Raw genomic sequence first — 260,885 nt, 5'->3', positions numbered from 1 at the left:
TGTTTGAGGGCAGGAATTGGGTCTTATGATACTGTGTCCCTGGTCTCTAGCATAGGACTGTGGTTATGTTTTAATAACTACTTGGTGATTGAATATGTTAATTAACCATTGAATAAAAATGGGTATGGTCTGATAGGGACCATTGCTGGGATTTCACAGAAAGACATCTGTTTTGTTTGCTTTTTGAAACAGAGTCTCACTCTGTTGCAGAAGCTGGAGTGCAGTGGTGCAAACACAGCTCATTACAACCTCGACTTCCCTGGCTCAAGCAGTCCTCCCACCTCAGCCTCCCGAGCAGCTGGGACTACAGGTGCGCACCACCATACCCAGCTAATTATTTTTTGTAGACACAGGGTCCAACTGTGTTGCCCAGGCTGGTCTTTGAACCCCAGAGCTCAAATGATCCTCCCACCTCAGCCTCCCAGAGTGCCGGGATTGCAGACGTGAGCCACCGCACCTGGCCCGAAAGACTTACTGAGGGAGGTGATCCTCTAGTGGTCATGAAGGTCAAAGGAGCCAGGTTACTGGGGTGGGAGGAGGTTAGTGAAAGGAACTAGAAGTAGGTGAGTTGTGGAGCACAGTTGATTGTTTCAACAGTGGCCTCCCATGAATAACCTTTGCCTCCCTGTGCCTGTATCCTTTTGCAATGTGACTTTGTCATTGCTCCCATCAAGATGCGGGGAGCCTGCCAAATGCAATGGCTCACACCTGTAATCCCAGCACTTTGGGAGACTGAGGCAGGTGGATCACGAGGTCAGGAGTTCAAGACCAGCCTGGCCAAGACAGTGAAACCCCACCTCTACTAAAAATACAAAAATTAGCTGGGCATGGTGGCGGGCACCTGTAATCCCAGATACTCAGGAGACTGAGGCAGGGAATTGCTTGAACCCAGGAGGCAGAGGTTGCGGTGAGCCGAGATCGCGCCATTGCACTCCAGCCTGGGTAACAAGAGCGAAACTCCATCTCAAAAAAAAAAAAAAAAAAAAAAAAGACCTCATCTCTTTAAAAAAAAAAAAAAAGGTGCATGAGCCAGTACATTCACTATTTTGTGTAAGAGATTTTAAGTATCTGTTTCTTGCAACTGAATGAAAATGTTCCCTGAGAGTCAGAAAAATTGATAGGGGCTGAGCAGCTCCAGGGCAGAAGGCAGTTAGGGTCAGACAGAGGAGGGGTCCCTAGAAAGTGTGGGAAAGAGAATTGATTTTTCCTCAGCCCCAACTGTATGCCAGGACCCTGGAATGAGACCTAGAGGGCTCCAGAGTAAAATGACCTGTGGCAGTTGTAATAAATTGCTGCAAAGGAAAATACCAGCGCAGCCAGGGTGTATAGCAGGAGGCCGAAGCCCAGGCTGGGGGCGGCCAAGGAAGGTCTCCCTGAGGATGTGACATTTAAACTGAGCAATCTGCCTGCGTGTGGGTATGGTGCACACCTGTAGTCCCAGCTACTTGGGAGGCTGAGGCAGGAGAACTGCTTGAGCCGAGGTTGCAGTGAGCCGAGATCACACCACTGCACTGCAGCCTGAGCAACGCAGGGAGACTCCGCCTCAAAAAAAAAAAAACTTGGCCGGGCATAGTGGCTGACGCCTGTATTCCAAGCACTTTGGAGGCCAAGGCGGGCAGATCACCTGAGGGCAGGAGTTCAAGACCTGCCTGACCAATGTGGTGAAACCCCGTCTTTATAAAAATAAAAAATAAATTTAAAAAAATAAACTTATCTATGGAGGTGGGGCCCAGTGGCTCATGCCTATAATCCTAGCACTTTGGGAGGCTGAAGTGGGAGGATCACCTGAGGTCAGGGATTCGAGACCAGCCTGGTCAACATGGCGAAACCCCGTCTCTACTAAAAATACAAAAATTAGCCAGGCATGGTGGCACATGTCTGTAATCCCAGCTACTCAGGAGGCTGAGGCAGGAGAATTGCTTGAACCCAGGAGGCGGAGGTTGCAGTGAGCCGAGATCGCGCCATTGCACTCCAGCCCGGGCAACAGAGCAAGAGTCCATCTCAAAAAAAAAAAAAAAAAAAATTTATAGAGGGAGAAAAAATTTTAAAGATTTTAAGAAGCAAAAAATGTATATATAGCCAGGCGCAGTGGCTCACGCCTGTAATCCTAGCACTTTGGGAGGCTGAGGTGGGTGGATCACCTGAGGTCGGGAGTTCAAGACCAGCCTGGCCATCATGGTGAAACCCCATCTTTAAAATTATATATATATATATATAAAAGTGAGCTCAGACAACAAGATCAAGATCCTGCTCGCATCACACCACAAAGTCAAGTGTAAGAAGGATACCATTGTCTCCACCAACACTAAGCTGGACACTGCTGCCTGTGCCCTTAGCCCCGTCAGCCCAGACATGGCATAAAGGTACCCAGTACCACTGCCCTGTGCCCCAGGAGCTCATTCTTTCTTTTTTTTTGAGATAGAGTCTCACTCTGTCACCCCAGCTGGAGTGCAGTGGCATGATCTCGGCTCACTACAACCTCCACTTCCCAGGTTCGAGCGATCCTCCTGCCTCAGCTCCCCTAGTAGCTAGGATTACAGGCACACAACACCATGCCCAGCTAATTTGTGTATTTTTATTTTTAATTTTTTTTCTTTTTTTTTATTTTTATTTTTATTTTTTCTTTTGAGATGGAGTCTTGCTCTGTTGCCCAGGCTGGAGTGCAGTGTTGCAATCTCAGCTCACTGCAACCTCTGCCTCCCGGGTCCAAGTGACTCTCCAGCTTCAGCTTCCCGAGTAGCTAGAACTACAGGTGCCCACTACCATGCCGGCTAATTTTTGTATTTTTTAGTAGAGGTGGGGTTTCACCATGTTGGCCACACTGGTCTTGAACTCCTCACCTTGTGATCCGCCCACATCGGCCTCCCAAAGTGCTGGGATTACAGGCATGAGCCACCACATCCGACCATAAATTTTTATATTTTTAGTAGAGATGGGGTTTCGCCATGTTGGCCAGGCTGGTCTCGAACTCCTGACCTCAGGCGATCCCCCCGCCTCAGCCTCCCAAAGTGCTGAGATTACAGGCATGAGCCACTGTGCCCGGCCCCAGGAGCTCATTCTTGTTACTGCAGCCCCCACCAGGGAACATTTCTCCCAGGCCTCACAAGCCCCACTCCTGGGCATCACTGGCTCTCTGGAGTGGATGCTGTTAATTAGCAGAACCTAGGCTTTAGCTGCAAGAAAACTGCCGGAGTAGTCAGCATTTTCAGCTTCTACCATGAGAAATTAGCTCTGCCACATGAGAGGAGTACTCAAAACTAGAAACTAAAGGTTCAGATGATAAACATCCTCTCTACAGGATGTTATAAGTCTTATGGCAGTTCTAAAAGATGTCAACAAAAACTGGGCACAGTGGCGTGCACCCTACTCATGAGGCTGAAGCAGGGAGATCACTTAGACCCAGGAGTTCAAGTCTAACCTGGGCACATAGTGAGACCCTGTCTTTTAAAAGATAAAAATAAGGCCAGGTACAATGGCTTATACCTGTAATCCCAGCACTTTGGGGTGACCAAGATGGGAGAATTGCTTGAGGCCACAAGTTTAAGATCCGCCCAAGCAATATTGCGAAACTCCATTTCTACTAAAAATTTTTTAAAAAATTAGTCGGGCAAGGGCCGGGCACAGTGGCTTACTCTTGTAATCCCAGCACTTGTGGGAGGCCAAGGCGGGCAGATCACTTGAGGTTGGGAGTTCGAGACTAGCCTGACCAACATGGAGAAACCCAGTCTCTACTTAAAACACAAGATTAGCTGGATGTGGTGTTGCATGCCTGTAATCTCAGCTACTCGGGAGGCTGAGGCAGGATAATCACTTGAACCCAGGAGGTGGAGGTTGCTGTGAGCCTGAGATCGTGCCATTGCACTCCAGCGTGGACAACAAGAATGAAATTCTATCTCAAAAAAAAAAAAGAAAAAATCAACTGGGCATGGTGACGCATGCTTAGGTGGTCCTAGCTGCCTGGGAGGCAAGAAGATTGCTTAAGCCCAGGAGTCAAGGCTACAGGGAGCTACAGCTGTGCCACTGCCCTCCAGCTTGGGCGACAGAGTAACACCCTGTTTCAAAAAATTTTTTAAATAAAAATAAAATATATCTACATTTTAAAATATCTCTCCCTTCAAAAGGTCAAGTTTAATTTCTACCCTACATCCCTTAGTATTTTTTTTTTTTTTTTTTTTTTTTTTTGAGATGGAGTCTCGCTCTGTCGCCAGGCTGGAGTGCAGTGGCGCAATCTCAGCTCACTGCAACCTCCGCCTCCTGGGTTCAAGCGATTCTTCTGCCTCAGCCTCCCGAGTAGCTGGGACCACAGGCGCGTGCCATCACACCTGGCTTTTTTGTATTTTTTTTTTTTTCAGTAGAGACGGGGTTTCACCATGTTGGCCAGGATGGTCTTGATCTCTTGACCTTGTGATCCACCCACCTTGGCCTCCCAAAGTGCTGGGATTACAGGCATGAGCCACCGCGCCAGGCTCATCCCTTAGTATTAAGTAGCAACTCACTTTATTTTCTTACTGATTGATTGATTCAAGGTCTTGCTCTGTCGCCCAGGCTGGAGTGCATGTCAATCCTAGGTCACTGCAGCCTCGATCTCCTGGGCTCAAGCGCCTGTGAATAGCCACTGCACTCCAGCCTGGGCAGCATAGCGAGACCTAGTCTATATATATTTAAAAAAAAAATTTAAAAGAAAAAGACAAAAATGACATTGCAGCTTCAGTATTTCTCTTGCGGATCACCAGCTCTGAGGGAAACCAGCTAACGTGTTGTGGGAACACTCAGGCAGCCCTATCAAGAGGCTCTTGTTGAGAGAAGTGTAGGTCTTCTACCAATGGCAAAGATTCTTTGGTTGGCCAAATTTTAGTCAGGCTTCTGAGCCTTCTCCTAAGTCCATCTGTGCACTTCCTTGTAAAATCCAGTTTTAGCAAAGAAACTACTAAGTCCAGTTTAGCAAGAATTACTGCCATTCTCGGTATCTGATTGGGTTCCTCCTCCACCATCCCCCAGGTGATGGCTGATGGACCTGTCAGCAAGAATCCTGTCTGGGTCAGTTGAGCCAGAATCGCCTTACCCCTGATGCTTCATCTTAGTCATTTTCCATCCACTGCTCCCCATCATGCTCCTTGGCTCAGAATTCCCACTCGCCCATGCTGTATTCAGAATGGAGCCCAATCTCCCTCTGTCTCTGCAAGATCCCATTGCAGTGGTCCCTGTGACTATCTCAGTGTCCTAAATAAAGGTTTCACTGTGCTTTAACAAGTGTCGAGCTGAGCACGGTGGCTCACTCCTGTAATCCTAGCACTTTGGGAGGCTGAGGCAGGTGGATCATTTGAGGTCAGGAGTTCGAGGTCAGCGCAGCCAACATGGTGAAACCCCATCTCTACTAAAAATACAAAACTTAGCTGGGCATGGTGGCAGGCACTTGTAATCCCAGCTACTTGGGAGGCTGAGGCTGGAGAATTGCTTGAACCCAGGAGGTAGAGGTTGCGGTGAGCTGAGATCGCACCACTGCACTCCAGGTTCGGCGACAGAGCGAGACTCCATCTCAAGAAAAATACATAAATAAAAATAAAAACAAGTATCTTTGAATTTTTTTTTCTTTAACACCAATAGTCAGCCAAATATTTGTTACATAAAGCCATTAAGTTTCAAAGTAATGTGTTATGCAGCAATGGATAACTAATACACATCTTTTTCCTAAAAGCTATGGGAATTTATTAAAAGGTTTTAAACAATTAGCAGTGAAAACAGGATGAATTTGCCACCATGTAAGCAGATAAGTACTATGGCCAAAGATCCAACAGAGGATAGTGGAGACAAAGGAAGGATTTTCTACTGAAAAGGAGCCTTTTATTTATAAATGGTTTAATAAAAAAAGATAACCAAAGAAAAAATTATTTGGTTCACATAGGTGAAATGTTCAAAGAAGGAATGGCTTCAGGAATGGCTGGATCCAGGTGCACTCCAGCTCTTGGCCCTCTTGTTTCCTTTATTGCTGTCATTCACAGAGAGGCTCTCCCAGGCAACTCTAGGCATTCCTATTCACAGCTCAACTTCTCAAGAGTTGGTTTCTTGTTTGTTCCAATAAAAGACGTAGACTGGCTCCCATTGGTCCTCCCGTGGTCACATGCTCATCTCTGACTTAACCACAATGGCATGGGAGATGGAATATTCTCATTAGCCAGGTCTGGGTCACATGCCCACCAGAAAAGCCAAGGAGGAGTGTTGGTTTCACCCAAACCCCATGGACTGGTAGTAGGGGAGGACCAGGACATCAAAGAAAAATTGAGGGGCTGTTACCAGAGAGAGGGAAAGGGTTTTGATGTCCAGTTCAGGGTGGCCAGGCGGGATTTTAAAGAAAAGGGAGGCCAGGCATGGCGGCTCACACCTGTAATCCCAACACTTTAGGAGGCCAAGGTGGGCAGATCATAAGGTCAGGAGATCAAGACCATCCTGGCTAACACAGTAAAACCCCGTCTCTACTAAAAAATACAAAAAATTAGCCAGGTGTGGTGGCATGTGCCTGCAGTCCCAGCTACTCAGGAGGCTGAGTTAGAAGAATCACTTGAACCCAGGAGACAGAGGTTGCAGTGAGCCAAGATTGCAACACTGCATTCCAGACTGGGTGAAAGAATGAGACTCCACCTCAAAAAAAAAAAAGGAAAAGGGAATGACTGGCCAGGCGCTGTGACTCACGCCTGTAATCCCAGCACTTTGGGAGGCTGAGGCAGGTTGATCACCTGAGGTCAGGAGATTGAGACCAGCCTGGCCAACATGGTGAAACCCTGTCTCTACTAAAAATACAAAAATTAGGCTTGGTGGTGGGCGCCTATAATCCCAGCTACTCAGGTGGCTGAGGCAGGAGAATTGCTTGAACCCAGGAGGTGGAGGTTGCAGTGAGCCGAGATTGCACCACTGCACTCCAGCCTGAGTGACAAAATGAGACTCTATCTCAAAAATATAAAAATAAAAATAAAGAAAAGAAAAGTGAATGCCTGAGAAGAGTCCAGAAAGCTGAATGGCAGGCATCTGGTGGAATGGCTAGAAAGCAGGGAGGAGAGACAGGCAGGAGTGAGGAAGAACACTCAGCTACAAGGGCAGCGTGAGCAAAGACACCGCGGTGTGAGACAGGCACATTCAGAGGCTGGAGCTCGCTGCAGCTGCGAAACAGAGCAGGTGTCTTGGGGGAGTTGGAGATGGGACAGAAGAGAGCGGCAGAGGCCAGTTCTAGAGGGCCCTGAATGTCGGGCTGAGGGGCTGGGGGTGCCAGTGGATGGTGGGGGAAGAGTAGTTAAAGCTGAGGAGTGGCGGCACAATGGCACATGCCTGGAGTCCCAGCTAATGGGGAGGCTGAGGCAGGAGCATCCTGTAAGCCTAGCAATTCAAATCCCATCTGGCAATGTAGCAGGACCCCATCTCTAATAAAAATAAAAAGCTGGCCGGGCACAGTGGCTCACACCTGTAATCCTAGCACTTTGAGAGGCCGAGGTGGGTGGATCATTTGAGGCCAGGAGTTCGAGACCAGCCTGGCCAACATGGCGAAACCCTGTCTCTACTAAATATACAAAAATTGGGCCGGGCGCGGTGGCTCATGCCTGTAATCCCAGGACTTTGGGAGGCCGAGGCGGGTGGATCACGAGGTCAAGAGATCGAGACCATCCTGGTCAACATGGTGAAATCCCATCTCTACTAAAAATACAAAAAATTAGCTGGGCGTGGTGGCGCGTGCCTGTAATCCCAGCTACTCAGGAAGCTGAGGCAGGAGAATTGCCTGAACCCAGGAGGCGGAGGTTGCGGTGAGCCAAGATTGCGCCATTGCACTCCAGCCTGGGTAACAAGAGCGAAACTCTGTCTCAAAATAAAAATAAAAATAAAAATACAAAAATTAGCCAGGCATGGTGGCTCACGCCTGTAGTCCCAGCTACTTGTGAGTCTGAGGCAGGAGAATCACTTGAACCTAGGAGACGGAGGTTGCAGTGAGCCAAGATTGTGCCACTGTGCTCCAGCCTGGGCAACAGAGTAAGACTCTCTTCAAATAAATAATTGAAAAAATATAACAGCTGAGGAGTGACTTGGTTAGATCTATAGTTTAAAGAAGTCATTTTGGGTCCAGGCATGGTGGCTTATGCCTATAATCCCAGCAATTTGGGAGGCAGAGGCGGGTGGATCACCTGAGGTCAAGAGTTCGAGACCAGTCTGGCCAGCATAGTGAAACCCTGCCTCTACTAAAAATACAAAAAATTAGCCAGGCATGGTGGCACACACCTGTAATCCCAGCTACTCGGGAGGCTGAGGCAGGAAAATTTCCACAACTTGGGAGGCAGAGGCTGCAGTGGGCTGAGATCATGCCACTGTACTCCAGCCCGGGCAGCAGCGTGAGACTCAAAAAAAAAAAAGTTGTTTTGGGACCCAGTCACCGCTTCTTTTTGATAGCCCCTGCTTTTGTTAGGGGAGGCAAGGTGTTCAGCAGAATGAATATACTTCCTGGCTTCCTTTGCAGCTAGGGGCGGCGGCGGGTCACAGTCTGGCCAAGGAGATGATGTCGAGAGTTGCTGGGTGGAAACTCAACTCTGGAACGTCTCCCTTCCACCTGCCGCAAGCACAAAATGATGGCAGCAGCTGAAGCCACCGTCTTGCAACCATAAGAGAAAACCCTGGAGAACAGACGAGTCCTCGACCCTGACTTCAGACCCACCTACACCCGCTCTAGACGCGGGGCTAGGTGAGAGATGGTCCGCTGTCTCATTTAAGCCCTGGTCACTTAGGTTTTCTGTTATTCACACCCCAACAGAACCCTACGTGGTCCAGGAGGGCACTGGGCAAAGTGGAGAAGGGCACGAGTTTGTTTCCTGCTTCGCTGGATACCACAGACTCTCTCACCCTCCAGCCCAGCCTCTGCCACTTCCAGCTGCCGGCCCTCCTCCAAACAAATGTGCATGCCAGCACCCCGTGGGTGGGAGGCGCGTAGGCCCAAGTCTAGAGAGAGCTGAGTCCAGCAAAGCCCAAAAGCCCCTGTCCTAGCAAGCCAGGCCACGGGTCTATAGTATCTGGGATCAGTGGATAAGGGGACTGGGGGTGCTACTGAGGCTCTGGGAAGCCCCAGGACTAGCCCAGGTTAGTTAGATCCGAGGGAGGTTAGCCAGGACTGTAGCCAGGACTAACCTCACTCAGATCCCTCCTCCCTGGTTCCTCTCCATCCACCTTGGTCTGGAGGCCTCCCCAGAGCTCTCCCAGGCTGTCATCAGCTCTAAACTCTCTGCCTCCACAAAAATGCCCTGGGCAACCTGCAGCTCACAGCCTTGCTGTCTTCAGAGTATAAATTGGATGGCTTCTCGGACTTTTGGCTAAGATCAAGTGCAGAGTATAAATTGGACACAGATGTGTCCAGAATTGAGGACGGGTGGGAAATGAGGACTGAGGGCTGAAGACGGGTTATTCTCACAGTCCCTCCCTCTCGGTCACAAGAGTGTGTCGTCCGTGCTTTCAGGTGGGTCCAAGGCCCATAGCTGCAAACGTTCATATTGGCTATTGTTCACTGAGCATGGGTTATGGCCAGGCATTGCCATTGTTCTTGACATGCATCATCACACTGAGTCCTCATGGAAGAAGGAGTGTTCCCATTTCACAGAAAATGAAACTGAGGCTTGAGGTTAAATGATTTGTCCATGACCACAAAGACAGTTTTTGGGACTCAAATCCAGATCTGTCAAGGTGGCTCACGACTGTAATCCCAGAACTTTGGGAGACTGAGGTCGGCGGATCTCTTGTGGCCAGGAGTTCAAGACCACTCTGGCCAACACGGCAAAGCCCTGTCTCTACTAAAAATACAAAAATTAGCTGGGCATGGAGGTGCATGCCTGTAGTCCCAGCTACTCGGGTGGCTGAGCCAGGAGAATCGCTTGAATCCAGGAAGTGGAGGTTGCAGTGAGCCTAGATCGTGCCACTGCATTCCAACCTGAGCAACAGAGCGAGACTCTGTCTCTAAAAAAACCCAGATCTGTCTGACTCTGACACCCAACCTTTAATCACTCTTTTGCTATCAATGTCACCTCCGTTTTGACCAGCCAAGCTAGACCTCCCTGGAGCCTGCGGAGAAGCCAAGGTGGAAAAGGGTTGAAAAGAATGGTAATGTGGGCCAGGCACAGTGGCTCACGCCTGTAATCCCAGCACTTTGGGAGGCCGAGGCAGGTAGATCACCTGAGGTCAGGAGACCAGCCTGGCTAACATGGTAAAACCCCGTCTCTACTAAAAACACAAAAAGTATCAGGGTGTGGTGGTGCGCACCTATAATCCCAGCTACTCAGGAGGCTGAGGCAGGAGAATTGCTTGAACCTGGGAGGTGGAGGAGAATTGCTTGAACCTGGGAGGTGGAGGTTGCAGTGAGCCAAGATCGTGCCACTGCACTCCAGCCTGGACAACAAGAGTGAAACTCCATCACAAAAAATTAAATATACAATAAGCCAGGTGTGGTGGTGCATGGCTGTAATCCCAGCTACTCGGGAGGCTGAGGCAAGAGAATTGCTTGAACCCCGGAGGTAGAGGTTGCAGTGAGCCAAGATTGTGCCACAGCACTCCAGCCTGGGTGACAGGGTGAGACTCCATCTCAACAACAAACAAAATTAAATTAAATTAAAGAAAGAAGGAACAGCCGGGCGCGGTGGCTCACGCCTGTAATCCCAGCACATTGGGAGGCCGAGGCGGGCAGATCACGAGGTCAAGAGATCGAGACCATCCTGGTCAACATGGTGAAACCCCGTCTCTACTAAAAATACAAAAAATTAACTGGGCATAGTGGCAAATGCCTGTAATCCCAGCTACTCAGGAGGCTGAGGCAGGAGAATTGCCTGAACCCAGAAGGCGGAGGTTGCGGTGAGCCGAGATCGCGCCATTGCACTCCAGCCTGGGTAACAAGAGCGAAACTCCGTCTCAAAAAAAAAAAAAAAAGAAGGGACAAGACTGGGCTGGGTGTGATGGCTCTCCCCTGTAATCCCAGCACTTTGGGAGGCCGAGATGGGTGGATTACCTGAGGTCAGGAGTTCGAGACCAGCCTGGCCAAGATGGTGAAACCCCGTCTCTACTGAAAAATACAAAGATCATCTGGGCATTGTGGCGCATGCCTGTCTTCCCAGCTACTTGAGAGGCTGAGGCAGGAGAATAGCTTGAACCCGGGAGGTGGAGGTTGCAGTGAACCAACATCGCGCTACTGCACTCCAGCCTGGGCGACAGAGCAAGACTCCATCTTGGGGAAAAAAAAAAAAGAACAAGACTAGGTCCAGAGTTAGGGCCAGGCCCAGGCTGGAGTGGGGCCTGAGCAGGGGCTGGGCTGGCTTTAGCAGCAGCCCTTCTGCACAAGAGCCCCAGTGTTCCCTGGGCCCGGCTGCCATCCAAGAGCAACATCATTGGCACCAGGCAACGTCTGCCCTCTCCACCCCCCAACGACTCTGCCCCCAGGCAGGTGGGGGGTGGGGCCTGGCCTCGGGAGACCCTCTTGGCCCAGCCTGGCATTCTAGAGGCACAAAATCTGCAAACCTGGGGCCTGGTACTTCATGGGTGTCCCCTCAAGGCTGCTGGCTGAAAGAGCAAGGAGCGCAGAGCCCAGTCCCAACCCCTGTACCTCCCTCCCCGACACACTCACCTTCGGGTGAATCTCCACCTTCCTAGGCCACAGTTAAGGATGGAGACAGAAACCATCTGAGGCGGTAGCGTCAATGATCCCACTCTGTAGAGAGTTAGCCCGAGCTCTCCATCTTTGCCCCAGAAGATAAGGGTTTGAGTTCTGCAATTCACTTGCTTGATGACCTCAAAGAAGTAATCCCATCTCCCTGAGCTTGTTTCTTCACCTGCAAATCAGAGCTACGGATTCCTACGCCATCTGGCTTGGTGGAGGAATGAAAGGATATCATCCACGTACAGCACCCAGCATGGTACCTGGCACATAACAAGAGCTCAAGAGTCAGGAGCTCAGGAACGGGAACACGTTCCTTTCCCTCAACACTCCTAGGAAGAAAGAAGCTGGAGCATGAGCGTTTTCTGGGTGGAGAAACTGAGGCAGAGGCAAGCTGACAGTAGGATCTTAGGATGACAGGCTCTTGCCTCTGCTAAGCAAGAGCGTGTGTGTGTGTGTGTGTGTGTGAGTGTGTGTGTGTGTCTGAATGTCTTTTTATTTTTATTTTTTTGGGACCGGGTCTTGCTGTGTTGCTCAGGCTGGAGTGCAGTACGTGATCTTAGCTCAATGCAACCTCCGCCTCCCAGGTTTAATCGATTCTCCTGCCTCAAAGCCTCCCCAGTAGCTAGGATTACAGGCGCATGCCACCACACCAGCTAATTTTTGTATTTTTAGTAGACATGGGGTTTCACCATGTTGGCCAGGCTGGTCTCAAACTCCTGACCTCAAGTGATGTGCCCGCCTCAGCCTTCCAAAGTGCTGGGATTACAGGCATGAGCCACTGCGCCTGGCCATATCTGAATATCTTTGAGAAAGAGACTGCAAATGTGACTGGTGAAAGATTGATGTCAGCAAGAGAATGAGACAGTGTGAAAGGCTTAGGTGCTCTCCCTGGCTCACTCGGTGTGTCTCCTGGGCTGTGACTGATTACTTATCTCTCTGTCCCCACTACAATGTCAGCAGCTCCTTGAAGGGTAGAAGTAGGGTCCAAGCCAGGCAAGGTGGCTCATATCTGTAATCCCCAGCATTTCGGGAGGCTGACATGGACAGATCACTAGAGGTCAGGAGTTTGAGACTAGCCTGGCCAACATGGTGAAACGCCATCTCTACTAAAAATACAAAAATTAGCCAGGCGTGGTAGTACACGTTTGTAATCCCAGCTACTCAGGAGGCTGAGGCAGGAGAATCACTTGAACCCAGAAGGCAGAGGTTGCACTGAGCCAAGATTGCACCACTGCACTCCAGCCTGGGTGACAGACCAAGACTCTGTCTCAAAAAAAAAAAAAAAAGGAAATAGGGTCCAAGTCAGGGCTTTATCCCCAGTTTTTAAAACAGTGGATGCTGCCTAATGAACCTTCAATAAACAATCATTCAGGTGAATGAGGGAATGACTTTGTGAGAGAGCACCAGCCTCTGCTGAGGGTCAGCGTGAAGGGTTATGAGTGCAGGGATATGGGGAACATATCCTAGGGACATCAGAGGGTTGCTGGTCTGAGGGATTTGGGCATCTCAGGAGACAAGGAGGTTGCAAGACCTGAGCTATGAAATTGCCTTTGGCTCCAGTAAACTCAGGAAATGCCCTGGAAGGTGAATGAAAGTCATGTGGGGTCCAGCTCCAGCTGGCGGCTCACCCTATTCCCTGCCCCAACAACCACATTCACAAGGGGAGCCAGCAGAGGGCCAGAGGTGGGGAGCTGAACCCCTCCAGGAGGCCGGGAGATCTGGCGAGGTCCCCTCTGAACAGGCAGCTCTCAGGGCCAAGAGCCTCATCTATCCTGGGAGCTCCAGCAAGGCAGCGCCCTAGAGAAGTAAATCAGGACAAACAGGTTTTAAAAGATAACCAATTTTTTAAAAGAAAATTTTATAGGACCGGGTGTGGTGACTCATGACTGTAATCTCAGCACTTTGGGAGGCTGAGACGGGTGGATCACGAAGTCAGGAGATCGAGATCATCCTGGCCAACATGGTGAAACCCCGTCTCTACTAAAAACATCAAAATTAGCTGGGCATGGTTGCGCGTGCCTGTAATCCCAGCTACTTAGGAGTCTGAGGCAGGAGAATCGCTTGAACCAGGGAGTCGGAGGTTGCATTGAGCCGAGATCACTCCATTGCACTCCAGCCTGGCCAGAGTAAGACTCTGTCTCAAAAAATAAAAAAAAAAATAAAAAAAATTTTCATAATATACATATGTGTGTGTGTGTGTGTGTGTGTGTGTGTGTGTTGTTTTTTCCAAGATGGAGTTTTGCTGTTGTTGCCCAGGCTGTAGTACAATGGTGTGATCTCAACTCACCACAACCTCTTCCTCCTGGGTTCAAGCAATTCTCCTGCCTCAGCCTCCTGAGTAGCTGGAATTAGAGGCATGTGCCACCATGCCTGGCTAATTTTTTTTTTTTTTGAGACAAAGTCTCACTTCGTTGCCACAGTGCTGCGATCTTTGGCTCACTGCAACCTCCACCTCCCGGGTTCAAGTGACTCTCCTGCCTCAGCCTCCGGAGTAACTGGGACTAGAGGCACGTGCCACCATGCCCGGCTAATTTTTTTGTATTTTGTAGTAGAGACAGGGTTTCACTATATTGGTCAGGTTGGTCTTGAACTCCTGACCTCATGATCCGCCCGCCTTGGCCTCCCAAAGTGCTAGGATTACAGGCCTGAGCCACCACACCCGGCCAAGTTTTTGTATTTTTAGTAGAGACAGAGTTTCTCCATGTTGGTCAGGCTGGTCTCAAACTCCCGACCTCAGGTGATCTGCCGGCCTTGGCCTCCCAAAGTGTTGGGATTACAGGCGTGAGCCACCGCGCCGGGCCAATATACATATGTTTTTAATAGAGATGAGAGCTCTCTATGTGGCCCAGGCTGGCCTTGAACTCCAGAGTTCAAACAATCCTCCTACCTCAGCCTTCCACAATGCTGGGATTATAGGCATGAGCCACCACACCTGGTCCCAATTACTTTCTGATTTATTTTGGGGAGGAGACCATTCTTTTGCTTAAAAAAATTTTTTTTAAGTTGCCTTAATGGGCCTTATAGTTATGCAAAGATATGCCACTATCTCTTTGGGAGTGAGGGCGGAAAGAACTAGACTTCTCTGCATAACAATGACAAAGGAAGTAGCTTCTTAAGGCAGGGTCTCCACTAGCTAGAGCCTCAAATAGGATCTTGCTCTGTATCCTGTCGCCCAGGCTGAAGTGCAGTGGTGCAATCACGGCTCACTGCTGCCTCAACCTCCGGGACTCAAGCAATCCTCCAGCCTCAGCCTCCCGAGTAGCTGGGACCACAGGTGCCCCCATCCCATTTCCTTCCTTCTCAAGATGCCTTAAGAGAAGCATAGGGCTTGAGATTCAGGTGAGAAATGGGCAGAGATCAGAGGCTGCCTGGCTCCAAGTTTAGCCCCAGTCTAGATGCTCAGGAGAGAAGGGCTTACTTACCTGTAGTAAGTCAGCCGGGTGGGCATGGAGCTATCTGGGAGCACCTACTGTGTGCCAGACACTGGAACTCTACTGGTGAGGTCTGCAGGCACAGTTCCTCTATTGAAAAATAGAGACGGGGCAACTATGTCGCCAGGGCTGGTCTCGAACTCCTGAATTCAAGCGATCCTCCTACCTGAGCCTCCTAGTAGCTAGCACTACAGGCACCCGTCATTGTGCCCAACCATTCCACAGCTATTTACATAATTCGCTGTTCGGTTACAATTCTCGCAAGTGTGATGAAGAAATAACAGGTCCTAAATAATTACAGCTAATATTACAAAGCAAGCGGAGCATGCCAGGCTTACACACACTGCTGACATGTCACTTTTTGCAACAGCCTCTCGAAGGTGATCCTATCATTTGCCTGTTTGACTGAAAAGACAGTGAAGACCAAGGCCTTGTGTGATGGTGCTGAGATTTGAGCCTATGATATCCAGCCCTGCAGTCTGCGCTGTGAACCACTTCACTCTGTTTTCTTTCTCCATCCTCACAGTGGAGAAGTCATCTAAGGGGAATCTGCAAGTTCAGAGGGCTTCCTGGAGGAAGTGAGTTGAGAATAATATGAAATTAACCATACCAAGGGGCATTCCAGGAAGAGGGAATGGTACGTGAAACTGCACAGGGGTAGTAAAGTAGGAGCCAGGAGACTTGGGTCATGGCAATAATCTATGTATAAAGAGCTATGGGAAGCTATAGGAAAATTTAAGGGAATGGTTGACACAACCAGATCTGTGTTGTAAGTATCACACAGAAGGTTGCGCAGGAGACAGTGGAGCCAGGCATTCCCTGAGGGATGAAGAGCAAGGAGTAGAGCTGGGTAGTTGACTAGAATTTGGAAGCCTGGCCTGGGGCCTGGGTAGGGCAAAAGAGGCGGAGCCTGAATGGAGCGTTTGTAGGGGGTGTGTATAGGCTGGGGCGGGGTCCCGGGAGTGGGATGACCGGGTCGGGGGCGGAGCTCCAGGTGGGCGGGGCTCTGGGCCACCCCTGGCTGCGCCTCTCCGGCTCGAGCTGGTCCAGGCGGGACGGGCCCGATGGGGGCGGGGCAGGAGGTGGGCGAGGAGGCAGGGGCGGGCTCGGGGGGGCGTGGCAGGAGGTGGGCGGGGAAGCAGGGGCGGGCCCGAGGGGCGTGGCAGGAGGTGGGCGGGGAAGCAGGGGCGGGCCCGGGGGCGTGGCAGGAGGTGGGCGGGGAAGCAGGGGCGGGCCCGAGGGGCGGGGCAGGAGGTGGGCTGCCCGCGGCCACGGCGCCGTCGCGGGTACATTCCTGGCTCCTGGCGGAGGAGCGCTCAGGCTGTCTGCGAACCCTGCCGGGTGCAGGGGTCGCGGCGGGCTGAAGCTAGGAGTGAGGTGGCAGAGGAGCCAGGTGAGCAGGACCCTTTGCCGGGCGCGGAGTCACGCTTCCTCGAGGTGAGCCGGGACCCTTGCGAGGCCGGGCTGCGCTCCCAGCCGCCAGGGGGCGAGCGGCGGCAGGGCTGCGGGGACTGCCGCTCCCGGCGCTGGGGACCTGGGCGTCCGCCGGGCGGCAGGAGGTGGAGGGGGCGGTAAATCAGTAACCCGCAGCGCACACAGGGCCTTTTGTCCCGTTCCGTCCAAAGAGCACCCCGGCCGCGGAGCTGGTTACTCATTGCCCACCGAGGCGGGGGCGGGCAGGCTCTGTGCAGCTACCCTCGGGACCCGCTGATTCGCACCTCCCCCAAGGCTGACCCGGCAGGGGTAGGGGAAGACGAGCGCGCTTGTCCCTCGGCCGCTAGGCTGTCTTCGAGCCCGCGGCAGGGATGAGGGAGCCGAGGCCCCGAAAAGTTCAGTCACTTACTGCCCCGGGGCCTCCAGCGCATGTGCAGGAGGCTGGATGAGAACCCAGAACTGTCTGATGCCTAAGGCTGGCCCTCCATTCCCACGTGCCAAGTGTTGGGTCAGCGGTCAGCAGCCACGGGTGACTCGACTAAGGACTCTGACGTCAGGGCAGCCTGGGTGGGAATAAAACCCCCGGGCCTCCCCACCCACTCCAAGCCCAAGCTGTGTACCCAAAGAGCTGCCCTCCCTGCCAAGCCGAGCTTTGTAGGGAGTTTTACAAAGGAGGAGCTGATTGGATGGATTTGGGAGTTGAGGTGGGCTCACAGACAGAAGTATCTTGAGGCAGGTAGAGAAGAGGAATAGGGGCACAGAGAGATGGGCAAGAGAGCACATGTGCCCAGTTTTGAAAGCCAGTGGTTTCAGGGCTCCTGAAGGGGCAGACCGTGTGACTAAAGAGATAGGCAGTGGTAGAGAGGGAAGCCTAGGATGCTGATCTGGATCCTGCTGGGCACAGGTAGCCATTAAGGGCTTGCAATCTGGGGGCACGACATGGCAGACTTGAAGTTTTTTAAAACCCTGCTGGAAGATGAAGGTTGAAGAGCCCTGGGAGAGGATGTTTCCAAAGGCCCATGCAAGAGATGACCACGACCTGCCCTGAGTAGGGGTAGGGGAAGCCAGATGGACTGGATGTGGGGTGGCAGTGACCAAGGAGAAGGAGGTGTAATGGGCTTCCCACACAGGGTAAATCCAGAGATGCCAGTGCCACCTGTAGGCCCCTAGGACCACAGTAGTCACCATATTCCTTTGTCCCAGCTGAGACTCAGTTCTGAGCATTCCATTTTGGGGAACAGAAGTGTCCTTCGTAGCATCTGGAAAAGGATAGCCGGCTGGGGCATGTGTACATCACAGCCTGACGGGAACAGCACCCGAACCAGAGGCGACTGGCTGAGGGCAGAGCCAGAGCAATAGGTGAACAGTTCTAGGGCCAGGCATAGGGAGGAGAACGTTCCAACACTCTGTGTGCCCAATTCCAACACACATTATCTTATCTCTTTTATCCTCAAAGCATTCCTATGAGGATAGAAGCCCAGAGAGGGACAGAGGCAAGGAGTTACAAGTTGGTAAGAGTCAGGATTTGAACTCGGCTCTGGTGGATGGATAATTAGGGTCTATATTCTTTACAAAACCATGCATGCCTCAGATGGCTTTGGGGCATAACAAGCAGGGGTATCCACAGATGTGGTCCTGCTTGCCACAGAAGGGACTGCCTTGTGAGCACCCAGCCCTGGAAATGTCAGTAATGCTGTAAGGAGCAGGGATCAGGTCAGATAACATCCAGATGCTGAAGTTTGGCATTGTATTATTTTTCACTTTCTTTTTTGGCTCTTTGGCCATCAATTCATTTATTCAGCAAGTAATAAAGTATGTGAGCCGTGAGCATGCAGAAGGTAAGGCTCTGTTGTCTACTTCCCTTTGGGAAAAGAGTCCCGAAACTGCTTTCTGTGAACGTGTGCCAGGGTCCCAGCAGGACTCAAGGAGAGCAGGAAGCCCAGCCCAGCCCCCTTGCACAACCTACTGTGGGGAGGCCTTGGGCTCTGGCCACAGCAGGGCTGGTTCCAGCCTGCACTGCCACAGCCTGGCCGGGGACTTGGACACGTCTGCTGACCACTTCCTGTCTTGGTTTCCTCATCTGCAAAATAAAGGAAAAGCAGCCGCAAAGGTGCGCGTGTAGCAGCAGCTCTTTTCCCTCCCTCCCTGTTTTAGGAAGGCAGTTGTTGGGAAGTCCAGCCTGGGTCCCTGAGAGCCGTGGGAAGGAGATGCGGCTGCTGTTGGCCCTGTTGGGGTTCCTGCTGAGTGTGCCTGTGCCTCCAGCCTTGTCCCTGGAGGCCTCTGAGGAAGTGGAGTTGGGTATGGCTTCTGAGGTGGGAGAGGGTGGCAGGGGTGGGAAGAGTGGGCACCAGGAGGGGGCTGCTGGGCTGAGTACAGCTGGAAAGGATCCTTGCCCAGGCCCTGAGAAGGTGGCAGCAGGGCAGGGCCCAATCACTGAGACTCAGTCAGTGCCTGGCTTCCAGCAAGCATCCATCTATCTCTGTGTGAGCGAGAGAGGACTGGCCTTGCAGGGCGCAGGGCTCTGAGCTGGGCTGCAGAGCAGCTGGTGAGCTCCTTGCCTGGGTGTGTGTGTGTGTGTGTGTGTGTGTGTGTGTGTGTGTGTGTGTTCTGTGCACTGGATGTGTGACCTAGAAGGTCCAGGCAGCATGTGTGGTATATGCATTATGAGTGTGATATGCCCAGAGGTGTAGCATGAGCCCTGAATGTGACACCAATGGCATGTGCCATGTGTGCGTGCGTGTGTGTGTGTGTGCGTGTGTGTGTGTGTGTGTCTTGGGCAGTGGCATGTGCACTAAATGCTGTGTGTGTGACATGCCCCAAGAGTGTGGCATTTGCCCTGGGTGTGGCATCCGCAGCATGTGGTCATGTGAGTTTCAAGGATGCTGGCCCCTCCAGCATGCATTGCGAGGTGCTTGTGCCCTGCACGTGCGGTGTGTTCTCTGTATGCAGAAGGCTGCCTCGGATGGGGCTGCAGGGTCTGCTGACCTCTGCCCTCTGCCCACAGAGCCCTGCCTGGCTCCCAGCCTGGAGCAGCAAGAGCAGGAGCTGACAGTAGCCCTCGGGCAGCCTGTGCAGCTGTGCTGTGGGCAAGCTGAGCATGGTGTCCACTGGTACAAGGAGGGCAGTCGCCTGGCACCTGCTGGCCGTGTACGGGGCTGGAGAGGCCGCCTAGAGATTGCCAGCTTCCTACCTGAGGATGCTGGCCGCTACCTCTGCCTGGCACGAGGCTCCATGATCGTTCTGCAGAATCTCACCTTGGTTATAGATGGTAAGAGACTCTAGCAGTGAGTTAAGGGATGCCTAGGAAGAGAGACCTCACTTCTTAGACCTCAGACACCTCCATCTGTCCCTGATATAGACCCCTTGACCTCCAGCAATGATGATGAGGACCCCAAATCCCTTAGGGACTCCTCGAATGGGCACATTTACCCCCAGCAAGGTCAGTATAAGTCTTCAAGGACTTGCATCGGCACTACTCATCTGGTCACTGAGAAGAGGTCTGTGTAGGAACACAGTCATTCTAAGGGTCTTCCCCCCGACCCCAGCACCCTACTGGACACACCCCCAGCGCATGGAGAAGAAGCTGCATGCGGTACCTGCTGGGAACACCGTCAAGTTCCGCTGTCCAGCTGCAGGCAACCCCACGCCCACCATCCGCTGGCTTAAGGATGGACAGGCCTTTCATGGGGAGAATCGCATTGGAGGCATTCGGGTTAGTCTCTAGGTTCCAAGACCTGCTCCCCCATTTTCATTCCTTCTTCAGTCCCCCCATACCTACAAGCATATCTATAAATAAGGGGAATGAGGAAAGCCATTGTGGGACCCCAGAAGGAGCCCTAGACTGTGGACTTGGCCAGCTCTGGTTCAAGTTCCTCTTCTGCCACTCTCTGACAAGTGACTTAACCTCTCAGCCTCAGCAACTCCATTTGTAAAGTAAGAAGAATCACTGACTGGTACGGTGTCAATAAGCTTTAGCATCTCATCATCTTGATGAGACCCTACAGGGTCAGCTCCATGCTATCAGGAGGCAACTGAGTCTCAGAGAAGGCAAGGGCTGGCTTAGAGTGGCACAGCTAGGGAGAGGGAGAGCTAAAACTCCAAAGACCCAAGGCTCGGGCACTTTGGGGAGCCTTCTCCTTTGTCCCATAGTCCTTGGCCTGGGCCTGATGTCCTCGGGGCCTAGAGAGCTTGAGAAGAGCCCTGTGGGCAGGATGAGGATCTAGGCTCCCGGTCCCCTGGCCCCCCTTGGTGGATGTGGTCTGGTGGTCCCACGGGCACACTCCCTCTGCCTGCAGCTGCGCCACCAGCACTGGAGCCTCGTGATGGAGAGCGTGGTGCCCTCGGACCGCGGCACGTACACCTGCCTGGTGGAGAACTCTGTGGGCAGCATCCGCTACAGCTACCTGCTAGATGTGCTGGGTGAGCACGGGGCAGGGAGCTGGGGAGGCCTGACCTGTCTTGGGCTCAGTTGTGCCCTCTGGTGGGGCCTAGCCTGGCAGGCGGGATGGACTCAGATGAGTCAAGCAGCTCAGTGACCAGGTGGGTCAGGGGAAAGCACAGGGGTTAGTGTGGCACTGGGAGAGCAGGGGTCTGCCAAGAGGAAAAGCGAGAAGGACATCCAGGCAGAGGGCACAGCCTGAGCTGAGGGCCTACGTATAACAAACGCCCTGCACTTGCAGGCCAGTGTATACCTGGGGTGTGGCATTTATGTGGAAAGCCAGGTGGTAGAGGGTTTTGAATGCGAGGCTAAGATGTCATCCTTGACCTGAAGCAATGGGGAGCCAGGGAAGGTTTAAGCAGGGAAAGCAGGACAAGAAGCTGCAGAAAGGTCCCTCCCTTGAACTTGAGGAAGGCTGGAGGGAGGCAAACAGGGTGCTTCTATGGGTGCCGGTAATCAGGGCTGACCACCTCGCCTGGTCCCCAGAGCGGTCCCCGCACCGGCCCATCCTGCAGGCTGGGCTCCCGGCCAACACCACAGCCGTGGTAGGCAGTGACGTGGAGCTGCTGTGCAAGGTGTACAGCGATGCCCAGCCCCACATCCAGTGGCTGAAGCACATTGTCATCAACGGCAGCAGCTCCGGGGCCGACGGCTTCCCCTACGTGCAAGTCCTAAAGGTACAGCCCCTGCTACAGCCTGGGCCCCGCTCTTCTCCCACCCGGGGTTGGGGGGTCCCCAGCTTCCCTCTTGGCCACAGTGTGGCCCCAGGCCCTGCTGTGACCCCAGAATATGTCCCCATCCCCAGACTGCAGACATCAATAGCTCAGAGGTGGAGGTCCTGTACCTGCGGAACGTGTCGGCCGAGGACGCAGGCGAGTACACCTGCCTTGCAGGCAATTCCATCGGCCTCTCCTACCAGTCGGCCTGGCTCACGGTGCTGCCAGGTGAGCACCTGAGGGGCCGGGAGATGCTGCAAGATGCCCCTCTGGTCCAGCAGTGGGGGCCGTGGCCTGTCGGGTGGTCAGTCTCTGTTGGTCTGTGGGGTCTGGCTTGTGAGGCAGTGTATGGATTTCTGTTTTTGAGCTCTATGACACCCCCTCTGTGCCTCTCCACATGTGGCTGTCCGTGTGACCCTCTGCTGAGGTACGGGAACCTGGGACTGGGCATAACTACAGCTTCCTCCGTTTGGGTCCCCATGCATGTTGGGAGCTGGGAGGGCCTGAGTGGGGCGCATGGGGCGGCCGGTCTCGCCACTGACCAGTTTGTCTATCTGTGTGTATTCATGTGCGAGGGCAGAGGAGGACCTCACGTGGACTGCAGCAGTGCCTGAGGCCAGGTATACGGACATCATCCTGTACGTGTCGGGCTCCCTGGCCTTGGCTGTACTCCTGCTGCTAGCTGGGCTGTATCGAGGGCAGGCACTCTACGGCCGGCACCCCCGCCAGCCTGCCACTGTGCAGAAGTTGTCCCGCTTCCCTCTGGCCCGACAGGTACTGGGCACATCCCCCACCTTGTGTGTTGCAGCCTGACTCCAGCAGGCAGAACCAAGTCTCCCACTTTGCAGTTCTCCCTGGAGTCAGGCTCCTCCGGCAAGTCAAGCTTATCCCTGGTACGAGGTGTACGTCTCTCCTCCAGCGGCCCTGCCTTGCTCGCCGGCCCCGTGAGTCTAGACCTACCTCTCGACCCACTATGGGAGTTCCCCCGGGACAGGTGCGCTGAGCTGTGTGGGGGCGGGGACACGGGCGCCGGGTTGCAACCCACCCTTAGCAGGAGTGATTCAGAGGTCTGAGGCATGCACTTTCTCCATCTCCAGGCTGGTGCTTGGGAAGCCCCTGGGCGAGGGCTGCTTTGGGCAGGTAATACGTGCAGAGGCCTTTGGCATGGACCCCGCCCAGCCTGACCAAGCCAGCACTGTGGCCGTCAAGATGCTCAAAGGTGAGTTTGGCTGGGTGCAGTGACTCACACCTGTAATGTCAGCACTTTGGGAGGCCAAAGTAGGAGGATTGCTTGAATCCAGGAGTTTGAGGCAGCCTGGGCAATATGGAGAGACTCCATCTCTACAAAAAAAGTGAGAAAATTAGCTGGGTGTAGTGGTGTGTGCCTTTAGTCCCAGCTGCTAGGAAGGCTGAGGCAGGAGGATCCCTTGAACCCAGGAGTTGGAGGTTGCAATGAGCCATGATCAAGTTATTGTATTCCACCCTGGGCAACAGAGTGAGACCCTATCTAAAAATAAATAAAAATAGGCCAGACGCAATGGCTCATGCCTTTGTAATTCCAACATTTTTGGAGGCTGAGGCGGGTGGATCATGAAGTCAGGAATTTGAGACCAGCACATCTCTACTAGAAATAGAAAAATTAGGCCGGGCGCGGTGGCTCACGCCTGGAATCCCAGCACTTTGGGAGGCCGAGGCGGGTGGATCATGAAGTCAAGAGATCGAGACCATCCTGGTCAACATGGTCAAACCCCGTCTCTACTAAAAATACAAAAATTAGCTGGGCATGGTGGCGCGTGCCTGTAATCCCAGCTACTCAGGAGGCTGAGGCAGGAGAATTGCCTGAACCCAGGAGGCGGAGGTTGCGGTGAGCCGAGATCGCGCCATTGCACTCCAGCCTGGGTAACGAGAGCAAAACTCCGTCTCAAAAAAAAGAAATAGAAAAATTAGGCCAGGTGTAGTGGCTCACGCCTATAATCCCAGCACTTTGGGAGGCTGAGGCAGATGGATCATGAGGTCAAGAGATCAAGACCATCCTGGCCAACATGATGAAATCTTGTCTCTACTAAAAATACAAAAATTAGCTGGGCATGGTGACGCGCACCTGTAGTCCCAGCTACTCGGGAGGCTGAGGCAGTGGAATCATTTGAGCCCAGGAGGCAGAGGTTGTAAAGACCCAAGATCACGCCACTGCACTCCAACCTGGTGACAGAGTGAGACTGTGTCTCAAAAAAAACAAAAAAGCCAGATGTGGTGGTGGGCACCCGTAATCCCAGCTACTCGGGAGGCTGAGGCAGGAGAATCACTTAAACCCAGGAGGCAGAGGTTGCAGTGAGCTGAGACCACGCCATTGCACTCCAGCCTGGGCGACAGAGGGAGACTCCGTCTCAAGAAAAAAAAAAGGGAGAAAAGAAAAATAAAAGGTGAATGTGGCAGCCTGGAGGAGGTGCTATGGCACTGGGGCTCACGGTGCTATCAGGTGAACCTTGGAGCTGGGAGAGGCTGCAGGATCCCACCCTTAAGCCTGCAATTCAACTCTGCTCCTGACCCTGGCAAGTGACTTCTGAGCCTCAGTTTCCCCTCGTGTCATGTAGAGTAAATAACAGTCCCTACCTCCCAGCTCAAGGATTGGGGAAAATGCCTGGCTTACAGTCAGGGCCCAATAAATCACCATTGGGGTGATGATGATGATAAGAATTTGGTGTGACAGGCTTGATATCCCCTGTCAGCATTGTTCTTTGTCAGCCTTCACTTCACATCTCCTTGTCAGCCTCACAGGCCCTCTACCTCCTTCTCCATGGTTCCCCCCAGACACGCGCTCAGCCTCCCTTAGACCCTCCCTAGGTGTATCCCCTGCGCCCACTGCTGTAGGAGGACAGCCCTTCTGCTTGCACCCAGTCCAGCCCCAGGGTGCTCTTGAAGGACAGTCTTGCACCCTGCCCATCAGGGCCTCTTGTTCTAGTTCCCCAGCCCCCTCTGCAAGAACGCCCTCAACTCCTCTTCTGCTCCTCCCCTCCTCTCTACACAGCTGGGGCCACCTGGCGCTCCCTGGGAGGCAGGGATTGAGAAATGTGCATGGTGAGATTGGTGTGTTTGGGTGGGGGGTGTTATGTCATTGGCCCAGGGCCACAGGTCAGACCCAAGGGTCCAGCCAGAGAAGCCAGAGCAGCCTTCTTCCCAAGCTCCCCTGGCTACACCCTGCCTGCCAGCAGCTCCCTGAATTCCAGGCCAGTTGGATGCCAGGCCCTGGTCAAACAGACCCCAGGGCGCCAGCCTGCTTTCCACACACAGGAGCTTTGACTCCATGCAGAGACTACTGCCAGCCCCTCCAGAGGCAGCTTCCTTCCTGCTCCGAGTTCTCCTCTCTCCTGTTTCCTGGACCTGCCCACTGAAAGACCTGCCTTTTTTTTTTTGAGATGGAATCTCCCTCTGTCCCCCAGGCTGGAGAGCAGCGATGTGATCTCAGCTCACTGCAACCTCTGCCTCCCGGGTTCAAGCAATTCTCCTGCCTCAGCCTCCTGAGTAGCTACAGGCATGCGCCACCATGCCCAGCTAATTTTTGTATTTTTAGTAGGGTCAGGCTTTCACCGTGTTGGTCAGGCTGGTCTCGAACTCCTGACCTCGTCATCCACCTGCCTCAGCCTCCCAAAGTGCTGGGATTACAGGTGTGAGCCACTGCACCCGGCCCTAGGCCTGCCTCTTAGATCCTTGATGTAATTGCATCCTTGAAACTGCTGTGACAGGTAGGCTGTGACCCACTGCTCCATTTCCCACAAGACGACCCTGACATTCAGAGATGCTCGGAGACTTTTTCAAGGCCACACAGCCTAGCAAGGATTGTGGCCTAGGTGACCCCTAGGTCCAGTGCTCCTTGTCCCAGCCTTGCCTCTGCAGTCTCCCTCATGTAGTTGGAGGGCAGCTTCTTCACCCCGTCTGCTGCCTTTGCAGGCAACGCTTCTGACAAGGACTTGGCAGACCTGGTCTCGGAGATGGAGGTGATGAAGCTGATCGGCCGACACAAGAACATCATTAACCTGCTGGGTGTCTGCACCCAGGAAGGTGGGGCAGAGGCGGGGCTGGTGGCATGGGCCATTAGGGCTCAGAGCCGCAGCTTTGGCAGCCTCTCCGTGCGCTCCCTCCGTAGGGCCTCTGTATGTGATCGTGGAGTGCGCCGCCAAGGGAAACCTGCGGGAGTTCCTGCGGGCCCGGCGCCCCCCAGGCCCCGACCTCAGCCCTGACGGTCCTCGAAGCAGCGAGGGGCCGCTGTCCTTCCCAGTCCTGGTCTCCTGCGCCTACCAGGTGGCCCGAGGCATGCAGTATCTGGAGTCTCGGAAGGTATAGGCGGTGGGGCTCTGGGCCCCTGTCAATCTCTGCATCTCCGCTCTCTCAGGCCTGTGGCATTAAATGTCCCCAACTTCTCCCTCTCTGCTCTTTTTCATTACCCCACCTCAATGTCCCCAGGCTTTCACACCTTCCCGAATTCCCCACTTGTTCCACTCACTTGCCTCGCCCATAGGCTCGGAGAGGGGAGAGGGATGCAGGAGAGGGGAGAGGGATGCAGGAGAGGGTGCTCCCCCTTTCTAAACCTCAACCTCTATCTGTAAAGTGGGTGGAGGGCCCCTGCCCCCAGGCCTGCTGGTGGGTGGTGTGTGCTCAGCTCCCAGCCAGGCGTCCTGATGCACGCAAGCTCCTCCTCCCCCGCAGTGTATCCACCGGGACCTGGCTGCCCGCAATGTGCTGGTGACCGAGGACAATGTGATGAAGATTGCTGACTTTGGGCTGGCCCGGGGTGTCCACCACATTGACTACTACAAGAAAACCAGCAATGTGAGGGAGATGGGCAGAAGTGGATGGGGGTAGAGGGAGCTGGGCCTGGGGCTGGCAGGCTTGGGGTCCTATGGGACTCTGTACCAAGGCCCCCCCCCTCCCCTCCAGGGCCGCCTGCCTGTCAAGTGGATGGCGCCTGAGGCCTTGTTTGACCGAGTATACACACACCAGAGTGACGTGTGAGTCCTGCCAGCAGTCACTGTCCTACCCCACAAAAAGGGCAAGGCACTGCCCAGTCACATGGCCCCAGGGGTCAGGTGCTCGAGAGTCCTTCAGATTTGACCTGGGACCCAAGTGGGACCAGACTCGGGGGAGTCCATTCCTCGCCAGCTGTGGTGGGTTGTACCTGTGGGTTCCCCCGTCCTAACCTTGGTTGTAGGGAGGACGCCGAGCCCCACTGAGCTCTGGCCCTGTCTCTAGGTGGTCTTTTGGGATCCTGCTGTGGGAGATCTTCACCCTCGGGGGCTCCCCATACCCTGGCATCCCGGTAGAGGAGCTATTCTCGCTGCTGCGGGAGGGACATCGGATGGACCGGCCTCCACACTGCCCCCCAGAACTGTAAGGCCTCATCCTGCCCCTGCCCCCGACTTTCCAATCCTCCTCCTTCACCCTGACCATGGCCTCAGGGTTTGCCCCAGCCAGGAGACAGCACTACTCCTCCTCCTCTTCCTCCTCCTCCTCCTCCCCCCACACCCCTTCCTTCTGCCTCTCCTCCCCCTCCTCTTCCTCCCCCTCCTCCCCCTCCTCCTTCCACCCCCTCCTCCTCCTCCCCCTCCTCCTCCTCCTCCTCCTCCCCCTCCTCCTCCTCCTCCTTCTCCTTCTCCTCCCCCCCACCCCTTCCTTCTGCCTCTCCTCCCCGCTCCTCTTCCTCCTCCTCCTCCCCCTCCTCCTCCTCCTCCCCCTCCTCCTCCTCCTCTTTCTCCTTCTCCTCCCCCCCACCCCTTCCTTCTGCCTCTTCTCCCCCCTCCTCTTCCTCCTCCTCCTCCTTCCCCTCCTCCTCCTCCTCCTCCTCCCCCCACCCCTTCCTTCTGCCTCTCCTCCCCGCTCCTCTTCCTCCTCCTTCCACCCACCCCCCCTCCTCCTAGTGGAGCGTCTTGGCCTGGCTTCCACTGATGACCCTGCCTATCCCTCATCAAACTCCTCACTCAGACAACTCCCCAGTCCTCCCCTTTCCCCACAAGGCCTGAGGCTCCCTGTGACCCTCCACCCCACCTCTCCTAGGTACGGGCTGATGCGTGAGTGCTGGCACGCCGCACCCTCCCAGAGGCCCACCTTCAAGCAGCTGGTGGAGGCACTGGACAAGGTCCTGCTGGCCGTCTCTGAGGAGGTACATTCCCCTCCCACCCCCCACCTCCCTCTGCCTGCTCCCCTCCAGGCCTCAAGGCCTGGCCTGACTGCGTGGACATGCGCCCTGCCCATCCTGGGTGCTGCAGAGGCTGACCAGCTATGTTCCCCACAGTACCTTGACCTCCGCCTGACCTTTGGACCCTACTCCCCCTCGGGTGGGGATGCCAGCAGCACCTGCTCCTCCAGCGATTCTGTCTTCAGCCACGACCCCCTGCCGTTGGGATCCAGCTCCTTCCCCTTCCCTGGAGTGCAGACATGAGCTCGAGGCTGTGCGGGCACATCGGCTGGTGGCCTTGGGCCTTGGGGCTCAGCCACAGCCTGGTGCAGTGCTTGACTTTAGCAGCACGGGGCTCCTGACCCCAGGGTGCTGTCCCAGGTCTCTGGTTCTGCTTTGGGTAGATCCCTCCTTGGTCCTGGGGTTCCTGCTCTGGCCTTGGGTTTCCAACCTACAGCTCAACTCAAGTCTCACGGCCTTGCCCTTAGAGCGGCAGCGCCTGTGTCCTGATGGCCCGAATGTCAGGGTTCTGCTCAGCCTCTCGGACCTTGGCGCTCGGTCCCCGCCTTGGGTTTGGCTGAGCCTGGCTGGAAGCTGCTATGCTAAACCTCCTGCCTCCCAACACCAGCAGGAGGTTCTGGGCCTCTGACCCCCTTTCCCCACACCTCCCCTTGCTGCTGCTTGCCCCAGCATCTTGACGGAACATTGGCCCCTGAACCCAGAGAAGCTGGAAGCCTGCCGAAAACAGGAGCAAATGGCCTTTTATAAATTATTTTTTTGAAATAAGCTCTGTGTGCCTGGGTCTTCCCTGAGCAACATGGAGGGGAGAGATCCCCCCAGCAGAAAGTTCTGCCTGTGGGATGAGGACTGAGGGCCCTGGGCCAGGCTGTCGGCTCTGCCATCTCCAGCTGCCCCAGGAGCCAGTGCGGGCCTGCCTGAGTCCGTCTGTCCCACCAGCACCATCTTGTGTCTGCGACTCAAGAGTGAATGAGTGTTAATGAGCTGAGTCTGCATTGCACCATCCACAGTGCGACTCCTGTACCCTCTGCACATGCGTGTGCATGCATGTGTGCCCTGCAGCTGTCCCCAAGGGAGCTGGCAGCCCCCCTCCCCCACCTGCTCAGCATTAACCAAGCTGACCGTTAACACAGCATGAAAACCTGAAACCCAGCCTCAGGCCATGGCCTGCTCCCACGCTCTGCGGGCTCAGGCTGGGGGCTCGTGGGGGCCGTGCCTGCCCCACTCTGGCGAGTCTCCCAGGCAGCAGCTGGTTGCCGCCCGCCTGGGCTGCAGCTGTCCCTGCCTGCCTGGTCCTCCACTGGGGAGCCGTCACAGCCCTGTTCTCAGAGCTTCTCAGAGCTCCTCAAAGGGAGCAGCTTCTCAGGGCTCTGAGCCTGGAACCTTCCCTGGCCCCATCCTGGCATGTACTGCTACTCCCCAGCCCCTGAGCCTTGAGTGGGCCATGGGGGCGCCTAGGCATGGTGTCTGACCCAGCGCTTGGCACTCTCCTGACCTTTTTCTACAGGCCTCAGACTGGGACAGGACTACCCAACCAGGACAGCCTTTATGGAGGCCACCTGGATTGCCCCCATGGGCTCACAGGGAGTGGTGGCTGAAAATAGATGTGTGGTCAGAGGAGTCACATATAGGAATTTGAGGCTGGGTCCTCAACCTAGGGCCTCCTTGGAAGACTGAGCAGCAGCTCATGATTGCGTATCCCCACTCGGGGCTCCTCATGCCTTGCACCGTAGGCTGACAGTGTCCCAAACAGAACTACTCATCTTACCCCCAAAACCACACCTCCTACAGGGCAGGAATAAGGGAGTCACCTGACCACTTCCTTTTCCTCAAGAACCCTGTTCCAGGCCAGGCGTGGTAGCTCAAGCCTGTACTCCCAGCACTTTTGGAGGCTGAGGCGAACGGAACACCTGAGGTCAGGAGTTCCAGACCAGCCTGGCCAACTTGGTGAAACTCCGTCTCTACTAGAAATATAAAAATTAGCGGGGCATGGTGGCGCGCACCTGTAGTCCCAGCTACTCAGGAGGCTGAGGCAGGAGATTCATTTGAACCCAGGAGTCAGAGGTTGCAGTGAGCCGAGATTGTGTCACTGCACCCCAGTCTGGGTGACAGAGCAAGGCTCAGTTTCAAAAAAAAAAAAGAATCCTATTCCCTAATGCACTTCCAGGGTCCAGCCGTGACTCCTGAGGCCAGCACTGCCACCTCTCTGATGATCACTGTCTTTGCCATGAGCAGGGCGCGCCTGTCCCGCCTGCGTCCTGGGGCAGAGTGTTTAGGAGGAAGCACAGTGCAGGTGCACACAGGCTTGGGGGAGGGTGCGATGCAGATGCCCATGGGTTGGGCTGCAGTGCTTCCCTGGGAGCTGGTGCTGGGGTCTTTGTGTCCCTGAGTGCCCACTCCCAGCCCTAGATCTCCAGCCTCCCTTTTGCTCCCTCCCCTGCCAGTGACTCCAGAGGCAGCTTCCAAAAGCAGCCTGGGCTTATGCTCCCTCCTGCACTCAAAGACCCCCACTAACTCTCGAAAGCCCCCAGACTCCCTCCCTCCCTTTCTTCCTCCCTTCCTTCCTTTCCTTTCCTCCTTCCCTCCCTACCCTCTCTCTTCCTGTCTCGCTTTTTCTCTCTTTCTTTTTTTCTTTTCCAAATGAAGGAACAGGAGTCTTTCTTCTCTCTTTTTTTTTTTTTTTGAGACGGAGTTTCGCTCTTGTTACCCAGGCTGGAGTGCAATGGCGCGATCTCGGCTCACCGCAACCTCCGCCTCCTGGGTTCAGGCAATTCTCCTGCCTCAGCCTCCTGAGTAGCTGGGATTACAGGCACGCGCCACCACGCCCAGCTAATTTTTTGTATTTTTAGTAGAGACGGGGTTTCACCATGTTGACCAGGATGGTCTCGATCTCTTGACCTCGTGATCCACCCGCCTCGGCCTCCCAAAGTGCTGGGATTACAGGCGTGAGCCACCGCGCCCGGCCCAAGTCTTTCTTCTCTCTCTCTTTCTTTCTCTCCCTGTCCTTCCTTCTTTCTTTCTTTCCTTTCTTTCTCTCTCACTCAATCTCTCTTTTTCTCTCTTTCTTTCGATTGCCCAGGCTGGAGTGCAATGACGCCATGATCACGGCTCACTGCTGCCTCAAACTTCTGGACTCAAGCAATCCTCCCACCTCGGCCTGCCAAGTGCCTAGGACTACAGTTGCATGCCACCACACATGGATAATTGTTTTTTATTTTTTGTAGAGATAGGGTTTTGCTATGTTGTCCAAGCTGATCTCAAACTCCTGGCCTCCAGCAATCCTCCTTGGCCTCCCAAAGTTCCCAAGCCCCAAACATTCTGACTGAGCCCCACTCTTCAATGTAGAGTCTCCCATTAGGAGACTATATATATATATATAGTCTATACATTTAGGGTCACTGTTCATTGACTGTGTCTACCGGTCCAGCCAATCACAGGAGAAGCAGATCCCTTGGACCTGACCTTGGGAAGGGGAGGATTGGGAGATTAGAATCGTGTGTGAGGACACTATTCTAAAGGGATGTGGAACAACAGCCCCATTTTCCATGTTTCCACCGTGCCCCTGCTGCAGTGCCAGGCCCAACCAGCACACTCTCCCCTGCCACAGCCTCGCCGGATAAAGAGTATGCTTTCCTTTAAATGGTGGAAAAACCGAGGTCCAGGGTCACAAGAATGGGGCTCCAGGAAGGAGCTAGGCTGAACCCCAGGTTTCCAGAAGGCCATGTGCACGTTGGAGACCAGACCCAGGTCACTCAGAGTGACAGGGCCAGCTGCTGCCTGGTTGGTCCTGAGGGCCTGGAGGGGCCCAGCTGCCCACCCTGCACCCCCTCCCACCCGCCAGCATCCTTGGCAGGCACATACTTACTGGGGGACATTCCACATTCCTGATGTCCCATGTCAGAATGTCACAGATACTGTTAATTCCCCAATGCAAGCTCTAACGCTCCAGCTCACCTCTTGCATGGCAGCAGCTGGGGCCTGGCCTCCCTGGTCTGCCTGAATTCTAGCCAGTGACAGGGGCCCATAGAAAAAGCACTGAGGCCGGGCGCAGTGGCTCACCCCTGCAATCCCAGCACTTTGGGAGGCTGAGGCAGGAGGATCACCTGAGGTTAGGAGTTCAAGACAGCCTGGCCAAACATGGTGAAACCCCAACTCTACTGAATATATAAAAATTAGCTGGGCATGGTGGTGGGCACCTGTAGTCCTAGTTACTCGGGTGGCTGAGGCAGGAGAATCACTTGAACCTGGGAGGCAGAGGTTGCAGTGGGCCGGATCGTGCCATTACACGCCAGCCTGGGCAACAGAGTGAGACTCTGTCTCAAAAAAAAAAAAAAAAGCACTGAGCCCACCTCCAGACTCTGCCTCTCGCTGGCTGTGAGCATAAGGCAGGGCTCTGGTGGCAGCAGGATGGTGACTCTGACTTGGGAAGCCCTAGCCAAGGGACGGGAGGCTGCTGGCTGGGGAATGAGCACGTGGGAAGGATGGGGAGGCACACGGCATGGGAGGGGAGGTGCTGCAAGGCTGAGTATCCTCCGTTTGAAATGCTTGTGACCAGAAGTGTTTCAGATTTCAGATTTTTTCAGAGTTTGTCATATTTGCATGTACATAACGAGATGTCTTAGAGATGGGACCTAAGTCTAAACGCAAAATTTGTGTTTCACATACAAAATGTTTCTAATTCAAAATTTCACATTTCAAATTCAAAATTTATGTTTTGCACACTTTGTATGCATAGCCTAAAAGGTAATTTTATACAATATTTTAAATAATTTTGAGCATGAAAAAAACTCTGTGTACCTTGAACCATGAGAAAGCAAAGTAGGGGGCCTGACATGGTGGCTCACACCTGTAATCCCAGCACTTTGGGAGGCCAAGGCGGGTGGATCACCTGGGCTCAGGAGTTCGAGACCAGCCTGGGCAAATTGGTGAAACCCCATCTCTACAAAAAATACAAAAATTAGCCAGGGGTAGTGGCTTACGCCTGTAATCCCAGCACTTTGGGAGGCCAAGGTGGGTGGATCACCTGAGTCAGGAGTTTGAGACAAGCCTGGCCAACATGGTGAAACCCTGTCTCTTCTAGAAGTACAAAAATTAGCCAGGTGTGGTGGCGCGCCCCTGTAATCCCAGCTACTCAGGAGGCTGAGGTGAGAGAATTGCTTGAACCCGGGAAGCAGAGGCTGCAGTGAGCAGAGATCACGGTTGCACTCAAGCCTGGGTGACAGAGAGAGACTTGGTTTAAAAAAAAAAAGTATAAAAATTAGCCGGGCACAGTGGTGTGCACCTGTAATCCCAGCTACTCAGAAGGCTGAGGAAGGAAAGTTGCTTAAACCCAAGGGGTTGCAGTGAGCCCAGATCGCTCCACTACCCTCAGCCTGGGCAACAGAGTGAGATCTTGCCTGAAACAAAAAAAAAAACAAAGTAGATCAGGTGAAGTGGCTCATGCCTATGATCCTAGCACTTTGGGAGGCTGAGACAGGAGGATCGCTTGAGCCCAGGAGTTCAAGACCAGCCTGGGCAACATGGTAAAACTCCATCTCCACAAAAAGAAAAAAAAAAAAAAGTAGCTGGGTGTGGTGGTGCACATTTGTAGTCTCAGCTACTTGGGTGACTGAGGCAAGAGGAACACTTGAGCCCAGAGTTCGAGGCTGCAGTGAGCTGCGGTTGTTCCACTGTACTCCAGCCCGGGTGACAGAGCAAGACTCAAAAAAGAAGAGAAAAAGAAGAAAAAGAAAGAAACAAAAAGCAAGTATGTCAGATGTGGAATTTTCCACTGGGGCATCATATCAGTGCTCAAAAGTTTCAGATTTTGGACCATTTCAAGTTTCAGATTTTTGAATTAGGGATGGTCAACCTGTATGACCAAAGTTACCCTCTCTGAGCCTCCTTTTCCCAACGAGTCACACGGGGATGACGACATCCACCTCAGGGCATGGTTTCTAAGTGCTCCACAAACAACAGCTGTTGCTGCACGGAGATTAGGAAGGAATGGTTTCTAGGGGTGGGTTACTGTGCAGATGGCATGATCTCACTTCCTTCTCCTGGCAGCCCTTCCACAAAGGCATTCTTGTCCCCATTTTCCAGATATGGACACTGAGGCTCTGAAGGTGGAAGTGACTGGCCCAAGGTCACAAGGGGGAAAGTGAGTTGGTGCTCAGGGGCAGGCGCCCTGACTGTCCTACCGCAGAGCCCATTCCCACACCTTCATCAGCCTGGCAGTTCCGAGGATCAGGAGAGGCTCTGGGTATCCACGAAGCGGGGGACGTCTGTGACTGAGATGTCCACACACAGGGGTGAATGGACAGTCACCACACCCAAGCACAGATGTGCCTGTCAAATCCTCACCCAAGGTCAACGCCCAGAAATGGGGTGAGGCCTCCAGTCCCATGACACTCGGTCCCTGCCCCTTCAGGGCCCTCCCATGGACCACTTCTTCCTGGGGACACTCTTCCTACCACCTCCCATGTGGCCGAGACCCCCTTGCCCTTCAGATATTACTCAAGCCTCAATTCCTGGGCAGCCTCCTCAGGTCCTCCATTCCAGGTCAGCTTCCAGGAAGAGCCTCACGCAGAGGCGCTCACTGCTGTCGGTGTGGCAGAGGGATGGTCTGAACGGTCTCCTTCCCCGAGGCCGTGCGCACCGGGACGCAAGCTCTGCTTTGGTCATATTGTTTAAATCAGTAGCTGTGAAGCTGTAGCATACATCAGAGTTACCTAGTGGGCTTGCAGGCTGGGCACGCTGCCCCCCAGAATTTTGTATTTAGTGGATCTGGGGTGGAATCTGGGAATTTACATTGCTACCCAGATGTTACTGGTCTGGGGAAGGAGCGAGGGTCACACTTTAAGAACCATAGTTTAGATTAGTTTTGGTTCGTTTTTTGAGATAGAGTCTCAGATTCTCCTGCCTCAGCCTCCCGAGTAGTTGGGATTGCAGGCGTGCACCACCACGCCCAGCTAATTTTTGTATTTTTGGTACAGACAGGGTTTCACCATGTTGGCCGGGCTGGCCTCGAACTCCTGACCTCAAGTGATCCACCTGCTTTGGCTTAGTTTTGTTTTGTTTTGAGACAGAGTCTCACTCCATCACCCAGGCTGGAGTGCAGTGGGACAATCTTGGCTCACTGCAACATCCCCCTCCTGGGTTCACGCAATTCTCCTGCCTCAGCCTCCCCAGTAGCTGGGATTACAGGCGTGTGCTACTATACCTGGCTAAATTTTGGAGTTTTAGTAGAGACAGGGTTTCACCCTATTGGCCAGGCTGGTCTTGAACTCCTGACCTCAGGTGATCCACCTCCCTTGGCCTCCCAAAGTGCTGGGATTATAGGCATGGGCCACCTCACCCAGCCAAGAACTGTAGGTTTGTTTTTTTGTTTGTTTATTTTGAGACGGAGTCTCACTCTGTCTCCAGGCTGGAGTCAGTGGTATGATCTCAGCTCACTGCAACCTCTGCCTATCGGGTTCAAGCTATTCTGCCAGCCTCCCGAGTAGCTGGGACTACAGGCGCATGCCACCATGCCCAGCTAGTTTTTGTGTTTTTAGTAGAGACGGGGTTTCACTATGTTGGCCAGGATGGTCTCAATCTATTGACCTCATTATCCGCCCACCTCCGCCTCCCAAAGTGCTGGGATTACAGGCGTGAGCCACCGCGATGGCAAGAACCATAGTTTTAAAGAGTCAATAGCCGGGCGCGGTGGTTTACGCCTGTAATCCCAGCACTTTGGGAGGCTGAGGGAGGTGGATCACCTGAGGTCAGGAGTTTGAGACCAGCCTGATCAATATGGTGAAACCAGGCCGGGCGCGGTGGCTCACGCTTATAATCCCAGCACTTTAGGAGGCCGAGGCGGGTGGATCACGAGGTCAAGAGGTCGAGACCATCCTGGTCAACAAGGTGAAACCCCGTCTCTACTAAAAATACAAAAATTAGCTGGGTATGGTGGCGCGTGCCTGTAATCCCAGCTACTCGGGAGGCTGAGGCAGGAGAATTGCCTGAACCCAGGAGACGGAGGTTGCGGTGAGCCGAGATTGCGCCATTGCACTCCAGCCTGGGTAACAAGAGCGAAACTCCATCTAAAAAAAAAAAAAAAAAAAAAAAATATGGTGAAACTTCGTTTTTTTTTTTTTAAAAAAAGTGTCAATATATGTACGTGGTTTCAACAATTAAAAAACCATCCCAATGGTACAAAAGGGTTTTCAGTGAAAAGCAACACTCCCGAAGCCCTGCTCCCACTATCTCCCTCCCCAGCAGACGCTGCCATCATTTCCTGGGGCTCCTTGCACGGCCCCCATCACATGCCGTGTAGCCCTCGATCCAGTTCAGCTGTTACCAGTCTCGGTCCTCCCTGCCAAATCCCCACCCAGGTCAACGCCTGGCAGAAATGGGGTGCAGCAAAGTGTTTGTTGAATGAAGGGAAGAAGGAGACCCATTCCCAGGTACGGGCACCGTCAGGTGTTCACGCTCGGCCCCACACTGCCCACCCGTTCCCCAACTCCCCGCACCCTAACTGGGCCCCCCCACCCCTCCACCCGCTGTAGGATTTGCCTTAATCCTGGAGTATGTGGGGCAGCTGCAGCTCCCTCTGTGCGGAGAGGGCTCCCCTCTGGAGGAAATCTCCTTTTTACTCTCTTGCTATCGAAATTTGACCTTCGTCAGCACCTGGGCCCCACGGCTGGGGCCTGTCCCTGAGAAGTGGCTGAGGAGGGGCGTGAAATCGCCAACAGCTGAACTCACCCAGCTTTCTCCACATCCTCTCCAGCCGGCCCTACTCACATTCCACAGCGCCAGCCCTTTCCGGGGCCCCCATTGCCACCCTCATGTTCTCCTGCTCGTACTCCGGGGTGCAGCCTGACATGGCCCTACTGACCTCACCATCTGGCCCAAGGCCTATGGCTGTGGGCTCTTCCAGGCCCCCCTTAAACCTTTCAGGACTCTTCAGTGGACTCATAGGGAACTGTCTCCACCTTACACTACTGAGTGGAAAATTCGAGGCAGGGACAATGTGTGGTGTGTGTCTGCATCGGTGTGAACTGTGAGCCTGAGTTTGCAGGAATGCAATGGCTTGGGGATGGCAGGCAGGCAGGCAGGCACAATAGCTGGTTCCCTTCCCAGGAGGGGAGCAGGTGGCTGGGGTGAGGGCAGGAGAGGACCTTGCACTGGGTACGCCTTTGTTTCCTGTGATGTTTGTACCCAGTACATGTATTACCTATCATAAAGATGAAAAATGTTTCCAAAAAGAGAAATGAAAAGAAAAAACATTAAGGAAGAAAAGCATTCCCTCTGGGTACACAGCAGCTGCCAGAGCTGCCTGGCCCAAAGCTTCGGCCACCCCAGAGCCCGTTCAGTAACTCCAGGGCCCAGTACCCTCCTCGGCAGTCACATTCAGTCCAAACCACCCTCTTGCCCACATCACACAGGAGCCCAGGCCAGAATCAAGAACCACACGACGCAGCCTGAATGGGCCCCTGACCACTCCCAAGCTGCTCACTCGCCCCTCCCCCGTCTAGCCTCCAGCCCCACAATATTTCAGTGTCTCCCTCATCCCAAGCCCACTAGCACCCCAGGGCCTTTGCACATGCCACTCTCTTCACCTGGCTCTTCTGGCTCTCAGAACAAACGTCAGCTCCTAAGAGTGGCCTCTCCTAATCACCCTGGCTAAAGTCCTCTCTCTATTATTCCACGGTTTAGCCCCTTGTTTCTTTGCGATGATCTTATTTGTTCACTGTTTACTAAGCTCTGAGAAAGCTGAGGGCTGTGCTGCCAATGTCCACAATGGCGTCTGCCTAATAGTCCGTGCTCCATAGACGTTCATGGAAAAAATACATGTTCAATAAATTTCCCTAGTTCAGAATCCAAATCCCAGGCTGGTGAGCTGATCTCAGAGAGGCTCCAAAAACCTTTCAGGACCCAGGACAATGCTCCTGAAATATCCATGTTGCCTCCTGAGAGGACTGCAGCCATGAGCCCCAGAGTATCTGCTGGGGGACCGGCAACCCCTTCTCATCCTCTGACCTGGGGGCCCAGTCCTGATGTTGGGGTAGGGACCCAGGGACAGCTCAGGACTGTCACTGCCCTTGAGGGACCTCCAGGCTGGTGGTGTCTGCTTATAAACCAGGATTCCCCAACACCGTGTAGAAGACAGCATGGGAGACAGGGACCAAGATCTAAGGAATCCCTGAAAATCCAAAAGAACGCAGGTAACTTGAAACACAGATAAGGACAGCGTGCGTCTGGGTAATTGACTGAGGAGGAGACCCAGACGCTAACAAGCACAGGAGGAGATCCGAGACTCAAGAATAATCTTAAGTATGTTCTCACTTTCTACCTACCAGACTGGCAAGTGAGAAAGCCGGAGAATGAGCTGGGCGGGGTGACTCACACCTGTAATCCCAGCACTATGGGAGGCGGAGGCGGGCTGATCACCTGAGGTCAAGAGTTCGATATCAGCCTGGGCAACATGGTGAAACCCTGTCTCCACTGAAAATACAAAAATTAGCTGGGTGTGGTGGTGCGTGCCTGTAATCCCAGCTACTCAGGAGGCTGAGGCAGGAGAATCACTTGAGCCTGGAAGGGGGACGTTGCAGGGAGCCGAGGTTGTGTCACTGCACTCCAGCCTGAGTAACAGAGTAAGATTCAGTCTCAAAAAAAAAAAAAAAAAGGCCGGAGAATGGCAGGTGCTGGGAAGGAGATGAGAGGCTCTCCTCCTGGACGGGGGGCTGAAGCCATCCCAGCTCAGTCTAGGAGCATTCAGCATAACCTGGAAATGTTGCCGTGAGCATATAACTGTCCCTCCCCACCACACACACACAGATCCTCCCACGTGACCACGTGGGGAAGGCAGGAGGAGCAGTTGGATGCAACCTGGGGTTCCTCATTGGAAAGTGGATCAACAAAATGTGCGGCGGACCCGATGGACATGGAGCCCCGGGGGGAGCTGAGGAAGCTCGTGCTGAGTGGCGAGGGTGAGAAATGGAATGAGACCTAGAGCACAAAGCCATTTGCACAGAACGATGACACAGAAAGCACACGTTTTCCAAGAATGGACACACAGAACTATTAGCATGACTGTCCGGGGGCAGGATGATAAGAATAGAGAAGGAGGCCGGGCATGGTGGCTCAGGCTTGTAATCCCAGCACTTCAGGAGGCCCAGGCGGGCAGATCACGAGATGAGGAGACAGAGACCATCCTGGCTAACACGGTGAAACGCTGTCTCTACTAAAAATACAAAAAGTTAGCTGGGTGTGGTGCCAGGCAGGAGAATCGCTTGAGCCCGGGAGGCGGAGGTTGCAGTGAGCTGAGATCACACCACTACAGTCCAGCCTGTGCAACAGAGTGAGCTTCCATCTCAAAAAAAAAAAGAATGGAAAACTGAGCTCTGACCAGACGGAGGAAGGTGTGCAGGGCTGTGGAGTTGTGGAGTGCTGGGAACTGGAAGGCTCTCAGTAAATCAAGAAATGTTTACTGAGCGCCTACTATAGGCCAGGTACTCTTCTAGTCACTGGAGGACGGACCTGGCCCCTGCCCTGAGGAGTTTCATATCTATAAGTGGAGACAGTTATTCAACAAACACCCAGGAAAATGCTGACTGTAATGAAACACAGAGCTCTGAAGGTCAACAGCCTGCAGCTGTGAGTGCTGACAGTGAGGACTGATCCTGGCCGGCTCTGGGAAGGGCTCCCTGAGGGAGCAACGTTTGAATTGAAGGAGGACAGCCATGGCCTTATGAGGAGTGGGAGGAAAAGCTTTCCAAGCAGAGAGAACGCTCTCTGCAAAGATCTGGAGGCACACAGGTGCAGGGAGAAGATGAGGGCATCAATCCAGCTGCATGGACGGAGCGCACAGAGGGAGGGGGAACACGGTGCCAGGTGAGGCCAAACCCAGAGGCCTCGCAGGCTATAGATTTCATCCTAAGGCAAGTGACAAGGCTGGAAAGCAAGGGACTGGTGCAGGCGGGCAGGCAGTGGAGGGGACTGTTGCTGTGCCCAGCTAGACACGGAGCTGGGAACTGGAACGGCACCCCCAAAGTACATGTGTGGCCTCCCAAGAAGACAGAAGTAAGAGCCCCAGAGCATCCACAGAGTGACCATCCATGCCATCTCCCACCCTGTGGCCTGGGGCCAGCAGCCCCCTGCACAGACACATTCTGAGGCTCCCAGCTTGGCCAAGGGGATAGAGAAAAGTGGAAGGTCAGATGCAGAGTAAGACGATTTGCTTAGGCTGGGCATGCCCTTTCACGCCTGAAATCCCAGCATTTTGGGAGGCTGAGGCGGAAGAATGACTTGAGGTCAGGAGTTCAGGACCAGCCTGGGCAACACAGTGAGACTCTGTCTCTACCAAAAAAAACAGTTAGCAGCTGGATACGGCAACATGGGCCTGTAGTCCCAGCTACTTGGGAGGCTGAGGTGGGAGGATCACCTCTGCAGAGAGAACAGTCTCTGCTTAGAATAGTTCAAGCTCCTTAACACACACAGGACTTCAGGATCTGGCCCAGTAGGCTGCGGTGAGCTATGATATTACCACTGCACTCCAGCCTGGGACACAGAGCAAGCCACTGTCTGAAATAAGTAAATAAATAAATAAATAAAAGGGAGGCTGTGCCCGGTGGTTCACACCTGTAATCCCAGCACCTTGGGAGGCCGAGGCGGGCAGATCACCTGAGGTCAGGAGTTTGAGACCAGCCTGGCCAACACAGTGAAACCCTGTCTCTACTAAAACTATAAAAATTAGCTGGGCGTGGTGGTGGGAGCCTGTAATTTCAGCTACTAGGGAGGCCGAGTAGGAAAATCGCTTGAGCCCAGGAGGTGGAGGTTGCAGTGAACCGAGATCACGTCACTGCATTTCAGCCTGGGTGACAGAGTGAGACTCCATCTCAAAAACAAATACGATTTTTCAAAAAAGGGTGGACTAGCTGATGGGAGCGGGAGGGTGAAGGAGGTGATTGAGAACCTGGAGATGGGAAAGGGCAGAGAGTTGAGTGAACAGGTGGTCAGTGTGTTTCGGGGGCCTGAGGCGGGACCACAGTTGGGTGGTCAGGGCAGATGATGAAAATGTGGTCAGACCAACACGCTGTGCCTCACCCTGGAAAAAACAACAGGAAGCCAGCTGCATCCCAATTTCACTGTCCTTGTGCCTTCCACCTCCACTCTTGCCAGCTCCTTCCCCGTCCATCCCTTGGCCTCCTCCTCGCCTTTCCTCCTCCGACTCTTTCTTTCTCTCTAGTCTCTCTGCCCTGTGAGGGGTCTCCAGGCACAGGAGTTGGAGGGGACACGGTGGGGTGTTGGTGTCACCTCCTGGCAGCCATAGGAAGTGCATGCTCCGCTTCAGCCCAGGTATGCGGCGCAGGTCTGAGCTTGGGGATCCTGTGCTAGTGGTGATCAGGTGATTCCTGAAAGACCCTGTGGCTCTGGGCACTGTGCTTTTCAGAACGATGCTGATAAGCCACTCTCCACCTTACTCAGGGGAATCGTTGATGGACAAAACTATAATGGCCCCTGCTCAAACCCTTCCCCACGCGCAGGAGTCAGTCCACGCTCCTTAACGTGTCCAGGAGGTCTTCAGGATCTGGCCTGGGCCTCAGACACAGCACGTCATTCTCATTAGTTTTAGTGTCTTTTTCCTTAGTGCACGGGCCCTTTGCACCTGCCCTGTCTTCCTATAACAATCCCCCTCTTTCCGGTTTTCCAAAGTCCTCCTCCTCTTCTAGGCCTCCAATTCCTCACCTCCCTGGAAGAGAGCTTCCAGCACCTCCACATGAAGCAGGGAGGAGGAGCACCTCGAGCCGTGGGAACGGCACGTGCGGAGGCCCACGATGCTTCAACGGGATGGAACAGAGCCAAAGGCCTGAGAGGGTGACGGAGTCGGCAGGGCTGTGACAACAGGTACCATGGTGATGGGTTGAGTCCTGGTGAACAGTGGAAGGTCGAGCTTTTCCGCAGCAGCAGACGTGATCAGATACGTATTTGGAAAGGCCCACGTGAGGCTGCCAAGTGTGAAAGGCGCTGACAAAGCAAAAGCGGGTTTGGGGAGAACAGATGGGAGCCGCAGAGCAGAGAGATGATGGGGGCCGCAGAGCAGAGAGATGATGGGGGCCGCAGAGCAGAGAGATGATGGGAGCCGCAGAGCAGAGAGATGATGGGGGCTGCAGAGCAGAGAGATGATGGGGGCCGCAGAGCAGAGAGATGATGGGGGCCGCAGAGCAGAGAGATGATGGGGGCTTGGATCCTTGAGCCCCCACTTGCTGCTGGTTGGGTCCTGAGCAGGGGTTCCTAGTCCTGTCTCCAGCCTTTCTGGACTAGACAGGGGCAGGCCTGCAAGGTACCAGCCTAATTCTTCTGCCTGACCTCCCCGAGGGGGCCCTAGTTTACCCTGGCATGGGCCACACCGGCTCTGGCTGCCTCCTCTGATACCCCCACCACACATGCATACTTCTTAGACCTTTGTGTTAAGCACCCACATGCTGCCTGCCTCTCTGAGCCAGCCCCTATGGCCTGTGGGGGCTGCCCTCCCATTCTACGGAGGAAGAAGTTTAGCCTCACAGTTGGGAAGTGAGCTGGGAGTGGTAGGGAGGGGATTTGAACCCAGTTCTGTCTGCCATCCCCACCCTACCAGGTGGCCTAACAGTTACAGACAAGACTCTGTCACATCCCGTGACTGACTTTGGGTAGACAGCTTTACCTTCCTCTGCCTCAGTGACTCTTCCACAAAATGGGGCGATCGTAGTCATTGGCCCAGTGAGGTTTGTGAAAAGTAGGTAATATGAATGCCCACAGGCCACAGCCCAGCACCGGGCACACAGTAGGCACTCAATAAATGGTTGCTTTTTACGTGAATACTATCTCAGGAACTTAACACACTCACTGGGGAAGTGTGCTTCACGCTCCCGAGTCCCGGGGAAAACTAAAGGAGCTCCAGGAGGACGGAGAAGGGAGGATGAAATAGAGAGAGTGGCTCGGGGCAGGTCTGGGCTAAGTCACTCTGAGCTCCAAGCACAGAGCAGGTGTCCAGGGCACCAGCTGTGAGGAGCCTTGAATGCCACACTGAGAGGTCACCATACGTTCTAGAGCCAGAGAAGGCACCACCAGTATCCTAAGTCCAGCAGTAGGCTGCTTGCTCCCCAAAAGATGACAGCCTGGTCTTGGAGGCCCAAGGCAGCCTAGGCAGTGGAAGAGGATGCTGGCAGCAGGGGGCTCATCTCAGTCTTTGGAGAACTCCATACCCAGGTGCCTGTGGTCCCAGCTACTCAGGAGGCTGAGGAATGAGAATCATTTGAACCCGGGAGGCAGAGGTTGCAGTGGAACCGAGATCATGCTACGCCACCGCACTCCAGCCTGGGCAACAGGGCAGGACCTTGTCTCAAAAAAACAAAAAAGTGGCTCATGCTAGTAATCCCAGCACTTTGGGAGGCCGAGGTGGGTGGATCACCTGAGGTCAGGAGTTCCAAACCATCCTGGCCAACATGGTGAAACCCTGTCTCTACTAAAAATACAAAAAATTAGCTGGATGTGGTGGCGCATGCCCGTAAACCCAGCTACTCAGGAGGGTGAGGCAGGACAATTGATTGAACCTGGTAGGCAGAGGTTGCAGTGAGCTGAGATCGGGCATCTGCACTCCAGCCTGGGCAACAAGAGTGAAACTCCATCTCAGAAAAAAACAAACTCAACAGTCCAGATAGGCTTTCCTGGGCCTGAGAACCCTTCCTATGCAATACCGCAGGTCGTCACACGGTGGCGACAGTGCACCATGAGAGCTCTGCTTCTCCCTCCCTTTCAGCCAAAGCAAAAGCCAAATATCAATGTTTTCTAGGTGCCTCTAAGAGATGGAGGGAGATCTAGGGAGAGATCTAGGGAGTCTCCTTTACAACCTCCCTAAGAGGTAGAGTCCATTCGTATCCCCTGCCTACAGAAGGAAATGATGGTTCACAAAAGTCAATTCATACCCCCAAGATCACCTAACCAGGTTTTTGTTTTTGTGTGTGAGTTAACAGTCTCGTTTTGTTGCCCAGGCTGGAGTATGGTGGTGCAATCTTGGCTCACTGCAGCCTCTGCCTCCGGGGTTCAACTGATTCTCCTGCCTCAGTCTACTGAGTAGTAGCTGGGATTACAGGTGCGCACCACCATGCCCAGTAATTTTTAGTAGAGACGGGGTTTCACCATTTTGGCCAGGCTGGTCTTGAACTCCCGGCCTCAGAAGATTCGCCAGCCTCGGCCTCCTGAAGTGCTGGGATTATAGGTGTGAGCCACGGCACCCAGCCTCCAACCAAGTTTTGAACCCTGGTCTGTGCATCTCCCAGTATGGCTGCAGCAGCTTCCTGTCCTAGGCTATCAGTCCTGATTCAGCCTCCCACCCCCATCACTGGGCAGTGCTGCCTTTGCTGAGCTGACAGATTAGAGATGGACAAGGGCAAAGACTCACTTTTCCTTTCTATCTCTGAAGTTTAGGTCACTTACGTAGCTTTTGCACTGGGGGTGAGGTGTGGGGATACTTCCTATCACTGGGGAAGAGCTGATCTGAGGGATGAGGCTTTGGTGTTCCCAGTTTCCCTCCCCCATTCCAGGCAGGGCTGCCAAGACTGAATTCCCAGGCCCTCCTAGCTTCTAAAGAGGAAGAGAGCTAACTTTGATGGAGCACTTCCTCTGTGCCACATACTATGCGGGACATCCTTTCCATATGGATTCAGTACATAGTAATGAAGCACATACTGTGTGCCTGTCACAATAGACAGTACTACAAGATCTTGCATGCAGCAATAAATAAATATTTATTAATGGTAACTTGTACGCTGGGCACAGTTGCTCACGCCTGTAATCCCAGCACTTTGAGAGACCAAGGTGGGTGGATCACATGAGGTCAGGAGTTCCAGACCAGCCTGGCCAACATGGCGAAACCCCATCTCTACTAAAAATATAAAAGAATTAGCTGGGTGTGGTGGCACACACCTGTAATCCCAGCTACCAGGGAGGCTGAGGCAGGAGAATCGCTTGAACCCAGGAGGCAGAGGTTGCAGTGAGCCAAGATGGCGCCACTCCATTGCAGGCTGGGTGACTGAGTGAGACTGTCTCAAAAAAAAAAGTAACATTTAAAAAAAAAAGGCCGGGTGTGGTGGCTCACACTTGTAATCCCAGCACTTTGGGAGGCCAAGGCGGGTGGATCACAAGGTCAGGAGTTCAAGACCAGCCTGGCCAACACAGTGAAACCCTGTCTTTACTAAAAAAGAAATATATATATATATATATATATATGTACAAAAATTAGCTGGGTGTGGTGGCAGGTGCATATAATCCCAGCTACTTGGGAGACTGAGGCAGGAGAATCATTTGAACCTGGTAGGTGGAGATTGCAGTAAGCCGAGATCCCGCCACTGCACTCCAGCCTGTGTGACAGAGCCAGACTTCGTCTCAAAAACAAACAAACAAATAATAATAAAATAAATAAATAAAATAAATAAAAGATGGCTAGGCACGGTGGTTCAGGCCTGTAATCCCAGCGCTTTGGGAAGCCAACGCAGACGGATCACCTGAGGTTGGGAGTTCAGGACCAGCCTGGACAACATGGAGAAACCTCGTCTCTACTAAAAATACAAAAAATTAGGCGGGCGTGGTGGTGCATGCCTGTAATCCAAGCTACTCGGAAGGCTGAGGCAGGAGAATCGCTTGAACCCGGGAGGCGGAAGTTGCCGTGAGCCGAGATCGCGCCATTGCACTCCAGCCTGCGCAACAAGAGCGAAACGCCATCTAAAAGAAAAAAAAAAAATACAAAAATTAGCTGGGCGCGGTGGTGGGCGCCTGTAATCCCAGGTACTGGGGAGGCTGAGGCAGGAGAATCGCTTGAACCCGGTAGGCAGAGGTTGCAGTGAGCTGAGATCGCACCACTGTACTCCAGCCTGGGCGACAGCGAGACTCCACCTCAAAAAATATATATACATATATATATATAATATATTTACTATAAATAAGCAAGCACACAGCTTAATATATGTTTATTGAATGAATTTATGTGGAACCTGAGTTATCTGTGAGGTTCCCTGAGACATCTGTGACTTTAGGGCGGTGGTACAAATCTAGGTTAGATTAAGGCTCCAGCGTTGCTGGCGTCTAGGGAATGCACGCGCTGAGTGGATGAGATCCCTCGCGGAAGCTGGGTGAATGATAAGCAAAGTGGGCCTGGGATGGGGCACTGGGACACCTCTGTTTACCAGGCAGGGAAAAGGGAAGGCATGCCCATGACAGGGAGGCACTGAGAAGGGCTTATGAGAATTAGGAGGGATCAGGCAGGAGTGGCACGGCCTGGAAACCTGGCTGATTCAAGTGGGGTAAAAAGTGAAATGCTGCTCAAAGTAAAGCAGCGAAGATCACGAAACGTCACCAGATTTGGTTACAGTGGCACGGCTGGTGATCTGAAGCCAGACTGCAGTGAGATGAGGAGGAAGATGAGGAAGAGGGGACAGGACAGTGGAGGGGAGGAGAGGCAGAGCCTAGTCGCAGGGGAGTTGAGACTTTTCTCTGCCGTTTGTGGGGGGCCAGGAAGGAGCAAGAAGACGGGAAAGAGTTGGCGCTCCAGAGGCGCGAGAGGAAAAGGAGACAAGAAACCCCAGTAAGCAAATAAGGCAGGATTGGAAGCCAAGGAGCAGGGCCGGCCCAGTCGTCCTGTCTCGTTCTCTAAGCGCTGCGGCAGGGCTGGTGGTGAATTCAGATAAACAGGCACAAAGGACCAGTGGGGTCGCTAGCAAGATCTGGGACACGCTGAACGTTAACAAGAATTGGCTGCCCTTCCCCGGCGCAACCCGGCACACAAAGATGATCTTTTCCGAAACTCCACCGCCGCAGAGTCTTTCGCGCGGCCCCCGGCACCAGCCGCCGCTGATTGGTCCGTGGCAGCCACCTGACCGAACGAACCAATCGGGGGCGTTCTCCCAGGAATGCGGCCGCGTGTGGCCGGGAGCGGAAGCCGGACCTGAGCGCTGCAGGGCTCAGCGGCTGTGCGGGCCACGTGCACCCGGCGGGATTCCGCGGGCGCCGAACTGTGAGGCTGGGGTCGGGTTTCCCACTACCCTGTTCTGCCGGCCCAGGGGGTTGGGCAGTCCGCCTGCCCGAGACGCCAGGACCCTGTGTCCTTCTGCTAAATTCCCCCTTTTTCGCTCGCTGGCTTCTGGGGCTATGTCCTTTTTACTCTCTCTCGTCCAAAGTAATGTTTTAGGAGATTTGGAGGCAAGCAGACCAAGTTGAAATTACTTCCTCCGCCGGGCGCGGTGGCTCACGCCTGCAATCTCAGCACTTTGGAAGGCCTAGGCGGGCGGATCGCTTTAGTTCAGGAGTTTGAGACCAGCCTGGGCAACATGGTGACCCCGCGTCTCTACTTAAAAATACAAAAATTAGCCGGGCATGGTGGCGCGTACGTCTAGTCCCAGCTACCCTGGAGGCCCAGTGGGAGAATCACTTGAGCCCGGGCGTTTGAGGGTGCACTGAGCCATGATGGCGCCACTGCACTCCAGCCTGAGCGACAGATTCCGTCTCAAAAAAAAAAAAATTAGCCGGGCATGGCGGTGCGCGCCTGTGGTCCCAGCTTCTCCGGAGGCTAAGGTGGGAGGATCATTCTTGAGCAAGAGGGGGCGGGCTGCAGTGAGCCGAGATCACGCCACGGCGCTCCAGCCTGGGCGAAAGAGTGAGACCTTGCCTCAAAAATAAATAAATAGATAAATTAATAAATGCCGAGCCCGCTGGCTCACGCCTGTAATCCCAGCACTGTGGGAGGCCAAGGTGGGCAGATTGCTTGAGCTCAGGAGTTCGAGGCCAGCCTGGGTAACATGGCAAAACCCGTCTCTACCAAAAAATACAAAAATTAGCAGAGTGTGGCGGCGTGTGCCTGTGGTCCCAGCTACTCGTGAGGCTGAGGTGGGAGGATCGCTTGAGCCCAGAAGGCGGAGACTGCAGTGAGCCGAGATTACACCACTACACTCCAGCCTGGGTGACAGAGCAAGACCCTGTTTAAAAAAAGAAAATAAATAAAAGAAAAATTACTTGCTTATCATATGACCTAGGACAAGTGTTTCATTTCATTGAATCTCTGATACCTCTTCTAGAAAATGGGACTACTAATACCTACTTCAGTATCTTTGTCAAGATTGTAAAGTCTCGTGCCTGGCACACTGTGAGCTCCCAAAACACTGTGGTAACAATTTTTATGATTGTGGATAATCCTACCTCGAGGAACTCACAATCCCATCACACACGGCCTTGTACTAAGGCTTTTTTTTCCCCTTTTCTCCCTTACTAGAATCTATACTGCTTGTTAACAAGGTCATAACCATATGCCTTTTTAGTCTTCCAATCCCACAATCCTTCACTTGGTCTAACAAGGATAAATTTAAGCTATACAGAAACAGTAGTAGGACAGTATATGAAACCATGGGATTTATATCAGGAAAAACACCAGCAATAAGGTGGCAATATTTGTAACACAACAGGTATGTAGTGAAACACATCTTGCTAGAAGGCTGCCATGCACCAACTGTGTGAACCTTGCTAGAATAATGATCATGACTACAACCATTGGAGGACTTGCCAGGTGATAGACACTGTCATAAGCTTACATGTGACCTCTCAACAATCCCACTTCAGGCCAGGTGTGGTGGCTCACACCTGTAATCCCAGCACTTTGGGAAGCTGAGGTGGGTGGATCACCGGAGGTCAGGAGTTTGAGACCAGCCTAGCCAACATGGCTAAACCCCCTCTCTACTAAAAATACAAAAATTAGCTAGGTATTGTGCGTATCTGTAGTCCCAGCTACTTGGGAGGCTGAAACAGGAGAATCCTTTGAACCTGGGAGGTGGGGGTTGCAGTGAGATCGTGCCACTGCACTCCAGCCTGGCTGACAGAATCAGACTCCATCTCAAAAAAAAAAAAGAATCCCACTTTACAGAGCAATCACAGAGGCACAGAGAAGTTCTATAACTTGCCCAAGGTCACTATCAAGTGGCAGAGCTGGGGGCTGAAATCATGCCTTCTGGGCCAGTGTCTGTGTTCATCACCTCACAGAGTGCTGCCTCTCCAACACCAGCTCAGGCAATGGGCACTCTAAAGACCATGCCAGGCTTGGTGGCTCAGGCCTGTAATCCCAACACTTTGGGAGGCCGAGGTGGGCTGATCACCCGAGGTCAGGAGTTGGAGACCAGCCTGGCCAATATGGCGAAACCCCATCTCTACTAAAAATACAAAAATCAGGCCAGGCACTATGGCTCATGCCTGTAATCCCAACACTTTGGGAGGCCGAGGTGGGCTGATCACCTGAGGTCAGGAGTTGGAGACCAGCCTGGCCAATATGGCGAAACCCCATCTCTACTAAAAATACAAAAATCAGGCCAGGCGCTATGGCTCATGCCTGTAATCCCAATACTTTGGGAGGCTGAGGCAGGTGGATCACAAGGTCAGGAGATCGAGACCATCCTGGCCAACATGGTGAAACCCCATCTCTACAAATAAAAAATAATAATAATAAAATAAAAATAAAAGAACAAAAAGTAATAAAAATACAAAAATTAGCTGGGCATGGTGGCGTGTGCCTGTAGTCCCAGCTACTCGGGAGGCTGAGGCAGAGAATTGCTTGAACGCGGGAGGCAGAGGTTGCAATGAGCCAAGATTGTGCCACTGCACTCTGGCCTGGGTGAAAGACAGAGACTCCATCTCAAAAAAAAAAAAAAAAAAAGCCCACCACACAAAATTATAGAGAGTGCCAGGCTAACAGGGCAAGGGCTTCTGCATCCAGGAACCGCAGGAAGCCAGTGTGGCCCAGGGGTGGAGAGTGAGGGGAACCCAGTAGGGGATGAGCCTGGATTTGCAGGTAGGAACAGAGTTTACAGGTCTCCTAGGTGGGGTCAGCACATGGGAAGCATGTCGCTGGGTGTTCAAGGGGTGTTTCTGACCTTTCATTGCCATAGGCTGGGGATGCAGGAAGCAGAAGGGCCCTCTCTCTTACTACAACTTAGTTTCAGTTCTGATTGTGCTCAGCCCAGAGGCCCAGGGTCCATCTTAGACCTAAATTCCCCAGCTGCCCCCCGAGCTTTCTCTCTGGGAATGCCACCACCCAGACTGGAGATGCCACCACCATGAGGACCATCCCTCAACTCCTCATTAATACATGGCTTATTAATACAGCTAATTAGACAGGCCTTTTGCCACCAGCTGCATCTGTCCTTGAAGTATCCAATCCCTGTACTTCCGGTTTTGATTTTGGAGCTGCCGTATCACTTAAGGCCTCTGCAATTTTCCTCCAGAGTACTTGGTATCAACTCTAGATCTACCACCTCCGCAACCCAGGTTCAAGTGATTCTCCTGCCTCAGCCTCCCAGGTAGCTGGAACTACAGGTGCACACTAATTTTTGTATTTTTAGTAGAGATGGAGTTTCAACATGGGGGCCAGGATGATCTCCATCTCTTGACCTCATGACCCCCCGTGTCGGCCTCCCAAAGTACTGGGATTACAGGCGTGAGCCGACATGCCCTGCCCTCTGTATGTTTTAAAAATATTGCTAGGTGTGGTGGCTCACGCCTGTACTCCCAGCACTTTAGGAGGCCCAGGAGGGGAAATCACCTGAGATCAGGAGTTGGAGACCAGCCTGGCTAACATGGTGAAACCCGATCCCTACTAAAAATACAAAAAATTAGCCAGGCGTGGTGGCAGGTGCCTGTAATCCCAACTACTCAGAATGCTGAGGCAGGAGAATTGCTTGAACCCAGGAGGCGGAGGTTGCAGTGAGCCAAGACTGATCTGTTGCACTCCAGCATGAGCAACAAGAGCGAAACTCCATCTCAAAAATAATAATAATAATAACAATAAAAAGTATATCAGTGGCCGGACACAGTGGCTCACGCCTGTAAGCCCAGCACTTTGGGAGGCTAAGGAGGGCAGATCACTTGAGATCAGGAGTTCAAGACCAGACTCACCAACATGGTGAAGCCTTGCCTCTACTAAAAATACAAAAATTAGCTGGGTGTGGTGGCATGAACCTGTAATCCCAGCTACCTGGGAGGCTGAGGCACAAGAATCGCTTGAACCTGGGAGGTGGAGGTTGCAGTGAGCCAAGATTGCGCCACTGCATTCCAGCCTGGGCGACAGATTGAGACTCTGTCTCAAAAAAAAAAGGTATCTGTAAAGACACCTGAACAATTATCTGGGTGTGTGGCATGTGCCTGTAATCCCAGCTACTTTGGAGGCTGAGGCAGGAGAATCACTTGAACCCAAGAGGCAAAGATCTCAGTGAGCTGAGATCGAGCCATTGCACTCCAGCCTAGGCAATAGAGAGAGACTCTGGATCAAAAAAGAATAAAAAAACAAAAAACTGAACATATTTTGTACCCTTGCCACAGCTCTATTCTTCATCTGGTACCCCTCCTCCCAGAACCCCCCTTGACTCCTCCTCTGGTACTACCCCCAACTTCAGCCCATGGTTGGGCCTAACCAGTGGATACCTTCCACCTGTGACTGGAGGGATCTGGGCTGGAGCCCTAAGGTCATTCCATTGTCCTCAGCTTCCCTGAGCCTACAGCCCCTCCCTCCTACCTCAGCTAATGATCTCTCTTCTCACTTCTCCAAGAAAACAGAGGCACTGGCTGGGACCTCCTACAATTTCCTTCCTTTCCCATATAAAACTGAGCTGAGGCTCCAGTTTGCCTTTCCCTCCAGTGTCAGAGGTTGAGGTGTTCCTCCTCTGGTCCATGGGCCATGCTTTCACCTGTGACCCCATCCACACATCCTGCACCTTCTTGGCCTCAGTGATCTCTTGGTCTTGTAGCTTCGACCTTCCCCTCTCAATTGTCCTCTTCCCAACAGCACTGTACTCACTCAAGGATTCATTCATTCAATTCAAAAATATTTATCGGCACATTTTCTGCACCAGGTCTTGTTCTAAGCATTGGGAGCAGAGCAGTGAAGACGTTCTCACCTCAGCCAGGCTCACGCCTGTAATTCCAGCACTTTGGGAGGCCGAGGCAGATGGATCATAAGGTCATGAGTTTGAGACCAGCCTGGCCAATATGGTGAAACCTTATCTCTACTAAAAATACAAAAATTAGCCAGACATGGTGGCGGGTGCCTGTAGTCCCAGCTACTCAGGAGGCTGAGGCATGAGAACAGCTTGAACCTGGGAGGCAGAGGTTGTAGTGAGCTGAGATCTCGCCCCTGCACTCCAGCCTTGGCGACAGAGCAAGACTACACAAGACTACATCTCAAAAAAAAAAAAAAAAAGAAGTCCTCACCTCTTAGTGTTTCCATTATAGACAGCAAGAAAGACATAGATATGAATAATAATAACAACAAAAATCAAGCCATCAAGGCTGTGTGTTATTGGCATAAAAATGGGTACATAAGGCCGGGCGTGGTGGCTCACGCCTATAATCCCAGTACTTTGGGAGGCCGAGGCGGGTGGATCATGAAGTCAAGAGATCGAGACCATCCTGGTCAACAAGGTGAAACCCCGTCTCTACTAAAAATACAAAAATTAGCTGGGCATGGTGGTGCGCACCTGTACTCCCAGCTACTCGGGAGGCTGAGGGAGGAGAATTGCTTGCACCTAGGAGGCGGAGGTTGCAGTGAGCCGAGATCACGCCATTGCACTCCAGCCTGGTTAACAAGAGCGAAACTCCCTCTCAAAAAAAAAAAAAAAAAAATCGGTATATAAATCAATGGAATAAGATTGAGAATCAAAAAATAAACCTGTGCTTTGGTGGTCACGGGTGCCAAGACCGTTTAAATGGAGAAAGAATAGTCCTTTCAACAAATGGTGTCAGGACATGCAAAAGAATGAAGTTGAACCCCTCCCTCACATAAGTTAATTCAAAATGGAGCAAAGTCTTAAATGTAAGAATTAAAACTATAAAACTCTTGGCAAAAAACATAAGGGTAAATCCTCATGATTGGGTATTGGTCAGTAGTTTCTTAGATATGATACCAAAAGCACAAGTAAAAAGAAAAAACAGGTGGCTCACGCCTACAGTCCTAGCATTTTGGGAGGCTAAGGCAGCGGGATTGCTTGAGCCCAGGAGTTTGAGACTAGCCTGAGCAACATGGTGAAACTGTCTCTACAAAAAAATAAAAAGGCCAGGCATGGTGTTTTCATGCCTGTAATCCCAGCGCTTTGGGAGGCCGAGGTGGGTGGATCACGAGGGCAGGAGTTCGAGACCAGCCTGGCCAACATAGTGAAACCCCATCTGTTTTTTGTTTGTTTGTTTTGTTTCAACTTTTTCTTTTAATTTTTTTTTTTTTTTAAGACAGGGTTTCACTATGTTGGTCAGACTGGTCTTGAACTCCCGACCTCAGGTTATCCGCCCGCCTTGGCCTCCAAAGTGCTTGGATTACAGGCGTGAGCCACCGTGCCCGGCCTGAAACCTCATCTCTACTAAAAATACAAAAAAATTAGCCAGGTGTGGTGGCGGCACCTGTAATTCCCGCTACTCAGGAGGCTGAGGCAGGGAGAATCGCTTGAACCTGGGAAGCAGAGGTTGCAGTGAACCGAGATCCTGCCACTGTACTCCAGCCTAGGTGATAGTATGAGACTCCGTCTCAAAAAAAAATTTATATATATATATATATATGTATAAAACAGCCAGTCATGGTGGTGCGCCTCTGTAATTCAACTACTAGGGAGGCTAAGGTGGGAGGATCACTTGAGCCTTGGAGATTGGGCAAACAGTGAGCTGAGATCACATCACTGCACTCCAGCCTGGGTGACAGAACAAAGTGAGAACCTATCTCAAAAAAAAGGAAAAAAAATAGTAAAGAAAAACTAGACCTGATCAGAATTTAAAATTTTTGTATTTCAGGAGCCATGGTGGCTCAGGCCAGTTGTCCTGGAGCATGAGGGGGCAAGGGTATGTGTTTGAGGCCAGCCTGGGCAACATAAAAACCTCACATCCATTAACAAAAAAATTTTAAGTTAAAAATTTTATTTTATTTTATTTTTGAGATGGAGTCTCGCTCTCACCCAGGCTGGAGTGCGGTGGTACAATCTTGGTTCACTGTAACCTCTGCCTCCTGGGTTCAAGTGATTCTCCTGCCTCAGCCTCCTGAGTAGCTGGGATTACAGGCGCCAGCCACCATGCTCGGCTAATTTTTGTATTTTTAGTAGAGACAGGGTTTCACCATATTGGCCAGGCTGGTCTTGAACTCCTGACCTCAAGTAATCCACCCGCCTTAGCCTCCCAAAGTGCTGGGATTATAGGTATGAGCCACTGCACCTGGCCCATACTTCTTATTTCTTTACCTTTTATTCACTCTTCAACCCACTACACACCTGAAACATTTCCTACCAGTTCACCAAAACTTTACCCAGAGTCTTTTCTTTTTAATTAAAAAAAATTAAATAAAAATAGAAACAGGGGCCTTGCTAAATTGTCCAGGCTGGTCTCAAGCTCCTAGGTTCAAGTAATCCACCCACCTCATCCTCCCAAAGTGCTGGGATTAGAGGCATGCACCACCACGTCCTGCCTACCCAGAGTTTTATCAGGCTTTTATTCACCTGCTCGCCTTTTAGAATTTATTTATTTATTTATTTATTTATTTATTTATTTATTTGAGGTGGAGTCTCGCTCTGTTGCCAGGGTGGAGTGCAGTGGCGTGATCTCGGCTGACTGCAATATCTGCCTCCTGGATTCAAGCAATTCCCCTGCCTCAGCCTCCTGAGTAACTGGGACTACAGGTGCATGCCACCATGCCTGGCTAATCTTTTGTATTTTAGTAGAGACGGCGGTTTCACTATGTTAGCCAGGATGGTCTCGATCTCCTGTCCTCGTGATCTGCCTGCCTCGGCCTCCCAAAGTGCTGGGATTATAGGCATGAGCCACTGTGCTTGGCTTATTTATGTATTTTTTGAGCTAGGGTGTCCTCTGTTGCCCAGGCTGTAATTCAGTGATGTGAATGACAGCCTGGGCAACAGAGGACACCCTAGCTCAAAAAATTACATAAATTAGCTCACTGCAACCTCCACCACCTGGGCTCAAGTGACTCTCCCATGTCAGCCTCTGGAGTAGCTGGACTACAGGCACACACCACCACACCCACCTAATTTTTTGTAGAGAGGAGGTTTTGTTGCCCAGTCTGGTCTTGAACTCCTGGCCTCAAGTGATCCATCTGCTTCAGCCTCCAAAAGTCCAGGGATTACAGGCTTGAGCCACCACACCCAGCCCTTTTAGTACTTACTGAGTTACTTTGAGTACAAACTTTTTGTTGGAAGGCACGGTGGCTCACGCCTGTAATCCCAGCACTTTGGTGGATCATGACGTCAGGAGTTCAAGATCAGCCTGACCAATATGGTGAAACCTCGTCTCTACTAAAAATATAAAAATTTAAAAATTAAAAATTAAAAAAAAAAAACAAAAAAAATTACAGAAATTAGCTGGGTGTGGTAGCGTGCACCTGTAATCCCAGTTAGGAGGGTGAGGCAGGAGAATTGCTGGAACCCTGGAAGTGGAGGTAGCAATGAGCCAAGATTGTGCCACTGCACTCCAGCCTGGGTGACAGAGGGAGACTCTATCTTCAAACAACAACAACAACAAACCTCTTTGTCATTCCTCCACTAGCAAGAGCAGGGCTTTCACAGACTGCTTTTCAGCCTTTGTTTTCATCTGTAAAATAAGATAATATCTTCTATTTGCGAGGAGACAAGGAGGTAGGTGTGGGTTAGGTGAGCTATAAACTCTAATCCTCACCCAGGAGGAGGTGCAGCCACCTTTTTGGTCATGGGCTGCAGACCTCCCTCTCTCCCCACACTCCTCCTCCCATCCCCTACTCCAAGCACTGCCAGAACCCAGCATTCTCTCGCTTTCTCTTCCTCTCTTTTGAATCAGTATGTTCAGAAGTGCTTGGCTTGATGTTGGGGGTGCATCCAACAAAATCAGGTGCCTAGAGAAGTAGCAAAATTGGGGTGAGAGAGAGAAGACATAATTGGGTGGAGGAACCTAGGGGCATCCTGAAGAAGGTGCCCAGTGGGCAGTTGCTTTGTGCTGGGCCCAAGGCCAGGTCATGCCTACTTTGAATATTTAAACTTCGTAACTATCCCATTTGTGAGGCTCAAAGAGCAGAAAGGACATGTCTGGCAAGTGACCCAGCTGCAGTGTGAATCTGTATCCATCTGACTCCAGGTCACATAAGCTCTCTTTTTTTTTTTTTGCGACGGAGTCTCGCCCTGTCACCCAGGCTGGAGTGCAATGGCACGATCTTGGCTCACTGCAACCTCCGCCTCCCGGGTTCAAGCGATTCTCCTGCCTCAGCCTCCTGAGTAGCTGAGATCACAGGTGTGTGCCACCACTCCCGGCTAATTTTTTGTATTTTTAGTAGAGACAGGGTTTTACCATGGCTGGTCTTGAACTCCTGACCTCATGTGATCCACCTGCCTTGGCTGCCCAAAGTGCTGGGTTTACAGATGTGAGCCACATGCCCGGCCTAATTTTTGTATTTTTTGTGGAGCTAGGGTTTAGCCATATTGCCCAGGCTGGTCTTGAACTCCTGGACTCGAGTGATCTGCCTGCTTCGGCCTCCCAAAATGCTGGGACTAAAGGCGTGCACCACCGTACCTCTTATGCTTTTTTTTTTTTTTGAGACGGAGTTTCCCTCCAGGCTGGAGAGCAATGCTATGATCTTGGCTGACCGAAACCTCTGCCTCCCAGGTTCAAGCAATTCTCCTGCCTCAGCCTCCCACCTCTCATGGTATTTATTTATTTAGAGATGGAGTCTCGCTCTGTTGCCAGGCTGGAGTGCAGTGGTGCAATCTCAGCTCACTGCAACCTCTGCCTCCCGGGTTCAAGTAATTCTCTTGCCTCAGCCTCCCAAGTAGCTGGGACTATAGGCATGTGCTACCACACCCAGTTAATTTTCGTATTTTTTGTAGAGACGGGTTTTCTCCATGTTGGCCGGGATGGTCTCGATCTCTTGACCTCATGATCCACTTTCTTGGCCTCCCAAAGTGCTGGGATTACAGGTGTGAGCCACCACCGCGCCAGGCCCTCTCATGCTTTTTAAAGCATTGTTTGGCACCAAAGGCTGTTTGTTCCTCAAACATCTTGAGTCCTTTTTGGGAGGATTTAAGTTTTGTACAACTCATTTGGTTGGTAATTTAAACCACAATTCTGTCTGATGGAGACACAGGCTTGGAAAGGAGAGAAAGGGATAGATCAGGCATCAGGAAATGTTTTTGGAGCACTCACTGAGCCTCACAGTCCTGGGCTTAGTTAGTGGAGGTCAGAGAGTATATGCTCTTAGCCTTGTTGGAAGTGGCTCTCCAACCGGCTGAGACCAGATTTAGAAGCCATTAGTTACTACTGGGACTCATTCAGGGAAAAATGGCTGCCTGTAGGTGTGGGAAGACTTCTGGGAGGAGGAGTCTTCTAAACTGGATGAATCGAGTTTGCCTGACAGTAGAAAAGGCAGAATGACTGGCATGAGCATAGGCTGGACAGGATGTGGTCTGTCCTGGCACTGGGCGGTTGGGGGAAATGAGAGCAGGAGGGCAGGGATTAGTGGTCACCGTACCAAGCTTCAGAAGGAAGTTTAAGAAAAGAAAACTTGAAGGTGGATGCTTGAGTCCTTCGGGCTGGGGCTGAGGGTACAGACTCAGGTTAGTGACAGAACCTGGCATTTGGGGCAGGAAGACTGCTGGAGGGCTGCCTGGCCTCAGATGTGGCCAGACCTTCCTTGATCTTAAGTTGAAGACTGATTCAATTCTGGGGAAATCCCTGGGTGGGGAGAGGAAGCAAACAGCTCCTAGACCCATCAGAAGGCATGGGCATGGTATTCATCAGCTACATTCAGGATTAATTGCCAAAGGCCTCCATGCCTTCCCCAAGACCTAGCTGTTTAGTCAGAAGGCAGATGCTGCTCCTATTCAGTGGGAACAAGGAGCTGGAACTAAGATGGGAGTTGTCTCTGGGCAAGTCATGCTGCCTTTCTAGAAGATGGGGATAACAATAATGCCCATCTTAGAGGAGTAGATGAGTGTCTTGCAGCATAGCTGGAACAGAGGAGGATAAGCTACATCTGTTACTGAAACAACAGGCAGGGCCCTTGCTGAAGCTGTGTTTCCAGGGGAGGAACCAGTGTCTTCTGGACACTGCTAGAAGAGTGAGCTTTCTACTGCTCAGATGCAGTCATGTCATTATCCTGCTCCCTCACCTTCCATGGCTGCTTATTGCCTTCCAGATAAAGCTTAAATTCTTTAACTTGACCAACCAAGCCCTGCATGGTGAGGCCCCTGTGTCTGCCCCATCCTTGATCGAGCCTTTTTCTGCACTCACCGTCCTCCGCACCCCCCGCAGATGTACTGGCCATGCTTGGCCATGGTCAGTTCCTCCTAAGACTGGTGGTGTTTCTCTGGGCTCTGCTGGAATCTCTGCTTCTTCTCCGTTTTTCCTGGCTATTCTTGCATGTCCTCCAGGACTCCCTCTGGATGTTGATTCCTCAAGGACACCGCTGAGTTGGCTTCAAGGGCCTTCTCAGCTCCTCCAGCACCCTTGGCTTCTCTCTCAATACTCAGTTCTCTGCCTTATTACCTGTCTGCTTTTTCCGCAAGGTGACAGGGAGCCCCCAAAACATCTATGGAATTAATGAAAACGGGTGGTTCTAAGAGAAAACAGGTCACTGTGCATTGGCCAGATGTCCCAACAGGTATCTATGTCACCAGGGTAGGAATTGTCAATAACCATGATTTACAGATGAGGAAACTCAGCCTAAGAATCCCTCTGCCTGTCATTCAAATTCCTGGGCACCAGTGGGCAAGCATCATGCTGGGCTTTTCACAGTATTTGTAGGCACATTCCTTTCCCTTCTGCCCCCGCTTCAGGAGTCAGTGTCCTTGTGAGAATTTATAGCGCTGTGGATCTTCTCAACATAGGGCAGGCACACGTGAGATGCTTGGCCAGGGCCTGCTGGATGAGGAGGCTGGAAATGGGTCTGCTGTGGTTGACACCTCCATGGCCAAGTTTTACTCTAAGAGTCAGGGAGGGCCCTCAGGGATTACCCCAGAGAAGTCTGAGAGGTTTTCTCTGGGTCCTGGTTTTCTCCCCAGACCTGTCAGCAAGCAGTTCATCCCCAGCTGTCAATCTCCTTTTGGCCCTCACTCTTCCAGAGGAGCTGGAAGGTGAGATAGAGGGATTCTGTAGGGCAGTGATGTTCAGAGGTGAGCTTTGGAAGAAACAGTTGCCTCAACCCTACTCACACCTTAGCACCTTTATTTTGTTGTCGTTTCCCCGAGGCCAGGATCTCATCTTTTGTTTCCCCAGCACTCAGCACACTGCTTGGAATGCAGGAAATAGTTACTGAATGAAGTGATGAATTACATTTCAGTACTCATCAAGTATTCAGCCTATAACTAAGGCTAAGTTAGGCTGCTAACACTTAGACCTTTACCTTAAAGGATCTTCACAGCCAGTGCTGTGCATTGGAAGTTGCAGATGGGGAAACTGAGGCTCGGGGCGGTTAAGTGACTTGTTCAAGGCCATATAGTGGCAGCTCTCAGGCCCTCAGGATGGTTAGTGGCAAAGTAAAGGACTGGGAGGAGCATTGATGAATTGGGGCAATTGGCAGAGGAGTAATTGTCAGTCAAAATGATTGGCTCAAATTATTAGGTGTGAAGAAGGAATCTGTCAGAGATTCCCTGTTGAGTCGAATTGCCCAGATGGGATTAGCAGGGTAAGTGACCCTAGCAGAACAAAGGACTGGCCCTTGTAGGGAAGGCCCCTGGGGTGTAGACCCGACTTTTTTCTGGTTGTCTCTGGTTGGTCCCAGCACATAGACAACTGCCAACCTGACTTTGCATCTGGAAATCTTCAGGGTACTTCAGACTCTTCAACAGAAGGAGCCTCCCTGAGGTGACAGCCCTCTCATCATTCCCGTTCCAGTGGGCGCTTTCCCTCTAACAAAGCCCACTTGCTGTCTTGGCAGGGTCTGCATCTGGCACTTGCAGACATATGCTAATGGCCTGTTGACTTGGGAGCCTCCATCACTGGACTGTGGGCCTTGGAAAGCAAAAGGATAAGAGCATCTTGAGCTCCATGCCTGCTGGGTCAGTCGCTGCGTGAAGGCAGGGGAAGGAAGGAATTTAGCTAGCCAACACTGATGTCACACAGGGCAACGCCAAAAATGGCCTTTCTCCTAGGTGGGCTCAAAGTTAACAGAAGGCAGTGAGTAAACAGTCCATTGGGGCAATAACTACGCACATTTACTAAGCCATGGGAAGAATGGTAGTCACGTGGCCCTCGAGGGCGGCGCCCTCAGCTTGAGATGGAGTTAACTCCAAATCTAATCACAGAAGGCTTTCTGGAGGAGGCGGAATTTTTGCGGCGGTGAATCTGGCTTTCTCTGAACAGCGAAAATGTGCTTAGCGCCCTAGGGAACCAGGTAACTCCTGAGGTGAGCTTCTTGGTGGGGATCAAGCCCAGGGGCGACGGGGTCCGGGCTGGGGGAAGGACCTGGGGGGCTGGAGTCGCAGGTTCAGGCCCAGCTTGGGTTCCCCGACCTGCCCTTCCGCTGTCTTGGGGGATTGGACGCCACGCGGCAGTGTGAGGTCGGTGCTGCGGGACATGTGCAGGATACAGGCCGTGAGGTCCCAGGCGCCCGCGAGCAGAGCGCCCCAGGCCGAGGGCTGCGCCAGCGGGCTTGTCCCGGCCAGCCGGGCGGTCCCGCGTCCCGGCGCAGTTCCGCTGGGGTCCAGATGCCCGGCCCTCAAGGGCGAGGCGCGCGCTCCCCGGGGAACCGGGCTGCGGAGCAGGCGGCCCGCGTTGGGCGGTGGTGGCACGAGAGGGCCATCTGCCTGGGTGCCGAGAACTGCAGCGTACGCGGTGCGAGGCGCGGCCCGTCCCGGCCCCTAGCCGGGCGGGCACGCACCTACCCACGCCCGCCGGCGCCCGCTGCCCGAGCCCCAGTGCCAGGCCCCGACCCTGACTAGGCGCGGGAGGAGGTGCAGGGACTAGAGGACCCCTCCCCCGGCGTTCCCCTCGCCCCGCCCGAGGCTGCGAGGACCCTTGGGCCCGGGGGTGGTGAGGGAGCTTCGTCCCGGCTGGGCCCGGGCTGGGGACTCGGCCTCCCTGGGCGGGGGCCGCACGGCTGCAGGCCGAGGTGCGGGCGCGCTGTCAGGCTGCAGCCCGGCTCGGTGCTGGGGGTGGGCTCAGCGCTGGGGTCGCCTGGCCTCGTTCTCCCGCGGAGGCCACGCCGGGCGAGCAGTGCCCGGGCGGGTAACCCGACCCGGCTCCCCGGAGCCGCTCACCCCGCACGGCCGGGCAGGGGGAGGGAGAGGGATGGGGGGAGGGGGAAGGGAAGGGGTGGTGGGTGAGGGGCTGTGGGCACCGCAGGGCCGAGTCCCCGGCCCGTCTGCGCTGCTGTAGGGCGGCTGCCTGCGGCGCCTGGGACGATCCAGACTCTGCCTTGCGGGCGTCGAGCCTGAGGCAGGAGGGAGCCCTGGGGCTGCACAGGCTTGGCTCGAGGAGGCAGACCCGAGCTGCTGCCTCCATTTTGTTTCCTGCTCAGCTTGGTCTGTGGTGGTGGTGGTGGTGGTGTGGGTTTGGGGTGCGGCCGGGTAGGGGGGTTCACCTGCGGCCGCGTCTTCTCGGGGCCTGAGGCCTCGAAGACCCCAGCCCAAGCCCCCAGGTGAGCCCTGCGGCAGGAGGGGGGTTGCCTTGGCCTCGGGCCGAACCCAGCTGGCTGAGGGCAGGTGCCCAGTGGATGGGGAGCCTGGGCTGTAACCTAAGATGGAGGCCGGGACTGACGCGGGCCCGAGCGGGGCTGGCGGGGAGATCGGACAGGCCTCAGCCGGGCCAGGTGCCGCCAGGGTTGGGGTTCGAGACGCGTAGGGTGCAGTAGCCCCGTGCGGCCCGAGGCCGGCGCCGTGCCCCGAGGTAGGTGAGGGGATCGGAATGCCACCCACGACGCCCGCAGGCCCCGACACTCCAAGGAGGCGCGCGAGGCCCCTGGGGAGCCCGCCTCAGGCCCCGCCCGGGCAGCCGGGCCGGCCCGTAGGCCCGGGCCGCGAGCGGCCGCGCAGGGGGAGGGGAGGGGGCGGCAGCGGCAGCTCCGCTGATTGGGCGGCGCGCTCGCAAGCCCGACTTCACCCGCCCTGAACCCCGAAGAGTGAGGCGAGGGAGCGCGCGCGCTCGGTGGGGGAAGGGGTGCGCGCGCACTCGGGGTCCAGCCGCACGCGGGCCGGCGCGAGGCGCTCGGTCGCACGCGCCGCCGCGGGGGCGCGCGCGGTGGGGGTGTGAGGAGGAGGAGGAGGCGGCGGCGGAATAGGCCGGGGCAGGTCGCGCTCGCTGCCTTCTCCCCTGAAGAGAGACGCGGGGGGAGGGGGGTGCGGCGAGCGGCCCCGCTGTCTCCCCACCGCTCCGCTCGCACCCCAGTGTAATGAGGGTCACCCCCTCCCCCCAGCTGGCCCGGGAGGGGGCGCGGGGCACGGTAACTAGTGCGCTGGGGTGGGTGGCGGGCAGGCGCGAGGAACAGGGAGGGAGGAGGCTGCCGGGCGGGGAAGATGGTGGTGGCCGTGAGGTGAGGGGCTTCGGGGAGGGCCGGGCGCGGCGCGGGGTTGGTGGCCGGCGGCGCTGCAGCCGCGGGCCCCCTCCCCCTCCTCCATCACTACCAGCCCGGCTTAGGCCTAGCTGGCCGGGCTGCCGCGAACTTCCTCCCGGCACGGCCCTTGCCCCGCCGGCCGCCCGCGAGCACCTCGGCCTCTGCCTCCCCTCAGGTAGCAGGCTGCCCTCCCGCAGCAAACTTTGCTTCCTGCTGAATATTGATGAGTGCGATCGGCTCGGCCGGGAGGTGCTGCCGCGGCTGCAGGAAGGAGCGCGGCCCGGGCAGGCGGCGGCGGCGTCGGCAGCAGCCATGTTTGTCAAGCTGTAGCAGCTGCTGCTGCCCTAACTCTGCTTCGCCAGCCGCCTCGGTTTCTCCCCCTGCTGCGTCCGGGCCTCTGGGCCCTGCAGCTGCGGACCCAGCAGGCCTGCATTCAGGAAGGCGAGCTCTGGGTTGCACCCGCCTCGGCCGGCTCGCCTGCGGCCTGCGCACCGCCGCTGCAAAGGCTCCGGCGCTGGCTGGGCGCAGGGTGCAGCGCTATTGTGACCGCTGCGCCCGAGCGAGCCAGGAAGGGGGGGTACCTTTTTGTGCAGGGTCCAGGAGCCCCCCTCGGATCCCGCAGCCTTTTGCCTTTGAGAGATCCAGCTGATCAACCCCTGGCGGGAGTCGAGGGGAAGAGGATTCCTGTTTGAGATTTGGGAATTTTGACTGCCAGAGGGATTTTAATTTTAGTTCAGCCCCAAGTGTCCACCAGTCTTTAGAGGAGGAAAAAGCGACGGGCTGTTTCTGTGTGGCAGGATCGGCCCAGCTTCAGGAAAATAGAGTTTTCAGAGGCTTATTGAGGCCAGTTTTTCATCTCCAGTCGGGGGAACTTTTTCTGCCCATGGAAGTGCAGCAGAAAGGAATAGAGGCCACTAGGCCTTGAAGTGGCTGCCATTTTGAAGAGTCGAGTCAGATGGCCTATTAACTCAGATTAATTGCTGTGCTTTTGGATTCCAGGTTGATGCCGGCCCAGGATGGATCAGACCTGTGAACTACCCAGAAGAAATTGTCTGCTGCCCTTTTCCAATCCAGTGATTTTAGATGCCCCTGAAGACAAGGACAGCCCTTTCGGTAATGGTCAATCCAATTTTTCTGAGCCACTTAATGGGTGTACTATGCAGTTATCGACTGTCAGTGGAACATCCCAAAATGCTTATGGACAAGATTCTCCATCTTGTTACATTCCACTGCGGAGACTACAGGATTTGGCCTCCATGATCAATGTAGAGTATTTAAATGGGTCTGCTGATGGATCAGAATCCTTTCAAGACCCTGAAAAAAGTGATTCAAGAGCTCAGACGCCAATTGTTTGCACTTCCTTGAGTCCTGGTGGTCCTACAGCACTTGCTATGAAACAGGAACCCTCTTGTAATAACTCCCCTGAACTCCAGGTAAAAGTAACAAAGACTATCAAGAATGGCTTTCTGCACTTTGAGAATTTTACTTGTCTGGACGATGCAGATGTAGATTCTGAAATGGACCCAGAACAGCCAGTCACAGAGGAGGAGAGTATAGAGGAGATCTTTGAGACCAATGCCACCTGCAATTATGAGACTAAATCAGAGAATGGTGTAAAAGTGGCCATGGGAAGTGAACAAGACAGCACACCAGAGAGTAGACACGGTGCAGTCAAATCGCCATTCTTGCCATTAGCTCCTCAGACTGAAACACAGAAAAATAAGCAAAGAAATGAAGTGGACGGCAGCAATGAAAAAGCAGCCCTTCTCCCAGCCCCCTTTTCACTAGGAGATACAAACGTTACGATAGAAGAGCAATTAAACTCAATAAATTTATCTTTTCAGGATGATCCAGACTCCTGTACCAGTACATTAGGAAACATGCTAGAATTACCTGGAACTTCATCATCATCTACTTCACAGGAATTGCCATTTGTAAGCAGTTTTTGGTACAACTTAAATATATATGTATATGTATATGTATATGTACAGGCCACTTAAAGGGAAACTTGTAACAAATTTGTTTTTGGTTGCTTATCAGTTCACAGCTGAAATCCTATTGCTAATCATAAGCTTTTGGGCAAAATTTTGCTTTGATTTTTGAATTTATCTCTATTGTATGAGTTTGGTTATTTTAAGCTTTTTCCAAATAACTCTCCATTGAGAGCAGGCTAATGCTTTTAAGGGCATTCGATTGAGTTCAGATTTAATTTCTCAGGATGGTGGTATACATATGATTAAGAAAAAAAACGATGGGTTTTGGCCTGCCGGTATCATGAATGCAGGTGAACCAATTTAGTACTTGGAATTCCATTGCTGTACATGGCAGATTAGTTTTTTACTTGATGACTTGACTCTTGCTTCAGGTTGAAGTGCATTTTGAGCACAGATTAAAGTAGCTAGGATGAGGTTTTCTTAGACATTTGTCAAAATCTAAATTAGACTAGTTTTTCTGAACTACCTGTTGTAAAGGTATAGCATCCTTTGCTTTTGATAACTGCCACCATTAGGCCTTTTTTGTTGTTGTTGAGATGGAGTCTTGCTCTGTCGTCCAGGCTGGAGTACAGTGGTTGTTCACTGCAACCTCTGCCTTTTGGGTTCAAGCGATTCTCCTGCCTCACCCTCTTGAGTAGCTGGTATTCACCATTCCCGGCTAATTTTTGTATCACCATTAGCTCTTGAGGTATTTCTAGTTTTATTTTATTTTATTTTTAACAGAACCCTAAGACAAAGTTTTAAATTTATTTATTGTTTAGAGACTGGCTTCGCAATGTTGTCCAGGCTGGCGTCGAACTCCTGGGATCATTCAGTCCTCTTGCATCAGCTAGGACCACAGTAGTTTCAGATTTTGAAGTGTGTATGTGTGTGTGATACGTATATATTTTGTGTGTATAGAAATGGAGAGTATCTTATTTGAGTTGCTGTTTTCAGTAATGCTGTCAAGTATTGCTAGAGGGTGATAAATGATAACGTTTGTTTTTATTTGAGCTTTGCAGAATTTCTTGACTTCTAGCTAAATGATCAGTTCACATCTCTTAGCCTCATTTTATTGCCTCTAAATTCTGAAAGTACTTGATTGCTATAAGATTCCTTGAGCTTTAAATATTAATATTTGATACTGATTTTGTTTCTGCCCAAACACATTGTTGTGGTCACCACTGGTAATATTACCAAAAAGAAATTTTTTTGGCCAAAAAATGTCTCAGAGATACCATGTAAGTTTTTACAGGAAAAACTTCTATGGTATGTGATTATTTTGAGTTCCTTAAACATTCACTTTACCATATATCCCTGCTGTTCTTTAAAGTTACAGAGGGAGAATGTGGGTGTGTCAGTTTTGTTTCTGTTGATTCCTATCTTAATTGTGCCTTAGTACTCCTTGATTTCTTACTTGGCAATTGCAGATTTAAAAAATTTGTTATAGTGGTTATCTTGAGTTTGTATTGTGCTACATATTAGGGTGGATAGGCTGTTATGAAAACCTATTCGCAGCTCAGAGAAATCCTTTTTCTTGGGTTCACATTGAAATTTATTTTACATACATTGTTTTGTCTCTGTTTTCTCACATAAATTTAAATATGAGAATAGAGATAGATGTTTCTCTAGAAGCATACAAATAGAACTATAAATCTGTTTCTCATCAAAGAGACGTTAGTGGAGTATTGGTTCTATTAAAAACAACTGAAGGCCAGGCCTGGTGGCTCACGCCTGTAATCTCAGCTCTTCAGGAGGGTGAGTTGGGTGGATCACCTGAGGTTAGGAGTTTGAACCCAGCCTGGCCATCATGGTGAAAACCCGTCTCTACAAAAATACAAAAATTAGCCAGGTGTGATGGCGGGCACCTGTAATCCCAGCTACTTGGGAGGCTGAGGCAGGAGAATCACTTGAATCTAGGTGACCCAGGTTGCAGTGAGCTGAGATCGTGTTATTGCACTCCAGCCTGGAAGACAAGAGTGAAATTCTGTCTCAAACAACAACAACAACAAAGAAACCTGGAAATATTGGAGCCTTAAGATAGTAGTTTACATGTCTAAAATGGGAGTTAGTAAATGTATAAAGGTAGAAATTTTCTTTTTTTCAGGGAGAAATTGAAATTGTTCAAATACTTTATGAGCTTGAAGAAGCAAGTATGTAGTTTATTTATTTTTATTTATTTATTTTATTTATTTGCTTTTTTGAGACAGTCTTGCTCTGTTGCCCAGGCTGGAGTATAGTGGCACGATCTTGGCTCACTTCAATCTCCTCCTCCTGAGTTTAATCAATTCTCCTGCCTCAGCCTCCCAAGTAGGTGGGACTACAGGTGTGCACCACCACGCCCAACTAATTTTTGTATTTTTATTGGAGATGAGGATGAGGTTTCACCATGTTGGCCAGGCTGGTCTCGAACTGCTGACCTTAGGTGATCCACCTACCTTGGCCTCCCAGTGCTGGGATTACAGGCATGAGCCACTGTACCGATCCCCTAATTTATTATTTTAGGACTTTGGTTCAAAGTTGTGGTTGAAATCTATTGCTTTTATTTTGTCTTTGATATTTTTAAACTGAGGACCTCTTTTTTTGAGACAGAGTTTTGCTCCTGTTGTCCAGGCTGGAGTGCAGTGGCGCAATCTTAGCTCACTGCAACCTCTACCTCCTGGGTTCCATCGATTCTCCTGCCTCAGCCTCCCGAGTAGCTGGAATTACAGGTGCGCACCACCATCCCCGGCTAATTTTTGTATTTTTAGTAGAGATGGGGTTTCACCATGTTGGCCAGGCTGGTCTCTTTCCTGACCTGAGGTGATCTACCTGCCTTGGCCTCTCAAAGTGCTAGGATTACAGGTGTGAGCCACTGCACCTGACCTTAAACTGAGGACTTAAAAAGTGAGGTGAGGCTAGGCGTGGTGGCTCATGTGTATAATCCCAGCACTTTGGGAGGCCAAGGTGGGTGAATCACTTGAGGTCAGATATTTTGAGACCATCCTGGCCAACATGGTGAAACCCCGTTGCTACTAAAAATGCAAAAATTAGCTGGGTGTGGTGGCAGGCACCTGTAATCCCAGCTACTTGGGAGGCTGAGGCAGGAGAATCGCTTGAACCCAGGAGGTGGATTTTGCAATGAGCTGAGATCACGCCACTGCACTGTAGCCTGGGCAATAGAGCAAGAGAGTGTCAAAAAAAAAAGTGAGGTCAATCTTAGAATGCAAAGTTAGGTAAACAAGTGTAATTAAAAATAACTTGAGAAAAGTGTAATTAAAAATAACTCTTCTCTGTAGTCATAAAATACTGATGTATTCAACCTGTTCACAGTTGATTTAACTTATTGATGCAGTAGGTGTAGATACTCTGCTGGTAATTTTAGAAAATCCTTAGCAAATTGCTATTTGTCCCTTTTTGTCTGTAATCTTGGCTGGGCTTGGTGGCTAACACCTGTAATCCTAACAAGTTAGGAGGCCAAGGAGAGGATTGCTTGAGACTCAGAGTCGGAGACTAGCCTGGGCAACATAGTGATATCCATCCTGTCTCTATACTCAGCTGGATATGGTGGTATAGCTGTAGTCCCAGCTACTCAGGAGGCTGAGGCAGCAGTCGGATCCCTTGAGCCCAGAAGTTTGAAGCTGCAGTGAGCCGTGATCAAACCACTGCATTCCAGCCTGGGCAACAGAGCAAGACTCTGTCAAAAAAAAAGAGAAAATTCTCTTGGCAGTGGGTGAGAGTAGTTACTAGGGACTTCCTGTCTAGAATTAGAGAAGGATCAGGGACATATTTTCTGTTACTTTATGTATCTACTTCTATTTTTTTTTTCTCACCCGTCTCCTCTGTATCTACTTCTAAGTGGACTGTTTGTGTGTTGTCACAAATGCATAGCCTCTTCAGTTTACCCTCATGTACTCTTATTTTCTCTGCATACAGTGAAGTGAAGTGATTGTCAATACAATTTATAATCCTGACCTGGTACTTTTATATTTAATTGGGTTGATATCTTCTAATTCCTCCCAGTGTACAAAGCCTTTGTGCTTTGAGTTGTTGTTGTTGAGACAGACTGGGGGCTTTGGATGTGGAGAATTAAATGAGCATGGCATTTTCCAAGGATACTTGTTGGAGATTGCTTGGATAGGATGGACATAGTTGGGTAATAAGGCCTAGAAATCCAGACTGAAGCATTTGATATTGATGTGATAGGAACTGGCAGCCAGTGAGAGATTTTAGCTGAGAAGTGATGCGAAATCTGTTTGGAAGACTTGGACTAGGGGAGATTAGAGGCAAGGTTAGGATGTAGCGTCTGTTGAGAATAGTAATTAGGACTTAAGAATTGGCCCAGTGGCATGTGCCTGTAGTCCTAGCTACTCGGGAGGCTGAGGCAGGAGGATTGCTTGAGGCTGCAGTGAGCTATGATTGCTCCTGTGAGTAGCCACTGCACTCCAGCCCGGGCAACATAACGAGATTCTGTCTCTCAAAAAAAATAAAATAAATAAAATAAAAACTTGAGCACAGTCAGTACTCAAAAGAAAGAGGGTAAATCTGCAAGATTATTTCAAAGGGAGAAAATTGGCAGCTCTTTTGGTGCTACCTGACCTGGAGGCAAAGATTGGAGTCTGGATTTGACGAATGGAGAGAGGTGAGGGCAAATGATGTCTAAGGCTTATAGTTTTGCTGCCTGAGACAAAAATGATTCCTCAGAGATTCCTTCCTCTTCTCTATCCATCATCCTACAATTTTCTACTCCCTTTATCCGTCTTGGAGGAAAATTGATCTCTCTACACCTGAGGTTCTACTCTCTCTCCGACTCGCTCCTTCTTGCTGGGTGACCTTGGTTTTTTAGTTTGGTGGTGGTTTTTTTTTTTTTTTTTTAAAGATGGGGTTTCACCATGATGGCCAGGCTGGACTTGAACTCCTGACCTCGGGTGATCCACCCACCTTGGCTTCCCAAAGTGCTAGGATTACAGGTGTGTGCCACCGCGTCCGGCGTTGTTTTGTTTTTTAAGACAGATTCTTGCCAGGTGCGGTGGCACACACCTTTAATCCCAGCACTTTGGGAGGCTGAGGTGGGCAGATCATGAGGTCAAGAGATCATCCTCGCCAACGTGGTGAAACCCCGTCTCTACTAAAAATACAAAAATTAGCCAGGTGTGGTGGCATGCACCTGTGGTCCTAGCTACTCGGGAGGCTGAGGCGGAAGAATCGCTTGAACCCAGGAGGCGGAGGTTGTAGTGAGCCGAGATTGTACCACTGCACTCCAGCCTGGCGACAGAGCAAGACTCTGTCTAAAGAAAAAAAAAAGGACTGCCGGGCACGGTGGTGCGTGCATGTAGTCCCAGCTACTCCGGAGGCTGAGGTGGGAGGATCGCTTGAGCCCAGGAGTTCTGGGCTGCGGTGCGCTATGCCGATTGGGTGTCCACACTAAGTTCAGCATCAATATGGTTACCTCCTGGGAGCGGGGGACCACCAGGTTGCCTAAGGAGGGGTGAACAGACCCAGGTCGGAAATGGAGCATTTCAAAACTCCCGTGATGATCAGTAGTGGGATCGCGTCTGAATAGCCACTGCACTCCAGCCTGGCCAAAATAGCGAGATCCCGTCTCTTAAAAAAAAAAAAAAAAAGACGGATTCTTGCTCTGTTGCCCAGGCTGGAGTGCAGTGGCCTGATCTTAGCTCACTGCAACCTCTGCCTCCTGGGTTCAAGCAATTCTTGTGCCTCAACCTTTCCAAGTAGCTGGCATTGCAGGTGCCTGCCACCACATCTGGCTAATGTTTGTATTTTTAGTAGCAACGAGGTTTCACCATGTTGGCCAGGCTGGTCTCGAACTCCTGACCTCAAGTGATCCACCCACCTTGGCCTCCCAAAGTGTTAGGATTATAGGCATGAGTTACCATACCTGGCCTTGGGTGACCTTGTTTTATTAATTGCTCTTTCCCTTTTTCCTCTGGAATCTTCATTCTCTACTTCTCTATGACATCACTTTTTCTGCCTAAAACCATGGTTGCATCTTATTCTATCCTTTAACCCCTCAAGTTATCATTCCCCTTTCTGGTGAATTTCTCGAAAGAATCATCTACTTTGTTTATTTACCTCTACCTCATGGTTTGACTTCTGTATCTTGTACTCAGCTGAAACAACTTCGTAAGTCACAAATGATACCTTCCTTATACTTAGCCCTGCTAGATTTGCAGTATTTAAAGAATTTATTTAAAAAAAAAGAAAGGCTGGTCTTAGTGCAGTGGTGTTTACAACTAATTGATCACAATCAGTTAAAGCTTTCTTTGTACCTTCTCCACTCCTGCTTCATATGACACACCTTAAGAAAAATAAAAATTAACTAATTTTAAGAGATGGAGTCTCACTGGCTTTGAACTCCTGGGTTCAAGCCAATCTTCCTGCCTTAGCCTCCCATGAATTTGTAGTATTTTTACCACCACTTTTTTTTTTTTTTTTTTTGAGACATAGTCTTGCCCTGTCACCCAGGTTGGAGTGCAATGTCATGGTCTTGGCCCACTGCAACCTTCGCCTCCTGGGTTCAAGCAATTCTCCTGCCTCAGCCTCCCAAGTAGCTGGAATTACAGGCACATACCACCACACCCACCTAATTTTTTGTATCTTTAGTAGAGACGGGGTTTCACCATGTTGGCCAGGCTGGTCTCGAACTCCTGACCTTGTGATCCGTCTGCCTTGGCTTCCCCAAGTGCTGGGATTACAGGCGAGAGCCACCGCACCTGGCTCACCACCACTTTTTTTTGAGACAGGATCTTGCTGTGTCGCCTAGGCTGGAGTACAGTGGTGCGATCTTGGCTCACTGCAACCTTTGCCTTCCAGGTTTAAGTGATTCTCCTGCCTCAGCCTCCTGAGTAGCAGGGACTACAGGCGCCTGCCACCATGCCTGGCTAGTTTTTGTACTTTTAGTAGAGACAAGGTTTCACCATGTTGGCCAAGCTGGTCTCAAACTCCTGACCTCAAGTGATCCATCTACCTCTGCCTCCCAAAGTGCTGGGATTACAGGCATAAGCCACTGTGCCCAGCCTATTATTTCCATTTTGAACCCATCTCTTTTATTGCCAAACATGTATTTACCTCTGTGTTCATTATGACATCATTATCCTATTCTTTTTTTTTTTGTTGTTACCATATTCTTAAAGCTGAAAACCTTGCAATCACTTATTTATTTAAATGATTAAAATACATTTGAGTACCTCCTGAGCCAGGCACTGCCAGTATAATAAAAAATAAAAAAAATGAAAAGAAGGAAAGAGATAGTCTGCTTTTAAGGAACTTCACTGTGTGGTAAAAACTAGCGTAAACAATGACAATACAGAATACTAAATGGTCTGGTAGGTGTTATGTATGCAGTACTTTGGGAGTGTGGAGGAAGGCATGCCTAGAGTAATCAGGGAGGACTTCACAGAGTAGTTATTTATAGTTTGAGCAGAGATATACCAGTAAGAGGTAATAGCACATGCAAGTGGCCAGAAATTCTTGCCTAGCTATGTGGGAGGAGTGGGGTTGTCAGGAGATAAAGGTGTAAAGATAGGCTTATATACCGTGCTGTATACTTGCACGTTTTTACTATTACAAAGTTTTACAGATGCCCTCAGTTTCTTCCTTTATTCATTTTTCTATGAAGTCTTTATTGTTGGTTTTAATTTAGTCTTTCCCTCTAGTCTGTTCTATGTAAAATTACTTCCTCCTTCTAAAATGAGAAATACTAGGTTTCTGCTTAAATTTGTAACTTAAATGCTTCACACCTCATTTTCTTAACACGTAAAGCCCAAATTCAGTGTCCCTTTTTGATAGGACCCTGTCCTGACCTTTCCAAATCTTATGCTAGAGTCTTGTGTACCCTGGGTTCAGCCAAACTGAACTCTTAATGGTCCCTTGCTCATGCCTTTAGTCTCCTGGTCTGATTCATCTTTGCATCTTTTTTTTTTTTGAAAGAAAAAGAAAGGAAGAGAGAAAGAAAGAAAAGAAAAGAATGAAAGAAAGAAAGAGGAAGAGAAAGAGGGAGAGAGAACGGGAATCTTATTCTATTGCCCAGGCTAAAATGCAGTCTAAAAATGGGTATTAAAAACCTCTTTTATGGCAATGATTGTGCTTAACAATGGAGACAGAAGGGAAGAAAAGAACAAATAAGCAGCCAACCAATATTTCATTTAAACCTGTGAAATGCTATGCAATTGCTGAGGAGTGATTTACTTCCAATTATGTGATTGCTTTTAGAATAGGTGTGATGTGATACTGAGAAAAATGTATGTTTTGTGGATTTGGGGTGGAGAGTTCTGTAAGTATTTGTTAAGTTTACTTGTTCTAGGTCTGAGTTCAAGTCCTGGATATCCTTGTTAATTTTCTATCTCATTGATCTGTCTAATATTGACAATGTAATATTAAAGTCTCCCACTATTATTGTGTGGGAGTCTAAGTTGCTTTGCAAGTCATTAAGAGCTTGCCTTATGTATCTGGGTGTTCATGTATTGGGTGCGTATATATTTAGGATTGTTAGCTCTTCTTGTTGCATTAATTGTTTTACCATTATGTAATGTCCTTCTTTGTTTCTTTTGGTCTTTGTTGCTTTAAAGTCTATTTTATCAGAGACGAGAATTGCAACTCCTGTTTTTGTTTTTTTTTTTTTTTTTGCTCTCCATTTGGTTGATAAATCTTCATCCCTTTAAGTCTTTGTGTATCCTTGCATGTGAGATGGGTCTGGAGACAGCATACTGATGGATTTTGGCTTTTTATCCAATTTGCTTGTCTAAGTCTTTTGATTGGGTCATTTAGTCCATTTAAATTTAGGATTAATATTGATTTATGTGAGTTTAATACTGCCATTTAATGCTGGCTGGCTGTTTTGTCCATTAATTGATGTAGGTTCTTCATTATGGTGATGCTCTTTACCTTTTGGTATGTTTTTGGAATGGCTGATACTGGTTGTTCCTTTCTATGTGTAGTGCTTCTTTCAGAAGCTCTTGTAAAGCAGGCCTGGTGGTGATGAAATCTCTGAGTACTTGCTTGTTCGCAAAAAATACTATTTTTCCTTCACTTATGAAGCTTAGTTTGGCTGGATATGAAATTCTGGGTTGAAAGTTCTTTTCTTTAAGGATGTTGAATATTGGCCCCCACTCTCTTCTGGCTTGTAGGGTTTCTGCTGAGAGATCTGCTGTGAGTCTGATAGGCTTCCCTTTGTGGGTAACCTGACCTTTCTCTCTGGCTGCCCTTAGTATTTTCTCCTTGATTTCAACCCTGGTGAATCTTAACAATTATGTGCCTTGGGGTTGCTCTTCTTGAGAAATATCTTTGTGGTGTTCTCTGTATTACCTGGAGTTGAGTATTGTCCTGCCTTGCTAGGTTGGGAAAGTTTTCTTGGATAATGTCCTGAAAAATATTTTCCAGCTTGGATTCCTTCTCTTCGTCACATTCAGGTACACCTATCAAACGTAGATTAGGTCTTTTCACATAGTCCCATATTTCTTGGAGACTTTGCTCATTCCTTTTTATCCTTTTTTCTCTGATCTTGTCTTCACGTTTTATTTCATTAAATTGGTCTTCGACCTCTGATATCCTTTCTTCTGCTTGATCAGTTAGACTGTTAAAACTTGTGCATACTTCGCGAAGTTCTCATATTGTGTTTTTCAGCTCCGTTAATTCACTTATATTCCTCTCTAAATTGTCTGTTCTCGTTAGCATTTCGTCAAACCTTTTTTCAAGGTTCTTAGTTTCTTTGCATTGGGTTAGAATATGTTCTTTTAGCTCACAGAAGTTTCTTTCTTTTTTTTTTTTTGAGACGGAGTTTCGCTCTTGTTACCCAGGCCGGAGTGCAATGGCGCGATATCGGCTCACCGCAACCTCCGCCTCCTGGGTTCAGGCAATTCTCCTGCCTCAGCCTCCTGAGTAGTTGGGATTACAGGCACGCGCCACCATGCCCAGCTAATTTTTTGTATCTTTAGTAGAGACGGGGTTTCACCATGTTGACCGGGATGGTCTTGATCTCTTGACCTCGTGATCCACCCGCCTCGGCCTCCCAAAGTGCTGGGATTACAGGCATGAGCCACTGCGCCCGGCCCAGAAGTTTCTTATTATTCACCTTCTGAAGCCTGATTCTGTCAATTCATCACACTCTTTCTCCATCAGGCCTTGTTCCTTTGCTGATGAGGAGCTGTGATCCCCTGTAGGAGGAGAGGCATTCTGATTTCGGATGTTCTCAGCCTTTTTGCGCTGGTTTCTTCCCATCTTTGTGGATTTATCCACCTGTTTTCTTTGTAATTGCTGACTTTCAGATTGGGTCTCTGAGTGGACGTTCGGCTTGTTAGTAATGAAGTTTTTTCTGTTTCTTGTTTTCCTTCGGTGGACGCCCCTCCCCCACAGAGCTGGACCTTCCCGGGTTCAGCTGTGCTTGCTGTGAAACTCTCAATCCTCAGCGCTTCCAATTGCTTGTTTTATTTTTTTGTGGGGGTGGGACCAGCCGATCCCGATCGCCTGGCTCCCTGTCTTAGAGCCTCTTCTTCTTTTTTTTTCTTTTTTTTTTAAGTTGAACGGTCGACTCTTTCCCAGGTGTTCTAGTCGCCCCCTGATAAGGCGCCGAAAACTGTGTAGTTTCCCTTGCAGCGACCCACTGCAACGGCTAAAACAGCGGCGTTGAGATTCCTGGCGCTTTTCTGCCCGGGAATCTCCCGGTCTGGCTTCCGGGTTCAGTCTCCCCTTCGATAGCTGAATGGGCGACTCTGGCTTCCTGGAGCTCCAAACGCCAACTAAAAGGGCGCCCAGTCCTGAATCACCACGCCGGGGCGCCGACAAAACAGCCGCACCGGCCAAAAGAGTCCAAAAGAGTCGCACTGGCGACCCGTGGGGCTCTTCTGCTGGGAATCTCCTGGTCCGTGGGCAACAATACTTCGTCTGGAAGTGTGGCATCCACTTGCTCTCTGTGCTTTCACTGGGAGCTACAATCCTGAGCTGTTGCTAATCGGCCATCTTGGATCTCTCTCCCTTTTTTTTTTTTTTTCTGAGGCAGAGTCTTGCTCCGTCGCCCAGGCTGGAGTGCAGTGGCACAATCTCAGCTCCCTGCAACCTCCGCCTCCCGGGTTCAAGCAATTCTCCTACCTCAGCCTTCCAAGAATCTGGGATTACAAGCATATGCCACCAAGCCTGGCTAATTTTTTTTTGTATTTTATTTTATTTTTTTGAGACAGAGTTTTACTCTTGTTGCCCAGGCTGGAGTGCACTGGTGCGATCTCGGCTCACTGCAATCTCCGCCTCCTGGGTTCAAGCAATTCTCCTGCCTCAGCCTCCGGAGTAGCTGGGACTACAGGCGTGCGCCACCATGCCCAGCTCATTTTTGTATTTTTAGTAGAAACGGGGTTTCACCATGTTGACCAGAATGGTCTCGATCTATTGATCTCATGATCCACCTGCCTTGGCCTCCCAAAGTGCTGGGATTTTAGGTGTGAGCCACCGCGCCTGACCCTTTTTTGTATTTTAAGTAGAGACAGGGTTTCACCATGTTGGCCAGGCTGGTATTGAACTCCTGACCTCGTGATCCACCCGCCTTCGCATCTCAAAGTGCTGGGACTACAGGTGTGAGCCACTGTGCCCGGCTCATCTTTACATCTTAACAGTGTATAGCATGGTGCCTTCTTTTTAGTGGGTACATACTGAGTTAATGAATAAATGATACTGTTACAGAGATACAGTTTGGGAAGGGGAGTACATTTTAGGTAGAAAGGTGATGATTGTCTGCCTTCATAATTTTCAGTGCACCAGATTTCTATAACTTCGGGTTAATTGGTTTTTTCCTTCATTTCCTCATGTACTCAATTTCATGTACTCAATTTCTAAGGCTTTTTGAATTTGAGCTTCCTAATATCTCATGCATTAATTGTTTTCTCCATTTTCAACTTTCACTCTCCTAATTAAGGATAATAATTTTTTTTTTTTGAGGCGGAGTTTTGCCCTGTCGTCCAGGTTAGAGTGCAGTGTTGCAATCTTGGCTCACTACAGCCTCCATCTCCTGGGTTCAAGCGATTCTCCTGCCTCAGCCTCCTGAGTAGCTAGGATTACAGGGGCGTGCCACCATGCCTGAATAATTTTTGTATTTTTAGTAGAGATGGGGTTTCACCATATTGGTCAGGCTGATCTCGAACTCTTGACTCTGTGATCTGCCCGCCTTGGCCTCCCAAAGTGCTAGGATTACAGGTGTGAGCCACTGCACCCAGCCAAGGATAATAAATTATAATAATTTTAGATTGAACATCTCTGAATGCGTACTGCACTACCTGTTTAGTAGAAGAAGTCCCTTAATGTCTCTGAGGCCCAGTTCTTCACCTCTAAATTAGGGCTAGTACCCTTAGAGGGTTGTTGAATCTATGACACAAGATCATTTTTTTTTTTGAGACGGAGTCTCACTCTGTTGCCCAGGCTGGAGTGCAGTGGCATGATCTTGGCTCACTGGAACCTCCACCTCCTAGGTTCAAGTGATTCTCTTGCCTCAGCCTCCCAAGTAGCTAGGATTACAGGTATGCACCACCATGTCCAGCTAATTTTGCATTTTTGGTAGAGATGGGGTTTCATTATGTTGACCAGGCTGGTCTTGAACTCCTGATCTCAGGTGATCTACGTGCCTCAGCCTCCCAAAGTGCTAGGATTACAGGCGTGAGCCATCTTGCCTGGCCATGACACAAGATAATTTATATGAAGTAATACAGTGCTAATCTTGAAGTAGGTATGCAGTAAGTGATGCCTATTACTGCCTGCCAAGAACCAAATGTACATTTGAAAGAGTTGTGAATTTCAAGAAAGTTATTTTTGAGTTTTTTTTCTTTTTGAGACAGGGTTGCATGCTGTCACCCAGGCTAGAATACAGTGGTATAATCTTGGCTCCTGGGTGGGACCAAGTGATCCTTCTGTCTTGGCCTCCCAAGGTGCTGGGATCACAGGCATGAGCCACTGCATTTGGCTGAGTTTTTGTTTTTTTCTCTATTTTTCCAAGCTAATTAGTAAGATAAAGACATTAACTGTTGTTGACAGTTTCCATTTTTAATTAATAATTAGGGCATTTGTCCTATTTTTGTTTGGTAATCAAAAGAATTTAATTTGTTCAATAGGATCAACAGTTTTCTGTATTCCAACTATTAGGTGGTGTAAATTTATTACATTGTTGCTTTTTGCAGGTTGTCCTTTATCCTAGATAGAAATATTGTAGTAATTCTCCCTGGTTTTCAGGAGAGCCCACTGAAAGGAGATCAATCTCTGAAATTTAGTGATAGGATAATAATAATTGAACAGTTATTTATGAATCTAATTTAAGTAATCTCAAATTCCTATGAATCATTTTTAATTTAGAAAAGTCAGACTTAAAAAATGGAATATAAAAATCTCTGGCTAGAGTCTAGTAGTGTGATCACAACTCACTACAGCGTAGACCTCCTGTGTTAAAGTGACTCTCCTACCTCAGCTTTCCGAGTAATTGGGGCTACAGACCCATGCCATCATGCCTGGCTAATTAAAAAAAAATTACTTGATACAGACGAAGTCTTGCTATGTTGCCCATGCTGGTCTTGAATTTCTGGCTTCAAGCAATTCTCCTACTCTGCATAAGCCACCACTTCAGCCTTGATTATTTTCTTATTATGAAATTTTAATTTAGATAAATACAGATTTGCATATAGCTGTAAGAAATTCCATGGGCAGGCCAGGTGCAATGGCTCACCTGTGTAATCCCAGCACTTTGGGAGGCTGAGGTGGGCGAATCACTTGAGGTCAGGAGTTCCAGACCAGCCCGGCCAACATGGTGAAACCCCGTCTCTACTAAAAATACAAAAAATTAGCTGGACATGGTGGCACGCACCTATAGTCCCAGCTACTCAGGAGGCTGAGGCAGGAGAATCGCTTGAATTCTCCTACTCTGCATGAGCCACCACTTTAGCCTCGATTATTTTCTTATGAAATTTTTGTGGCCGGGCGCGGTAGCTCACACCTGTAATCCTAGCACTTTGGGAGGCCGAGGCGGGTAGGTTACCTGAGGTCAGGAGTTCGAGACCAGCCTGGCCAACATGGTGAAACCCCATCTCTACTAAAAATACAATTAGCCCAGTGCCGTGGAGCATGCCTGTAATCCCAGCTACTCTGGAGGTTGAGGCAGGAAAATTGCTTGAACCCGGGGGTGGAGGTTACAGTGAACCAAAATCATGCCACTGCATTCCAGCCTGGGCTACAGAGAGAGACTTCATCTCCAAAAAAAAAAAAAAGTAAAAGAAAAGTAAATTTTTATTTAGATAAATACAGATTTGAATGTGGAACTTGTGACCTCAGGTGATCCGCCCACATTGGCCTCCCAAAGTGCTGGGATTACAGGCATGAGCCACCGCCCCCAGCCTGCCCATGGAATTTCTATTTTTTTTTGAGATGGAGGAGTCTCATTCTGTCAACTAGGCTGGAGTGCAGTGGTGTAATCTTGGCTCACTGCAACCTTTGCCTCTTGGGTTCAAGTGATTCTCCTGCTTCAGCCTCCTGAGTAGCTGGGAGTACAGGTGTGTGCCACCATGCCCAGCTAATTTCTTATATTTTTAGTAGAGATGGGGTTTCACCATGTTGGCCAGGCTGATCTGGAACTCCCGATCTCAAGTGATTTGCCCGACTTAGCCTCCCAAAGTGTTGGGTTTATAGGCATGAGCTACCGCTCCCTACCATAATTCACCAATCTTTTTTTTTTTGAGATGGAGTTTCACTCTTTTTTCCCAGGCTGGAGTGCAATGGTGCGATCTCAGCTCACCACAACCTCTGCCGCTCAGGTTCAAATCAGTCTCTTGCCTCTGCCTCCCGAGTAGCTGGTATAACAGGCATGCACCACCATGCCTGACTGACTATTTTGTATTTTTAGTAGATACAGGGTTTCTTCATGTTGGTCAGGCTGGTCTTGAACTCCCGACCTCTGGTGATCCGCTCGCCTTGGCCTCCCAAAGTGCTGGGATTACAGGCATGAGCCACCTCGTCCGGCCTTTTCACCAATCTTATTCAGGTATTGACATGCATATAATTTATCCATCTTTCTCAGATGTCCTTAAGTTGTATTTTTCTCCTTAAATTTGTATTTCTATCAGGATATATTTTAGATATACCCAGTTTTACTGGTAGTCTTTCACTGTGTGTGTAGAGGCTGGAGTGCAATGGTGCAATCTTGGCTCACTGCAACCTCCGCCTCCTAGGTTCAGGCAATTCTCCTGCCTCAGCCTCCTGAGTAGCTGGGATTACAGGCACGCGCCACCATGCCCAGCTAATTTTTTGTAATTTTAGTAGAGATGGGGTTTTACCATGTTGACCAGGATGGTCTTGATCCCTTGACCTCATGATCCACCCGCCTCGGCCTCCCAAAGTGCTGGGATTACAGGTGTGAGCCACTGCGCCCGGCCGCCTGTATAGGTTACTATATCCACGACTGCTGTCAAGTTTCTAAATATTCGCGGGGTGCAGTGGCTCATGCCTGTAATCCTGGCACTTTGGGAGGCTGAGGCCGCTGGATCACCTGAGGTCAGGAGTTTGAGACTAGCCTGGTCAACATGGTGAAACCCTGTATCTACTAAAAATACAAAAAAAATTAGCTGGGTGTGGTGGTTCATGACTGTAATCCCAGCTACTTGGGTGGCTGAGGCAGGAGAATCACTTGAACCTGGGAGGTGGAGGTTGCAGTGAGCTGAGATTGCGCCACTGCACTCTAGCCTGGGTGTATGTCTCTGTCTCAAAAGAAAAAAAAGTTGCTAAACATTTCTAATACCATAAGGATCCCTCCTGTTGCCAGCCCTTTTGTAACTATATCCATCTTCTTGGCAGTCCTTCCATCTCTTTTTTTTTTGTGTGTGACAGGGTCTTGCTCTGTCAGCCAGGCTGGAGTACAGTAGTTGAATCTCAGCTCACTGCAACTTCTGCATCCAAAGCTTAAGTGATCCTCCCACCTCAGCCTCCTCAACCTCCTGAGTAGCTGGCACTGCAGGTACCCGCCACCATGTTCAGCTAATTTTTGTATGTTTTTGTAGAGATGGAGTTTTACAGTGTTGCTTAGGCTGGTCTTGAACTTGTGAGCTTAAGCAATCCACCTGCCTTGGCCTTCCAAAGTGCTGGGATTATAGACGGGAGCCACCGTACCTGGCCTAACCACTCCATCTCTAGCCTTTGCCAGCTACTAATCTTTTTCTCTAAAATTTTGTCATTTCATAAATGTTAGGTAAATATGAGTCATATAGTATGTAGCCTTTTGGGATTGTCTTTTTTCATTTGGCATTATTTCCTGGTGATTCATCTAAGCTGTTATGTCAATAGTTTTTTTTTTTTTTTTGAGATGGAGTTTTGCTCTTGTTGCCCAGGCTGGAGTGCAATGATGCCATCTTGGCTCACTGCAACCTCCGCCTCCCAGGTTCAAGCGATCCTCCTGCCTCAGCCTCCTGAGCAGCTTGATTACAGGCCCTTGCCACCATACCCAGCTAATTTTTGTATTTTTAGTAGAGATGGGCTTTCACCATGTTGGCCAGGCTGGTCTCAAACTCCTGACCTCAGGTGATCCACATGACTTGGCCTCCCAAAGTGCTGGGATTACAGGTTTTTATGGTGGATTCCATGCAGAGAGAGTTCTTTCTATATTCTAGATTAGCATTCCCCAGGCTTTTTTGGCATCACGGACTCATATTGTGGGAAACAATTTTTCCATAGGCGTGAGTGGGATGGTTTGGGGATGAAACTGTTTTACCTTAGACATCAGGCATTAGTTAGAATCTCATAAGGAGCCCGCAACCTAGATCTCTTGCATGCACAGTTCACTATAGGGTTCACGATCCTTTGAGAATCTTATGCCGCCCCTGATCTGACAGGAGTGGGAGCTCAGGCGATAATGCTTCCTTGCCTGCTGTTTACTTCCTGGTTTGCAGCCCAGTTTCTAACAGGCTGAGGACCAGTACTGGTCCACGGCGCAGGCATTAGGGACCCCTATTATAGATGATCTACATTCTTTAAATTGCTGTATACAAACCATACTTTATTGTGTGTGTGTGACAGAGTCTCTCTCTGTCACCCAGGCTGGAGTGCAGTGGTGCCATCTCGGCGCATTGCAACATCCACCGTGCCCACTACGCCTGGCTAATTTTTTGTATTTTTAGTAGAGACGGGATTTCGCCGTGTTGCCCATGCTGGTCTCCACAACTCCTGAGTTCAGGCAGTCCACCAACTCAGCCTCCCAAAGTGCTAGGATTAAAGGCGTGAGCCACGGTGCCCGGCCACAAACCAGACTTTGAAAATGTTGCTTCCATTTTTAGATAATTTGTTAGGGAACCAATAAAATCTTACATACTTGTGATTTTACCTTAGTAAATTGGAATAAATTTTAATGTTGGTTGCTGTTATTAGGTAAAATTACTTTATTAAGACCTCTAAAGTTCCTTTCACATCTCCAGTGACCTTACATAACATACCATAATACTCTTTAGTGATTGCTGGAAAGATAAAATCTACTTTGTAGGATGAACAATTATATTTACACATTAGACTAAATTAAAAGTAATTACTGGTTATATGATATTCCCTCACATACCAGAATGAGTCTGAAGGTAATCTTTCTTTGTAAATTATGGGACTATATTTCTTGTGTCATCTCTGATTTCTCTTGATGCTGTAATTGGAGCTCTTGGGGCTCCCTGGTGAAAGTAGGTGATGTGCAAGTTGTGTCTATACCCAGTGAAAATAACAGACATTAATGCCACACTAATTTGTCACTGGAATTTTACATTCAAAAGCATTTCTTTTTAAAAATCCGATTGTAAATTGATAATTTATGGTTGTATATGTCAAAGGCATTTCTTTAACATTGTAGTTGGTTCAACTGGAAATATGTTAAATCTGTTTTTATAATTAGTATATTGGGGAACAGCACTTCCGTCATGCCACAACACAATATATAAAGAATTGCCCGCAGGGTGCAGTGGCTTATGCCTGTAATCCCAGCACTTTGGGAGGCCTAGGCAGGTGGATCACTTGAGGTCAGGAGTTCGAGACCAGCCTGTGCAACATGGTGAAACCCTGTCTCTACCAAAAATACGAAAGTTAGCCAGACGTAGTGGTGCATGCCTATAGTCCCAGCTTCATGGGAGGCTGAAGCAGGACAATTGCTTGAACCTGGGAGGCAGAGGTTGCAGTGAGCCGAAATTGTGCTATTGCACTCCAGCCTGGACAACAGAGTGAGACTCCATCTTTTTTTTTAAAGATGGGATTTCACCATGATGGCCAGGCTGGTCTTGAACTCCTTACCTCAGGTGATCCACCCACCTTGGCCTCCCAAAGTGCTAGGATTACAGGCGTGAGCCACTGCGCCCGGCGAGACTCCATCTTAAAAAAAAAAAATGTGGTTGCAGTATGTTTGTTGAGTGGTAGTTACGTTCTTTTATTTTTATTTTCTTTGAGACAGTGTCTCCCTCTAAAAATGCAGTTGCAGTACGTTTGTTAAGTGGTAGTTAAGTTCTTTTATTATTAAAAAAAATTTTTCATTTCTTTTGAGACATAGTCTCCCTCTATTGCCCAGGCTGGAGTATAGTGGCACAGTCTTCGCTCACTGCAACCTCCGCCTCCTGGGTTCAAGCATTTCTCCTGCCTCAGCCTCCTGAGTAGCTGTGACTACAGGCACATGCCACGACACCTGGCTAGTTTTGTTGTATTTTTAGTAGAGATGGGGTTTTTACCATATTGGCCAGGCTGGTCTCAAACTCCTGACCTCAAGTGATCTGCCTGCTTCTACCTCCCAAAGTGTTGGGATTACAGGTGTGTGCCACGATGCCCAGCTAATTGTTATAGTTTTTGTAGGGATGGGATTGTGCTATGTTGTCTAGGGTAGTCTTTAACTCTTGGGCTCAAGTGGTCCTCCTGCCTTGGCCTCCCAAAGTGTTGGGATTACAGGCGTGAACCACTGTGCCCCGCCAGGTTCTGTTATGTACGTACGTATGTATGTATGTATGTATGTATTTATATTTATGTTTTTGGAACAGAGCCTTACTCCGTTCCAAGCCTTATTCCAGGCTGCAATGCAGTGGCATGATGTCGGCACACTGCATCTTCTGCCTCCTGGGTTCAAGTGATTCTTGTTCCTCAGCCTCCCAAGTAGCTGGGATTATAGCCATGTGCCCTCATGCCAAATTTTTGTATTTTAGGTAGAGACGGGGTTTCACCATGTTGGCCAGGCTGGTCTTGAACTCCAGGCCTCAAGTGATCTGCTCTCCTTGGCCTCCCAAAGTGCTGGGATAACAGGAGTGAGCCACCATGCCTGGCCCAGGTTTTATATTTATTCTTTTTTTTTTAAGATGGAGTCTTGCTCTGTCACCCAGGCTGGAGTGCAGTGGTGAGATCTTGGCTCACTGCAACCTCCACCTCCTGGGTTCAAGTCATTCTCGTGCTTCAGCCTTTTGAGTAGTTGGGATTACAGGTGCCTACCAGCATACCCGGCTAATTTTTGTATTTTTAGTAGAGACAGAGTTTCGCCATGTTGGTCAGGTTGGTCTTGAACTCCTGACCTCAGGTGATCTGCTTGCCTTGGCCTCCCAAAGTGCTGGGATTATAGGCGTGAGTCACCATGCCTGGCCTTTTTATATTATTTCTGAAGGATAAACTGCTGTTAATGGAATATAATTATATATTGGTGGTTCTTGATGTACTTATTTCTGGATGGCTTTTTAAAAGGATTTTACCCATAGTTATAAATAGTGTATGAATTCAGCAATTGCCCCACACTTTGATAGCACTTATTATTTTTTTTTTATTAAATGAGTGAAAAATTCTACTACATAATTGCTTTAATTAGTATAGTTTTATTGTAGAAAATGATTTCTACTTGTTTACTGTTTTTATTTTCTCCTAGGAGTTTTGTGTCAATATTCTTTGCTGATGTATCTTTTTGGATTTAATGTTTTATACATATTAAACTTTTATCTCATTGGACATAAATATTTTCCTAATCTGGTTTTCATTTTAGTTAATGATTTTCTGTAGTTGTATAGTCAAAAGTTTCATTATTATATAGCTAGATGTGTGTTTTCAAGTGATTTATTGATTCAAAGCTTATTTTGCTTCTAGATATTTGATAACCTGACTTTAGACTCATGTAAAAATTTGAAGAAATTGTATCTACTACAGTCTTTTTTTTTTTTTTTTTTTTTTTTTTGAGACGGAGTTTCGCTCTTGTTACCCAGGCTGGAATGCAATGGCACGATCTCGGCTCACCGCAACCTCCGCCTCCTGGGTTCAGGCAATTCTCCTGCCTCAGCCTCCTGAGTAGCTGGGATTACAGGCACGCACCACCATGCCCAGCTAATTTTTTTGTATTTTTAGTAGAGACGGGGTTTCACCATGTTGACCAGGATGGTCTCGATCTCTTGACCTCGTGATCCACTCGCCTAGGCCTCCCAAAGTGCTGGGATTACAGGCGTGAGCCACCACGCCCGGCATCTACTACAGTCTTATTGATTTAATAGGGATTTTAATATCCAGCACTATGCTAATAATTTGTATAGTGTTTCTAATACAGTTTTTTTGAGAACATAAGTTCTTAGCGCTGTGGATGGAATGTTTTTGCTATATTGGTTATATCTTCTGTCTAACAGACCCCTAAGTGTAACAGCTTAAAGGAATAAACATTATCTCACATTTTTTTTAAAGATGGGGTTTCATCATGTTGTTCAGGCTGGTCTTGAACTCCCGACCTCAGGTGATCTGAGCGCCTTGGCCTCCAAAGTGCTTAGATTACAGGCGTGAGCCACCATGCCTGGCCTATTATGTCGTATTTTTTAAGAAACCATGAAATGGCTTAGCTGGATGGTGCTGGCTCAGTCTCTCTAATGAAATTACAGTCAAGATGTCTACCAGGGCTGCAATCTGTGAAGGCTGTAGGATCCCTGTCCAAGATGGCTCACTCCTATGGCTGCTAGCTCTTTGTATTAGGCATGTTCTTTCCCTCTTAGACTTCTGCATAGGCCTGCTCATAGTATGGTAGCTGGCTTCTCCCAGAGTGAGTGATCCTAGAGAGAGAGACGGACCAAGCAAGAAGATACAGTAACTTATGTAGTATTGGCCACACAGACCAAGCAGATGGGGAAGGGAATAAATACACAAGGGCATGAATACCATGAGGCTGGGATAATTGGGGGCCATATAGGAATCTGGTTACCACATCCAACCAAATAAGAAATTAATAGTTTTAATTAAAGGAAAAGGACTATCTGAAATAGACATTCGTTAATCAATTTTTGCTTTTAGGCTGAGCCAATAGTTTTTCAAATTGAATTTTTGAATAGATATGTGATTTAAAAATACATAAAAAGTTAACCAGGCAAGTGACCTCTGTGCCATGTTTGCTCAGGTAACACCTCTAATTCTTGTGCGCCCCCTCAGACCACCTTTCTTAAGGCAAAGGTAGTAAACTGTGCACACTTGATCTTCCTTTTTCACATAATAGTGTATGTTGAAATCTTTCCATTTTAGAGCATAGCTTTCCATTTTTTTGAGACGGACCTGTCGCCCAGGCTGGAGTCCAGTGGCATGATCTCACTGCAACTTCTGCCTCCCAGGTTCTAGCGATTCTCCTGCCTCAGCCTCCTGAGTAGCTGGGAATATAGGCGCCTGCTACCATGCCCAACTAATTTTTGTATTTTTGGTAGAGACAGGGTTTCACCATGTTGGCCAGGCTGGTCTCAAACTCCTGACCTCAGGTGATCCACCCGCCTTAGCCTCCCAAAGTACTGGGATTACAGCTCGGCAATTTTTTATTTTTCTTTTGAGTGGGAGTCTTGCACTGTCGTCCAAAGTGGAGTGCATTGGTGCGATCTCGGCTCACCGCAACCTCTGCCCCCGGTTCAAGTGATTCTCCTGTCTTACCCTCCCTAGTAGCTGGGACTGCGGGCATGTGCAAACATGCCTGGCTAAATTTGTGTTTTTAGTAGAGATGGGGTTTCATCATGTTGGCCAGGCTGGTCTCAAATGCCTGACCTCAGGTGATCTGCCTGCCTCAGACTCCCAAAGTGCTGGAATTACAGGTGTGAGCCACTGTGCCCAGCCAGTATGCTTTAATTTTTTTTTTTTTTTTTGGTGATGGAGTCTTACTCTGTTGCCAGGCTGACGTACCATGGTGCAATCTCGGCCTACTGCAACCTCCACCTCCTGGGTTCAAGTGATTCCCCTGCCTTAGCCTCCCAAGTAGCTGGGACTACAGGAATGCACCACCACACCCGGCTAGTTTTTTGTATTTTGGTAGAGATGGGGTTTCGCCATGTTGGCCGGGATTGTTTAGATCTCCCAACCTTGTGATCTGCCCTCCTCACCCTCCTGAAATGCTGGGATTACAGGCATGAGCCACTGTGCCTGGCCGCTTTTAAATTGGTAACTGTATAACAAATATACATTCAAACTTGGCATACTATAAAAATTCTTATGTAAAATAATACTAAGTAAGATATTAGCTTGATTGTTGTTAAATAAAGAGGCAGTCTTGTTATTATTGCCCAGGTAGGTCTCAAAACTCCTGGGCTCAGGCAGTCCACTTGCCTTGGCCACCCAAAGTCCTGGGAGCCTCTGCTCCCAGCTCAGTTTGATTTTTTAAAATTCATGCTTTAACAAAAAATTTCTTAAGAATCTAAAAAAGGCTGGTCATGGTGGCTCACACCTGTAATCCTAGTACTTAGGGAGGCAGAGGCAGGTGGATCATGAGGTCAAGAGATTGAGACCATCCTGGCCAACACGGTGAAACCCTATATCTACAAAAAATATAAAAATTAGCTGAGTGTGGTGGTGCTCCTGTAGTCCTAGCTACTCCAGAGGCTGAGGCAGGAGAATCGCTTGAACTTGGGAGTTGGACAGTGCAGTGAGCTGAGATTGCACCACTGCACTCCAGCATGGGTGACAGAGCAAGACTCCATCTCAAAAAAAAAAAAAAATCTAAAAAATGGCAGGGAGGAGCACAGAGGAATAAATATTGGTCCCTAAATGCCCTAGATTACCCAGGGTATTGTATATTCTAAGATATTTTGAGATTAATAAATATTTATTATTCCTTTTCTCCTTCAACTGCAATAATTATCTTCATTAAGAATCCCCATGCAGGCCGTGCACCGTGGCTCACGCCTGTAATCCCAGCACTTTGGGAGGTAGAAGCAGGCAGATCACTTGAGGTCAGGAGTTTGAGACCAGCCTGGCCAACATGGCAAAAACCCGTCTCTACTAAAAATAGAAAAATTAGTCTGTGCTGGGTGGCTCACACCTGTAATTCCAGCATTTTGGGAGGCCGTGCAGGGTGGATCACGAGGTCAGGAATTCGAGACCAGCCTGCCCAACGTGGTGAAACCTCATCTCTACTAAAAATACCAAAATTAGCTGGGTGTGGTGGTGCACACCTGTAATTCTAGCTACTTGAGGTAGGAGAATTGCTTGAACAGAGTGAGACTCCATGTTAAAAAAAAAAAAAATTAGCCAGGCGTGGTGGCACACACCTTTAATCCCACCTACTCAGGAGGCTGAGTCTGGACTCCAGCCCTGGGCTATGGGGTGAAACTGCATCTCAAAAAGAAAAAGTAAATAAAATTCACCCTGTTAAAGGGTACAGATTTGAACAACTGTTACAACTGTTTAATTCCAGAGCATTTCATCACCCCAGAAGTAAATCCATTTCCAGCAGTCATTTCCCATTCAGTCTCCTCTAGCCCATCACAATCACTAATCTAGTTTATGTCTCTATGGACTTCCCTATTCTAGGCATTTCGTATAAATACAGTTGTATAATTTGTGGCCTTTCATGTCTGACTTCTTTAACTTAGCATAATGTTTTCAGGCTCATTCATGTTGTAGTATGTATGCATACTTGAATCCATTGTACTGCTGAATATTGCATTATATTGATAACTATTTTTTGTTTATCTCTTCCACTTGATGGACATTTTGTTTGTTCCACTTTGTGGCTATTACAGGCAATGCTATTGTGAACATTTGTATTAAAGTTTTAGTGTAAATATATGTTTTCAGTTCTCTTGGGAAAATACTTAGAAGTGGTATTGTTGGGTCACATGGTCATTCTGTATTTAGCATTTTGAGGAACTGCCAGACTGTTTTACATAGTGGCTGTACTGTTTTACAGTCCTATTGCAGCCTATGTGGGTTCTAATTTCTTTCTTTTCTTTTTTTTTTTTTTTGAGAACGGAGAGTTTCTCTCCATAGCCCAGGCTGGAGTGCAGTGGCACGATCTTGGCTCACTCTAACCTCTGCCTCTCAGGTTCAAGCAATTCTCCTGCCTTAGCCTCTCGAGTAGCCTGGACTACAGATGCCCGCCACCACGCTCAGCTAATTTTTGTATTTTTAGTACTGGCAGGGTTTCACCGTGTTAGCCAGGCTGGTCTTGAACTCCTGACCTCAAGTGATCCACCCGCCTCAGCCTCCCAAAGTGCTGGGATTACAGGCATAAGCCACCACACCCGGCTGTGGGTTCTAATTTCTTAATATTCTCATCAACATTTGTTATTGTCATTTTAATTTTAGCCTGTAATCCTAGCTACTAGGGAGACTAAGGTTGTAGGATCACTTGAGCCCAGGAAGCGGAGGCTGCAGTGAGTCAAGATTACACCACTGTACTGCAGGCTAGATGATGGAGTGAGGCTTCATCTAAATAAATAAGAAAGTAATGGCAAAACCCAGAATTATTTGTACCCAACCTTTGGGTCTTTAATATCTTTGTAAAGTTTTTTTTTTTTTTTTTTTTTGAGACGGAGTTTCGCTCGTTACCCAGGCTGGAGTGCAATGGCGCGATCTCGGCTCACCGCAACCTCCGCCTCCTGGGTTCAGGCAATTCTCCTGCCTCAGCCTCCTGAGTAGCTGGGATTACAGGCACGCGCCACCATGCCCAGCTAATTTTTTGTATTAGTAGAGACGGGGTTTCACCATGTTGACCAGGATGGTCTCGATCTCTTGACCTTGTGATCCACCCGCCTCGGCCTCCCAAAGTGCTGGGATTACAGGCTTGAGCCACCGCGCCCGGCCCTTTGTAAAGTTTTTTATAGTTTTTAGTGCATAATGTACATATATTTTTTGAGATGGAGTCTCACTCTGTCACCCAGGCAGGAGTGCAGTGGTCCTATCTTGGCTTACTGCAACCTTTGGCTCCCGGGTTCAAGCAATTCTCCTGCCTCAGCCTCCCAAGTAGCTGGGATTATAGGTGCTCGCCACCATGCCTGGCTAATTTTTTAATTTTTTTGTCGAGGCGGGGTTTCGCTATGTTGGTCATGCTGGTCTCGAACTCCCGATCTCTGGTGATCCATCTGCCTCGGCCTCCCAAAGTGCCAGGATTACAGGTATGAGCCACCTCGTTCAGCTTTGGCTTGCCATTATTTTCTTGAGGATTTTTTGTCTTAATTCATGAAGGATTAATTAAGTCTGCAGTTTTCTTTTTTTCCCTTTTTCTTTACTGTTTTTGTTTTTTGTTTTGTTTTGTTTTTGAGACAGAGTTTCCCTCGGTTACCCAGGCTGGAGAGTGTGGTAGCAGGATCTTGGCTCACTGCAACCTCTGTCTCCCCAGTTCAAGCGATTTTGGTGCCTCAGCCTCTCAAGTAGCTAGGATTACAGGTGTGTGCCACCACACCTGGCTAATTTTTGTATTTTTAGTAGTGACGGAATTTTGCTGTGTTGGCCAGGCTGGTCTCGAACTCCTGATCTCAGGTGATCTGTCCACCTCAGCCTTCCAAAGTGCTGAGATTACATGTGTGAGCCACCGTCTGGTCTAAGTCTGAAGGTTTTTTGTTTGTTTGTTTGTTTGTTTGTTTGTTTTTGAGATAGCGTCTTGCTCTATGGCCCAGGCTGGAATGCAGTGGTGTAATCTTAGCTTATTGCAACCTCTGCCTCCCTGGCTCACGCAGTTCTCCTGCCTCAGCCTCCTGAATACCTGGGAGCATAGGCGTGTACCACCATGCCTGAATATTTTTTTTGTTTTTGTAGAGTTGTAGAGACAGAGTTTCACCATGTTGGCTAGGCTTATCTCGAACTCCTAACCTCAGGTGATGTGCCCGCCTCTGTCTTCCCAAGTGCTGGGATTACAGGCGTGAGCCACCATGCCCGGGAAAGTCTGCAGTTTTTTTGTGATGCCTTTGTCTGTTATTGATATCCGGGTAATACTATCTTCAGGATTACCCTTGAATAAGCTTTACTTCATTTTTTTTTGTGATTTTTTTTTTTAAAATTTCTTTTCTTTTGATTTTGATTTTTGTTTTTGAGAGAGAGTCACACTTTGTTGCTTAAGCTGGAATCCACGCTCTAGGCTCGCTGAAACCTCCACTTTCAATTCAAGTGACTCTTCTGCCTCAGCCTCCCGAATAGCTGGGATTACAGGCACGTGCAACCACTCCTAGCTGATTTTTTGCATTTTTAGTAGAGTTGGGATTTCACCGTGTTGGCCAAGCTGGTCTTGAACTCCTGACCTCAGGTGACCTGCCTTCCTCAGCCTCCCAAAATGCTGGGATTACAGGGATGAGCCACCATGCCTGGCCTGCAGTTACTTCTTAAGTTCTCAATTAAAAGAGATTTTATCAGGGACTTTTTTTGTAATTTAGCATTTTGAAAATTGCTACCGTTAACTGGGACAGTCCATTCATTTATCTGTTTGTCATTCAGTTGTTTTTTTTTTTAAAAGACGGGATTTCACCTTGTTGGTCAGGCTGGTCTTGAACTCCCGACCTCAGGTGATCCACCTGCCTTGGCCTCCAAAGTGCTTGGATTACAGGCATGAGCCACCATGCCCGGCCTCAGTTATTTTTTTGAGTTACCCACTATGTCCCAGGCACTGGTAAGATAGGAATATCATTGTACCTGAGGCGGGGCAACATATGCTTGGTTGAGAGGAGCATGATACAGGATTGTAAGGACTGAAATAGCTGCTGCTTTGGGAGAATAAAAAGTTGAGTATGGGCCAGACATAGTGGCTGATGCCTGTAATTCCAGCACTTTAGGAGACTGAGATGGGAAGATTGCTTGTGCCCAGTAGTTTGAGACAAGCATAGGGAACATAGGGAGGTCCGGCCTCTACCAAAAAAAAAAAAAATTAGCTGGGTGGAGTTGCATGTGCCTGTGGTCCCAGCTACTTGGGAGGTTGATTGAGGTGGGAAGATCACTTGAGCTCAGGAGTTCAACGCTTCAGTGAGCTATGATTATGCCACTGCACTCCAACCGGGGTGACAGAGTGAGACACTGTCTCAAAAAAAAAAAAAAACATTCAGAACCGGCCAGGAGCAGTGGCTCACACCTCCAAATCCCAGCACTTTGGGAGGCCGAGGTGGGCAGATCACAAGGTCGGGAGTTTGAGACCAGCCTGGCCAATATGGTGAAACCCCATCTCTACTAAAAATACAAAAAAATTAGCCAGGCATGATGGTGCATGTCTGTAATTTCAGCTACTTAGGAGGCTGTGGCAAGAGAATTGCCTGAACCCAGGAGGCGGAGGTTGCAGTCAGCCAAGATTGCCCTCCAGCCTGGGCGACAGAACAAGACTCTGTTCCCCCTAAAAAAATTCAGTGTGGCACGATGAGGCTGGCAGGGTGGGGCAGGAAGGGATGACATTGGAGGGGTAGGCAAAGTATAAACCTTTCCCCATATTCTCTTATTTTTTTTAATTAATATTTTGTTTCTTTTTTTTGTTTGTTTTTTTTTGAGACGGAGTTTCACTCTTGTTACATGGGCTGGAGTGCAATGGCGCGATCTTGGCTCACTGCAACCTCCGCCTCCTGGGTTCAGGCAATTCTCCTGCCTCAGCCTCCCGAGTAACTGGGACTACAGGCACGCGCCACCATGCCCAGCTAATTTTTGTATTTTTAGTAGAGACGGGGTTTCACCTTGTTGACCAGGATGGTCTCGATCTCTTGACCTCATGATCCACCCGCCTCGGCCTCCCAAAGTGCTGGGATTATAGGTGTGAGCCACCATGCCCGGCCTTTCTTTTTTTAAATTAAAAAAAAATTTTAATTTTTAGAGACAGAGTTTCACCATGTTTGCCAGACTAGTCACGAACTCCTGACCTCAGGTGATCCACCCGCCTCGGCCTCCCAAAGTGCTGGGATTACCGGTGTAAGCCACCGCGCCCAGCCTAATATTTTGTTTCTAAATAGTGACAGGGTGTAACTATTTTGCTCAGGCTGGGTCTCAAACTCCTGGGCTCAAGCAGTCCTTCCATCTAGGCCTCTACTTTTGTGTAACGATTGAAATTGTATTTTTTTCTACCTGAATTTTTCCTGTGAACATTAGGTTTTGTATTTACAAAGCTGTTTTCTGTTTCTTTTCTTTTCCTTTTCCTTTTCTTTTTTCTTTTCTGTTTTCCTTTCTTTTCTTTTTGAGATAGAGTACAGCCTGGAGTGCCATGGTACGATCTTGGTGCACTTGCAACCTCTGCCTCCTGGGTTCAAGTGATTCTCCTTCCTTAGCCTCCTGAGTAGCTGGGACTGCAGGTGCGCACCACCGCTCCTGGCTAATATTTGCATTTTTAGTAGAGATGGGGTTTTACTATGTTGGTCAGGCTAGTCTCGAATTCCTGGCCTCAACAGATCTACCTGTCTCAGCCTCCCAAAGTGCTGAGATAACAGGTGTGAGCCAGTGTTCCAGGTCCTTGTTTCTGTTTCTTAATTTTGGCTGCTACTTAGTGGGAAAAATCACAGATTAAATCTAATTGAGGCCAGGCGCGGTATATCACGCCTGTAATTTGAGCACCTTGGGAGACTCAGGTGGGCAGATCATCTGAGGTCCAGAGTTTGAGACTAGCCTGGCAAACATGGGGAAACCTTATCTCTACTAAAAATACAAAAAATTAGCTGGGTATGGTGGCTCACACCTTTAGTCCCAGCTACTTGAGAGGCTGAGGCAGAGAATTGCTTGAACCCGGGAGGCAGAGGTTGCAGTGAGCTGAGATCACGCCACTGCATGCTAGCCTGGGCGAGAGACACTCCATCTCAAAAAAAACCAAAAAAAATCTAATTGAAAAATCTCATCGGGTCTTTCCCATTTTTTACTGGGAATTTGTTAACATTGACCAGGCTGGAAGTCATTATGGGTTATTTTTGAGATTGGGGTCTCATTCTGTCACCCAGGCTGCAGTTCAGTGGCAGGATCTTGGTTCACTGCAACCACTGTGTCCCAGGCTCAAGCGATCCTCTCATCTCTGCCTCCTGAGGAGCCAGAACCACAGGTGTGTGCCACCACGCCTGGCTAATTTTTGTATTTTTAGTGGAGATAGAGTTTTGTCCTGTTTGCCAGGCTGGTCTCAAACTTCTGAGCTGAAGCAATTTGCCTGCCTTGGCCTTCCAAAGTGCTAAGATTACAGGTGTGAGTTACCTTGTCTTGCCCATTATAGTTTTATAGTGTGCGCGCGCGTGTGTGTGTGTGTATGTGTGTGTGTGTGTGTGTTTGAGACTGGATTTCACTCTGTCATGCAGGCTGGAGTGCAGTGGTGCAATCTCAGTTCGCTACCTCCTGGACTCAAGCAGTCCTCCACCTCAGCCTCTAGGCACAGGCATCACCTCACCTGTCTAAGTTTTGATTTTTTGTAGAGATGGAGTTTTTCCATGTTGCCCAGGCTGGTCTAGAATTCCTGAGCTCAAGTGATCCACCTGCCTTGGCCTCCCAGTGTGCTGGGATTACAGGCATGAGCCACTATGCTCGGTCGTACCCGGCTAACTTTTAAAAATTTTTTTGTAGAGACAGGGTCTCCCTATGTTACCCAGATTGGTCTCGAGCTGCTAGGATTACTGCTGGCCTTCAAAAGTAAATGTGAAATAATTAGTTAACTTCCCCCTCCATTGACAAATAATGCCAAAAGTGATAAACATGAATGAAATGTCTTATATAGAAAGGCAGCTTGGGATAGTAGAAAGAATGTAGGCTTTGGAGTTGAAGTTGGACAGGCTTCCATTTGAGACCATACTTGAGTCCTGTGCTTGCCTTAGACAAGGAACCTTTCAACCTTAGTTTTTAATATATAAGGTGTTTTGAAAATTAATTCCTAGTATAGTACTTGGCACATGGTAGATATTTGCTGCTATCCTTATTTCTCATAGTTAACATATTCAGTGCCACATGCCAGGCAGCCAGGGTCTGTACTAACTAAGCACTTAATAAGTATTATTTCATTTAATCCTCAGAAGAACCATACCTAAGTTGCTAGACACAGCCATTATTTCAGGTTTACACATTAAGAAATTGAAGCTTAGAGAGATTTAATTGTTTGCCCAAGTGATGGTGCTGGTATTCCAACTAAGACCATCAGCTTTCAGAGCATTTACTTTCTGTTAGGCTGCCTCTCCTGTTACAAAGTACTAAGAAAACTTAACTACATAATATATTTTTGGTGGATTCTTGTCTTTTTGTAAATGGAAGGTTAAAATGAGAGGTAGGAATTTTATTTGTTTGTGAGATAATGGTCTCGCTCTGATGAGAGATAGGAATTTGATTACTTGTATTTGTGGTCTGCATATAAATTTGGCCCAAAAATATGAATAGAAAGGCAGATGTCATCTGCAAATCTATCCCATCCTGTACCTCACAGGAAAATATAACTCTTTTTTTGAGACAGAGTCTTGTTCTGTCACCCAGGCTGGAGTGCAATGACTTGGTCTCGGCTCACTGCAATCTCAGACTCCTGAGTAGCTGGGATTACAGGCACCCATCACCAAGCCCGGCTAATTTTTGTATTTTTAGTAGAGACAAGGTTTCACCACTTTGGCCAGGCTGGTCTTGAACTCCTGACCTCATGATCTGCCTGCCTCAGCTTCCCAAAGTGCTGGGATTACAGGCTTGAGCCATCACACCCAGCCAGAAAATGTAACTTTTTTCTAGTATGAGGATTTATTTCTTTGTCTGACTTCTGAGTTGTAGCCATTTATTAACAATCAAATTGTAAGTATAACTATGAAGTAATAAAATGTTCTTTCCTTTTATTATACTGGAGATGAATGCTTCATTCAAAAAATAGTTTTATCTTGGGAAGGTAGCCACTTTTAAAATTTTGAGATAAAACAGCCTGGCCCAGGCAGGTGGATCACCTGAGGTCAGGAGTTCAAGACTTGCCTGGGCAACATGGTGAAACCCTGTCTCTACTGAAAATACAATCAGCTGAGCATGGTGGTGGGTGCCTATAATCCCAGCTACTTGGGAAGATGAGGCAGGAGAATCTCTTGAATCCAGGAGATGGAGGTTGCAGTGAGCTGAGATTGTGCTGTTGCATTCAAGCCTGGGTGATGGGCAAAACTCCCATCTCATTAAAAAAAAAGGAGGTAAAATTTAAATAACTTAAGGCTGATTGTAGTGGCTCACACCTATAATTCCAGCACTTTGGGAGACCAAGACAGGAGGATCACTTGAACTCAGAAGTTTGAGACCAGCCTGCTCAACATAGGGAGACCTTGTCTCTACAAAAAATAAAATATACAAATTTTAAAATTAACTAAGTTAAAATTCACCATTGTAACAATTTTATTTTATCTTACTTATTTATTTTGAGACAGGGTCTTGTTCTGTTACCCAGACTGGAGTGCAGTGGGAGGATCACAGCTCACTACAACCTCTGCCTCCCAGGTTCAGGTGATTCTTCTGCCTCACCTTCTGTAGCTGGGATTACAGAGGCCTGCCACCACACCCTGCTAATTTTTGTGTTTTTAGTAGAGAAGGGGTTTCACCATGTTGGCCAGACTGGTCTCGAACTCCTGATTGAGCTCAAGTGTTCTGCTTGTCTTGGCCTCCCAAAGTGAGCCACTCTGCCCATTCCTTAGCCTACTTTAAAATTGGATTTGCCTTTTTCAAAAATTGTGAGTTCTTTATATATTGTGGATATTAAATCCTTAAATAGAGATATGATTTGCAAATTTTTTTTCCCCATTCTGTTTATGTAGGCTCTTTCACATTCTTTTTCTTTCTGAGACAAAGTCCTATTCTGTTGCCCAGGCTGGATTATAGTGGTGTGATCATAACTCACTGCAGCCTCGACTTCCCTGGGGTGAAGCAATCCTTCCCTCCCACCTCAGCCTCCCAAGTAGCTAGGACTACAGGTATGCACCAACATGCCTGGCAAATCGTTGTTGTTGTTGTTATAGTGATAGGCTCCCACTGTATAGCCCAGGCTGGAACTCGTATTCAAGCAATCTTCTAGCCTTGGCCTCCTGAAGTGGTGGGATTATGGGCATGATCCACTGCTCCCAGCCCACATTCTTGATAATTTTCTTTCATTTAAAAAGTTTTAGTTTTAGGGCTGGGCATGGTGGCTCATTCCTATAATCCCAGCACTTTGAAAGGCCAAGGTGGGTGGATCTCTTAAGCTCAGGGGTTCAAGACCACCCTAGGCAACATGGCAAAACCATGTCTCTACAAAAAATACATGGCATGCACCTGTAGTCTGAACTACTAGAGAGGAGGCTATGACAGGAGGATCGCTTGAATCTGGGACCAGAAGCTGCAGTGAGTGAAAATTATGCCACTGAACTCTAGCCTGGGTAACAGACTGAGATGCTGTCTCAAAAAAAAAAGTTTTAGTTTTTTTTGCGGAGGGGATTCTAACTTCATCTATTTTTTTGTTGTTGTTGCTCATAGTTTTGTTGTTCAGTCTCTGAATCTTTTGCCAGATCTGAAGTTATGAACACTTATCCCTAAGTTTTCTTATAAAAGTTTTGTAGTTTTAACTTTTATGTTTAGGCCATTGAAACATTTTGAGTTACTTTTTTTTTTGAGATGGGGTCTCGTTCTGTTTCCCAGGCTGGAGGGCAGTGGTGTGATCTTGGCTTGCTGACACTGCCGCCTCCTGGGTTCAAGCAATTCTCTTGCCTCAGCCTTCTGAGTAGCTGGGATTGCAGTCACATGCCACCACATCCAGCTAATTGTTTTGTTTATTTTTAGTAAACAAATGGGGTTTTACCATTTTGGCCAGGCTGGTCTCAAACACCTGACCTCAAGTAATCTGCCCACCTCGATCTTCCAAAGTGCTGGGATTACAGGTGTGAGCCACTGCACCCAGCTTTGAGTTAGTTTTTATGTATATTGAATGAGGTATAAGCCAAAGTTTATTAGGTAATCTAGTTTTCTCAGTACCGTATGTTGAAGAGACTATTACTCTTTTTCCATTGAATTCAAAATAGACTAATTTTTAAACATTCCTTTCAAAAGACTGTTCTTTTTCCATTGACTATTGTTTTTTCCTTGTCAAAAATTTATTGAATATGGCTGGGCACCTGACCAACATGGAGAAACCTCATCTGTACTAAAAATACAAAATTAGCCGGGCGTGGTGGTGCATGCCTCTAATTCCAGCTACTTGGGAGGCCAAGGCAGAAGAATTGCTTGAACCCGGAAGGTGGAAGTTGTGGTGAACCGAGATTGCACCATTGCACTCCAGCCTGGGGAACAAGAGCAAAACTCTGTCTCAAAAAAAAAAAATTATTGAATGTATTTGTGAGGCTTTATTTCTGAATTTTTCAATTTCATTCCATTGGTCTGTATTTCTACTCTTAGGCTACTAGTAGCACTGTTTTCGTTACTGTAGCTGAATTCTGCTTCTGTGAGTTCTTCAATCTTATGTTGTTTTCCAATACAGATGGTCCCTGATTTACAATGGTTCTACTTAGAATTTTTTAACTTCATGATAGGCTTATCTGGGTGTAACCGCAAAGTAAGTTGAGCATCTGCAGTTAACAATGGTTTGACTTACTATATTTTTGACTCATGATGGGGTAATCGGGATGTAACCCCATTGTGAGTTGAAGAGCATCTCTATTGTTTTGGCTATTCAGGCTTTCTGTCGTTTAATGTGATTTTTACTTTTTGGTGGAGGTGTCCAGTATTGGATGAACCTAGGACCTCATGCATACAGTTCCATATAAATTCGAGATTAGCTTTTAATTTCTTTAAATAGGCCATTAGAATTTTCATAAGGATTCCACTGAATCTGCAAACCATTTTAGGGAGTATTGCCATTTTAACAACACAGTATTAAAAATTTTAAGTAAAATGAGCTTGGGATGTCTTCCCATTTCTTTCTTTTCTTTCTTTCTTTTTTTTTTTTTTTTTTTTTTTTTTTTTTTTTTTTTTTGAGACAGAGTTTCACACTGTTCCCTGGGCTGGAGTGCAATGGCCCAGTCTCGGCTCACTGCAGCCTCTGTCTCCTGGGTTCAAGTGATTCTCCTGCCTCAGCTTCCCAAGTAACTGGGATTTAGCCACTACACCCGGTTAATTTTTTGTATTTTTGGTAGAGATGGGGTTACACTATTTTGGCCAGCCTGTTCTCGAACTCCTGACCTCGCGATCCGCCCACCTCGGCCTCCCAAAGTGCTGGGATTACAGGTGTGAGCCAGTGCACCTGGCCTCTTCCCATTTCTTTAGGTCTTTAATTTCCTTTCAACAATGTTTTGTAATTTTCACTGTATAAGACTTTTCACCACCTAGGTTAAATTTATTCATAGGTACAAACAATTGTTCATTCCCATGGTTTTACTTAATGATTTTTTAACTTTATTATAGAATTTACTGGAGTATTAAATGCGTTTTCAACTTACGGTATTTTTGACTTAATGATGAGTTTGTTGGGACTTAGCCCTATTGTAATTTGAGGAGCATCTATCTGTGTGTCTGTCTTTTGGATGCTGTTGTAAGTGGAATTTTTTTGCTCAGTTTCCTTTTTGGATTGTGCATTGCTTTTTTTTTTTTTTTGAGATGGAGTCTCACGCTGTTGCCCAGACTGGGTTACAATGGCGAGATCTTGGCTCACTGCAACTTCTGCCTCCCAGGTTCAAGTGACTCTCCTGCCTCAGCCTCCTGGGTAGCTGAGATTATAGGTGCCTACCATCACACCCAGCTAATTTTGTATTTTTAGTAGAGATGGGGTTTCACCATGTTGGTCTGGCTGGTTTTGAACTCCTGACCTCAGGTGATCCACCTGCCTTGGCCTCCCAAAAGTGCTGGGATTGTAATCGTGAGCCACCGTGCCTGGCCAGTTTATTTATACCTACAGCATAAAAATCCATGCTTCAGGATTCGATGACTCTAGGAAAACATTTTCTGCATCTTGCTAGGTCGTAGAAGCGTTTTTCCTGCAAAAAGTAGTTGAGATTCTTGAAGAAGCGGTAGTTAGTTGGGGAGAGGTCAGGTGAATACGGCAGATGAGGCAAAACTTCTTAGCTCAATTTGCTCAACTTTTGAAGCATTGGTTGTGTAATGTGTAGTCGGGCATTGTCATGAATAATTGGGCCCTTTTAGTTGACGAATGCCAGCTGTAGGCATTGCAGTTTTCCTTGCATCTCATGATTTGCTGAGCACACTTTTCAGATGTAATGATATTGCCAGGATTTAGAAAGCTGTAGTGGATCAGACCAGCAGCAGACCACCAAGCAGTGGCCATGATCTTTTTTTGGTGCAAGTTTGGTTTGGGAAGTGCTTTGGAGCTGCTTCTTAGTCCAACCACTGAGCTATTGGTTGCTGGTTGTTGGATAAAATCCACTTTTCCTTGCATACCACAGTCGATTAAGAAATGGTTGATTGTTAATGTGTAGAATAAGAGGAGAAGACAGTTAAGAACGACGATTTTTAAAAAAAAATTTTGCTGAGCTCATGAGGTGCACCCACTTATTGAGCTTTTTCACTTTTCCAATTTGCTTCAAATGCTGAACGACCGTAGAATGGTCGACGTTGAGCTCTTCGACAACTTGGGTAAGTTGTAAGAGGATCAGCTTCGATGATTGCTCTCAGTTGGTTGTTGTCAACTTCCCATGGCCGCCCACTACTCTCCTCATCTTCAAGGCTCTCACCCGCTTCGCAGAAGTTCTTGAACCCCCACTGCACTATACATTTGAAGTTCCTAGGCCAAACGTGTCGTTGATGTTGTGAATTGTCTCCACTGCTTTATGACCCATATTGAACCTGAATAAGAAATTGCTCAAATTTGCTTTTTGTCTAACATCATTTCCATAGTGTGAAATAAACATAAAATAAAAAGCAAGGAATAAGTCTTTAGCGAAAATAACATAAAGCAAGAAGTGCCCATTAAAATGACATATAACCACATTTATTTAAGAATGTATTCAAATATCAAATGGCAAATTCCAACAATGCAAAAACTGCAGTTACTTTTATACCAGCCTAATAGTTTGCTTAGTGTTTTTATCATGAAAGGGTGTTGGATTTTTAAAATGTCTTTTCTGTCTGTTGAGGTGATCATGTGTTATTTTGCTTTTTATATTATTGCGGGGTATAATTGATTTTTTCTTTTTTTGATTGGGGTCAGTACCCTTTTTGTTTTTGTAAAGTGTGCATGACTTTATTTACTTTGTTAGAGGTGGAGTCTCGCTCTGTCTCCCAGGCTGGAGTGCAGTGGCATGATCTTGGCTCATTGCAACCTCCCAGGTTTCAAGTAATTCTCCTGCATCAACCTCTGGAGTAGCTGGGACTACAGGCGTGTGCCGTCCCTCTTGGCTAATTTTTCTTTTTGTGTTTTAGTAGAGATGGCGTTTCACCATGCTGCCCAGGCTGGTCTCGAACTCCTGAGCTCAGGCAATCTGCCTGCCTTGTCCTTCCAAAGTGCTAGGATTACAGCCATGAGCCACTGTGCCCAGCTGACTTCATTTTCTTTTTATTTTTTGGAAAGTGTATTATCCATTTGTAAGTATACAGTTCAGTGCATTACATATATTCACAGTGTTATATAATCATCATTATCTATACCAAAGTGTTTCAACATCTCCAACATAAACTATTAATTAAACAGTAATTCCAAATAGCTCCCTATTTCTACTCCTTGGTAACCTGGATTCTTTCTCTCCCTTTGAATTTGCCTATTTTATTTTAGGTAATTAATATAAATGGTACCATATAATATTTATCTCTTTATATCTGGCTTATTTTACTTAACATAAAGTGGGGCCAATTTTAATACATTTTTATCACTTCAAAATGAAACCTTCTTGCTTGATAATTTACTGTGTTTTAAAAAAAAAGGAAACCTTGTACCCTTTAGTTACCATCCTCCTACACCTCAACTTCCCCATCCCTAAGTAACCATTAAACCATTTCCTGTCTCTAGATCTATTTGAGACTCATGCGAATGGAATTACATAATGTGTAGACTTTTGTGACTGGTTTTTTCTATTAGCATGATGTTTTTCTAGGTTTATCCCCATTTTAGCATGTATCAGTACTTCATCCCTTTTTTTGGCCACATAATACTTCATTGTATGGATATTTCACATTTTGTTACCATTCATCAGTTGACGGTCATCATCCCAAACAACTTTTTACATATTGAATGACCCTCCGTTCCTCTCTTCGTCTATTTTGGCCATTTCATAGTAACTATTTGAGGTTTCTGTGAATTTGCCTTTCCTAGGTAGTTCATATAAGTGGAGTCATACAATATTTGTCCATTTGTGTCTGGTGTATTTCACTTAGCATAATGCTTTCAGGTTTTTGCATGTTGGAGTATGTATCAGGACTTCATGTCATGGTTGAATAATCTTCCATCATGTAAATAATAACACTTCATATTATCTATCCCTCTGTGATGGACATTTGGGTTGAATTCACCTTTTCGATAATGTGAATAATGTTGCTATGAATATGGGTGTGCACATATCTGTTTGAGTCCCTGCTTTCAGTTCTTTTTGGTATATGCCTAGCAGCTGGGTCACATGGTAATTTCGTACTTACCTCTTCAAGGAAGTCTACCCCTTCTTTCTTAAGTCTTTTCTATAAACCTTTGAGGGGTTTCCTTAGTTCAAATAATTGCTCGTGATAGTTTTTCCCACTTATTGACTGTTTTGGGGAGATACTGGCCCTTGAAGTTCATGACAACTCCATTTCCTCTGATGTCACTGTAGATACTTTTGACTGTGGCAACCTTTGCTAAAAATATTTTTGGATCCTGGATATAGTGATTCATACCTGTAAACCTAGCACTTTGGGAGGCCAAGGTGTGAGAATTTCTTGAGGTGGGAGTTAGAGACACTTTTGGAGTTTATTTTTAAGAATTGTCTTTTTTTTTTTTAATCTCAGTCTTAAAATTATTTCTTCAAAGACAGTTGTGCTTAGGCCTTCATGCTTCTATCAGGTAAAATGAAATAAAGACTGAATCTGGTGAATAAATAACACTAGTAGATAATAGCTTCTAAGTGAGATTTTGAAGTAACATGAATGGTTTTCATCATGTAATATGTAGAAATGACTTCTTAGTGATAATGTATGATAGGATTTGGCAAACAATAGCCTGCAGTCCAAATCAGGCTAACAGCTGTTTTTGTACAACTAATGAACCAACAATAGTTTTTCATTGAGGCAAAATCATTGAGGCTAGGCGTGGTGGCTCATGTCTGTAATCCCAGCACTTTGAGAGGTTGAGATGGGAGGATGGCTTGAGCCCAGGACTTGGAGACCAGTCTAGGCAACATAGCAAGACCCTGTGCCTACAAAAAAAAATTTTTTAATTAGCTGGGTGTGGTGGCACACATTGTGTAGTCCCAGCTACTTGGAAAACAGGTGGGAGGATCACTTGAGCCTGGTGTGTTGAGGCTGCAGTGAGCTGAGATTGTGCCTTTGCACTCTAGCCTGGGCAACAGAGCAAGAGACCTTGCCTCAAAAAAAAATTTTTTTTTGTATCATGTTAGAATTATATGAAATTAAAACATCAGTAACTATATATGAAGTTCTGTTGGAACATGGCCACTCATATGTTGTCTGTGGCTGCTTTTGTGCTGTGATGGGAGGATTGAGTAATTTTGAGTGTATGTCTTGCAGAATCTAAAATATTTATTATCTGGCTTTTATGCAGAAAAAAGTTAACTGATGTGTGTGATTATCACAGGTTATTGATTGGTATTCTGAGAAAAATAATTGTTCATGCATGTTCTAGTGTGACTGCCAAAATATTGTTTCATAAGTGTATCTAATATTTTTAGTTTTAATGGATGAAACTGTAATTTCATGGTTAAATTAACAGTAGTACAACTTATTCTGATTAGTGGGAAGGATGTTTTAGTGGTATTTTCATATTCACATTATCCTGTTAGTCAGCATTCCTTTTTATTCTCTTCCGTGGTCATCAGAAAAGAGGGTGAAAGATCTTCAGTGCTCTCATAATACTGTTAACTGTGTTTACCATTTTTTTTTTTGAGACAGAGTCTTGCTCTATGGCCCCAGGCTGGAGTGCAGTGGCTTGATCTCTGCTCACTGCAACCTCCGCCTCCCAGGTTCAAGTGATTCTCCTGCCTCAGCCTCCCAAGTAGCTGGGACTACATGCACCTGCCACCACGCCCAGCTAATTTTTGTATTTTTAGTAGAGACTGGTTTTGCCATCTTGACTAGGCTGGTCTTAAACTCCTTACCTCAAGTGATCTGCCCCCGCTTGGCCTCCCAGAGTGCTGGGATTACAGGCATGAGCCACTGCGAGGGCCTCGTAACACTGTTTATGTTATGATTATTTTTGTGTCCTGTATTCCTCACTTCCTCACTAAATTGGGATTGTGTTGTATTATATATTATTGGGGTCTATACAGTTTATGGTTAAGTAGGTATGCAATAAATATTTTAGGAGAAATGAATGGTCTGTGAGATAAACAAATATCTAAGTCATTTATCATCTCTTGGTTGTCCTGAAGAGAAGAAATCTAAAGTTATATTTTAGAGTTTTGTTTTTTTTTTAAAGTAAGGATTTCTTGCTGGAGACAGAATTAGTGCAAAAAATTACTATAATCAATGCACCATTGTCCAAAATACTTTCTTTTTTTTGACACAGAGTCTTGCTCTTGTCACCCAGGCTGCAGTGCAATGGTGTGATCTCGGCTCACTGCAACCTCCGCCTCCCAGGTTCAAGCGATTCTCCTGCCTCAGCCTCCCAAGTAGCTGGGATTACAGGTGCCTACTACAACCCCCAGCTAATTTTTTTTTTGTATTTTTGGCAGAGATGGGGTTTCACCATGTTGACCAGGCTGTTATCAAACTCCTGACCTCAGGTGATCCGCCTACCTTGGCCTACCAAAGTGCTGGTATGAGCCACCGTGCCTGGCCTTATGTGATTTTTAAGCCATTATATTTATTATATCGTTGATTTAGTTTTGGGCAAATGTGTTCACAGAAGATTTGGACAAATGTGGTCACAAAAGGTTATGCTTAATTTGCTGTAATTTCAACAGTGAATAGGAGGAAAATTTGAATGTATGTATGTTACAGACAGTCTTTTTGAGTGGGCACATGGGTCACACCTATAATCTCAGCACTTGGGGAGGCCAGTGTGGGATGACTGCTTTAACCCAGGAGTTTGAAATGAGCTTGGGCAATATGGCAAACCTCATTTCTTAAAAAAAAATTAAAAAAATTAGCCAGGCTGGTGGCAGGTCACTAGTCCCAGCTGCTTTTTGGGGTTGGGGCTAAGGTGGGAGGATCACTTGAGCTCAATAGATGTAGGCTGCAGTGAGGCCGGGCGCGGTGGCTCAAGCCTGTAATCCCAGCACTTTGGGAGGCCGAGGCGGGTGGATCACAAGGTCAAGAGATCGAGACCATCCTGGTCAACATGGTGAAACCCCGTCTCTACTAATACAAAAAATTAACTGGGCATGGTGGCGCGTGCCTGTAATCCCAGCTACTCAGGAGGCTGAGGCAGGAGAATTGCCTGAACCCAGGAGGTGGAGGTTGCGGTGAGCCGAGATCGCGCCATTGCACTCCAGCCTGGGTAACGAGCGAAACTCCGTCTCAAAAAAAAAAAAAAAAAAAAGATGTAGACTGCAGTGAGCTGTGATTGGGCCACAGCACGTTAGCCTGAGAAACCCTGTCTCAAAAAAAAAAAGTATTTGAAAGTCTTCTTCAGAGGTTATTTTTGGAAAAGCAAATTTTTATATACATATATATATATATATATTTTTTTTTTTTAGACATAGTCGCACTCTCTTACCCAGGCTGGAGTGCAGTGGTGCGATCTTGGCTCACTGCAACCTCTGTCATCTGGGTTCAAATGATTCTCCTGCCTCAGCTTCCCAAGTAGCTAGGATTATAGGTGCCTGCCACCGTGATTTTTGTATTTTTAGTAGAGATGGAGTTTCACCATGTTGGCCAGGCTGGTCTTGAACTCCTGATCCTCATGGTCCACCCACCTCAGCCTCCCAAAGTGTTGGGATTACAGGCATGAGCCACCAGCAAATAATATTATAGCTTTGACTATAATAGTGTAATATCATTTAAGCCATATAGAAAATGATACTTTGTATGAAAATAGTAACATCAAGAGTAAAGTTTTCTTAATAAAATACTCTTCAGATGTCAAGTGATAGATACATCCTATTTCCATTTTATGACAAAGCATGTTTATGATATAAACATTCGATTGCAAAAATTCTTTTTTTTTTTTTTTTTTTTTGAGATGGAGTCTTGCCTTGTCACGCATGCTGGAATCTATGTAGTGGTGCCATCTCGGCTCACTGCAACCTCTGCCTCCTGGGTTCAAGTGATTCTCCTGCCTCAGCCTCCTGAGTAGCTGGGATTACAGGCACACGCCACCACGCCCAGCTAATTTTTGTATTTTTAGTAGGGACAGGGTTTCAGCATGTTGATCAGGCTGGTCTTGAACTCCTGACCTCAAGTAATCCACCTACCTTGACTTCCCAAAGGGATTGCAGGCATGAGCCCTGGGACCTGGACTGATTGCAAAAATTCTAAACATTTCAGTGACTTCAGTGTTTTGAAATTGAGGTATTAAAATCTAAGGTGTAAGTATTTGATTCTTCTTTTTTTTTTTTTGAGATGAAGTTTCATACTTTTTGCCCAGTCTGGAGTGCAGTGGCGTGATCTTGGCTCACTGCAGCCTCCAGCTTCCAGGTTCAAGCAATTCTTGAATCCCAAAGTGCTGGAATTACAGGTGTGAGCCACCGAGCCTGGCCGTTTTTCTTTTTTTTAAGAGACAGTGTCTTGCTCTGTGGTCCAGGCTAGAGTGCCGTGGCACAGTCATAGCTTACTGCAGCCCTGAACTCCTGGGCTTAAGCAGTCCTCCCAACATCAGCTTCCTGAGTAGGTAGGACTACAGGCACACTTCATCACACCCAACCCCATGATTGTTCTATTAATGTTTACAACTGTATAATTAGTATATGATCTACATTTACTGGAAATGTTTAAAATCTGGTTATGTCATTATTTTTTCTGATTATTAGTACAGTTAAAATCTAGAAAGGCTCATTCCTATAAGGGATACATTGTGTTGGAAGAGCTTATAGCAACTTTGTTTTATATTTTGCCAAAACGCCTTAGGATTCTTTCACTTGAGGGTGTAGTCCAGAGTCCAGGTCCAATTTCTAGAGTCCAGGTCCAACTTTCTGAAAAAGTAGCATGGCAGATATCCATTTCTTCGGGATCAGTCAGAATTGAGCTCAGTAATTAATCGGAAACTTTTTATTTTGAATGTTTCAGTGGTAAATGGAAACAGTACTGGCTACTAGAATTCTTATGAGGATTTTGTTATGTGTGGAAGAACTATGATTACGGGTGTCACAAATTACTTTTTCTACTTATTAATTTATTAATTGGTTATGTGTTATGCACTGTTCTGTTTTGTTTTTGAGACAGGGTCTCTGTTGTCCAGGTTGGAGTGTAGTTGTGCAGTGTTTTAAGAGCTGGGAATACTGTGATGAGCAGAATAGATGTTTTGTCTGCCCTCATGGATCCTTAAGTAAAGTGGGAAAGGCAAACTTTAAACAAGGTTTGGGCCGGGTGCAGTGACTTACGCCTGTAATCCTGGCACTTTGGGAGGCTGAGGCAGGTGGATCACTTGAGGTCAGGAGTTCGAGACCAGTCTGGCCAACATGGCAAAACCCCTACTAAAAATTAGTCAGGTGTGGTGGTGCATGCCTGTAATCCCAGCTACTTGGGAGTCTGTGGCAGGAGAATCGCTTGAACCTAGGAGGCAGAGGTTTCAGTGAGCCAAGATTGCACCACTCCCCTCCAGTCTGGGTGACAGAGCGAGACACATTTTCCAAAAAAAAACCCAACAACAACAAGGATCACTTGAGCTTGGGTGACAGATTTACACCCTGTCTTTGAAAGAAAAAAAATCAGTATTAGATTGTATGTTCACATCTATATGTGTGAGAACCTATATGTGTGGGAACTCTTCATACCAACCAGTGCCCAGATCCTTCTCCCAACCCTCTCTAATTGCCTTTTAAAGAAACCTTTATTTCTTTTTTCTTTTCATTTTTTTTTTTTCTGAGATGGAGTCTTGCTCTGCTGCCCAGGCTGGAGTGCACTGGTGCGATCTCAGCTCACTGCAGCCTCCACCTCCTGGGTCCAAGTGATTCTCCTGCCTCAGCCTCCTAAGTAGCTGGGATTACAGGCGCCCGCCACCATTTTTTTTTTTTTTTTTAAGTGGAGATGGGGTTTCACCGTGTTGAGGATGGTCTTGATTTCCTGACCTCATGATCCAACTGCCTCAGCCTCCCAAAGTACTGGGATTATAGGCCTCAGCCACTGTGCCCGGCCAATAAACCTTTATTTCGGTTAAGATTTTAGAGCTGTTTTCATTTTCTCCTTAATTTTTTGCATATTTGTTAATGCAAAAAATTACATTAAATTTTTACTATTATTTTTGAGACAGCATCTTGCTCTGTTGCCCCAGCTGGAGTGCAGTGGAGCAGTCTCAGCTCACTGCAACCTCTGGTTCAAGCATTTCTCATGCTACAACCTCCTGAGTAGCTGAGACTGCAGGTGTGCGCTACCACAACTGTCTAATTTTTAGTAGAGACAGAGTTTCATCATGTTGGCCAGGCTGGCCTCAAACTCTTGGCCTCAAATGATCTGCCCACCTTGGTCTTCCAAAGTGCTTGGATTATAGATGTGAGCCACCACACCTGGCTGCAATAAAATTTTTTAATAGACATGTTTTAAATATATGAGGATTTTAAAAAATCCCTAGAAATAAAAAAACAAATTTATAAAGATTTGTAGTTAAAAAGTTTTGTTGTTGTTGAGATAGGGTCTTGCCTTGTCACCAAGGCTAGAATGCAGTGGAGTGATCACAGCTCACTGCAGCCTCAACCTCCTGGGCTTAAATGATCTTTGTTTAATGTTTGTTTTTAAGAACATTAAAAAGTGCTTTGTTGAGAGTGTTAGATTTAACACATTTTTATTGAGTACTGAGTAGGTGCTGGAGTTTAAAACATGAACAGGACAAAAAAATGAATAGAAAATAAGATTATTGCCTCTGCTGTTGAGACTGTTAGAGTGTGGCATTAATATCAGTGTAATGTGTCAAGTGCAGTAATAAGAGGTATGCACAGGGGGATCCAGAGCCTTAACTAGGTGTAAAGTAGACCCCAGGAGATACTTCTTTGAGCTGAATGGTGAAGTATAAGTAGCTATTAGTGAAATAGGAAAATGAAGCGTGCCTTAGATTGAAAAGTATGATCGAGTGCATGGAGGTGTGATAGTGTAAGATTTATGTGAACTACAAAGTGTAAATCATGTGGTGTAACTTGATCATAGTTTTCCCTAGGGTAGTGGTCAGATCAGGAAAGGCCTTATTTGTCATCCTAGGACCTTGGACTTAGTTTTGTTTTAAAATTTTTTTTTGCTTCAAATGAAATAATACACAGAACACCAGTATGAAACAATAGAATAAACTTGTTTTATTGCAGTTTTAAGTGCATATTTATTTATATGCACTTGACACATAGAATAAAAGATGGAGCGTTTGATTTGGAGTGTGGAGCAGCCAGCTTTCTTCTCATCCTCTTGGGTAGCCTATGAGGCGCTTTCGTGAGCAGTTTCAGAGGAACACAATTTGAAAACTACCTCTGTGATGGAATTTCAACAGAAGGATTTTGAAAAGCCCAGAAGAATTTATTAAATAAATGAATAATTATAAAATACATTATTAGAGATAGAAATAAGTTGGTGCGATATGTGGGAGATGGGGAAGGAGGACAATCAGGTATGTTTGGGCTATTAAGAAATTGTTATTTCTAAGGGTGGGCGCAGTAGCTTACGCCTGTAATCCCAGCACTTTGGGAGGCCAAGGCGGGTGGATCACAAGGTCAAGAGATCGAGACCATCCTGGCCAACATGGTGAAAACCCCTCTCTACTAAAAATACAAAAATTAGCTGGGTGTGGTGGCACGTGCCTGTGGTCCCAGCTACTCGGGAGGCGAGGCGGAAGAATCGCTTGAATCCAGGAGGCAGAGGTTGCAGTGAGCCGAGATTGTGCCACTATACTCCAGCCTGGCGACAGAGCAAGACTCCGTCTCAAAAAAAAAAAAAAAGAAATTGTTATTTCTATTCTTTAGTCTATTAAGGTATAATTAATATCATTTTTATTTTTTAGTTTTTTGAGGCTCGCTCTGTCACCCAGGCTGGGGTGCAGTGGTGCGATCTGGGCTCACTGTACTCTCCACCTCCAGGAATTAAGTGATTCTCCTGCCTCAGCCTCCTAAGTAACTGGGATTACAGACACCTGCCAACATGCCCAGCTAATTTTTTTTTTTTTTGAGACGGAGTCTCGCACTGTCACCTGGGCTAGAGTGAGGTGGTGCGATCTCAGCTCACGGCAACCTCTGCCTCCCGCGTTCAAGTGATTCTCCTGCCTCAGCCTCCCAAGTAGCTGAGATTACAGGTGCCCACCATCATGCCCAACTAATTTTTTTTTTTTTTGTATTTTTAGTAGAAACGGGGTTTCTCTATGTTGGTGGAGCTGGTCTCAAACTCCTGACCTCGTGATCTGCCTGCCGCTGCATTCCAAAGTGCTGGAATTACAGGCATGAGTGACTGTGCCTGGCCCTTTGTTTTTATTTTTATTTTTATTTATTTTTTATTTTTTTTGAGATAGAGTCTTGCTCTGTCACCAGGCTGGAGTGCAGTGGCGCAATCTCAGCTCATTGCAACCTCTGCCTCCTGGATTCAAGTGATTCTCCTGCCTCAGCCTCCAGAGTAGCTGGAATTACAGGCATGTGCCACCACACCCAGAACATTTTTTTGTATTTTTAGTAGAGACAGGGTTTCACCATGTTCACCATGTTGGCCAGGCTGATCTGAAACTCCTCACCTTCAGTGATCCACCCAGCTTGGTCTCCCAAAGTGCTGGGTTTACAGGCGTGAGCCACTGTGCCCAGACTACTCAACATTTCGATGAATGTTGTACCTTGGTATCCTGAGTGAGCCCCCAATATCAAGAGGCTACATTGTCTAGGGTAAATACCCAGGGTTTGTCATCTCACACCAGGAAAATTTAGGACACAGACGCACATGAGGAGTTTAGGAGCGGAGGCTTAATAGGCAGAAGAAAGAAAGGAAAACATCTGTCTCTCTAGTGAGAGATAGGGGACTTCCAGGAAGAAAAGACACACAAGAGGCATTTCTTAAATGCCCATTGACAATTATCTTTTACTCAGTTACATTTAGTTGTTTGCCTTTGATTGCTATAGGCCGAAATCATACTACTACTAGAGATCATCTGTGTAACCATTCCTTGCTAGATTTGCCTAGCTGGGTTCTAGATCTCCTTTTCTTCTCAGCCAATATTAACAGACTAACTTCTAACTCAGTTTACCAGATAGAGAAGATTGATGGGATTTAGTTCACTTCTTTGTTCTGTGGTTGGTTCAATACAATATGAGTACATGAGTGAAAAGATGGTGGCTTCTAATCTCTGCTTTTTTGCTGAAGGCCCTAGACCTTTGGCAAGGTCACTGTGAGCCTGTTTCCTTATGTGTAAATTCAGGATAATAAAATTTGTGCTGCCCACCTCACCTGGCTGTTTTTGAGATTTAGGTGATAAAATGAATGTTAAAAGAGCTTTGACAGAAATACACATAATGTGGCTGGGTGCCGGGGGCTCACACCTGTAATCCCAGCCCTTTGGGAGGCCGAGGCAGGCGGATCAGAAGATCAGGAGATTGAGACCATCCTGGCCAACATGGGAAAACCCTGTCTCTACTAAAAATACAAAAATTAGCTGAGTGTGGTGGCACATGCCTGTAATCCCAGCTACTCGGGAGGCTGAGGCAGGAGAATCGCTTGAACCAGGTAGTCGAAGATTGCAGTGAGCCAAGATTGTGCCACTGCACTCTAGCCTGGCAACAGAGCAAAACTCTATCTCCCAAAAAAAAAAAAAAAAAGAAAAAGAAAGAAAGAAAGAAAGAAATACACATATGTGTTAGATTGTAGAAATAAATTTATTTGATTATGTGGTGTTGAGTGAGGTTGCAGTAATATGTAAAATATGCTTATTGTAGTATTTTACTTTATCTTATTCTGGACTTGAAAATTTCCTTTGTAATTTTGAATTGAGATTGGGAAGGGAAATTACAGTTCTTATAGAAGAATTATAATAATAATTGTAAGGTAATTACCATTATTAATGCCCTGTATTAGGTTATAGTCCTTTTTTTTTTCTTTTTTGAGACGGAGCCTTGCTCTGTTGCCCAGGCCTAGAGTACAGTGGTGCGATCTTGGCTCATTGCAACCTCCTCCTCCTGGGTTCAAGAGATTCTGCTGCCTCAGCCTCCTGAGTAGCTAGGATTATAGGCACCTGGCTAATTTTTGTATTTTTAGTAGAGGCGGGTTTCAGGGTCAGGCTTGTCTCCAACTCCTGACCTCGTGATCCACCCTCCTCAGCTTCTCAAAGTGCTGTAATCACAGGTGTGAGTCATCACGCCTGACCTTATTTATTTATTTATTTGTATTTTTAGTAGAGAGAGGGTTTTGCTATGTTGGCCAGGCTGGTCTCAGACTCCTGGCCTCAAGTGATCTGCCTGGCTCGGCCTCTTAAAGGCTGGTCTCAAACTCCTGACCTCATGTGATCCACTTGGTAAAGTTCTTTCATATTATTAAAGCACTGTGTCCTAATGTGACTAGAGAAGCATCAGGAAAAATAAAAAAACTTGTTTGGCAAGTTTAAAATGTTAAACTGTATTTACATTTATTTATTTATTTTTATTTTTTTGAGATGGCATCTCACTTTGTCACCGAGGCTGGAATGTAGTGATGCAGTCTTGGCTCACTGCAGCCTCCACTTCCTGGGTTCAAGCGATTCTCCTGCCTCAACCTCCTGAGTAGCTGGGATTACAGGCATTGCACCACCATGTCTGGCTAATTTTTATATTTTTAGTAGAGGCGGGGTTTCACCATGTTGGCCAGGCCGGTCTCGAACTCCTGACCTCAGGTGATCCACCCACCTTGGCCTCCCAAAGTGTTGGGATTACAGGAGTGAGTCACCGCACCTGGCCTGTTTACATATAGTTATATATAGTCTAAATGTTTAAATAAAAAGGAAAAAGAACTCTAGAGTGTTAAAATCTGTACAATTTGTACATTCCTTTTTTGTTTTCTTTTTTCGGTCACCTTTATCTTCCTTCTTGGTCACATCTTTTTGATTTTTTGAGACAGAGTCTGGCTCTCTTGCCCAGGCTGGAGTGCAGTGGCACAGTCTTGGCTCACTGCAACCTCTGCCTCTCGGTTTCAAGTGATTCTCCAGCCTCAATCTCCCATGTAGCTAGGAGTACAGGCATGCACCACCACGCCCCTTGTAGATCATTTGTATTTTTAGTAGAGATGGGATTTCTCCATGTTAGTCAGACTGATCTTGAACTCCTGACCTCAGTTGATCTGCCCACCTTGGCCTCCCAAAGTGCTGGGATTATAGGCTTGAGCAACTGTGCCCAGCCATAATAGCATTTTTAATTTTTTAAGAATCTTATATTTTTAAGAGACAGAATCTTGGTCTTTTACCCAGGCTGGAGTGCAGTGTCAAGATCATAACTCACTGTAGCCTTGAACTCCTGGACCTAAGTGATCCTCCTGCCCCAGTCTCCCAGGTAGCTAGGACTACAGCTGTGTATCACCACACCTGACTTTTATTTATTTTTTATTTTTTAATTTTTTTTTGAGAGGGGAGTTTCACTGTGTTGCCCAGGCAGGTCTTGAACACCTGGCATCAAGCCTGGCCAGCATATATAAAGGTTTTGTGTCTTTTTCTTAGGAATGCATTTTTCTGGCTTCCCATAGTAAGTTTTAAATTACTACTTAAGAGATCAGCAAATTGTTTTAAGTTTGCTTAAATATCTTCTGTAGTTTCAATTACTCCACTTTTGTTATTACAGTTAAAGATGCAGTGAAGGCCGGGCGCAGTGGCTCAAGCCTGTAATCCCAGCACTTTGGGAGGCGGAGGCGGGTGGATCACGAGGTCAAGAGATCGAGACCATCCTGGTCAACATGGTGAAACCCTGTCTCTACTAATACAAAAAATTAGCTGGGCATGGTGGCACGTGCCTGTAATCCCAGCTACTCAGGAGGCTGAGGCAGGAGAATTGCCTGAACCCAGGAGGCGGAGGTTGCGGTGAGCCGAGATCGCGCCATTGCACTCCAGCCTGGGTAACGAGCGAAACTCCGTCTCAAAAAAAAAGAAAAAAAAAAAAGCAGTGAATATGTGTTTATAGCCTTTAGTCTTTTTCCTTCTTTTGGATTATTTACATAGGATAGATTCTCAAGAGTGGGAGTATTGCATTAAAGAGTATTGCCATGTTGCTGCACGATTAGATTAGACCATAGATTAATTAGACCATAGTGCTAAGATAGTTCTAAGAACTTTGCACTTTTACCTCCTCTGTAGAGAATATGAAGAGAATAGGCCGGGAGCGGTGGCTCACGCCTATAATCCCCACACTTTGGGAGGCCAGGGCGGGTGGATCAACTGAGATCAGGGTTTGAGACCAGCCTGGCCAACTTAGTGAAACCCCATCTCTACTAAAAATACAAAAATTAGCTGGATGTGGTGGTGCATGCCTGTAATCCCAGCTATTCGGGAGGCTTAGGCAGGAGGAACCCTTGAACCTGGGAGGGGGAGGTTGCAGTGAGCCAAGATCACGCCACTGCACTCCAGCCTCGGTGACAGTGTGCAGCTCTGTCTCAAAAAACAAAACAAAAGAATATGAAGAGAATTGAGGAGTTTATTGGTCAAGTGATTCAGTGGAGCTTAAAAAGGATCCTTATGTATTTTTATTCCCCAGGTCTTAGTCCTCAGATGTCTTTCTCTGTCCATACTCACTATCTTGATTTTATATATATATATATATATATATATATATATATATATATATATATATATATACACACACACACACACACACATATACATATGTGTATATATATACACACACATATGTGTGTATATATATATATATTTTTTTTTTTTGAGAGAGTCCCGCTCTGTCACCCAAGCTGGAGTGCAGTGGGACGTCCCAGCTCACTGCAACCTCCGCCTCCTGAGTTCAAGCGATTCTCCTGCCTCAGCTTCCTGAGTAGCTGGGATTACAGGCACCCACCAACATGCCTGGCTAAGTTTTGTATTTTTAGTAGAGACGAGGTTTCACCATGTTGGCGAGGTTGATCTTGACCTCCTGACCTCACATGATCTGCTCGCCTCAGCCTCCCAAAGTGCTGGGATTACAGTCCTGAGCCAGCCTATCTTGGTAATTTTTTTTTTTTTTTGAGACAGAGTTTTTTTTTTTTGAGACGGAGTTTCGCTCTTGTTACCCAGGCTGAAGTGCAATGGCACGATCACGGCTCACCACAACCTCCGCCTCCTGGGTTCAGGCAATTCTCCTGCCTCAGCCTCCTGAGTAGCTGGGATTACAGGCACGTGCCACCATGCCCAGCTAATTTTTTGTATTTTTAGTAGAGACGGGGTTTCACCATGTTGACCAGGATGGTCTCGATCTCTTGACCTTGTGATCCACCTGCCTTGGCCTCCCAAAGTGCTGGGATTACAGGCGTGAGCCACCGCGCCCAGCATTGAGACAGAGTCTTGCTCTGTCACCAGGCGCCAGGCTGGAGGGCAGTGGCGCAACCTCAGCTCACTGCAACCTCTGCTTCCCGGGTTCAAGCAATTCTCCTGCCTCAGCCTCCCGAGTAGCTGGGACTACAGGTGCGTGCCACTACGCCCAGCTAATTTTTGTATTTTTAGTAGAGACGGGGTTTCACTATGTTGGCTAGGATGGTCTCGATCTCTTGACCTCGTGATCCACCCGCCTCGGCCTCCCAAAGTTCTGGGATTACAGGCATGAGCCACAGTGCCTGGTCTATCTTGGTAATTTTTTATCTAGATCCTGAGGACTCCCAAATTTGTATCTCCAGCTGGGATATCTTCGCAGAATTCCAGAGTCATATATAGAATGGCCTCATCAGTTTTTCTAGGTTTTGAAATTGGAATTTCCTACTTGTTTAAATCCAAATTTCAGATATTTCTTCCTGAAACCTGGTTTCCCCATAGTTTCTGCTTTTTTAGTGAATGGCACCTCCATCTTTCCAGTATTTAAGGCATAATTTCTTAGCGTGGTAATTTGAGTTCTCTCTTTTTGTAGTACACATATGCAATCTGTCAGCAAATTTCATTGACTGCCTAATTCTCACCCTGCCCACCCATCCCACATTGGTTTTCTTCACTATTACATCTCAGCTGGGTTATTGCAGTAACCTTCTGAGCAAATCTCCCTACCACCTCCTCTCCTGCCTAAGGCTGTTTTACAAAAGCACTCAGAATGGATCTTTTAAAACCTAAACCTTTTAGAGGTGTTCTATCTTGTGCAAAAGTGAGAGGGCATACTGTTAAAGACTCCGGGGTTCAAGCGATTCTCCTGCCTGAGCCTCCCGAGTAGCTGGGAATACAGTTGCACACCACCACGCGTGGCTAAGTTTTGTATTTTTTTGAGATGGCATTTTGCTCTTGTTGACCAGGCTGGAGTACAGTGGTGTAGTCTCGGCTCACTGCAACCTCCACCTCCCAGGTTCAAGAGATTCTCCTGCCTCAGCCTCCTTAGTAGCTGAGATTACAGGCATGCGCCACCAGGCCTGGCTAATTTTGTATTTTTTAGTAGAGACGGGGTTTCTCCATGTTGGCCAGGTTGGTCTCGAACTCCCCACTTCAGGTGATTCACCCACCTCGGCCTCCCAAAGTGCTGGGATTACAGGCATGAGCTACCACACCCGGCCTAATATTTGTATTTTTAGTAGAGACTGGGTTTTGCCATGTTGGGCAGGCTGGTCTTGAACTCCTAACCTCCTTATCCACCGCCTCAGCCTTCCAAAGTGCTGGGATTACAGGCTTGAGCCATCTCTCCTGGCTGATGATAATATTTTAACAGATGAAGAAATGCATTTTTTAGATGAGCAAAAAATGTGGTTTCTTGAGGTATAGTCTCCTTGTAAAAATGACATGAACATTGTTGAAATGACAAGAAATGCATTGGAATATCATGAACCTAGTTGATAAAGTAGTATCTATGTTTGAGGGGAGTGACTCCACTTTTGAAAGAAGCTCTAGGCCAACCTGTAATCACAGCACTTTGGTAGGCCGAGGTGGGTGGATTGCCTAGGGTCAGGAGTTTGAGACCAGCCTGGCCAATATGGTGAAGCACTGTCTGTACTAAAAGTAGAAAAATTAGCTGGGTGTGATGGTGCATGCCTGTAGTCCTAGCTACACAGGAGACTGAAGTTCAGTAATCACTTGAATTTGGGAAGCAAGTTTGCAGTGAGCCAAGGTTGTGCCAGTGTACTTCTGGGTGACAGTGAGACAGCAAGACCTCTGTCTCCAAAAAACAACCAAAAAAGAGAGAAAGAAGCTCTGCTGTGGGTAAAATGCTGTCAAATGGCATGAATGCTACAGAGAAATATTTCATGAAAGAAAGAGTCAATCTATGTGGGAAACTTCATTGTGGTCTTTTTTTTGTATGTATACGGCAGGTTCTCACCTTGTTGCCCAGACTGGAGTGCATTGGTGCAATCTTTGCTCACTGCAACCCCCGCTTCTCACATTCAAGTAATTCTCCTGCCTCACCCTCCTGAGTAGCTGAGATTACAGGTGCCCGCCACCACACCTGGCTAATTTTTGTATTATTTGTAGAGATGGGGTTTTGCCATGTTGTCTTAGCTGTTTTGAACTCCTGACCTCAAGCGATCTGTCCTCCTTGGCCTCCCAAAGTGCTGGAATTACAGGTGTGAGCCAATGTGCTTGGCCACATTGTGGTCTTATTTTAAGAAATTGTTGTAGTGGATTCCGTGCTCTTTCCTGTAATTCCAGTACCTTGGATGGCAAAGGTGGGTGGATCACTTGAACCCAGGAGTTTGAAGCCATTCTGGAAAACAAAAATTTAAAAAATTAGCTCGTTGTAGTGGTATGCACTTTTAGTTCCAGCTACTCAGGAGGCCAATGCTAGAGGACTGCTGGAACCTAGGAGGCAGAGACTGTAATGAGTTGTTTCTGTCCCACTGCATTCTAGCTTGGGCAACAGAGTGAGATTCTGTCTCAGAAAAAAAAAAAAAAAAAGGGAAATTGCCACAGCCATTCTGATCTTCAGCAAGCAGCCATGAACATTGAGTCAAGACCCTTCATAAGCATAAAGCTTGCAACTCAGATGTTCGTTTTTTAGAGACAAGGTTTTACTCTCTTCCCAGGCTTAACTACAGTGGTGCAACCATAGCTTGCTATAACCTGGAAATCCTGGACTCAAGTTATTGTTCTACCTAGAAATACAAGCTTTTATGCCAGCATCTTCTACTAGCTTGCTTGCTTGCTTTTCTTTATTTTCTTTCCTTTTCATTCTTTCCTTCCCCTTTTCCTTCCCTGTTCCCTTCCTTCTTCCCCATTCCCTTCCCTCTTCCCCCTTCTCTTCCCTCTTCCCTTCCCTCTAACCTTCCCTTCCCTCTCACCTTCCTTTCCCTCTTCCCTTTCCTTCTCTTCCCTCCTTCCTTTCCTGCCTTCCCTTCCCCCCTCCCTCCCTCCCTCCCTCCCTTATTTCCCTCCCTCCCTCTTTTCCCTCCCTCCCTCCCTCTCTCTCTTTCTTTTTTCTTTTTTTGAGACATTCTCGCTCCGTCACCCAGGCTGGAGTGCAATGGTGCGATCTCAGCTCACTGCAACCTCTGCCTCTCAGGTTCAGGCAGTTCTCCTGCCTCAGCCTCGGAGTAGCTGGGATTACAGGCGCTCACCATTATGCCCAGCTAATTTTTGTATTTTTAGTAGACATCAAGTATCATCACGTTAGTCTGGTCTCGAACTCCTGACCTCAGGTGATCCATCCACCTTGGCCTCCCAAAGTGCTGGGATTACAGGCGTGAGTCACCACGGCCAGTCTCTCTCTTTTTTTTTTTTTTTAAATAAAAGCTGAAGTCTCACTTATATTGCCCAGTATGGTCCTGAAGTCCTAGGCCTAAGCAGTCTTCCTGTTTTGGCCTCTGAAAGTGCTGGGATTACTGGTGTGAGCCACCATAACCAGCCCCGATAAGGGTTAAAATTTTTTTGTTTGTTTCTAGTTTGTCTTGGATTCTTGTTATATTGCCCAGGCTGGATATTCTTTTCTTTTAGCACTGTATTTTTTTTTCCCCTAAATTCTTACATTGAATACAACAAAGCATTTTTAGTTGGTGTTGTTTTTAATATATAATGCTATTGCACACAAATAGACTACTGTATAGTATTATAAATATAACTTTTATATATGTATTGTGAAATCAGAGCATCTTGTGATTCACTTTATTGTAATATTTGCATTGTTGTGGTGGTCTTGAAATCAAACTTAGTATTGCCAAGGTATGCTTTTACAAGTTTTTGTGTGAACATGTGTTTTCATTATTCTTGGTTATTGTATACCTAGGAGTAGAATTACTGCATCATATGTCATTCTGTGTTTAAATAAAAAAATTATTTTTAATATTTGTGTGTACATAGGTGTATATATATATGATACAGATAAGTTATTTTGGTACAGGTGTATAGTATATAATCACTTTAGGGTAAATGGGGTATCCCTCAAGGATTTATCCTTTGTGTTACAAACAATCCAATTATACCATTTTTTTTTATTTTACCATGTTGGTCAGGCTGGTCTCGAACCCCTGACCTCGTGATCCACTTGCCTCATCCTCCCAAAGTGCTGGGATTACAGGCGTGATCCACCACACCCGGCTCATTTTAGGTATTTTAAAATATACAGTTAAATTATTATCAACTTTTTGTGCTATCTAATTCTAGTTCTTACTCATTCTTTCTAACTTTTTTTTGGCCTTACTGAATCATCTATTCTTTTGTTTTCATTAACAATCCTCACTTACCTCCTTCCTTCTACTTCCCTTTCCAGCCTCTAGTAACCATTTTTTTGTTTTCTATCAGGAAGAGTTCTATTGTTTTAATTTTTAGTTCCCACAAATAAGTAAGAACACGTGAAGTTTGTCTTTCTGTGCTTAGCTTATTTCATCTAACATAATGATGTCCTGTTCCATCTATGTTGTTGCAAATGATAGGATCTCATTCGTTTTCACGGCTAAATAGCACTCCATTATGTATACGTACCACATTTTCTTTCTTTATTCATCTATTAAAGGCTTAGGTTATTTCCAAATCTTGGCTATTGTGAACAGTGCTGCAGTAAACATGGGAGTACAAATGTCTGTTTGAAATACTGATTTCCTTTCTTTTCTGTATATAGCTAGTTGTGGGATTGCTAGATCATATGGTAGCTCTATTTTTAGATTTTTGAGGAACCTCCAAGCTGTTCTCTAGAGTTGTACTAATTTACATTTCTACCAACAGTGTATGAGGGTTCCCTTTCTCCCCATCCCTGCTACCATTTGTTATTTTCTGTCTTTTGGATAAAAGCCATTTTATCTGTGTGAGATGGTGTCTCATTGTAGTTTTGATTTGCATTTCTCTGATGATGAGTGATATTGAGTATCTTTTCATATGCTTGTTTACTATTTGTATGTCTTTTTGAGTGATTTCTTTTTTCTTTCTTTCTTTTTTTTTTTTTTGAGACAGAGTCTCACACTCTGTCGCCAGGTTGGAGTGCAGTGGCGTGATCTCTGCACACTGCAGTCTCCGCCTCCTGGGTTCAAGTGATTCTCCTGCCTCATCCTCTTAAGTACTACAGTTACTCGCCACCATGTTCAGCTAATTTTTGTATTTTTAGTAGAGACAGGGTTTCATCATATTGACCAGGATGGTCTTGATCTCTTGACCTCTTGATCTGCCCTCTTCAGCCTCCCAAAGTGCTGAGATTACAGTTGTGAGCCACTGTGCCTGGCTGAGTAATTTCTATTCAGGTCTTTTGTCCATTTTTAGGAGAACTTTCATCTGATTGTTATGTATATTTTTAGAGTTGTTGATATCCTCATATATTCTAGTTATTTGTTTTGGGTTTTTGTTTTTTCTTTTGGTGACAGGGTTTCACTCTGTCACTTAGGCTGGAGTGCAGCGGTGCAGTCATGGCTCAGTGCAACCTCTACCTCCCAAACTCACAAAATCCTCGTGGCTTACCCTCCCAAGTTGCTGAAACTACAGGCGTGTTCTACCATGCCTGCTTGGCGTGTGTCACTATGCCTGCCTGGCGTGTGTGTGTGTGTGTGTGTGTGTGCACGCACACGCAGAGATGGGGTCCTGCAAGGCTGATCTTGAATGTCTGGTCTCAAGTGATTCACCCACGTTGGCCTCCCAAAGTGCTAGGATTGCAGGCCTGAGCCACCATGCCTGGCCTTTTTTTGTTTATAAACAAGATTATGTATATATACTTGGCTTGATTTGATGACCTTATTCTTAAATATGGGTAGTTTAAGCTGTGTAAAAGTTTTAGTAGGCTTTGGATATCATATAAATCAAGTATCTAGGCCGGGTGTGGTGGCTGACACCTGTAATCCCAGCACTTTGGGAGGCCCAGGTGGGCAGATCATGGACTCAGGAGATCAAGACCATCCTAGCCAACATGGTGAAACCCAGTCTCTATTAAAATACAAAAATTAGCCGGGCATGGTGGCGCGTACCTGTGGTCCAAGCTACTTGGGAGACTGAGGCAGGAGAATTGCTTGAACCAGGGAGGTGGAGGCTGAAGTGAGCCGAGATGTGCCACTGCACTCCAGCCTGGTGACAGAGTGACACTGTCTCCAAAAAAAAAAAATCTAAACAGATGTGTTTTTGTCTTGTATATTGATGTTGTCTCTTTATAACAACTTAATTTTATGGGAGTTTTTGGTAACTAAAATGAGAACTGAGTCCCTAGAGTTGTGATAATTCCTATAATTGTTATGTAAAGCATTAGTTCTTCCCCCACTTCCCTTGGTCTTTACCTCAATTTGTGTATCACTATACAATCTTAGGCAGTTTTTTAAAAAATCCTGTGGCTGAGTACAGTGGCCCATGCCTGTAATCCCAGTACTTTAGGAGGCCAAGGCAGGTGGATCACTTGAGCTCAGGAGTTTGGGACCAGCCTTTGCAACATGGCAAAACCCCGTCTGTACAAAAAAAAAACATGAATGCCAGGTGAGGTGGCTCATGTCTGTAATCCCTGCCCTTTGGAGGCTGAGGCCAGCGGATCACCTGAGATCAGGAGTTTGATACCAGCCTGGCCAACATAGTGAAACCCTGTCTCTACTAAAAATACAAAAATTAGCTGGGCGTGGTGGTACATGCCTGTAATCCCAGCTACTCAGGAGGCTGAGACAGGAGAATCGCTTGAAATCAGGAGGCAGATGTTGCAGTGAGCGGAGATCTCACTGCTGCACTCCAGCCTGGGCGACAAGAGCCAAGACCCCATCTCAAAAAATATATATATTTATATGTATGTGTGTGTGTGTGTGTGTGTGTGTGTGTGTGTGTGTGTAAATAAATTAGCCTGGCATCTTGGTGCACCCAACTACCTGGGAGCCTGAGGGGGAAGGATTGCTTGAGCTCGGGAGATGGAAGCTGCAGTGAGCTATGATTGTGCCACTGCACTTCAGCCTACATTACATAGGGAGACTCTGCCTCAGAAAAGAAAAAGAAAAAATTGTTGCACTATGGCTGATTTTTAATATTTAGCTCAACTGTTATTTTTGGGTATGTCTGGGAGGAGATGATAACCAAGGACTATATCAATTTACATTAAAATAGAAAGCAACTTAGTTTTATCCCATATGACCAGGAACGTAGGTGAACCAGTTTCGCTTTTTTTGTTTTGTTTCGTTTAATCCTCAGAAGTGCAACATAGATTTGATTCTTACCGATACTAGAAAAATTCATTAGTGAAAGTAAAGGTCCCATCTAAAATTTCTTTCAACATACCTTTTGGCTCAAGAGCCACTTCTTACAGTTGTAGAGATGTGTTAGGCCTTTAATGATTTTAGAGGATTGTAGTGACAAGCTTTTCTGGGTTAGTTTAATGTGAAATGATATGTTACTATCAGTGAAATAAAGAATATGGGCTGGGCTTGGTGGCTCAGGCCTGTAATCCCAGCACTTTGGAAGGAAAGGTGGGAGGATTGCTTGAGACCAGGAGTTTGAGACCAGCCTGGGCAATACAGGGAGACCTTGTCTCTATTAAAAATAGAATAAATCATCTGGGTGTGGTGGCATGTGCCTTTAGTCCCAGCTATTCGAGATGCTGAAATAAACGTGCCATTGCACCCCAGCCTGGGTGACAGACCGAGGCCTTCTCTCAAGAAACAAACCAACAAACAAAAAGAAGTAAAGGATGTGGAAGTTTTGAATCTAGTTAACTTTTAGGTTGTATTTAAACACTTTGCAAACAAATTCTAGTCATATTTATTTCTAATGCAAAAAATATGGTCTTTAGGGTTATTCAGATGGGGGTTTAAATTCTAGTCTTTAAAATTGTTACTTAACCTTTTTTTTTTTTGGAGATGGATTCTCACTCTGTTGCCCAGGCTGGAGTGCAGTGGTTTGATCTCAGCTCACTGCAGCTTCTGCCTCCCAGGTTCAAGTGATTCTTCTGCCTCAACCTCCCAAGTAGCTGGGATTACAGGCACCCACCACCATGCTGGGCTAATTCTTTGAATTTTTAGTAGAGATAGGGTTTCACCATGTTGACCAGGCTGGTCTTGAACTCCTGATCTCCAGTGATCCTCCTGCCTCGGCCTCCCAAAGTACTGGGATTACAGGCATGAGCCACCGAAACCAGCCTATGACTTCACCTTTTTGAGCCTCAGTTTCTTTATCTGCGAAATGGAGATAATGCTATCTTGTAAGGTTGTGAGGGTTACGCTTATTTTATTTTATTTTTTTTGTCTTTTCGTTTTTTTCCTTTTTGTGGAGAACGGGGTCTCGCTATATTGCCCAGGCAGGTCTCGAACTCCTGGGCTCAAGCTATCCTCCCGCCTCTGCCTCCCTAAGAGCTGGGATTACAGGCGTGAGCCACAGCGCCCAGCGGTTGTGAGGGTTAAGCAAGATGTATATTAGTTTTTGGGGTCCGTTGTAACAGAATACCACAAACTGAGTGGCTTCAATACCAGAAATTTATTCTTTCTCAGTTCAGGAAGCTAGAAGTACAAACTCAAGTTGTCAGGACATTGTTTTGAGGACTGTGAGTATGTATCTGTCCCTGCCCTTCTCCTGACGTCTGACTTGAGGCTTTCCTTGGTTTATAGATTGTGTTCTCTCTGTGTTTTCATGTCATCTTCCCTCTGTTTGTGCCTCTTTGTGTCCAGATTTCTCCATTTTATTAGGAAACAGTTGCATTGAATTAAGGCCTACCCTTGTGACTTCATCTTGATTATCTACAAAGACCTTACTTCTAAATACGATCACATTCACAGCTACTGGGTTAGGGAGGGAATATCTTGTGTGTGTGTGTGATGGCAGTGTACACAGAATTCAGCCCAATATCGTATTTAAAAAGGATTAGCTCATTATTTCCAACTAGACCTATAGACATATTAGGAAAAGCCATTCTGAAATCTGCCAATCTTGCCAGTCTAAGCCTGGATGCCATTTTTTTTTTTTTTTTTTTTTTTTTTTTTTTTTGAGACGGAGTTTCGGTCTTGTTTCCTAGGCTGGAGTGCAATGGCACAATTTCGGCTCACCGCAGCCTCTGCCTCCCGGGTTCAAGCAATTCTCCTGCATCAGCCTCCTGAGTAGCTGGGATTACAGGCATGTGCCACCACACCTGGCTAATTTTGTATTTTTAGTAGAGACGGGGTTTCTCCATGTTGGTCAGGTTGGTCTTGAACTCCCAACGTCAGGTGATCCACCCGCCTCGACTTCCCAACGTGCCGAGATTATAGGTGTGAGCCACTGCGCCTAGCTGCCACTTCTTTACTGACATTTTCTCTGATGTCTTTTCCCAAGTGTCTTGGAATCTATAATTATCTTATTTGTCTTTGTGTCTCTTGTTGAGCTTTATACATAGATGTTTACTAAGTTTGTGTGTAATTGAATTATGGGCTTCAAAGGGTTTATTTTGGAGTGTGTCTCTGCAAGATAAAGTTTTTAATCTGGTCTTAAAATCATCTTGCTTTTTTAAACCCTTGTTGTTATTTCCACTGTTTTCATGCTTAGAAGCTTTTCTGTGGTCTGGAATTTTTGCCTGTGTCTAAGTTTATTTATTAAGGTCAGTTGGATTTGTCTATGAATGATAGTATTAATGTGTATTTATGTACATTTATTTTGACTGGGTTTGCGTATATTATTTTATTTGGTCATGTAAATTTTTCAAAATAGAAGAAAGTAAATATGGGTTTGTTAAATTCTTTACTCATGGTACTATCAGTTTAATGAAACTTTGAAATTTGTGTTTCTCCTTGGCCTTGTTATTTAAAAAAAAATTTTAAGTTACCATTATTGCTTCAGCAAAGCTTCTAATGGATCATACAGTGTATATATGACTGTGTTATTATCTTCAAGATATAATATCTGCACTTAGCCTGTTTCATAGAGTTGTCATAGCATAATTTGTTTGATTATATAGATGAGAGGTTTCTCTGTTGCCCAGGCTGGCCTTGATGCCTAGCTTCATCTCCTTATGTGCCAGGACAACAGGCCTGATCCACCATGGCTCACAGCAAAATTTTTAAAAACAGATTTCTTGGTGGATGTTAACTTTTGTCATTAAAAAAACAAAAACAAAAACTTCTTTAACAGCTTGGGCAACATGGTTATATCCCATCTCTACCAAAAATACAAAAATTTGCCAGGCATGTGGGTGAGCATTGGAATGCTGAGATGGGAGGATGGCTTGAGCTCAGGAGGCGAAGGTTGCTGTGAGTGAAGATCACACCATTGCACTCCAGCCTGAGAAGCAGAGTGAGAACATCTCAAAAAACACACAAAAAACCAACCAAACATAAAACCTGCTTTAAATATCTTTTTCTATAATTATTTTACTTTGAATTATTTTGGGGGGTTAAAATACTGGGAGCTAAATTACTAGTTATTCATTTTGATGGTCTGTTATAGAGCAGATGTTACTTTCCCCGTTTTGTGGTTTAGGAAACAGGCCAAATTAACTGACTTTTTGAAGGTGATACAGTTTGCGATGGAGTCAGAAGAGAGGATTTATTACTGCTTTCTCTGGTTCTGTGGTTCTGGCTATTGTCCTTACCTGATACCACTGACATTCTTTTTCCTCTATCTATTGAATGCATGTATTTTATAATTGTACTTCCAAAAATACAGTGTAATCATTTTGTAGTAGTTCTTTGAGGAAAAGACAGAACTGATACTATGTGCCAGATTGGTTATGGCTATATTTGTCGTAAAGGATATAATAATCTTGAGATTTTATTGCTATTGGATAACAAGACAGTGGTTTAAGAATTTAGGCTCTGGAGTTGTATCTCCCCAGGTTTTAATCCTTGGTTGGGTCACTTAATAACTATGTAACCACAGGAATGTAGTAAAATATCGATAATAATGTATCTACTTTTAAGAGGAGCAGTGCCTGGCTACATCATTACTTAATGTATTTAAAGTCATTTAGGACTTGAATAAATAAGCAAGTTCCATATATAGCAGTGATTGCCAAATATATAATTTTATTTAAGTAATCAAAAATCAAATTATATATTAAATTTATGGGACCCTACTCAGATTGTACTTTTCAGTACAGACAAAATATTTGTCTTTGCCATCGATTCTTGGCATTTTTTAAAGTTTCAAAGTCAACTAACTTTGAAGTCATACTCTTTTTGATAATTTACAGATTGATAACCATCAAAATGGTCCCTTAGGTTTTTTTAAAGACAGGATCTTGCTCTGTAGCACAGGCTGGAGTGCAGTGGGCATGAACATGGTCCACTGCAGCCTCAAACTCCTGGACTCAAGCAGTCCTCCTACCTCAGTCTCACTAGTAGCTGGGAGTACAGGCACGAACCACCATGCCCACCTAATTTTTTAAATTTTTTGTAGAGATGGGGTCTCACATGTTGTCCATGCCGGTCTCAAACTTCTAGGCTCGAGTGATCCTGTTGGCTAAGCCTCCTAAAGTGCTCAGATTTATAGGCAAGAACATCTGACCCCCTTAGGGCTTTTTATTTTCCTCTTTTTCTTTTGAGACAGAGTCTAACTCTGTCGCCCAGGCTGAGTGCAGTGGCATAATCTTGGCTCAGTGTAACCTCTGCCTCTTGGGTTCAAGTGATTCTCATGCCTCAGCCTCCTGAGTAGCTGTGATTACAGTCGTGTGCCACCGTGCCCTGCCAATTTTTGTATTTTGTTCTCTTTTTAGCAGAGACAAGTTTTCACTGTGTTGGCCAGGCTGGTCTCAAACTCCCGGCTTCCAGTGATCTACCCACTTTGGCCTCCCAAAGTGCTGGGATTACAGGCATGACCCACTGTGCCTGGCCCCTTAGAGCTCTTTATAAGAAAGTAAGATGGGTCAGGCAAGGTGGCTCAGGCCTATAATCCCAGCACTTTGGGAGGTCAAGGCGGGCAGATCATGAGGTCAGGAGATTGAGACCATCCTGGCTAACACGGTGAAACCCTGTCTCTACTAAAAATACAAATAATTAGCTGAGCGTGGTGGCATGTGCCTGTGGTCTCAGCTACTTGGTAGGCTGAGGCAAGGAGAATCGCTTGAATCTGGGAGGTGGAGGTTGCAGTGAGCTGAGATTGTATCATCACTGCACTCCAGCCTGGCGACAGAGTGAGACTCTGTCTCAAGAAAAGAAAAAAAAAGAAAGTAAGATGTAATTTTGTTTTATTTCCTAGTAGCTGTATATACATGAGGAACTAATCCCAGTTTTTTTTTTTCCTTTTTTTTTTGAGACAGAGTCTCGTTCTGTCACTCAGGCTGAAGTGCAGTGATACAGTCTCAGCTCACTGCAGCCTCTGCCTCAAAAACTTCTGCCTTGTGAATTCAGTCGATTCTCCTGCCTCAGCCTCCCAAGTAGCTGGCATTACGGGTGCCTGCTAACACGACTGGCTAATTTTTGTTTTTTTGTAGAGATGGGGTTTTACCATGTTGGCCAGGCTGGTCACAAACTCCTGACCCCAGGTGATCCACCCGCCTTTGGCCTCCCAAAGTTCTGGGATTACAGGTGTGAGTCACCGTGCCCAGCCAATCCCAGTATTTTTAGTGAGATTTAACTTCTGTGAGTATCTAGAAGAATTCCTTGCTATTTTCTCTGAGGTTTATGTCTGAAAGAGAGTGTTAGCTGGGACTACAGGTGTGTGCCACCACTCCTGGCTACTACTATTGTTTATATGGTAATAGAAATATTAGGTTGAAAAGTATGTAGAATATCACATGCAGAAGGGTCTGAAGTCTCATTTCTATAATTTTTTCTCCATTTTTTTTCCCCTTCATGTTTTGATGCAAGGACTGGATCAAGGATATCTTTTCCTTGGAATGATTTTCTTTATTGTATTTGTTTTTAGTTCTTTAAAAATAAAACCAGCTTAATTTTATTTCAAAATACAGATAGACTCAGTATATGAAACAATTATAGTTGAGAACTGTTACTGTATAAAGGGCTATGTTATGAACAATTAAGATGAAATAATTTAGTTGTACTTATTTTTAATTCTTTTTAGGCCAGAGTGTGTTCATCCTCAATTTTTCATATGTTACTTTTTCAGAAGGCTAATAGGAATGATAATACTGTTTCAAAAGATTTTGATTCTTATCGATGCCCCATGTTTTGTCTGTCTAAAGTGTCAACCCAAGAAAAAGTCTACGCCACTGAAGTATGAAGTTGGAGATCTCATCTGGGCAAAATTCAAGAGACGCCCATGGTGGCCCTGCAGGATTTGTTCTGATCCGTTGATTAACACACATTCAAAAATGAAAGGTAATTCTTGAAGTGATTATACATGTTAAAGGCAGTTGCCTTTATTATAAATCAATTTTTGTTACATTTAGTAATAATCTTTATTTTTCTTGGAGCATTTTGTGAATGAATTGATATTACATATTTTTATCTTTCGGGATTTTGAAGTTTGTTTTACTCTATGATTTAAACATTTTCTCTCTCTCTCTTTTTTTTTTTTTTTGAGATGGATTCTTTCTGTTGTTGCCCAGGCTGGAGTGTAGTGGCGTGATTTCAGCTCACTGCAACCTCTGCATCCCTGCTTCAAACGATTTTACTGCCTCAGCCTCCTGAGTAGCTGGGATTATAGGCGCCAGCCACCACACTCAGCTAATTTTTTTTTTTTGAGATAGAGTTTCACTCTTTTTTTTTTTTTTTTTGAGACGGAGTTTCGCTCGTTACCCAGGCTGGAGTGCAATGGCGCGATCTCGGCTCACCGCAACCTCTGCCTCCTGGGTTCAGGCAATTCTCCTGCCTCAGCCTCCTGAGTAGCTGGGACTACAGGCACGCGCCACCATGCCCAGCTAATTTTTTGTATTAGTAGAGACGGGGTTTCACCATGTTGACCAGGATGGTCTCGATCTCTTGACCTCGTGATCCACCCGCCTCGGCCTCCCAAAGTCCTGGGATTACAGGCTTGAGCCACTGCGCCCGGCCTGAGTTTCACTCTTATTGCCCAGGCTGGAGTGCAGTGGTGTGATCTTGGCTACCGCAACCTATACCTCCTGGGTTCAAAGTGATTCTCCTGCCTCAGCCTCCCGAGTAGCTGGGATTATAGGCATGCGCCACCATGCCTGGGTAAATTTGTATTATTAGTAGAGCTAGGGTTTATCCATGTTGGTCAGTCTTGAACTCCCAGTCTCAGGTGATCCACCTGCCTTGGCCTCCCAAAGTGCTGATTACAGGCGTGAGCCACTACACCTAGCTGATTTAAACATTCTCAATTATTCTGTTGATGCCAGGAAGGTGTTAGATTATTTCTCTAATGTTTGCATTGTCCAGAATCATCTTTCAGTATATTTGCATGTTTCAACTTTAATCTTGGCAGGTTTGAATCATTTTTGATAATATAAAATCTGAAACATTGGAAATGGTTCTTATAAATAATTTTGAAGTTTAAAATTTTGATTTGGAGTATTTCCTAAATGCTATGGTTTGTTTTTCAGTTGATCATTGTGTTTGACTCTCAGGTACCTTACTTTCAAACTACTCTGAAGGATGGGGCTGAAACTTGCTTTGTCACCCAGGCTGGAGTGCAGTGGCACGATCTCAGCTCACTGCAACTTCCATCTCCTCGGTTCAAGCGATTCTTCTGCTTCACCCTCCCAAGTAGCTGGGACTACGGGCGCTGGCCACCATACCCGGCTAATTTTTGTATTTTTAGTAGAGACAGGGTTTCACCATGTTGGCCAGGCTGGTCTTGAACTCTTGACCTCAGGTGATCCACCCTCCTCGGCCTCCCAAAGTATTAGGATTACAGGCCTGAGCCACTGTGCCCAGCCTGAAACTTGATTTGAGCTGTCCTTTTTTTCTAGATTAGGATGACAGTTATTTTATTTTAGTTTTAATATATGTATTTTAGTTCCTGAAAGTCATATGTTGATGAGATTCAGAAAAATTAGCTTACTCTCTGCTTTGCTATGATCTGTCACATTCTTCACTCCTTTTAACAGGCAACCAATTGATATTAAATTTTTTTTTTTTTTGAGACAGAGTCTCAGTCTCCCTCTGTGACCTAGGCTGGAGTGCAGTGGCGTGATTTCGGCTCACTGCAACCTCTGCCTCCTTGGATCAAGCAGTTCTCTTCCTGCCTCAGCCTACTGACTAGCTGGGATTACAGGCGTGTGCCACCATGCCCAGCTAATTTTTGTATTTTAGTAGAGACTGAGTTTCACCATATTGGCCAGGCTGGTCTCAAACTCCTGACCTGAAGTGATTTGCCTGCCTCAGACTCCCAAAGTGCTGGGATTACAGAGTGAGACACTGCACCTGGCCAATATTAATATATTTTTATATTCATAATGTTTTTTCATGTAAATTATATTTTTATTTACGTCACTAAATATATAATTCTTAGTCATCTTTCACGTAGTTTCACATAGAACACTGTATTTTGCAGCTTACCTTTTCTACTTTGTGGAGATTTTTTTCATATTTTTATTATTTATTTATTTTTTGAGACAGGATCTTATTCTGTTGGCCCAGGCTGAAGGGTAGTGGCGTAACCCTGCCTCACTGCAGCCTTAATCTCCTGGACTCAAAGAGTCATCCAACATCAGCATCCTGAGTAGCTGGGAGCACAGATGTGTGCCACCACACATGTGGTCTTTTTTTTTTTTAAAAAGGATGATTTCTCCGAAGTAGAATTCCTGGATTTGATTTTATATTTTGAATACTGAGGTGCCCAAAGACCTTTATAAATTTTAGCGTCTTGGCTGGGCACAGTGGCTCACATCTGTAATCCCAGCACTTTGGGAGGCTAAGGTGGGCAGATCACCTGAGGTCAGGAGTTCAAGATGAGCCTGGCTGACATAGTGAAACCCTGTCTCTGCTAAAAATACAAAAATTAGCCAGGCATGTTGTCATGCTGCTATAATCCCAGCTACTGGGTAGGTTGAGGCGGAAAAATTGCTTGATCCTGTGATGCAGAGATTGCAGTGAGCCAAGAGCACACCACTGCACTTCAGCCTGGGTGACAGACCAAGACTCTGTATGTAAAGAAAAAATAAATTAGTGTCTTAAAAATTTGATACCTTCACCAGGCACAGTGCCTCATGCCTATAATCCTAGCACTTTGGGAGCCTGAGGTGAGAGGATGGCTTCAGCCCAGGAGTTTGAGACCAGCTTTGGCAACATAATGAGACCCTTTCTTTTTAATAAAAAAAAAAAAGTTGGTACCTTATCCTCTGTTACCCTTTTGTATATTTAAATTCTACTAGTAGAAAACTCTTAGTCCTCCTTTTCTAACCTTCCCTGTCCCTATGACTGCTGGTTTCTTACTCATTAGGGTGTCTCTTTCTCTCTTTGTCTCTCTTTTGATTAGGATCTCGCTCTATTGCCCAGGCTAGAGTACAGAGGTGCAATCATGGCTCATTGCAGCCATAGCTTCCCATGGTCAAGTAATCCTCCCTCCCGTGCCTTCCAAGCAGCTGGGACTATAGGTATTCACCACTATGCCCGGCTAAGTTTTTTATTTTTTGTAGAGATGGGATTTTGCCTTGTTGCCCTGACTGGTCTCAAATTCCTGGGCTCAAGGGATCTGCCCCCACCGGGCCTCTCAAAGTGATTGGGATTACTGGCGTGAGCTCCCGCACTCAGCCTGTTTATAGTGTTTCTTATGCACACTAGTTGAGTCCATGCTATTTATTTGACAATAGTAGGTACCTTGTATAGCTTGAGTACTGTGCTAGGTTTTGGGATCCGTTAATGGGCCATACATCAATACTGCTTGCTCTCGTGAGAAATTTGAATCTAGTAAAAGGAACAAGACATGACCTGATCTGTTCATTTTAAAAGTTCCCTGTGACTGGAGTGTTGAACATGGGTTGGAGGGGGACCACAAATAAAAAGACAGTTAAAGAATCATTGTGGTGATTATGGTGTGATGAAAGTTGTGAGTAGAAAATAAAAACAGGTTAGGAGATAAAATGCATCTGATGTAGTAATGGATTGGATAATGTGGAGTGAGGGAGAAAGAAATCCTGTGACTTTCAATTCTTAGGTTTCCATATTGCAGGATGGCTCCCACGTTTTTAGCTTCAACACTAGATGGATGAACAGATTGTCATTTACTGAGAGAACACTGGAGTATCTATATCTCAGAAATGACATATCCTTGTTCATATTAGTTGGAGCCATGAGCAAGGCATAGGTAAGATGGATGGCCTTGGGACAGAAGATACTGTGAGACAAAAGGTACACTTAGGAAGATAGCATTTGATGTCTATATGGAAGAGACTGAGGTTGTAGAAAAAGAATGATGAAAAAGAATAAGATGAATCAGAGATGAAAGAGGAAAAGTAACAGAATGTGGCTAGAGTACATTAGTATGTACTGGGGGTATTGTTCTAAGATTCTCAGTTGATGCCTGAAACTGGATAGTACTGAATCCCATATATGTAATGTTTTCATCTATATCTGTATCTATATCTATGATAAAGTGTCATTTATAAATTGGGTATTGTGGCCGGGTGTGGTGGCTCACGCCTGTAAAGCTAGCACTTAGGGAAGCTGAAGCGGGCGGATCACTTGAGGTCAGGAGTTGAAAACCACCCTGGCCAACGTGGTGAAACCCCATCTCTATTAAAAATGCAAAAAAAATTAGCCGAGCATGGTGGCGGGCACCTGTAATCCCAGCTACTAGGGAGGCTGAGGTAGGAGGATTGCTTAAACCTGGGAGGCTGAAGTTGGAGTGAGCTGAGATCATACCACTGTAGTCCAGCCTGACCAATGGAGCAAGACTCCATCTAAAAAATAATAATAAGCAAATAAAAAATAAATTGGCTTTGTAAGAGCCCAACACTAATAATAAAACAACAATGATACTGTAATAAAAGTTACTGGAATCTGTCTCCTACCTTTGACCCCAATAGCTTATTGTACTGTATCACAGGTAACTGAAACCATGGAAAGTGAAGCCACACATGAGCTGAGATCACTCTAGTTTAAGAAGGACAATATGGTCAATTTTGCTGAGTGTTCCCTAGAGAGCAAATAAAATGTCCACTAGGGATAAGAAGGTGGAGATAACAAGTACCTTTTTTGTTGTTGTTGGTTTGATTGAGGTAGAAGTTAGATTGGACTGATTTGAGGCAATGGAGACAGAGGCAGAGAAGGGAGGATCCTATAGGCAGATAAATGTATAGGATCCAGAAGGATTTTAATTTTTTGTTATTTTTATTTTTATTATTAGTCTTATTTTTGAGGAAGAGTCTTGCTCTGTCACTCAGGCTGGAGTGCAGTGGCACAATTATAGCCCACTCCACCTTCTGCCTCTCAGGCTCCAGTGCACTAGTAGTGCTTCTCCCACCTCAGCCTTCTGAGTCGCTGGGACCACAGGTGTGTGCCACCACACTCGGCTAATTTTTGTATTTTCTGTAGAGACAGGATCTCCCTGTATTGCATGAACTTGTCTTGAACTCCTGGGCTGAAATGATCCTCCTGCCTTGGCCTCCCAAAGTGCTGAGATTACAGGTGTGAGCCACTGCTCCTGGCCAGCAATTTATTTTTGGCTATAGAGACAGAGAAGTTTCAAGATCAAGGTGTTAGCCAATTTGGTTTCCCAAGTTGCTGGGTCCTCTTATGGCGGAGAGAGAAAGTACTCACTCTGGCATCTTCTTATAAAGAGACTAGTTGCATCATGAGGTCCCCTCCGTCATGAGCTCGTCAAAATCTAATTACTCCAAAGCCCTTACCTGTAAACACCAACATATTGGGGTCATGAGCTCGTCAAAATCAAATTACTCCAAAGGCCTCACCTGTAAACACCAACATATTGGGGTCAAGGCTTCAGAATAATACATTTCAGGAGGGCACATTTAGTCTGTAATAGCCCTTTTTCATCCTTCTTGAATGCCAGTCTTACTAACTCTGAGTTTTAAATTGTCCTCTGTAAACTAAATCAATATCTGTAGTGCTAGTCTTTATCCAGGCTTTAGATCTATATACCCAACTCCATATTTGAAGTTTTCACCAGGATATCAATTAGAAAATATATTCATCACTATAAGGACACATGCACACGAATGTTCATTGCAGCACTGTTTACAATAGCAAAGACCTGGAACCAACCCAAATGCTCATTGATGATAGACTGGACAGGGAAAATGTGGCACATATACACCATGGAATATCATGCAGCCATCAAAAACAATGAGTTCGTGTCCTTTGTAGGGACATGGATGAACCTGGAAACCATCATTCTCAGCAAACTGACACAAGAACAGAAAATCAAACACTGCATGTGAAAAAAAAAAACAAAAAAACACTGCATGTTCTCACTCATAGGTGGGTGTTGAACGATGAGAACACATGGATGCAGGGAGGGGAGCATCACACACTGGGGTCTGTCAGGGAGAAATAGGGGAGGGACGGTGGGGTGGGGAGTTGGGGAGAGAGAGCATGGGGAGAAATGCCAGATATAGGTGACGGGGAGAAAGGCAGCAAATCACACTGCCATGTGTGTACCTATGCAACAATCTTGCATGTTCTTCACATGTACCCCAAAACCTAAAATGGCAATTAAAAAAAAAAGAAATAATAAAAAAAAAGAAAATATATTCATCACCCTAACATAGAACCACATACTCTTTAGCTACCTCTGTCTGCATCTTACCCCACCCATATGTGTTTGCCTTAAGCAGCCACTAATGTACTTTCTGTTTCTGTAGATTTGCCTATTCTGGACATTTCATATATAGAAGGTCCCTGACTTGCAACGGTTCAAGTTAGAATTTTTTGACCTTACAATAATGTGAAAGCAATATACATTCAATAGAAATGGTACTTCAGGTTACCTATATAGCCATTCTGTTTTGCACTTTCAATGTAGTATTCAGTAAATTACATGAGATATTCAGCAATTTATTTTAAAATTGGCTTTGTGCCAGAAATTTTGCCCAGCTATAGGCTAACATAAGTATTCTGAGCATGTTTAGGGTGCTCTAGGTGTATCAAATGCATTTTCTAATTATTCTTTATTTTTTTATTTTTATTTTTTGGAGGCAGGGTCTTGCTTTGTAGCTCAGGCCGGAGTGTAGTGTCATGATCTCAGCTCACTGCAACCTCTGCCTCTTGGGCTCATGTGATCCTCCCGTCTCAGCCCCAAAGGTAGCTGGAACTACAGGCACACGCCATCATGCCCAGCTAATTTAAATTTTTTTTTTTGTAGAGACAGGGTCTTCCTGTAGTGCCCATGCTTGTCTTGAACTTCTGAGCTCAAACAGACCTCCTACCTTTCCCTCACAAAGTGTTCGGATTATAGGTGTGAAGCCACTGCGTCTGGCCACCTTTCATTTTCAACTTAATATTTTCAACTTATAATGGGTATGTCATGAAGCATCTGTGATTCGTTTATAGATTTTCCACAAATTTGTGGTGCTTCTCAACTTAACAATGGACATAGGTTCCCATTAGCAATGCATTGGTTCTGATTTTTCCCATATCTTCACCATTGGTAATTTGACTTTTTAAAAATGGACAAAACATAATTTAATGTTTTATGTTTTATGTTTTATGTTGTTGTTGTTTTGAAATAGAGTTCCTCTCTGTTGCCCAGGCTGTGGCAGGATCTCAGCTCACTGCAACCTCTGCCTCCTGGGTTCAAGTGATTCTTCTGCCTCAGCCTCTGAATTAGCTGGGATTATAGGCAGTTGCCACCACAGCTAGCCAATTTTTGTATTTTTAATAGAGACCGAATTTCACCATGTTGGCCAGGCTGGTCTTGAACTCTTGACCTCAAGTGATCCACCCACCTTAGCCTCCCAAAGTGCTGGGATTATAGGTGTCAACCAGCCACTGCAGCCAGCCTTAATACTTTCATTGTTATTATTATTGTTTGCTTATTTTTTATATACATATTTTTAAATTAAAAAAATTTTTTTTGAGATGAAGTCGCACTCTGTTAACCATGCTGAAGTGCAGTGGCATGATCTCGGCTCACTGCAACCTTTAGCTCTCATGTTCAAGTGATTCTCCTGCCTCACCCTCCTGAGTAGCTGGGACTACAGGCTTGTGCCACCACACCTACCTAATTTTTGTATTTTTAGTAGAGGCTGGTTTTCACCATGTTGGCCAAGCTGTTTTCAAACTCCTGACCTCAAGTGATTTGCCCCCTTCGGCCTCCCAAAATGCTGGGACTACAGACCTGAGCCACCTTGCCTGGCCTAATGCTTTCATTGTTTCAAGTAGGTAGTTCAGTAGCATTAAGTATATTCACACTGTTATGTAGCCATCACCACTATTCATCTCCAAACTCTTTCATCTCCTAAATTGAAACTCTATACCCATTTACCAACATCACCCTAGCCCTTGGCAACCACTGTTCTGTGTTCTTTTTTTTCTCTATAAATTTGACTATTTTAGATATCATATATAACTAGAATCAGACATTTGTCCTGTTGACTCCTTACTTCACTTATCATGTCTTCTAGGTTCACCTATGCTATAGTATGTTTCTGAATGTCTCTCTCTCTTAATTTTTTTAAAAGGCTACCTAATATTTCATTGTACTGTAAATATCAGATTTTGTTTTTCCATTCATCCATCAGTGAACATTTGGGTTGTTTCCTTTTGGCCAATCTGAACAGTGTTTCTATAAATGTTATATAAGTATCTATTCTTTTGTGTTTGTTATTTTTTTTTAGATGGAGTTTTGCTCTTGTTGCCCAGGCTGGAGTACAATGAGGCGCAGTCTCGGCTCACTGCAACCTCTGCCTCCTGGGTTCAAGCGATTCTCATGGCTCAGCCTACCACGTAGCTGGGATTACAGATGCCCAACCACGCCCAGCTAATTTTTGTATTTTTGATAGAGATGGGGTTTCGCCATGTGTTGGCCAGGCTGGCCTCGAACTCCTGACCTCAGGTGATCCGCCTCACTTGGCCTCCTAAAGTGCTGAAATTACAAGTATGAGCCGCTGCACCTGGCCTAAGTATCTTCTGTTTTTGTTTTGTTTTGTTTTTAGACGGAGTCTCACTCTGTTGCCCAGGCTGGAGTGCAGTGGCACGATCTCAGCTCTCTGCATCCTCCGCCTCCTGAGTTCATGCGATTCTTCTGCCTCAGCCTGCCGAGTAGCTGGGACTATAGGCATGTGCCGCCATGACCAGCTAATTTTTGTATTTTTCGTAGACCCGGGGTTTCAGTATATTGGCCAGGCTGGCTAAGTGTCTGTTTTATGTGACTTTTTGATTATATGTTAAGCTCTTTTCAATTGTGTTTTTAAAAACATCTTTCAAATTTTGTTCATCTCTTTGCTACTGCCTTAAAGTTCTAGTCATCTCAGGGCCACACTACTTTGGTGATGGTTGGTCTGTTGAGTCTTATTCCTCTTATTGTATTGTTTAGAGGTCAAGGATATTTATTTTTATTTTTTTATTTTTTATTTTTTTTGTAGAGATGGGGTTTCACCATGTTGGCCAGGCTGGTCTTGAACTCCTGATCTCGTGATCCACCTGCCTTGCCCTCCCAAAGTGCTGGGATTACAGGTGTGCCCCACCACTCCTGGCCTTTTTTTCCATTTATTTATTTATTTATTTATTTCAATACGATATTTATATTTCTAAGATGTAAAACCAAGTCTGTATTTGCCCAGTTTAAATGACAGTCTTCATTGCCTGCGGGATAATGGCTAATGGGTTTTTTTGTTTGTTTTGTTTGTTTTATAAAAGCGTTTTGGTTTTTTTTGTTTTGTTTTGTTTGTTTGTTTTATAAAAGCGTTTTGGTCTTGCTGCCTAGGCTGGAGTGCAATGGTGCAATCTCAGCTCACTCTAACCTCCACCTCCCAGGTTCAAGCAATTCTTCTCCCTCAGCCTCCCAAGTAGCTGGGATTACAGGCATACACCACCATGTCCGGCTAATTTTTTGTATTTAATATTAGAGACAGGGTTTCACCATGTTGGTTAGGCTGACCTGGGATTTATGACCTCAGGTAATCCACCCACCTCGGCCTCCCAAAGTGCTGGGATTTACAGGTGTGAGCCACCCCGCCCGGCCAAAAGTCAAAGCTATAATGCCTAAGGTCTTACCATGCCATGCAGACTCTTACAAGTCTGGCTGCTGCCCAACCTTTATTAGTTTCCCTTTTCTTCCACTTTATGATACAGTGTTCTTTTTTTTTTATTTGAGATGGAGTTTCACTCTTGTTACCCAGGCTGGAGTGCAATTGTGCAATCTCGGCTCGCTGCAACCTCCGCCTCCTGGGTTCAGGCAATTCTCCTGCCTCAGCCTCCTGAGTAGCTGGGATTACAGGCACGCGCCACTGTGCCCAGCTAATTTTTTGTATTTTTAGTAGAGATGGGGTTTCACCATGTTGACCAGGATGGTCTCGATCTCTTGACCTCGTGATCCACCTGCCTCGGCCTCCCAAAGTGCTGGGATTACAGGTGTGAGCCACCACACCCAGCTTGATACAGTATTCTTAACTACTTTTTGTTTTATTCATTCATACCTTTGAGGGTTCTGTGCTCTCATGCTTTAATTCTATCTTTATGTGTTTCCTCCCCCGCCACTGCTGCCCACTGAGAGAGTTCTGCTCTGTTGTCCAGGCTGGAGTGCAGTAGTGCAATCTTCGCTCACTGCAATCCTTGCCTCCTGAGTTCAAGTGATTCTCGTGCCTCAGTCTCTTGAGTAGCTGGGATTACAGACATGTGCCACCACATCCGGCTACTTTTTGTATTTTTAGTTGATCCACCTGCCTCAGCCTCCCAATGTGCTGGTATTCACTTTCTCTGCAAAACCAATGTTTGACTATGCACTTATAGTAAGTTATTTAACTTACCATATTTAAAATATTGAAACCATACCAAGTATTTGGGGGTGTGGTTGTGGGGAGGAATTCATGCAAAGCACCTTGTATGGTGCTTCTATCTGAGTAGCTACACTACCCAGATCATACATGTTGCTTTGCTGAAACATTTCTTCCTCTTCATATTTTAGCTTAGTGTTTTTCATGTTTTCTTGGTTATTTGTTCTTTTTCATATTTTTGTTGCTGCGGGCCCATTAAAAATATGTCTTCTGTGTTTTTGGAACAATGAAATTATAGACTGATGGTAAAAGAAACTTAACTGTCTACTATCTTAATTTCTTCTTTGTAGCTAATCTATATTTAGCTGATTTTGTAGCTATATCACGTCATCAGACTAGACTATTGAATCTCCTATGTATTGACACATATTGAATACTTAAAATTTTCCTCGTATAATCTACTCTAGATCATAGTGGGCATGTTAGTTTTTTGTAAACAGTCTTCTTTGACAACAGTGATGAGAAGTAATTTCTTTGATCTGATGATACTGGTTCTCTTACCCTTATTTAGTTTCCAACCGGAGGCCCTATCGGCAGTACTACGTGGAGGCTTTTGGAGATCCTTCTGAGAGAGCCTGGGTGGCTGGAAAAGCAATCGTCATGTTTGAAGGCAGACATCAATTCGAAGAGCTACCTGTCCTTAGGAGAAGAGGGAAACAGAAAGAAAAAGGATATAGGCATAAGGTAGGAAAAGAAAAACACTTTTTATTGAGTGGCAGAAGCAAGTAAGAAAAGGAAAGAAAATGGCCTTTTATTTATTTTTGATACGGGTCTTGCTCTGTTGCCCAGGTTGGAGTGCAGTGGCACAATCTTGGCTCACTGCAACTTTTGCCTCCTGGGTTCAAGCATTGACGTGCCTCAGTCTCCTGAGTACCTGGGATTATAAGGGAGAACCACCACACCCAGCTAATTTTTGTGTTTTTAGTAGTGACAGGATTTCACCCATGATGACCAGGTTGGTCTTCAACTCCTGAGCTCAAGCAATCTGCTGCCTCAGCCTCCTAAAGTGCTGGGATTACAGGTGTGAACCACTGTGGCCTGGCCTTTTAAAAATTATCTCCTTGGGAGTTGGCAGAGAGGAGGCAGGGAAGAAAGAAGCATTATATTTTTGAAATGTAAGTTGCGTTCCTTTGGTAGTAGAATATCTGTGAGAAAATAGCTAGGGTGCAGGTGGTTTTTTTTGTTTTGTTCGTTTTGTTTCTTCTTTTTTCCCCTCCACAGTGGGCTGGGCCTAGCTTGTAAAATATTTATACTCAATTTATTGAGAAATTATTTTAACCAACTTTATTGTGTCAGTCACTCACAGTAGTGAAAATCATGACATGGCATGACCAGTCTTTTGTTATCTTTCATGCATGAAGAAAGTGATCATTAAAATGAAATATTCTGCTTCTTGCCTCTTGGATTAATTATTTCTATTAATGAGAACAATAAAGTTTTTATCTGTTTTGTTTGTTTGTTTTTGAAGATGGAGTCTCACTCTGTCACCCAGGCTGAAGTGCAGTGGCACACTCTTGGCTCACTGCAACTTCTGCCTCCCAGGTTCAAGCCATTCTGGTGCCTCAGCCTCCCAACTAGCTGGGATTACAGGTGCCTGCCACCACTGTGGCTAATTTTTGTATTTTTAGTAGGGACAGGGTTTCGCCATATTGGCTAGACTGATCTTGAACTCCTGACCTCAGGTTATTCACCCGCCTCGGCCTCCCAAAGTGTTGGGATTACAGGTGTGAGCCACCACATCTGCCGAAAACAATAAGGTTTTTAGTAATTTTCTTTTTAATGTTTCTCAGTGCTTAAGTCTGAAATTTCTGTTCTAGTTATATTTTAACCATCAATATTGTGGCTTTGTTTCTTTTGCTTGATGTTTTGATTTTGATAAAATTGGCTGAGAAAAATACCAGCTTATTTTCTTTAAATACTCTTTTTTCCTCTAGTTTTTTTATGTTAAAATATCCATAATATAAAAATTACTATCTTAAGCACTTTTAAGTGTACAGTTAATTAGTTTTAAATACGTTCATAATGGTGTACAAACATCTCATAATTATTTTTATCTTGTAAATCTGAAACTCTTTTACCCGTTAAACAGTAATTCCCCATTTATCCTTTTCCCATCTGCTGTCACCACCATTCTGCTGTTGGTCTCTATGATTTATTCAATTATATTCAATTTTTTCTCTTATATTCAATTCTAGAAGGAGACATAATAATTCTTAGGTATTTATACTCCCCTGGGTCTAAATACTTTTATTTATTTATTATTATTATTCTTTGATATGGGGGTCTCTCTATGTTGTTCATGCTACAGTGCTGTGGCACAGTCATTTTTCACGGCAGCTATAACCTCCCAGGCTCGAGGCATTCTTCTGTCTCAGCCTCCTGTGTATCTGTGACTACAGGCATGTACCACTACAGTGGCTAAGTTTTGTTTATTTATTTAGAGACAGAGTTTTGCTCTTGTTGCCCAGGCTGGAGTGAAGTGGTGAGATCTTGGTCAGGCTGGTCTCGAACTCCTGACCTCTGGTGATTGGTCCACGTTGGCCTTCCAAAGTGCTGGGATTACAGGTGTGAGCCACCGCACCTGGCAGTTTTTATTTTTTAATTTATTATTATGTTATAACTGAGTCATGCTCTGTCACCCAGGCTGGAATACACTGGTACAGTCTTGGCTCACTGCAACCTCTGCCTCCTGGGTTCAAGTGATTCTCATGCCTCAGCCTCCCAAGTACCTGAGATTACAAGCGTATGCCACCACATCTGGCTAATTTTTGTATTTTTAGTAGAGGTGGGGTTTCACCCTTTTGGCCAGGCTGGTCTCAAACTTCTGACTCAAGTGATACATCTGCCTCAGTTTCCCAAAGTGCTGGGATTACAGGCATGAGAGCCACTATCCCTCCCCCAAATTTTCATTTTCATTTTTATTTTTTTTTTGTAGAATGACAAAGTCTTGACATGTTGCCCAGGCTGGTCTTGAACTCCTGGACTTAAACATTCCTCTCATATTGGTTTCCCAAAGTGATGGGATTACAGGCATGAGATACCATGCTGACAATACTTGTAGACTATTTTTAAAAGTCATAATTAGGATAATTTAGAATTCATATTTAGGGTCTGCCACTTATGACTTGAGTTATCAACGACTTGGTGTCTTCTACTCTAAAGCTAGTATAGTAACTTATAACTTATATAACTGTTGTAAGCATTAGAAATAAGTATAAAATATTTAATATGACATAGGATTGATGCTTTAGAAACAGTTAGTATGTGTTATTAGGATGAAGGAGGTTAATGGCTTCCTTTCTGATATTTCAGCTGGTTGCTGATAGGGATGTGTCAGAGTTTTCTTGTCAAGCCTTTAGGTATGTAGAGTTACTAATCTTTTCAGAGGTGTGTATTGGGACTTTCAGGTTCTGGAAAATTGATTCACTCTGGTCTCAGTCATGAACATTTATGTGTTTCTGTGTTTAAAACACACACAACACACCCACCCACACCCACCCACCAGATTGTCAGTTTGATGCTGTCTTTATAAGACAAGGCTACTCTCTAGTTACCCTAATTTTTGTTTTGTTTTGTTTTTAAGATGGTGTCTCATTCTTTTGCCACAGCTGGAGTGCAGTGGCATGATCTTTCACTGCAACCTCTGTCTTCCGGGTTCAAACAATTCTCCTGCCTCAGCCTCCCAAGTAGCTGGGGTTATAGGCATGAGCCACCATGTCCAGCTAATTTTTGTACACCATGTTAGCCAGGCTGGTCTTGAACTCCTGACCTCAGGTGACACCGCCCCCCCCACACACACACACCTCGGCCTGTCAAAGTTTTGGGATTGGAGGCGTGAGCCACTGTGCCCAGACTTGTTACCCTATTTTATTTATTTATTTATTTATTTATTTCCTAGAGACGGGGTTTCCCTGTGTTTTCCAGGCTGGACTAAAGGAATCCTTCTGCCTCAGTCTCCCAAAGTGTTGAGATTAAAGGCGTGAGCCACTGCACCCCGACTTTTTATTTATTTATTTTATTTTTAAAAATTTGAGACAGGATCTTGCTCTGTCACACAGACTGGAGTGCAGCGGCACGAGTTCGGCTCACTGCATCCTTTACTTCCTGGGCTCAAATGATCCTCCTACCTCACCCTACCAAGTAGCTGGGACCATACACATGTACCACCATGCATGGCTAACTGTGTGTGTGTGTGTTTTGCGATGGAGTCTTCCTCTATCACCCAGGCTGGAGTGTAGTGGCATGATCTAGGCTCACTGCAACCTTCACCTCCTAGGTTCAAGCAATTCTCTAAGCCTCCTGAGTAGCTGGGAGTATAGGTGTGTGCCACTGTGCCTGGCTAATTTTTGTATTTTTTAGTAGAAATGGGGTTTCACCATCTTGGCCAGGCTGATCTTGAACTCCTGACCTCATGATCTACCTGCCTCGGCCTCCCAAAGTGCTGGGATTACAGGTTTGAGCCACTGTGTCCGGCTGTGTATGTGTATTTTTAGTAGAAATGGGGTCTCATCCTGTTACCCAGTTTGCTCTTGAACTCCAGAGTTCATGTGATCTACCTGCCTCAGCCTCTCAAAGTGCTGAGAGTACACTCATGAGCCACCATTCCAGGCAATGACCTTAATTTTTACATGATCTGCAGAACATCTCCTTCACAAATGTTTACGTATTTGTGAACACTACATGGTAGTTAGAATCTTGACTAATACCTATTGTGTGGAGGTAAGGAAGAAAATAAGAGTCGGAAAAATTAGGTGTATTTCAAAGAGCCTCAATGTTCTTATGCTACAAGGTATCAAGAAAAGATACCCACTGTGTCAGTATAATAGCTCTAGATTACATGATGAAGCCTAGGAGATGGCTTGGTTATAATCCAGGTTATACTGAACATTTATGGTTGAGTTTTGATTACCCAAGTGCCTAGTGATAACTAGAATTTCAAATTTCTAGTTTGAAATTTGAGGGGCAGATCTGACCTGCTTATTCTTTTTGTCCTGTTTTTTTTTTTTTTTTTTTTTTTTTCCCCTATATTCATCTTCTATGACCTTTTGCTTTCTTTTCTTCTTCTTTTTTTGATATCAGCTCACTGCAACCTCCACCTCCTGGAAGTCTCATGTTTTAGCCTACCTACTTTCTTTTTTATGCAACTGAGCATATTTGTAGCGTTCATACTCCTCAATTAATTAATTCATTCTTTGAGATGGAGTCTCACTCTGTCCCCCATGCTGGGGTACAATGGTGCGACCTCTATCTCCCAAGTTTTTAGTGATTCTCCTGCCTCAGCCTCCCCAGTAGCTGAGAGTATAGGTGTCTGCTACCACACCTGGCTAATTCTTGTATTTTTAGTAGAGACGGGGTTTTGTGATATTGGCCAGGCTTGTCTTGAACCTCAGGAGATCCACCCTCCTCAGCCTCCCAAAGTGCTGAGATTACAGGTGTGAGCCATGCACCCGGCCAAGTATTCCTTAATTTAGAAATATAATGTTACCAGTTTTAGTCTATATTCTTCTTTGTGCTTGTAAATACAGGCAGGGTGGAGTGTTTGTGAGATCAGTCCTTACTCTAATGACATAATCTTATTGGTAGAAGTATTGTTGAGGAAGCTCCATTAGGGTGATTCAGATTCTGCTTGAGTTCAGGTGCTAACTACCTGGCTAGTTCCATAAAGGTAGCAAGTCCGACAGGTTTGTAAAAGCTTCTGATTTCAGGCTGGGCGTAGGGGGCTCATGCCTGTAATCCCAGCACTTTAGGAGGATGAGGCAGGCAGATCACTTGAGGTCAGGAGTTCAAGATCAGCCTGACCAACATGGTGAAACCCAACTCTACTTAAAATACAAAAAATTAGCCGGGTGTGGTGGCAGGTACCTGTAATCCCAGCTACTCGGGAGGCTGAGGCAGGAGAATCACTTGAACCCAGGAGGCAGAGGTTGTGGTGAGCCAAGATTGTGCCATTGCACTCAAGCCTGGGCAACAGAGCAAGACTCCATCTCAGGGGGAAAAAAAAAAGCTTCTGATTTCATCTCCATTTTCTCCCACCCATTTCTTTCATAAGTGATAATTCTTTTTCTCCTTTACATTTAAGGTTCCTCAGAAAATTTTGAGTAAATGGGAAGCCAGTGTTGGACTTGCTGAACAGTATGATGTTCCCAAGGGGTCAAAGAGCCGAAAATTTATTCCTGGTTCAATTAAGTTGGACAGTGAGGAAGATATGCCATTTGAGGACTGCACAAATGATCCTGAGTCAGAACATGACCTGTTGCTTAATGGCTGCTTAAAATCACTGGCTTTTGATTCTGAACATTCTGCAGATGAGAAGGAAAAGCCTTGTGCTAAATCTCGAGCTAGAAAGAGCTCTGATAATCCAAAAAGGACTAGTGTGAAAAAGGGCCACATACAATTTGAAACCCATAAAGATGAACGGAGGGGAAAGATCCCAGAGAACCTTGGCCTAAACTTTCTCTCTGGGGATGTATCTGATACGCAGGCCTCTAATGAACTTTCCAGGATAGCAAATAGCCTCACAGGATCCAAGACCGCCCCAGGAAGTTTTCTATTTTCTTCCTGTGGAAAAAACCCTGCAAAGAAAGAATTTGAGACTTCAAATGGTGATTCTTTATTGGGCTTGCCTGAGGGTGCTTTGATCTCAAAGTCTTCTCGAGAGAAGAATAAACCCCAACGAAGCCTGGTGTGTGGTTCAAAGGTGAAGCTCTGCTATATTGGAGCAGGTGATGAGGAAAAGCGAAGTGATTCCATTAGTATCTGTACCACTTCTGATGATGGAAGCAGTGACCTGGATCCCATAGAACACAGCTCAGAGTCTGATAACAGTGTCCTTGAAATTACAGATGCTTTTGATAGAACAGAGAACATGTTATCTATGCAGAAAAATGAAAAGATAAAGTATTCTAGGTTTGCTGCCACAAACACTAGGGTAAAAGCAAAACAGAAGCCTCTCATTAATAACTCACATACAGACCACTTAATGAATTGTACTAAGAGTGCAGAGCCTGGAACTGAGATGTCTCAGGTTAATCTCGCTGATCTGAAGGCATCTACTCTTGTTCACAAACCCCAGTCAGATTTTACAAACGGTGATCTCGCTCCAAAATTCAACATGTCATCAAACATACGCAATGAGAACTTGCTGATAAAGGGTGGGGCAGCAAATCAAGCTCTACTACATTCGAAAAGCAAACAGCCCAAGTTCCGAAGTATAAAGTGCAAACACAAAGAAAATCCAGTTATGGTAGAATCCCCAGTTATAAATGAAGAGTGCAGTTTAAAATGCTGCTCTTCTGATAACAAAGGCTCTCCTTTGGCCAGCATTTCTAAAAGTGGAAAAGTGGATGGTCTAAAACTGCTGAACAATATGCATGAGAAAACCAGGGATTCAAGTGTCATAGAAACAGCAGTGGTGAATCATGTTTTATCCGAGTTGAAGGAACTCTCTTACAGATCCTTAGGTGAGGATGTCAATGACTCTGGAACATCGAAGCCATCAAAACCATTACTTTTCTCTTCTGCTTCTAGTCAGAATCACATACCTATTGAACCGGACTACAAATTCAGTACCTTGCTAATGATGTTGAAAGATATGCATGATAGTAAGACAAAGGAGCAGCAGTTGATGACTGCTCAAAACCTGGTCCCTTACCGGAGTCCTGGTCGTGGGGAATGTTCTGCTAATAGTCCTGTAGGAGCCTCTAAGGTTTTGGTTTCAGGAGGCTCCACACACAATCCAGAGAAAAAGGGAGATTGCACTCAGAACTCAGCCAATCCTAGCCCTAGTGGGGGTGACTCTGCACTATCTGGGGAATTGTCTGCTTCCCTACCTGGCTTAGTGTCTGACAGAAGAGATCTCCCTGCTTCTGGCAAAAGTCGTTCAAACTGTGTTACTAGGCGCAACTGTGGACGGTCAAAGCCTTCATCCAAATTGCGAGATGCTTTTTCAGCCCAAATGGGAAAGAATACAGTGAACCGTAAAGCCTTAAAGACAGAGCGCAAAAGAAAACTGAATCAGCTTCCAAGTGTGACTCTTGATGCTGCACTGCAGGGAGACCGAGAACATGGAGGTTCATTGAGAGGTGGAACAGAAGATTCTAGTAAAGAGGAACCCCTTCAAATAATGGACCATTTAACAAGTGAAGATGGTGACTGTTTTTCTGATGTGCATTTCGATAACAACATTAAACAGTGTGATCCTGATAAAATTTCTGAAAAAGGACCCTCTTTTGAAAACGGAAAAGGTCCAGAGCTGGACTCTGAAATGAACAGTGAGAATGATGAACTCAGTGGTGTAAATCAAGTGGTGCCTAAAAAGCGGTGGCAGCGTTTAAACCAAAGGCGCACCAAACCTCGTAAGCGCATAAATAGATTTAAAGAGAAAGAAAACTCTGAGTGTGCCTTTGGGGTCTTACTTCCTAGTGACCCTGTGCAGGAGGGGCGGGGTGAATTTCCAGAGCATAGAACTCTTCCTTCAGCAAACATACTTGAGGAACCTCTGACAGATCAAAATCATGCTGACTGCTTAGATTCATTTGGGCCACGATTGAATGTTTGTGATAAATCCAGTGCCAGCATTGGTGACATGGAAAAGGAGCCAGGAATTCCCAATTTGACACCACAAGCTGAGCTCCCTCAACCAGGTAAGGACATCTGACTGTGATAAAAAAGAAATTGGATAAAGTGCTGATAAATGTTGCCCTTCTGAAATTGGTCTGTTGTGATGGTAAAGTGAAGTATAAACTGGGAGGAGAAAATCATCACTTTAATGAAGAAAGAGTTTTATGTAGGAAGGTCTGAATTTTGAAGATGAGATTTCCATATGTTTTCAAAAGTTAAGCTTTACTAGAAGCCCTTTCCCCCATAGAGATTTTCAAGTAAATCTCTATAACATTTTTGCTCCTGTTTGCCATTTCTTTCTTTTTTCTTCTGTTTTTAAAAAATATTTTACTTTTGAGACAGGGTCTTGCTGTGTTGCCCAGGCTGGTCTGAAACTCCTGAGTTCACACCATCTGCCAGCCTCTCTGCCTCCCAAAGTACTGGAATTACAGGCATGAGCCACCATGCCTGACCTGTTCACCTTTTAAAATCTCCAAGCTTTTTGGGACTTAATATGTAATTGCAAGTAATTGAGAGGCTCTGATCCTAAGATTTAAGTCCAGTTGTTAGGTTATAGAAAGCAAGTAGACTGGCCGGGCGCAGTGGCTTGGGAGGCCAAGACAGGTGGATCACAAGCTCAGGAGATTGAGGCCATCCTGGCTAACACAGTGAAACCCCATCTCTACTAAAAATACAAAAAATTAGCTGGGCATGGTGGTGCCGCCTGTAGTCCTAGCTACTTGGGAGGCTTAGGCAGGAGAATCCCTTGAACCCAGGAGGTGGAGGTTGCAGTGAGCCGAGATCGTGCACTCTAGCCTGGGTGACAGAGAGGGACTCCATCTCAAAAAAAAAAAAAAAGACTTCATTGGATGTTAGGTTTTCTTTTCTTATCTTTAGGTGCCCCCCACCACACTGGGTAATTTTTGTATTTTTAGTAGAGATGAGGTTTTGCCATGTTGGTCAGGCTGGTCTCAAACTCCTGACCTCAAGTGATTTGCTCGCCAAAAGTGCTGGGATTATAGGCATGAGCCACTGCACCCGGCTGGATGTTAGGTTTCTTTGACCACTACTTAAGATAGGTCGTTCTGTTGTGTAGACAATTTAATGAACCACATGTGCTTTTGAAAAAAGTGCAAGTATTCTATAGTACTTATTTGAAGGTCTTACGTATCTTAAATCCCTACTGGAATGAGGACTATTGACAACTAAAAATACCAGAAGTACCAAAGTATAGTACCTAGTGGCAGATGGAAAACGGAAATTGGGGTAAAGCAATGTGTGTGTGTGTGTGTGTGTGTGTGTGTGTGTGTGTGTGTGTGTACTTTTTTTTTTTTTACAGCAATTATCTGTGAATATAAGATTCTCAGCCGGGTGTGGTGGGGTCACGTCTGTAATCCCAGCACTTTGGGAGGCTGAGGCAGGCGGATCACAAAGTCAGGAGTTCAAGACCAACCTGTCCAATATGGTGAAACCCTGTCTCTACATAAAATACAAAAAAATTAGCCGGGTATGGTGGCGGGCACCTGTAGTCCCAGCTACTTGGGAGGCTGAGGCAGGAGAATTGCTTGAACCCAGGAGGTGGAAGTTGCAGTGAGCTGATTTCACACCACTGCACTCCAGCCTGGGCAACAGAGCAAGACTCTGTCTCAAAAAAAACAAACCAAAACAAAAAACAAAAAGATTCTCAAAATTGTGTATCATAATATAATTTTTTCTTGCACCTTTATTGAAATAAAATTCTCATATCATAAAATTCACTTTTTAAAGTTTTTAATTGAGTGGTTTGTGGTATAGTCACAAGAGTTATGCAACAATCCGTGCAATCAATTGTGGAATATTTGCATCATCCCGGACAGAAACACTGAACTCTATCAATCTGCCTTCAGTTTTTACCAATCTGTAGAGTTGTCTGTTGTGTATATTTCTTAGAAATTAAATCATACAATATGTGATCCTTTTGAGTCTGGTTTCCCTTAGTTTAATGTTTTCTAGGTTCATCCCTGTTGTAGCATGTGTCAGTTCTTCATGTCTTTTTCTAAAATTACAGTTAAAAAGCACATAACATAAATTTACTTTTTTTTTTTTGAGACAGGATCTGGCTCTATTGCCCAGGCTAGAGTGAAATTTACTCTTTTATAGTATTTAAGGCCTGACGCTGTGGCTGACGCCTGTAATTCCAGCTGGTAAACTTCTTTTACAGTGCCAGATAGTAAACATTTTAGGCTTTATGAGCCATAAGATCTCTGTCACCTAATAGATGTATCCAGTACAGAATTTCTCACTTTAATTTCTAGTCTTTTGTACTATCTGCTGGTTTCCTTGTGGACTGCAAGGAAATAGAGAGCTGGAAGACTGAGGCCTAGTCTGAGAAGTTACTCTATGAGAAAGTTACTCCCAAAGGTATGGAAGGAGTGGAAACAGCAATTATAAGAGGAAATGTGTCCGGGCGTGGTGGCTCACACCTGTAATCTCATCACTTTAAGAGGCCTAGGGAATCGGATCACCTGAGGTCAGGAGTTTGAGACCCACCTGCCCAACATGGTAAAACCCCATCTCTACTAAAAATACAAAAATTAGCTAGGTGTGGTGGCACATGCCTGTAGTCCCAGCTACTCGGGAGACTGAGGCACAGGAATCACTTGAACCCAGGAGGTGGAGGTTGCAGTGTTCCAAGACTGGGCCACTGCACTCTAGCCTGGGCAACAGAGTGAGACTCCGTCTCAAAAAAAAAAAGAAAAAAAAAAAGGAAATGCAACAAGACTTGGCCTATGGAACCTGCCAAGAAGAAGACAAAGGAGAGACTATCTAGGATTGAGATCCAATTTGTGTGAGGGGGATAGTGATGGAGGGGGTTAAGGAGCATGATTTTGATAATGCAAGGACCTATTTTAATGAAAAGAATTCATGGGGAGTTTTGAGAGACTTTGGGTTGGAATTATGACCTTGCCACCTCAATAATTAAATAATTTGATGGGTTTGTGTAAGTCACCACCCGGCCCCTATTTTGAGACAGGGTTTTGTTCTGTTGTCCCGGCTGGAGTGCAGTGGCACAGTCCTAGCTCATTGCATCCTCAAGCTCCTGGGCTTAAGTGATCCTCCCACTTCAATCTCCCAAAATAGCTGGGACTACAGGCGCATGCCACCACCATACAGGCTATTTTTGAATTTTTTGTAGGGATGGGGTCTCGCCATGTTCCCCAGGCTTTTGTTGAACTCTTGGGTTCAAATAATCCTCCTGCCTATGCATCTGAAAGTACTTGGATTACAGGCATGGGCCACTTTGCCTAGCATTTTGCACCATTACTTTGAAGAAAAATGTTATGCTTCGGTATTTTGATCATAAAACGTGACAGGATTTTTTTTTTTTTTTTTTTTTTGAGGTGGAGTTATGCTCTTGTTACCCAGGCTGGAGTGCAATGGCGCGATCTCGGCTCACTGCAACCTCCGCCTCCTGGGTTCAGGCAATTCTCCTGCCTCAGCCTCCTGAGTAGCTGGGATTACAGGCACGCACCACCATGCCCAGCTAATTTTTTTGTATTAGTAGAGACTGGGTTTCACCATGTTGACCAGGATGGTCTCGATCTCTTGACCTCGTGATCCACCCGCCTTGGCCTCCCAAAGTGCTGGGATTACAGGCTTGAGCCACCGCGCCCGGCCATTTTTTTTGAGTGGAGTCTTGCTCTGTCTCCAGGCTGGAGTACAGTGGCACAATCTTGGCTGACTGCAATGTTCATCTCCTGGATTCAAGCGATTCCCCTGCCTCAGCCTTCTGAGTAGCTGGGCCTACAGGCACGCACCATCACGCCTGGCTAATTTTTTATATTTTAGTAGAGACAGGGTTTCACCAGGGCCAAGATGGTCTTGATCTTCTGACCTCAGCCTCCCAAAGTGCTGGGATTACAGGCATGAACCACCATGCCTGGCCTTTTTTTTTTTTTTTTTTTTTTTTTAAAAAAAAACACTGAGTCTCAGACTGTCACTCAGGCTAGAGTTCAGTGGCACAATTTTGGCTCCCTACAACCTCTGCCTTCCAGGTTCAAGCAGTTCTTCTGCTTCAGCCTCCTGAGTAGCTGAGACTACAGGTGTGTGCTACTATGCTTGGCTAAGTTTTGTATTTTTAGTATAGGTGGGGTTTCACCATGTTGGCCAGGCTGATCTTGAACTCCTGCCCTCAGGTAGTCTGTCCATCTTGGCTTTCCAAAGTCCTGGGATTACAGGCGTGAGCCACGGCGCCCAATCTGTGACAAGAATTTTTTTAAAGGATGTACCCAAAATTCCATTTTTAATCTTTCATTTTTTTATTTTCTGTTGATCCATAAATTGCATATATATTAAATATACATGTATATTAAATTTTATTCTCCTGTCTTTTGCCATATACTGATATATATGACATACACTTTTATGTTATTGGGATAATGACATATAATCAATTATATACAGTGTTATTATTATTTTATTTTTACAGGTAGGGTTTTGGTGTGTCATCCAGGCTGGAGTGCGTTGGCACTGTCTTGGCTCACTGTAGCCCCTATCTCCTGGGCTGAAGACATCCTCCTGCTTCAGTCTCCCATGTAGCTGGGACCACACATATGTGTCACCACAGGCAGCTTTTTTTTTTTTTTTTTTTTTAATGTTTTTAGAGGCACGGTCTCACTTTGTTGCCCAGGCTGTTCTTGATCTCCTGGGCTAAACCATCTGCTCACCTTGCCCTCCCATGCCTTTTATATTTTTGGATAATTCTGTTCAGAGGTATAGTTCTCAGTTTTCTTGCATGAGACAATCATTTAACCGTATGGTACTAAATTGATAATATATTTGTAAAGTGGTTTTTAAATTGATGTGGTAGTGCTGATTATGTAATATTCTGTTGAAATATATTTCTGATAGTCTATATAATCCATAGATACGTTGTTTAAAATACAAGTTGAGCATTCCTAATCCGAAAATCTGAAATGCTCCAAAATCACAATCCTTTTGAATATTGACATAATACCACAAGTGGAAAATTCCACGCTTGACCTCATGCAGTGGGTCAGTCAGAACATAGAAACACAGCCCAATTTATTCAATGTCCCCAAGGGAAAAACTATCCAGCCCCCTTCAGCTTAGATATATATTTTTTGTGCAAGGCCAGATTTTCCCATGCAATTATACCCATAAAAAGTCATAAAATGGCACACGTGGAGGCTGGATGCACCAACAGAAAGTTTTCCAAAATACCCTACATGGGGCAAAAGCCTCCATGCGTTATTCATTGTGTTTTTAAATGAAAAACATTTTTTTTTTTTTTTTTTTTTTTGGTTTTCTGCTTTGTGGTATAGATTTTGTTGAACTTGTCAGAAAGCCTACAGATATCCCCATGGATAAGAGTAATAAGAAAAGAGGAATAATTTATGTATATTGCAGAAAGTAAGTCAGGCTCTTGGAGAAACTAGACGGTGGTATAAGTGTGAAACATTTTACAGAAGATTATAGGGTTAGAATGACCACCATATAATGACCTGAAGAAATAGAAGGATAACTGTTCATGTTCTATGCTGAAAGTGATTAACAGAAGTTAATGAAATACAGATAAACACTACATGAAGCCAATAATGAAGATCTCCAAGATCTCCATTGTGTAATGAGAGTGGATCCATCAGCAATGCACTGAACATGCAACTTATTGTGTACCAATCATAAAATATATATCATGATGAACTGAAAATTGGAAGAAACTGTGAATATTCAACAGGCCGGTTGCAGTAATTTCTGAAGTCATGACATTAACATTTTGAATATTGTGGTAATCGTGCTGGGCGCAGTGGTTTATGCCTGTAATCCCAGCACTTTGGGAGGCTGAGGTGGGCGAATCACCTGAGGTCAGGAGACCAGCTTGGCCAACATGGTGAAACCCCGTTTCTACTAAAAATACAAAAAGTAGCTGGGCGTGGTGGCATGTGCCTGTGATTGAAGCTATTCGGGAGGGTGAGGCAGGAGAATCAGCTGGACCCAGGAAGTGGAGGTTGCAGTGAGCTGAGATCACATCATTGCATTCCAGCCTAGGCAACAAGAGGGAAAAACTCTGTCTCAAAAAAAGATTTGTGGTGATAAAGCATCTGCTGATCTTGAAGCAGCAGAGATTCATTGGCGATTTTGCTGAGGTTATTGCTAATGAAAGTCTGACACCAGAACAGTATATAATAATGCTAGTGAAGGCTGGGCGTGGTGGCTTGCGCCTGTAATCCCAGCACTTTGGGAGACTGAGGCAGGTGGATTATCTCAGGTCGGGAGTTCAAGACAAGCCTGACCAACATGGGAAAAAATCTGTCTCTACTAAAAATACAAAAAGCTGGGCGTGGTGGCACATGCCTGTAATCCCAGCTACTTGGGAGGCTGAGGCAGGAGAATTGCTTGAAACCAGGAGGCAGAGGTTGTGGTGAGCTGAGATTGCACTATTGCACTCCAGCCTGGGTAACAAGAGCAAAACTCCATCTCAAAAAATTATTAAATAAAATAAAATAAATAAATAAATAAATAAAGCTAGTGAAAAACATCACTGTTTTGGTGTTACTGTCTCAGAAGGATGCTGCCTACAGTTGATGAGACAGCCCCTATAGGAATTCAGGATGATTACGACAGAATAACTGCGCTGGGATGTGCTAATTAAGTAGGCATGTATAAGTGTAAACTTGCTATGACAGGCAAAAACTTGTGTTCTCACTGTTAATTATTTCAAGGCGTGAAATTTTTTTTTCTTTTCTTTTTTTTGGAGATAGTCTCGCTGTGTTGTCTTGGCTTGAGTGCAGCAGCACAATCACAGCTCACAGAAGCCTTGATCTTTCATACTCAAGCATTCCTTCCTGGTAGTTGGGACTATAGCTGTATGCTACTACACTGGGCTAGTTTTTTTAAATTTTTAGTAGAGATGGGGTCTCACTATGTTACCTAGGCTGGTATCAAACTCCTGGGCTCAAGTGATCTTCCTGCGTTGGCTTCCCTAAGTGCTAGGATTACTGGCGTGAGCCACTCCACCCAGGTCCAAGGGACGATTTTTTTTTTTTTTTTTAAGTCTGGCTCTGTCACCCAACCTGGAGTTCAGTGGCTTGATCTCGGCTTACTGCAACCTCCGCCTCCTGGGTTCAAATGATTCTCGTGCCTCAGCATCTGGACTAGGTCGCATTGCAGGCGCGAGCCACCCTGCCCAGCTATATATATATATTTTGTGTGTGTGTGTATTTTTAGTAGAGACAGGCTTTTGCCATATTGGCCAGGCTGGTCTCGAACTCCTGAGCCACTGCACCTGGCCCAAAGACATGAATTTTTTTACCAGTCTTTTATTATGCTAACAGAAAGGTATATGGATCTTTAAGGGCATCTTTTCTAATTGGTTTCACAAACATAAAGCAGTAGTTGGTGCTCACTTCAGGGAAGCTGGACTGGATGATGACTGTTCCTCCTTGCAGACTGTTCTGCCCATCCTGCAGCTGAAATTTTATCAAAAATAATGTCAGTGCCATGGACTTTACCTCAAGTGTGACTTCATTAACTCTATCATATGACCAGGGAATCCCTAGATTGACGAAGAGTAAATATAAAAACATTTTCTTGAATAATATTGCTGGCAGCTGTGAATAGATGTATGGGTGTGGAAGGTTTTCAAAAGGAGTGAAGGATGCCATATATGCTATTGTCAGTGCCTGGAACACAGTGACTAAAGGTACAGCTGTGCATGCCTAGCACAACTTCTGACCTTCAACTGTGTTCACTGATGATAATGAATAAGGTGATGATTTTGTTGACTTCTTCAGGAAAGTAAGAAAAATATGTAACATGCAAAAAATATACCTTCAGTTTGTCAGTAAGCTGGAAGAAGTGGGTAACGAGAAAGACTTTAACATCGACAGTGCGGCTCCAGTTGTTTTTTTGTTCACCCATGGTGATAGAGCTGACAGCAATCTGAATCAGGGTGATTGTGACAATGGAGATGACTTTAACACTGCAGAAAAAGTACCTATAGATGACATGGCTAATGTACGTGATGGGCTTATTGAAGGACCAGAGTAGTGTTCATTCATAACAGAAAAAGAAATCATGTCAGTTTATAAATTGAGAGCCTTGGGCCGGGTGCAATGGCTCATGCCTGTAATCCCAGCACTTTGGGAGGCCGAGGTGGGCGGATCACTTGAGGTCAGGAGTTGGAGAACAGCCTGTCCAACATGCTGACATGTTATAGGTGTGGTGGCGGGCAACTATAATCCCAGCTACTCAGGAGGCTGAGGCAGGAGAATCACTTGAGAATCGCTTGATATGGAGAGGCGGAGGTCACAGTAAGCTGAGATCATGCCACTGCACTCCAGCCTGGGTGACAGAGTCAGACTCCATTTCTAAATGAATGAATGAATGAATGAATGAATGAAACCCTGCTAGACAATGCTTATTGTTAATGAGAGAGATGACTCTAGAGGAAATGTTTTTAAAAGCCATTTCACAGAATGCCTCTTTATTCCTAGAGGACTTTCTGGTTCCTCAGCCGCTTCTGATGATGTTTCTTCTTACCTTATAAAATAAAACAATATACAGTAACCTTTTAATCAAAACACAGCATCATAGATGGTGACATAAAGCCCTACATTGTTATTACTGTTTTTTATCAGCTGATACAGGTATTCTAATGATGCTAATGTGCTGCTTACTACCCTTAACACATTACTTTTTCACTGTATTAATGGTATGTCATGTTTTTACAGTTAAGTCCTTATGTGTGAGTAGTGTAAGAAAACGTTTGCCTGTCAGTAGTATATAAATTCAGAGGCAGGAATGATGGTAATGCCAAACAACCACAGATATTCCACATGAGTGATTGAGATAATGACACTTATGCTTTCTTATGGTTCACTGTACACAAACTTTGTATAATGTAGAAAATAAATATTTTGTAAAATTACCTTTAAGGTATGTGTATGAGATGTATATGATACTGAGTTTGGTGTTTCAGCTTGGGTCCCATTCCCAAAATAAATTACTGTGTATATACACATATTCCAAAATATGAAAAATTTTGAGTCACTTCTGATTCCAAGCATTTCAGATAAGACATACTTAACCTGTAACTCAAGATATATTTTACTTGTTTACCTGATCTAGCTGCTATAGTTTTGTTAGGTATATATTAGCTTTGTACGTACAGGTGTCAGTGACTATAAGACCTGGCTTTGGTAGGGCATAGTGGCTCATGCTGTAATCCCAGCACTTTGGGAGGCCGAGGCGGGCGGATTGCCTGAGGTCGGGAATTCGAGACCAGCCTGACCAACATGGAGAAATCTTGTCTCTACAAAAAATACAAAATTAGCCAGATGTGGTGGCATATGCCTGTAATCCCTACTACTGGGGAGGTTGAGACAGGAGAATTGCTTGAACTGGGGAGGCGGAGGTTGTGGTGAGCTGAGATTTTGCCATTGCACTCCAGCCTGGGCAACAAGAGCAAAACTGTGTGTCAAAAAAAAAAAAAGACCTAACTTTAAATTTAACCTTTTCTTCAAGATTGGATAGGCCATATATATTATGTTATATGTGTGTGTAAGGTAGCACAAGTCATTTTGTCTCCCCTAGCTCCTTTTGCATATGAGAAAACATAGCAAGCCATTTTGTGCCTCTCGCATCTTAAGCCAGAGTTTTTTTACTATGTGGTTTTCCATCTGGTTACCTTTGGGAGTATCAGATGGTTTCATAAAAACAGTGAGTTTTCCTGAAGCTTTTTGGTTAATAGTGAACTTGTTTGTCATCTTTTAGTTATGCGTTCAGAGAAGAAACGCCTTAGGAAGCCAAGCAAGTGGCTTTTGGAATATACAGAAGAATATGATCAGATATTTGCTCCTAAGAAAAAACAAAAGAAGGTACAGGAGCAGGTGCACAAGGTATGCTCCAAAATTTTGGCAGACTTTCACTGGTCCTTAGGAAACTGCAGTTTTACTTTTATTGTCATACTTTACCTTCATGAAACAATAATTTCCTTAACTGGGATCCTGTTTTTTATTCTCAGCTTCTAGCATAGTACTTAGGATTTAGTGGATATTCAGGAAATATATAAATGAGTCTACATACTATATTTCTTTCTATATATATTTTTCCATCTTTGCCTTTAAAGAGTAATGACTTAGGGATGTTGTTATGATTTAATCTTAAGTAAAAATATAGTATACGAAGTGAAATATATATAGTCTGATTTTAATTTCAAAAGTAAAAAGGCCTTATTTGTCTTATTTTTTAATTCAGTTTTTTTTTTAAATGAAATATTTTAAAGTAGGGACATTTTGACATTCTACCCCTAAATAGTTTAATATGTAGTTAAGAAATGGAACATTTTCCTTTATAATCATTTTAACATATTTACATCTTATATAAGATCTGTTTATCTGACGTCAACTCACTTTCAAGTTTCACCAGTTATCTCCTAACCTTTACGTTTGGATTATTCATACCAGGACTCAATCTGGGACTACTCATTGTAACTGGTTGTTATGGTTCTCAAATCACTTTGAATTCAGAACAATCCCTTTTTTCGTGATCATGTCTATAAGAGACTGACATGTAAAGTTACCTGCTTTCTATATTTGTATAATTGCTTCTTTGTAGGTGACACTTAGATTGTTTTCTGTATCTCCTGTTCTCTGTTAAGTGGAAGCTATAACCTGTCAGTTTGGTAGATAAAGGTGAACATTTTTAGCTAGACCATATAGAGATGATAATGTGTAATATGTTGCATGATATTAGAGGATCAAAGAAAAGGAATGTTTTATTCCCATCAGCCATTCCCTGAGAGTTTGTTTTTTCTTTTTTTAAAATGAGACAAGGTCTTGCCCAAACTGGAGTGCAGAGATGCATGAATACGGTTCGCTGCAGCCTTGACCTCCTGGGTTTAAACAGTCCTTCCATCTCAGCCTCCTGAGTAGTTGGGACCACAGGTGCACACTACCACACCTGGCTGATTTTTAACAACAATTTTTTTGTAGAGGCCGTGTCCCCCTATGTTGCCCTGGGTGGTCTCGAATCCTGGGCTGTAGTGATCTTTCTGTCTCAGCCTTCCAGAGTGTTGGGATTACAGGTGTGAACCACCACTCCCAGCTTCCCTGATGGTTTTTATTTGTATTTTTACTTAATGCAAAGATTTTTTTTTTTTTTTTTAAAGATGGAGTTTCACCATGATGGCCAGGCTGGTCTTGAACTCTCTGACCTCAGGTGATCCACCCACCTCGGCCTCCCAAAGTGTTAGGATTACAGGTGTGAGCCACCATGCCCAGCCGTTTTTTTTTTTTTTTTTAAATACCAGTTGAAGATCTTTACTTATATCAATCATTTTATTAGAGGTTACAAAATGAGGACTTTCAGATTTTATTATTTTCTCTATTTTTATTAACTGATAGTGTCTTTTCATTAACTGGTCTCTGTTATTGTCCTGAAATACTTTGAAGGGAGAATAAGTGTTTCTTTCTTTCTCATTAACTACCAATTGTAACATTAAGGAGTTTGTTAGTAGTTGTTTTAATTGGTGACATATTAGAGCAGTCTTTTCTCCCTGCTTTTGAATTATTGTTGTGGACTTAACAATATTATAACTTTATTGTATATCAGTCAACTTCATTTTTTTCTTTAATTTTGGTTAAATATATATATAAACATAAATTTTATTATTTTATCCATTTTTAAGTGTACAGTTCAGTGGCATGAAACACAGTTACATTGGTGTGCCACCACCTCCACCATCCATCTCGATAATTTTTTTTGACTGAAAGTCCATACCCATTAACCAATAACTACCTTTTCTGCCCAGCCCCTGGCAATTCTACTTTCTGTCTTATGAATTTTCTTATTCTAGATACCTCATATACTTGGAATCATATGATATTTGTTTTTTATGTCTATGTAATTTCCCTTAGCATACTTTATTTATTTATTTATTTATTTATTTATTTATTTAGACAGGGTTTCACCATGTTGGTCAGGCTGGTCTTGAACTCCCGACCTTAGGTGATCCACCTGCCTTGGCCTTCAAAGTGCCTGGATTACAGGTGTGAGCCACCGCGCCCAGCCAGCATACATAATTTCTTAAAGGTTCATCTACTTTGTAGCCTTTGTCAGAATTTCATTCCTTTTAAAATACATTATTCTTTTTGACACTTAAATGATAACAATTTTGGCCTGTGGACTCTATTTTTATTTTTTGTTCTTAGGTAAGTTCCCGCTGTGAAGAGGAAAGCCTTCTAGCCCGAGGTCGATCTAGTGCTCAGAACAAGCAGGTGGACGAGAATTCTTTGATTTCAACCAAAGAAGAGCCTCCAGTTCTTGAAAGGGAGGCTCCGTTTTTGGAGGGCCCCTTGGCTCAGTCAGAACTTGGAGGTGGACATGCTGAGTTGCCGCAGCTGACCTTGTCTGTGCCTGTGGCTCCGGAAGTCTCTCCACGGCCTGCCCTTGAGTCTGAGGAATTGCTAGTTAAAACGCCAGGTAAGGTGGGGTTGGGGTCTCAGTATTTGAGCAGATATGATTAGAGGAAGCAGGAGATTTTAGTATGTTTTGATGTAAAGTCAACATTGTATCTGTATACAATAAACTACCCCCTTTTGTCCTGGGAAATACTTAAAATGATGGCTAATTAGATACAGTTTCTAACCATGAATTAATTTGTGACACACTATCAAGAAGATGTATTTTTAAAAACTGTGCTCCTTACTCCAGTGTTGCTCTTCATGATTGTTGATCAGCCACTGTGTAAATTAAGAACCAGGAGAACAGGGCTTCAAGAGGGGCACTGCACATTAGTGGAATAAGCACTATGCTTCAAGTGCTGGCTCCACCAGTCCTTCTGTTACTTGGGAAGTTGTTTAATCTCAGAACTTGTTTCCTCATCTATAAAATGGAGATCATAATGTATTAATATATAATGTAACATACTTGATAACAGTAATTACCAGTTCATTGGAAGTTAATTACCAGTTACTTCTCGCTATTGATCATTCTTTATATATCACCTGGGAGAGCTGGATCTAAATATATTGTCTCTAATTCACCTAGTAACTATTGAATATTATAGTCAGTCAAGGAATGGGAAGAATCCTCTTTTCTGTATGCCTTTAAATTTTGGATGTAACTTTTTTACATTGTCAACAGTAGCTTTTGATGTTATTCCTTAAAGAAATGATTCCAACTGTACATAAACAAGTTGGGTATAATAAAAAGGATTTTTGAAAGAATAGTAAAGATGGTTATTATTTTAGTACCTATTATGTGCCAAACTCTATTTATAAAGCTCTTTTAAATAATTCTTAAGAGTGATCCTATGAATTATCTTTTACTTACTGAACTTTTATTTACTTAGAGGCAGAGAAGAAACTGTAGTCTTGGTCCATTTATGCTCATTATCCAAGTTCTATTTTACTCTACTTCTCCTTATTTTGTCCTCACCAACAATCAGTTGTTATAAAGACAGTTCTGTCCTTTTGATTTCTCCCTCAGTTATTTTGTGATTTAAAGTCAGCACGTAGATATCCCTAACATTAGTTTTTTGCTTTCATTGAGAACTATTTGTTTTGTTTACTAATATTTTATAATAAGCAAATTACTGTCCTGCCTCTTTTCATAAGATGACAAGGAAAACATCAAAAACATTGTGATTCATTTTGTGTGGTATACAGATTTTTTAAAAATTAACTTATGCCCAGTTTTTAAATCATCTAATGTAAAGATACATGCATTTCAGGAAATTATGAAAGTAAACGTCAAAGAAAACCAACTAAGAAACTTCTTGAATCCAATGATTTAGACCCTGGATTTATGCCCAAGAAAGGGGACCTTGGCCTTTCTAAAAAGGTATGTTATTTTTTGTAAGTTCTAAAAGAATTAAACTTAGGAAATTAGGAATTTTGAAAACAACATTTTGAGTAGTAGTTATAACATTGATGTACACACATATAGAAATGAATGTGTGTGGCCGGGCGCGGTGGCTCACGCCTGTAATCCCAGCACTTTGGGAGGCCGAGGCGGGTGGATCACGAGGTCAAGAGATCGAGACCATCCTGGTCAACAAGGTGAAACCCCGTCTCTACTAAAAATACAAAAATTAGCTGGGCATGGTGGCGCGTGCCTGTAATCCCAGCTACTCAGGAGGCTGAGGCAGGAGAATTGCCTGAACCCAGGAGGCGGAGGTTGCGGTGAGCTGAGATCGCGCCATTGCACTCCAGCCTGGGTAACAAGAGCGAAACTCCGCCTCAAAAAAAAAAAAAAAAAAAAAAAGAAATGAATGTGTGTGTGTCAGCAGGCATACATGATCTGAGAGTTCCTACATGAAAGGGCATTTTGCAGTTGTGTGAACATGTATGTGTATAAACTGGTTTCAGATTTCCTTTCCAAGTGAAAAAAAATTTTAAATGCTTTTAAGATTGAATAAGTTTGTGTTTGTTACCATTTCTTTTCTGGGTTCAAATCCTCTTACCTGTTTTCTATTAAACTACTATTGAATATCACTAGTTTAGTCTATTGTGTTGCCCTGTCGTTGTAGCCTTTTGTTTTGTTTTGTTTTTTGAGATGGTCTGGTTCTGTCACCCTGGCTGGAGTGCAGTGGCACAATTTTGGCTCACTGTAACCTCTGCCTCCCAGGCTTGAGCAGTCCTCCTGCCTCAGCCTCCTGAGTAGCTTGGGTCTACAGGAGCATACCATCACCTCCAGTTAATTTTTTATATTTTTTTGGTGGAAATGGGGTTTCATGATGTTGGCCATGCTGGTCTTCAATTCCTGGCCTCAAGTGATCAGCCTGCCTCTTTCTTCCCCTTCCTTTTTTTTAATAGGGTCTCACTCTGTTGCCCAGACTGGAATGGACTGGTGCAATTTTGGCTCACTGCAATTTCTGCCTCCCAGGTTCAAATGATTCTCATACTGCAGCATCCTGAGTGGCTGGGATTACTGGTGCCTCTGAGTAACTGGGATTACAGGTGCATGCCACCATGTGTGTCTTTTTTTTTTCTTGAATTTTTTGTAGAGACAGGGTTTGGCCATGTTGGCCAGATTGGTCTTAAATTCCTGGCCTCAAGTGATCCACCCACCTCGGCCCCCCAAAGTGCTATGATTACAGGCGTGAGCCATGGCACCTGGCCTGCCCTGCCTTCTTAACATCTCAGAAAAAAACAATCAGCTCTACCGTAATCCAGGCAGAACACAGAGTTGGTTTTCTGTAGCCAAGAAAGCATTATTAAATGTTAGATAGAAATAGAAACTTCAGGCTGGGTGCGGTGGCTCATGACTGTAATCCTGGCACTTTGGGAGGCTGAGGAGGGCGTATTACTTGAGGTCAGAAATTCGAGACCAGCCTGGCCAACATGGTAAAGCCCTGTCTCTACTAAAAGTACAAAAATTAGCCAGACGTGGTGGTACACGCCTGTAATCCCAGCTACTTGAGAGGCTGAGGCATGAGAATTGCTTGAACTCGGGAGGCGGTGGCTTCAGTGAGCCGAGATCACAGCCACTGCATTGCAGCCTGGGTGACAGAGTGAGACTCTGTTTCAAAAAAAATAAAAAGACCTTTTTAAAAAATTGAGATACAATTTTCAATAAAATGTATCTAATAAAAATGCATAGATCTTAATTATTATGCTTAATGGCTTTAGATAATTGTATATACTATCTAACTGCTGGCTAAGCTAGGTACAATGAGTTTCCACCTCAGAAAATGCCCTTTTTGCCTCTTTTCATTCAATTACCCACACTTGTTCAGAGGCAATGCTTTCTTATTTCTCTTAACATAGATTAATTTTGTTTATTCTTGGACATCAATATCCGTGTATTCCTTAAATTTTAATTCTGGCTTTTATACAACATGTTTTTAGTATACACTGACAACGCTGTACTGTAGTTTATTCACTTTTATTGCTGAATATGATTATATCACAATTTGCTTATCTGTTCTTCTGTTGTTACACATTTGGGTCTTTTTGATATTGGAGCTATTAATAGTAAGGCTGGTGTATTTTTCTTCCAAATCTTTTTTTTCTTTCTTTCTTTTTTTTTTTTTTTTGAGACGGAGTCTCGCTTTTGTCGCCCAGGCTGGAGTGCAGTGGCGCGATCTGGGCTCACTGCAACCTCTGCCTCCCAGGTTCAAGTGATTCTCCTGCCTCAGCCTTCTAGTAACTGGGATTACAGGTGCCCACCACCACTCCTGGCTAATTTTTTTTCTTTGTTTTATACTCATGTGACAGAATACTGCAGAGTGGGTAATTTATAAACAATAGAAGTTTATTTAGTTCATGTTTTTGGAGCCTGGGAAGTACTGGGAAGTCCAAGGTCTCAGGACCCACATCTGGCAAGGTCCTTCTTGCTTTGTCATCCCATTGCAGAGGTGGACATGCGAGAGAATGTATCCTTGACAGAGAGTGAAGGCGGCTGAACTCTTTTTTTGAATCTGGATCCAACTCCTGCACTAATGGCATTAATCCATTTGTGAGGGCAGAACCCTCCTGACCTAATCATCCCTTAAAGTTTCCACTTCTCAGCACTTTTAGATTGGCATTAAGTTTCCAACACATGAACTTTAGGAGAGTTCAAACCCAATGGCAGACACATATTTTTATTTTTTTGATGTAATTAGGAATGGAATTGCTTGATCATAGACGTTTAAATCTTCTAAGAAATTGCCTCCCAATGTAAAAATAAAAAAATAAAAAAGAAATTGCCAAACAGTACTCTGAAATGTTTGTACTAGCATTATATGAGAGTTGCAGCTTCTCCACTATTTTAAATTTAGCAATTCTGATGGACATGAAATGATATATAATTATGGTTTTTATTTTAGCCTCTTATAGTATATACTTACCGGCCATTCCTATATCTTTGTAAAGTGGCTGTTGAAGTATGTGTGTATTTTTGATTAGGTTATTTTTGTGGCTTTTTTTTTTTTAGGAGTGCTTTATGTATTTGGCTTGTAAATCCTTTGTGAGATATATCGTGTTAATATTTTTTCCCAGTGTGAGAGTTTCCTATTCATTTTCTTCGTAGTTATTTTCTTAAGATGAAAAATTTTAATATATCAATTTCTTTTTCTTACATGATTAATACTTTTTGTGTTTTATTCAAGAAATTTAGTGTGATGGCTCAAGCTTATAATCCCAGGATTTAGGAAACCTGGGGCAGGAGGATTGCTTAAGCTGGAGTTTGAGACCAGCCTGGGCAACAAAGGAGTCCCTAGCTCTACAAAAAAATAAATAAATAAATAAATAAATAACCCATACACACACACACACACACACACACACACAGAGAAAACGGGTGTGGTGTTACGTGTCTGTGGTCCCAGCTACTCAGAAGGCTGAAGGGATAGGATGTCTTGAGCCCTGGAGGTCAAAGCTGCAGTGAGCTATGATTGTGCTATTGCAGTCCAGCCTGGGTGACAGAACAAGACACTTCTCTCAAAATATATATATAAATATTAATTAATTAATTAATTAAAGAAATCTTTGTGTGCCCCATGGACACAAAGATGCTGTTCCTGTATTTTCTTTTAGTAGCTTTTTGGTTATCCCTGATAGTTATTTATCCTCACCCTCTCTTTTATTCTCAGTCTTTTTTAAGTATTAGTTATACTTAATAACTCTTTGTCACTCTTGAATTTTTAATTTTTGGGAGAGAGTGTTGCCATTAAATTTGAGACTAGAGCGAGAGAAAATCAGAATTATTGGTTATGGCTAGCACCCAGCTCTGGAGAAAAGTGCCCTCTTATCTGTTTGGGAGTCTGTCCTGCCATCTGACCTGGTCTACTTCCTTGTGGAAGTACTGGTTACTCTGAGGTATATTTTGTCATAAGGCTAAAGCCATGATTCAGTTCCATTTTAGGTTACCAGGCACACCACCACCTGTCTGCAGGTGGATTAATCAGTAGGTTGAACAGAATGAGAGATGATCTGTTCTGGTGGTGCTTTAAGGGTACTCTGGCTTAATGTATATCCACTAGACTATATATACAAAGTTACTGGCATCTTAGTCACATCCCCTAAGAAGTTCTTCGGTCTTTTTCATTCTAAGCAGAACAGTTTGATTTTTATTCATATTGTATGATTTGTGTATGTGTGTGTGCTGTTAATTTTTATTTTAATTTATAAAATTGATCAGAATAGAAATGATATTTCCTGCATTATTCTCTGTAGTTTGGGGAGCATTGTAATTATTTTGTTCTACAGCTTTTGAGTACCTGTTAAACAATGAACAAATTTGTTACCCAAATACAATAACTGCTATTTTAAAAAAAATTATGGAAATGTATTTTGAGGATTTGTCTAGGAGTCTTGTTTTGTTGAATTGGATACCTAACATTTGCCCATTCATTTTACTTGACATGGTTAGACTTTTGATATATACTGAACATGAGGAGAATTGCATTCTTATGATTCAGAAACATAAAATGAACATTCAGGGGGCCGGGCGCGGTGGCTCACGCCTGTAATCCCAGCACTTTGGGAGGCCGAGGCAGGTGGATCACGAGGTCAAGAGATCGAGATCATCCTGGTCAACATGGTGAAACCCAGTCTCTACTAAAAATAAAAAAATTAGCTGGGCATGGTGGCACGTGCCTGTAATCCCAGCTACTCAGGAGGCTGAGGCAGGAGAATTGCCTGAACCCAGGAGGCGGAGGTTGCGGTGAGCCGAGATCGCGCCATTGCACTCCAGCCTGGGTAACAAGAGCGAAACTCCGTCTCAAAAAAAAAAAAAAAAAAAAATGAACATTCAGAAATTCACAGCTGTATTTTACCTTGTTTTAGTCTCAAACATTAGAAACTCTACAGTAAGAATGGCTTTTATTATACTGACTTTGTGACCACTAAATGTTGTTTTACCGTTATGATGAAGAATATTATCATTTTTGTAGGAAAAGATATTTGCTTGGGATGGAACTAATTAATACAAGTATTAGTATTGGGAATAAAATGTTTGGCTCTTTATTAGGCTCCTGATGTTGAGTATTTGTCTTGAGTTTTAATGTTGCTTTAATTTGGCTTAATCTGAAGTCACTTTAAGTTGGAAAATCATTCAGTATTTCAGAACTGTTTAATTTGCAGTTTACCAAGTAAACAAGTCTGTGTCAAATCTAGTAGCGGTGCATATAAGAATATAATTGTAGGAAGATAGATCATTTTTCCTTTTTTTTTTTTTTTTTGAGACCGACTTTTGCTCTGTCACCCAGGCTGGAGTGCAGTGGCACAGTCTTGGCGCAGTGCAACCTCCACCTTCCAGGTTCAAGCAATTCTCCTGCCTCAGCCTCCCAAGGAGCTGGAACTACAGGTGTGCACTACTGCACCTGGGTAATTTTTTTTTTTTTTTTTTTTTTGAGACAGAGTCTCACACCGTTGCCCAGGCTGGAATGCAGTGGCACGGTCTCAGCTTACTGCAACCTCCACCTCCCAGGTTCAAGCGATTCTCCTGCTTCAGCCTCCAAAGTAGCTGGGATTACAGAGTATGTGGTGTTCACAGGTCTATTGGAGCATTTTAAAATCTGATTCCTTTCCCCTTGAAGTTTCTGTTCAACCCTTTACTGTGGTCATGTTGTTTTTTAATTGCTAAAAAAGTCAGAATTCTATATCCGTGACAGTTGACAATTCAGACTTTGGCATATAAGGTTAAGAGTTTATTATTTCATTCCTCTTTAAACTGTGTTGTTTTCACTTATTTGTAGTGCTATGAAGCTGGTCACCTAGGGAGTGGCATAACTGAATCTTGTACCACATCTTATTCAAAAGATTTTGGTGGAGGTGAGTATTTTTGAGATTTAAAAAATGTAGTAGTAAGTTTGAAGCGCTTTGTCCATTAACCACAAAGATTGTTACAAGTGTAAGCCAGACAAGTGAGGTACAAGTTTTAAAACTGGTTTGCCCAAAATGTGCTTCCTGAAACAGATAAAATATTCGTAAACTGAACATCTACTCTGCCAGGACTTTTAGTAGGAATGCTACCTGTAATCTGTCTAAAGCATTACAGAGAGAGGTTATTATCTATAGTATTCCTGTTTTATAGAAGAAACGTGAAGACAAACAAGGTAGCAAGGTCAGGGAACTAAATCCACACCTGACCAAATTGATTGCTGTACTCCTGTCTTATCCACCCCAGGTTTTCCTCCATGCCATTTCTTTCTTCCACTCTTCATTTGTCTGCCAATGCCATTTATTGATTAGTGTCATTTTTGAAATATTATTCCAGATTTGAGCACATTGCAGCAGATGTGGTCTGCTAGCAAAGAGTATCATGGGAAGATTATATTTCATGTGACCTATGATTATTAAATTTTCTAACAAGTAAATCTAGCAATATGTTAGTTTAGCCATGTGGCAATTATAATCCCATAGGTTGGTCAATTTGCTTATATAATTTAAAAATAAGCTGCTTTGAAAATAGTATCAGGCTGAGCATGGTGGCCCACAACTGCAATTCTAGTGCTTTGGGAGGCCAAGACAAGAGAATTACTTGAAGCCAGGTGTTCCATCCAGACCAGCCTGGGCACTTAGTGAGACGCTGTCTCTATCCACAATTTTAAGAAAATTAGCTAGGCATGATGGTGTATTTCTTTAGTCACAGCTACTTGGTAAGCTGATGTGGAAGGATCCCTTGAGCCCGAGATGTTGAGGCTACAGTGAGCTGTTGATCACACCATGCACTCTAGTCTGGGCAACAGTGAGAGATCATGTCTCTCAAAATAATAATAGTAATAATTATAGCTTCAGCTCTTTTCCTATACTTTTATATTTCGTTTTTAAAATAAAACCTAAACCTACAACATGAACTTTTTCCATTATAAAATTTATGTAAGTGTTCCAGCTTATGAGAAATTCTAACCTTTCTGTTGTGTTCATATGAACTCTTCTTTTTTTTTTTTTTGGATTTATATAAAGCTACAACTCTTCTTTCAGTGTTAGGCTGTGAACAGTTTTGGTAGCAGAGCTTCTCCAACTCAGTCAGTCAAAAAAGAGATTACTGAGCAGTCTTCCAAACTCCAGCTTTCATATTGATACCTAGCATAAATATCCTAGAATGTCTTATGAAATACCTCTTAGATTCCTCTTGGTGTTTATAAACACAGTTGAAATATGTTTAATGGAAAGTATAGGAGGGACTAGAAGAATATCTTTTGAGACAGTCTCGCTCTGTTGCTCAGGCTGGAATGCAGTGGCACGATCTCGACTCACTGCAGCCTCCACCTCCCAGGTTCAAGCGATTCTCCTGCCTCAGCCTCCTGAGTAGCTGGGACTACAGGTGTGTGCCATGACGCCCAGCTAATTTTTGTATTTTTAGTGGAGACCGGGTTTCACCATGTTGGCCAGGATGGTCTCAAACTCCTGACCTTGTGATCCGCCTGCCTCAACCTCCCAAAGTACTGGGATTACAAGTGTGAGCCACTGCACCCAACCTAGAATTTCTTCTTCTAAATACACCAAATGTGACCATGCATTCCTTTTATGTTGTTAGATGTTCAAGGATATACTACCACTGCATGAATATCCTTTAAACCCCTGAATGTATTGGAGGATCTCTCCCTCAGCTTCTGTAAGCCAAATCTTACATATTTCAACTCTCCAACTTTTTTTTTTTTTTGAGATGGAGTCTTGCTCTGATGCCTAGGCTAGAGTACAATGGCAAGATCTCGGCTCACTGCAACCTCTGCCTCCTGAGTTAAAGCCATTCATGTGGCTCAGCCTCCCTAGTAGCTGGGATCACAGGTGCCTGCCACCACGCGCAGCTAATTTTTGTATTTTGTAGTAGAGACGGTTTTGCCCTGTTGGTCAGACTGGTCTTGAACTCCTCACATCAGGTAATCCACCCACCTCTCCTCCCAAAGTGCTGGGATTACAGGCGTGAGTTAGTTACTGTGCCTGGCCTCAACTCTCCATCTTAATCCATTTTTCTTTTCTTTTTTTTTTGATGGGGGGAGGGAGTTTTGCTCTTGCTACCCATGCCGTTGTGTGGTGGCACAATCTGGGCTGACTGCAACCTCTGCCTCCCAGTTTCAAGTGATTCTTCTGCCTCAGCCTCCCTAGTAGCTGGGATTACAGGCATGCACCACCATACCTGGCTAGTTTTGTATTTTTAGTAGAGACGGAGTTTTACCATGTTGGTCAGGCTGTTCTCGAATTCCTGACCTCAGGTGATCTGCCAGCCTTCCAAAATGCTGGGATTACAGGTGTAAGCCACTGCGTCTGGCCTTTAATCCTTAAATCATATTGTGATGTATATTACTGTCTCCAATCTTGAAGTCTAGGGAGTGGATCTTTTCATGACTAATAAAATGAAAAGGAAGGCACTTTCCTTCCATCTATAGGATTTAATTCCTTTGAAGAACTACAACATTTGTCATTTCAGTCATGTAAATTAAAATTTCTGTAATAACCTATACACTTACTATTTAATCTATATGAGGCAGAAGTTAACATATATGTAGCCATTTCCCAACTAGTTATGTCATCATGAGTTAGTCTCATTTCTTATTTCCTTCATTTTCCTAATCCACAAAGCTGGAGAATTAAATGAGTTTTAAAGGTGGTTTATACTCTTAATAATAGGATAAGAGATCTTGGACATGTGTGTCATTAGCCAGTGGATAACACCTACTTTCCTGTCATAGGCACTGCCAAGATATTTGACAAACCAAGGAAGCGAAAACGACAGAGGCATGCTGCAGCCAAGATGCAGTGTAAAAAAGTGAAAAATGATGACTCATCAAAAGAGATTTCAAGCTCAGAGGTATTACTCAGTTCCTGGTCTTTTTACCTTCTAAAGAGAAGCTACTTTTCACACGGGAGGCCACATCCCTCTTTCCCTTGAGTTTTCTTAAGAATAGTATTCTACTGAAATGGCTGATGGCCATAAGGAATCTTGGAGGAAAAGTAGAGCCTCACCTTAATAATAAGGCAAGGAACATATTGCAACTGTCGATATGGCCTTTTTAAAAGATCATCACGTCCTATGCTGTAGGTGTCCAATCAGGTATATAACTGTTTCATCATTAAGTAAACTTGTAAAACCAGAAAGCACAATATCAAGTCAATGTGATCTGAAGAAACTTAGATACTGCCCTATAAAAGTTGAGACTGGCTGGGTGCTGTGGTTTACGCCTGTAATCCCAGCACTTTGGGAAGTCAAGGCAGGAAGATCACTTGAGGTTGAGAGTTCAAGACTAGCCTGGCCAACATGGTGAAACCCTGTCTCTACCAAAAATACAAAAATTAGCCTGGTGTGGTGGTGTGCACCTATAATTCCAGCTAATCAGGCAGAAGCACAAGAATCTCTTAAACCCATGAGGCAGAGGTTGCAGTGAGCCGAGATCATGCCACTGCACTTCAGCCTGGGTGACAGAGTAAGACTGTTTCAAAAGAAAAAAGTTGAGACTGCTGGCTGGGTGCTGTGACTCATACCAGTCAGCTCTTTGGGAAGCAGAGGTGAGAGGATCATTTGAGAACAGGAGTTCGAGGCCAACCTGGGAAATATAGTGAGACTTTGTCTCTATTTAAAAAAAAAAAGTTGAGACTGCTGTGGTTAGGGGGAAGATTTACTTGCTTATTTCTTGAGACCATCAGCTACTTAATTTTAGGACAATGTTTATGAACATCGGTCTTCAGGAAACAAAAGCCATTTCCTTGCAAAGCATCAGTGCAATAATTGATATTGTCTCTGGGTTTCCAACTCAGGTTAAAAGAGAGAAGTCAGGTCAGCATCATATGTTATGATGCAGAATGCTTCTTTCCAGGACAGTTTGAATAGAATGCCCAAGAGGGGCATTATTTAGGAAACACTGATCTTGGAAGGACAAATAAGTAATCAAATAAACTTAAGAATGTTTTCTCTCCCTTAGTGAAACCTTAAAATGGAACAGCTCAGAAAGTTCCAGTGGAACAAACAGCCTCAGAGCAGTTAGTGGCAGGGCATGAGGCGCCCACTACCCGCCCAATCACAGCAGGGTTAGAACTAACATTGCATGCAGTCCGCCTGAGTGATTGGCTGAACATCTGTAAGTGCTTAATGGCTAGACAAATAGCATCCCAGAGGGAGGGGGTCAAATGGAAGAGACATCAATAATACAGATGTGGGACATTATTTTTTCTCTGCAAGGGAGAACTAATGCCTCACAGGACGGCCGCAAGCCCCAAGGATACTATTGAGGAAGGTGTAGAACACGATCCTGGGATGCCTGCCTCCAAAAAAATGCAGGGTGAACGCGGTGGAGGAGCTGCACTCAAGGAGAATGTTTGTCAGGTAGAGAAATGTTTGCCCACTTGTGTTTTCATTGCATGTTCATCTTTAAAGGGAAACCCATTCTGTCTCTTTATGATCATTCCTTGGTTAGAATAACAATGCTTTTGGATGATTTTATTGGAATCACTTTCTTAAGGATTTGACCCTTTTTTTCTCCCCACAAAGAAAGAAACTTGGAGAAATAGTTTAGTGTTGGTGAACCACCTGCCCTTAAGGTCCGTGAAGGAATATATGCCATGAGGCAAGTCTGAGATGGAATATGTGAATCTCTCGTTGCTTATTCAAATATAATTCTCCAGTACTTCTCATGGTGTCAGAGTCTTTGGGTTTCTAAGGAACTTTTCAAGGGTAATTTTAACTTTGAGACATTTTTCCTTTAATGTTGTGACTTTAGAAAGCCTATCACCTATATTGTTTTATTTAATAAATATTTATACAGTACTTCCTATGTATGAAGTATTGTTCCAAGCACTTTATAAATAATGCCTTATTTAGTCATCCTAATAATCTCATAAGTTGAGTTGTGTGACTATCCCCACTTAGCAGATGAGGAAACTAAACTATAGAGAGGATAAATAACTTGCTTATATTAATGAGAGAAACCTGGATTTAAACCTCGGCAGTCTGGATTTAGAGTCTTCCTCTCCTTTTTTTTAAACCTTTAAGCTCTGTTGTACTTGGTTGGTTTAGAGTCTTAACCATTGTGTTGGATTGCCGCTCTGTGAAATAGGGGACTCCACTTTATTGTTAAAGAGCCTTTAAGTCTTTGTGAGTAGAGTCAATGACTATTTGAGTATTTTTTTTAATGGTCTTGATTTACCTATGTAAATCTTAAAATTTGGTATATAAAAACTTGAAGATAGGTGATGCGCAGTGTCTCATACCTAAATCCCAGTGCTCTTGGAAGCTGAGGCAGAAAAATTGCTTGAGGCCACGAGTTCTAGACCAGCCTGGGCAACACAGTTAGACCCCTGTTTCTATGTTAAAAAAAAAAAACAAACAAAAACCGGTGTTTTTCGTTTTGTTTTTTGTTTTTGATTAGCTGGCTGCAGTGGCTCACATCTGTAGCCCAACAGGTCAAGATTACAGACTTGTTTTTTAAATAAACAAAAAACTTGAGGATACTAGTTCTTTCTTTTTTAAATTGAAACCACAGGCCGAGCACAGCACTAATCTAAGCATTTTGGGAGGCTGAGGTGGGTGGATCATGTGAGCCCAGGAATTTGACACCAGCCTGGGAAACATGGTAAAACCCTTTCTCTGCCAAAAATACAAAACTTAGCCAGGCATGATGGTGTATGCCTGTAGTCCCCCTACTTGGGAGGCTGAGGTCATTGGATCACCTGAAGCTGAGGAGGTAGAGGCTGCAGTGAGCCATAGTAATGCCACTTGACTCCCACTTGACTGACAGAGTGAGACCCTATTTTAAAAATAATAAATAGTAGGCCGGGCGTGGTGGCTCACGCCTGTAATCCCAGCACTTTGGGAGGCCTAGGCGGGTGGATCACGAGGTCAAGAGATCGAGACCATCCTGGTCAACATGGTGAAACCCCGTCTCTACTAAAAATACAAAAAATTAGCTGGGAATGGTGGTGTGTGCCTGTAATCCCAGCTACTCTGGAGGCTGAGGCAGGAGAATTGCCTGAACCCAGGAGGCGGAGGTTGCGGTGAGCCGAGATCGCGCCATTGCACTCCAGCCTGGGTAACAAGAGCGAAACTCCGTCTCAAAAAAAAAAAATAATAATAATAATAAATAGTAATAGATAAATAAGTTGAGATCTCTAAGAAAATTAACTCAGAGACCAGAAAATGTTATTATGGCCAATATAATTTCAATCCAGTTTCTTTGCCTATGACCTTCACTATTAAATAAAGAGTTTTGATCATACTTAGACCAGATCCTAAACAATAGTGTTAATCCTCAAAAACAGTTATGCCCATTATTTACTTAGTGAGACAAGTCAGAATGTAAATACATTTTACAAAGATCATTTAATAAAAAGATTAACGGTAAGGTGACCCTGTGGTCCTGGCTTGTCTGGATCAGACTTTGTGTAGGTCCCTTGTGCTGTCATAATTTATTAATAGCACTTCCTTTCACTCTCAAGTGTCCCAGTTTGAAAGATAAATTGCATGTTATCCCAGTTGATGAATTAGTTTATAACATTTAATGTGAAAATTTTGTTTCTAATTCACATTGTAAGTAAAGTTTTCCTATTTATGTGTTGAAGCTCAATTTTTTTTTACTGTATATAAAAACTTATGTTATTGGTACTCTGAATATTCAAAGTACATTATATAATGGTATTTTTCAATTTTTACATGTGAATAGTAGATAATGAGGAGTCAGACATTTGAGGATAACTCAGACTGTAGTTTGATAAAGTCCCTGGGGCCCCTGTCAATTCTAGGCTACCTCTCTAACCTTTCTCCCCAGAGCTCTTCTAGTCATTTGTTTAAGCTTTAATGCTGAAGTGATCAAGACCTATTCTGTTTCTATGAGTTCTTGAAGCTAGAGCTTGCTTAGTCACCTTTCCCCTTGTTTGCCTTTCATAGTAGTATAAGGCTTTAAAAAATATTTGGGCTGGGTGCAGTGGCTCACACCTGTAATTCCAACACTTTGGGAGGCCGAGGTGGGTAGATCACAAGGTCAGGAGTTTGAGACCAGCCTGGCCAACATGGTGAAACTCTGTCTCTACTAGAAGTATGAAAAATTAGCTAGACATGGAGGTGTGCGCCTGTAATCCCCGCTACTTGTGATGCTGAGCCAAGAGAATCGCTTGAACCCAGGAGATGGAGGTTGCAGTGAGCCGAGATCACGCCATTGCACTCCAACCTGGGCAACAAGAGTGAAACTCCGTCTCAAATAAAATAAATAAATAAATAATAAATGAAATATTTGAAGCTTTTTTCTGCTAATCACCATGGGGATACAAGTCAGGGTGTTAGAGTTGTTAAAAAGTAATGTTGGGAATTTGCAGAATTTAGATACCCATCGTTATTTCCTAAGCCCCTGTCTTAAATGAGGCCCTGTCTTAGCTGAGATTATTTCAGAAAAGTCATCTCTCTGGGATGGTTCTAGATGTATCCTAAAGGACTGTTCAGACCTTGGTGGGAGCTCTTTTGGAACTTTATGGCTCAAGTCTGGCTAGCCAGTGTCTGTTGCTTGAACCATTCAGAAGCCTTGTGGTTTGTCTCTATGTTCTTTTCTCACCTTTCTAGTCTTGAACTTGTTTTCTATGTAGCAGTCAGAGTAATCTTTAAAAATGAATACCTGATTTTAGTCTTCCTTTTGTAAAGTTTTCCAACGGTGCACCTTTGCAACTAGAATAAAATCTACAACTACAGGCTCTTGCCTCTTTCTCACCTCATTTTCTGCCAGTTTTAACCTTTGTTTACTATAATCCACTGACACTGGTTTTCCTCTTGATTCTCAAACATGGAAAAACAGATAGACAGACGTTTTCTTTCTCTTAACAGAATTGTGAAAAACTGGGTGAGCTGCTGTTATGTGAGGCTCAGTGCTGTGGGGCTTTCCACCTGGAGTGCCTTGGATTGACTGAGATGCCAAGAGGAAAATTTATCTGCAATGAATGTCATACAGGTAAAGTAGATATAGAAGGATCTTCCTCCAAAGAAAGTTTGAATTTTAAGTTTTTTCAGGGAAGACATTTATTGGAGACCCTATATTGTGGCAACAGTGGGCTAGTTGTTACAGAAATGGTACTATATGGGGCCTCTGCTCTCAGAAAAGCTACCAAGTGAATAATAAATGGATAGCATAATACAGTGCAAAAAGCATTGTGTTGGTGATACATATCGAGTATAGTGTAAGCAAAGATGAGCTAATGCCATAGAGGAAGATATCCGTGTTTAGCTTTAAGAGAGAGAGAAATTGATGTTGGGAGGGGAAGGGCAGAAGTTCCAGTAATGAAAGTGTATAAAACATTTGGGGAATATAAAATACAGGCCAATGTGTTTAGAGTTTAGAATATTTTAGTTAAGAGGCATAGGCAGTAACTAAGAGGGCTTCTCAGTTACTGGTAATGTTTTATCTTTCTTAATCTGTGTAGTGATTACCTGAGCATTTTACTTCATCAACTATACTCTTAGGATGTGTGTACTTTACTGTGTGTACATCATACGTCAATAAAAAAGTCAAAAGATTATTTCAGAGCTATAACGTTCAGATTGATTTAGAAAATAAGAATAGTCAGTTGAGACCAGCTGGTAAAGCACTTCATAAAGCTGTGCTAAGTTAAGTGTTCTTTTTTTTTTTCCCCCCCAAGAGATGGGGTCTTGTCTAGGTTGGAGTGCAGTGGCGTGATCATAGCTCATTGTAGTCTTGAGCTCCTGGGCTCAAGCAGTCCTCCCAACTCAGCTTCCCAAGTAGCTGGGACTACAGCCACATGCCACCATGCCTGGCTAATATTTTTTTATTTTTTGTTGAGAGGGGGTCTTACTATGTTGCCCAAGCTAGAAAGTGTTCTCTCTCTCTTTTTTTTTTAGCATGATATGTAGATGTCAGAGCATGTAAACAGTGAAGAAATCAGGGCCGAGGTATAGATCTTATGCCTGTAAGTCACTGAAGCCACACATATGGATCATACTTTCCAAAGAAAAAGTGTCATTAGGGTAAGATAATGGTCAGTGACACTAACTGGGCATATATGCTCTTAAAACACGTTACCAGTAGGTGAGGAGGACCTAGTCAATATCTCTGAAGCCACAGGAGTCAGGTGTTATCTGTAGGGGCAGATGCAGCAAAGACACTAAGGAGGTTCTGGAGTGAAGAGAGGCTTTTGTATGTGACAGTGAGAAAATGCTTTAATTTTTGCCAGAAGATGTCTCCTTATACTGGATTGAAAGGTGAATGGATAGCAGTATACATAACTTCTTGAAGAAACTTAACTTCAGCAGAAAGGAAGACAGTACCTAAAGGGAGGATATTATAGGGTCAAGAGAAAAATCATCTTGAGTGTGTAACATAGCTCTATTAAAGTAGAATTGAAGTGCAAAAAATTGCACATTTCAAGTGTATGATTTGATAGGTTTTGGTATGTATCTATGCATGCACCTGTGAAGTCATTACTCAGTATTATTATTTTGAGATTCAGTAAGACTGTTGTATGTATTGATAGTTGTTTTTTTTTTTTATTGCTGAGTAGTAGTTTGTTGTATGGATTTACTTGGTTGTTGATCCATTCATCTATTGATCGACATTTGGGTTGTTTCCCATTTTGGTTGTTATAAATAAAGCTACTGAGAACATTAAAGTTTTTGGACACCTTGTTCCCTCCTTGCCCCTCCCCTCCCCCTCCTATTTTTTTTTCTCTTTGAGACAGGGTCTTGCTCTGTCGCCTAGGCTGGAGTACAGTGGTACCATTCTGGCTCACTGCAGCCTCAAACTCCTGGGCTCAAGTGATCCTTCTGCCTCAGCCTCCTGAGTAGTTGGGACTACAGGTGCTTGCCACCACACCCAGCTAATTTTTGTATTTTTAGTAGAGATAGGGTTTCATTGTGTTGGCCAGGCTGGTCTGAACTCCTGACCTCAGGTGATATGCCCACCTCGGCCTCCCAGAGTGCTGGGATTACAAGCATGAGCCACTGTACCCGGCCAAGTTAAAAAAATTTTTTTTTGGTAGAGATAGGATTTTTACTACATTGCCCAGGCTAATTTTGAACTCCTGGGCTCGAGTAGTCCTCCTCGTTCAGCCTCTGAAAGTGTTAAGATTAAAGGTGTAACCCACCATTCCTGGCCACATTTTCATTTCACTTGTGTATATACCTGAGAGTAGAAAGGTTAAATTGTGTGGAAGACGTATGTTTGAGTTTTTAAGAAAATGCCAAATTATTTTCCTAAATGATTGTACCATCTTACATTCTCCTAACCTATGTATGAGAGTTCTAATATGGCTATGTCTTTAGCAACACTTGGTATTATCAGTTTTAATTTTAGCCATTCTGATAGGCATGCAGTAGTATCTTATTACAGCTTTTATTTGCATTTCCTTGCTGACAAATGATGATGAGCATCTTTTCATATGCTTATTTGCTATCTTTGATGATGTGTCTGTTCAAAGCCTTTTTTTAAATAGTTGGGTGTTTTTTGTTTTGTTGAGTTTTAGGAGTTCTTTATATATTCTAGATACAAGTCCTTTATCAGACAGAAACTTTTTAAAATCTCCAGGGTATGGCTTTTTTTTTTTTTTTTTGAGATGAAGTGTTATTCTGTCACCCAAGCTGGAGTGCAGTGGCACTGTCTTGGCTCACTGCAATCTCTGCCTCCCAAATTCAAGTGATTCTCCTGCCTTAGCCTCCCAAGTAGTTGGGATTATAGGTGCCCACCACCACACTCAGCTAATTTTTATATTTTTAGTAGAGATGGGGTTTCACCATGTTGGCCAGGCTGGTCTCAAACTCCTGCTGACCTCAAGTGATATGCCCGCCTCTGCCTCCCAAAATGCTGGGATTACAGCTATGAGCCACCACGCCTGGCTGCTTTTTCTTTTTCTTTTTTTTTGAGATAGAGTTTCACTCTTGGTGCCCAGGATGGAGTGCAGTGGCGCGATCGCAACCTCCCAGGCTCAAGCTATTCTCCTGCCTCAGTCTTTTGAGTAGCTGGCATTACAGACATGTACCACCACATCCAGCTAATGTTGTATTTTTAGTAGAGACAGCTTTCTCCATGTTGGTCAGGCTAGTCTCGAATTCTCGACCTCAGGTGATTCACTTGCCCCAGCCTCCCAAAGTGCTGGGATTACAGCCATGAGCTACTGCACCTGGCTAACTTTTTCATTTTCTTAATGATATGTTTGTAAGAGTAATAGTTTGTAATTTTGATGCAATCTAGTTTATCAATTTGTTCTTTTTATGGACTGTGATTTGGTGTTGTATATGAGAAGTTTTGCTTAACCCAGTGTCACAAAGTTTTTTTATTTTTTTTCTTGAGATGGAGTTTCACTCTTGTCGCCAGGCTAGAGTGCAATGGAGCTATCTATCTCAGATCACTGCAACTTCCAATTCCCGCGTTCAAGTGATTTTCCTGCCTCAGCCTCTGGAGCAGCTGGGATTACAGGTGCCCACCACCAAGCCCAGCTAATTTTTGTATTTTTAGTAGAGACGGGATTTCTCCTTGTTGGTCAGGCTGGTATCTCTCGCTCTCTTTTTTTTTTTTTTTTTTTTTTTGAGACGGGATCTCACTCTGTTGCCCAGGCTTGAGTGCAATGGGCCGATCTCAGCTCATTGCAACCTCCACCTCCCGGGTTCAAGTACCTGGCCGCTTTTTCATTTTCTTAATGATGTGTTGTAAGACTAATAGTTCTTAATTTTTATGAAATCCAGTTTATAAATTTGTTCTTTTTATGGACTATGATTTGGTGTCATATCTAAGAAGTTTTGCTTAAGACAGTATCACAAAGTTTTTCTTTCTTTCTTTTTTTTTAATCTGTGACGCAGTCTCACTCTGACACCCAGGCTGAGTGACGCAATCTTGGCTCACTGCAACCTCAACCTCCCAGGTTCAAGTGACTCTTGTGCCTTAGCCTCCCAAGTAGCCGGGATACCAGGCGTGCACCACCACTCCCAGCTAATTTTTGTATTTTTAGTATAGATGGAGTTTCACCATGTTGGCCAGGCTGGTCTCAAACTCTTGGCCTCAGATGATCCACCCGCCTTGACCCCTAAACTCCCTAAGTGCTGGGATTACAGGTGTGAGCCACCATACCTGGTCAGTGTCAGAAAGAATTTTAGTTGTATATTTTCTTCGTAGAATTTTTTTAGTTTTACGTTTCACTATTTTGAAATGTAGAACTAAATTACTTCAAAATATAATCTATTTTGAAGTAATTTTTTCATATGATATGAGGTATAGAGAAGATATAATTTTTTAATTTTTGGTTTTTAAAATTTATGTTTTTATTTTTTTATTTTTTCCTAGGAAAGCTATTATATTTGAGAGTAGGAAATTTTACCAGTTTCAGTACAGCATAAAAAATGGAAGTCATTTATTAGTGCTCTTGGCTTACTCTATTTTCCTGGAGTAGGGTGATCACATCATTGTTTAGATTGTTCGGGTTTAATAATAGTTACCACATCTGTACTCCCAGTACTTTGGGAGTCCAAGGTCAGGAGTTTGAGACCAGCCTGGCCAACATGGCAAAACCTGTCTCTACTAAAAATACAAAAATTAGCCAGGCATGGTGGTGTGTGCCTGTGATCCCATGTACTTGGGAGGCTGAGGCACAAGAATCACTTGATCCTATTGAATCTCTTGAACTGGAAGGTGGAGGTTGCAGCGAGCTGAGATCATGCCACTGCACTCCAGCCTGAGTGACAGAGGGAGACTGAGTCTCAAAAAATAAAAAACAAAACCAGCTACCAGTTATTCAGTATCAGATAGTGTTTTGCTTCTTTGCAAATACATATTCAAATTTTTTTCTTAAAATATTTCTTTGCTGGACGTTCTCAGTGTTTATGAGCTTCTATTTCTAGTGATTGCCAGCAGGAGGATTCATGTAGAGGCCTGTTTGCCTCTCAAGCTTAGGCTCTTTTTCTTATGGTGTACTACATCTCACAGAGAGATAGACCCTTGTTTTTTTTAAAACTTTTTTTATTTTTGCGACAGAGTCTCCTTCTGTGGCCCAGGCTAGATAGTGCAGCTCACTGCAACCTCCACCTCCCAGGTCAAAGAGATTCTCATTCCTCAGCCTCCATATTAGGTGGGATTACAGGCATCTGCCACCACACCCAGCTAATTTTTTTGTATTTTCAGTAGAGATGGTGTCTCTCTATGTTGCCCAGGCTGGTCTTGAACTCCTGGCCTCCAGTTATCCAACTGCCTTAGCCTTCCAAGTGCTGGGAATACAGGCATGAGCTACTGTGCCCGGCCTGTTTTTAACTTTTTATTACAAAAATCTTAAGACATACACCACAGTAGAACAGTGTATGTCTTAACAGAAACTCCATGTATTCATTTAGTTTCAGTAGTTATCAACTTTCTGTCTCATTTTCTTTGTACATTTCAAAAGTTTTTAACAGATACGACATCTAATGTATAGCAAGAATGTAAAGTAACTTCTTTGTGTTATGTACCACCCAGTTCATTTTCAGATTTTCTCATTTATCTCAGGGATGCCTTTTTATTATGTTTTAAATCAAAATCTAGAGTCAGAGAGAGGCCAAAATCCTCCCTCTGGGTTTTATTAGGGAGATTTGATTACCAGCATTGTATGTCGGATGATTTCCTGTAGTGTAATTTTTTTAATACATAAAGTTTCAACTTATCTATAACAATACTGCCCTCACACCTTTTTTTTTTTTTTTTTTGACTTAGTCACCCAAGCTGGAGTGCAGTGATGTGATTTCAGCTCACTTAACCTCCACCTTCCAGGCTCCTGTGATCCTCCCGCCTCAGCCCCTTGAGTAGCTGAGACCACAGGCATGCACCATCACACCAGACTAATTTTTGCATATTTAGTAGAGATGGAGTTTCACCATGTATCCCAGGCTGGTCTCGACCTCCGCAAGTGACTCAACTTGGCTTCCCAAAGTGCTGGGATTATAGGCGTGAGCCTTCTTGCCCAGCCCAACTTAAATTTTGTTAGTTGCATCCTGGAGGTATCCCCTTAACTTGTTCCTCTGTCCTCCATATTTCCTGTAAACTTGTATTTAGTTCTAGGAGCTGGATTAGATTTAATTTTAGTTTTTTCTTTTTTTTTGGTGGGGGTGCCAGTGGCAAGCATTTTTTGTAGATAACATGTACTTTCTGTTGTATCATGTCAGGGAGTATATATATCATCAGATTGTTCATTTATAATAATACTAAGATTGTTACAGTGGGTTTAAATGATGTCAGCCTGATCTGTCCATTATAAAATTTCTTACAAACTTTTCACCTAATGGTTTAGCATTTGGTAGATTCTTGAATTCTTATTAATTTATCTTCTTTTGGTTTCTCAGGAATTCATACCTGTTTTGTATGTAAGCAGAGTGGGGAAGATGTTAAAAGGTGCCTTCTACCCTTGTGTGGAAAGTTTTACCATGAAGAGTGTGTCCAGAAGTATCCACCCACTGTTATGCAGAACAAGGGCTTCCGGTGCTCCCTCCACATCTGTATAACCTGTCATGCTGCTAATCCAGCCAATGTTTCTGCATCTAAAGGTATGGTTTTCTCATGTGGACCAGTCTAATTGTAATACCTCAGTTTCATTGGCAACAGGTATTTTCAAATGCAATCTACCATGTCACTTTATGGCCTCTCGCTTTTATCAGAGAGATTACCAACATTGTATTCGGGAGAGCAAAGGGGAATAATGCACTAATTCAGCAGCCAGGCAATGCCAGGGCTCCATCAAACACAATATGGTTGTGTGGTCGGGTACTAAGTATTTGGATTTCATGTGAGTTGTAGTTTGAGAAAGTCTTCTGCTGCATGTCCTCTTACCCCTATTTGATTAGAAAATCAGAGTGTATTCTTTCCCAGGGCATTTTTATATCTCTGATTTCTCTGTGTGATACTCAGAAATACATGTCAAGGCAGGATTGGGGGTTTTGCGTTGTTTTGTTTTGTTTTAAGGAAAACTCTTGTTTTAGAAACTTTCTTCTGCTTCATTGTTAAGTCCAGACCTGTTTTTTTCAAAACCTGTGCATATAGGTAGACTTAAGTTTTGAAATGTGTTCTTTTTGATAAAACAGTGGGTTTTTTTTGTTTTTTTTCTTTTAGTTTTTTTGGAGACAGTCTTGCTCTGTCACCCAGACTGGAGTGCACAGTGATGCAATCTCAGCTCAGTGCAACCTCCGCCTCCCGGGCTCAAGCGATTCTCGTGCCACAGCCTCCTGAGTAGCTGGGACTACAGACATGTGCCACCATGCCCAGCTAATTTTTTGGACTTTTAGTAGAGATGGGGTTTCATCATGTTGGCCAGGATGGTCTCTATCTCCTGACCTAGTGATCCGCCTGCCTTTGCGTCCCAAAGTGCTGGGTTTCATGCCTGGCCTTTTTTTTTTTTTTAAAAAAAGAAAAGGATAAGAGTTTTGCTCTTGTTGCCCAGGCTGTAGTGCAATGGCATGATCTCGGCTCACTGCAACCTCCGCCTCCCGGGTTCAAGTGATTCTCTTGTCTCAGCATCCCAAGTAGCTGGGATTACAGCCACATGCCACCACACCTGGCGAATTTTTGTGTTTTTATTAGAGATGGGGTTTCATAATATTGGTCAGGCTACTCTTGAATTCCTGACCTCAGGTGATCCACTCACCTTGGCCTCTCAAACTGTTGGGATTACAGGTGTGAGCCACCACGCCCGGTGTTTTACTGTTGTTGTTGTTTTTCCTAAAAGCCCAATACTGTGTTTATGCTGGTAAATTCGTGTGTGCTAAAAGAGCCTTGACTTTTTCCATAGAGGATTGAGCAGGCAAAATTTAGCAGTGTTGATGTTTGTTTTAATCAGACTGTCAGTACCTTTTTTAGTATGATTTCCTGGCCTTATGGGTCTCATCAGTAATTAACTTGTTGGATCAAAATTGTAGTTTCACTGGATATGATGGTATACACCTGTAGCTGTAGCTTCTTGGGAAGCTAAAGCAGGAAGTGGGAGGACTGTTTGAGCACAAGGACTTCGAGGTCACATCCAGCCTTGGCAACACAGGGAAACCCCATGTCTTTATTAATAAAAATAAAAATGAAAAGAATTGTGGTTTAACTATTGGCTACCTTCCTTTTTTACTTGCTATTACAGATTGCATTATGGGGTTTGGTGGTTGTTTGGTGCTGGTTTATAAGGGATGAAGTCTTTTAGGGGATGTATTTCCTCTGGAGAGGGGGTAGAGAGGTTTGTTCCCTTGAAAGGCGTTAAGAATCACAGAGTTCCAGGCAAGCATTATTGTTATGTCCCCTCTCCCTATTTATTCTGGGGCTGGTTTCCTAGGAGTCAGGCTAGTGATTTGGGCTGGGCTTTCCCTTGTTGAAGTAGACTCACTGACAATTACGGGATTTGATTGCTTTTGGAGACTTATCACATATCTCCCATCTAAGCTTTCATGGTGGAACGAGTGTTTAAGATCCGTCATCTTAGTGGTCATTCCTTCCATTTGTGACATTTTTTCAATGCTAGCAAATAAACTTGAATAACTCATATTCTTCTCATATTTAATTTTTTTTTTCTTTTGCTTGTCCATGGTTTTCCTGCTTTAGGTCGATTGATGCGCTGTGTCCGCTGTCCTGTGGCATACCACGCCAATGACTTTTGCCTGGCTGCTGGGTCAAAGATCCTTGCATCTAATAGTATCATCTGCCCTAATCACTTTACTCCTAGGCGGGGCTGCCGAAATCATGAGCATGTTAATGTTAGCTGGTGCTTTGTGTGCTCAGAAGGTAAGAAATCACTTCTTCCTCTATTTGTAATCCAAAAAGGAATTAAATCAGTGTTTTAATTGAAACAAAAATACTTATCTCCATATTGCCACTGAAAAAAATATTAGGAAATGATACTGTTAATCTTCTATTCAGAATATGATGTCTCGAATTAATGGTAACATAGCAGAACTTTTTTTGTTTGAGACAGCGTTTCACTCCTGTTGCCTGTAATACCAGCACTTTGAGAGGCCAAGGTGGGTAGATCACCTGAGGTCGGGAGTTCGAGACCAACCTGGCCAACATGGTGAAACCTGTCTCTTCTAAATATTCAAAAATTAGCCAGGTGTGATGGCAGGCGCCTGTAATCCCAGCTACTTGGGAGGCTGAGACAGGAGAATTGCTTGAATCTAGGAGGCAGAGGTTGCAGTGAGCCAAGATCGCACCACTGCACATTCCAGCCTGGGCAACAGAACGAGACTCTGTCTCAAAAAAAAATAATAATAATTATAATAATAATAATACAACTACAAAGATTAAAAAACTATATACCGCCCTCACAATTTGCCCTCAAGGAAATTCCTTCTAGGCTTTAAGATCTTTATCCTAAAACAGTTCTATTAAATTTCATCCTGGCAGTGGAAACCACTTATCTTCACAGGTGGGACAGAATGTCATTTCTCTACTCATCTGAGACACATGCATACCTCATTGCTTCCTCTGCCCTATTGATTATGTAAAAATGCAGATTCACTGGGCCAGATTAAATTGTATATTCAGTAGAAGGCTGATGAAGGACTCAAAAGAATACAACCTTTTGTCTCTTATCTACCTATGACCTGGAACCCAACCCCCTACCTAGAGTTGTCCCACCTTCCAGACACAACTAGTGACAACGTTACATATACTGATGTCTCATATCTCTCTAATACAACCTTTTGTCTCTTATCTACCTATGACCTGGAACCCAACCCCCTACCTAGAGTTGTCCCACCTTCCAGACACAACTAGTGACAACGTTACATATACTGATGTCTCATATCTCTCTAAAGTATATAAAAGCAAGCTGTACCCTCACCACCTTAGGCACATGTTGTCAGGATCTCCTGAGGTTGTGTCAAAGGCATGTCCTTCACCTTGGCAAAATAAACTTTCTAAATTGAGAATGGTATCACATATTTTGAGTTCACATCACTAAGGAGATTTGTATCGTCAGGTCTATGTATATGCCAATAATTCTGTAAAAGAAAAATTACTTGCTTGTGATATATTGTTCCTATAGCCAGAGACTGGAGTTTAGTTAATTGTGGAAACTTTTTTCACTTGGTTGAAATCTGGCACATAGGCAGAGTCAATGGATGGGTAAAACTGCTTCCACCTTAGTATAAACCAAAGCAGTACCCTCCAGATCAATATAGGTAAGCAGTCATTGTATTCTGTTTTGTCACCTACTCACAGTAAAAGCATGGCAGTTTCACATTGGAAGTTTCTTGAAGTAAAACACCTTAGTTTTATTAAATCTTGACCATGCAGTGAACATTGTTTTCCTATTCTGTGTAATAATGTGGAAAGTACATATAAAGCAGTTTCTTTGCATACTGATGGTTATCTTGAGTTAAAGCACTCATGCAACTGGGTTTCAAGGTGAACTATCTGCATTGTTTATGGAACACCATTTTTAATTATAAGAGTTACTGATTAACTATGGTTATTCATGCTTGTATGTTTGGCAGACATTTACTTGAAAATAAACAACTGTGAGCCTATCAATTCAAGAAAAACAACTGCAAAATAATGGCCAATGATAAAATTTGAGCTTTTAAGTGACAGTTAAAATTTTGGCAAACTATTTTCTACTGGCTTCAGTCTGACAACTTCTTAGTACCTACTGATGGGTAGTATTAATAAATGTGATTTTTAAAAGTATTACGATGAAATAGGCCATTTAGAAGATGCACATGACTTAATGAACCAATATTTTTCATATAGCTAATGCATAATCTTAAAAACCTTGCATATTAAAAGATCCATTCAAAATAGAAGCCAGATCCCCAGGGTTTGGTGGCTCACACCTATAATCCCAGCACTTTGGGAGGCTGAGGCAGTTGGATCACCAGGTCGAGAGATTGAGACCATCCTGGCCAACATGGTGAAACGCCATCCCTACTAAAAATACAAAAATTAGCTGGGTGTGGTGGCTTACAACTGTAGTCCCAGCTACTTGGGAGGCTGAGGCAGGAGAATTGCTTGAACCTGGGAGGCGGAGGTTGCAGTGAGCCCAGATTGCACTGGTGATACAATGTGACTCTGTCTTTAAAAAAAAAAAAAAAAAACAAAGTAGAAGCCAGATCAATTAATTTTAATGTAGTGATTCTAAGTTTATTGACAGAGTTTCAGTTCCCGCATTGCAACTAAACTCTATACTGCGGAGTTTTAGTATAGTATCAAAGAAGGAATATCCAGTTATTGAACAGGTTATTTTATCACTCTTTTCCAGTGATATATCTCTCAGAAAATTTGGTCATATTTTCTTCATGTATGTCAAACAAATAACATATTGCAACAAATGCAATTTAAAATACTTGGCAAAATGGGCTGTATTTGTTGTTTTATGCCTGTAATCCTAGCACTTAGGGACGTAGAGGCGGGTGGATCACTTGAGGCCAGGAGTTCAAGACCAGCCTGGCCAACATGGTGAAACCTGTCTCTACTAATAATACAAGCATTAGGCAGGCATGGTAGTGCATGCCTGTAGGTCCAGCTACTCAGGAGGCTGAAGCAAAAGAATCACTTGAATCAGGGACATGGAGTTTACAGTGAGCTGACATCACGCCACTGCACTCCAGCCTGGGTGACAAAAAAAAGACAAAATTGAGGAAAAATACAGTTTTTACTAAAATGTTAATCATGTTTAATGGATTAATTATTAGTATCTGCTTGCGGGAACTAGGAAATAAAAATAAGAAAAAATAAAATGTATTTAGATACTTAAAATTTTTTTTAGTTTTAAATTTCTCTTCAGCAAATATCTGTATGTATATCCTGTATAAACAAAAGCACTTTGAGTTTCTTGGTAATTTTCGAGAGCATAATGTGGTCCTGTAAATTCAAGGAAAGTCTGAGACCAAAAAGCCCCAGGACTGCTCCCATCAACTAAGTTTATCCTGTGGTTAGTGAACAGGGATAGAAAATAGTCTTACAACCTTTTTTCCCTTCGTGTAAAGGAGAGAACTGAAGGTTGTTAACCTAGAGTAGTAGGATAATAATTTGGTAAATTGCAAATTGTAAGGAATCGGACGTTTTCAATTTAGCAGTATGTTTAAAATGTATTTTCTCTTTCTTTCTCTCTTTCACCAACTGTCTGTCATTTCATCTTTGTTTTAATGGTTCATGCAGTTTTCCCTCTTCTGTCTTCCTGATCTTCTGACTTTCTCTTGTATATTACCTCTAGTGTCACTAGATAGACCCTTCCTCCTGCTGCACATCTTGATACCCAGAGTAGTTCTGTTGATTTCTTCCCTCATGTTCTTCCTCAGCATAATCCATATTTTGTTCTATCCTGCAAAACAGAGGTGCTTGCCACTTTTCCCCTCAGCTCTGACCTTTTGCCTTTATTCACTGGGTTTTCTTTTATTCAGGTTTCTTTTCATGTTATATCCTTCTTTGAATGCCTTTCTGTACACGAAATATTTCTTTATGCATTATGAATGCCAATTTAGTGAAAGGAAGATTTTTCTCCTAAGACTATGTAAGCAGACTGAAGTTGTAATTCAGCAGGTGACTGAGCATAGATAGGAATGTTGCAGGAGGTATCCTGCCACTGGGCTAGTTGAATTTATGTCACTGTTAGTGTACCATTTTAAGATTACTCAATTCATTCACAAAATGTGCCAGAATAGCTAAGTAGAGTTTTGGACTGTACAATTGTCCTTCAGACTTGTTTTTTAGCAGCAGACACATTTACAAATCTAATCTTACTCTGACTCTGAGCTTCATTATATAGTACAGACCAAAGGTGAGCTTTTCCAGTTGAAGTAGGAGCCTGATGTGAAATGCACACTCTTGGCCCCAACAAAAACAAATAAAACTCTCACTCTTTATTTTAAGAGCTTGTTGTAGAGAATTATTAAGAAAAGGTTCTTTCAGCCAGAACTGCCATCTTCCTGTAATTCATTAAAATGATGAACACAAAGGGAAAGAGGAGAGGTACCTGATACATGTTCTCTAGACCTTCTAGAAAACATGGAGTTGTTCCTTTGGCCATGTATATGTGAATCTGTAAGAAAGGTGATATTGTAGACATCAAGGGAATGGGTACTGCTTCAAAAAGCAGTGCCCATAAGTGTTACCATGGCAAAACTGGAAGCATCTACAGTGTTATCCAGCATGCTGTTGCCATTGTTGTAAACAAACAAGTTAAGGTCAAGATTCTTGCCATGAGATTTAATGTACGAATTGAGCACATTAAGCACTCTAGTGGCTGAGATAGCTTCCTGAAACGCATGAAGGAAAATGATCAGGAAAAGAGCCAAAGAGAATGGTACCTGGGTTCACCTGAAGCACCAGCCTGCTCTACCCAGAAAGCAGTGAGAACCAATGGGAAGGAGCCTGAGCTAATGGAACCTATTCCCTATGAAGTCAGGCATAATAGGTGTTAAAAAACAAAAGACCTCTGGACTGTTAAAAAAAAAAAGGCAAAAATCAGCCTGGGAAGAAATTATATATAAAGTACCAACAGAAGTATGTTTATAGTAGGAGTTTTCGTTAGTTTGTTTCCCAGCTGAGGATTTGTTGGCGTAAATGCAGCCATATACAAACATAAGTTATGAAAAACACAGTCACGATGTGCTCTCACCATCCCCCAAGCTGAGACCCCTAAAACCCTCTTCTATGGGAGAGAGAGGAAGGGGGAGCCCTGAAACTACCTAGGAACAGTCAGCCCCTGGGCCCGTGCAGGGTGGGAGAGCCGAGCATCAGTGCAATGGATAGTCTGTGGAGCAGGATAGCTTGCACAGCTGGCCCTTGAAGTCCATGTCGATGACGAAGTCCAGGTCCCCGTTGTTCTTGTCGTTGGGCCGAAAGCTGATAGTGCCGAAGATCTCCTCTCCTGTCTTCACATTCAGGTAGTCCTCCGTGTTGAACACCGTCGGCTTCTAGTGTGTGGAGGGGGACTCAGGTGTGGTGGAGAAGCCAGTCCTCTTGTGGCACTGAACTCGAAGTAGGCCACCAGGGCATGCACATAGTCATTCTGCTTCACTTGTAGGCAGAATAGGGAGGTGAAGTCAGGTCTTTCTCCTTGATGGTGTAGATGTCCACCTCCTTTATGAGGCAAGTATTGGTGACCAGCTGTTTGGAATCCACCATGTCCACTAGGGGCTCCTTGATGGCCACATCTTGGATGCAAGACATGTCGAAGCCATACACGTTTTCCCACCAGTGGATCTTGTAGTCTTTGTACTGCCAGTCCTCGATGGCCATCACATTACAGTGTGGCCTGGTCTGGGAAGATGAGGATATCAGGCACCAACCACTTGTCCTGGGCTTAGAGCATGGTGTTGAGCACGGACTCATAGAAGAGGCAGTAGCCCATCCGCTCACTGATGATGATGCCCACCTTTTCCACCTGGAGCTCTACTTCCTCCAACTTCCCCTTGATGATGGTCACCATGTGGTCTAACTTGTTGGCTTTGACAATATTCGCTGCATAATCAGACATTCTGGACCACTCAATCCCGATGACCTTGTGGGCCCCAACCTTGGTGGCAGACATAATGCCTGTGCCTGAGCCCACTTCCAGCACCACCTTGTCCTTGAAGAGGTGCTGGTTATGAAACAGGGAATTGCAGTACGTGAGGTGCACATGTCGTCCTTCAGCATCTCCTCATGGATGCCAAAGTGAGTGTAGGAGTCAAAGTAGTAATCTTTGGGCATTGTGTCCTAGGCATTGGGCTTCTGGCTGCTTTCTGCCTGGCCACAGGACACCTCCATGATACAGTTCACGACCTCGGCTGCCACCACCTTCACCTGCACCTATTCTTTGTCTGGCCACCAAGACCCCTGCCTTTTTCTATAGTAGGATTTTTAAGAGGTAAAAGAAGCACAGTGAGAACAAGATTAACTCAGATATATTCTTTGCTAAGGCTATATTCCCCACTTCAGGATAAAACTTGAAATTATATGTTTGGGTCTAGCATGTTTGAAGCGTGCTTATTTCTGACAACAGCGTGTCTTATTTCTTTTTGGCAACAAAATAAAATGTCTGCCTATCTGCTGAAACTACTATATTTTGTAAAGTTAGTAGTTTTATTGATTGATTGATTGATTGATTGATTGATTGATTTGAGTCAGAGTCTTGCTCTGTCACCCACTGCAATGTCCACCTCCCAAGTTCAAGCAATTCTGTCTCAGCCTCCCGACTGAGAATACAGGCATGTGCCACCACACCTGGCTAATTTTTTAATAGAGACAGGGTTTTGCCATGTTGACCTGGCTGTTCTCTAACTCCTGACCTCAAGTGGCCTACCCGCTGCAGCCTCCCAACGTGCTGGGATTACAGGCATGAGGCACTGCACCCGACTGAAAAGTTAGTAATTTTACAAGGAGGGAAGGAACCAACCATATGGAGATACTACTTATGTGTCAGATGCTACTAGGTGATTTAATAGCTAGGTGAGTCCTCAAACAGATGTGGTTATTGTTTATTAGAGAAAACTCCTTACCACTAAGGAAATCATAGCTCTGCAAGAAAAGTAAATTTCCCAAGGGCATGTGATCTAGAGCTAGAATTCCAACCTGAACCTGCCGATAGTTAAATAAAGCTTATGCTGTTCATACTTTGGTCATTGTGTGTCATTGGTAATGTTTTTATTTAGTATATCTTTTACTGAAGAGAAAGAAAATGTATATATGTGTATGAATGTGCACATACATTACTTTTACAGGTTTCCTTGTGACTTCATTGCTTTAACTTAATTTTGGCAATAGGATCTCATGTTTATAAGGTGTGAATCTAACAAGCTTTCAGGGGAGCAGTGTTCAGGAATGTTGGAGTGGGAATACTCCTTCAGCATAGACTTTCTGGGTAACAAATTAAATTAATAAGCCCTTAGCTGGTTAAGAGCTGAGCAAAAGCTGTTTTAGCTGGGTGCTTAAATGCAGTCTTGTGGTCTGAATGCCACATTTTTTCATTCTTACAGGAGGCAGCCTTTTGTGCTGCGACTCTTGCCCTGCTGCTTTTCATCGTGAATGTCTGAACATTGATATTCCTGAAGGAAACTGGTATTGCAATGACTGTAAGGCAGGCAAAAAGCCACACTACAGGGAGATTGTCTGGGTAAAAGTTGGACGATACAGGTAAGCCTGGAGAATAGCACTCGTTTCTTTTACTATCCTCTGTTTCTTGGGACTTCTCAGATACAATGCTTAACATATTTTCTAATGATCTTCTTAATTAGGCAAGGTACCCTCCCCTCCTCTTATTCATTTTTTTCCTTATAGGAAAAGAAACCTAACTTTATGATTTGTAATTATAGGAACAATACATGTTCTCTGTGGAAATTTTTTTTCTTTTATATATTTTGTGGAATGTTTTTTAATGAAAACACACTAATAATCACATTTCATCATATGTACTCCCAGACATACCAATACACAGTTATCCCCTCTACATCTTTACAGTTTATACTCGGTTTTGTGTCTTGGGTGGGTTGTTTGTTTGTTTTGAGAAAGGATATCCTCTGTCATCCAGGCTGGAGTGCAGTGGTATGATCATTGCTCACTGCAACTTCAAACTCCTGGGCTTAAGGGATCCTGCTGCCTCAGCCTCCTGAATAGCTGAGACTACAGGTACATGCCACTGTTTCCAGCCACTTTTTCTTTTTAAAAATATTTTGATTGAATATAGAAAGCACAAAGAATGTAACATGCATGATTTTAAAGCATAACAAAAGTGGCACCCGTGTATGTATCTCCCACTTAAAGAAATAGAACACTATTGGTACTTTTGAGGTTTATTCCATGCCCTGATTCCATTCTCTCCTACCCCCTAGAGGTAACCATTGTACTAACTTTAGGTTTTTCTTTCGCTCTTCCGTGAAGATATACCATGTTTTCTTTGGTATATTTTAGACCTTTATGTAAAGGAATTACTATGGATACATTTTTCTGCAACTTTTTTCATTCACTTTTATGCTCCTGAGATTCATCATAGTATAGTACGCTGGTTCATTCATAGTTCACTGTTCCTTTATATAGTCACATAATGTCTAGTTCACTTTATCCATTTTCCTGTTTGGACTGCGAACATTTTGTCAGTTTTTCTTGGTGTATATACTTGGGATCTTATATATAATATACTTACATACCAGTATATACTTGGTTTATATACTTAGGGCCTTCTCTAGGGCATTCTCCGGAGTAAGCAGGTAGATAGTTTCCAGCTTTAATAGGTAATGCCAAATTGTTTCCCTAAATTGGTTATGTACTAATTTACATTCTTTGATTTTGTTTGTATGTGTTCGTGTTTTGATTTCTTGGTGCTATTGTTCCATACTCCTAATGATTATTGAAGGTTTCCTTTTTAAAGGCCAAATTGTATTTTATTTTGTATAGTATACCATGGGTAATACTATTACTTTCTTGATGTTGAGCATTTATATTTTTTCCAGTTTTTCCTCCTTTTTTTTTTTTTTTTGAGACAGAGTCTCGCTAGGCTGGAGTATAGTGACATGATCTCGGCTCACTGCAACCTCCGCCTCCCAGATTCCAGGGATTCTCCTGTCAGCCTCCCGAGTAGCGGGTAGTACAGATGCGCACCACCATGCCTGGCTAATTTTTGTAATTTTTATTTTAGTAAAGACAGGGTTTCACCATATTGGCCGGGCTGGTCTTGAACTCCTGACCTCGTGATCCACCTGCCTTGGCCTCCCAGAGTGCTGGGATTGCAGGGGTGAGCCACTGCGCCCAGCCAGTTTTTCCTTATAATGCTTCAGTGAATGTTACTGTCATAAGTCTCTGTTCCTATCTCATTATTACCTTTAGGTAGAGTCCTTGAAGTAGAACAGTTGAGTCTAATGGAGTGTGTGCATGTGTGGGAATGTGGACAGATGTTTTACAGCTTTTAGCACATGCTACTTGTTTGTATTCTAGTTAGGTTGTAAGAATGCTGTTAAGATGGACTTAAATGTGGACAGACAGCCATTGCTAATCCTTACTCTTATATGAGTAGGTTATTTTCCTAATTCCTTGCAGCCTTCTAGAAGTTACTCTTCTCCTTTTCACCTTTTCCAGGTGGTGGCCAGCTGAGATCTGTCATCCTCGAGCTGTTCCTTCCAACATTGATAAGATGAGACATGATGTGGGAGAGTTCCCTGTCCTCTTTTTTGGATCTAATGATTATTTGTGGACTCACCAGGCCCGAGTCTTCCCTTACATGGAGGGTGATGTGAGCAGCAAGGATAAAATGGGCAAAGGAGTGGATGGGACATATAAAAAAGGTAACTTTATCCTTTTTGTTTCTCAGGCTAACACAGACCTCTGTTGCCTGAGTGTCTGATCTGTTTTAGAATTCACATATTTTCCATTTTGAAGCTGTGTTCTGTCCTCTCAGGGCATTATGTGGCTGCAAATATAGTATTTTTCAGGGAAGTTAACCCATGTAGCTCATTATATTTGAGCCTTAACCTTTACTTAATTAGAATTTCCTTGAGCATTTTTTGACTTATCAGTTGTTTTCTCAGCATCCCATCAAGTAATGGAGTTCTGAAACTATTTTATAGAAGAAACACAGAGCCTCAGATCTCTCACAGAGCTGCATTCGCTCCAAGGAGTTTAGTTTTTGTTCCTTTTTTTTCTTTTAAGCTTGTTGGAAAGAAATAAAATTCACCAGATATTGTAGAACAAACTAGTAAAGGTCAAAGCATAAATGCTCTGAATCAAGAGAAATTTTGTAAACTGGCCTAGTAATGAAGGCAGGGGAGACAGTTGGGTAGAACAGGGTACCCTGTTATCAGCAGAACTAGTTTTACTGCTTACCAGGTGGTTGAATCAACTTTGAATCTGGTTTTCTCTTACCAGATAATGGAGAAAGTTTGCTCTGGGAATTCAGTGGGATTATAAAAAGTGACACAGCAGAGTACATAATTGGTATCCCCTTAGTGGTAATTACCTTCTTCCTGTAGCTGTCCTTTGAAAGACAGTGTATCTCTTGCTATTTAATATATTTGGTCCTTAAAGTACAGATGGTTCTCGACTTAAAATGGTCCAACTTACACCTTTACGATGATGCACATCTATTATGTTCCTCAGCTTATGATGGGATTACATCCAGGTAAACCAGTTGTTAACATGAGGAGCATCTGTTTAAGATTTTGTCTATAGGATGAAATGAAAAGGGATTCTAAGCAAGTGACATGCAAGAAGATTCTATGCGGGTAAAATTTCCTGGTTAGGGAATAGGAGTGATGTCCATAGGGGACAGGTTTATCAAAGGTTCTGTTTGCCACATGTTACTTTAGTAGCTCCTCACTTAACCTGTTTGTCATGTGGTTTCTATACAGAGATATGGGCTATCAGTTCTACTCCTAATACAAAAATACATAATACTGTGCTATCAGTACTAATACTTCAGGATCTGGGGTCTTGAGTCTTATAATCTCAGATGGTCAGGGATCAAGTGACCAGTATTTTGGCCTGCATAGAACTGGCCAGCACTGAGGCTGGCAGGGGGAGAAGGTAGAGTAAAAGGAATACCTCAGGTCTGAGCCTGCCTAAGCTCTGAGATTCTACCAGGGGGTTTTTAGGTGCCTCTGACTTCTTGGAACTTGTGTTTTTCCAGGGGAATCTGAAGTAGATACCAGCCTGCCAGGATTTTGGTATTTGTTAGTATTGTGGCAGAAGTGTGCATTGTATATGCTATGGGAACAGAGCAAAAGGAAGTTGGGGAGCAATGTTTGGAAGTCATGGATGATTACTAAGTGACTCTTTGGGGAAAGAATAATAATAATAATAATAATAGTTATCATTTTTGTTTGCCAGACCCTGTTCAGTGTTTATTTTCTGCTTTAAGTGCTAACAATAACCCTATAAGGTAGATACCATCCTGATCTTGGAGATGAGGAAACTGAGGCAAATTAATGTTAAAGAACTTACTCAACATTTCAGTACCAGTAAGTGATAGAGGAAGGTATCTGACTCTGATAGTAGGGCCAGAATCTAAACTCTTAACCTCTACACTGACTTCAAAAAAAGAAAAAGACTTAAAATGTCTCAAGAAGTCAATACATACAAAAACATGTGTTGAATCTATTAATAACATCCTGAGTTAGCAACCTCCCAAGTATTTGGTATAGTTTAAGCACTTGGTTGGGGGAGCACTGGGCTATTTTCCTAAAAGGATGAATATCTAACTAGATCCCTAGTTAGACCAGAGTTTTAGAAACTTCAGCCTGGGACAGTGTTGGTACCATTAAAAGGTGAGATGCTGCAAGTGGGGAAATCAGCAAGATGGCTGTTTCAAGTATTTTGGGGCATAAATGATGAGGTTCTGCTGAGCACGGTGGCTCACATCTGTGATCCCAGCACTTTGGGAGGCTTAGGCAGGTGGAGCCTTTGAGGTCAGGAGTTTGAGACCATCCTGGCCAACACTTTGAAGTCTGTCTCTACTAACAATACAAAAAAATTACCTGAGCATGGTGATGTGCACCTGTTACTGCAGCTATTCGGGAGGATGACGGAGGAAAAATCGCTGGAACCTGGGAGGCAGAGGCTGCAGTGAGCCGAGATCACACCACTGCACTCCAGCCTGGGTGACAGACAAAGCAAGACTCTGTCCCCACCCCCCCCAAAAAAGGAAAGAAAGAAATAGGCCGGGTGCGGTGGCTCACGCCTGTAATCCCAGCACTTTGGGAGGCCAAGGCAGGCAGATCACGAGGTCAAGAGATCGAGACCATCCTAGCCAACATGGTGAAACCCTGTCTCTACTAAAAAAAATACAGAAATTAGTTGGGCATGGTGGTGCGCGCCTGTAGTCCCAGCTACTTGGGAGGCTGAGGCAGGAGAATTGCTTGAACCCAGGAGGTGGAGGTTGCAGTGAGCCGAGATTGTGCCACTGCACTCCAGCCTGGCGCCTGGTGACAGAGTAAGACTCTGTCTCAAAAAAAAAAAAAAACGGAAAGAAAGAAAGAAAGAAAGAGTGAGACTAATGGTGAATTGTTCATGGAGAGGGAGAATATGATTTATATTGGATAGATGTTAAGGAGGTAGACTAGGACATGCTGAATAATAGGATGTGGGAAAAACACATTTTAGAACAATTTAGATGACTCTGTGGAACATATAGAAACTCTGATAGATGGCTACAAGGAAATGAAGAACAGGATAGGTCAGAGGGGAGAGTTTCTTTTTCTTTTTTTAAGACGCGGTTTCACCATGTTGGTCAGGCTAGTCTCGAACTCCTGACCTTGTGATCCACCGCTTCAGCCTCCCAAAGTGCTGGGATTACAGGCATGAGTCACCACACCCGGCCGAGAGGAAAGATTCTTTAAAGGATTGACAGAGCATGGGGAAAGGCACAGAGAAGAAAGTGGCAATAATGGAATTCCCACAGTTTTTAACTTGGGTGAAGAATAGTAAATTGCAGTTTTAAGTGCAGAAGAATGAGAATTTTAAGATTTTGTTGGACTTTTCAGATATGGCAATCTTTCTTTTTCTTTTCTTTTCTTTTTTTCTTTTTTGAAACGGAGTCTCGCTCTGTTGCCCAGGCTGGAAGTACAGTGGTGTGATCTCCACTCACTGCAACCTCTGCCTTCTGGGTTCAGGAAATTCTCCTGCCTCAGCCTCCTGAATAGCTGGGATTACAGGTGAGCGCCACCATGCCCAGCTAATTTTTATATTTTTTAGTAGAGACGGGATTTTACCATGTTGGTCAGGCTGGTCTGGAACTCCTGATCTTGTGGTCCACCCGCCTCAGCCTCCCAAAGTGCTGAGATTACAGGTGTGAGCCGCCACACCTGGCCAGATGTTGCAGCATTTTAAACATGAGAAAGTACAGTGGCCTAGCACAGTGTCTCACACATGTAATCCTAACACTTCGGAGGCTGAGGCAGATAGATACCTTGACCCTAGGAGTTTGAGGCCAGACTGGGCAACATGGAGAAACCTTGTCTTTACAAAAGAAAAAAAAAATAGCCTGGCATGGTGATGCATGCCTGTGGTCCTAGCTACTCAGGAGGCTGAGGTGGGAGGATCACTTCAGCTCAGCAAGTCGAGGCTGCAGTGAGCTGTGATTGTGCCATGGCACTCCAGCCTGGGTGTTAGAGTGAAACCCTGTCTCAAAAAAAAAAAAGTGCAGGACTTGAGTGTAGATTAGCTATAAAGTTCCATTATTTCATTAGAGCTAATAGTTTATATTTACAGAACAAGTCTTAAGAGAAGAGGGAAGAAGGAGAACAAAGCTTCAACTTTGAATTTCTGCCAGAGGAGAGTGAGCACAATACCTGGGGCACCTAAGAAGTAGAAAGTTTCTGAAAATGGGAGGTTTAGGACTGAGGAAAGATAAAGACTTAAAGGCAGTAACTTCGCTAAGCAGATGCAGTGTAGTTATTAGGAGATGGTATCTGTGGGCTTTTTAAAGTCATTTAGCTGTTGATTGTTTTCTCATCTAATGCACAATTGTCTAATCTTTTGGTTTCCCTGGGCCATACTGGAAGAAGAATTGTCTTGGGCCACAAATAAAATATACTAAGAATAACAGTAACAATAGCTGATGAGCTTAAAAAATAAAAAAGGTCATGTGTAATTTTCATAAAAGCCACCACAGGAAAGCAAAAAGGTCCTTATATTCAAATGGTTGGACACCTGTGATCTAAAGGGTGGTAGTCTGTATTGTGCCATTTAGCTACGGATTATGTTTTGTCTTAATACTATGTCCGAATACTCTTGGGACTACGTTACCTGCTTTAAAATAGATGTTATGTGTTTTCTTTTTCATATAGCATTGGTTTATTTTTGTGTAAAACATGGAGTTTCTCCTCCAATTTAAAGGGGAAAAAATAAATGAATAAATATATAATTCCACCCAGAGATTTTAAAGTGACTTGTGCTGTCTGTTTTCATAGCTCTTCAGGAAGCTGCAGCAAGGTTTGAGGAATTAAAGGCCCAAAAAGAGCTAAGACAGCTTCAGGAGGACCGAAAGAATGACAAGAAGCCACCACCTTATAAACATATAAAGGTAAGGAGAAAATCTTAGGAGTCCTTCTCCGGGAGAGAAACTGAATAGCTGGCTCTTTTCACTCTGTTCATGACAAGAATGGAAGGACAAGTATAGTTGGGTTTTAGGTAGAGGTATGAGCTTAAAAGAAGATCAGAAACAAGTACCAGACTGGGTACAGTGGCTCATGCCTGTAATCCCAACACTTTGGGAGGCTAGGGCAGGTGGATCACCTGATGTCAGAAGTTGGAGACCAGCCTGACCAATATGATGAAACTCCATCTCTACTAAACATATAAAAATTAGCTGGTGTGTTGACATCAGCCTGTAATCCCAGCTACTCGGGAGGCTGAGACAGGAGAATTGCTTGAACCTGGGAGGCGGAGGTTGCGAGGAACTGAGATCTTGCAGCCTGGGAAACAGGAGCGAAACTCCATCTCAAAATAAAAAATAAAAAAAGAAAAGAAAAAAAGAAACAAGTAACAGAGCACCATTCCTAGTACCCCAATGTCAGGAGAATTAATTTTAGGTGTACCTAACCCTCAGTCTACCTAGTAAAATAATCATCACCAACCAGGCACGGTAGCTTACGCCTGTAATCCAAGCACTTTCGGAGGCCGAGGCTGGTGGATCACCTGAGGTCAGGAGTTTGAGACCAGCCTGACCAATATGGAGAAACCCCGCCTTTACTAAAAAAGTCATCACCATTATCATCTGGGTCCAGTGGAGCCTTTGTATTTTAAATATTTTTATGTCATTTATATGACATACAATAAAGAGACAGTGGAGAAGAAATTTATTAGAAATTTTAGTGTTAGGCCGGGTGCGGTGGCTCACGCCTGTAATCCCAGCACTTTGGGAGACTGAGGCGGGCAGATCACGAGGTCGAGATCGAGACCATCCTTGCCAACATAGTGAAACCCCATCTCTACTAAAATACAAAAATTAGCTGGGTGTAGTGGCACATGCCTGTAGTCCCAGCTACTCAGGAGGCCGAGGCAAGAGAATTGCTTGAACATGGGAGGTGGAGGTTGCAGTGAACCAAGATTGCGCCACTGTACCCTAGCCTGGTGACTGAGCAACACTCTGTCTCAAAAAAAAAAAAAAGAAATTTTAGTGTTATGTTGTTGCTGAATTTTTTGTCATTACTTTTAATGACAAACCTCAATTACTTTTGCATCAACCTGATATTTACTAAATCCTTTTTACAAACCTCTTTTTATCAGATATGTTAGTTGTGATGCTGAATTATCATAAAACATGAAAGAATATCGTTAGGCCTCTTAACAAAATGAGGTTACCCAGATTGTTCTTAAAAAACATCTTTGATGGCATTGTTCCTGGATGAGAATATTCTGTTTCTTCTTTGTTCTTAGAAATGCAGCCGGGAGCAGTGGCTCATGCCTGCAATCCCACCACTTTGCGAGGCCAAGGCAGGCAGATCACCTGAGGTCAGGAGTTTGAGACCAGCCTGGCTAAAATGGTGTAACTCCATCTCTACTAAAAATAAAAAATTAGCTGGGTGTGCTGGTGTGCTCCTATAGTCCCAGCTACTCAGGACGTTGAGGCAGGAGAATTACTTGAATCCTGGAGGTGGAGGTTGCAGGGAGCCAAGATTGCACCCACTGCACCAGCCTGGGCGACAGAGACTCCATTGCAAAAAAAAAAAAAAAAAAAAAATGCATTATTTGTTCTCTTATTCTTTTGTGTCTCTGTGTGTGTTTTTTTTGTTTGTTTGTTTTGAGATGGAGTTTCACTGTTTCCCAGGTGCAATCTTGGGTCACTGCAACCTCTGCCTCCCGGGTTCAAGCAATTCTCCTGCCTTACTTAGCCTCCTGAGTAACTGGGATTACAGGTGCACACCACTACTCCTGGCTAATTTTTGTATTTTTAGTAGAGACACGGTTTCACTATGTTGCCAAGCTGGTCTTGAACTCCTGACCTCAGGTGATTCACCTGCCTTGACCTCCCAAAGTGCTGGTATTACAGGCTTGAGCCACTGTGCCTGACCTGTTTTCATCTTTTTTAGCATAGTTGTGATTTATGTGTGAGTTAGTAATAATGTGTAATGATGAAGTAGTAAGTTCTTACAAGATACACGAGAAGTAAGAACACTAAAATTCTATACTCTGTCTTAGATTTAGTCTAATGGACTTACATGGTATTTACAAAATGGAATGAGTTTTGTTCTTTGTTTGTTTGAGACAGTGTCTCACTCTGACCCAGCCTGGAGTACAGTGGTACAATTTTGGCTCACTGCAACCTCTTCCGGGACTGAAGTAATTCTCCTGCCTCAGTCTCCTGAGTAGCTGGGATTACAGACATAAGCCACCAAGAACGCCTGGCTGATTTTTGTATTTTTTCGTAGAGTTGGGGTTTCACCATGTTGCCCAGACTGGTCCTGAACTCTTGAATTCAAAGCAATCCACCTACCTCAGTCTCCAAAGGTGCTGGGATTACAGGTGGGAGCTACCACACTTGGCCTGAATTTTATTTTTTTAAATAAGTATATTTTCGTTTTGAACTTTGGAAGACCTCTAAAAAGGGATATAAGTAATAAAATATTCACTGCTTCTGAAGGTTGGTTTTGGTTTTTTTTTTGAGACGGAGTCTCACTCTGTCACTCAGGCTGGAGTGCAGTGGCGTGATCTCGGCTCACTGTAACCTCTGCCTCCTGGGTTCAAGCAGTTCTCCTGTGTCGGCCTCCCAAGTAGCTGAGACTACAGGCATGTGCCACCACACCCAGCCAATTTGTGTGTTTTTAACAGAGATGGGTTTTTCCCATGTTAGCCAGGGTGGTATCAAACTCCTGACCTCAGATGATCTGCGAGCTGCTGCACCCGGCCCAATTTTTTTTTTCCTTTATTAGACATGGGATCTTACTGTGTTTCCTAGACCAGATCCCCTGACCTCAGGTTATCGTCCCACATTGGCTTCCCAAATTACGGATTGTAGGCATGAGCTGCCACTCCTGGCCTTTAAATTGTTACTTTACATGTCATAAAATATCCATACCAAGATTATATTTTAAAAAGAACAAATAACAAAAAAAGTCATAAACTATTAATCCTTACAAATAATTACAATTTCTAATATTAAGAATTTCAAAACCTGTAAGTGGGTCTAAATGAGTCTCGCAATGTATGTGAAAATACAACCTCGAAGCATAGTCATTAGGCCTCAAAAATGGAAAATAATACTATTCACGTAGTCCTAAGTGTCAGATAACAGCAAGGTAGGCATTTTAGAGTTAGCATAGGAACCATATTGCTCTACTGAGAGAGCAATTTCCTGTGAGTGATCTCATCAAGAATTTAGAGGCCAACTTCTTTCCTCCACTTTTTTTAAAAAAATAAACATTTCCAGGAAAAGGATCTAGAGCAGGCATTGGCAAACTATGGTTCATGGGCAAATCTGGTCTACTGCCTATTCTTTTAATATTCTTGAGCTACAGGTTGTTTTTACATTTTTTAGTGGTTGGGAAAAAGGGAAGAGATTTTGTGACACATAAAGATTATATGAAATTGAACTTTCAATCAGTATCCACAGCATACTTCTTCATTTACATATTATATATGGCCATTTTTATATTACAGTGGCAGAGTCGAGCTACATGTGGAGATTTATGGCCTGCAAAGCATGAAGTATTTACTGTCTGACCCTTTAAAGAAAAAGTTATTTAACTCTTGATCTATAGTGAGATTTACTTGCAATTATATATCCATGTCTTTGTTCTTAACCATGTGGGATTTCTTTTGGTTTGGTTTGAGTTTATGACGTGATAAGAAACTTATTTTTGGATTAATAACAGGTTAGACCAGTTGATAAGAAATAATGATTAAAACATATATTTTTCGGCCGGGTGCAGTGGCTCATGCATGTAATCTCAGCACTTTAGGAGTCCAAGGCCAGCGGATCACCTGAGGTTGGGAGTTGGAGACCACCCTGACCAACATGGAGAAACCCTGTCTCTACTAAAAATACAAAAAATTAGCAGAGTGTGGTGGTGCACACCTGTAATCCCAGTTACTCGGGAGGCTAAGGCAGGAGAATTGCTTGAATCCAGGAGGCAGAGGTTGCGGTGAGCTGAGATTGCACCATTGACTGCACTCCAGCCTGGGCAACCAGAACGAAACTCCATCTCAAAAAAAAAAAAAAATTCCAGCTTGGGCAATATAGCAAAATCCAGTCTCTACCAAAAAATACAAAAGAAAAAAAAAATTATCTGGGTGTCTTTTGTCTAATGGGTGTCTAGCTGAGAGGTTGAGGTGGGAGAATCACCTGAGCCTGATCACACTGTAGTGAGTTGGGATTGCGCTACTGCACTCCAGCCTGGGGGACAGAGTAAGATTTTGTCTCAAAAACAAACATATATTTGTAGAGAGAAAAGGAGTAGCATGAACCTTTGTGTGTATTTGGGAAGGGTTCAGGTAAAAATACTTTGAATCAGAAGTGAATGTTCAAATGCCCTATTCAGGACTTGTAGTTTTGGGTGTCTGATATTACCTGTTGTTGTCTATCCCCTTAGAATTTACCTTAGACACTGTAAGACTTATCCCTTAATGGCTTCCAGTTGCATGTGTTGAGGGTATTTCTCCATTAACAAGAAGTTTCCAAACCTTACCAGTATTTTGACGAATCTAGGAACAGATCTGGCAGTGAGACCTACATCCTTTTTCTCCCTAAACAGCATCTTGCTCTGTCACCCAGACTGGAGTGCCTTGCAGGCCTAAATGATCCTCCCACTGCAGCTTCCTGAGTAGTTGGGACTACAAGCACTTGCCACCATGCCTGACTACGTTGTCAAATTTTTTTGTAGAGACAGGGTTTCATTGTGTTGGCCAGGCTGGTCTTGAACTTCTGGGCTCAAACAATCCTCTAACCTCAGCCTCCCAAAGTACTGGGATTACAGATGTGAGCCACTGCACCTGGATTCCTCCTGTTAAATTTTGATAGAGAAATGGTTTGATGACAGTATATTTCCAGATTGTAGATTTTGTAATATTAAAGGGGAGTAGGCAAATAATAAAATGCAAGAAGTGAAAGCGTTTGAAAATTTAGAGGATAGAAATAACTTGTAAGTAATAGTGATTTAGGTGGATTAGAATGAGTAATCTAGAATATTTGATATGAGAAACAATCATAAGGACATTATATAAGAAAGGAAGAAATAATTTAATATGTCTACCCTGTTTGAGAGGCAGCTAGGTGCTGTACTATACATATATTTCTTATTCTCACAATAGTCCTGCAAGTAATTTATTCAAAATCACACAATTCCTTAATAGTTAAATTTTATGTGTGGTTTGTGTCCTACAATACTTAATTTGACTGTTCCCACAGAAATAATATGAAATGAGGGGAGACACATTCTCATGCACAAATCCATCATTGTATTGGAACATCTATTGTCTTTCCTTGTTGCTAGTATTTGTTAAAACCTCTGCCTTAATGGCTTTGGTATCACAATAGCTGTTTGACCTTCATGTTTTACCTCACCAGACTTTCACTATATTTTTTAGCACTAACACTGCTTCTACATTAACCCATGAGTGACACTGCTATAGTTCTTTTAAAAAGATTTCAAATTATAAGCTCAATGTGGTAATACCTACCTGTAGTCCCAACTACTTGTGAGGCTGATACAGCAGGCATAGAGGAACCCAAATTAGGCACAGATGTTTTCATGACATTAAGTTCCCACTTAAGAATAGTGCTTTCTCACTGGGCACGGTGGCTCATGCCTGTAATCCAAGCACTTTGGGTGGCTGAGGTGGGTGGATCACAAGGTTATGAGTTCAAGACCAGCCCAACATAGTGAAACCCCATCTCTACTAAAAGTACAAAAATTAGCCAGGCATGGTGGCATGTGCCTGTAGTCCCAGCTACTTGAGAGGCCAAGGCAAGAGTATCACTTGAACCCAGGAGGTGGAGGTTGCAGTGAGCCAAAATCGTGCCACTGCATTCCAGCTTAGGCAACAGAATGAGACTTCGTCTTAAAAAATAAAAATAAAAAATAAAAGAATAGTGCTTTCTATGTCAAGTGTATTAAATCGAAAAAATGATAAAGAATAAATAATAGTGCTTGTTGTTCAAGGGTTAACTGATTTTTTTAAAAAAAGGAAGGTAGAGGCTGGGTGCAGTAGCTTTGCCGGATGCAGTTGCTCTTGCCTGTAATCCCAGCACTTTGGGAGGCCTAAGAGGGCAGATCACCTGAGGTCAGGAGTTCAAACCAGCCTGGCCAACGTAGTGAAATCCCGTCTCTACTAAAAATACAAAATTTACCCGGGCTTGGTGGTGCGTGCCTGTAGTCCCAGCTACTTGGGAGTCTGGGGCAGGAGAATCACTTGAACCCAGGAGGCAGAGGTTGCAGTGAGCTAAGATCCAGCCACTATATTCCAACCTGGGCGACAAAAAAAGGAAGGAAAAATAATGCCTATTTTTATGTAGCAGCGAGTGTGGTGCCACCATGGGACAATAGCAGAAACTTAGTTTATAATTCACTTGGTGTACCAGCTTTGAAATGGTTTATTTAAATGAATTTTTGAAAAATTGTAAAGTTCGTATTTTATTGTTTTGAGATGGCGTGTCAGCCTGGCTGGAGTGAAGTGGCACAATCTTGGCTCACTGCAACCTCAGCCTCCTGGGTTCATGCAATTCTTGTGGAGTTCATATTTTATACGTCAAGTGAGGCTGTGTTTTTATATCAAACTGTCTAAATGTTGATAGCTGAAAATCATGGGAAACGTGGCTGCAACTTCAAGGAACAAAGATTTGCCTTTTTCAGGGCCTGAATTGTCTTATGCTAGCTTGTTTTATGCAGTATACTGTGTGCTACTTTTCCAGGTGAACCGTCCCATTGGCAGGGTACAGATCTTCACTGCCGACTTGTCTGAAATACCCCGTTGCAATTGTAAAGCTACTGATGAGAACCCCTGTGGTATAGACTCTGAATGCATCAACCGCATGCTGCTCTATGAGTGCCACCCCACAGTATGTCCTGCCGGAGGGCGTTGTCAAAACCAGTGCTTTTCCAAGCGCCAATATCCAGAGGTTGAAATTTTCCGCACGTTACAGAGGGGTTGGGGTCTACGGACAAAAACAGATATTAAAAAGGTCAGAAAAAGCTAAATTACTGTTTTTTTCTCCTTTGTGCAGTTGCTTGATATCGTTAATTCTTGACATTAGAAAATTCATCATCAAGGAAAATGCAGTTAATAATTAATCTTATTGTGTCTTGCCATATCCTCCCAGTTTAGACACTTGAGAATGGATGGTTTTGATCTCCAGAGGTCTTTGTATTGATCATGGTCACTGTGTAGGAGGATGGAAAAAAGGGTCATTCATAGAAATGCTGTGGCTTTGTTTGCTGTTTTGTGACTATCCAAGAACCAGTAATTAAGAGAGAGGACACTGAGCACATGAGACAGAGACATTGATCCACATACTAATAAAATATTTTTAGTGGCCGGGTGTGGTGGCCCAAGCCTGTAATCCCAGCACTTTGGGAGGCTGAGGTGGGCAGATCACCTGAGTTCAGGAGTTCGAGACCAGCCTGGCCAACATCTCTACTAAAAATACAAAAATTAGCTGGGCGTGATGGCACTTGCCTATAATCCCAACTACTTGGGAGGCTGAGACTGGAGAACGCTTGAACCTGGGAGGCAGAGGTTGCAGTGAGCCAAGATTACGCCATTGCACTCCAGCCTGGGCAACAAGAGCAAAACTCCATCTCAAAAAAACAAAACAAAAAAAATTTTTTTTAAGTGAGGAAAAAACAGATTGGCTTCATGAAACATGAAGGAGAAGAAGGTTAAGCCTTATTGAGTGAAATTGCAGTAATGTATTTATTTTTTATATCTATTGTATGTGCCAGGTGTTGTTCTGGGGATGCACTGACTAAGACGAGAGGAGAGATATGGCTCATGCTTTCATAAAGTTTACATTCTGGAGAGAGAGAGATAATGAACCAGTCATCTCCCAGTGTGGAAGTATAAAGGGCTTCAGAGATGTGTGACAAAGGAACTGAAACTAGTTTGTCTCTGATTATATTTTATTTTCTTTATTTTTTTGAGAGAGGTTCTCACTCTCTCACCCAGGATGGAGTGCAGTGGTGCCATCTCTGCTCACTGCAACCTCCGCCTTCCAGGGTCAAATGATCCTCCCATTTCAGCCTCCTGAGTAGCAGGGACTACAGGCTTGCGTTACCACACCTGGCTAATTTTTGTATTTTTTGTGGAGGCAAGGTCTCACAATGTTGCCCAGGCTGGTCTCAAACTCCTGGGCTCAAACGATCCTCCCAAAGTGTTGGCATTACAGGTATAAGCCACCACTCCTGGCTTCTGAGGATATTTTAAATTGAGACTTGAAAGGTAAGTAGCTGTTGACTCAGGCAAGGTGGCCATGAAAGCCTTGCAGGTTAGGAGTGAACACGTGTGAAAGCCAGGGTAACTGTAGCATGAGTAGGGAGGATGATACTTTGGAATGTGTAGCGCCAAGGAAGATGAACATAGTTTATTTAGGAAAACCTAATAAGGCTCTGGGGCAGGTAGAGATTGGCCATCCATCTCTCTTTATAAGGAAGCTGTAGTTTACTTACTAATCTTCCATTCTGGAAGATCTTTAGTATCCAGTGTAGCATAATCTTTCTACTGGTACCAGTGGTGGGAGTAAGAAGGTGTTTTTCATTATCAGATAGTTAGGGATCATAAAGTAATTATATGTGCATAAAATTATACTCAGGTAATCTGCTTTGGAGAATTTGATATTTTCATTACTTTTTAAAAAAATGTATACATTTGGATACTGGTGTGTTTTTTTCCATTAAGTCAGGAGTTGTTTCTTGTTCTAGGGTGAATTTGTGAATGAGTATGTGGGTGAGCTTATAGATGAAGAAGAATGCAGAGCTCGAATTCGTTATGCTCAGGAACACGATATCACTAATTTCTATATGCTTACCCTAGACAAAGTAAGTAAGGGGAAGTGCTGTTTTCACTGTTATAAGATTGTAAAGTTTGCGTTGTTCCAGCTATAGTATTTGAAGGCATGTAATGCAGTTCCCAAGAAAGGGTGTTTTCCCAAACCCAGTGGGATTGCTGGATTGGGGTTCTGGAGTAGGTAAGCGTGCTCATTTCTGGGTATTCATGGCCAGAGGCAATACAGCTGCTTTTAAAAAGCCTTGTTTTTGAACCATTCTATGAAAATTGGAGAGTCGATCTTTGAGTATGTTTTCTACAGGATTACAAGTTTGAAGCCAGAAAAGTACATAGTAGTACATAATTTTTTTATTCTTTTATTTTACAGATTGAGAAATTATTTGTGAAACATTTAATTATTGTACTGATAAGTTCATGCAAAATTTTTAAAATCTTTTTGTTTGTTTGTTTGTTTGGATGCCCAGGCTGGCATGCAGTGGCTCGATCTCAGCTCACTGCAGCCTCCACCTCCCAGGTTCAAGCGATTCTCCTGCCTCAGCCTCCTGAGTAGCTGGGACCACAGACATGCACCACCTTGCCCAGCTAATTTTTGTATTTTTAGTAGAGACGGGGTTTACCATGTCGGCCAGGATGGTCTCGATCTCCTGACTTTGTGGCCTTTTTTTTTTTAAATTTATTCTTTCGAGACGGAGTCTCGCTGGAGTACAGGGGCATGATCTCGGCTCACTGCAACCCCTGCCTCCTGGGTTTAAGAGATTCTTGTGCCTCAGCCTCCCAGGTAGCTGGGACTACAGGCACCTGTCACCTTGCCTAGCTAATTTTTGTATTTTTAGTGGAGATGGGGTTTCACCATATTGGCCAGGCTGGTCTCAAACTCCTGACGTCAGGTGATCTGCCTGCCTTGGCCTCCCAAAGTGCTGGAATTACAGGCATGAGCCACCGTGCCCAGCATTAGTTTTTGCAATAAAATCCTTTCTTGATATTTACCTGTGTAAGCATTTCTCAAGTTGTGCACTTAGGCTTTGTGAGATCCTCACCTCCAGATAGTCTGATCTTACTTTGAGATTGGAACTCTGCATTAGTATTTAAATCTTCTTAGGTGATTTCTAATGTGCATCTGGGTTGAAACTACCTAATAGAAAGTGGGACAAGCTGCTGTTTGTAGGGCAGTGGTCCTCAAACTTCACTGTAGTCAGAATCCCCTAGCGGCCTTGTTACGACAGAATGCTGCGGTCCACCCCAGAGTCCCTGTTTTAGTACATTTGGAGCACAGCTCAAGAAATAGCATGTCTAACAAATTGCCAAATGGTGATGGTGCTGGTCCAGAGATCACACTTCCAGAACCAAAGTTCTTTGGGATCTTTTTCTTTTTCCTGAGAGATTCAATATTTACAAATAGGAACTCCAGCTTATTAGGGAGAATAGTCAAATTTTAATCCATAGCAGAGGTCTCAGGAAGTCTGATGTGTAGCTTCTCTTGGAATTCTAGGACCGAATCATTGATGCTGGTCCCAAAGGAAACTATGCTCGGTTCATGAATCATTGCTGCCAGCCCAACTGTGAAACACAGAAGTGGTCTGTGAATGGAGATACCCGTGTAGGCCTTTTTGCGCTAAGTGACATTAAAGCAGGTAAGAATCATTTTAGGATTCTGCAGCTGACATCCGAATTTCAGGGCTTTGGTTTTTTACAAACACCTTCCTCAGATTGAATGAATTTCAGGTTTTATCATCTAAAATCCCAATGTCCTGTAATCCAGAATGAACTTCCAAACTCCCAAGACACATGAAGACCTTACAGGTGGTCCTTGGACATGGATTTTTTTTTTTTTTGGTGTCATAAAATATATAAAATATAAAGTTTATAATTTTAAACATTTTTTATGTGCACTTCTCTGGAATTAAGTTCATTTACATTTTTGTCCAGCCATCACCACCATCCATCTCCAGAACTCATTTCATCTTTCCCTGCTAATACTCTATGCCCACTAAACACTAAGCCTCCATTTTTCTTTCTGAATTTGACTTCTATATGTATTTCATATAAATAGATGATATTTGTCCTTTTGTGACTGGTTCATTTCTTTTATTTATTCATTCATTTTTATTGTCTAGGGACAGAGCCTTACTCTGTTGCCCAAGCTGCAGTAGAGTGGTACCGTCACAGCTCACTGCAGCCTCGAACTACTGGGCTCAAGCAATTCTGCTGCCTCAGCCTCCTGAGTAGCTAGGATTGTAGGCACATTTCCCCATTCCCAGCTTTTTTTTTTTTTGGAGGTGGGGGTAGAGATGGAGTCTTGCTATGTTGCCAAGGCTAGTCTGGAACTCCTGGGCTCAAGTGATCCTCCTACCTCAGCCTCCCAAAGTGCTGGGATTACAGGCGTGAGCCACCTTGCTTGGCTTGGCTTGGCTTATTCTTTCAGTACAATGTCTTCAGGATATGGATGGTTTTAATGGAACAAATTTTCACATTTATATGAACTTCCCACTAATAGGTTTGCTTTAGAAACTACTAACTCTTCAGTCTCCTTTCTCACCTTCCCTTTCACAGTTGCCCTTCTTCGACTTTATAAACCAAAGGTCAGTCTCTCAGTCTTTCATATCTTATGGATTATGGACCCAAGGCTATTTTAAAAATAAACCACAGGTGTGGTGGTATATGCCTGTAGTCTTTGTTACTCAGGAGGCTGGGTCCAGAAATCGCTTGAGTTTAGGAGTTTGAGAAGCAGCCTGGGTAGTATAGTGAGACCTCTGACTCTTAAAAATACACACACAAGGCCGGGTGCTGTAGCTCATGCCTGTAATCCCAGCACTTTGGGAGGCTGAGGCAGATGGATCACAAGGTCAGGAGTTCAAGACCAGCCTGGCCAAGATGATGAAACCCCATCTCTACTAAAACTACAAAAATTACCTGGGTGCTGTGGCAGGTGCCTGTAATCCCAGCTACTCAGGAGGCTGAGGCAGGAGAATCACTTGAACCTGGGCAGCAGAGGTTGCAGTGAGCCAAGATCTTGCCACTGGACTCCAGCCTAGATGACGGAGTGAGACTCTGTCTCAACAACAACAACAACAAAAATAACATACACAAAACAACAAAAACCTGTCAACCTCTAGGATGCCAAAGAACAGGACCTTTGGAGAATCTAGTGCTCTGTCATGGCTCACCTGGGTACCTGTCTCTCTAATGGGGTAGTGAGATGGTTGTAACCAGGACAAATAATAATAAGTTTATTTGAATTTAAAGTAAATCTGATATGGCTGAGTGGTTTGACAGTAAAGATATGTGGTATTTTCCATAAAAGATCTTAATCTATACCTTCAGCGTTTTGATACAGTTACTTTGAACATATATACCTATGCATGTAACACACTCCAAATTGCATGATTTTTTAAATATTAAAATTTCTGTAAACTTTTGTTTTGTTTTGTTTTGTTTTTTTGAGATGGAGTCTCGCACCGTCACCCAGGCTGTGGTGCAGTGGTGTGATCTTGGTTCACTGATCTTTGCCTCCTGGGTTCAAGCAGTTCTCCTGCTTCAGCCTCCTGAGTAGCTGGGACTACAGGCGTGCGCCACCACACCCAGCTAATTTTTTTTTTTTTTTTTGTATTTTTAGTAAAGACCAAAATGGGGTTTCACCATGTTGGCCAGGATGGTCTCAATCTCCTGACCTCGTGATCCACTCACCATGCCCAGCCAACTTTGTACATTTTGAAATGTACAAGAAAGTATATTAGTTTTCAAATTTAGTTTTGCCAAGGATATGAGTAAAACAGTAAAAATCAGTCTCCTATATTCGAACTGGGATAGAACTGGCCTCAGTAGTCTAATATACAATTGTATAGTCTAATTACTGTTGAAGCAGAAATCCCATTTGAATGTTCTGGAAGACTTTAGTGCTCTTTTGCTCAGTCACTGTTGTCCTCAGGAAGCTTTGATCAAGATAAAATAATTAAAATGATGTTTGTTCAGATCTTAGTCTGTTTTTGTGTTTGTTTTTTAAATTTAATCTATGGGACACTCAGTATATTTTTTCCTTCATTCTTTTCTCCATTTTTCTCTCTGATCACCCCAGGGTTGGAGAGGTTCTTCCATATTAAATCAATATAAATATAGTTCCTCTGTAATAAATCAATCATATGATTTAGTTGTATGTCTGCTGAGTGCTGACAGTCCCATTCTTCTACTCAGAACCTTCAGTTCATATCCATGGGGATGTCCTCTGTCGTGTCTAGCAGAGAATCCCAACACTTTGGGAGGCCAGTTTCTCTTCTTTTTTTCCTGTTTTCATCAGCTCGGTAGCTTGGTATTGAAATTCTCAGACTTTCTTCCTATTCTCATTTGGCTTCCGGTCTGCATAGATTCAGGATGGGGAAAATGAGACAGGATGTGCTAAGTGACAGGTGAAGTGCCTGTCAGAGCTGAGGCCTTCATTGAACTTCCTGGGCTCTTTGCATACTCTCCCACATGTGCCATCTTTACTCCTTGTTTATCTCTTCTCTGACGCCCTTTGCCATGTCCAGTAACTGGAGTTCTATCAAGGATTATTGCATGTTGGACTCTTTCCTAGAATGGTATCACTGTTTACTTTATGAGCACTGATAATTTCTGATTTAATTTAGCCACTATGTGATTATGCTTACACCGTGTATATTCAGTGAGCAGCCAGTTACGGCAAGTGTCCTGCTTTCTTATATTTATGTATAAGGTAGAGTTCTGTATTATAAGCACATCATGTCTCCAAAAATTTAGTTATCCATAAATCTTTTATTAAGAAAAAAACAGCATGGGGCTGGGCACAGTGGCTCACGCCTATAATCCCAACACTTTGGGAGGCCAAGGTGGGCGGCTCACTTGAGGTCAGGAGTTTGAGACCAGCCTGGCCCCATCTCTACTAAAAATACAAAATTAGCCAGGCATAGTGGCAGGCACCTGTAATTCCAGCTACTCGGAAGACTGAGGCGGGAGAATAGCTTGAACCCAGGAGGCAGAAGTGGCTGCAGTGAGCCAGGATCGCATCACCGCACTCCAGCCTGGGCAACAGAGCGAATCTCTGTCTCAAAAAAAAAAAAAAAAAAAAGAAAGAAAGAAAAAGAAAAAAAACAGTGTGAATAAAACCACCAAAGATTCAATCCAGTAAGTTCAGGCATGAGATGGGAAATATGGCCCTCCTGTTAAATTGGTCAGTCTCACTCAGTACCTGCAAGCTCCTTATGGCATGAGCCTCTTATCAGACCGTGAATAATTCTGCTATTCCTATAGCATGACCCCTAAGTTAGCTCCTTTGTATTTTGAATATATTTGAATAAAGAAATAATGATACTAATGATTTTATTCAACATTATATCAGTCTCACTGATAAAAGGCATGTCAGACTGCAAAGGGAAATCTTCCTAAAGCTTGACAGTTTTTAATAGGAACAGTGGTTACTTTATGCAGTTACCGTAAACTATTAGCCCTGTGCAAAGGTAACCTCTTTGTATATTTGGTAGGCCTTCCATAACTGGCTTTTAGTTATGGGCTTTAAGTTTGAATGTTTCTTTTATTTCCTCTCACACTTTTGATGAATGGACCTTTGACAGAAAGAGGACAGTTTTTTTTGAGTACCTTTTATTAAAGTTTACAAATTACTGCTATGTGCATTGTCATATTCTCTCAGTAAGCTTGTTAGATTTCTCCATTTTAAAATGGGCTGCTCAGGGTTCACATTACCCTGCTAAGGCTGTGACGTAACTGGACCTACAACCACTCTGTAATCTACATATTTCCAGTGTTATTCTGTACTGAGATGCCTCTCCAGAGTGCTGCCAGGTAACACGTGTTCACCTGAGAACAGACAAATGAGTTTTCCTCATACTTGTATTCCCAGGGCCTGACACACTGATAAGATGTTTTTTGTTTGTTTTAGTAATGAATTTGCATATTTTGAATCTGAATGGTTAGTAAACAAATGAAAGACAACTTGAGGTAATCAACACCTCTATAGTAAAAGTTATCTTAAATATTACTTGTTAAGCCATTTAAGTTTTCTCTGTTAAATTGTGTTAGCTGATTATGAATGTCATGGGATTAGAATTTATTAAAATATAGGATTAGAGTTAATCCTTTTTAAAAATTCTTTTTAAAATTAATTTGTTCTCTTGGGATTTGGTATCCTTTGTAATTAATACAGAAATAATATAATTAAAACCATAGATATTAATATTTTCATGGTCTCTTATGCAGGCACTGAACTTACCTTCAACTACAACCTAGAATGTCTTGGGAATGGAAAGACTGTTTGCAAATGTGGAGCCCCGAACTGCAGTGGCTTCTTGGGTGTAAGGCCAAAGGTACCACCTTTCCAGACTTCTGCTTTGGGATTAGTGATGCAGTCCTACCTCCCTAACAGTGTCAGGGCAGTCTTCATTTTAAGAAGATATTTATTTGAAATTGTTGACATTGAGCCAGGCCTGGTGGCTCATGCCTGTAATCCCAGCACTTTGGGAGGCTGAGGCAGGTGGATCACCAGAGGTCAGGAGTTTGAGACCAGCCTGGACAACATGGTGAAACCCCATCTCTACTAAAAATATAAAAATTAACTAGGCATGGTGGCACGTGCCTGTAGTCCCAGCTACTGAGGTGGCTGAGGAAGGAGGATCACTTGAACCCAGGAGGCGGAGATTGCAGTGAGTCAAGTTCACACCACTGCACTCTAGCCTGGATGACAGAGCAAGACTCCGTCTCAAAAAAAAAAAAAGAAATTAATGACATTGAATAGGTGTTGATAGGGCCACTTGCAATTCACTAAGCATTTGGCTGATCAATTCAATTACATAAGAGGTTTTAAAGAATATTCTTAGCCTGGCGCGGTGGCTCACGCCTGTAATCCCAGCACTTTGGGAGGCCAAGGCGGGTGGATCACGAGGTCAAGAGATCGAGACCATCCTGGTCAACATGGTGAAACCCCGTCTCTACTAAAAATACAAAAAATTAGCTGGGCATGGTGGTGCGTGCCTGTAATCCCAGCTACTCAGGAGGCAGAGGCAGGAGAATTGCCTGAACCTAGGAGGCGGAGGTTGCGGTGAGCCGAGATCGCACCATTGCACTCCAGCCTGGGTAACAAGAGCGAAACTCCGTCTCAAAAAAATAAATAAAATAAAAGAATATTCTTGAAGTGTTTTGCACCATCTGACTTTAATTGGTGATCCTTTTCTAGATAATAATGCTGTGAAATAAGACCTTATAAAGAAGGCTAGTTACCTCCCTTGTCTTGATCTCACATCTCCTAATAAGCCACTTGGATTCTTGGTATATCTGTGTGTCTCTCTCTCTCTCTCTGTTTCTCTTTCTGAAGATACCAAAAACTCTGGAGTTTCTAAATGTAGCATAACATCATAGATAAAAGTAGAACTCTTAATCTCCCCACTATAACAAAGTATAAGCATTGTTGTGTCTTCCTGTTTTTTAGTGTGCACTTTCTGAAAAATTGAATTCTAATTCTGTAACTGTTAAGTATTATTTCCACGTCTGTGTCCTCCTTTTCTTATTTTTTTAAAGTCCTTGCTGATTATTTTTAGTGACTGTGTTAATTTTTTAATATAATGGATGGACATACTAGATGAACATCTGGATGTTTCAAGATTTCTCTATCATAAGTAAGAGCATAGTAAAAATTGAAGTTTGATGCAAAGTAGACTAAATAGTGGCTTCAGTGGAGAATGTTCCGTATGCCTTTTTGATTTTGAAACTCAACATTAAGAACTGAAAACATGTAAATTAACATAGAAGCCAATAAGAAGGGTAAATAAATTTGTTTTTGAGATGGAGTCTCGCTCTGTTGCCCAGGCTGGAGTGCAGTGGTGTGATCTCAGCTCACTGCAACCTCTGCCTCCCAGGTTCAAGCAGTTCTCCTGTCTCAGCCTTCCAAGTAGCTGGGATTATAGGTGCCCGCCACCACACCTGGCTAATTTTTTGTACTTTTAGTAGAGACAAGGTTTCACCATGTTGGCCAGGCTGGTCTTGAACTTCTGACCTCAGGTGATCCACCTGTCTTGGCTTCCCAAAGTGCTGGGATTACAGGTGCGAGCCACCGTGCCTGTCCAAAAAAGAGTACGTAATTTTGAGCAATAACAGGAAAATGAAGAACATCCAATGATTGTTTTTTATCTTGTTAATTAAGGAGAATCACCTCTATATTGGGTTTTATTTTGCTTTTTGTTTAGTTTTTGTTGGTTTAATGTTGTTCCTTAAGATGTTCGTTGACTTGTTTCCTATAAATTAAAATAGTAACTGAGTTTAACCCATATTTAATGGTGGTAAGTGTACTGTAGATGTCTGTTTCTGCATTCTTGAGGTTTGCATAGGATAGCATTTTACAGGAATTAGTGAGAGGTAGATGCTATAGCAGAAACTGAGAAATAAGAGATCACTGTGGACTTTCAGTAGACAGTGGTCTGTCAGAATAGGATGGACCTCCATTAAGCCTTGTAGATTGGTCCTAGATGTTTCTGGGTTAAAATGAATAATGTGATGAAGAGCCACAGGATTTGGTGACCCAAGTGTGGGCTGCAGGGAACATGGAGAGGACATCTGCTGGCTGCTCCAGGGTCCGTCTTGGGAGTGGGGGACATGAAGCTAATTTGACTTGATATGTATCAAGTCAAGTTAATCGAAGTTAATTCATGGTCACCGCAGGGACCCTGCATTAACTTTTTTGTGTCTTAACACAGCGCTAAGTTCAGTTACGCTTTGTTGAATGAATGAGAAACGTGTATATACATACAGAAACCTTCTTTAATTTTGAAAGTAGACAAATACAAAATAAAACTTTGGCTGGGCGCAGTGGCTCATGCCTGTAATGCCAGGACTTTGGGAGGCCGAAGTGGGTAGATCAGGAGATCAGGAGCTTTAGACCAGTCTGGCTAACATGATGAAACCCCGTCTTTTCTAAAAATAGAAAAATTAGCCGGGTGTGGTGGTGGGCGCGTGCCTGTAATTCCAGCTATACTCAGGAGGCTGAGGCAGGAGAATTGCTTGAACCCAGCAGGTGGAGATTGTAGCGAGCTGAGATTGCACCACTGCACTCCAGCCTGGGCAACAGAACAAGATTTCCTCTAAATAAATAAATAAATAAATAAATAAATAACTTATGAAAGGCATGACATTTAACACCAGCCTTATGTATCAGCAAAAAACAGAAGGATTTTTGTCTTCTATTTTGTTCAGGTGGCAAGAGTAGTTGATACAAAAGTGGTAATTATTGCTACGTAACTGTGACGTACCAGGTACCTTTCCTGCATTTTATCTTCATGACAATCCCTTTTCCCAAAGAAGAGAATGAGGCTCAGAAAGGATAGTTAACCTTGTTAAGATTGGTACTAACATGTTGGCAGAATGCTGACAGAATGCTCAATATCTGACTTGTAGAATCAACCCATTGCCACAGAAGAAAAGTCAAAGAAATTCAAGAAGAAGCAACAGGGGAAGCGCAGGTCCCAGGGTGAAATCACAAAGGAGCGAGAAGATGAGTGTTTTAGTTGCGGGGATGCTGGCCAGCTCGTTTCCTGCAAGAAGCCAGGCTGCCCAAAAGTTTACCATGCAGACTGTCTCAATCTGACCAAGCGACCAGCAGGTTGGTGCCAAAATCCATTCATAATGCTACTTGTTCTCTCCATAATACTCAGGGTCTCATGCCATTTGCTTCAGCCTGAAAGTAAGTGCCGTTTGGTCTTCCCATGCATAATTTTGAGGGGTGTAGTCTGTTTTCTCAATTTGGAAATAATGAAAACAAAGGCTTAGATATCTTAGTTATGAAGAATGGAACAGAAATGCACTTGCTGTGTTTCAAGTCCTTTACTTACATTTATGTTTTTTATCCCCCTAGCAACCCATAAAGGTTGGTTTTCTTCCATCATGCATGTGAAGAAACAGAGTTAGGATTGGTGAGGTGACCTTGCACACATATATGGAGAGCTGGGTTTTTTACTCCAAGACTATTAAGTCATAATTGCCTTTCTAGAGAAAGAAAGATTCAGATAGTAAAGCCTTTAGGTGGTTCTAGTCCATGAGAAATGGATTGCCACCCTTTTAGCACTTCCTCCCTTGCTTCCTTACCCGTAGTGGGGTCTCCCCCCATGGAAAGTAGACTTTTTTCTCTAAAGGAGATGTGGTTGTATCAGTTAATACATGAGAAAGCTGCTCAGGTGGATGTGGTGCTCAGTAAATTTGTAGTTGAAGAAATTGAGAACCTTAGTGATTTGGGGTTAGAGGATTTTAGGGATTTGGATATGCCATCTATTTTAAAGGACAAAACAGAGAAACCAGTAGGGAGCTGTTCCAGGGTGAGATTATATATTACTAGTGACCTGTTTCCAAGAATCGCAGAAGCTGAAGAATTTTGGGATATAAGTATAAGGAATTTGTCCCCAAATTGGCTTTCCTTCAGTGTATATTGGCCAAAGTCATGAAATAAACTGAGGTAGGATGAGGGCAAGACTGTCACAATGACCTGTCAGCAGTAGGAAGTAGAATTGTTTCATAATCAATTGCTCGGGGCTGTCACTGGCATAGGCTGTGATAGAACCAATCTTGCCTATTTGCCAGGAGTGGGAGCTAGTGTAATTGATGTGAAGGTGGAAACACTGTCCTTAGTCAAGACTCTCAGGTTTCATGAAATGGGGCAAGGTAGATAAAAGCTCAGATCAGCTTTGGGTATTTTCTACTGACTTCATGTGAACAACATATAATGTGCTGGTCTCAAGACTTAAAATTGAACAAAGGTAAATCTTCCATTTTTCATAATTTTATATCTTTTCTATTACTGCTAATAAGCAAATAAGCAAGAATCTAAATAGCTGAGATATTTCTCTTTGAGTTGCTAATTTAAAAGCTGTATAGTACAAATGGAGAATGCCAAAATATGAAAGTAATATCTTACGTTTCATGTAAAAGAAGCTTTATGCTGTCCCCGCACCCCCCCCCACCTCCTTGCTGGAAACAGTCATAGAAATACTGGTTTACTTCTCTGCTTGTATATTAAGTTGATACTAATTGCTATTTGATAATTCACTGTTTATGTATTCTGTGCAGAAGAAGAAGCTGGAATTCTGGGGCAAGAGGTGGCTAGTGAGTAGCATAAACTAGCTGAACCAGGAGCAATGTGAAAGAGAGTCATCATAGCCATGGCCCATGTGATATGTATCTCTTTTTTCCTAAACTTTTGTTTTACTTCTCTGTTTTCAGGGAAATGGGAATGTCCATGGCATCAGTGTGACATCTGTGGGAAGGAAGCAGCCTCCTTCTGTGAGATGTGCCCCAGCTCCTTTTGCAAGCAGCATCGAGAAGGGATGCTTTTCATTTCCAAACTGGATGGGCGTCTGTCTTGTACTGAGCATGATCCCTGTGGGCCCAATCCTCTGGAACCTGGGGAGATCCGTGAGTATGTGCCTCCCCCAGTACCGCTGCCTCCAGGGCCAAGCACTCACCTGGCAGAGCAATCATCAGGAATGGCTGCTCAGGCACCCAAAATGTCAGATAAACCTCCTGCTGACACCAACCAGACGCTGTCGCTCTCCAAAAAAGCTCTGGCAGGGACTTGTCAGAGGCCACTGCTACCTGAAAGACCTCTTGAGAGAACTGACTCCAGGCCCCAGCCTTTAGATAAGGTCAGAGACCTTGCTGGGTCAGGGACCAAATCCCAATCCTTGGTTTCCAGCCAGAGGCCACTGGACAGGCCACCAGCAGTGGCAGGACCAAGACCCCAGCTATCTGACAAACTCACTCCAGTGACCAGCCCAAGCTCCTCACCCTCAGTCAGGTCCCAACCACTGGAAAGACCTCTGGGGAAGGCTGACCCAAGGCTTGATAAATCCATAGGTGCTGCCAGCTCAAGGCCCCAGTCACTGGAGAAAACCCCAGTTCCCACTGGCCTGAGACTTCCACCGTCAGACAGACTGCTCATTACCAGCAGTCCCAAACCCCAGACTTCAGACAAGCCCCCTGATAAACCCCCTGCCTCTTTGTCCCAGAGACTTCCACCTCCTGAGAAAGTACTGTCAGCTGTGGTCCAGACCCTTGTAGCTAAAGAAAAAGCACTGAGGCCTGTGGACCAGAATACTCAGTCAAAAAATAGAGCTGCTTTGGTGATGGATCTCATAGACCTAACTCCTCGCCAAAAGGAGCGGGCAGCTTCACCTCATGAGGTCACACCACAGGCTGATGAGAAGATGCCAGTGTTGGAGTCAAGTTCATGGCCTGCCAGCAAAGGTCTGGGGCATATACCGAGAGCTGTTGAGAAAGGCAGCATGTCACATCCTCTTCAGACACCTGGGAAAGCAACGGCCCCTTCAGAGGACCCCTGGCAAGCTGTTAAATCACTCACCCAGGCCAGACTTCTTTCTCAGCCGCCTGCCAAGGCCTTTTTATATGAGCCAACAACTCAGGCCTCAGGAAGAGCTCCTGCAGGGACTGAGCAGACCCCAGGGCCTCTTAGCCAAGCTCCAGGCCTGATGAAGCAGATGGTTGGAGGCCAGCAACTACCTGCACTTGCTGCCAAGAGTGGGCAGTCCTTTAGGTCTCTCGGGAAATCCCCAGCCTCCCTCCCCACTGAAGAAAAGAAGTTGGTAACCACAGAGCAAAGTCCCTGGGCCCTGGGAAAAGCTTCAACGCGGGCAGGGCTCTGGCCCCTAGTGGCTGGACAGACACTGGCACAGTCTTGCTGGTCTGCTGGGAGCACACAGACATTGGCACAGACTTGCTGGTCTCTTGGAAGAGGGCAAGACCCCAAACCAGAGCAAAATACACTTCCAGCTCTTAACCAGGCTCCTTCCAGTCACAAGTGTGCAGAATCAGAACAGAAGTAATACCAATCAATCTAACATGAACAAACAAGCTGCCCCCAGGGTACCATTTGGGGAGGGGAAATCTTTTCTTTCTTTCCCCCTTGAAGAAAAAGAAATCTGCCCCCAACACTTTCCCACTGTTATTCTTCCCTTATATCCCAACACTCAGAACTCTTGTGACATTATCCAGTGGGGACTTATGGTTGTGTGAACCATGTATGAAAATCCAGTGGGCCCCACCCAAGGAGACAGACAGACTTGGGTCTCTTTCCCTCAACTTTTCCACATGGTCATCGTGAAATAAAAAGTCCACTCTGGAGTCAAGTATGGAATTCAATTCCGCTGGTCAGGTTGGAAGGTATAGGGGCTCTCAAACCAGATTTCCCTAACCAGATAGAGCCCCATTGAGGGCACCTAGGAACCCTTGGAAGGAAATGATGTTCTTTCAAATCAGTGGCGATTTCCTGAGCATTCACATGTTCTAGGCCGGGTGCTAGTCACTGATGGTAGTAGATACAGAGATAAATAAGGCCTCATCCCTGTGAGCCTGAATTCCAAGGCTTTCAAGAACCTTTGACCAGGAAATAACAGGAAGTTCTAAGGGGCCCTGGGGTTTTAGACTCATTTTGAAATGTCCTTTGTGGCACCAGAAGTGGTTGTGTTGAGTAAGTGTCTCTGGGCTGGGGTGTGCATAGGTGCGTGTGCATGCACGCACACTCACAAGACTCCTCTATAGATGGAAGGGTGCTGCATTGAAGCCAAGTGAGGCTTTTGGCTCGGGTAGCCACTGTTGCTTCTGTCTGGGCTGTGCAGAGTCTAAAGATCAGTCCTTGGAGGAGCAAGTGGTCAGGGAGAGCTGGGCGCTATGCGAATGTAGCTTTCCAGCAGTGAAAGAAGGCATTTGGCAAGCTTCTCTTTCTTTACTTTTGTTTCTACCTATTTTTCTCCTTGTACATGAATCCACCCCATCCCCATTTCCCTAAAACACTCAGGTGCTTTCAGATTTCAGAGCCTCGGGCAGTGGACATAGGGAATCTCTGACAAGCTCTGAGCTAGATACACCAGCTTCAGGAAGAGTACCAGATGCTGATGGGAAATCACTTTTCCCCAGTCCTTTTCCCTCCTGAGTGGAGGGGGTTGTCTTTGCCTCCCTGAGAATTGCTGTGCTCTGTACTGAGAATGCTTGCCTGCTGACTTAGCTCAAAGGCAAGCCAGAACTCTTCCCTGAAGACTGACGAGAGGTGGTGTTTAGAGCAATGTCCAGGCTAAGATGACTCCTAATAACTGCTGATTATCTGTTACTGCTGCCCTGAGCTGGGGCCCAAGGGCTGGGAAATCTGTTGGTGCTACCCTGCCCTACCATTCACCCAGCTCACAGACTGCCAACAGGAAGTGCTGTTTGGCTAGTTTCCTCCCACTTCCCTACCCGTCCTTTGTTCTTAGACCAACATGTTTACCTCTCTGCTTTGCCAACTTAGCCAGCAGCTTTAGCCAGCAGGCCATCCCCTGGCCCTAACATCTCCTGGCCGTTCTCTCTTATTTATGGCTTTCACATGCTCAACAGGATTCTGTATTTGGTCCCAATTTCCTCAAATTCTTATTGAGGTTACTCCCATCACTTCCATGGAGGGAACAATAGTTATTATAGAAGCATTTGCGCTTTATCTAAAAATAGAATCTGTTTTTATTTCCCAAAGCCTGTCTCTAAGGTTGAGACACTTGAACTCAGGCAGAGGGACGAGGCTGGGCAGGGCTGTCCCAAATTTAGGGGCCTATCCCTGCATTTCACTGAGACCTCGGAATCTCCTCTGTGAATTCCACCTGCCTAGTTCTCCCCTTTCATCCTGTCTCTCTTCCCACATCATCAAAGAGGAAAAGCTCTTTGTTCAAAAGGAAGAGAAAACATAAAGCATCTTATTTTCTTTTAAAAGAATTTTAAACCGTGAAAAAGATATTTTTAAAGAAATTCACCCAGAACATTAAAGTTCATTATATTAAGTATTTATCATGTGTGAGAATAATAAGTATATAACTGCAGCTAGTAGATCCCTTTCCCTAATCTTTTAGGTCATATCAGTAGGGTTTGCTTGGTGCCAGTCCTGTGCCCTTTTCTCTCCAGTCATCTGTAGCTGTGATCAGAAAAAGATATCTGCACTGCACTGTCAGAGTCTCCTTTCACTATGTTGTGTGTTAAATTACCGTAGCTCTTTGTTTCATGAAATAAACTGTGAATTTAGGGGGGCGGGGGGAGGGCAGGCTATGTAAAAATTTTCAGTGGAGAAGTCTGATCCTAAAGTAGCTTCTCTAAAGTAGGCTTTCGTAGGTAATCAACTTGACAGCAGTCTAGATGTCTCACGGGACGAGGGAGTGAGGGAAAGGGGCCATGGTTGGCTGCTTTGTGGTTTTGTTTTGGTTCTTTCCATTCTCCGCTATTCATTGGCGGCTTCATTCCAGACCTGCCTGGGAAAACAGCTTCTGAGCCATTTTGGGGAGCAGTTCGTCATTGGAAAGGATGGACACCTGGGCTTCCTTCAAGGGCCATTGAATGGAAACTAGAAAACCATTGGAAACTAGAAATTTGAGTTATTGGGCCTGCCAAGAGCAGCATCTGATACTACATTGTTAAAATCATGAAAGCAGTCACTATCCAATTAGAAGAAAAGTCAGAACTGTTGGAAATGTGACTCTTGGATGAAGGTGGGGAGGGAGTGGCCTTGCCAGCCCTGTGGGACGTCTCCTCAAGCTTATAATAAGACTCCTTTTCCAAGCGGATGTGAATTGGAGTGAAAAGGAAATCCTTCATCTTAGAAAACTTCTGGTCCTATGCTTGGAAATTGAGATCTCAAGAGAGTTTGCCTTGGAGGCCAGCTCCCCAGGAAGGCTTTTCCAGGGACAAGGCAAAGGTTGAAATGCTCCATAGGTAGCTAGAAAGCCAATGTATCTCCTAGCCCTGCTAAATCAGAAAAAAATTATGGAAAATATCGAAATTTACATTCAAAGCCTAATTTGCTTCTCTTAATGGAGCCAACCCAGTCTAATAGCAAAATAGCTCTCATTGCTACACAAACATCCTCAGTTTTAAATGTCTGCTTTACCCTGTTACTGAGTTTGAGATGACTTAAATCACTGTGTTGACTCTCTTCTGAACCAAATCTTTAACATTGATGAAAATAGTTATTTTATTCTTTACATCCTTCACCCCACACTACGGTCAGGGCGTGAAACGTACTATGGATCCCTTCCCAGGCTCGACACTGTCTGCACACTGGAGCTGGACTCCCAGGTTATAATTCTAATGTTGCCTCGTGAGAACGGAATGGCAGGAAGTTAGTTTGGTCCTGGCAGCTTCCCCCATAGGGAATAATGAGGACAGCATGAAACTTGGATAGGTTTTACCCTTAGCCTCTATAAGGTGGATTTTCTCCTAAGGCTTTTTAAATGATAATGTCATCCTCTTGGGGTTTGTCAGCCAGGTTAGAGGAGCCCAGTGTCCTAACCTGTCTGAGATCATGGCAGAGAAGGAGCTTCCTCCAGCCCCTTTTCTGCTAAGTCTCATTTGAGCGGTTCCACGTGTAGACATTCCGCGTCACTGCTTGGTAGCTGCTGTGGGAACCTGTCATTGGCTGTGGCCAGTTAGTTCTCAGCTGAGCTTCCTAGGGCCCAGTGCAACAGGGCCAGAGGCTGCTGTAGTGTAAACTGAAATAATAGATCATTGTTTTGTACACACAAACAAATGTAATGATGGTGCTAATTTCATGGTATAAATAAGCACTGCCAAGGGTTGAGGGACTGGCGGCTTAAGAAACCCAGATTCCTATTTGGGAGAAGGAGATTTTATGTAGAAAGGTTTCTTTGAGGCTTTGTTAAAAGTGGGGAGAAGGAAGATCCTCAGTGAAGCCTATACCCAACCCTGGATTGGCCCAGTGCAATCCAGAGGTGGAAGAGATCCTGTATCCAGGTGAAGGTGGCCATTGAGTTTCTCAGGGCTGGGGCCACCTTGTCCATAGCCTCCGTCCACTGCCTGGAGCAGGTCGTTAGAGAGCTCTGGGTGTTGGGTCTCCCTCAGCTCCCTTCTGCCCCTCTCTACCTCTTCCACTCATGGAAGCACCTCTACTGCTTATGAAGATTAAGGGTAATATTTTATAAGGAAGTGGAAAGAATTTAACTAGAAATCCACAGCCTTGGAAGAAGTGTTTTGAGTTTTAACATGCTGTTTCTGCTTATGTGGTCCCTTCTCTAGAGCTGCTCTCCCGTGACTTTCAAAACATCAGGTTATTGTGGGGCTTCAGGTATAAGGTCCTGGAAGTTAAGCAAAGTTTTCTAGACAAGAGATGGGCACAGGGAGTAGAAGCAGAAATAAATGGTTCTAGTGTTTTCAACTTCCAGGGTTGGGGCAGGCCAGAGCAAGGCGGTCTCGTTGAGGTGGGTGCTACCTGTGTGTGTGTAGATGAGTGTGCTGAAGGTGGGGAGGGCAGCACACAGCAGCTCATGGCAGAGCTGCTTCCTAGGTCTTGGCAGAGAGGCAAGCTGACGATAAACATCTATCTATATTGTTAAGAAAGGGGTCAGGGGGGATCAGCCAAGGTCCATCATTGTTTTTTGCCCCCTTCCCCTGCCCCTATAGATTGTCAGCTGTAAGTGAAACTCCTAGTGAAAAAGAGGGGAGCCCTGTGGTAGGAGTCCCCATAAATATGTACTGTAATTCTTTGTATATAGAAAAAAATTTACTGTAAAGTAAAGTTTAACTTTACTCATATATGGCCCTTGCCCTGTGTTTTTATTGGTTGTGGGGAGTTGTAGCCTAACAGGAGGGAGGACTGTTTGGGGTGAGAGCAGGAGCCAGCCGGAGATAGTATGGGGTGGGGGTGGGGCAGGGATACTGTGGAGCTAAGCCCTTCCTCTAAGCACATCATGGGAGAAGTGTGTTTCCTCCCAGCAGCCACAGGGCTGCCCAAGCCTTTTTCTCTCCTGTTGGGAGTGGCTGGTGTCAGTTTCAGTCTCCCTCCACAGGAAGCCTCCATCACTCATGAAGGAAGTGCAGTTTTGAGGAATTGGTTTTTTAAAAGGAAGTGGAACCAACTCTCAGTGTGAGTCTGACCATATTGGCTAAGTTTTATATTCTTCAAAGGCAGGTGTTGTCCACTGCGGAGGACTCAGCCTAGGCCTAAAAGCAGGAAAGCAGAGGCAAAGGATAAACTAAGGCAAAGCCCCTGGCCTGGGGCCACATCTCTCATACCGGAAAGAGCTACAGTAAATTTCCTTCTGGTTGAACAGGAAGTGTCAGCCCTGTTTACAATTAACACCTGATCCCTCAGAAATATATGGACCTTCAACGCCTAATACTTTGGAGGACACTTGGGAGTTTGCTTCCCCTTGTGACCTAGTCCTGAACTTCCTGCCCTTTCAACAAAAAGTGCTTGGGAAGATTGGGAAAAACATTTAGTACTAGAATTACTCTTCACTTAGGATCTCACAATCCTTGGGCTGTGTAGTAGTCACCTTATGTCATAGATGAGAAACTCAGGCTGAGGGTTTAAGTCCCTTTTCCAAATTGGAACCAAATCTAGATCCATCAGACCTTTCTCTCTTACAGAACTTAGGACTTTTCTACCATTAAACTGCATTGTAGGATGTCCCTGGGATGCTCAGGACCTGAGTCACAGTCACAGGTCTGACATATGGGCCCAAACATGACAGATGCAGTAAAGCTGGTCAGACCAACCTGTATGAAGTGCTTGGCCCTTTTATCTCGACACAGCTCATGCACTCTCTTCGGCACTCAGAAGGAACTGTGAGCTTTGTACTACCCCAGCCCCAGTATCTCAGCTGTAACCCTGGGGAGAAATCTTGTTTTCCAAAGGAAAATAAGAGATAGGAAAGCCTTAATATAAAGCAGTGAGGCCAGCTGGGTGGCCCCAGAAAGAACTAGGTGTCCTGACACCCAATCCACACAGCAGGGAAAGGGGCTGGGTGTGATTCACAGTGCATTGATTTTATTTACAGATCAGAAGCCACTTAAATAATCTGCAGACACAAGTGCTGTCCAGGGCGGAAGCCTGGGGTCCAAATCAGCCCTTATCCCTCCTCATGCCCACAGTCAGCCCAATGCTGCCTCCGTTCCATGGGCCAGCACAGGCAGGTGCCACCTCTGCTGACATGAGGACCTGGGTTAGCTCAGACATTTGACTACCCAAGCCCAGTAAGGAGCTGGGTCCAGCCGCTCTGGGGAACTCCTTTAACTCTCCCAGGCCAGGTAAGTGGTGAATCAGTGATGACAACAGCTGTAAAAGTAGGGGTTTGCCTTCTGGCCCAGGTCCACGCCCTTGTCCTCTGTCAAAGAAAGAGGTGGCAGCTCAGCACCATTCTGTTGGGAATCAGGTAACTCGGGAAAGCGGCTAGATGCTGTGGGCCTAGAATAAGTCTCCATAAAGGCTGGGGAAGCACACACCTGTCATCACCTGGAAGGCAGCCACACTGACGTAATCCTCTGCCACTTTCTGGAAGAGCTCATCTGGCAGGAAAAATGATGATCAGTGAGGGCCCAATGCCAGTAGTCCTGGGATTTCCCAGTGACCCAGCCCTCTGTTCCCTATTCAGCTTCCTCTGGTGCCCCTGCCTGTTCCTGCTGTGAGGCCCCAGCACAGCACTCACCGACACTCTGGCCTGTCTTGCTGGATGTTTCAAAGAGCTGAGCTTTGATATCTGTAAAGAGAAGTGACTAAAGCCTCATACCTGAGAATTAGATAAGCAGACAAAAGGGAGGGCTAGCAGTTCAGGGAGTCTCCTGGACCCCACAGTTCAAGGAGGCCAGGAAGCCCTTCTGGAGTACCCTGCCCTAGCAGCCAAGGCAGTCCCTGTTTTCTGTGATCCACCCAGACAGCCACACACCCCCACCCCCCAAAGGGCGAGGAACAGCTACTGTCTGCATAGTCCTGGACATCATGGAAGTCCACACGTCGACGCCTCCGGTCTTCTTCCAGCAGGTCACTCTTGGTGCCACATAGGTAGATTTGGCAGCCCTGAGACAGAAGACAAGCGTCACCTCCACAGACCAACAGAACCCTAGCCCTTGGTTTTCTGGTGAGGTCTATTCACCTACCTCCTCTAGACTGCGCAGTTCCTTCACCCAGAACTTGGCTCGCTCAAAGCTGCTGCTGTCTGTGAGGTCTTGGTGTGGGGCATGCAGGAGACACAATCAAGTGGTCAGGGGCTGTTCTCTGGCTAGCCTGGCACCCACTTCTTGTGGGCCAGCCCAGAACTCCCCCTTACCATAGCAGACGATGGCAGCCTTGGCACCCCGATAGTAGATTCTACTCATAGCCTCATAGCGCTCAGAGCCTGCTGTGTCCTAAAGAGGAGGGATAGGCTCAGCCCTGGTCTGAGTCAAACTTAAGGCCATGTTCTCCAGACCCCACTATTTTCCAGATAAGGAAACGGGTCTATGAGAAACGAGTCTGTGAGGCCACAAATCAATCAGTAATAGGCACGACCTAAGCCTCCTCAAGAATGAGTCTCCCTAGAATAGATGCCCAGGGAACTTACCCAAATACCTAATGTCACAGTCCGGTCTCCGACCGACATCACCTTAGCAACGAAGGCGGCCCCGATGGTCTGCAACAAGAGGGAAGAGATCGGGGCCATAGGTGCAGATTACGCCCCCGCCCACCGTGCCTGGCCCCTCCGGGTGCACTCACGTTCTGATAGGGCCCCACCAGAAAGCGATCGTGCACGTAGCGCTCCACCAGGCTCGTCTTGCCCACGTACTCCTTGCCCAGCATCACCACCTTGACGTCCACGCGCTGCCCGCTCATGCTCCCGGGGCCGCTTCAGCCACGTCAGGGTCCTGAGCGGGGACGGGAGGCGAACCCGGATCTCCGCTCGGCCCAGGCAGCGCCCAGGCCTCAGACCCCAACCCCAAACGGCGCCAACCAACGATTCGAGACAGCGCGTCGGGCTCGAGCTCTGGCCGTGGCCTCGCACTTTCGGCAGCGCCCAGTGTGCCCCCGCTGTCCGGCCCCGGGCGCCGATTATCCTTCGAAGACCCCAAGCCCTGGGGCGGCCTGGGAGCGTGCGGGACAGCGTCCTCAACAGCGCAGCACGCCGCCGTGCAGCTCGCTACTCCGTCATTCGCTCGCCCGCCCGGCTTAGGCTCAGTTCCGGCTCCGAGTACCAATCGAACCTAGGGTCTCCTGCAACCCGGCTCCTACCCGCAGCGCCGCGACTCCCGCGGGAGGGGGCGAGAGGGAAAGGGGGCGGGGCCGCAAGGTCACGTGGCGCGGACGCCGGAAGCGGTGGCTACTGTGTGGCTGCGCCGGAAGTGGCGCGCAGCCGGACAACTCATGGCGGCGGCGGCAGCAGCGGCAGCTGCTTGGGCGCGGCGCGGTGGTGACTGAGCTAGGAGCCTGGCGGCGGGTGTGCGCCGAGCCCCGGCCCGGCCCGGCCCCGCCCCCGCGTGCCTCCCAGGCTCCGCACCCCTGATGCTGCGTGGGTGCTGAGCCCGCTCCGGCTGGGACGATGGTGAAGTATTTCCTGGGCCAGAGCGTGCTCCGGAGTTCCTGGGACCAAGTGTTCGCCGCCTTCTGGCAGCGGTACCCGAATCCCTATAGGTACGTGATGTTTGGGAGAGCAAAACCCCACCATCTCACTATTTGGAGATCGAAATATGGATAATCCCCGAGTCATGGGACCAGAAAGAATTCGACATCGAATCCTACGTAGACCTTATCGGGGAAGCGGCTGGGCCAGGCCTGCAAGGTCCTGAAGGGAGGTTGGGCCTGGGTGGTGCTTTACTTGATATCTTAGTGTAAGGTTCTTTTCTCAGGTTGGTGAGACAAGAGGCGGCGGCAGTAGGGGAGTTGGGAGGGATCTTGGGGTTGGAAATCCTATTCCTCTGCTCGTGGCGCTTTCCTGGGGTGCAATAAATCATGAGGTCTATTCCTGCTAGAAGGCCCAGGAATCCAGGTCAGCCAGATGGCGGGAGTTGGAATTTGCCCTGGGATGGGCTCTTAACTCTGGTGTGAACCATAGCACATACCACTCTGCAAGGTTACAGGCAGGCCTCTCTGGTCTTGGAGACTCCAAATGGGAATCCCCTCGGGCAGTCTCTTAGGGGCAGGCTCCTGAGGGCCACCTTCACTGTGACACCTGCAGCAAACATGTCTTGACGGAAGACATAGTACACCGGGAGGTGACCCCTGACCAGAAACTGCTGTCCCGGCGACTCCTGACCAAGACCAACAGGATGCCCCGCTGGGCCGAGCGACTGTTTCCTGCCAATGTTGCTCACTCGGTGTACATCCTGGAGGACTCTATTGTGGACCCACAGAATCAGACCATGACCACCTTCACCTGGAACATCAACCACGCCCGGCTGATGGTGAGACACCTCCTGCTGTGATTCTGCCTCCCCCGCCCCCAAATAGAGCTCTCCAGACACGTGTGTCTAGAGAGCCACGAGGGAGCTTTTGTGGTGTGAGGCAGGTCTGGGTTACTGAGGAGTGACAGCTGTAGAGTATCGCCTCACATTTTCTTCTTTTCAGCTGGTCACCCTCTCTGGACCTGTCTGACTCATTCATACAGTAGGGGAGGGGTACCCATCTCCTGAGTTGTCCTAAGTTCTAAATGCAAAGCACTCCCATCAGGTATATGGCACAGGCGTGATGCTGAGTGGGGGAGGCAGTGGTTTTCTTGTTTTTTTTTTGTTTTTTTGTTTTTTTTTCTGATGATAGAGTCTCACTCTGTCGCCCAGACTGGAGTGCAGTGGCACAATCTCACCTCACTGCCACCACCACCCCCTGGGTTCAAGCGATTCTCGTGCCTTGGCCTCCTGAGGAGCTGGGTTTACAGGCATGCACCACCAGGCCTGGCTAATTTTTGTATTTTTAGTACAGACTGGGTTTTGCCATGTTGGCCAGGCTGGTTCTGAACTCCTGGCCTCAAGTGATCTGCCCGCCTCAGCCTCCCAAAGTGCTGGGATTACAGGCGAGAGCCACCTCACCCAGCATCAGTGGTTTTCCAAACAGGAGCCCATCAAGCCATAAGGTACCTTGGATATGTCTCCAGAAGAGGCTTTCAGCCCTTTTTCTCACTTTGACTAGAGGAGTTTCACTGTTATTTGTCTTACCTAAATGGATTTCTGCCTGAGATTTGGGGAAAGGGCGTTCCATATACCTTTGATCTATTGCTTTTAAGAAACTTTTAAACTTATGGTTTAAGGAATATCCTACAGTATCTTCTTATATGTGAATATCCTGAAAGCTTTCAGCAAATTCTCTTTCTCAGCTTATTGTCCCAATAACCTTGAGAGGTGGATATTACTCTCTTGTGAAAAGATGGAAATGTGATTCATAGAGGGCACTGCCCCACAAGGTCTGAGAGTGAGTGGGTATCTTACTCTGCCTGAGTTATCTGAAATCATCTCAGATGGTCACAGAAGAGCACCACATCTGTGTTTGGTAAATTACTAAGATAGTGTTCCAGATGTGTGAGAAAGATCTCTTAAGTGTTTTTCCTGGAAAGGAATGTTCGACCTTTTCCTATCTGATAATGAAAAGTGTGATGATTGTCTTTTTTTTTTTTTGGAAATGGAGTCTCCCTCTGTCACCCAGGCTGGAATGCAGTGCTGCATTCTTAGCTCACTGCAACCTCCGCTTCCTGGGTTCAAGCGATTCTCCTGCCTCAGCCTCCCAAGTAACTGGGATTACGGGCACCCGCCGCCACACCCAGTTAATTTTTGTATTTTTAGTAGAGACGGTGTTTTACCATGTTGGCCAGGCTGTTCTCGAACTACAGACCTCAAGTAATCCGCCCGACTCAGCCTCCCAAAATGCTGGGATTACAGGCGTGAGCCACCACGCCCGGCAAATGTTTGTTTTTACTTGGACTGTCAGGAAACTCCAGAGCTGCAGCGGGTGGAAGGCAGGTTACAAACATTGCATGTGTCTAGAGGTGTGAAAACACAATCAGGGAGCAGGACGGGCTGGAAGGCCCTTTGCTGATCTCAGGAGACCTTGTGCCTTCCAGTTTTAAGGGTCAGAAGAGAGGTTTTTGAGAGCAAAATGACCTTATTTATGGCTTCTTGCTCTGTCAGTACCACTTGGGAGTGCAGTCAGTGGAAGGAATAGATTTTCATTGTATTGCTCCCCTCATGAAAAGAGACAGTCAAATTTATGTGCAAGTCGGCCAAATGGAAGACTGTATCACAACTGTGTCGGCCTGACTCTGCGTAGGTGGTGGAGGAACGATGTGTTTACTGTGTGAACTCTGACAACAGTGGCTGGACCGAAATCCGCCGTGAAGCCTGGGTCTCCTCTAGCTTATTTGGTGTCTCCAGAGCTGTCCAGGTGAGCAGTGTTGTGGGGGTTGCTGGGGCTCTGGAACCCAGGGCTTTCGGTATTGGGGATGGGGTCAATGGGCAACTCGGTATCCATCTTTTGCCAGGAATTTGGTCTTGCCCGGTTCAAAAGCAACGTGACCAAGACTATGAAGGGTTTTGAATATATCTTGGCGAAGCTGCAAGGTGAGTTTCTGGGTATGTGGAGATTCCTCATAGGGAGAGGCTCACTCAGCCTAGTGAGTGTGGAGTCTGGGTTAGTCATTGCCCTGCTCTGAGCTGGGACTCCTCATCTGTACTGGGTGTGGGAGGAGCGTGAATATCACCTTTCTAGTGGAGCCTGGCCCAGGGAAGGTTGGTGTCATGGGGGAGGGAAATTAGGTGGGTCTTTCAGGCACCCTCTGAAGCCAGCCACCTGCCCTTTGAAACAGGCGAGGCCCCTTCCAAAACTCTTGTTGAGACAGCCAAGGAAGCCAAGGAGAAGGCAAAGGAGACGGCACTGGCAGCTACAGAGAAGGCCAAGGACCTCGCCAGCAAGGCGGCCACCAAGCAGCAGCAGCAGCGGCAGCAGTTTGTGTAGCCAGCACCCCAGACAGCTTGGCTCAGCCCCTCTGCCCTCCCTCCATTGTACCTTATCATTAAAAATCCACTTCCAGCCCTATCTATGTCTGGGCGGTGGGTTGAGGGTATCCAGTTTGGCATCCACAGTACACCAGGCACGTTATCCAGTCTGAGCCAGGTCTGCTTATTCTCCCGTTGGGCAGCTGAGGACCCAAGCACAGAGGTGCAGTGACTTGCCTCAGGCCCCAGGTAGCCTGCAGGTGAACTGGCGATAAATGCTAGACTGGAAGCCCCACGAGGGCAGGGCTCTTGTTCTCTGATGTGTCTCAAGTACCTGGAACAATATCTAGCACGTAATAGGCACTCAATAAATACTTGTTGAATTCAGTCAGTCCTAGCTCTGGAGTCGGAAAGCTTTGGTTTGAATCTTGACTCCACTATTTTTGGACCTCTGGCAAGTCACATCATTCAGCCTCATTTCCACCATCTGTGAAGTGCAGACAGAAAAGCCTCCGAGTTGTGAGGATTAAGTGCACTGACCGGCACAGCCAGCAGTGTCAGTGATGGGAACTGATCTTATTTCCTCTTCCAGTGGCTTTGTGGTTGGGAGTTCCCCCATTTTCATCAGGTAAGACTACGGACAGGGGAAGTTATGAAAGAGGCTTTTAATGAAAATACTGTACAGTTATGTGAGGCAAAGGCCAGGGGGCCTTGTCCAAGAAGGGATGAGGCCCAAGAGGCTTCCTGTCCCCTTGGAGGCAGCAGAGCCAGGTGCTTCGGCTCAGGCCCAAGCTGCCTGCCCTGCAGGGGTTTAGGGAGGTCCTGATGAGTGCTGCCTCTTCCAGAGGGCCTGCCTGGCAGCCAGCAGCAGGGTGTCGGGGAGCACCTGTTCCCACACAAGGGTTCTTTTAGTCCATTCCAACAGGTGACTCCTAACAGCCCTTAAGGCTTGGGAAGAGCTCCTCCCTGGCAGGTGGGCCTGGCACAAGCAGAGGGCAGAGGCCCACCCTGGGTGAAGAACATCATAGCCAGGCGCCGCTGCCGTGTGAGTAGCTGTGCTCCTGGCCTGCGATGAAGCCCCGTAGCAGCTCGGCCTCACCCCCAAACACCAGGCTCTCCACATCCACCTCCAGCTCCTCTGCGCAGGGAGGGGTCCAATCAGAAGACCTGGCTTGCCCCGAGGGCCACACAACCCCTCAGCTTCGGGGCACTCACCTTGGTCTGAGTCTGACCGCTCGGAGGAGAGGCCTGAGGAGTCCAGGCTGTCTGCCCGCAGCCGTTCCCGCTCGGCCGACCCTGCCAGCCCCCGGAGCTGCTCCAGCTGCTCCTGCAGGCTCTGCTGCTTGCTGCGCAGCCTCTCCTTGAGCTGCCGGGCCCGCTGCTCCTGCTCCTCCAGTTTCTGCAGATCCCAAAGGAGCAAGGGATTGGGGTCAGCGGCCTGGGGGCTTGAGTCACACCCCAACACCACTCAGTACTGGGCCATGGCCACAGGGCTGATGCCTACTCCAGGCACGTGGCAACTAACTCCAGGTCCCAGAGGGTTGCACCCACACCTTCCAGAAAGCAAGCCCCTTTCCTGCCATGCACACGGCCTGTGAGGATGCTGCCTAGATTGGAGGTGGGGAGCGCCACAATCTCAAAGGCCTTTGGGGCCTACTCAGGGATAAAGGATTGGAGTGCTGTAATGTCCAGCAGTGGGAACTGGGGGGGCAGGTGCACTAGTGCGTGGACACGTTCTCAGGTGCCAGGTATATGCTGTCACAGGAAACAGGCCTGGCGCTACCAGGGCTCCCCATTTCTTTTTTTTTTTTTTTTTGAGACGAAGTCTTGCTCTGTCACCAAGGCTGGGGAGCAGTGGCATAATTTCCACTCACTGCAACCTCCGCCTCCTGGGTTCAAGTGATTCTCGGCCTCAGCCTCCCAAGTAGCTGGGATTACAGGCGCCACCACCATACCTGGCTATTTTTTTTTTTTTTGAGACAGAGTTTTAGCTCATTACCCACGCTGGAGTGCAATGGCGAACCTCTGCTCACTGCAACCTCCACCTCCCCAGTTCAAGCGATTCTCCTGCCTCAGCCTCCTGAGTAGCTGGGACTACAGGCACATGGCGCCACATCTGACTAATTTTTGCATTTTTAGTAGAAACAGAGTTTCATCATGGCCAGGCTGGTCTTTAACTCCTGACCTCAGGTGATCCGCCCACCTCGGCCTCCCAAAGTGCTGGGATTACAGGTGTAAGCTACCGCCTAAGCCCGGCCCCCACATTTCTTCACGAGAAGCTGGAAAGGCAGATTTTTCATGTGAAATGTCTTTTGAGGGGTTGAAAACTAATTTACATTTTAAGAAAACTACAGAACAAACAAAGGCTACCAGTTTGTAGCTCCTGGTCATGATCCCTCAAGAGTGCAAAGGCGTTAGCACCCTCCCTCCCATCCCCCTACCTCCCGCCAAGCTCTGCCAGCCCTGAAGTTCCAAGAAATGGAAGGCCAAGGGCTCTCCCAGCAGAGCCCTCAGTGGCAGAAGCTTACATTCAGTCACTCAACAACAAGGGGAAAATTGGGCCATGGGGCCATTTGGACTGGGCACAGAAAGAGGAGTAAGAGCTGCCGAGGCGAACATGGGGAGGAAGAAACGCTGAGGCAGAGGGAGGCTGGGAAGAGCGTGGAGCATTGAGCTGTGGGGAATAGGGAGAGACGAGGCCGAAAGTGCAGCCTCCTAGCAAGGCCTGGGTTATGAAGGGCCTTGAGATTCACAGGAAGTAAGGAGCAGAGGCTTTGACCTGTCAGGGGCGATTGGGGGGTTCTCAGCAGGAGATGGGTCTGGGTAATCTGTGTGCTGCAGAGATCATCCTAGAGCAAAGTAGAAGACAGCCTGGTGGAGGCAAAACAGGAAGCAGGAAGGCCGGGAAGAGGCTGGTGAATTAATCCAGGAGTGGGGAGATGGAGCCCCAGAAAAGGAGCATCCCCAGATCCTGCCCACGGGCCAGCCAGCACCTGAGGGGCACACATCATCCATCCGAGAACCAAGCCAGGCAAGCTCCGTGAGAAACTGGGCCGTTAACCCAACCAGTGTTATTCAGCCACAATGATGGTAATAACAGACAGCTGGGGGGCGCGAAGCTGTGGTTTATTTGCTCACAGCACCTAGGTCTATGTGTGCCACAGCCCCTCAGTGCCTAGAGTAGGGCCTGGCCAAACCAGGGCTCAATAAACACTTGGAGGAGATAATGCAAGCCAGGGACCTGGGCATAAATCCTGAATCTGCCTCCCATCAGCTGTGCGACCTGGCCCTCAGCCTAGCTGTGCCTCCATTTATTCTTCTGTCAGGAGGGTCAGGAGGGCAGGAAAAGTCCTGTGGTTTCCAAGGCCACAGGGCTGCCAGGGCCACTGGGCCTTTATTCAGCACACCCATTCTTGACCACCAGAGGGCACTGAGCTCAGCCCCAGCAGCAGCAGGGGTCTTGGGAGTGACTGGCATCGTCTCAGTCCCTTCCTCTCAAGTCGCTGGAGCTGCCTCCCAGGTGGCACCGGATAGACTGCCCATAACAGGAGGCTTTGAAGGATGGGAAAGCAGGAGAGCAAGGACCAATCCTCTACAGTCCCAAGGACCCCCACATACGTCCCATCACAAAATTCAACAGCCATCCCCTCCCATCAAACAGGAAGAAAGTTAGTCCAGACAGGGTAAGTGACTTGCCCAAGGTCTCACGGCTGAGATCTAAGTGATAACAGCTGTAACAGCAGCAATGAACCTTATAGAGTGAACTCGTTTAAGCCTCAACAACCCTGAGTTATTGTCTGCTTTTTTTCCCCATTTAATGGATTTGGAAAGTAAAAGCTCAGAGAGCAGTCCCAAGTCACACCTCAGGCCTCGTTCCCCAGTCCCACCAGCCCCTCCATAGCACAGCCCTCCATACACCACAGCAAGCCAGTCCGGCGCAGCAGGGGGCTTCACCTGGATGTGCATCCTGGCACGGCGCAGCAGGCTCAGCGTAGTGTATCGAGCACAGTCAGCCCCCAGGGGCATCTGCTGTTTCAGCCGCTCCAGACACCGCTTCAACTGGGCCCTCCTGTGGGGGAAGAGGTCTGGAGGGCAGTGCCAGCTCCATCTTGCTGGCCACAGGAATGGCAGGGGATGGAAGGTCAGAGGGAGGTGGCCCCTAGGGGCTGGCGCTGTCAGGGCAGGGCTGGGACTCACCTGCGCTTCTCCAGTTCATTGTGCACAGACCTGCCAATGCCAGAGAGGATGGGGTGAGGGGGAATCAGCTACTGCTCATGCCCTCAATCCCAGGGCCCCCAGTGGCTCAAAAGCCACTATAGATGTCTGCCCCAAACAAGCCCCCTGTGAAGACTTCATGCTGGCCTCAGACACCAGAGTCCCCTGGCAGGGTGAGGGGAGTCAAACACACACAGAGCCAAACGCTTAACAGAAGCCTGCCCTGCCCGGGGGGTACGGGGGTCCTAACAAGGCCCCCTACCAGCTGGTCAGGAAGGGCTTCCCAGACAGAGGTGACAGCTAAATGCAGAAACAGTTTCCCAAGCAGGTAGTGGAGGGAGAGGCATTCAAATAGGAGGGAACAGCATATGCAAAGGGCTGGGGAGAGGAGAGAAAAGGAGGAAGCCAGTGGGGGGTGGGGGGTGAGTGGCCCGATGCGTGGAGTGCCAGAGTGCGAGTGGAATTGGGACCGCCTCTGTTGTTTGCAGTTCCTGGCACATCTAGAGCTGCTCGAGAAGTCCTTGAACGAATTGAAAGGTGTGAATGTGTTTGGAGAGTGGAGAGATGGCAAGAGGGGTCTGAATGCTTCCTGGAGCAGGACACCTGGCCCAAAAGATGCAAGCAACAAGTGGACAGAGGAGGGCCCCACCGGGGGCGGTGCCCACCCCACCCCCACTCCCGCCGCCCCGGCCCTCCTCACCGCCCGCTGTCCTGCGCGCCAGGAGCCTGGGGAGGTCGCTTCTTCCTCCTGTGGATGAGGCCGGGACTGCGGTGCGGGCACAGGGACGCATAACCATGCTCGGCCTCTGCCAGAGAGAGCCCCCGCCCGCGTCAGGCTGGGGGTGGATCTGGTCCCAGCGGGAGCCCCAGGCACAGCACGGTTCAGGAAAGGCTTCTGGCGCCAGGACTATTTCCCCAGCCCTCCCTGCTCTACAGCCCCGGGGTCCTCTCGAGTTGAGGGCGAGACGCCCCGGGGTTACTGTCCTAGGGCCATGCATCCTTCAAGCCGGAAGCCAGGTCCAGTCCAGGGCAGTGTCAGCGAGGTCGCCGCCCGGAATCCAGCCAAGGGTTCTTCCTCACCTCTCTCACGGCGCTCCAGGAACTCGGCCGCCTGCAGCAGGACCTGGATGTTGCTGGCCACGGGTTCCATGTCGGCGACAGCTGGCGGCGGGCCGGCCTAGGGAGCCGGCCGGAGCAGCGGCTGCACCACTTTTGTTACAAAGTAACTGACACGGTGCAACAAACACAGGGGCCCGCCCCGCCCCCGGGACGCCCCGCCCGCGGGAACGCCCAGCCCTTGGCCCCGCCCCTCTGGGCGGCCAACGCTCCGGCAGCCGCCGCGCTCCAAGTGGTCTCGGAATCTCCAGGGGCAGGTAAGGGCGCCGGCTCCAGGCCTGGCCCTGGAGTGAACCATCAGGCTGACGGGTGCTGCTTTTTGCCCGCTTCTCTCATCCACCCACGCCGGCTCATTGGCGTCTTTGATCTCAGCTTCCAGCCCCGTGCTGGTTACTATCCCCGCACGTAGCAAGGCGCTTTGAGGGCCAGACGGTCCCCTGGAGGCCCCGACGGTCCCCTGGAGGCCCCGGGCCCAGTCGCTGCACGTGGGCGCCGCGGGGGCGGGGCCTGCCGGCCGCCGCTCGCCCATTCGCCCATGGCCTCTCGAGGCTAGCTGTCGTCATCCCAGGGGCGGGGCCGGGGAGCCTCTGATGCCCTATTGGCTGGCGCTCCGCCCCGCCCTCTCCCGCCGCTGGTCCACACGTTCCGGCGGGAAAAGAAGCAGGTTTCAAATTTGAAAACCCGAGCGATGGGGCGGTGTTGAGCGGGGAGCTGAGCCGCAATGCGCAGGCGCCGGCGGAGGGGCCGCGGACCCGGCTCCTGCGCTCCAGGATCTGTCCCCACGCCTGCCTGCCATCTGCCCCCGAAGGCCCCCGTGGGCCCCAGTTTCTTACTGCGTCCAATGGGAATAATCTCTCGGCCCGCCTCCTCTTCTGTGGGGACACGCTGTTGTTGCTACGAAAACATCAGTGGGGTAACAGCTTCCCAAGGCAGACCATACCCTAGAAGCACCTAAAATGGCTTTTTCCGGAGCCCTGGGTTCTGGTGTCCACGGAGTTGGGCTCCTCTCCTGTCACTGATGTCTCAGCTGTGTGTGACTCTGGAAGTAACCTCCGTCTCTAAGCCCCAGAAGCCCTGCGACAGCGTTGAAGGATCGGAGCCAATGCCTTTGCAGTGCTCATGGCATGAAGGGGCCGCGTATCTCAAAGGCCAGTGCAACCAGAGGCCAGCGTTTGCCTCCCAGGCAGCCCCTGCTTGCCTTAGAGTCCATGAACCCTTCTTGAACCTGACTCTCCTAGCCCGCCGAAGGAGTGGCTGTGATGACTTCTAGGCGCAGCACCAGTGGGTGGTGCCACATCTGGGGACAGGAGATGAAAGTAGCTGTAGCAGGGTGGAGCATTACTGCCAGCTGTGGGCCGAGTCTGTGACCCAAGTAACCCCAAAATAGAGAGAGGAGAGAAGTGGGGGGGATAGATGCTTTGTAAAGAGACAGTCCTGGTAAATACCACAGGAACATGTCAGGCCTCAGTTCCTTGGGGGAAAAAATATATATATATTTTTTTCTAGTCTTGCTCTGTTGCCCAGGCTGAAGTGCAACAGCTCCAACTTTGCTCACTGCAACCCCCACCTCCTGGGTTCAAGTGATTCTCCTGCCTCAGCCTCCCCAGTAGCTGGGATTACAGGAGCCCACCACCACACTCAGCTAATTTTTGTATTTTTAGTAGAGATGGGGTTTCACCCTGTTGGCCAGGCTGGTACTTAACTCCTGACCTCAGGGGATCCACCCCCTCCCCTTGGTCTCCCAAAGTGTTGGGATTACAGGTGTGAGCCACCGCACCTGGCTGGGAAAAATCTTAAAGTTTCTCTAAGAGTTGCTCGTAGAGGAATGACTGCCTGTCCAGGCAGGAACTGCTGCCAGGGACGATCCATCTACCCATCTGCCTATCCTTCACTCAATGAGATACTCGCTGAGCACTCACTGGACACCAGATGCTGTGCTTGGGACTGGAGGACATACAATGGGCAAAAGCACACAGGGTCCCTGACCTCGCAGAGCTCATAGGCTTGACGGGGAGAGACACCAATACAGTCGCAGGAAGGGAGAGGTCCAGCTGGACAGGTCCTCACAGGGAGAGACCTTGCCCACGGCACATTCTAAGGAACATTTGACCTAATCGGGAGGTCAGAGAAGGCTTTTCTGGGGAAATGGATGAAGAGGTGTTATCTAAGTATAGGAGAAATGAAAGAATTCTAGACAAACAAACAGTACATGGGAAGGCTCTGGGGCTGAAAGGAGCATGGAAGGGGTGGTATGGTTTATACAGAGCAAATAGCCTGGTGCAGGCTGACAATGGGGAGGTGCAGGGCCCAGAACATGCTGATGGGTTCCCCCAAACTCCTGCCTGCAATTAGCCATGTCTGAAGGAAGGAGTCACAAGGCTTGTGAATGAATTTCCAACTTTATTTCACTAAAGTCAGCACCACGTGGTGCAGGCACGAACCTCCTCAGACATCTTGGCCCCAGGTGGTCTGGCCTCCAGTCTGGGTAGGATGGAGGTGGGGAGGTTCTGAAGGAGGAGAGTTATCAGAAGAGGGAAAGAGGGAAGCATACATTAGCTGAAGACATGGCCAGAAGGTGGTAGAAGTCAGGCTAGGCCTGCAGCGGGGCTAGAGTGCCCATGTCAAGGAGTTTGGACTTCATCCTAGGAGCTGCAGAGCAGTTTCGAGCCAGAGACAGTATGCGAGCTGGGGTCAAGGCCACTGGCCAGGGCCAGACAGGAACAATACATCCCGAGGAACAGGGTGGGACAGGGCATGGGGGGATCTGGCCTGGACCAGCTGGGCTCCCCGCCCCAAGCCCTTGCATGTCCCCTGCACCCCTCTGAGAAAATGCTAGAGCTAGTGGCCTCTGCACAGGACTGGGCAGAGGAACTCCAGTGTCCCCTCAGCAGTGAATGGCCCAGAGCCTCTGCCCTGGCTTCTGCAGGGTCCTGCGCTGTGCCCTGTGACCTCCCACCCACCCAGCCCACCGTAACTGGGGCTCTGCTGCCTGTACTTGCAGTGCAGGCTTTGCCAGGGACTACGGTTCTCTGGGTTCCAAGAACAGAGTCTGCATCTGTGCCCTGAGTGGGAGGGGAGAAGGGAGACCACCACCCCATGCCTTTGTCCAATCAGGACCTCTTGAAGAGGGCAGCCAGCCCTGGGCTCACCGTCCTCCTCCACCCCATGGACAGGGTGCAGGAGGAGATGGTTCTGCGTTCCTCAGATCCCTTTCTCCTTCTCCGCTACAGGGGAGAGTCGTGGGGGGGAGTCGGGAGCCTGGCACTGACCCTGGACCTCTGCCCAGCCTCCCCTCTCCCAGAGAGCAGCACTCTGTAGTCACAGAGCTTACCAGGTCACAGCCCCGCTGAAGGACAAATGCCCCCGCTGAAGGCCCACGCTCCCATGGCCTTCAGGAGAAAGTTCGAGCTGGGCCGTACCCCTCCTCCTGCCATGACAGGAGACATGCCATGCTCCTGCCCACCTCCCTGCCTCTGCCATCTCAGCTCAACGTCACTTGCTCCAGGAGGTTCCCAGGCCTCCCTCCTTCAGCACATCCTCCCTCAGGGTCAGCCTCTCCCCACAGACCGTGACCTCAGCGACAGAGCAAACCAATGCCAAACAGAGGCTTGGCCAAGCCGTGGGCCAGGGGTAGGGAAGGGCTGGTGGGCCTGTGTCTCCGTGCCCACAGGATGTCGGGGGAAGAAGCAGTCAGCAGACCCCCACACTAGGCTAACTCTGAAATGCCCCCCAGGCTGTTGCGGCCGTGCAGCATAACGACCAAGATTCGGGTGCCAGCCAGTCTCTCGCTTAGTGTCACAGGGGCTAAGCCATGAGGCCAGACCTGGCTAGACAGGTCTCAGAAGTGCCTGGCAGCCCCTGCTATCCTAGGTGGAATGCTGCAATTAGGCCTCTGTAGGATCAGTGTTATGGCCACTTTTTTTTTTTTTTTTTTGAGGTGGGGTCTCGTGCCGTCACCCAGGCCAGAGTGGCTCCCTGTAGCCTTGACCTGCTGGGCTCGAGCAATCCTCCCGCCTCAGCCTCCAAAGTAGCTGGGACCACAGGGGCATGCCACCATGCCTAATTTATTTTTTGTAGAAATGGGGTCTCAATCTATTTCCCAGGCTGGTCTCAAACTCTTAGGCTCAAGCAACCCTCCCACCTGGGCCTTCAAAGTGCTGGGATTACAGGTGTGACAGTCCCAGCTTCTTTTTTTTTTTTGAGATGGCGTCTCACTCCTGTCTAGGAGGGAGTGCAGTGGCACGATCTCGGCTCACATCAACCTCCACCTCCCAGGTTCAAGTGATTCTCCTGCTTCGGCCTCCTGAGTAGTTGGGATTACAGGTGCCTGCCACAATGCCCAGCTAATTTTTTGGTTTTTTTAGTAGAGACAGGGTTTCACCATGTTGGTCAGGCTGGTCTCAAACTCCTGACCTCAGGTGATCTGCCTGCCTCGGCCTCCCAAAGTGCTGGGATTACAGGCATGAGCCACTGCACCTGGCCAAGTCCCAGCTTCCTAAGGTGGAAATGTGAATAATTCATTTTATTCCTTCTTTTCTTATGCACTGCTTTTACTACAGCCCACACACTTTGATGTGGTTCTGTTTTGATTCAGATAGATATTTTCAAATTCCCCTCAGAATTTTTTCTCTGATTTGTGACCCATGAATAACTTGAAGTGTGTTCCTTAATTTCTAATATTTGGGAATTTTTCAGATATCTCTTTGTTATTGGTTGGTAATTTAATTCTGTTTAGAATTATACTGTTTAGAGAATATACTCATGATTTTGATCATCTGAAATTTATCAAACCCTGTATGGCCCAGTGTATGACCTATCTTTTTTTTTCTTTTGAGATGGAGTCTTGCTCTGTCGCCAAGATTGGAGTACAGTGGCCTGATCTCAGCTCACTGCAACCTCCGCTTCCCATGTTCAAACAATTCTCTTCCCTTAGCCTCCCGAGTGGCTGGGACTACAGGCATGCACCACCATACTCAGCTAATTTTTGTATTTTTAGTAGAGAGGGGGTTTCATCATGTTGGCCAGGCTGGTCTCGAACTCCTAACCTCAAGTGATCCACCTGCCTTTGCCTCCCAAAGTACTGGGATTACAGGTGTGAGCCACTGTGCCTGGCCTGTATGACCTAGCATGTGACCAAACAATTTTATATCCTTACTAATTTTTATTGTCTACATATTCTATCAATAACTAGGAGACAAGTGTTAAAATCTCCAGCTACAGTCACGGAGTTATCAACATATCTGAGTCGTCACATTGTCACATTTTACATGGTATATTGTGACGCTCTATCACTAGGTACATACACATTAGTGATTGTTCTATCTTCTGAGGACTTTATTCTTTTATAGTATGAAACATCCCTCTTTATCTTTGGCAATATCTTTTTCTTTAAGACTGCATTGTCTGGGCCAGGCACTGTGGCTCACACCTGTAATCCCAGCACTTTGGGAGGCTGAGGTGGACAGCTCACTTGAGGTGAGGAGTTTGAGACCAGCCTGGTCAGCATGGTGAAACCCTGTCTCTACTAAAAATACAAAAATTAGCCGGGTATGGTGGCAGACGCCTATAATCCCAGCTGCTCGGGAAGCTGAGGCAGGAGAATTGCTTGAACCAGGGAGGCGGAGGTTGCAGTGAGCCGAGCTCGTGCCACTGCACTCCAGCCTGGGCAACAGAACAAGACTCTGTCTCAATAAAAAAGACTGCATTGTCTGACATTAACCTAGTCACAACAGCTGTCTTTTGATTAGTGCTTGTGTGCTCTGTTTTCCCCTATCCTTTTTACTTGTAACCTATTAGTGTCTTAGTATCTAACAGATTTTTCTTGCAAATAGCATCTAGCTATTCTGGTAAATAGCTATTTATGAAAATCCTTTTTTGGTCTAATAACCTCTGCCTTTAACTGCATGTAGTCAAGTTGTTTTAGTATTTGTATGTGTCCCATCTGTCGTTTACCCTTTTTTTCTCCTCTTCTGACTTCTGCATTTTTTTTTTGAGATGGAGTCTTGCTCTGTCACCAGGCTGGAGTGCAGTGGTGTGATCTCAGCTCACTGCAACCTCCACCTCTCGGGTTCAAGCAATTCTTCTCCCTCAGCCTTCCAAGTAGCTGGGATTACAAGCGTGTGTCACCACACCAGGCTAATTTTTGTACTTTTAGTAGAGATGGCGTTTCACCGTGTTAACCAAGCTGATCTTGAACTCCTGAGCTCAAACAATCTGCCCACTTCGGCCCCCTAAAGTGCTGGGATTACAGGCGTGAGCCACCACACGCAGCCTGATTTGCATTTTTTCTAACTCAGCTGAAATTCTTATTTTTCCACTGTATATAATGTATTGTTTTCCTCTGCTTTTTTTTTGAGACAGAGTCTGCTCTGTTGTCCAGGCTGGAGTGCAGTGGCACGATCTTGGCTCACTGCAACCTTCACCTCCCGGATTCAACGGATTCTCCTACCTCAGCTTCCTAAGTAGCTGGCATTACAGGCGCGCGCCACCATGCCCGGCTAATTTTTGTATTTTTAGTAGAGACGGGGTTTCTCCATGTTGGTCAAGCTGGTCTCGAACTCCTGACCTTGTGATCTGCCCACCTCGGCCTCCCAAAGTGCTGGGATTACAGGTGTGAGCCACCGCATCCGGCCTTTTCTATCTGCTTTTAATATTGTCTCTTCACCTTTGGTTTTCGACTGTTGGCTGTGACATACCTGGGTGTGGTTTTCTTTGTGTTTGCCTTGCTTGGGGTGTCTTGAGCTTCTGGAAAAATCTGCAGTTCTTATCTCTTCAAATATTTTTCCTGTCTTATTCTAACCCTACTCTCCTACTCTAACCCCAATTTTATGGATGTTGCCCAACTTGGTAACATCTGAAGGGTCTTATTTTGTTGCTCAGGCTGGAGTGCAGTGGCATGAACGTGGCTCACTGCAGCCTTGACTTCTAGGCTCAGGCGATCTTCCTGCCTCGGCCTCCTGAGTAGCTGGGATTACAGGTGCGCAACACCATGCCCGGCTAATATTTTGTATTTTTTGTAGAGATAGGGTTTTGCTAGGGTTTTGCCAAGTTGCCCAGGCTGGTCTCAAACTCTTGAGCTCAAGCAATCAGCCCTCCTCAGCCACCCAAAGTGATAGGATTACAGGTGTGCACCACCTTGCCTGACTTTTCCTATTTTAGTCAACAAATGTTTCACTTGCCTATTCCAATTCTTCATCACACCATCACTCTGGGGAGGATGTCTCTGCCCACTGCTGGACATTGTGTGCCATAAAACGTGTTCCTTGGTCTGAAGAAATATGACCTGGCAGTCCAAATTGGTGTATCTTTGGTTCCAGTCCTTCTACTGTGCTGTGAGCATTTGCATCTGTCACAGGGAAGCTGAGCCCAGTGTGCCCAGTGACCATCTGTTCCTGCCATGACTTACTGATGGCCTCCTGGGGCTACAGGCTTCAGTCTGACTTGCCCAAAACGTACAGGCCTCCCTGGGCAGCCTCTCCCCATGGCCGTCGGCAGCCTCTCTCTCTCTCGTTCGCAGACAGATAAGTTACTGGTATTCTGTGCCTCAGAGGGTGCGAGGGGAACATGTCTAGACTCAGCCCATGCCTGCAGTGCGGCAGCCCCCGTGTGTCCCTCATGTCATGGAGCCAGGTGACCTCCTCAAGTAAGCACACCGGAATATCCATGGGGTTCTTCTGATGCGCATCAAACGTCCTACTTTAATGTACCCCTCCAATTCCCATAGTGATGTCACAGACCCATGCCCCATTCAGGCATCCCACTAATAGGCCAGTTCTCCATTGCCCTTCTGCTGACCGTGCGGGCAGGTTGCCCACTGCCCATGAGATGTAGCACAAATACCAGTCAATTCAACCCACTGAGCTGATTTGTTTTTACCTTTGATGGTCTTCCAGAGAGGAAGCTGTCTTGTCACCTCGAGACTTCCATCCTTAAACCTAGCGGCTCTTTGTTGGTCAATAGAGAGCTGTTGATAGGGCACTGCCCACGCGGCCCGTGAAACTCCTTAGGTGGCTCCGAAGTTGCCTGTGGGGGAAAGAGGCTCCTGCTCTGGATGGCCTCCTTGCATTCCCCAGACAGCACATTCTAGAAAATGCATTTCCAATTTATCATGAACCCTTCCAGGCACTGCCCTCCTCATCAGAGCATCTCTTCAACATCACCCAAGAAATTGCGAGTATTTCAGGTTTCAAGGTTATTTTACATCCTTAAGTTATAGGGGCAACTGGACTTTAATTAAATCCAATAGCAAGTTAGAATCGTCTCTCAAATGGAAATTTCCTGATTCAGAATCCCAGTGGTTGCCACTAGGTGGCACTCAGGCTTTTGCCCTCAGCTCCGGGCTGCTCCTCAGGAGGGCTATTGTACAACCAATTAACAACTCGCATGGCTTGGGCCATCTTACTGGTTTCCTTCAAGTATATCCAATCAATATTGGCAGGTGGGGAGATTCACATGCCTTCTGCTTTACCATGCTAAGTAAGAAACTCCTCAGCCAGACCCGATATCCACCCCCATAGTACATTCAGGTAAAGGAGCTGCATTCGCTTTGCATAAAGCCTGCTCAACCCTCCCAGTTTCCATTCCATCAAGTATCACATTCCTATTGTCTCCAAATCAAACTCTTGCTCCCATTAGGGCTTCACAAATAGATTTTGGAATCACAGTGCATGGGGGTTCCACAAAAAGGTGTCCCAGTAAAGTCTCCTGCAGCTCCTAACCATTTTACCCCCTCATGTCCATACAGCCTTGGATCCCCAATGATGTCGGTCATTATCCCGATTAGACTGTGGGACAATTGCCCCAGGTGACTACCTATTGCTTTCTCCTTGCCATGTTTCCCTCTGGCTTTTTTTTTTTTTTTTTAAATGGAATCTCACTCTGCTGCTTAGGCTGGAACGCAATGGCGCAATCTCAGTTCACTGAAACCTCTGCCTCCCAGGTTCAGGTGATTTTCCTGCCTCAGCCTCCTGAGTAGCTGGGATTTCAGGCACATGCCACCACATCCAGCTAATTTTTGTTGTTGTTGTTATTTTTAGTAGAGATGGGGGTTTCATCATGTTGGCCAGGCTGGTCTTGAACTCCTGACCTCAGGTGATCCATCCGTCTCTGCCTCCCAAAGTGCTGAGATTACAGCCCAGCCTCCCTCTGGCATTTTAAAGTCCTCCAAATGGCTGGGCGTGGTGGCTCATGCCTGTAATCCCAGCACTTTGGGAGGCAGAGGTTTGTGGATCATGAGGTCAGGAGTTCAAGACCAGCCTGGCCAACATGGTGAAACCCCGTCTTTACTAAAAATACAAAAATCAGCCGAGCACGATGGCAGGTGCCTTAATCCCAGCAACTTGTGAGGCTGAGGCAGGAGACTCACGTGAACCCAGTGGCAGCAGTTTCAGTGAGCCAAGATCATGCCATTGCACTCCAGCCTGGGAAACAGAGTGAGACTCTGTCTCAAAAAAAAAAAAAAAAAATCCTCCAAATTAGGCTGAATAAATCAGATTTGTTTAGGGCCTTTCAATAGTGGGGGACCAGCAGAGGCTCCCATCTGTCCCCCAAGGACTTCCAAGGGTGTTGGAGTAACATTTGTTTTGACCCCATCAATGTCTACTTTATTCAGCCCATTTCATAAGAAGCACTTAAAGATTGCCATCCTGCTGGGATGAGTCTCTGGACTCTTCCCTTTGTTTTCCCCATTCTCTTGTGAATCATGTGAATCATTCTAACCATCTTCACTGTTGTTTCAGCACAATTTTTCCCTTCAATAGTGGCCCTGGGAATAGCTGTAACTCAGACCAGCCACAATCCAAGCTTGGTCCAATCTCAGGATCTGCCCTATCACTATCTTTTGCCTTTATTGCTGCTACAGAGAACAACGGGATGGTATATTTAGCTTGTTTCTTGTTACTTTGCATTTCCTTATACATCTAGTGAACTAACTCCTTGGGCGTTGGATCCATCATTTCTAAAAGTGATTATTAACTTTTGCCTCTAGTAACTGATCGCAGCACAGCTGTATTTCCATACCATGGTGAACTCATGACCCTCCAGGAATCAAAGGTTCATCATACTCCATCCTCTCATTCAATTCCTAAAGATAGTAAGTTACTCACCTACAAGCATCCCTTTCATATTGAAACCAACCAATCCAGAGCCCATACCCTCAATCATCTGCTTTACTGGGCTCTTGAATGCTGAGCCACTATCCCCCAGAGACTGGACAACTAGGGATATCCAACCCCAAAGCCACTGAAATTACTCAAGCTGGGCAATTGTAGACCTGCTCACTCTGCCTCTCAGGTTCCTTCCCAAGCAAACCACAATAAAGGCTCTTGCCCACAGGGCCCCTCCCTCTCTCTGCCTCCTGCCCAACCCTGGTGCTTCCCCATGTGGCCCGTGTTAATGTGTGGTGCCGCCTGTTTCTAGAGAACTGTGAGCATAAACTTCTTCCTACCATGGCAGTCATTTCTGTGTCTGTCACACCATACCTGATGAAAACAAATCCCCGGTGTCCTTACAACAGCTGGCTCAGTGAGCAGGTGGACTGATGCCAGGTGAAGATGGTATGTCCTTAAACTGCTCCTGGCTTAGTAACTGGATCCACCAGGCAGCAGCCATTGCCTGGAAGGCAGCCCTGGTCATTTGTGTGCCCCCGTTGATGGCTGCTGCGGATTCCCAACCTGAGAGTGGTACTCGGGAAGCTGGGTCCTCCTGGAGCTGCTGCCCAGGCTAGAGTGTTCGGTGTCTCGGACTCAGGCCACAGGGCACTCAACGTCTTTCTTCATGCTGGTGGAGCACCCAGGTGCCAGGACAGAGCGCCTGGAGGTATACAGGAAACTTGACTACATCGGTTTCTTCAAAAGGTCCTTCCAAAGACAAGAGCGACCACGCTGCTAGCATCATGGGATGGGTCTAACCCACTGACCAGGCAGCACTGGCAAGAGGAAGGGCCAACCGCGTCAGACCTGTATGCCAGTGTCCCGTGTCTGGGATGTTATATGCTTCAGCGGGCACTTGATGAACCACTTCTCCTTTTCCTTCTGGCATTTGCTGAGTCGGAGGTTTCACCCTGTTCTCTGGAGTAAAGGAAGAGTGCTCCACCCGAACACCTGCTTGTGTGGCGCAGGCCGTTCCAGCCGTCAGTGTCAGGGTGTCCTCTTCAAGGGATCCAGACACCCTGCAAATGTTCTTGTTCAAGCCACAAACTTCTCTCCTGCTTTAGCCAGGTCCTGCAACTTTCCTCTTTTACTGTGGGGCTTTCATTATGATTTATTCTTTTTTTAAATGGTTTTAGGAAGCAGAAAATTTAATAGGCAAGAAAGAAGGAAGAGGCTCTCCCTGTACAAAGATGGGGGGGCTCCAGGTTGAAAGAGGGAACCCCCACGATTTATTCTTAAGTCCAAATGTTATTTGGTAGTATGTGTTTAATTTCCAGATACAAAGGACTTTTTTCAGTTACCTTTTGGTTGCTGGTTTCCATTTATATCTCCATATTTCTTTTGTTGTTGTTGTTGAGACAGAGTCTTGTTCTGTCGCCCACGCTGGAGTGCAGTGGTGAGATCTCACTCTGCCTCCTGGGTTCAAGCAATTCTCCTGCCTTAGCCTCCCAGGTAGCTGGGACTACAGGCATGCACCACCACGCCTGGCTAATTTTGTATTTTTAGTAGAGAGAGGGTTTCAGCATGTTGGCCAGGCTGGTCTCAAACTCCTGACCTCAGTTGATCCATCTGCCTCAGCCTCCCAAAGTGCTGGGATTATAGGGGCGAGCCACTGCATCCAGCCTGATCAAATGTTTTGTTCCATGTGTTCATTTGCATTTATTGATAAATTTCTGGTATTTGATCTCCGCCCTCTGTGTGATCTATTTCATAGTTACTCTTTAATGCTTCACTTTTACAGTGTTTCATTCTCTGTATGATTGTGTTTATTTCTGTATTTCTTGGGAATGATGGTAAGAGGGGAAAAAACCCAAGATCTCAAATTAACAACCGAATGAACAACTTAAGGAACTAGAAAAAGAACTAACTAAACAGAAAGATAAAAGGAAATAATAAAGATTAGAGCAGAGCTCAGTGAAATAGAGAACAGAGAAACAACAGAGAAAATTAGTGAAACCAAAAGCTGGTTCTTTGAAAACATCAAAATTGACAAACCTTTAGCTGGATGCACTAGGAAGAAACAAGAAGACTCCAGTTACTCAAATCAGAAATGAAAGTAAGAACATGACTACCCATTCTACACAAATACAAAGGATTACAAGGGGGTGCTATGAACAACTGTATGCCAGCAAATTGGATAACTTAGATGACATGGCCAAACCGCTGGAAACATAAAACCTACCAAGATGGTATCACAAAGACAAAGAAATTCTGAATAGACCTATGAGTATTAAGGAGACTGAATCAGTAATCAGATATCTCCTGACAAAAAAAAGCCTTGGACCTGACACCTTCGCTGGTAAATTCTACAAACATTTGAAGAAGAACTAATGCCAATCCTTCTCAAACTTTTCCAAAAGCTTAAAGAGAAGGGAAAACTTCCTCATTCTATGAGGCCAGCATTAGCCCAATACCAAACAAAGACACTACAAGAAAAGAAAACTACAGGCAAATATTCCTTAATGAATACTGATGCAAAGGTCCTCAGCCGGGCGCAGTAGCTCACGCCTGGAATCCCAACACTATGGGAGGCCGAGGCGAGTGGATCATCTGAGGTCAGGAGTTCGAGACCAGCCTGACCAACATGGTGAAACCTTATCTCTACTAAAAATACAAAAAATCAGCTGGATTAGCCGGACATGGGGGTGCGTGCCTGTAGTCCCAGCTACTCCGGAGGCTGAGGCAGGAGAATCACTTGAACCTGGGAGGCAGAGGTTGCCAGTGAGCTGAGATCGTGCCACTGCACTCCAGCCTGGGCAACAGAGCAAGACTCCATTTCAAAACAAAAAAATATTTCCAGGCAGGAGTGCAGTGGCACAATGGTAGCTCACTGAAGCCTCAACCTCTAAGCAATCCTCATGCCTCAGCCTCCCGAGTTGCACAATCACACCCAGATAATTTCTTTGTTTTTTTCCTTTTTTTCTTAATTCTACAAGAGACTCCCCAAAAGATAATTTATGTTTTTGTCTCACAAAACAGGGTCTCACAGTGTTGCCCAGGCTGATCTCCAACTCCTGAGCTCAAGCAATCCTCCCACCTCAGCTTCCCAAAGTGCTGGGATTATAGGCATGAACCACCTCACCCAGCCTCTTAGTCTGTTTTCCAAATACCTGAAACTGAGTCATTTATAAAGAAAAGGAATTTCTTACAATTCCGGAGGCTGGGAAGTCCAAGGTCGAGGGGCTGCATCTAGTGAGGCCTTCTTGCTGGTGGGGACTTCTTGCTGGTGCAGAGTCTGGAGGTGACACAGGGCATCAGAGTGGGGGCTGAGCATGCTCACATGCTACCTCAGGTCTCTTCCCCTTCTCATGAAGCCACTGGTTCTCCTCCCATGATAACCCATTAATCCATTAACCCATTTAGCCATTAATTCATGAATGGATTAATCTCTTGAGGGCAGAGTCTTCATGATTCAATCACCTCTTAAAGGCTACCCCTCTCAGCACTGCCACAGTGGAGATGAAGTTTCAACGTGAGTTTTGGAGGTGGCTGTCAAACCATAGCAACCTCTAAACCATCTCTGGGAGAGTTTCTAAAGGAGATATACCTCAAAATCAGAAAGTGCAAAAGACATGGATATAAAAATCAGAGAGCTAAGAGACCAGGAAAGCAGGTGATTGCATGGTTTTTTTGTGGGGTTTTTTTGGGTTGTTTTTTTTTTTTTGAGTCAGAGTTTCGCTCTTGTTACCCAGGCTGGAGTGCAATGGCGCGATCTCGGCTCACCGCAACCTCCGCCTCCTGGGTTCAGGCAATTCTCCTGCCTCAGCCTCCTGAGTAGCTGGGATTACAGGCACGTGCCACCATGCCCAGCTAATTTTTTGTATTAGTAGAGACGGGGTTTCACCATGTTGACCAGGATGGTCTCAATCTCTTGACCTCGTGATCCACCCTCCTCGGCCTCCCAAAGTGCTGGGATTACAGGCTTGAGCCACCGCGCCCGGCCTTTTTTTTTTTTTTTGAGATCGAGTCTTGCTCTGTTGCCCAAGCTGGAGTGCAGTGGTGCAATCTCTGCTCACTGCAACCTCCACTGCCCGGGTTCAAGCGATTCTCCTGCCTCAGCCTCCTGAGTAACTGGGGTTATAGGTGCACACCACCATGCCCAGCTAATTTTTGTAGAGATGGGGTTTCACCATGTTGGTCAGGCTGGTCTCAAACTCCTGACTTCAAGATCCACCCACCTCAGCCTCCCAAAGTGCTGGGATTACAGGTGTGAGCCACTGTACCCAGCCGGTTTTTTTTTTTTTTTTTTTTTTTTTTAATTAACAGCAGTTTGGAACCAAAATTCCAAATAAATTCTGTTGACTTCCTGTTTTATCATTTCAGGATGATGGGTGAGGACAGGCTATATGTGATTGCCCCAAAGCATACTAAGAGAATCCAGGTCCAGGATTCCAGATTTCTGGAGATTTCTACCAAGCAGCGGTGCCCAAGATCAGCTGTGATGATGACGATGTGGCACGTGGCCCAGAGTCATCAGTTTATTACATATTGGTCATCTTCACCACCTGACTTCACAAAGTCAATCCAGGGTTTGCCTAGTTCCCTCCTAACGCCTTCTCTCTCCACAGAATCTGCTCACTCCTAAATTGACTAACCTGTTGGCCAGATGCAATGGCTCACACCTATAATCCTTGCACTTTGGGAGGCCTGGGCAGGAGGATTGCTTAAGCTCAGGAGTTCAAGACCAGCCTGGGCAACATGGTGAAACACCATCTCTACAAAAAATACAAAAGCTAGGGCCAGGTGCAGTGGCTCATGCTTGTGACACCAGCATTTTGGGAGGTTGAGATGGGCAGATTACCTGAGGTCAGAAGTCTGAGACCAGCCTGGCCAACATGGTGAAACCCTGTCTCTACTAAAAATACAAAAATTAGCCGGGTGTGGTGGCACGTGCCTGTAATCCCAGCTTCTCGGGAGGCTGAGGCAAGAGAATTGCTAGAATCTGGGAGGTAGAGGTTGCAGTGAGCCGAGATCACACCACTGCACTTCAGCCTAGGGAATGGAGTAAGATTCCATCAAAAAAAAAAAAAAAAAAAAAAAACCCAAAAAGCAAGCAAACAAACAAACAAACTAGTTGGGCATTGTGGCATGCACCTGTAGTCCTAGCTACTCGGGAGGCTGAGGTGGAAGGATCGCTTGAACCCAGGAGCCAGAGGGTGCAGTGAGTCAAGATCGTACCCTGCACACAGAGCCAGACCTGGTTATTTATTCTAAATAAATAAATAACCTGTTATGTTTCTCCTCGATTTAATAGTTTAAACATTTAATGCTTCTACAGACTAGATTTTCCCCTCCAATCACAATTCCCATTTGTATGAATTAGGATTAGGTTTGGCTGTGAACAAAAGAAAACCTGAAACAATGCATACACAGTAGCTGATTTCTCTCCCGTGTAAATGCTGCCCCCGACGCCTGTGGGCCCTGGGACAGTGGAGCTCCACTCCCCAGATGGCTGTGTGCCCAGCAGCCTGCTGCCTGTGGGTGCATTCACAAGGACCTACAAAAATAAGTAATTCAAAATCAATGTCGTTGGATCTCTGTTTTGAGCCTTAAAGGAATCTGATTATGGAGCCTGAGTCATATGGCAGGCAGCAGTGACCTAGGCAGCTATAACCTTTGTTCCTCTGATTATAGATTAGCCTTTTCTTTACCTACATTGTTTTGTAAAACGTTACAAAACACTAGGGCTCCAGAAAAGATTCTTTTTCTCTTTACCCTGATCTTCATTACAGATTAACTTTCCTCTTAACTTCTTCAATGACCTGATGACTATCACACTAAGATGGAATTTTATTTTTTATTTTTATAATTTTTTTTTTGAGACTAGTCAAGTGCAGTAGTGAGAAGGGGGTAAGATGGAATGTTTAAACACACACTTTAAATTTAGAAAAGGAGCCTGAATCAGAACATGTGGAAAAGGTAATTAAGAAAACAATGAAAGAAAGAGGCTGGACACAGTGGCTCATGTTTGTAATCCCAGCACTTTAGGAGGATTGCTTGAGCCTGGGCAACAGTGAGAGACCCTGTTTCCACACACATTTAAAAAGGTAGCCAAGGGTGGTGGCACGTGCCTGTAGCCCCAGCTATTTGGGAGGCTGAGGTGGGAGGATCACTTGAGCCTAGGAATTTGAGGCCACTATGCTCCAGCCTGGGTAACAAAGTGAAACTCCATCTCAAAAAATAAATAAGTGGAAAAGGAAAAAATAAGCTGTTACTGATCAAATTGCTGTAACTCGTAAACCAACCTTGTATGAAAAATGTGGTGCTGGTCAATGTCTGTTTTCTGCCTGTATATGAGCAGACCTTCATTGTCCGCTTTGCAGCACTAACCCCTTCCTTTGAAGTCTGTGCTACCCAAATGGCCATTATCAGCTTTGCACTTAAAAGTATAAACTCTTTTATTTCTTTATTTTTTGAGACGGAGTCTTGCCCTATTGCCCAAGCTGGAGTACAATGGTGTGATCTCAGGTCACTGCAACCTCCGCCTCCTGGGTTCAAGTGATTCTTCTGCCTTAGCCTCTCGAGTAGCTGGGACTACGGGCATGTACCACCATACTAGGCTAATTTTTTTGTATTTTTAGTACAAAGGGTTTGGAGACAGGGTTTCACCATATTAGCCAGGCTGGTCTCAAACTCCTGACCTCATGATCTGCCCGCTTTAGCCTCCCAAGGTGCTGGGATTACAGGTGTGAGCCACTGTACCCATCCAAGAATAAGCTTATTATTTTTTTTTAAGAGACGGGGTCTCGCTATGTTGCCCAGGCCGGAGTGCAGTGGCTATTCACAGGTGCAATCCCACTACTGATCAGCACAGGAGTTTTGACCTACTGGGCTGGTTCACCCCTCCTTAGGCAACCTGGTGGTCCCCCATTCGTGGGAGGTCACCATATTGATGCTGAATTTAGTACGGACACCTGATCGGCATAGTGCACTACAGCCCAGAACTCCCGGACTCAAGCGATCCTCTCACCTCAGCCTCCTGAGTAGCTGGAACTACAGGCACGCACCACCGCGCCCGGCAAGAATAAACTCTTTTAAACTGGATACCCATCGTCTGGATTATTTCTATTTGACACACCCAGTGTCTCTAAGCCTCAGCTCACCTCTTTGTGCTCCATAGTATGAAGCTGCATGTGGAACTCTGCAAACTGCATTTCCCAGGTGCTGTAGCCACTTTCTCCTGGGTTCTGCCACTGGGAGGACTAGCTGGAGACTGGTTGGGGAAGGAGGTAAGAAGGGCCTGACTTCCTCTTGCCCAGGACCAGCATCAGCCAGCTGGCTCCAGCTTCTTTAGCACTTCCAGGTCCTGCCCCTCAGAGGAAACCCCTTGGCAGCTGAAATGCCAGCTGTACCAGCTCCCTCCCAACTGGGCCAGGCCTCTGAGCCACCTGGGTATGGCTGGGCCACCTGGGTATTGCTGGGACTGTCTCCCCTGGAAGTCCAAGTACCTGCTAGTTCCCCCTTTCTCAGAGGTCTAAGCACCAGCCATAAGGCACTGCTCCAAGCTCATGGGGTCTGGTACCATCACCTGCAACCAATTTCATATATTAAAGCCCCTCTAGGTATCTGAAATACCTGGAGTGGTATCTGTTTCCCAGACTTGAGCCTGAATCATAATCTGTCTTCTCTGCCACATCTTGCACCCTGTGAAGGCAGGAAATGTAGCTGTGTATCCTGTGCCAAGTGCCTGTCTAGTTCATTAGGAGCTTAGTCAAAACTTGATATTAGTCCACAATGGAACTAAATTGAAAACTGGAGTGAAGTTTGCTAAAACCACAGGAGAGATTATTATTTTAGTGCACATATGCATTATCAACATTGTTGATAGAATCCAAGAAATGCCAAACATTGTGAGATTCTTACAACAAAGCTGCCTTTTTGAAATGCATATAAAGTGAATTGAAATACTGCATATGAAAAAGTACACAGGCCAGGCATGGTGGCTCACGTAATCACAGCACTTTGCAAGGCCAAGGAGGGCGGATCATGAGGTCAGGAGATTGAGATCATCCTGGCTAACACAGTGAAACCCCATCTCTACTAAAAAAAAAAAAAAATACAAAAATTTAGCTGGGTGTGGTGGCACGTGCCTGTAGTCCCAGCTACTCAGGAGGCTGAGGCAGAGAATCACTTAAACCCAGGAGGCTGCAGTGAGCCAAGATCGCACCACTGCACTCCAGCCTGGGTGACAGAGCGAGTCTCCAACTTAAAAAAAAAAAAAAATTACACAAATCTTAGAATGTACCGCCCAGTGATTCTCACCCCCTTGTTTCTTGCAGGCTGCTGGACAGATCACAGGCCGTTCTCTTCTCTACCCGCCTCATCTCCTTTCACTAATTTGTTTCTTCTTTTTTTTTTTTTAGACAGAGTCTCACTCTGTCACCAGGCGTCAGGCTGGAGTGCAGTGGCATGACCTCTGCTCACTGCAACCTCCGCCTCCCGGGTTCAAGCAATTCTCCTGCCTCAGCCTCCCGAGTAGCTGGGACTACAGGCGCGTGCCACCACACACAGCTAATTTTTTTTTTTGTATTTTTAGTAGAGACAGGGTTTCACCATGTTGGCCAGGATGGTCTCGATCTCTTGACCTCGTGATTCGCCCGCCTTCTTCTTAACTACTGTTAGGGGTTCAATTCTGCTCTCCCAGAGAGAGATGCTGTAGTCCTAAGCCCCAGCTCCTAAGAATGTAACTTTATTTGGAAATAGGTTCTACGCAGATTTACTAAATTAAGATGAAGACATTGTTGGGGGGTACTAATTTTTGTAAGGACTTGTGTCCTTATAAAAACTGAAAATTTGGAGCTGGGCATAGTGGCAGACACCTGTAATCCCAGCACTTTGGGAGGCCGAGGCGGGGGAATCATGAGGTCAGGAGTTTGAGACCAGCCTGGCCAACATGGTAAAACCCCATCTCTACTAAAAATAAAAATATGTTTACAGGTGTGGTGCTGCACACCTGTAATCCCAGCTACTCCGGAGGCTGAGGCAGGAGAATTGCTTGAACCCAGCAGGCGGAGGTTGTAGTGAGCCAAGATCAGGCCACTGCACTCCAGCCTGGGTGACAGAGCAAGACTTCATCTCGAAAAAACAAAAAACAAAACAAAACAAAAACAGAAAATTTGGGCCAGGTGCAGTAACTCATGCCTGTAATCCCAGCACTTTGGGAGATCAAGGCAGGTGGATTGCTTGAGCCCAGGAGTTCAAGATCAGCCTGGGCAGTATGGCAAGACCCCCTCTCTATTTGAAAAAAAAAAAAGAAAAGAAAAACTGGAAATATGGAGACATACAGGAGAAAAATGATCTGAAGATAGCCATGTTATGATGGAATCAGAGACTGGAGTGATGTCTCTACAAGTCAAGGAACTCTCAGGACTGCTGAGAATGGCCAGAAGCCCAGAGAGGCAGGGAAGGGCTCTCCCCTACAGCCATCAGAGATAGCGCAGCTCTGCCAACACCCTGACTTCAGACTTCCAGCCTCTAGAACTGAGAGACAGTAAGTTTCTGTTGTTCGAGATCCTCAGTTTGTGGTACTTTCTGGCAGCCCTAGGAAACCAATGTAAGCATTACCTAACATACTTATCTCACCCGATCTCTCCATTAGACTATAAGCTCCATGGGGACAGAGATCTCTGTCCCTTCTGTTCTCTGTTGTATCCCCAGTGCCTAAAGCCAGGTGTGGCACAGAACGGACTGTGACCATCAGCAGCTGTCCGGAGCAGACCTGAACATGTCAGAAAACTCACCACGAGGAGGGGACAGAGGAAGGGAGGGCTGCTTTTAGCTATAAAAGAACAGAAAATGTGACTCACAGTAGTTGGAACAAATAAGAATTATTTTTTTTTAGCAGCCGGCAGTCAGGGCTGGGCAGCACCTCAGCCATGCCAAGGACTGACTCTCACTTGACCAGGTTCTGGGTGCTCTGCTCAGGCCTCGTGGTCACAGGGGGGTGGGGTGGGTTCTGCACGCCAGGGGTCCCTTCCACATTCCAGACAGGAAAATGGGGGCAGGCCCAGCCACACCAGCTGCTGTTTGATGTCCTCACGTGGGGAAACACTGAGCAACCTGCGGCCCTCGTTAGCAGGCTTAGGCACCTGACCAGCCACAGCGGGCACACAGCCACTGGAAAGAGCCGGGAGCTCAGCCAAGTATTCAGCCTTCCGTCAGAGGGGAGGAAGCTGAGGGCAGGGTTAGGAGTGGATGCAGCATGGCCGGCTGAGTGTGGGCCTCGGAGGGAGCAGAAGGACCGAGGAGTCAGTAAATGGTGTTGGGGCTGGCTGGAGACACTGGGGAAAATGGATTCCCTACATCACGCCTTCCACAAACTTAACTCCACTTTGATTAAATGCCAAATTTGAAAAGCAAAATTTTAAAGCTTTTAGGCAAAAAAAAAAAAAAAAAAAAATCCTTGGAATATATTATGAAACGACACTAAATTGTAGACTGTATATCAAACCATATCATTAAAAAGCAAAAGCCCCCAGGCACACTGGAAGGTACGTGCAAGGCGTATCACCAGAGGAGCCCTACACAAGAACTCCTACACATCCGTAAGAAAGGGCATGGACTAAACCACCACACAGAAACACAGATGCCAATAAACACACAAAGATCCCAACGTGGCTAGCGGAGAAACAAACAAAAGCTTTTGCATCCATCTGTCAAAAATGGAAAGCTCAGGCCGGGCACAGTGGCTCATGCCTGTAATCCCAGCACTTTGGGAGGCTGAGGCCGGTGGATCACCTGAGGTCAGGAGTTCGAGACCAGTCTGGCCAACATGGTGAAATCCCATCTCTACTAAAGATAGAAAAAATTAGCTGGGTGTGGTGGAGGGCACCTGTAATCCCAGCTACTTGGGAGGCTGAGGCAGAAGACTTGCTCAAACCCAGGAAGTGGAGGTTGCAGTGAGCCGAGATCACGCCATTGCACTCCAGCCTGGGCGACAGGGTGAGACTCCTGTCTCAAAAAAAAAAGGAAAGAAAAGCACTGACTACATCAGGTGCTGAGGGGCAGAGGGGATCTCTGCAGGTGCCACCCCACTGTGGTCATGGCCCGATTTGGAGAGCAGTGAGGCACTCTCTAGTAAAACTGAAAATGGGCCAGGAGTGGTGGCTCACACCTGTAATCCCAGCACTTTGGAAGGCTGAGGTGGGTGGATCACAAGGTCAAGAGATCAAGACCATCCTGGCCAACATGGTGAAACCCCGTCTCCAAAAATATAAAAATTAGTTGAGTGTGGTGGCACATGCCTGTAATCCCAGCTACCCAGGAGGTTAAGGCAGGAGAATCGCTTCAACCTGAGAGGCAGAGGTTGCAGTGAGCCGAGATTGCACCACTACACTCCAGCCTGGCGTTGGAGAGAGACTCCGTATCAAAAAAAAAAAAAAAGACACATCCACGAGTGCTTAGAGCAGCATCATGTCTCAGAGCAAAAGCCCCAAACCACCTCCAATCAGTAGCAGAATGGAGAAACTGGAGTCTGTTCACACCTCACAGCCAGCAAGAAACACCCATCTTGAACCACATGTAATCCAAAGACTCACCAACAATGTTGAATTGCAGAAGTTGAGGAATGTGCCCATCTACCACTTAGTCTTCAGAAATGCAAAACAATGCAACGTATTTAGAGATACATATCCCTGTGGTAAAAAGTTAAGAAACACACAAAGTCCGGTTCTGCAGCAATCACCTTTGGTGGGAGGAGACAGAGGGATCTGAGTGTGTCAGTGGCATTTCTCACATCACATAGCAGGTCCACAGCCACACATTCACGTTTAACTTTTGTATGATGAAATACCTCAAATTTTTAAACACACATGGCAAAAACATAGATTATGGCATCACGGTCCTGTGTGGGTGAAATGCGGGTGAAGAACACACACTGATCATTCTAGGGAAGCGTGTCTAGGTATGAATTTTGCAACAATTGACTTTTCTTGGGTGCAACAAGGCTATGTTCCAACGGAAAGGGGCGCCCACCGTGACAGCCAAGTAGAGACTGGCGTGATCACTTTAACACCTGCTGTCACAGCAGGAGGCCTAACTTCATCTTGTGCTCAAGACTGGGTACTTGTTAAAACCACCAGAGGGGCTTTTCAAACCGCCCTTGCCACGGCTCTACCTGACTTACTAAGCCAGAACTGGAGAACAAGGCAGGCTCTTTTCAGTTCTCCGGGGAACTCCATATGTAGTCAAGGTTGAGAACCATCTAGTACGGGACACCAATTTGCCTAATAATTCAGGAATTCGGGGAAGGCCAAGTTAGAGCCAAAAATTAAAGGTCAAGTTTGGTGAGTGTGGTGCCAATGATGTGGTTGTAGCTGCCATGGAGAGCTCCAGGCTCCAGGCCTCGGCCCTACACACCTGGCCTAAAAGCCGTCCAGCATCCAACGGGTGAGCGTTGTGGTTGAAACGAGTTACTGCGTCTCAATCACTCCAAAGCAGGGCCTATCATGTACACAGAATCTGCTACCTTTTCAAGTAAAGAAACTGTTTTGGGAAAAATGTCAATAAAATATTTCAATAAGGAGGATCATGATTACTCTTAAGGTTTCATGGACAGGCTCCCAAACCTGTGAAGGAAGCATGAACCGGAACCTCGCAGTCACTCTGCGGAATCTCTCCACGTTTAACGTACTGAAGAAAGAAACACAGAGGACACGAGAGGCCGCTGACAGTGGACCAGTGAAGAGCTCTGGTGAATGACAGACTGAGGATAAAATCCTTACTCTCACTTCATGTCCCTCTGTATTTTTTGCAATGAGAACCTATTTCAGGCCGAGTGTGGTGGCTCACGCCTGTAATCCTAGCACTTGGAAAACCGAGGCAGGCAGATCACGAGGTCAGATCGAGACCATCCTGGCTAACACGGTGAAACCCTGTCTCTACTAAAATTACAAGAACAGCTGGGCATGGTGGCATGTGCCTGTAGTCCCAGCTACTCAGGAGGCCAAGGCAGGAGAATCGCTTAAACCTGGGAGGCGGAGGTTGCAGTGAGCTGAGATCATGCCACTTCACACCAGCCTGGGCAACAGGGCGAGACTCTTTCTCAAAAAAAAAAAAAAGAGAGAATCTATTTGATAGTGTTAATTACCAAAAACCTGGCTGCTGCAGGGAGGCAGGGTTTGCTTTTGCTTTTCAGGTGGGAGACTCAAATGCAACTGAACTGTGAGTGGGAAGGGGACGAGGAAGACGAGATCATCAGTTCAGCAAGGTCTCCTAGGAGGGACAGAGTTGGGATCAGAGCCAGAGAGGTGGCTCTGGACGGGACAGGACACGCTGCTCCACAGTACGAAGGCTGGACAGCAGCAGCAGGTCACAGCTGGGGGAGAGGACTATGGAAGCTGCCAGGGGCGGTGCCCTGCCTTCAGCTGCTACCTTTCCTCCACACTCCCCATTACCATCTTTGTCCCCAAGGGGCC

General features: G+C 45.8%; 5 protein-coding genes and 1 pseudogene across 14 annotated transcripts; 3 read left to right on the top strand and 3 right to left on the bottom strand.

Annotated features, from left to right (window-relative positions):
* The first annotated feature begins 16,405 nt into the window (after window positions 1–16,405).
* On the top strand, window positions 16,406–28,709 carry FGFR4 (fibroblast growth factor receptor 4). Of its 2 annotated transcripts, none has more exons than XM_064376594.1 (18): window positions 16,406–16,527; window positions 18,679–18,822; window positions 19,529–19,792; window positions 19,883–19,963; window positions 20,070–20,236; window positions 20,820–20,943; window positions 21,449–21,639; window positions 21,768–21,906; window positions 22,259–22,298; window positions 22,527–22,622; window positions 22,776–22,897; window positions 25,624–25,734; window positions 25,820–26,010; window positions 26,380–26,502; window positions 26,611–26,681; window positions 26,923–27,060; window positions 27,724–27,829; window positions 27,962–28,709. In XM_064376594.1, the coding sequence occupies exons 2-18, from the start codon at window positions 18,732–18,734 to the stop codon at window positions 28,106–28,108; spliced, it is 2,202 nt and encodes a 733-aa protein (XP_064232664.1). In that variant the 5' UTR covers window positions 16,406–16,527; window positions 18,679–18,731; the 3' UTR covers window positions 28,109–28,709. The 2 variants fall into 2 exon arrangements, with proteins under 2 accessions (XP_064232664.1, XP_064232663.1); XM_064376593.1 differs by having other exon boundaries at window positions 22,259–22,452; window positions 22,527–22,672.
* A 31,393-nt stretch (window positions 28,710–60,102) lies between these two features.
* On the top strand, window positions 60,103–224,854 carry NSD1 (nuclear receptor binding SET domain protein 1). 8 transcript variants are annotated; one of them, XM_064376591.1, is made up of 24 exons: window positions 60,103–60,239; window positions 63,384–63,497; window positions 64,229–64,318; window positions 128,266–128,401; window positions 139,451–139,623; window positions 145,019–147,581; window positions 157,312–157,436; window positions 159,750–160,020; window positions 161,273–161,382; window positions 167,225–167,300; window positions 170,162–170,280; window positions 171,646–171,789; window positions 175,270–175,393; window positions 181,750–181,950; window positions 183,980–184,159; window positions 191,335–191,491; window positions 193,427–193,632; window positions 198,253–198,365; window positions 205,191–205,460; window positions 207,196–207,312; window positions 208,770–208,911; window positions 213,503–213,609; window positions 216,686–216,890; window positions 218,501–224,854. In XM_064376591.1, exons 2-24 carry the CDS (start codon window positions 63,468–63,470, stop codon window positions 220,117–220,119), a joined length of 7,278 nt encoding a protein of 2,425 aa, XP_064232661.1. In that variant the 5' UTR covers window positions 60,103–60,239; window positions 63,384–63,467; the 3' UTR covers window positions 220,120–224,854. The 8 variants fall into 8 exon arrangements, with proteins under 8 accessions (XP_064232661.1, XP_012321835.2, XP_012321836.2 ...); XM_012466413.2 differs by lacking the exon at window positions 60,103–60,239 and adding an exon at window positions 61,335–61,472; XM_012466412.3 differs by having other exon boundaries at window positions 63,384–64,318.
* On the bottom strand, window positions 189,112–190,150 carry LOC105726840 (protein arginine N-methyltransferase 1-like; annotated as a pseudogene).
* Window positions 224,855–226,069: 1,215 nt separating the features above from the next.
* Window positions 226,070–228,341, bottom strand: RAB24 (RAB24, member RAS oncogene family). Of its 2 annotated transcripts, none has more exons than XM_012466408.2 (8): window positions 227,793–228,341; window positions 227,641–227,709; window positions 227,368–227,446; window positions 227,198–227,265; window positions 227,018–227,117; window positions 226,750–226,800; window positions 226,547–226,609; window positions 226,070–226,428 (listed from the first exon to the last, which is right to left on the bottom strand). In XM_012466408.2, the coding sequence occupies exons 1-8, from the start codon at window positions 227,907–227,909 to the stop codon at window positions 226,364–226,366; spliced, it is 612 nt and encodes a 203-aa protein (XP_012321831.1). In that variant the 5' UTR covers window positions 227,910–228,341; the 3' UTR covers window positions 226,070–226,363. The 2 variants fall into 2 exon arrangements, with proteins under 2 accessions (XP_012321831.1, XP_012321832.1); XM_012466409.2 differs by having other exon boundaries at window positions 227,811–228,016.
* A 79-nt stretch (window positions 228,342–228,420) lies between these two features.
* Window positions 228,421–232,387, top strand: PRELID1 (PRELI domain containing 1). The gene is made up of 5 exons (XM_012466407.3): window positions 228,421–228,704; window positions 229,249–229,474; window positions 231,327–231,440; window positions 231,538–231,616; window positions 231,862–232,387. Exons 1-5 carry the CDS (start codon window positions 228,613–228,615, stop codon window positions 232,008–232,010), a joined length of 660 nt encoding a protein of 219 aa, XP_012321830.1. The 5' UTR covers window positions 228,421–228,612; the 3' UTR covers window positions 232,011–232,387.
* Window positions 232,388–232,504: 117 nt separating this feature from the next.
* Window positions 232,505–237,423, bottom strand: MXD3 (MAX dimerization protein 3). The gene is made up of 6 exons (XM_021673418.2): window positions 237,287–237,423; window positions 236,907–237,012; window positions 236,189–236,218; window positions 235,946–236,060; window positions 233,207–233,390; window positions 232,505–233,129 (listed from the first exon to the last, which is right to left on the bottom strand). Exons 1-6 carry the CDS (start codon window positions 237,354–237,356, stop codon window positions 233,014–233,016), a joined length of 621 nt encoding a protein of 206 aa, XP_021529093.2. The 5' UTR covers window positions 237,357–237,423; the 3' UTR covers window positions 232,505–233,013.
* Window positions 237,424–260,885: the final 23,462 nt, after the last annotated feature.

Source organism: Aotus nancymaae, unplaced genomic scaffold (genome assembly GCF_030222135.1).
Source record: "Aotus nancymaae isolate 86718 unplaced genomic scaffold, 86718_ANA_hifiasm-v0.15.2.pri h1tg000015l_1, whole genome shotgun sequence".
Classification (NCBI taxonomy): domain Eukaryota; kingdom Metazoa; phylum Chordata; class Mammalia; order Primates; family Aotidae; genus Aotus; species Aotus nancymaae.
The sequence above is the reverse complement of the archived record's forward strand: the minus strand, read 5'-3'. Positions and strand labels throughout refer to the sequence as shown.

Bases quoted from the DNA above. Each gene is read 5' to 3' on its own strand.
- NSD1 (XM_012466412.3), top strand. From the start codon at position 63,401: ATGGATCAGACCTGTGAACTACCCAGAAGAAATTGTCTGCTGCCCTTT. The intron at 139,624-145,018 runs GTAGGAAAAGAA...TTTACATTTAAG, and splicing joins AAAAAGGATATAGGCATAAG to GTTCCTCAGAAAATTTTGAG. The intron at 160,021-161,272 runs GTAAGGTGGGGT...CATGCATTTCAG, and splicing joins ATTGCTAGTTAAAACGCCAG to GAAATTATGAAAGTAAACGT.
- RAB24 (XM_012466408.2), bottom strand. From the start codon at position 227,909: ATGAGCGGGCAGCGCGTGGACGTCAAGGTGGTGATGCTGGGCAAGGAG. The intron at 227,447-227,640 runs GTAAGTTCCCTG...CCTCCTCTTTAG, and splicing joins CTGTGACATTAGGTATTTGG to GACACAGCAGGCTCTGAGCG. The intron at 227,118-227,197 runs GTAGGTGAATAG...CTTCTGTCTCAG, and splicing joins AACTGCGCAGTCTAGAGGAG to GGCTGCCAAATCTACCTATG.
- PRELID1 (XM_012466407.3), top strand. From the start codon at position 228,613: ATGGTGAAGTATTTCCTGGGCCAGAGCGTGCTCCGGAGTTCCTGGGAC. The intron at 231,441-231,537 runs GTGAGCAGTGTT...ATCTTTTGCCAG, and splicing joins GTGTCTCCAGAGCTGTCCAG to GAATTTGGTCTTGCCCGGTT. The intron at 231,617-231,861 runs GTGAGTTTCTGG...CCTTTGAAACAG, and splicing joins TATCTTGGCGAAGCTGCAAG to GCGAGGCCCCTTCCAAAACT.
- MXD3 (XM_021673418.2), bottom strand. From the start codon at position 237,356: ATGGAACCCGTGGCCAGCAACATCCAGGTCCTGCTGCAGGCGGCCGAG. The intron at 236,219-236,906 runs GTGAGGAGGGCC...TGGCATTGGCAG, and splicing joins GGCGCGCAGGACAGCGGGCG to GTCTGTGCACAATGAACTGG. The intron at 233,391-235,945 runs GTGAAGCCCCCT...TGGGATCTGCAG, and splicing joins GTGCCAGGATGCACATCCAG to AAACTGGAGGAGCAGGAGCA.
- FGFR4 (XM_064376593.1), top strand. From the start codon at position 18,732: ATGCGGCTGCTGTTGGCCCTGTTGGGGTTCCTGCTGAGTGTGCCTGTG. The intron at 25,735-25,819 runs GTGGGGCAGAGG...CTCCCTCCGTAG, and splicing joins GGGTGTCTGCACCCAGGAAG to GGCCTCTGTATGTGATCGTG. The intron at 26,682-26,922 runs GTGAGTCCTGCC...CCCTGTCTCTAG, and splicing joins TACACACACCAGAGTGACGT to GTGGTCTTTTGGGATCCTGC.